Source organism: Paralichthys olivaceus, chromosome 18 (genome assembly GCF_024713975.1).
Source record: "Paralichthys olivaceus isolate ysfri-2021 chromosome 18, ASM2471397v2, whole genome shotgun sequence".
In the NCBI taxonomy this organism is placed as follows: Eukaryota; Metazoa; Chordata; class Actinopteri; order Pleuronectiformes; family Paralichthyidae; genus Paralichthys; species Paralichthys olivaceus.
In genome coordinates this window covers 11,611,350-11,815,905 of record NC_091110.1, presented here as the reverse complement: position 1 = coordinate 11,815,905, position 204,556 = coordinate 11,611,350, and the positions used below count along the sequence as shown (strand labels likewise).

Sequence of the window (204,556 nt, the reverse complement as noted above, 5' to 3'; positions counted from 1 at the left end):
TATTTTCTGGCAGGCAGGCAGGGTACACACATGCACACACACACACACATGCACCATTCCCTTTGGGCTCACAAGCAGATGCAGCTGGAGTACAGAGCAGCCCACTCTACTTCAGCCCTGTGTCACCCATGTGCAGCATAATAAGGGGTGAGGGATGGGGAAGGTGCATAAACACTCTCTGCAGCAGCAACAGCAGCAGCAGCAGCACACTCCATGCTGGAACCATCACTCTGCAAACTGTACCAAACCAATCAAACTGCTTTTCCACCACCCATCACTGACTGCACACAGATCTTCTCCACACAACACCCGAGCATTGTCATTCTTTAGAGGTGCAGAAAATACAAAGATGATGAAAATATCCTGCAACCAGGTCAGGTGAGTGCTCCTCTTGTTTTTATAGATGTCATCACCATGACATTTTGAGTAACTTCACCGTTAATATACTTCCTGGGGTTGGACTTCTACAGAACTACAGTGACTGTATTTGGGACAGACATTACATTTTACTGGGAAAAACTCCTTTCGGGGCTTCTACATCGAAAGGCATTATAACAAAATGCTTATTTGTAATACTGGCCATGGCTGAGGAGGAAATTGTCAGACACGGACAATAAGCCAGATGCAATCTATAGAGCAGTGGTTCTCAAACTTTGGCCCTTCAAGGATCCTTTAACTGACAGAAATTAAACGAGAATAAACTATTCTCCTTTTACCGGAGACCCCTCTAATACCTCTCAAAGACCCTCAGGTGTCCCCACTTTGAGAACCCCTGCTATGAAGGACTTGGATGCCACTTAAATTGTAAAATATTTGTAATGGAAAGAATCACCTTTTCTATGAAACCTCAGCAATTCAAACTTTGGAAGGAATGGAAATGGTATACTCCGCTAAATCATCCTGCTATTGTTTAATTTTGTTTATTTATATAAATCCAGGGTAAAAACCGGGGGGGCAAAATGCCATCAGGGCCCCGAGGCTCGGGAATTAATTGCCTGAGGAAATAACGTTGTCAGAGACAGTGTCGTCTTTTAAGTGTCGGCTCAAACCTACTTTTGTCTGGAGACATATTCATGAATGCACTTCTATTATCATGGTTATTATGGACTTCTTTCTCTATTTTAACTATCTTCCCTGTCTGCATGCCGAAGTGTCCTTGGGCAAGATACTGAACCCTGAATGGCCCCTCATAGAAAAAAGTGCTGCACATAGGTGCACTGTGTAAATGTGTGTGTGAATGGGTGAACGGCAAAACTGCACTGTAAAGAATCATCAAGACTAAAACAGTTCTACATAAATACAGACCGTTTACCACTTTGTATTTGGTGTTGAAAATGTCTCTTTAGTAGTAGTAGAAGTAGTAGAAGTAGTAGCTTTCTTATGCTTTTTTGTCACAAATGGAAAACATCCCATGCACTTATTTTGGATATTTTATACTTACATTGCAAAAAAACTTAAACTTTCAAATAATGCTACTGTGGTTTTGTGATTTCAAATAAAGGATAGAATTATATATTAAAAAAAGACATTTTGAATGACTCAAAGACGTCTGGTGAGTTCATTCGTTTACATCATTTAACATTGGTTGAGGCGTAAGTGAGATAATCGCAGTCGATCTGAGACAAAATCCACAGATCATCATGAAGTCCAGCTTCTTACTTACTTTCTCTGTTTAAAAAAGAATCATAGATTATAATGTTTTCCCCTGGGCACAGGGACAACAATAATAATCCATATGAAAATAAAACATTCTGCGATCATCCACAGAGCAGGGCTCTCGCTCAGCTGCCTGCTTTATTGATTTCAGGGCAGCTCTTCATACCATTGATCCTGAGACATTTAGAAATTGGCCTGTGTGGTATTTCTTGCATATTAGTTCGTCTCCAGCCTGTTAGTGCTGTGCAGTTTGTCATTTTTAACGTAACACATCGACGTTTTTGTGAGGTGTGTTTTATTAAACTCTTTCTCATTTGATGTAATGCCGTGTTGGTATCAATATAATTCAGAACATACCCTTCAATGCAGAAGCAACACACACAGGTGAAGCAAAAGAGAACCTTGAATTCTGTGTCTCAGACATCAAACAATCTATTTCATCAGTAAATCAGTTAAAAAGTAAGAAGCCGTTGAACCTCCCTCGCAGAGAAGAGTCCACATTAGAGACGTCTCTTTTAATTAAAAAGGAAAAAAACCTTTGATGCTTCCATTGTGAAATCAAAGTGAATCAGCGTGTTTTCACATTAGAGAGATTTCCTGACACGCGGAAACTGATCCATTTGTTCCAGAGGAGATTTCTGCTGCTCACTGCTCTCCCACTGCTCCAGCTCCCCACTCCAAAAATACTGGCTCCATCAGATGGAGAATACCTGCATCAAGTGCCATAATGGTTTTGGGTCAGTGAGAGAGAAAAAGGTACTTTACACAGTTTGATATTCTGATCGAGGGTGGGGGATTTTCAGATAAACTTAATTTAGACGACAGAATATACTTTACTTTAGAGCTAAAAGGGAAACATGATAAGATCTATCTAAGGTAGACATCACAAATATCAAGATGTCTGGTCTTTTCATATTTTTACCCTCAACACAGCCATAAAAAAACAGTATCTCTATCACTAAATAAATTTGATTTATCCTCCCCAAAAAATATGAAAATTGATTCATGGGTAGAGAGCTGAGAATATTTCATAAACCGATGTGACCAGATTTTGTATCCACACATCCTCTCCTCACAATCTTTTCATGGTTCCTAACATTCAACACATGGGGCGGAACAGAAACCTGCTCTGGAGTCAGTGTGAGTTAGCAGGAGATCACACCTCGGTGCGAGAACTGAAAATGTTACCCGATGATTAATGAGACCTTTCTATACTGAAAACGAATTATACTGGATTTATTGGCATGCTCCAAGGGTATAATTTACAGAAATTACTTTGAGTTTATTACACTTGATATTACAAAATGTCAGCAGTATAGATCTGTGCGCCACAATTAATATTTCAGTCATTATGAGCCTCCTTCCACTTTCGGAGCTTCTAGAAACATGACCTGACCCCACCTCACACTCTCTGTGTTTGCAGCCCATCGTGCACACAGACAGAATAATCACATCATGTGTTGTCATGCTACACTGCGATGGCTTTGTTGTAGTTTTGTCAGTGTAGAGTCAGACGACTTGTGTTCAGACGACTGATATTTATGATCCAAATAACAATGTGGAGCCAGTAAATTGAAATGTGGATTTTATAGGGAGACTGATGCACTTTTCAGTTGCTTTCATGGTGATTTCTGGCTGATTTATAATTCTACCATTCTCATACAGTCTGATATTATTCGTATATCGCTGCTTGTCCATCCCCTCGAATCAAGTGCGCTTCTTCGATGAATAATGAATGAGCCTCAGACGACTGAAATATGTTTGTGTACATAAAATGATACCCTGTCTTAATTCTGTTGGTTCATATCTCACGGTGCAGTCATTTGTTCTTTGCAAATCAAAGCATTTCACATAATTTCATGCCAGAGTCCAACACGTATGTTCCACAACATGCAGATCAGCTAAATACACAAAGATGCCACATGCTCATCAAACTGTTCAGTGGTCACTTCAGCTCTGTGGATGGAGGAGGAGAACGGCACTTGTACCAGCAAAGAAAATGAATCACTACATAGGAAAATAAATATTTCTCAACAATACTTTCACTTTTGTCTCTTCAGGGTCATGGACCATGAACCAGAACAAGTCCCACTCCATAACAAACAACCTGACATGCAGGATTTTTGATTAAGGATGCAGCCACAAAGTATTAATCACAGTACCTGTAAGTTGGAGCTGGAGAGAGAGGCATGATTTTTTCTCTATGTTGTTTTTAAATAACCTCATGCAATCTTCTGCAACCTTGGAGATGCCGTCTCTCCCTCCTTCCCCTCTTTATCTTGCTGTGATGTTCAAAAATAACTGTTCTGACATTCTTCTAACAGATGTATGTTAGTGCCTTTGTTTGACTCCATGTGCCCGAATGCACAAATAATGTTATTTACTGAGGTAATATGATAAAAAATGTCAGATTTGAAGGTTTGTCACACAGCGAGTGTACTTATTTTGCTCGGAGGCAACATGAACTGTAAATCCTACATGACAGAGACTTTTTCCATCTCTAATTAGAGCACGTATGTAGGTAAGAGTCCAGAAGCTTGAACATTTGGGCACAAACAAGCCAGCCTGTGTGATTTATTCTCTGCTCCTCTCGTCTGACCTGAAACCATTCACGCACACACGCACACACGCACACGCACGCGCGCACACACACAGATTTACTTGTGTAAATAGCAAGAATAATTCCTGCTCTGCCGAGAGAATGATGAATATGAATGTGCAACGCAGGCACTCATTCTGCATGCACACACTTCAGCTGTATTTCTAAAAAAAAAAAAATCGGGTTTGTTTTGTTGCTGCTGTACAGATGATGAAGCTCTCTGTCATCACCACAGTAACTGGACAGTAAATTCCCTCTGCCATGTGACAGAGATGAATGTCATTATTGCTGCCCATTATCTACTCACACCGGGGTTGAACGGAGGCTGCACGGTGCGGCGTAACACACAGGATCTGCTGGCAAACCCACAAACCCAAAGACACATCACATTACAGTGTGTATGCTGCTGTAGTGTTTGATGGGAAATGCCCACACAGTCTTTGGTGATCAGCGGGAACCTTTTTTCTCACAACTGTCTTCCTGTGGACTTGTAACACACAGAGCCACAGTCAGTGCATTTTTGTCCCAATTAAAACCCCCCGCACTGCCCACCTCTCTGCTCTGGCAAGTGCAGCGGAGGCTAATTCGATTTAACGCATTGACAAAACATCTATGAAGAGTTTTACGGGGAAAGAATGGGAAACCGGTGCCTGCAGGGTTTTGGATGCTGCTTGTGTTTCAGATGGAAGCTGCCGCGCAGAGAAACACTGGAAATGCCAGAAAAGGTCAACGAATCGGCCTGAGAGGAGAAAGGTCACCTCTCATTTTCACATTCATACATTCAAACACATTTTAGTTAAGTGCATGGGAGTTATTTTATTTGCATTCGTTGAACCTGAGAGTTTGCACTCAGATTATTGAACAACAAAGCATCAGGTCGACTGGCTGCAGGAACAGCAGTCAGGTCGGATCACCCGTGTAGGAAGCAGCCGCAACAGCATCCCTTCACCGTGATTTGATAGATAATGTTAATATTATAAAATGTAACCCCCCTCTGAGGCAGAAACAAGCAGGGGTGGCTATTAATCCAACTCGTCTTTGTCAAGTGTCACTGCAGCAAGTGCTTAATCACGCCAACAGAGGAGAGAGAGAGAGTCCAGGGAGGAAATGAAATGCATCAGTGGCGCTGCAGCTGAAAATGACAATCAGCCAGTTCAGCGATGCCTCTGATGATCAAGCATATCAATGAGGGGAGAGAAAGAGGCCGGGGCAGAGAGAGAGAGAGAGAGAGAGAACCACTGCTGAAGGGAGAGCAGAGCAGCAACTAATTTAGGTCAGAAGTATCACAAACGATTTGGGTGACTTGGAGATTTATTAGAATAAAATCAGCTCATGTCGAGAGGTTAACGTGAGTCCATATTCCTCACATTAAGACTCACAGGCTTCTGGACGAACCTCGGTAGAATATTACCGAGCCGATAAACAGAACTGACTGTTTATTAACTTTTTATTAGTGTTCATTTGTGAAGTCACATCCCTTTTCTGGCTGTCGCAGTGTCGCGAGCGGGAACTAACGATGATCAGAACATTGCTGCCATTGATTTATTATGAGTGAACACACACAAAGGGACTTTAGGTCAAAGTTAGTTTTGGATGAATTTGGCTTCTGTGTAGTGTCATAAGTAGAATTAAAGGGTCACATCACCCAAATCTCAAATAATAATATTTCTCATTTTAACCTCAGTGCAATCTGTCATGCTGTTTTTTTTTTTATTAGGGTAAGATCTGTTTGTTTAGGTCTTAATATAATTATCAGTCGTTATTATTATTATTATTATTCCTCCCTTCCATACTGGCTTATAAAAAATTGTTTCCCACTGAAAGAAATGTAATCCAAGCATGCTAAATCTGTGATTTTAAGTGGGTATTTTAAAATGGAATTCTCTGCATCGAAGAAAAGAAACATTCAAATATCAACACACAATATGATTTTAAATTTAGACGTTCACTCTACATTTTATCTCATTAACTAATATCTGGTGTCATATCATCAGACTTGCAGCTTGGAGGACAGATGTCCCCTCCGAGACATATTTTTCATGAGGACACATTGTTAAAACAACAAAATATACAGTATGCACAGAATACGTTTGATATTACTCAACAACCTGCAATCCCTCGCTGCAGCCTTGTCACTGCCATCATTTCCATTTTACCCCCAGTTGGAAACTAGGATGGAAGAGAAGGAGGCTGTGGGTGGAAAAGAGAAAGAAAACAAAAGGTTAGAGTAATGGAATATAAATCATCAGATTATCCTAATGCATGTCCTGCAATAGGAAAAGTCAACAAAATAACATTGAGATTCTAGCATCACTAGCTCATTCTTCAACAATACACCCCCTCTGCTCTCTGTGATCATCTATAGAAGCACATTCATAATACAGTGGTTCTCGCTCACATCTTTTTTCTGTTTCTGTTCTCAGACAGAACAGATGTGAGATACCGACTGACTCAAGCTGCTGCGCTGCTGAGATTGAATCTTTACTCTGTGATCACAACATTGTCCGACAAAATCAACAAACAGCATTACAGATTCTTTTACCTGCGCAAAACAGCAGGACCACAGTTTGAAGATATATTCATTCTGGAGGAAAATGGAAGTGTGAACAAATCGAGAGGCTGAAATTGAGAGAAAAAGATGTTTTTAAATTCAATAGTGTCCAGATTTGGGGTGAAAATGGCTGTGGAATGGAGGGTGAAGTTATTTAATGTTGAAAAGACTGTGTTATCAAATCTGTGACACTTTAGAACAAGCTCAGATGACTCCTGAACAAAGTTGTTTACATTTAGCACTGAGAGGTTTTTGTGTTCATGCTCCACATCGTATTTCTGTTGTCAGGTCTCTCCACTATAAGCTCGAGTGAGTGCGGGGTTCGTCGCTGTATTTACAGGTCTGGTGGGAGATCTGTCAGTTTTTCAGCTGCGTAGTAAATTTCAGTCTGTTTTTTTAACGCTGTTGTCAAAACTGCACTTCCACCTTTTATAAGGTCAAACACAACAATAACAACACACATGAAAAGTTCTGCCCCTCAGACACAAGTCTTGTTTTTAAAGGTAACATCCGAACAAAAGCATGAAATTATTCAGACTAAAGAAATTTTCTGTTGCTAGAAATATTTGTTGAAGGATATGGAGTTCTTTACAGTGTAGAGGTTGACACAAAATTCACACTTATGCAACATTAATGAAGACGTGTTTTAAAGAAAAACATTTATTATGAGAATAATAAAAGCATAAACACACAAACTAACAAAAGGTGTACTTACTATGTACAGATGTGCAGATGTGTATGCGAGTGTGCATGTGTGTGTGTGTGTGTGTGTTTGTGAGTGAGTGACTGAGATTCAAAATGGCGGCTGGCCGCTATGAAGACAAAAGGCCCCACATGTGTGTGTTAAGTTTGTGGAGATGAGTGTGTGAGGTGTCAGGTTGAAGAAAGTAGATGTAGTTAGATGCATGCAGAGAAATCATTAACTTTCAAATAACATATAACCAAATATCACAACAACACAAGTCAAACTTATGAACATCACATGAAATAGAATTAATCAGTCCTTTGCTTAGCCTAGTATAATAATAAAGCCCAGTTGTGTTACCCGTCCATGTGTTGTTTGAAGTCCATCTGTGTGCATCTGCTGGTCAGACCTTGTGTTGTGGCCAGTTGTGCTGAAGTTCTTAGACAGGCTCTCGCGTTGCTGCCTTTGGAAGGTTTTAGCAGTCTGCTCCAGGCAGGCCTGCTGGAAGTTGAGGAGCTTGTGTAGGGAGGAAGTCTCCCTGGCTGGGAGAGCAGGAGCAGAACCTACTCCTCCAGGAGTATCAGCAGGGGAAGAGCGGAAAGAGAGAGAGGAGAAGGGAAACTCGGCTTTCATTGGCCTTGTGACCTCATGGCTCATGGGGCACACAGTGACCAATAGTAGTTGAGAGTTGTCTCCAGGAGCAGTTTACCACCTATGGGTGAAGATGAAGCACTCTGGGAGACTGAGTTCTGGAAGCTCTCCTTTGTCTTCAGAGCAAAGGAGACATGCGGCCAGGCTTTTGACTACACATGTAGGCCCAACTATGGTTCACGGATACCAGGTCCCAACACAACCTTACCCCAAACTGCATGTCTTTGGACTGTAGGAGGAAAAAGGAAATGACACCCCAGGTAAACCAGGATTCGAACATGCAACAACTGTATCACTGTACTGCCCCAAACACATCAGACAATCCGTATTTCTTCTTGTTGTTATACCAATAACATCCCAAGCAGGTATTATGAGCAATATTATGCAAAGACCGCAAAGTGTGTCCTTGTTGCTGTGCTTATTTCTGCACATCATCCTTATTATTAAACGTGTTTATAGAAATAGAACAGTTCAGATATAGAACCCACTTCAGAGCCTCCTCTGGTCTTTTCCATCTCTCGTGTCCCTTGACATTGATGTCATCCTTTTTTTCTCTGCCTCACTAGCATCATGTCACCTTCATACACTGCTCACTAGAGGGTGCCATACACAAATCCAACACAGACAGAGACACTGCAGAGAGGGTAAATCATTCCACCCCATGGCTGCATTTCACTCAACTCTCCATCACAGCCGTAGTCTCGTCATCATTTCATTTTTCCCAGCTGCCATCACTGCTCTGCAAATGTGTGCATTCATGCCTCGTGGTGCGTTTTAAAAGGAAATGAATGAGGGGATGTTAATACACATTCTGTCTCTATCACCATAAAGCATCTGTTAATGGGAGTTATGAGTGGGGAAAAAACGTTTAGTGCAGGTGTAATGTCTTATGCAGCTTGGATCAGCAGGTGCTTTAAATATGTTTAGGCTTGTTTACAGCTCATTTGTCAGTTATATTTCAGAGGTTGTGAGTGGATGCCTTCATTGACGGCCACTTACACCAGAAAACTAGAAGGGCACTCATCCACAGGGCACGACAGTCCCCTCATAAAACCACATTCGAATTCAGTAGATCAGTAGATTTTTATTTGGATCTGCACCAAATGACACTCACAAGTATCAGTCCTCTAAACATGCCTGATTATTTTCACTCTGATCAATGAATTATTCCGTGAGAAATCAACGTAAATGTTGAAAAACAACCGATCTCGCAATGTTAAAGAAAGTGAAATAAAAGATTCTCAGATCCTCCACCTGATCCGGATCCACTTCAAATTATAATAGCTTCTTCCCAAGTTTCCTGGGAATCCGTCCAGTTGTTTATGAGTAATTTTGGTTAATAATAGACACAGAAACAGGTATGAAAATTACAAAATAGGTTTATTCATATAAACAACTACAAAAGTCTAATAAATAAGGTTTTTTTGGGAGGAGACAAATTAGATAAAGTGGTATTATATCATTTCACAAAAGTAATATCAAAACACATACAAACTGAAGAGGTTCATCTGTATTCTTCACACAGCTCTTCTGCTGTGGTCGAGTTTATAGAGCTCGCTCTGTTTGTAAGAGGAGGCACAACTATCCTGAGATTCACCATGTTTCACATTTGGTCAAACTTACAAGTCTAAGTTTATCCTTCACCGTGCACTTGCTTCTCACACGCCCTCCCACACAGCAACGTCTCACATGGCCTCTTATTTACAAAGTATTCTGGAGCTGTGAACACTGAGACTGCATAGATGATTCATTCACGACTTGTTTTTTTATTTCAGGGCTCCCAGGGTGACCGAGTCCTTCCCCTCCGAGGAGTATGGGAGTGAGGATCGTTTTGCGGTGCCATACGATGCGTAGGAGGGGGTGGAGGAGGAGGGTAAACGGGGTAGGGTGGCTGTCGAGGAGGGGAGGGCTTGCGTCTGTCTGTCAGGGGGGCAGTAGGCCGGAGAGGACGATCTGCCTTTGCTCTGCAGGCTGCTGCTGCTGCTGCTCTGCAGGGGAGAGCTTGAGGTTTTCGGGCCTCGAGTTAGAGACGAGGTGGAGGAGCTGGAGAGGGGTGAGGTCCTCATGCCGTAACCAAGAATGCCCGTGCTCATCAGAAACTCCCTGGAGCCGTAAGCGGGAGGGGTCGGTCCCCGGGAGCCTGGAGGTCGGATGCTGTCCGGTGGCAGACTCCGCCTGCTGGGGATGTCATAGATCCCCATGTCCGGGCCGTAGAGCGCCTGAGATCGGGCCTGGAGACGCAGCATCCTCTCCCTCTCCTCCATCTCCCGCCTCTCGTGGATAGACGCCATGATGGTTTTTGAGAGGCTGTCGTAGCGCGCAGCAGCCGACTTCTGAGGTGTCAAACCCTGAGGACCCAGATCACGGAGGCTGTCTCGAAGACTGTGAGAGGTCAAATCCCGCATGGCCAGACCTGGAGGGGGGACGTCTCTTGATGCTATGCTTTGGGATAAAAGGTCTCTCGGCATCAGCCCTTGAAAAGCAGGGGAGGGGTCTCTCTGTATGAAACCTTGGAAGGAGGGCGAGGCGTCCCTTGAGGCGAAACCCTGCAAAGAAGGTGAGGGGTCTCGAGGTTGAGGAGACTGTCTGTTGACGCCCATAAACACAGGGCTGTAGGCGTGAGGAGAATGCCGCTGCACCACAGTCCCGTCTGCGCCCAGTGTCATGAAGTGAGCGTGGTAGCCGACTGGAGGGGCCCCTCTCTGAGCCAGGAACTGAGGGTCTGCAGGGCTAATGACGTTATCATAGGAGAGGCTGCTGTTGCTGCTGCTGCTGTGGCCGGTCAGCAGGCTGGAGGAGGAGATGATGCCCAGTGGAGGATTGCATCCCAGACCGTCAGGTAGCACGGATTTGCCACCGTGGCGGTGGCTGTGTTTGAGGGTGAGAGAGCGGGAGTTGAGTGTCAGAGAGCTGAGCTGCAGCGAGCTGGAGCCGGTGCTGGTGTGGAGGGGAGGCTGGACAGGCAGGCCCACCCTGTGGCTGCCCCTTGGACTTTCTTTGGACGCAGAGCGGAGGTCAGGACTTCTGTTGTTCACCTGCTGCTCTGATGTCTTCAGCAACTAAATAACACAATAAGAACCAGACAACAATGTGTGTCAGATATGGATCACAACTGAGGAACTGTATAATAAGAATCCTACAATCGGACAAATTGAAATAAGACTGAAAAGCACCTGCTCTGGGGGAATGGGAGATGATCCTCTGGATATGGCCTCCAGGACTGGGCGGAGCTGTGGAACAGTTGGAATGGATACAGGAATGATGGTTTTGGTGTGATGTCCCATCTCTGCAAAAGAAGTCACCTTGGGATTAATAATAAGCAAACAAAAACAAAATCCACAAATACAATCCAGCAATGACACAATAAAGAAGAAATAAAAAAGTCTGGCAGTAGTCCAAATGTTCTCTTTGTCTACAAATCTAGTGACTCTGCTCCAATCTCATTGGATCTGACAGAATCTTAAAATCTTTGAAAACATCCATCACTCATATAGTTAATATTACAAAAACTTTACTTATGTAACTTTTTCAAACAGCAGGGTTCAGAGGTATTATATCAGTCACAGGCAAAAGCAGAGTAAACTACAGGGTCAGCGTTGGAAAGTACCAGAAGCTTAGAACTATTGTACTTTGAGGAAAAATATTGTACACAAGTCATATCCTGGAAACTAATAACAAAACATAAAAATAAACTGTTCATAATAAATAATTTACATAAAACAAATGTTTAGATGAACAAGTATTTGCCACAAAGATGTCGATCCATATTCACAGACATTATCAAAACAAGTGTGAACACAGACGTAGGATCAATATCCTATTTTACTATACTGATTATTACAACTCTTAACTTAGTAACTGTAAGACAGATTAATTGGATATTATGGGAACGCTGTTTAATACAAAGACAGATAATAAAAAAAGACAACACACGTTTGTAGAATCAATTTGACAATAAGAAAAATACAGAATCAAACCAGATTGATCTTTTAATTCACTCTGAAGACACACACAGACCTCAGTGTTCTGATCATCTTATACATGTGTGTAATATGAAAATGTTGCTGCTGTATTATGTCTGATTATCACAGGGTAAATTGATCCTTCTACTGTACCGTCCATGGCAGCTAGATGGCTCTTCAGCAGGCCGTGGTCTGGTTTCGGGGGCAGTGGTGGTGGACCTGATGGTTGGTGCTTGATGTCGGACAACTCGACAGCTTCTCCTGAGGTTTTCTGACGGGACACAAACAACAGAGGATCAGGAGAGATTTCATCAAACATGTTACAAAATTGACATTTGAGAAAATATGAATTGTCATTATAATGCATACTTTATTGTGGAGACCCTGACTCTTTATCCCATTGTCCCTGACTTTCACTGGCATCTGCCTGTTGACTCCCGGCCTCAGGAATGGGGGCTGAACATGGACGGCTGTTTTCATGAGAGGCCGTGCTGTGTACCTGGTGTCACGGGACGGAAGGAGACAGCAAAGAGTCAGACAATGTTCCTCATGGTTTCATAGAATGCCGAAGATCATTTAGAATAAAAAATATGCCCCTCACTTTGGAGAGATGGGACTGCAGACCAGATACTCCAGGTTGTTACAGCAACCTCGAGTAAAGGGATTTACTCCACCCTGAAACTTCCCAGTTACCTGCAGGATCATCAAGAGGTAAAAATGTACCCGTGTATTTAACGTGCATGAAAATGTACTTTCGAGATATTTTATATTCTTATATCTTATTTTAGAATAACTAAATACATCAGAATAAGCATATAGTATATTATAAAGTCCAAAATATTGACTTTATTGATATAATTTAACCTTAAAAAACTGACTTGTTCATTTGTGGTGCGTCCTCTCGACACCAGGTACAAGTGGAATCCAGTGAGACCCAGGACCGGGATCAGAAACAGCCCTGAAATACTGATCACGACCAAACTGGAGATACAGGTCAGGAAAACGGCTCCTTATTGTTCAGCTTTTACATATGGAAACACACACACACACACACACACACACACACACACACACACACTGGCATATACACACTGGCACACATACACACTGGCACACACTGTGAGTAAGGATACGTGACAGTGCAGTGCAGCTTCCATAACTCCTCCATGTGTTGCAGGACATATATGAGGCCAAAGGTGAAGACACAGATCATGTGAACTGTCAGCGACAACAGAAACAGGAAGAAGTAGCGGTAGTTGCGTCTCCCGATGCAGTTGTTCACCCAGGGACAGTGATGATCAAAGTCCTGGGAGGAGATTGGGGGGGGGGGGGGGGGGGGGGGGGGGGGGGGCAAAAGAAGAAAAATGAAATTAGCCAGAGCCGGAGATAAAACATAACTCACTCATAAAAGAAATATTTTTGCTGCTTAGATTCATCTCTGGCTCAGGAACTCGGCAGAATATTCTCTGTGCTGCTAAATATATTTCGTTTAACAGAGGTTGTCTGAGCTGATTTTCAAATTGCATTTCCACGGAGACTACAAAGGATCGGAAAGAAGGATTAACCTGATTAATGAGAACTCTCTCCCCCTCCATCACACTCTGTCCATCATTCACTGCAGAAATCCCTCTTTATTGACTCCCCCCCCACACACACAAAGACACACACACACACACACACACACACTGCCACTCTCACACATGCACACTCAACCACATTTCTCCCTGATCTTTCCACCCATGCCTCGTATTTTATCACCGTCACCACTCGTTTCTCTCATTTAAATCCCCCCATGTTTGTCTCCACCCTCCCCCTGCATCCCAGGGTGACTTAATAAAAACTCATGTCCCTTCCCCTCGCTTCTTTAAATCTCTCCGTGCACTCACCTCCACACAATGGTCGCAGACGCTGCAGTGCGAGCAGCGCGGAGGTCTGTAGAAATGGCACGAAGCACACCACTTCATCCGCACCTGGACGCCCCTCACATCCACGTTCTTGTACAGCGGAGCGCGGAACTCGTCGTCTTTGTCCTCGTCCTCGTTAGCTGTCAAACAGTGTGTGAAGATGTCAAGTTAAACATCCTTCCTCTTTTTATTTGTCATGTGTAGTTATTTCTCCCACTGTGAGCACACTGTCGTGTTGGTTACTGACCCATTGGGAGGACACCAGCATCCATGAAGGTTGCCATGGTGAAGTTGGCCAGCACAAAAAGGAAGATGATGGCGCAGCATGGCGGCACAGCAGGGCAGACGGCTACAGCCAACCACGGGCATCTAAACACACACATACACACAGAAGAATGAAAACATAAGAAGCAGAGTTCATGATGTAAATCGAAGGTTCGACGGCGTCTCTGAGCCAAGTATCCTTCCCTTAGAGGTTAATGTTAACACAAATCAGTGCCACAACAAAGATTTTAAGGGATAATCTACATCCCATTTGTTCTGATGGGAGCAGTGAATCCCAGAAGCAATTGTTTACAGTGAGAGATAAGCATGTATTAGTGTGTGTTCACCAGTGCCCACAACAAGGGATTATTCGACTGGTCTCTCCTGGCTGAACGTTTCTGCAGCAGCAGCAAGACACTCAGTTTGTCTGTTACACAGTGAAGCCGGTCAGGACACCTGAAGGCCGAGTATTTTCAAACTGTTTAATATTTTATCGATTAAGAATTCGGTCAGAAATCTGTAAACAAAAAAGTCCTTCACATGTTCCGAGGCAATGACAATTAACAATGACTTGAGATGTTGATGATGATTATTATGTGTATTTTATAAGTTTAGTTATTTGCATTCTGTTTTTTATCCTGTGTAATGTGTCGGAGCATTGTTTTAAACACTATATAAAGAAAATAAAAATAATATTGGATTGCGTTGATTGATTTTTAACTTCATATTTATACATACATAATCTCATTATTTTGTCCAGTGGTCACACCATAACTTAATTTTATTGTTGTGCTATGACAAATAAAAAGCCTTTTAAAGATTGATCATATTCATAGTTTGAATATACTGTAAAAGATATTTGTATTCATCATTCACAAAAGCACAGAACATTAACTGTATTGTGCATTCTAGTGTTTTTGAAGAATTGTGACTGGGACATTTTCCATGTTTCCATGTCCCTACTCTCTGGTGGGTAAATTCCTGTGTGTGTTGGTGACACAGTTTCTAAATTATCTCAGACCTTGTTTTGTGTTTCTCTTATAAAATTCCTTGTCATTTATCAGCCGACGTCACTTATTTTAGCAGGATTTACTGTATACATAATAGAATAATAGCTGCACAGTATCAACCGGAACAATTTATCGGATTAAGTTGGCACAGAAAAGTCGATTCATGCACAAATAAAAAAATAATCAGCTTGAATAAAGTTTGAGCATTACTATAATAAATTGCCACAATGAAGTTGTCCAGCTAAAGAAAATTATTAATGTAAACTTTTTTTTAAGATTATTGATCTTTGTGTCCTGTCAGGATTTGAAGCAGTTAAAATGTCTGTGTGCCCTAAAATCTTAGAGAACCATCACTTATCTGCTCCAGTCTTCCGTGTGTGTGTGTGTGTGTGTGTGTGTGTGTGTGTGCTGAATTATACTGAATGGGAGTATGATTATATCTCTCCTGCGTGAGATTAGAGGGAGGGGCAGTGTAATCAGGTTACAGTGGCAGTCAGAGAGGAAAAGATTCACTGGATTATATTAACAGTGTTTGATTGAACATCACATGTTTAACCTACATATACTGTATGGGAATGTTCCTACGTGAGTGATCAAATGTTAAAGATGTGTTATTATTAGATATAGGTAGAGACAGATAATAAAATATCACATGTTCTGTGTGTCAGGGGCTTTAAATGCAGATGAAACCTCGAACCTCGAAACCATGAAGACACATAAAAGTGATTAGACACAAAGTTTGATCAAAACGAAATCAAGACTCCTCCGCCTCCGTTTTGCACTTCATCCCAGTTCAGCTCCAATCTCCAAAACCCCTCTGGGTGATTTCAGGCCGTGGGGGGGAGGGGTGCCACCACCCCACTCCCGAGAGGAACGCCTGCTGATGCCATGCCAGCTGCAAACCCAGTAATCCCTGGATTATAAACTCTGGATTACAGACCATTTCTGCCCCGTCCGCTGGCATTGTGGATTCCTCACATTAGATGCTAAGCACACAGAGCGTGCAGTCAAGGCTCGCCGGGCGCTGCAACCCAGCACACCACTGTTTTATTCTGAGATAAATCCAATCGATTCACCGCTGGTCATCTACAACTGCTGAACACTCCCCTCGCAAAACAGACGACGCCTCCCTCTGTTCGGAAGATGAGGAGAAGATTGGAAATAGGACGAGAATTTTTTTCCACAACTTCAGAACAATGAAATTATAAGAACCTTTAAGAAGCTGTGAATGTGTGACAAAAAAGATTAAGGAGCATAACATGATTCCCCCCCCACCCCCCACCCCTCTCCCCTGAGGGCTCCTATTCAGGATTTGTGGCCACGTTCTTCTCACTAAATATACTTGTGTTTGACATGTGCTTAAACCATCACAGCTGATCAGTTACATTCAACTACTGGAGGTGGTCAGTTAAAAATACTTCTCTCATTATATTTAGACATAGAAGAAAATCACACGACAGTGGAGGGAGAGAAATAATGTGATTTTCATCAATAAACCTAATTTACTGCAAAATTATTGGGTGGATGATAGAGATACAGAAAGAGATAGAAAGATAGAGCGATATGAACAGACAAATAGATAGAACGATAGATATACAAGTGGAAAGATAGGTGGACATGTAGATGGATAGATGGATACAAAGAAGATACGTGATAGATAGATGGATAAAGATGGATGGATAGATAGATAGAGGGATAGATAGATAGAGGGATAGATAGGTGGATACATAGGTGGATACATAGATGGATACATAGATGGATACATAGATGGATACAGATGGAGAGATGCATTGGGAGTCACCATCACTGGTCTGGTCTGAGACCATCTGGAAGAGGCAGAGACAGTTCATTACGCTGCGGCGTGGCAGGACAAGCTTCCACCTAATGAAACAGGCCGAGCAGAGCTGTATTAAATCACACACAACAGTAAGCTGCTCTCTCTCCAATCTGCACTCTGCATCCCCACAGTGGGTCAGTGGCACAGCAGACACAACGCACAGTCGCTCAAGCAGCAAGTTCACTACTGGCTGGAAGCCAGGGCTCCAGTTTCTGTGTGCGCGTGAAATATTGTCACCGTTACATAAGTGACATCTATGTCATGTGATGTGTCAGATTTCTAGACACAACATCGGCAAACAAAATACTGGTGGTGAGTGAGTAGCCACTGGCTGAACAATAAATCTCCACATGTGCTCAACGCTTCAGCAGCTTCAGCTTGATTCGTCCGAAGTATCAGCAAAAACAACACGGGTGTGGCAACCTAACATTGTTTGAAAATCAATTGATTTGATTAGACTTCAACTGGACATTCTGTTTCAATGCATGCAAGACAAGCAGTTTAATCTTCGAACCAGTTAATTTAATTTGAGGAATGTACAGTATGTGTACATATAAGATATTATAAAATTTCAATATATGAATAGATTTGGACTCCAGCATGTTTAGGGAACTGATATTTATGAGGGTGTTTGGCTGCAGATCCATTTAAGAATCTGGTGAATTTAAGCATAAGAGAGCATATTTTATTTCCAGTAAATATCTCGATATTTCAAAAATGTTTCATTTCTCCTAACACAGAGTGTCTTAAATAGAACAGCAAGATTCTCTGAGTAAAACTTAATTAGCAAGGGACCTATTTCTTGGTCGCTCGGAAGTCCGTGGGCGTATGAGTTTAACAATGCACGAAAATCCTAAGCACTAGCCCAAACAACAGTTCACGGTCGGAAGAACAAAAGCAGGAAGCCGGTAACTGATGAATTTTATCAGGCAGCGGAAGACAAAAGAGCCTCAGCCGCTCTAAAGGTCATTGTTCGACTCTCCCCAACCTGCAGCAGAAACAGGAATGGAAACGTGTGCGCTCGCACTGCTAATGCCTACACTCGGGCCCACATGCACAAATACTGATGACTGCATTACCAGATGAAAGAAGCTCAGACTTTAAATATAAAACGTGGCTGCAGGGTTTAGAATCCGGGTTTACTTAATCTGCAGAGGAGGCTTTGTTAAAAATGAAGGATCAAAGTGTTCATGAATATAAAAATAACACAAAAAAATGAAGACGTGCACTTTTTGGAGCATTAATATCAACATGGCAGCATGCACAAGAGCATGCAGGGCCCTAATTGGCTGGCGTTCACAAACTACTGCATGTTCCCGGTGATTCACAGTAAGCGGGGCGGAGGCGAGGGTGATGTTATGGCAGATGACAAGTGGTGTCCTTTTGACTCAGTGTTACCGAGGCGGGACCGAACACGGCCGAGCGTGGCACCTGTCCATCTCTTGCCGATGCTCAGAGGGAGGGGAGTCGCTCCAGCTGCAGGCTTGGCAGAGAGGCAGGATATCAAACAAATTATTACTCGTATCAGAAAACGGTTTTATCCACAGGGGGCCAGCAAGACACAGAGATTCTGCCAGTTTTCCTCTGAAGGGAAACATTTCCAACTTCCTGCTTGAAGATGATATGAATGGTCTTCTAAACAAAATTGGCGTGTTTAAGGAACCAATGGTCCAGGTGCATTTGGAGCCATGAGGCCGGACATATTCAAACAACCCTCATTCCATAAAATGCACAATCGTTAGCTCGATCAACCGCAGCGTCCTGATTTTGCTGGTTTAGCACTGCAGCACCAATCAAGTGATCTCTCCTCAATCCATCACGTCAGCAGGCCATTGATTTTAACTTCCAGAGTGTAGGAGGAGTTCATCGGGATTAGTCAACCTTTTTCCGGCCTGTGGGAATTTTTCTGATTGCCAAACCCTTTCACGACTGCAGCAAGTAGAAAGCTGACAAGTTGTCAAATGGTTTTTATCGTGATCTAAAAAAGCTACAATATTGAATATATGTATAATTAAAGAAGCAATATAACTGCATATACTCATATATCAGATTCCCACGAGCACATCCAGACATTAAACATGTTAACATAGTAACTTTAATCCCATGATAATCTGAGATATATGAACTCAACACCAGCGTCTAACACTATTAAATCAATGTGTGCGTCACTGTGAAAGTCACTCCGAGGAGGTTACGTTAAATATCCGCTGATGGTAAATTTCCCATGCAGATGGGGGATCACATGGCATCAGCCAGAGGATCCTAATCCCATACTCCCAATCTGGTGTCAGGTTCCAGTGCAAACGGTGCACGGATGGAGGATACGGGGAGAAACTAGGACAGATATGGCTGCCGGGGTGAAGGGTCAGCAGACTGGAATAGAGCTGATGAGGTGGGAGCCTTCAATCGGTGGATATCTGAGGGGTTTTCCACGAAGAAATTAGGGTGCTATAATATCTGACACTGGACGCCCCCCCTCTTTTAGCTCTTAAGTAAAGGCTTTAAAATACTATATATATATATCAATCAGAAAAACGTTTAAATCGGATTCTGTGGCATTAGAGGAAGTTGTATTTACTTATTTCTCCAAAGAAAGGCTCAAAATAAGGAGAAACTTTCACCAGAACGTCCCATCGCAACCTCAATTTTAATCCGATCTCGCAACTAGTTTAAAAACCTTTTTTAGATTGTGTATTTGATTTCCTGCAGCTAAATTTGTGACACATGTAGGTCAATATGATGTGCTCATACATGCCGATTATCCCCGGGACTGTGTGCCAGTCCTCAGGGTGCACTGGGACCAGCCCATGCACGGCACAACCAGGTCAGATGTAAGTAGTGGTGGGTCCTTCAGTGGGTGAGGAGGAAGAAGAGATGGTGCCCAAAGGTTTTAAAGGGATAGTTCACCTGAAAATGAAAATTCCCACAAAACAAGGTCATTTACACCATGTTTTTAACCTAAATGTGATCGTGGACGTGGCTCCAGAGGACAACAGCAGGACATTAAGGCTAAAACATGATAATATGAGTCAAATTTGAACGCCAGGGCTTACAAACACATGAGTGACACCACAGGAGCACAATAGAGGCATTTCAGGTTTTTTTTAAGTTTTAATATGTGGTCCCCAGTTACTTCTATTGTATTGGATTTGGCTGCAACACTGTTTAACCCTGAAACTCCTAAAGTGTTTTCCGGACTCAAACACTTCACCCACCCCTCCATCGGTATAGTGGTGAGTAGATGAGTTTTCAATTTTGGGTGAACTATCCCTTTAAGGCTGGTTTTACGTGCAACTTCTTGAAATTGATCAATGGAGGCGAAGTAAAAAAAAATCTAAATGAGAATCAAACTTTGGGATGTTGTAGAATTCAGAGGAGATGATGCAAAAGACAAGTTTCAGTCTGAAAATGCAACAAATCCGAACACAGCCTGTATCTGCATGGATGTGCCCGATGCAGGGAGAGTGATGGGGAGTCTGCATGAATCTGATGGGTGGTTATGGATTCCACAACATGCAACAGTGCAACGACACCAACTTTTCCGTTTCTCGGTACTTACGTGAAGACGAAGAACAGGGAGGTGGAGCCGACCAGGAGGCAGGCGGCCGTGCACACCGGGATGAAGGCGCTGGGCTTCAGCGAGTCGGCGGCGGCGGCTGCTGCGGCGCCGGCGGGCATCCTGACCTCTCCTCTTCCTCCACACTCTCACCACCAGCGGCACCAGCAGCAGCAGCGGCTCATTCTAACGAGGGCGACCGCACACACGCCGGGGAAGTGTTGCCGAGAGAGAGCACAAAGAGCCGGGAGAGGAAAAAATCATAGTCATGTGGAGGAGGGAAGGATTCAAACCAAAGAAAGCCCGGAGCTGTGTGCGCGCAGTCCCGCAGCTCGTCCTGTGAGTCCCGGCTGGCTGCAGCGCACAGATGCCGCCTCTGGTTTATCCCAAAGGTGGAGCTTTGACTCATGAATGACGCGAGGCAACAGTACAGACCTCCACTGACTGACTGACTGAGATCCTGCTGCTCAGAAAACACATGCTATTCTTCTTTACATTCAATTATATTGATTAACAAGGTTTGGTCCACCTCCATTATTGATGCATGTTAGAAAGAGGTGACCAATAATGTGCAGAATCTGATCATCAAATAAATGATCTGTATCATCTGCCTTTATGAGCTGTTTCCACAAAGTGTATTTTTCAATCAGGCAACATGTTTTGCACCAGTTAAGTAGGGGAGAGGTTTGGTTTTTTATTTCACTGAGTTTCCCAAAGACTATTTGGACGAGCGCTGGCTGCACAGATTTCCCTATTTAACTTTGTCTCAATAAGCACAATAATCTCAAAATGTGTCTGGTTTTACTATGATATCATATTATTATTCATTTATTAATAGATATCAAATATTGGTTGAGTTTTGTTCGCTTGTACCTTAAACTACCTTCAGTCAATGGCAGATGCTACAGATGCTATTCAATCTGTCTTTCAGTGTGAGACAGGAAGAATGGAAGGATACGCAGCATACTAAACTTTAATTGTAGTATTTATTGTATAAAACTGCAACTTTTAAAAACTAATTTTGCTGGAAATATTTTGTGGTTTGTTCTAATGTGGCTCCAACTGTCCCCTATTGTAGCTGTGCCCAGTCTCTCCTTCCTATATCAGTGGTTCATGAGTCAAATAATTTATAGCAGTTATATTAATAAGAACAGCTTAGGTTGCCAGGTTGTGGAAAAATTCCTCTGCAGCATCACACTTGCATTATCTTTTTTAATGCACTTTTGCTTCATCAGGAAAACCAACGGTTTATTAGCCCACTTACCAACTACATGAGGTTTGCAGAGCATCTGGGTCAGAATCCATTTATCAATTACTTTTAAAATCAAACTGCTGATTGGCTAGCAAATGCCAAACTAGAAAGAAGTGCCAAAACGTCTGCTGACATCAGATACATGCCAGTTTCCACAAAACTGATATTTGAAAGACAATCACGTTTGCGTTGCAGCCGAGATGTAAAATATAAGAATGAATGAAGACTCACTTTGTGCAGCTGTTGGGCTGTGATAAGAAGAAACCACCTCCATCTCAGTGGGATCACGTAATTGAGGCTGCATGGGAAAAGAAAATGACATTGACTGCAACTAGGGTTGGGCCTCTTCTTACCCTCCTCTATAAATGTCAGAGGACCAAAGCATCCCACATTGCGAGCTGGGGAAAACCGTTGAAATCATGGATGCAGAAGAGTTGATCGAGTCCATCATCAGAGCTTTCATGTTTCTCGCAGGGATCCTGGGAAACAACTGGCTGGCTATACGCTCCCTGCCCAGGCAGAAATCCAGCATCCGCACCAACGAGGTCCTTTTCATCAACCTGGCCGTGTCCAACCTCATCACCAACTACCTGGTGGACCTGCCCGACACCATCGCAGATTTTGCCGGCCGGTGGTTCCTCGGGGAAACCTTCTGCAGCGTGTTCCGTTTTAGTGCCGACCTCTCCGAGACCAGCAGCATCTACACGACCTTCTTCATCAGCACTTTCTGGTACCAGAAGCTGGTCGGCTCCCTGAAACGTGGAGGAGCGCCGGTGCAGCTGGACAGCCTGTGTCTGGTGGGAAGTCTGCTGGCCGGGAGCTGGACGGTGGCCGTGGTCTTCGCCATCCCACATTTTTTCTTTGTCACAGTTGAGGGAACAAACGGGAGTCACGAAGACTGTATAGACGTCTTCCCTAACGCACTTGCCCAGCAAACCTACGAGATCTTTTATTTGACCCTGGCTAATGCTCTCCCCTTGGCCGGGATCGTATTTGCCAGCATCCAAATTGTCATCACTCTGCTTCAAAACCGGCGACGCATACAGGGTCATAACTCTGAGGCCACCAAAGATGAAAAAAGGAGTAGCGAAACCAGAACTGAGGAGAGATGTGCCATCGCTGACTCTGGACCAGGAACCTCAAAGAATCTCAAAGATTCTGCATCAGTAAACATTTACACAGGCGTCCCTGCCTCTTCCTGTACAAATGGAGCACCGTCTGGTCACAGCGCTCCCGTCAACAGGGAGACAATCCCTGAGAGTAAAGCTGGAGCTCCACCAAATCTTCCCAGGCCTAAACAGCCGGCTAAGCCCGCAACGAGCTCAGGCACTCAGGTGAGGGCAGCCAAGAGCGTGGTGGCGGTTGCCAGCGTGTTCCTGGTGTGCTGGCTGACTCATCTGCTCCTGCGCATCACCAACAATATCCACACCTCATCAATAGTGGTGGAGGTGGCCAGCTACATCGCAGCCTCCTACACCTGCATCATCCCCTATATATTCCTGCACGGTGTGAAAAAGCTTTCATGCTCATGTAAAAGGTAAACGTGTACAAAAGGTTTCTGCTCGGTGATCTCACTGTTGTGTTTCTCTGATGATTAAAGTGCTCTCAAAACGTCTATGGCTCGTCTGATATCCACATAAAGTTCTAAGAGAAAACTAAATGAGACAGAGCTTTGAAAGGGGCATTCTGTTATTATCTTTTAATCTCCAGAAAACATCGTTATGAGAAGATATGTATTCTATTGGCATAATTTTCTCTTAGGACAGATGCTTATCTTTATCGTTTCCGCAGTGTTTAACCTCTCAACTGGAACGGTACTCGGAGCACATACCTAATTTGCACCTTATTATACTTTGTCCTGCTACAGTCTCATACTAACCAAAGTTCTTCATGTTTTTACTGTCCAAGCAGACCAGTCAGACCTGGAATGCAGTTGTCTCTGTCATGCGAGAACTTGTATTTCACTCTTTAGTCTGTACACGTAACTCTGAATCTGTTGCACGACCTTTGAGCATGTACATGTGAACCCCCGCTATACCATGCCATGGATTGAATAAATTCTTTGGGAAACACTGAAAAGAAATGTCTCCTTCCTTGGGCCATGTCCCACCCCTGCACAAAATTGCATTAAAATCAGTTCCATATTTTTTGAGTAATCAGCTAATTCCCAAATAAACATAACCTCCTTGGCAGAGTTCAATATTAAACACCTTGTAATTTAACATTGAAAAGTGCAGTGTAAAATATAGGTTAATACATTTAGTATCACAAAAGGTAAGATGATTATGAGCATGGTGCAATGGCTGCTCTCACTGTGAATTACAACAGCACAAACCCTAAATTTATTCCACTTACATTTTTGTTTCTACAAAGATGCCTTAAGTCCTATTTTAATTGACGTGCTTCATGAATTTTAATATGTTTCTTGATAGGACATAAGGAAGCATAATGTGTTCAGAGGTTTATACTAAACTATGAGCTCACTGAATTCAAATTAAAGACAAATTAACCCCTGATTAAGTCAAAATTATTGTATTTTTAACGAGGCTAAAATTAAACAGAATTGTAAAATACAGTGCAGAGCTAATTGGAGGAAAGGACCTCTAGTAATTACCGCATTGTTGTAATGAGTGTAAGAAACCCTGAGCGCTGTTTTCAGATTAAAGATAATCATGTAAATGCACAGTGACGACACTGGGTGAGTTACTGGACGCCTTCATTCACATTATCTCAGCAAATACATCCTCATGACTGCTGAGTTAAAAATTAACACAAAACTATGAGGAACAGAGGTTTGTTGGTTGAACTAAGTAACAGAAGTAGTTGCTGTGTCATTTTTTCCAAAACAACCTCATACACAAAATCAATTACAAGTTTTATTTCTCCATAAAAAAATGTTTTATCAATTTTTTTTCTCAACGCAGACCAAGTCGTCAGTGTAGCACCGTGAACCGTGTTAAAAAACATTCTGCATTCATTACAAAACCACTCACACACAACAGCACTGTTAAATGTATCAAGCCAAGTAGACAAACTGCTCACTGGAAATAATACACATGAAAATAATGTTTGTGTGAAGGACCTTTGGAGGAGGATTATGGCCGAGTTATGTACATAATTACATTCAGAACCAAGTTTGGAGGCTAAAGCAGAACAAACTTTTACCCCTGTGGTGAAAAGGCTTTAATCGGGTATATTGTTTAAAGTGTTTTCATATGAAAATAACCAAAATTAAGTGTGTATTTTCAAAATATGAAAACTAACCTGTAAAATTCTGAATGGTTTCATCTTTTTTTATATAAACAAAGGAAACTGAAATCTCCGACAGAGCGATTTGCACACAATGCAAAGCTTCTCTCTTTTTGCATTTCAGCATAATGTTCAGCTGGATAACAAAACGCATTAAATAAGTTATAAAATGTGTCTCCTCAGTTTACCACCTGCTTCCACTGTCCCTTAACAACAAACACATCAGACTGAAGAGACTGAAGGGAAACTCTGCCGTGGAATACAAACATCATCATGTTCTGTGTGTATAATCACACTTTCAATTTGTTTTTAAATCAGGTGTTAGGTTAAGGCCGACAGTGTGAGATCCAGAGGTCACCTGTCCCACGTGCTGATGAAGGATGTTATTAGTAATGTCAGTGAAGTTTCTCCAGCTTCGCCTGCAGCGACTTGAAGTTGCCGATGGTTTGTTGAAGAGCCGAGTTTGGGCTGAGAGACTGCAGCTCCACCAGGTACCCGCAGATGTTGTCCAGACACACGTTAGTGAATCTGCGTCTGAAATAGGTGGAGAACAAAGCATTTAACGTCACTGCAGGTTTGTTGCTGGTTTTGGGAGATACATGGTCTGTATTTATAAAGTCTTGATGAACACTCAAAGCACTTTACAGTGAGGAAAACAGTGAAAGCAGCGCTGGACATTTTTTTACGGACAAGTTATCGTCCAGATGTACATTCAACCTTATTTAAATTGTCTACTTCAAAGTACTTCCAAACTGCACGGATATTCTGAGATTTCACCAGTCTCACAATCCAACTTGCTGGTTTTAAACATCCTGGCATATTAGTGTGGGGAGGGGGAATCACTGACTGTCAGGCTGCAGCACCAGCTAGTGGCAGGCTGAGCTGAGGTGGAGACTGTAGAAGCTTCATTTTATCTTAACCTGAATATCAATTTTCATGCATTTTGTCCACTATTACATACATTTATGAGACCTTCATCCGAGAAACAGCTACCAACATTTCAGAGTACGTTTTAAAAATGTGAGTCTATTCTTTGATCAAGGGCCCATCTAAAAACAAAGCCAGCACTACAACGCCCACTGCAGGCCAGCAGCTGAACGCCCACTCAGACAATGCTTGCCTGTCATAGGTCGGTACTCTGCTGGGATCATCCACATATCCCGAGAGCAGCACATGGATACACTCGACCAGGTGGAGAGGTTTCTTCAGTCGCTGCCAGCAGGGATCCTAAAGGTGAAAACACAACAAGGGAGGATAATGACAATTTAGAATAAAACTTAAGCACAGAGGTGATTAAGTGGGAAATAATATTTTATCATAAGCATGTACCCGTGTTTTGAAGAGTTGGTCATAGACCTCTAAAAGACGCGGTAACTGTACTCCAATCTCCTGCATGGTGGAGGCGACAAATCCCACGTCCCAGTGGAATCGACACACCTCTTGCTCCAGGAACTTAACCAGGAACTCTACAATCACAGGTCACATTCATTAATATTACTACTGCAAGCAGCATTCGACTATTCATTTACTATACTGCTCGTCCTTTAAGGGGAAAAGAGTGTCCGAAGCCAATTCCTGATAAAACAAGGCAAGACACGAGGTGCACCCTGGAACGGTCTATCACAGGGCTGCGTACTCAGCTATATCATGACTGGAGAAAATGCGTTTGGCCTCTGACATAATTGATCCTGTGCATAAGTTCAAGTACCAAGGATACATATAAAAGGAATCAGTCTCCACAGGGAAGACATGTTTGAACAGGTCTGATGTAATGGGAGGATAATTAACCAATCACCTGCATGACCCTACAGACTTGTACCACAGAGACATACTGACATACATGATGCAGTAATAGGAAGTCTAATTCAATCACTGTTAACAAAATAACAACGAGCAAGCTGGAAAATTCCAACTAGTGGAAAACTGAACTAATTGCAGGATGGTATGATTGCTCACCCAGAGGAAAATATCTTGGTGTTCCAGCATAAATCTTTCCCAGCGAAACCAGTTTTAAACTAAGAGACCTCATCCTGTCTGCTGGACTCATGGCCACGCTGTCCCCCAGCTCTGAAAGACACATTTCAAACATTTGATATTCATATTAATGCACACTGTGGTATAGGAAGTGCACATGGTAAATGTTTGCATGGCTGTTACACTTACCTTTGTCCATGATCTCCTGCCACAGTGAGTGGACCAGGATGGGATCAGAGTGTCCTGCGCAGTGAATGATGGCCAGTTTGCACTCAGATAATTTGAAATGGTCAGCAAACTCCCCGTAAAGCTACAAAATAAAAGGATTACAAACATTTTTAATTCATTGTAAAACAAAACCACACATATATATATAGATATATATTAATATAAATGAATTATCGCTTAGCAACAATTTAAAATCCCTGATTCCTGTAAACCATCGTGCTGATGCTGCAAATTACCTTTGTGATGTCCATGAGCTCCGAGTCCAACTGAGAGATGACATTTTTCACTGAGGGATGATTGGAGTACTGTCTGATCAGGGTATCCTGAATTTGTACTTGGATACGCGCCAGCTAAGAAGAGGCAACAAATACAAAAAACTAGATAATGTTAGCTCTCATAAATAGATCAAGCCTAATTCTCCTCTCACAAACTGCCACCACACGCATACCTCCATCTTTTCTTCCAGTCCGTGAAGGAACTCTCCATCGGACGCCTGAGCTGAGATGCAGGACGAACTCTTGGCAGACAGAATGGCTCGGGCGATGTATTCCAAACGCTGCTTTAGAGAGATCTCAGTGCTGCACGACCAGAGAGTTGAACAATAGGTAACTTTTTAATCACACAGTTAAAAAGGGTCCTTGTACTGTATTTACATGGAATATGTGGTAACCAATGTTTTCTGAAGGAGTCAGTGTTGCAGGTTAAATTCTGGATTTTGTTGTTCTGTTGTCGTGTATCCAAACCTGAGCATGTCAGCGAGGCAGGACAACACATTAGCTGCCTTGCCGAAGTTTCGGTTCTTCTCGTAGTAGCGCCACAACAGGTCCATGTTGTGCACTTTATTCTGGTCCTGTTTGATCATATGCATTAGGTGTTCCTCCAGGTATGGAGAATTCACCTGGACAACAGATAGAAAATGAAAAGGCAGCTTTTAGAAAGACTTCAAGTGCTCATACCAACAGTGTTTCCCAATTGCAATTTAAATGTAATTAAAAGAAATTAAGATTCAAGTTTCAACTGAAAACAGAGAATTACAGGTGCTTGAACACACTACCTCTAGCAGCTTGTCATTCAGGTCGGCCTGAATCAGCCAGTTGTACAGAGCGATGTGAAACAGCTCGTCCTGGGACCTCTGGGCCAGACCGAGCATCTGCTCAAACTTCAAGGGAAAGACATGATTTTCATTAGAAATTCAGATCATGTGCATGGCTGTGACAAGAAATGAGCATCAACTGTCCCCTTCTTACTCACATGAGCTGTGGCTTCTTCATTGCTGAGCATGTTGGGGTCAGAGGTCATGACTGGTGGCCCAGGCTGCTTCGGTACACTGGGGGACTGAGGGGCAGCTTTGCTCTGGTTCACCAGCTCCTGCATGGTGTCTGTGATGCACTTATAACAGGCAAGTCTGGAGGGAGAGGGAGGGTGGAAGAGAAATGTTGGTGACAGCTACAACAGCCATCGATGACACTGACATTTTCCTCACGTTACCTTTCCTGGAAAGCCTGTTGTCCCACTCTGTCCTCCTCCGGCTCTCCGTTCTTGTAGAAGTGGGGTCCCAGTCTCTGTGGATCCTTCTTGTCTGCTGCTGTGAGGCACAACTCAAGGACTCCCTCATAGAAACGGACTGGGAGAAAAGTTATTAGAGTTAATATTGGATACACTGGTCTATTAATAATACATCTAACAAACACAGAGAGGGTTTTTGTGTCCGTACCGTGTCTGTACTGGGAGCAGACAAGCGGAAGGTCTGTGTGTTGGCTGATTTGCTGATAGAGACGCAGAGACTCTCTCAGTGTTCTCTCTTTATCCACTTTGTTCTGGACCTGTTTGGAGCTCTGCAGCAACTCATTAGCCTGATTGAGAGACAAAAGCAACAATTTATATACTGAGACAATGAATCAGTGAGAAAGAATCAATATCTTTTAATGCCCCACATGCTGTTACAATTATCCTACACATTGCAAGAAATGTGAAAGCAAGAAGCCAAGACATAAATAAAAGATAAAAAGTGCTGTTGTCAGAATCTGACATATTTAACCATTTCAACACTGTTTAAGGTTTTAAAATAATTTAACATTTGAAGAGCTTTCAGCTGTGTGTGTGTGTGTGTGTGTGTGTGTGTGTGTGTGTACCTTGGAGCAAACGCTGTCATCACTACTGTACAGCAGGGGACAAATGTCCCGCAGGTGATTGCTGATGGCATCTACAGGGGCATTATCTTTGATGTAGACATTAATGAGCGCTGTGACGAGCGCTCCAGACAACTCTTTGCCCCGGATCACTACGTCCTTAAAACTTGCTCCCTTCATCTGCTCTTGAAACTCCTGCAAACATAGAAAACATAAGAGTAAGAGAGTGGAGAGAGAAATAGCCCCCACAGGGACATCTGATGAAGAGTTCACACTGTGCACCAGAAAGCCTTATATTCATGGAAGCATGTGGGTGAACACTGCAGTGATGATGCATGAGCATCTGTTTGTAATGCAGCAGAAGGGTTTGCGCACACATTTACCTTCGGCAGTTCAGACATAATGAGGCTGAACTGATGATCACAGAGAAGTTTCCAGAGGGCCAGAGTCTGATATGAGCGATGCACTAACTGCTGAATGCTCTGCAGGGACACTTTCTCATAAACCTGTGCCTTTGCTGGATACAGAGGAAGAAACACAAAGAGACAAGATATGAAGATACAAAGACATCAGGTGAAACACTGAACTGATGAATCAAGTATGTTTCCTACATTTTGAATTCATGACAAAATGGTATTTTAATATTATTAATATAACTGATGAAAGGCCCCAAGAGATATTCAGAAAAACCTGCACTCACTGTGATACTTCCTCTGGAGCTCCTGCTGGACTTGCTGAGTGCTGGCTCCATCAGGACGCATAAATCCCAGCAGCCTTTGCTGCAGGTTGGCAGGGGAGCTAAAACTAACAGACAACAGAACAGATGTTATTTAAGAGAGATGGGAAATAACGAGACTCTGTTACAGCAGCGTTTTAGAATATCTGTGTTCTCCTTCATTTGTACAAATAAGAATACGATAAAACAAAAGTGTACATATTTATATATACTCTTTTGTTTCTTCATATGAATACAGCTTTGATTTATTTCTCAGTGCAGCACAAAATAGACAGAATTAATAACATGTATGAATTAAAGGAGATATTAAGTTTCACTGTCAAACGGACACATCCAGTCCACATCTCCACAATTTAAGAACCTAAAGAAATTAAAACTGTCAAAGGACAGAAAGTTATGAAAGGCCATTTGCCAAAACACCATCGTAGGAGTTTTTGTGCTTAGACAACATAAAAATGTGTTACGTCTCATTTTGGTGTATTAATGCACAGATTTCTCAGCCACTTCAATTCTTGTCCAATAGGGGGTGCCAAAAAGGAAGACTGATTTACAGCAATTGTCTATCAGGGATTTTAACATTGATAAAACAAATCCATATATTTTAAATTAAAAGTGACGACTGACCAGTGTGTGGTTGTAACTGGACATATTTGATTAGATCAGCAATCTTTGATACTTTGTAATTCAGTGATGTCTGTTTAACTCTTTAACCAAAAGTATTTTAACTTCAACAAACCAAATCGTTTTACACAAGAGCAAGGAAAGAAGGAGCTCTTACCTTGCAGCACTGAGAGATGATGGACTGAACTGAGAGTTTTTATCAAGAAACTCCCTTAGACCACAGAGCTCCAGAAGGACTGATTCCAGATCAAATGATCCAACGCTGCTGTCCAACTGTGCAGACAACAGGTAACTGTTAACTAAACACTACTGGTATAAGAACGAAAAGGAACTCTGATGCTTGAAGTAATTACACAACTTACAATACTGACAGTCTGGTTTCCTTTGCTCATGGCTTTCTCACAAGCAAGGCTCCCATCCCAAATATTTCTGTGAGGTTGGCAGAAACAGAAGAGACAGATGTGTCGTTCAGTGAGGACATATCACTGCATTCACACATCTCATTTAAGACAGGTCCATAAACTTACGCTCACACGCAGAAGAGAGGATTTACGTACCCAAGAATGCGAGCAAAATAGATGCAGATGCCGTTGTGCTTCCCTGAGAAAATCACCTCTGGGCCAGCTGACATAGGCGTGATCGGGCCAGAATGCATCGGTGCGAAAGGTGTGGCCAGAGCTGGAGGAATGATACCTGAATGGAGAGTAACAGCAATCCCAACACTTTAAACCTAGATTTAATGACGTCACAAGTGAAATGTCTTTGAATGGCATTCAGCATTGCCCGTATTTATTTAATATATGTTTACCAGGGGCTGGAGAACTCATCACAGGTCCAACAGTGCTGGGAGACGTCATAGCTGCTGGGAATCTCATCTGGGCTTCTCCTCCATATCTGATTACGATAACAGAAGAACTATTTTTTAGTTTTGTTTAGAGGGAGTAAGTGTAACTATATCTGCGAATAGAAAGTGTTGTGTGACCTGAAGAAAGATCTGGTGGCCCATTGTGAAACCTCTCTGTCACTAGCAGCACTGGAACAAGCCAGGATCAGTGCTGTGGCACAAGCCTGCTCCTCCTGCACCAAACATACAACTTCTGTAAGTATTTTGTGTGTGTAAGTGAAACACCTGAAGACTGCATGTCTTAATCATGCATGCAGGCATTGGTGTGCAATGCAGGCTGCAGTCAGATCATGCACATGTTTAAGAAGGCTTACCTCCTTGATAAAGGGATTATAAAATATTAAACCGTGATTATGATTTGTACCCTGTGCAGCTTGTAGAAGCGCTCAATCTCTTCACTTTCTCCTCCAGCACAGCTCACCAGCAGGTGACGGAGCTGATCTACTGGCCGCAGTTTCTGGAAGATATGACTCCCCTGCAGAACGAAGAGCGCACATTAAATACGCAAGATCAAGTTTTATCGCACCATAACAACATAGAGCAGTATATATACTACAGAATGAGTCATGACAGCAGTATTAACCTTTGCAGAGAGGAGGACAAACTTCTGCGGAGGGATATTGTGCTGCTGGACCACCACTGGTGAATCAGTGATAGGGATCTGTTCCTTGTTAAGAGGAGTAAATATCTTGGTCGGCTTCTCCTCGTTAAGGGCACAAAGAGCCCACGAGTGGCCATCAACGTTGGACATCATCTGCAAAAGCAGAGCAGAAAGTGTTTTTTATAATTCATTATATCATTAAAAATTAAGCTGTTTTATGACAGAAATACTGGCATAAAATGTCTAGCCAAAAATATAAATGAATCAATGAGCCAGAAAATGATGCAATGTCTGTTCTGAATTCTCAGTATTAACTCTACAGTGTTTGTTTGGTCTATACAGTATTTCTGAAAGGAAATAAGTATATAATCCAGTTGCTCTATGCTTTTCATGTACAAACCTGAGTCTCCATCAAGGGTTTCTTGAAGGGAAAGGAGTCATGATTGATGCACCACAGCATGTCATTGTCCTCTGACTCAGAAGCAGCCATTAGGAGAACCCCTGCAATTTTTAAACAAAGCAAACAAAAATTAATGATAACATTCTTGCCAACAGTTGTCCTGTATACTGGTGAGCTGAACATAGCACTTAAAAAATCTTAACCTGAGAAATAGCAGACCTTTGCTGTGTAGTGCCTTGTGAACCTTTGCAGGTTTCTGCAGAGTAGAAGATGCAGAAAACCCCGGAGGCAGGCGGACGTGGACCAAAGCTAGCAGGCTCGGTCTATCTGCCACATGCTTCTGGAGAGAAGGGGCAAAAGGTGTGGTGCTGAAGTAGAGGCGCACACCTATAAAAAAACAATATGTGCAGACGTTAAAAACAAATCACAACGCTATATGAGGAGCCCACTATGTTTTGTTTATTGTAGTGTTCAGCCATTTTCACCTGCATGAGTGACAGCGAGCAAGTGACAGTCTGAGGACTCAGATCTGTCAATCACAGAGATCTGGACAATGGGTTTGAAGACAGAGCGATCAATTGTCCTGCAACAGAAAGATAGTTTTAAAGAGACTTTCCTATGAGCAGACTTAATAACAGCTGTAAAAGAAGAATCTTAGGTTTGTCAAACCCAGAAATACCTGGCTATGTTTCCAGCAGCAGCAACAATGGAGTTTTGTGACAAGGTTGCCACACGACTCATCCCCTGCCCATCGGCTCCCAGGTCATACACCTAAATAAGAGGAATTGTTATTTATTGCAGACCACTGACAATCACCAGCTTCCCTGTTCATCACAAACACATGTGATAAAACTGCGATGGTATCCAGGAAATGAATATACCTGCAGGACACCTTTCTCAGACCGTGTGAATAATGTGTTGCGGGAGTTGTCGATAGCGATCTGCACAATAGGGTCTGTGGAGCAACAGGACAACAAAAAAAAAGTTGAAGCAAAGTCTATTTCGATCACAGACATCTTTTGCTCAACATGGACATATGTCTTTTTCTCACCATCTTCAGAAAATGAGAACTGGAGCACAGAGGGGAGGAGGAAGGACAGAGAGCTTTTGGAGTGGTTGATTTTTCTGCAGCGCTGGCTTAGCCAACCGGCCTCAGCCTGGTAAGCTATCTCATAGAGACACCCGTCCTTTCCTGCCATAAAAATACGTCCCAGGTCTGTGGAGGTGATGGAGAGGATGTAGGTGTTGTCTGTGGGGATCGAGAAGAGGGGGTCTGGGAGCAGCTGCATCCCACCAGCCATGCTGTCGTTCAAACCTAAAACACAACAGAGACACAAACATGACCCAGATAAACCATTAGAGTTACATCATATCAAGAATGTGTGATACGCCCACACCCCAGTTCCCTCCATATGCTACCCTGTTGTCTTTACATGAAAAACACCAAGACACAGTCTCTAAGTACTGATGAGCATATGAGTGTAATACCGTTGCAATAGGACAGTTTGGATACAGCAGAGTCCTTATCTTGCAAATTTTGTGGCTATGAATACCTGCCACTTGTTTGCATATATCTATGTAAGCGTCATCTATGTAAGCAGCAAGGTATTCTGGCTCTTCTAGTTTTAAACCTGTTGTATCTGTTGTCTTTCTTAAGCCAAATTTGTATTAATCAAATTCTTCTGACATCTACAAATTCTCCGGCTATGGGGAGCGAATAAAATGCAATGTCATTGTGTTGACTCACCAGCTTGGCCCTTTGGGAAACTCAGCCCGAGGATCACTACATCCACAGAAGTGGCCAATACTAGGAGGTAGTGAATGTGTGGCTGTAAAATCCCTGAGAAGAAAGACACAAATCATAAAAATTACTCACATAAAAAGTAAATGAAAACGGGGATTTTATGCATCTATACGTACCTTGTTTTGGTTTTACTAGACCCACAGCAAGAATCGTTTCGATGAGGCCATCAAAATAGGCCACATCTCCTCTGCAAGGAACACAACAGAAAAATATTAATAACTTAAGCCTGTCTCTGTGGTTACATGTAGTTTTGTTCCTCTTAAATCCACATACTCACCCATCCTCATAGTTCCACATGAAGATATCATTGTCAATAGTAAGCCACGCTCGACAAATTTGAGGAAATACTCCCATCATGCAGTTGCATTGCATATCTATGAAAACGTTAAGTTTAAACTCAAAGGTCTTGACCAACACAAAAAAGGAATCAAACAACTTTACATTTTTAATCTGATGGAAACCTCCGGGTGCCACTCAGAGCACTGGAGTGGTTTTTCCTGAATGATAAAAGGATACGGCTGAACTGCTCCACCAGCTCAGGGGGCAGAGGGACTCGGCGGACTGCACTGAGCTCCGGGAGGTTTGGCACACTCAGTAAACCCGGTCCTTGAAGGGGGTAGTCCATGTCTGACACTCCAGAGAGGGATGGCATATCTATCAACACAATCAACAAAAACAAGAGGAGCACATTCAGTGGCAGACTGCTGTCTCTGTCCTGTCTTTTAATCCCCCAGAACATACGACTGTACAACTCCTCTCAGATGGAATGAGAGTGACTAACTCACTAACCATGTCACTGTCACCATTTCTATGTTTGTCTTTATTTGATGATATTTGATTATTTCACTGTTTTAACCTTTTTCTGAATATGTTAGGCTAATGCACAACTATTTACTGCTCCAGTTACTTATCTTTAAATCTCTATATTTGGCTTCAGTTGTCTGCCTCGGTTACTTGAGTCTTTCAATCATGTGATACTTGAAATATATGTATTGTCAGTAATCCCCACTAGCACATACTTCTTTACAGTGGCAGCTTTGTAGTAGTTCTGATGGTTGGACCTTCATCTCACTGCAGTGTACTTTTCTTGACTCATTTTGTTCCTGTGTTTGACTGTTTTGCTGCTACTGGATCCCTAAGAATCCCTCGGGGTCAATAAAGTATCGATCTATTGTGATTTAAGATTCTTCCACCCTCCTGCTCGATCCAGCAACTAATACATCTACCATGGCAGCCCCATAAACAGAACCACTTGAATCTGGGTGTCTCGTGTTGGGGTCTTCCCTTCCTCCTCTGCTCCTCCATCCCTCCACTGATACTTACTGTGTGAGGGGACGCTGAGCAGCTCCGACAGGTCCGGGAAGCAGCGGTCATCCTGCAGGTGTCTGTCGATCAGCCCGGCGGAGCTCTCCAGCGCCTCAGCGAGCGCAGCGGCGGGGCTGCTGGATCCAGCGCCGGACGGCATGACTGGGCTGAGTTACTGCAGATGTGAACGTCAAGAGCGAGTTGGCGACGTTAGACGAGCGTGAGACACAGACAGAGACACCGGGGGAATTCACCCCGCTGCGGGTTAGCTAATGTCTTCAAGCTGCGGCAGGCAGAGGAACACCGGCGAGTTAGCCGACTGCTAGCATTGCAGCCGAACTGTTTAGCAACAAGCTAAATGCTAACTAACAGTGAATTAAAGGTGTTTCAGAGGAGACCCGGTTATTTACCCGACAAGGAAGACTCCGCGTGATGCCGAGTTATTTTGCTGCGAAGTTTAATTCACCTGCTCAGCAGCAGAATTTAAAATAACACATCCAACAAACACTGACATTAACCCGCCAACCTCATGCACAACACACTGGAGCAGGCGCTAGGTTTACTTCCGGTCAATTCATTTTCTTCTTCGTCTCCTTCGTTTTCCTGGGCGGAATGAAGCACAGTGCTGCCACCCCCTGGTCAATGTATTTTTGCATGTATTTATATTATTAAAGTATATATTAAATAGTACATTTGAGCAACTTGGTAATTATCGTTCAAATATAATTACTCCATAAATAAATTACATGTGATAAATATGTTGTTTTTTAGTTTGAAATACTATTGTCAATGTTTTGAGATGCCTACTTTTTATTAAAACAGTGGCTGAATTTAAAAAAAAGTGTTAAAGTTGTGTATTATCTGTAGAGAATCATCCTTTTCTCATCTATTTTACTATCTTATATTTTGACATTGTATCTGTCTTTACCTGTTTGGTGTTTCCTCATGTCAGATTTATGATAGCATTTCTTCAGTTACTTTTAATTTCATTTCATTTTATTAGTCTGTTAGATTTTCCGCTTTTCTTGTATTTCACTTCTTCTTTCATTGTGCAGTACTTTGGTCAACTGCAGATTATTTTAGATGTGATATTTTAGATATATATACACAAACTTGACTCGAATTTCTCTGTGTGGCTGGGGGGGGGGGGGGGGGTATTGTTTCTATTGTTCTTATTCTGTAACAGAATCTGACTGATTGAAAGAGACCATATTCGATCCTATTAGGTTATTACACCCAAATACACATGTGCATAAGCTGGTTCAAGGTTAGTTTGCTTTCATATATAGACCCAAGACAGAAAAGATAAGCAGGTGTACAGATGTTCCTGCTACACCAGGTCCTGACTCCACAGACCTACAGTCACCTATTCACAAAAACAAACCCAAACAAGTACCAAGGACATAAGAAAATTTTATTGCAGTATTTGTTTCACCGGAAGAGCAGGGGTCACTTTTTTTTTGGCTCTATAACATCAAAATCTATATTAAAAACAAAATAACTTCCCCCCGCATATAGGCACAGATACTGCACTGATCTTAACATAAATAAATCATATCAAAGATATGTACACAGTGTGGGTAAACAATAAAATGTCTGGACCAAGAAAAAACTGAACGCAGCTTAAAGTTGTGAATAAATCCATCTGGTGCTAGTTTAAACTCCAAAAACACTTTATTAAGAACATCATCACTACACTAATTTCCAACATTCACTTAACTTTTTTTTTTTTTACAGAAGTATGTTCAGATATAAACATGTGTTTAGTTAAACTATGATACAGTGGGAGTAAAAATCTAACAACCGAGTTGCTGCACAACAGCGAAGGAACTCCCACACAATGTTTTCCCAACATTTCCTTCTTGTGATTAACTTAAACATGTCTGTACTCAAAAACAGATCAGTGTTCACAACACTTCCAACAGGTCCTTAAATCTCAAAAGGTCTTCGTCTTCCTTTCTGCGAGTAACATATTGGATCCACAAAGATTTGGACTGTGAAGGGGTTCTCCGTCTGAGAGATTTCAGTTGCCCTCCTTGGCAGCGTACAGCGCCCGTAACGTCTGTGCCACTTTGTTTGAGAGCTTGTGTCCGCTTGTCAAAGAGATTTTCTTATAAATAATATCCGACTCCTTGATAGTGTCGACCCAAGGCACCTTTTTGCGACCGTCCCGTTTCTTTGCCACTGCCCAGGGCCCAGAGTAAGTCCCAGTCATCCAATGTATACTGTAGCCAGCTTTGGTCTTCTGGATGACCCTGGCAATCTGTGGTCTGTCTTTGTACTTGGGACGGCAGATGGCGATGACGTCCATGGCCTCCACCGTCTCATTCATGTGACCTGAATCCTCCACGCAATCCTTGCCTTTCCTTGGTTTCCTCTGTGGAGCAGAATGTTATTATGTTATGTTAGGAATTAAAAGTCATTGAAAATCCATTGGAAGACATTCTGTACAGGACAACATTAAAACAGGCTCAAATATCTTCTCTTTTTTATTCATCATAGTTTATAATGCATCTTTGTGAAACCTATAATAACTCTGACACTTTGTGATGTGGTTAAACTGCATTTTCACATTTTCCCAAAACATCAGGTGGCTTTTGTTGTGACTATACACATGTAGGGAGTTTTAAATTCTTACTGCAGGCTGATCTTCATCGTCACTCTCCTCATCGTCTGTCTCCACTGGGGCAGTGTGATTGTTGTGATTGTGGTTCTGGAGTTTTGGGCCCTTCAACAGTGAAGTAATGGCTTTGTTTCTGGCGTTGGCACTGGCTTCCCCCTCCTCCTCTTCATCACGATCCAAGTGCTCCATGAGTACCTTGAACTAGGACACAGAAGCAAACAGAGCTTTTAAGTTTACTTGACAACTTAATACATGTCTGCTACATGTTGCTGAGATTAAAATGACTTATTAATAAATACAAAACATCTGAATTAGAAAATACATAGTGCTGAATGCTTACATCCAAATACTGTTTCACAATGTTCCTCTTGGTGTCATGACTGAGATCGTTGGCTAGATCACTCTTCAGGTATTCCAGTGTCTGGCGAGGGTTGAAGTGGACTTTGGATTTCCTGTGCACTGCCTTGTCGTACACTTTCGCAGACTCAGTTGGAGAATACTTCTGGATTTTGCTGCAACGCAAACAAACACATTCAGTCGAGCTTTAAGCACCTTAAAGGTTTGTCCGAGGATGTTTTCTTTAGTGTGACCTACCTGTCGGAGAAGCCATACAGATTCTTCAGATGTTGTTTGAGCACCAGCAGCAGCAGAATCCCCTGTGAAGCGTTGGCGAAGTCCAGCAGAGGGGTGGGGTTTTCAGGTAGACGGTCCATCACTGCATCCTCATCCTCCATGTCAGAGTCAGAACCCACTGATTTCTTATGCCTTTGGACGACCTCTTCCTCCTCATCACTGCTGCTAGAGCTACTGCTGCTAGAGCTACTGCTGCTCTGCTCTTCATCCTCATCTTCATCAGAGCTATTTTTCTTCCTCCGGTGCTGCTTCTTCTTCTTCTTCTTCTTCTTCTTTTTCATCTTAATCTTCTTTTCCCGCTGTATAGGCTCTTTCCGTAACGACTGCAAAGACGACAAAATCACTCAAACACAAACCTGATATATAGAGAGAACATGACACACATTCAACAACTAAGAGCAATAAGTTATATACAAGATTAAACAAAGCTTCTCACCTCCTTGAAAGACTGAAGAAGGTTGCTACCAGAGACAGAGAGAGTAATATCTATATGGTGCATGATGAAAAGAGGCTCCTCCTGAGTCTGGTAGGGGAAGCAGGCCAAGTTGTCTGTTATGAAAAGCAGCATGTTCGCCTCTGTTTTCTGCAGGGGACAAATAATGAAATATAAAGGACCTGATGATAATTTTCTTTTTACTACACATATTGTACAAACATTACAAAATGCACACTGAGAATCTAAGGGAGAGAGAGGAACTTACAGAGCTGTCATCAAACAGGTTGAGCAGGGAAATGAGGAAAGCCCTTCTATGTTGCCTGTTCCCACGGACCAAGGTGTAGAGGTGTGAGCAGAGGGCGGAGTCTGAGTCATCGTGACGAAAACCTCGGATCACTGTGTTCTTTGGTCCATTTATGGCCTGTTGCACTTGGTACGACATCTTCAATCCTGCGACGGCCTTCATCTGTGGAAGAGACAATTCTTGTGAGGCCAGTGTTTCATTCTTACTTGATCTACAAAGTCTGGGATGAAAAGCTGAACTACAGAATATTACTAGTTTGCAGAATGTTATTTTAAACAATAAGAAACTAATTTAAATTGAGATTTCTGTTGTTGATCTTTTTCTTCTTTCATTAAAAAGCTCTTTCTGTAATGTGCAACAACTCCTATGTCACATTAAACAATTTAGTAAGGATTTTGTTGCCTGTAGCATTCGGTGTTCATTGTGGCCTAAAAGTTTACTTGTAATAATTTTTTAGATGATTATTAAGAACACTTTACTTTCCATAAAGATATCTATCATTTACACTTTCACTCCTTTTCTGGTCATTATTAACCAGCAAGTCACTCACATGGATGAACCCTGAATATTTCTTGTCAATCTCCACCAGCTGTTGATCGGCCTTGTTCTTCATGGTTGGCTCTGGGTCTGTTCCCATGGCAATCAAGTAGGGCACACACTAAAACAAAAAAAACATTGTTTCCAATCCGTGAACAACTCATGATGCATTTGTGCAGTGTCACTGTGTGATGAAGGAAAGTTTCATAGAGAAATATGCTGCATTGAAACTGTGAACATACCTGCACAGGATGGACGAGGCCCTGGTTTAGAGTCAGTGTAATGACGCTCAGGGCAAAGTGTCGAACGGTGGACTGTGTGTGGAAGAAGGACTCCAGCACCTGCTTCAGGTAAATCTGCATTATGGAGCTGCTCATGCCCGATGAGATATCCCCCATTTCCTTCAGATCCTCCTGCTTGGCTTGTTTCTTCCCTGAATACACAAAAGCATCAGCCTCATTAGCTCGGAGACTTTGTCGGTAGATGGAGTAACAGAGCGCACAAGGTGGAATTTTTAAAACTCACATTCACGATCCGCCTCCTGCATGCGGGAGTCCTCCTCCTGCAGGTAAGTCTGCAGGTTTTTTAACACCTGTATCTTCCGACTGACCAGAGTGCTCTCATCTGAGAGGATACTGTTGTACAGAATCTTCACATCCTGCACAAACATGAGCTCTGGGTGCATGATGAACTGGAAGCCTTGAGAAGATGGAAAGAATTTAAATATAGATGTCAGATTGAGGAAACAAATGTCACAGATATAGGCAAGTAAAAGATTAGAGCTGCCAATAATAAATTACTATAAGTACTGTGAATGGATCTTATGTTAAACAGTGATGAAGTGCACTATACCTAGACCTATGATGGCCTTGATCTGGACTTCCTCCTCTTCATGTGTGGTGAAGTAGAGCAGAAGCTCCAACACTTTGTCCTTGATGATAATCTGAGTGACACATGGATTCATTTTTATTCATTTCACCAAAACATGTTATTTAGTAATTCTGCGTACAACAATACAACCATAAAGTAGTGTGCTGGTGTTCACCTTGTTGGCACCCTTGAAATCCTCCTGGTCAAAATCAAAGTGTCTGCAGAGAGCCCCCACAGTGAACAGAGACCGCAGGAGAGTGGGTTTGTTAGCAACCAGAGTGGGGCTGCTGGGGTCCTCCTGGTGCTGGGTCTTCAGTTTTGCCAGAGCTCCTGTAAAATCATACGAACAGACAGTGAAATACTAAATAACTTTGTCTTGCTGATTTTGTTTTGAGTATTCAATGCTTTTCTTAACTTGGATGTGAGATGATGAGCGTATAAAAGTAACTTTTTGAAGGTGAATAAACAGGTAAATAATTCCAAGCTCGATGTCTAAATTATTACATTTGTGGTCTATTTGAGATTTCTCCATTTCAAGGTCTATTAGAATTCTGCTACGTGAAAAACTAATGTGACAGTGCATAGTTCTTACCGTAGTAACGATTGAAACAAGCCCAAACAAACTTGTAGTTGTGTGTGACCTTGTTCACAATCGCACCAAGACAGCTCACACAGTGTTGTACAACCTGAAGGCAAACACATATTATATCACGATGTTCAGAATGGTTGCTTCACAACAGTAGCCAGAAAGTTTTTTTGGGGGGGGGGGCTATATGTCAAAGCTGCAAGAAGCAAATGCGACTGACCGTCATGCCATATTTGATGATGAGCTTCATCAGATCTTCTTCTATGGTATTGAGGAAAGTCTCACTCGGTTGCTCCATCAGTGGCACGACCAGCTCCAGGATCTTGGCCACGTTGCAGATCAGCATGAAATCGTTCTGAGTCTGAGATGTCAGGATGAAGACACATGAAAGCTACAGTAAAGGTTTAACACTTTGGTTCTCATTTGGCTGTAGCTAGTCTAAATAGAGTAAGATTTTATAATAAGATATAATATATATTAAAATATGAACAAAATAAAGTTATGATTACATTGCACTTTGTGGTCAGGTAGGGCTGCATAGTCATGGCATGTTTGACCAGTAACTGTGCTTTGATTTTGCTGAACAGGTAGAGAGTGGTGATGCATGCTACGAGACGACCTGAGTTGAGCCCTTTGTCCTCACAGTCTGAAACACAAACAGAAGACAGCAACATCAGTCACCCCACTGTGTGTGTACATGTGTAACAAAATAACAATAAAATGAGAATTCTGTTTGCAAAGAAAGTATTAAATTGCTTTTCATTACCTGCAATAGACTCCTCATATTTCAGTATGTGTTCCACAAGATTGTCCACCAGCTGAACACAGGCCTTCCTGGCAGGTTTGTACGAAGCGTCCTTTTCTGACTTCAGCAGCTGCAACAGAGTTCAGATAAAATGAAACAACCACAATGATAAAGACAAAGAAGCTGCTGTTGAGATATCGAAACAGTTTAACAAGTGAAAAAAACTCACGTTCTGGAGAAGTTGCTCAAACCAATCATAGCCTGAATCTTTACATGCCAACACCTGCAAGGAAATCAAAACACCACAAGACCCAGATTATGACAAGGTCGAACATCCAAATGTTTATTATTTGAAAGTGTAAAAGAGATTTTTTTGTCACATGCTCGATAGTACGCACCACATCTGTGATGTTCAAGATCTTTCTGGTAATGGCCTCTTTGTCGTGGCTTGGTGTGGGTGTGAACCAGAGTTTCTGGAAAGTCTCATTCACCAATTTCTGCATGGAGGAAGATATTAGGGTTAGTAAAAAGTATATTTTGTGTATATTTAAACAGCTGCCAAGCTTTTACATAAAGCTAAATTCAAACCTTGATCCCCTCCTCATCATTGACTCTTCGGATCATCTTCACACACATCTCCGTGATCTTGTGGAAGTCTGGTTGCTCCAGGCAAATATCCCTCAGGATCTTAATGACCCTTTTCCTTACACTGATACCTGTGTCCTATGTAAAGACAAAATGGGTACAAGGAAATCTCAGTGGAAGCTTCATGTTAAGTAGCTCTTTTGGTTACTGTGAATTTCATTTGATTTCTTTCCAAATTAGAACAGCAAATATCTGTGGAAATGGAAATGTGGAAAATAAATGTATGGATGATGTACAGAGTGAAGTTGAAATTACCAATATCCTTTCAATGAGCATATCGTAGTACTGCTCAATGAGCTGAGGTCGACTTAGCACAAAACGACCCAGGAGCTCCACAGCTGCCTCTCTCACACTGGTGGAGTTGTCCATGAGGCGACAATGAACCCCACGCTGCATATCCAACTGAAAAACAAACAGATTTGCATTAACAGTTAAGAATATACATGATGCACGTTAGATAGTGTATAAAATAACCCCATCAACCCAGTAGTATCAGAGTTGTGTTGCAGCCACCAAAGGATGACTTACCCGTCCCAGAATACTTGGATCTACAGCCACTACTTCAGACAGACACTTCATGGCTTTAGTTCTGACTGCAATAGCACTCTCACCCAAAACTCTCAGAATCTATATATGACACAAAAGAGTAATAGTTAGTCACAGACAACATAACCCAATCTCCCCCCTTCTCTTATCAAATTGACTCTCTCACCTGTGATAAATAAATATCAAAACTCTGGGCAAATGGCCTCATAGAGGCCAGATATCTGACAATTACACATGAATCATCGTAGTCTATTCCGTTCATCCTGCAAAGAAAGTCAAGAGGATAGTTCATTACCAGGATGGGTGAAAAAGTCAAACAGCAAAGCAAATAAATCCAGTGATCCACAGTGAATTAGTAGTATTTACCTCAGAGCACTGGAATGTGATTGTGAAGTCTTCATGATCTTGCGTAAGAATTTCTTTCGTGCCTCGGCTTTCTGCATTATCTCCTCAGTCGAGTCGACATCCTTGGAATGACAGTGACCTTTCCAGTTGTCGTCCTCATTTTGAGACTTCATTGCTTTCTCTGCCTCACTTGTTGCATCCCTGAACCACTGGGCAATATAAAATTTCCTGGCAAACTGGATGAAACAAATGAGAAGTGATATTAGGAATACTGATTATTCTAAGGCACAAGATACATTATAAAACCCTATTTCACCAAGGGACAAGAATCAAAATCTCTTTTATGCTAATCTTACCAACCCGCAATATACCTCTACCAAACTGTTCAAGACCTTTATGTAACTGACTAACACAAGATATTGAAGCATGCAAGCAATGCATCCAGTCCTTTGGGAAATTTTAAATGTGGCCATAATGATTTGATTAAACACTCACCACTAGAGATGAATCTGTGTCACTGTTCTCATCTAGGTAATCTAATAAGTCCTTCTGAAGTTGCTGGATCTCATCAGTGCCTGGCATCTGTAAGCAGAGAAACAAACAAGGGTCAGTTTAACAGTAGCTCAACAGCACTGGAAATATACAAGTGATCAAAAGCTCCTCTAATTATCCTGCACACCTCTCTGAGGATGCGGTCAATAGCCTTTTGGTCCATGTTGCTGGTTAGAGCATCTTTACGCAGTCGGGAAGCCACAGTGCCGAGGTAGTCCAGAGACGCCACCCTGAGAGCCATTTCTGTCTGCTTGTTACTGAACTGATGCACCTGGAGCACAAGAGGTGAAGGAGAAATGTCTCAATAACAAAAAACGCACAATCAGCTCTTTCTACTGGGGAGATGTGAATGATGCGACTCACCAACAGTCGGCCCAGTAAACTGAGCAGCAGTTCGGCTGCAGGCCACTCGGGCTTGTTGTTTGTGGACAGGAGGTCGTGAACAAAGTTCTCAAACAGAGGCCTGTAGTCCTCCTCTCCCTGCTTACTGCCACACCTGACAAATACAGAATACAAGCTTTTATTAGAAACTGTTGTTCAACATTAAGTCAGTTAATATTAGAGTTTATTCCACAGCAGGAGCAAGCACTCACTTCTTGAGGAACACTGAAAGGAAGTTCTGAGCTGTCCTCATGGCAGTTTCAAAAGAGTTTGTGATAAAGACTTCTTTATCCACCTAGGTACACAATATATAAATTAATTTATGAATCAAAACATGTTTCATGATTATTTAAATTAAGTTAAATCCAACATCTTTACCTTCTTGGTAGGTTCATCTTCTGTTTCTCTCACAGAGGGAAGGTGAACCACACACTGGATGAGCTGAAGAACCAGAGCTGTGACCATCTGGATGTACATGGGCTCTCCATCCGAATCACCGCTGTTCAGCCTGAGGGAGGAGAAAACATTTATAATAATAATGATGATAAACTTGATTTCTAAAGAGCTTTTCTTAACAATGGTACAAAGTGCTTTACAAGGAGGAAACAACAGATAAAATGAGCAGAGAAAAGAGAATGATGAAATAGATAACATTATATAAATGAATAAATGGGATGTCAGTGTTAATAAGAGCCAATGTCATTGATTTGTAAAAGCTTTTAACAAAAAGAAATGTTTTAGGAAGAAATTTAATAGAAGATGACTTAGTCTGTAATCTTATAGTGGTCGAGAGGGCATTTGGCTCATTACTAGATTTTTTTACTGAGCAGCACTGGAGATGTCAAGGGTCATTTGTTTTATTGATGTAATTTCACTGAACAAATATTCACAAATATTCGCGTTCTAACCTGAAGTTCCTGAGGCTGCGTTTATTAGTAGGCAGTCTGGCAAGCGAGGTGAAGACCTCTTCAAGAATGAGCTGCCTGTGCTTCTCGTAACGAGAGAAGACCTGAGGGACGGTAAAATGCAAACCATTGAATCAAATATTGGAGACATTGTTGTGCAAGATCATCACAAAATGTGAACCTAAAGCTAAATTAACTGCTGAAGCAATAGAATATGGCATGAAAGACTTACTGCTGTCACCAGTGTGATGGCGCATAACTGCAGCTCCCTGACGTTCTCCACAAAAAACGGAGTAATACCCAGAGTGGACACCTAAAAGTCGGGCACAGAAGCAATCAGGTACGTTAGAGCTCAGAAGACAAAGGTTAAATAAGTTCATGGACATGAATGATATCCAATTTTGAGTCTCACCTGGAGAATTGTGGTGTCAGTTAGCAGCTGAATTTCCAGGAGCTCCGAGATGCTGCTGACGATATCACACACTTTGTTGTAGAGCACCACCACCACCTTCTGTTTGTGGCTGGAGCTCTTTGCTCGCTTGGACTTTGAAGTGTGCGCACCACCTTAAATGAAGAAGATAATACCGATAATAAAACAACGATATGTGATGCTGGTTATTTCAACAAATTTGTGTTTGAATGTGTCAGACACAAGACTGACATTTCTATATTCAATTACAGGGTCATATAAGACTAATACAAGCATATTCTGTGGCCAACTTTTACTTAAAAGTGAAACAGGCTGATGAACTGTTGTCAGGAATCTCATTTTTTTTAAATAAATCCCTGAAGGTATTACAACTTCTTCCTGATTGGCTAGACATTAAATTGAACAATGGACTTCTCACATTTTAAGCTCTTTTCCAAATCAGGTCTAAAAGAAGTACAACATGGATTGGCCTAATCAGATTGTTAATATGTAGATCCTCCAAAATATAAAATAAATCCTGCGAACTGAGACTATTGCAATTTATGAGAAGAGAAGAAACAGTGCTGACCTCCATGGGGATCCACCCTGTAGGCCGGGTCATACTGAGGGTACAGAGAGCTCTGCAGATGGAACTTGGTGTACTGCAACACCCTCTCGATCACATCCTCGATGTACACAGCCTTGGGCATGTGTGGAGATGTCATGATGTTGAGTGCAGTCAGACACGCATCGGCAGACTTGGTCACCCGCTCCATGATGAGGTCGCGCCACAACCGCTCTTCGTCCATGGAATCATTATCCTACATATTCCAAAAACAATTTGTAAAGAAGAATGAAACAACTCAGAAGCTCTGCAATTAAGCAAAATTAATACAGAGAATCCTCATCATTCTACAGTTAAAAGAAATATTTTCTTGCTGACAACTTACATGACTCAATAATGTGGAAAGTTTGGCGCTGTCCTGAATGTTCTTCTCCAAGACATTTAGTATTTTCACCAGTTTACTTGTAGAGAACTGTAAATCAAACAAACGGTGATGATGATTACTCTCACAAAAGTGCAGCTATGAGGTTTAAACCATGTGCACAAGCATAATTCTCTTACCTTGTTGAAGATACCCATCGCCTTAATCTTAGCAGAATCGTTTCCTAGCTGGGTCAACTGTTGCTTTCCAATCAAGAGCTCCTGAGGTATTTCATCATCATCTGTGTGAGGGTACAAAATTATAATATTGCCCCGTCCACAAATGTCACAAGCACTGTGGTAACTGTGAAGTGCTTGATGTTTACCTTCAGCTGTAAGATCCACCTCATCAAGGTTCTCAAGGATGTTATCCACACTGGCTGCGAATCTCTTAAATGTGGACGAGTCCATAATATCTGTTAAACAAAGGATAAATTAATTCATAAAAATATTTGCTGTTGCAATGCATTAGTATAACAAAAGTTCAAATTCAAAGTGGTAAAACAGTACCCTCCAGCGTCATCTTGGGATCGTATGCCTTCTTGTTTTTATGTTTCTCTTTTTTCTTCAATTTTTTGGCAACTGAACAAAAAGAAAACAACATTAGTCAAAATCCTTAACAGCAGCAAAATGGAACTATTTAACAGAGAGAGACTTGGGGGCAGTGATCCAACTGTCCAGGGAGAAAGACTTATTTATATATATATATATATTATCTTCGCTGTCCATTTTTGTGAGAAAGACTCACCATCACTTAGGCTTGGTGGTGGAGAGCCTTCATCCGATTCAGCCGGGCTCAAATCACGAGGACGGTTACCGGACCCCCGGCGAACATTTTGAAGACCTCCACTTTGACGCTGCTCTCCGGAGCCTTTCTTCTCTTCCTGCCTCCAGGTCTTGTCATGGTCTTTCTTGTGACGTTTTCTTGCAGCTGGAGTAAAACACAGAGAGAATAAACATTAGGATGAGTCAGAAAGAAAGTTTCTTAAAAAGTTTGAGCAAAAATTATGATATTTTTACAGAAAATAATAAAATATTTGGTGGAAAAAATATTTAATCTAAAGGATTTCAGAGAGCTAAAATGTTCAGTGGAGAGGAGAGAGTGATTTTGACAGAATTGTGTAAAACTCTGATGTACAGACATTGTGATTTATTTTTAGATTGAATACTTACACTTATTATCAGATTCATTGCCTTCATTATCATCATTGTCTTCATCATCATTGGAGTCCAGCTCTGCGTACTTCAATTTCTTGCTGATGACACTGTGCCTTCGCTTGTTTGTCTTCTCACAAAATGACTTCTCTGTAAGCACAAGAGCTGAGTGAGCTTTCAGCACATACAAAATTTACAATTTAAGTCAAAATGAGCCACAGCTATTTATGTTAAATAAGTACTGTGGTAAGAGGGATTTCTAATATAGTGGGGTAAAGTAAATAAACAACACAGAAACAAAGTTGCACATATCTGCCCCCCCCCCACCAGTTTTGTGTGTATATTTAATAAAACAAAGAAAATCATACCTTTCCCTGATTTATCGAAGGAGGACCACTTCTTGGATTTGGAGCTGTGTGCGTTCCTGCTTTCCTTTATGATCTTTTTCACATCATCAACACTGAGCTTCTGAACGACAACAACAGGCTTAGCTCCTTTGTTTAAATTCTCTACCAAAGACATTCTCTCCAGTCGGATCAGGGGTTCGTTCCAGACCTCTTTCAAATTGTTTACAGGTAGTGACTCTTTGTCTTTCCCGTCTCGTTTCAATTTTGGAATCACAAAGTTCTTCAGACTCCCCGTCTTGCCACCGAGCAGGAATGAGGGGAACTCGCTCGGTTTTGTCTCCAACGACTGCTGTTTGATTCCAGTTTGGCATCTGACACTGCCATCCCCACCTCTTTCTTCTTTTTTATTTTGGGGGGTCTGAAGGGTGGCAGTGTCTGTCTTCTGACGACCATTAAAGTCAGTGGATTTTCTGCTCCCGTCTTGCTTCACTCTCTGGCTCTCGGAGTGTCTGTTGCAGTTTTCTGTTGACTGTGGCTTGTGTTTCCTTTCCCTGTCTTTCTCTCTGTCCCTATCTCTATCGCTATTTCTATCTTTGCATTTATCTCTATCTTTATCCCTTTCTCTGTGTTTGGCCCTGTCCTTCTCTCTATCTTTTTCTCTTTCTCTGTCTCTATTTCCATCTCTGTCTCTGTCCTTATCTTTTTCTTTATCCCTGGCTTTGTCCTCTCCATTTTTGGAGTTACGCTCCGTCCTACTAATGGTTTTTGGAGTCTCAGCTTGGCTGACATTGGATCTGTGACTGTTGTGGTTCTTTTCCTCTTTGTTGCGTGAGTCTGAATGCCGGTCATGTTTTTGCCGTGGTGTGTCTGTCCGTCTTTCATCAGGGCGTCCGTTACCACTCTCCGTCTTGCCATCATGTCTGTGTTTGGATTCCCGCTGGTGTTCCTGCTTCTGTTTAGCAATCAGAGATGCTTCCTGCTTCTCTGGTTGCCCATCTGAGCCTGACTTTTTTTGAATTCTTTCTTTGGGATTGTCAGAATGCTTTTTGCTGATCCCAGGTTTGTTTTCAACAACTTTATCTACATTCCCATCAGCCTTTGAATTTAGGTGCTTCACATGGTCATCACAAAACGCATTTGCTTCCAAAACCACGACAGGTTGTCCTATCACTCTGCCGGCTTGCTGCAGGTCAATACTGACCATCAAAGCCGGTCGACTGGCACAGTTACTTGCAGGATTTGTCTTCTTGGGTGTCACCTTGCTGCCAGGGTTGCCCCCTTGTAAAGCAGGTCCATCACCTACTTCGGCTCCAGATTCCTGAGGATATGAGTCTTGCTTCCGTTTCTTCAGTGGCTTGTCTGCAATAAAGACCACTATATTAGCTTAGATACCCTTAAAACAAAAAGGGGTCTGGAAAAAGACAAGGAGGCACAGGGAAGAGACAGAAACATACCTTTATCCTGGACTTCTTTAGACCATCGTTCTCTCTCATTGGCTGTCTCGCTTTCTATTCTCTCGATTTCTGCAATTGCATCCATCTCCGCATCATCATACACGCCCCTACTGACCACTGCAATCTCCTTGTTATTTGGTCGAACAGGGGGCGGTTGACAGTTCACCTGCTCCTCAGCACCAAACTTGTGTGAAAAGTCCTGAGCATCCCTTGACAACTGATTATTATTCATCAAATCAGTTTCATGGTCTGAGTCCATATGTGCCCGCGGAGGAAATTCTCTGGATTGATCAATATCTGGAATCTTCACTCGGGACAGCTTTAACGTCAGCTTCGCAGAATCTTTTGATGGGGAACCAACAATGTCGTACAAGGTATTTTTATCCATCTGCTCATTTTCCTCTTTACTTCTTTCTCTCTGCTTCTTTTTGCGGTTGGCAGAGGTGAGGAGCAGGTCAGGCCTGGATCCTGCTGAAACACAAATAAATTCAAAGAAAAGTGAGCACCTGAGAATAAGTCTGGGTGAATAACAAACTGTATGATAGTGTATTATTTTTGATTCTACAAAAAATGGGTAAGAATCAACTTGTTGCCAAGGCAGCATACTTTTTGCCATCTCTTCACTTCCAGCAGAGGAGCACACAGACTGTGGGGATTTAACTCGATATGCAGCAGCCCTCACAGAGGGGTCATTGTCCTGTTGGCACACAAGACATTTATCATTTACTTTTACAACCTGATGTCCAGTTCCCAGTTTGGGATATCGTGAATCTCTGCATTACCTCATTTCCCAGTCTGTGAGCCATGTTCATGTATTCTTCATCGGTGACTAGTCTTGCATTGTGATTAGAAGAACTAGTTGAGAGACCAGAGACCTTGTTGTCATGGCTATTTCTTACACCACCAGTTACTGAAACAGAGAGCAAAATAAAAATCTCCAGTTAGATTATTTGTGATGGGCAGTGTGAGATATGTGCTTGGCTATGTGTGAGATAGATACTTTTCCAATCTGCACGGATAGCTGTAGTTTTACTGTTTTAGGGTTGAGTTATTTGAGTTAAAGGATTAGTTTAAAGGGATAGTTCAAACAAAAGAGCAGTATAGAGGCATGTTATGGTTTTTTTCTGTTGTATTTTTATGTCTGAAGAAGGGGTCCCACTTACTTCAATTGTATTGGATTTGGCTGAAACACTGTTCACCCCTGAAACTCCAAAATCGTTTTGTGGACTCAAACACTTCACCCACCCCTCCATCGGTATAGTGGTGAGTGAATAATGAATGGATTTTCATTTGTCAGTGAACTATCCCCTTAAGCAGTTTGATTGTGTCCAGCTGAGTTTATCTGAATTTATAGGGAGGGATCTGCAGGTTATAGTGGAGCCAATGCTCCCACGCATTTCTACAAACTTCACTTTGTACTCACCTTGCTGAGTCTGATGGTGCTGGGAATAACTTGGTGGATTGTACTGCATGTAGTCTGCAGGACTCTGGGGAGTATAGGGACTGGGTATGGGGCTGCTCTGCTGGGGTACGAACCGGGTAGCTGACCCAGACTGTGGGGATGTAAAACATCTGCAAGAAGAGAAAGGTAATACATCATCTTAGTAGAAGTACAAATGCTTCTGAATTTATCATAACCAGACAACATGATTTCACCACCATACCCAGAGGGGCTTTGAGGAACAGTGGCCTGCTGATAATTCGATCCTGGGCTCCCATGCATTTGATTCTGGGCAATCTTATACTGTTGCATCATCGGCTGCTGCATTACACCTAAAAGATAAGGATGAAAAAAATCTATAATCAATGTAACACAAACAAGGAGTCGGATATACACAACTCAGTTCCTCCTCCTCATTCCACCCCAAACCTTATATTGGGATAACATACTTTTGTCCCCAAAGACTTTGGGGTTCCTGGAAAGCAATGTTTGTAGAAGTATTGGCATGTCCCCCTCAGGTTCATCATTCCCCAAGTTGTCTTTCAACTCTCTGGAAAGCAAAGAAAAAGAACAGTCCTCAGCCACACTACAGGAAATATCTAACACACTTTATTAAATGCTGTTTTGATTATAGCATTATGATTCCACATCCGATTTCAGAGCATGATTCTATCTATCTGGTAATCTGTCATCATATCACTGAAATTGAAACTTTGATGACTTCGCTTTTGTTATGTTATCCCACGTTGTAATGTATTTTCATTAACACTGCTGACAATTTATACTGGTGTAACAAAGATTTCTGCTACTACTGGCAGGTTTTTCTCTCTTGACTTGGTACTTACATGTGTTCAGTGGAGACCTGGTTAAGGCTATGTGCCAGCTGAGTCACCAGATTTTCGTCCCGACACACCAGGAGGTTGCTGACCTCTTCAGAGATCCTTCCATTGTAGAGCAGACTCTTAGCAGTAGTGGCAGGGAGAGGAGAAGGCAAGGGCAGCTGGTTCAACACTGGAAGGAAGATTTAAGGACAACATGTGAATGTTCATGCTAAATTAAATAAATGCATCTAAAACATTTAGGACAGTTTGCAAGTTTCTAATTTGAATAAATGTCAAACACTGCCAAAAGGCCTTTTAAATATGATATATATCAATTTGTACATTTAGCAGATCCCCCTTTGTTAGGTACACTTTTGAAACCTAATGGAATCAGTGAATCATATCTTTGGGAAAAGTTCAGTATTATGCTGTTTTAACAGTTTGGGTCCAATGCCTACAACTTTCTATTTTCTGAAATACAAGCCTATTCACCTCTGTCTGCCCTGAGATCACCCAGATTAAGAAACAACACCATTTCAATCACACAACTTCAGTTATGTCTGGTATAACTCCACAGCCAAGTCGAGCATTCCTTAGTCTTGCCACATCTCGGTTTTGAATGTTAGTGTTTAGGCTACAGTGAGCGGCATCAGAGACGAGGTTGCACTTACAGTCTGTCAGGCTAGCAATTCCAGCGAGAGTAGTGATGGGGACATGAGGCATATCACCATTCATGCTGAAGATGAGGTCAAGAGGTCGTGTCAATGCACGGGCTGCTCGATATCACCGATCTCTTCCTATTCCTCACATCTCCGACACGCTGCAGGGAGACAGAAAAGTGGTGGTCAAACAATCTCACTGTCAATAAAGGTTGGAGGCCATCATGTGAAATAATGCTCCCGTTAGACCGCTTAGTAATTAAAACCAGGAAAAACATGAAAACTGCATCAGAATAAAATTATCATATCAGTCGATAGATGGTATTTCTTTTTGTTTGAAGGGCAACGTTTTCCTTTTAGTTTGAGGTAGATCAATAATGTGTTAAACCTCCTCACAGTGTTTACACAATGCACGAGCAATATATTAATATATATTGAACCTTTGTTATTGCTATTGATAAAAAAAACACAGTATATTGACAACTATTGATACACTATCATTCCCCTGCACTATATTTTGCATGTAACCAGTGTGTGCTAAACCTATGTCATCTCATGAGTGTGCATTATTACAGTGACATGGTAACTGCCCTCTGATGTGGACAGATCGTGTCCGGATAGCAAGCCTGGGCATGTCTTTACAAATTATCGATCTGTTGCAGTTTCTGATGCCAAAACTGCAGGTTCTGGGGTCCAAGCCATTCCGATCAACTCGGGCCCATAAATACAAACACCTTCAAACCGTGTGCACAATGTGTGTATATCGCTGAGATATTTGCAAGCTGCTTGAGGCTGAACATGCAAATAGCTGCAGAAGCACGAAGTTAGCAGGTTTAGCCCTTGATCCAGATGCGAAGCAAATGTAATTGAGGTGGTGGACGAATCTATGTTATAATCAACGATAAAACAGGGAAAAAAGTTAAAACAATTCTGCATGTGTGTCTGACGTTAGCTTGTCTGTGTCTGTTTTAAATCCATGCTAGCAACTGAGAGAGAGAAACATAAAAACTAAAAGCTATTGATAACACCGTGTAGCTACTTAGATCTACTTATACTCTTCCTTTTGTTTTCAATTTAGCTTTGTGTGGCTGTTCACAAGCACAACAGCGACGCTAGCTCGCCCTGACACCAGAAGTGACTGCTATTACTCGGTTATTACTCTCATTTCCGCCCTTGAAGACGCTTATTTACGAAACCGAGTTGAGAAAACGACGTTGGCGAGAGTGACTCCAGTCAACTCGGGGTTGTTAGCCGGCTAGCAACAACTGAAGATGCGGCTAACGTATGCTAGCTGGCTAGGTATATGTGCAGCAACTTGCCCGAGCTAGCATCACCACCGGGAGAGCATCCAGTCCGTTTTAGCCGTGAGCTGCCGACTCTGTGCGGCTCTTTTCTCGGTGTTATGTGTCGCGCACGGACTCGGATATTCACCTCCCACTTGCTACGGCCTTCCTCGAACGCATCACCGGCTCACAAAGTGGACCTCGGACTTGCCTAAGGAAGCGTAACCCCGACCCGACGCCAGGGAGGCAGGGTACAAAGCAAAGACCCCATCACAAATGAGAATGATCCACCCCCCCTCCCTCCTTTTTTCTCCTTGTCTGATCCCGGGAACTGGCTCCCAGCGGCCGCCTGGCGTGTCCGGTTGAGCGGTAACACCCCGGGACGGTTGCGTGATTACCCAGATGAGAGGTCGGTATCGTGGAATCCGGCTTATTTACCTCGGGATGTGATGAGAAAGAGAAGTGGCTCTGGTGGAGGTGGAGGTGGAGGAGGGGGAGGAGCAGGATGGCAGCTGGAGAAGAGCCTCTAGCTCCCTCTCCGTCCCACCGCCCAAACAGCTCCTCGGAGCAGGCAGCGTCAGTGAGTGATCCCTGTCTGTGTGGAGGACCGGAGGCAGGGGGGGGTGGATCTGTCTCACACAGGCCCGAAACAGATGCCTCGAAACGGCCTCATCACACTATAGAGGCGGTAACTGGTTTATTATTTTTGGAGGAAACAGGTGAGAGGTGGAGGGGGAGGCACCACAGAAACTACCCGCCTCCATTTCAGTATCAACAGTGTCTTCCCTCCCCCATCTCGCTCCACTCACACCAACCGGTCCAGGCACATGTCTGCAAACACTGAGTCTGGCACTGATCACGGTTCCTCTCCAATAAAGGTTCAGTGTGTAAGATTTAGGTGAAAGGGATCTATATGCAGAATAGAATATAAAATAATCCTAGTGAAGTTTTCCCTAGTGTGTTTCATCTAAACTGTATGAATTGTTGTTTTCTTTTCCCTAGAATGGGCTCTTTTATATTTATATACTTTATATATACATTGGGAGCTGCCATGTTTTTTACAGTCGCCCAGACTGGACAAACCAAAAACTTTTTGAGTTTTTACAACAGCTTAAGGCTGTGAAAATGAATGAATGATGTGGAAAATATAAAACATAGAACTCAAACAACTACTAAACACATTCAAGGATGGAATATGTTTACTCTATAAGGTATTGTAGGTAAACGCAGTGCAAACAATATATGGCAAAATGGCCTTGTGGTAAGAAATGTATTCGAAAATGTTGAAGGATCAATAAAAAAGAATATAAGCCAGGACCAGTAAAGTAAAGGTGATGACCACACTGTGTACCAAATCAAATCAGGATCCACTGCACCCTCAGCTTATTTCTCAGTGGGGCCAGTTGTGGTTTGCAGATGCAAAGATGTATGCATTAAACCTAAACTATACCTTTAATGATTAAAGGGATAGTTCAAATGAAAATTCACTCATTTTCTACTCACCACTATGCCGATGGAGGGGTGGGTGAAGTTTTTAAATGTTGAACTATCCCTTGAATGATGAACTATCCCTTTAAAATGATCATTTAATCTTTAACTATTTCAATTAGAATTTCATTCAGAGGAATCATGCAGGAGGCTGGTACTTGAATGTGCTACCTTATCTTTTGGACATGCTTTTAAAACATTAAAACATTACTACTTATCTTAGCTGACGTGCTATACACAATTCTCCTTTTGTTTGAGTTCATAGATTTGTTGAAAATATAAAATAAAGAGTTACAAATAAAAGGTAAAATGATCAAATCAAATGTTAAAAATCAAGTCCTCTTATTGTTTGGCATCATATGTGTCCCATGTGTAGATCTGGTGCTTTAAGCTTTAACCAGCAACCCTAAACCTTCAGCAATTCCTTTTTTTTTTCATGTCAAGTGTCATTAATGTGAGGTGGGCTTGGAGTCTTGACATCACACCATCATCAGCTGACCTACAACCTTGCTCAAAGCTGCAAGTAACCCTCCTCTTGGGCCTTCTCACATGATCCAGGTTTTTTAGGAAGGAAGGAGTGTTTGCACATGTAGGTAGAACAATGAAAAACCTTCACGCGTTCATCTTTTAGTAAGAAAGTGCAAAATTCAGCTCGGGCCAATTTAAATCAGTCCCCTTAGCAGACATTGGTCTCCCTCTAGTGGAGAAATATGAAATATGCCTGGTGGACAAGAAGACAAACATTCAGCTGTATCTTACATCCTTTTCTATTTCTTGTCTGACTGCCATCTTGTCCTGCTGAAACTTTGATCATCTTAGGAAAATGTGAATAGTTCGGCCCAAAGGGCAATGATGAAACCAGAGAACACTAACAACCAATGTGTATAACTGAGAATGAGTTGCTTTTGGAAAAGACAGTTATGTGCAATGACGTCTGTTTTTCATTGGAGCCTTGAGTGATGATCAAGTTTATTTAAAAAATCATAAAAATACCTCAACATCAACCAGAGCTGGACCTTTTCAGCAGCAAAGGCAGCATGGGAGCCTGTGAATCCCACGCGAGACTATTAAGATGCCTTCACTGGCCTCTACTGAAAATTAAGTAACAGTTTACAACCTAATTTGCACCTTTCTTTTTAATCCCCACCAAGTTAAAAAGGCTGAATGAGGAGAAAAGCAGCTCAAGCGCTCACGTTCTGCAGATTTAACTAGAACTGCTCACTTGTCTTTATAGGTTCCTGACTGATGACACTAACAAGCATATGCTGCCTCTTGCTTCATTTGTGTTTTTGAAGTATCTCCTTATTTTGAACTTTGCTTTATAATGTTTGTTCATTTTGTAGCAAATCAACAATTAAAATCTCTACAAATACACTGAGCAAAATCATGGTATGAACAGCTGAACAATTTTGTACAGGAGATGAATTTGTTTGATTTATTTAAAAATCATGACACAGAATTATTAATTTTATTCTCATTAACTTTTCATTCCATATGTTACACATAAGAGGGATTTCTTACTGTTCACCCAAGTAGATGGAGATCTTATTTTTGATTTGCTTTAATGTGAACTTTTGCAATGATGGCATGTTTCTGTAATCCTATAGGGACAATACCTGTACTACAAAAAAAGAAAAACCAAAAGAAATTTAGATTTTTCCTTATCCTGTATCTATCAGAAGAGAATAAAACATTATTTGATGTTATTCTTCTCTATTGTACATATACAACCATAACATTCCCTGTACTTTTTGTGTGCTATATCAATTAATAAAAAGTTTATCACTTGTTTACTGGATTAAATGTGATATTGGGCCTTCACTGTAGCTCATGAATAACAATGCCACACACACACACTTTTTTAAATATGACCAGCAAGCAGCTGACGCCTGTGTCAGGAGCTGTTGCATTTCAGGACCCCAGGGTTTCACGGTAATTACTCTGCTTCAATGGGTTTAACCATGAGCCTCTAACCCGTGACGGTCATGAGGGTTTTCTGCCCCTCTCTGCTCTCCGGCACACAGAGGCAGCATATTTGAGGATTGAAACAACTGGGAGCTGCGTGGAGGCAGAGTCTTTCTTTTAGTTGTTGTTGAGAAGCCATCCCAATCAGAGGAACTATTCTCTGCAATCTAATTATCCAATTTGGTAAGATTATGGTCTATTTCCCTTTTTTCGGTTCTGTTTTTTCAGGGGATTTCAGAATATTTTGCTCTGTGCAATGAATTAACTCACTTGTAAATAATATTATTGTCAGCTGAGCTCTGAGTAGCCTGATATTATCTGATCAAATGGGACAAATTGATGCTGTAATATATGTTTTCTGCAGCACAAATCGATTCTTTACATCTGCTGCTGCAAGACGACACATGTGAAATATTGATCATTGGTGAAGGTTTATTTTCTGATTGGTTTTTCTGTCTCTGTTTCAAACTGCTGATTTGCTATCTTGACAATGAAGATTAACTGTTATCCCATGCAAATCACAAGGGGAAACCTAATTTAGCCATAAAAAACATCCATTTGTGAGAAGATGTATAAATATGACATTTTCATGTGAGCTTTCCTTTTTCTTCATCTTAAAGGAATACAATAACAGATACATTTTAATATAGGCCATGGATATAAAAGATGCTTTTATTTATTATTTGGCATATGTCCATTATAGTCAAACAATTACAAGTACATTTTAACAGCTCCAGGGTGGTTAAGTGCGTTGGTTTCTGATGTACAGTGTATACATCCTGGTGTTGGAATAATTAACAGTTGTTCTTGACCAGTGCATATTTCTACAACAGATAATATATAAATATTAATTTCCACTATGAAAATGAATATGATGTGACCCACTGTGACTTTTTCATAACCTAAATAGTGATAATGTTATTGCATAGTATTTGATTTGTTTGTAATGTGATTTTCTGCTGATTTTTAGTTTGATGCGGTGTAATCGTACAGACGGAATGCCTCGTGGAGACTTCAACATCTATTTTGCCAGCAGCAGACGGGGGTTTGTTAGAGCTGAGGAGTATGTGTTTCTGTTTTTGTTCTTGAAATCAGGAATCGTTGCCTTGGTTGAAGCAAAGAATTGTGTATTCTGATAAAAATCTTTGTTATAACTATATTGATGTTGATTTTGTAAAACAGGTAAAGCCATGAATTGAAAATCTCTCTATGTTTTGGGTAATCCAGGGCAGTGGGTATAGCTCTGCTGGTGGTCATCCTGGCAGCTCTGCTCATCGTGGGCTGCTGGTACTTTAAGAAAAGGAGCGGCTACAGAATCATCAGGGTGAGACCATCACACAAACATTGGCCATCAGATTTTATACTTGAAATGATGGATTATCTGTCATTCTAACAAATTAAAAGCAGATATCAAATGTTTCCGCAATTCCATACATGCTATAAAGTGATTTCCACACTTCCACACTAAATCAGATAAAGACAATTAACTGACTCGTTAATTGTCTTTATCTGATTTACAGCTTATCTGAAAAGATATTTGCTCAGATTGCTATAAAATTTCACTCTGACTTTCTCTTATTTAATCACTCTGTTAATCTCTTTTTCCCCTCAACTCTTCACACATCTTTCTCTCCGCTGCAGAGTCCCAGATCGGGTTCACCAGGTTTCACAGGGGGCCAGTACTCAGAGGCAGGACCTTCCGCAGATAACAAGATGGCTCTAACTGACTTTGGCAGTTTCCGACCTGCGGTAAGGAACTTTACTGGCCCTCCATTACATCTTCATTTTATGTGACAAATATTTTGATTGCCAGGGGGTGATGTACAATAATAGACATCTGAATAGACAGGAAATAATGTTGCCTATCTTTCTTAATGACCCTTCAAGAATTCACTGGTGGGCAGACTCTAACTCTGTGCAACCCAAAGTCCATGACTGAGGGCACTTGTTCAATACAAAGCCTCAGGGCTCTGAACACAGTGTATAGCACGTGAAGCTGATGGAATGGAGGCCTGAGGGAAAGATTATTATGTCACCGGACGTGGGTTAGGTATTAAAATGTTTGATTCCCAAGGGAGGTATGCGTTTGTGTGCACAAGAAAAGCAAGAGGGTGGGGTGGAGGGCTAGTTTCAGATCATATGAGATGGTGCTGATCATCCCTTCATTTCTTCCTCTACTGTTCCACTGCAGCAGAGTTCTAAATCTACCAATAGTAAGTTCAAGATTGGTTAAATAATTTCTACGGTTTACAGAGACGCTTGATTCCATGTTTAAAATGTAAATTTTGTATCTGATATAATTATCTCTTATTGAAGACAACCACAGGATCAAGCATAAAAACATGACCCAGAGTGTGGGATCTTCTTTCTAAACTTGCACCCATTTAATTTGGATGTGCTCGTCCCTCTCGTCTCCAGGTTCCTAATGCCCCCCCAGCCTATGAAAAGATTTCCTCAGGCCCAATGCCTCCTCCCTATTCCCCCTGAAGGACAGACGTCTGAAGAAGAAAGGAAAATAATGGAGAACACTTCATCTGTTGTCTGATAACTTCTCCTGTATAACCTGATGTCATTGTCAATATAGTTCCTAATGCTTTATGGTTAAATATCCATTGGTAAACCAATCTCTCACTTTGTAAAATCATTTATGTGTATGAACACACAATGTATATATATATTCAAGGTGCTTTCAATAAACAATAAAAGATGATTTCTCAAGGAGTCTTTGTGTAAGGAAGCCGTACGACACACTTGTTGGGGACAGTCGCATTGTTTATTTCCATGCAGTAACGTCCACAATTTTCAATGAAAGTGTATCTAGTAAATATTTTTTGAAAAATCTATATGGTAAAAATAAATAAATGTGACTTTATATGGGCGCAAACATGTTGTACAAAGTCCTCTATTAGTTTATTTATATTCCTAAAAAGTAAAATGTAGTTCTTGAACAGTAACTAGTTGAAAAAAGGACAACGTGAAAAAATCTGGACACAGAGAATTGTATTGTTCAAACTGATACATTAGAACAAGTGTACCAATGAAGAGTATCCCACTTATTACTTTTTGAAGCAGTATCCAATTGCATTGAAAAGTATTACAAAACCTGTAGCTGAAATGAACGAACTTCCCATTTTCTACTCATTTTGTTACAAGTTGTCATTACTGGCCATGAGATAGAAAAAAGAGGAAAGTCAATAGTCTATAACATTCATCAGGGCAACATCAACTGTTTCCACTTAAGAAAACCATCACAGTATACATTTCCAGTAAATTTGATTGAGTATACAGTTTACCTAGAAGATGATCTAACCAGAGTAAAACCTACTGTACCCTAAATGTAACTTATGAGTCAAACTACAACTGGAAAACAGTTCTTTAACTAATCCCAGGATTAATACAAGCGATGGATATGACTGATTCACTTTGTGTCTGCCTGTGGAGGCTGTAGAGAGGAATCATGTGTGAGTAGTGCTCCACGGGAACTGTTGGGGGAAACTACCAGAGCATCCAGAGGTTTGGGGCAGGCAGTCAGCTCTGTGGGATAGACCTGGCACTGAGCCGTGCTCAAAACAGCACCATCAGGACTAATTAGTAGCTTGGATGCTACGTTGGTATGAATACCTAAGGCTGAGGTCTGTAAAGAGTGCTTTCCAAGTGCTTGATTGGTCAGAAAGACAGGTGGGTGGATGGTGGCGTTTGTCTTCAGTGATGTGATTGGTTGAGCTAAAGTGATTATTGCAGTGCTGCTGGATGCAGGTGTGGTCCCCACTAGTGCCGTTTCAAAGGTATTAACAGTACTTCCGATTGGTGGAACCGTAGCAACAGGGAGCGTTTGCATCCTAGATACAGTGCTTACAATTGGAGGGACAGCTACTGTTGGCAATACTTGTGTTCGTGTGCCAGCAAGCACTGGCTGCATGACTGCAGGCACCTGTTTTCTGATAGATGTGTTGCTTAGTCCAGTATGCAGTAAAGCCTGTGATAGAGCTGTGGAGGTTGCCGTGAATCTAACTGCTGTCTGCTGGGGCCTGATGCCTTGACACTGCTGGGCAGCAACAGAAAAGGGCAAAGGTGTGCCTGTTATCAGAGGAGCTGTGGTAGAGGAGATGGGCGTTGGAACTGGTATAACCGGACCAGACAGAGGTACAGCTGATGGGCTGGGTAAAACTGACAAGGATGATAGAGGTGCTGACAATCCCGACAAGGAATGTGCTACTGCAGGCAAGATTGTGGTTGAACATTTAGCTTGCGTGGCTGTACCTGCAGGTAACCTAATTGGAGCCAGTGCAGAATTAAAAGCAGGGGCCCCGGTAACCACTGGGGAGAGTAGAGCAGGTACACTACCTAACTTCGGTGGTGGTGAGACCAGAGAGGGGGTACCTAAAGGAAATGATGCAAAGTGACCAGCCTGCGCAGCTGGAAATCTAGGCAGAGCAGACACATTAGTTTTACTGTGTAACATTGTTGAGCCTAGGCCAGGTGCTCCTGTTAGTTGGACTGGTTTGACATTGGGAGTGGTTGCTAACAGTGTAGGACCAACAGCAGGTGAGCATGCTACAAAAGGAGAACTTACAGCTGGTACACCAGACAGCCTGGCTGGAGACTGGGGTAAAACTGGCGCTTGGGGGGCTACAGTGGCATGGCTTGCCCCGTGGGGGGGTACTGACGCTCCGGTGCTGGTAACGCTGGCAGTAGGCACTTGTTGTGGTGCAGGGCTAGAGATGATAAGGACATGACTGCCTGGACCCAAACCCTGGGGAGGGACTACAAAGCGTGCATTGTTAAGAATGATCTGAGTGCCAGCAGCAAGGGGTGTAGAAGTGTTGATGACTACCCTCTGCTGGATTGTGCCAGTAGAGGAGGTGGAGAATGGGGTACTGGTGGTTGTTGCTGAGGAGACGGATGTATGGGTTTTATTTTGAGCAAGTCGAGAGAAAGATGAGAAGGTAGTTTCCTCACCACTGCCACTTTGGATATAGGATTGCTGACGGACATGAGTGGGCGTGGAGGTTTGGGCTGGACTACTCTGCACAGTAGTGTTTACCTGAGCAGGAGTGCTGCTGGATGGTTCGCCTGCACACATACTGAGGTGCTTCTGGATCATGTTTCCTGCAGGCAGAGTGGCACCAGCAGATGTGGGAATGCCTGTCTGGGAGAGCATGGTGAAGGAAGCGGTACCCTGGAGTGGAGAGCTGGTGATCAGGGAAGCTTGAGAGGCATGCTGTGCAGGACAGGTTGTGATGATATTTGTGATGGGGACCAGTCCATGGGTGGCAGCTGTTAGACAGCCTGTATCTGAGAGAGAAGTGCTCTTGGAAGGAGAACGTGACAGGGCACCTATGGTCTGTCCAATGGTTGTTGTCTTTCCTGACAACTGGATTTGTACCCCTAAAAACACATTATATAAACATTTAATTCAAGAGCTTGATATTGATAATAGGGCTGTATTTCTGCTACTAACGTTCAAGTTGAGATGGTTTTTTTGGTCTCATAAAAGTAACTTGTTGGTTTTTGAGATAAGTGTATTGTTTTCACTGCTTTCCTCATCTCTGACAGTAAAATTCCCGCAGTAATACTTTCATGTTGACAAACTGCCGCATCTAACAAATACATATACATTTCTCTAACTACATTATAAAGATTATGTGCACAAATTAATATATTGAATCAAACACAAAATACACAAGGCATGAGAATTCTGGTAAAATATTGCATCAAACAAACCCACCTGAGGGCAGACTGATGTTCTGGACCATGGGTGATGCTTCACTGCCGATAGGTTGGCCTGGGCTTGATCCCATCTTTAGAGTCTGACTTGGTAATGAAGTGGTCAGCTGCTGTCCACTGGCCGCTGTTGCTATCGTCTGCTTTGGAATGCTTCCCATAAAGGTGGTGGAAGATGTGGCTGTAGGCTGGCTGATAAACATGACTCTGGAACTTGTAGGTGATTTTGTGGAAGAGGTTGTGCCTTTTGATAAAGCTACAGTTGAGGTGGGTGACGAGGAGGGAGTGACCAGAATGAATTTAGTAACTTGGGATTGCTCATCTGTACTGAGCCGTTTTACACCAGTCTTGCTGACTTCTGCTTGTGGGAGAACTTGGGGAACACCGGAACTACTGAGTGATGGGACAGCGACAGTATTTTTTACCAGTGAAGTTCGAAAATGTGAAGCAGCAGCAGCTGTATGTGCTAACTGGCCAATCTTTTTTGCAGCTGTAGAACAAGCTGAGGTGTTGGAGCCTGTAGTCCAAGTACCTGTAGTCTGGCTTCCTGGGACTGTAATGGGAATGCTACCAGTGACTGCAGTGTGCAGTGAGGGGGGGGTTGTGAGGGTGGAAAGAGACTCGAAAAATGAGGGAACCTGCTTCTGAGGTTGGGCCACTGAGACACTTGTCACTGCTGGGATGCTGGAAGGGGTCGTCTGAGCGGGAGCAGATGGAGAAAACGTTGTTGACGTCTTGGATATGAGGAAGGCTTTAAACTGTGGTGAGATGGTGATAACTGGACTGGTGGGCAAAGAACCAAGGGGACCGTGGCCTGAGGATGTCTGAACTTTGACAATGCCCGTGTTGCCTCCTCTAGTTGTTACCAGGATTGACTGTGAGTCACGGATACACACGGTCTTAAGCTCCTGCTTAGGGTCTTTAGATTCAAGAGGCTCAGTAGACACTGCACTGGAGGGAGACCTGATAGGTGAGAGGTTTGGCATCACACCTTGTGGTGAGCTAGTTTGGGGGCTGCAGATTTGTACCCTCTTGAACCCTGCTGTGTTCAAGACCCCCTGTTGTGGACGAGGGGAAAAAGAAGGAGAGGGTGTTCTCACTGTCCTGGCATCTTTTAAGGGAGCCACTTGCTGAACTGGGATTCTGTTTTCAGGGATGGTGAACCCAGGCACACTGGTGGAAAAACAGAAGGGGCTGGCCACTTTAGAAACAGGGACCTGAATATCCTTTGATTGTTGCTGATGTAAAGATGGTGGCTTTTCTTCAGTTTTGGGAATAAGAATATTAGAAGCCAGAATCACCACTTGCTGCATGACTTTCTCTCCAGTGCTGTGGTTCACGACAGGATGAACTGAGATCTTGACCGGGCTGTTGCTGTCTTTCTTGGCAAGCTGACCCAGCCCCTCAGGTGCCTTGCACACCACTTGGACAGGACTTTTTGGTACAGTCTGGGTTGGTTCGGCCTGTGGTGATTTAAGAGGAGCTGCCGTCACTGTGGCCATTCCTGGCTGTCTATGTACCTGTGTGTGTTGTTGTCCTTGTGCCTGCATTTGTTGTGAGATCTGCTGGGGAGAGGCTTGTGCTTTTGAAGGTTTTGTCGTAACCATTGCAGAGGCAGGAAGGGAGACCAAAGACCCTTTGCTCTGTCTATCTATATTGTTAAACCCTGGAACATCAGCAGGTCGTTTCATTAAGGTCACTTTGTTTCCCACACTCTTAGCCAGCAGGGTGGGGATGGGCGTGTAGCCCTTAGGTAGTCCAGTGGTGGGGTGGAGGATGGTGGGTCTGGTTGACAGTGGAGTTTGAGCTGGTAACCCTTGTGCCCATGCCGAGTTTGAATCAATGGATTGATTTGATGAGATAAGTTCAGATCTAGAATGTGGCCCAGAATCAGCAGTAGAAGCAATGTTTCTGCTGCCAGCCTGAAATCTTGGTAGCAGACCGACGCCTGTCTCTGTGCTGGCCAGAGGATGTTTCAGGTGAATGGGAGGTATGTAGGTGGCCACTGTTTCTCCAGCTGAGTCAGTCACAAAATCCCTGGCACTTGCTGAAAATATAATACAGATGTCATTAGGGTTGCATGGATCAGTTAGCCATCTAAACAGGTCAAACAGACACGTAGGGACTAGGTTTGGGCGAGGTTTACTGAATTGACATAGGTGCATAAAGAGGCTGAGGTTTACTAAGCCCTGATGCTAATAATGATTAGCAAACATCACTATTCACAGGGGAAAACATATCACTGCAGTTTCTAAATGTTAGCTGCTGCTGACTGGGGAATGCCCTGACATTTATTTTAATTTAATTTTAAGGACAATCAATTAACTGCACAGCGTTTTTTACTACAAATACCTAATTTGAATTTCATCACACATTAACGTAACAAGCCATTAATCCTTAAGATCTAGTTTAATTACTTTACCTCCACTCCAAAGACCTCTAGGTACATGTTCCAGGTCTTCCTCTTCTGATCTTCTATAAAGATCTGTGAGTGAACCCCTCTCTTCATCTTCATCTGATGAGGATGATGAAACACACTCCTCACGCACAAAATTATTGTACTCGGGGTGCTTCTTGAAATCATCAAATTCCTTCTTCAAACGAAGCCTAATACAGAAGCATGAAAATATAGAAATAAGAGACGTTTCTTACAAGTACAATGATGAAATCAAACAAGGAGCAGTTTCATCAAAAGTTGCTTTGTGATCATTTAAGTGTAAAACAAGTTGTACCTGTTCCTCTGGTAGGCCTTTACAAGTTTGGGTTCCCAGGGTGAGAGCTCATTCAGTAGTCTAATAAGAGTGCTGTGGAGGTCCTTCACTGCTTCTCTCTGATAATACCACCGACCCTGCTGGTAAAAACATGCAAAATAAATATTAGTCATCAATAAGCATAAAAATGTGCGATCACATTTTGTGTCCACTGGCTCAGGCTCTGGGGGGGATGAGCAGATCGTCTTGACAGAACTGGGATTATCACCTACCAGTCTCTTTTTAGTGCTCTCCAAGTCATCAAGCTCATCTTCTGTCTTACTTATCAACTCTCGCAACTCTTCAAGACTGGTGCAGACCAACTGCAGAGGGGAAATAACAAGTACATGCAATAATATCTGAATTAATATAAGAGGGACAAGAAAAAAGGGACAGAAGGATGGTGAGGCCTAAATAAAGATTTTAAATTTCTTATCGACTTATTTTTTCAAGATATTTTTAGACATTGGATGGAGAAAATATGACATGCAGCAAAGGGCCAAATCAGCACCAAACCTGCGACCGCTGCACGAGGACTCAGACCTTCATATGCATATATTCAAAAATTAATAATAAATGATTCTCTATGTACACTATATATTCTTGATAGTCTGCTCTAGAGATTAATGTATATCTTAGCATGGTATGATATGGTTGTGATTACCTTGAAGGATGGTTCAACTGAAGGTTCATCTGTAATTTCCTTTGAAGAATCAGGATTTTTTCCTGTCAAAAAGAAAACGGATAGAATCACCAGACATTCAATATCATTGATTAAAGTTATAAAACAACAAAAAACATCCCACATGTCACTGTGGCAATGAATGCACAATTATAAATGAAGTTGATGCAAACCTAAATAAAATTACTGAACCAGCATTGATATCTGGATTTTTTTCACCTGTTTTATGTTTTTTCTTCCCATCTTTTCTCTTGACCGTTGTGGCAACTCCCTGCACAGCAGGCTTGGCAGCCTCAGATGGGGACAGCCTCACCCTGTCCTCATGCTGCAGCTGCCTGTGCTCTCCTTTCACCCTCGGCAGCTGTTCCCTCCCTCGCTTTTTCTTCCGCTTTTTCTTTTTAGTCCAAATTTTGTCACTCACTCTCTCTTCACTTGAGTTCCGAGTACTCTCCGAAGACACCTGTGTAGCTAACCCTGATGTTCCACAGCAACATTCATGTGTCTCTGATTCAGCATTACCTGTTTTGCTTTTACAACACTCCATACGGGAAGATCTTTGGCGTCCCTGACTGTGACTTTCTCCTTCCATTTTGACCCCCACCTGTTTGGTTGGGGAGGCCAGATTCACTGAGCGAGCGGGAGACCTTCCTGTGTAGCTGTGCTCCCCTACACTCAGACAGGGCTCCTGTGTCTCAGCTTCAATGGTACGCATTGAGGACAATGAGAAGCCCCGCTCCAGTTTTAATCTCTTGGATTGATGCTCCAACTCTACTGTCTCTTCTTTCACACCACATCTTCTAGTTGGGCTTGTGTAGGGAAGGGTGAAGGAGTTAGTGTGTATTTTTAAGTCCAATTTAGAGTCTTCACAGGAGTCTCCATCAGAGCACCCTGATTCAGACCCCTCATCTGTCTTCAGTGACCACACTTTGAAACTTTTATGTTTCTCCTCATCCCCATTTTCCCTTTCGAAAAGGCCAAATGTCTCTGCTCTCCCCTTTCCAAAATCATCAGACTCTCCTGTGTCCATAGAGCCTGCATACCAATCCCTGGCACTTTCGTTTCTTTCAGTCTTCATCCCATCTGACTCCTCACCCTCAGTCCCAGGCTCCATTTCAACCCTTTTTACCAATACAGAAGGGAAAGGAAAGGCTGGGGGTGTGCTGGGACTCTGGCAGTAGATCCTCAAGTCCGCCCCACAAAAGTGTGGGAAATGTATATAGGCATTCTCCTTGCTGTCATAGCCCAAAATAGACTCCCGACATTCATGGATAGGCTGGGCCAGCACAGCATCCTGCACACTCTTCTGTGTCTCATACACATGATCACACAGGCCTTTCAGAAGCCACACTCGCTGGTAGAGCGGCAGCACGTGAAAAGGATTCTCCTCCATCGGACTCACCTCCCCAAGGGTGCTGAAAAATTGGCGGCAGAGTCCCAGCTGTTCAGCCCGACCTGGCTGATCATGGGAGGCACCTACAACTCGATACCAGGCCATGACCCTCTGCCTGAGCTCTGACTCCCAGCGGCGGTAAGGCAGTGCAGGCCGCCGGTGCAGAGTGGCCCTCCGCTGGGGTGGGGACAGTAGGGAAGACATGATTTTGGAGAGTAGGAGGCTGCAGCGAGGCATCAGCAAACAACGCTCCAGCTCAAAAAATACAATCTCTGGGAGGTTAAGAGCAGTCTGAGCCAGGCAGAGGAAATGCCCTATGGCAGGGAGTTCCCAGAGTGCATCCACAGTGTGGGGGGAAGCCTGTGACAATAAGGTCTGCTCCCACTCTTCCACCTCTTTGGCTGACATTTCCTCTGCCTCTTTCTTCTCGAGCTCCCGTTGCCTGAAAAATTTGAAAACTTATGAAGATTGTTGACTGGTTTATTTTCGCACCACATTTAAATATTTTTGGGTAATATTTTACCCTATAAACAATCAACCTGTGACAGCAACATTTAGTTGTCCCTCTTCAGTATGTTTTCACAAACCTTTTCTCTTCCTTGGCCCTCTGTTGCTCCTCTAGCCGTAAGCTCTGGACCATGACAGACTCATCCCCACCAACAGTGATAGTAGCCAGGCTCCGAGGTGCTAGTCTCCTTCTCGTGGAGGTGCCCCCTGATCCACGTTCCTCCTCAGCACCAAAACGACCCTGAGAGGTCACTGCCAAGGTTGTCTTCTCTCGCAGCGTCCTTGTTTGTTAGATGGGGAGGAGAAACAGATGTTTCAATATGATTAACGTTGCTTAGAGGTAGCTTTAGGGATTATTGTCAATAAACATAGAGTATTTTCACATTGATGGTGTAATCCATGTAACTTTTTATTAACAAAAGGATCATGTTAGCTGTAGAACACACTCTCATTCATTCATTAATAATAATAATGACTACTGATATTATTATACGAGTATATAGTGCATATAAATGAAATATGCATTGTCAATAAAATGAATCAACTACTTCTGTTTCAATAACTGAATCTACTAAATATTTATGACCAAATAACTTTGCCAGATTGACAAATGATGCGCTTATTAACATAAAATGATGCACATGACCTAGAAAACAACATTGGGGTCCTCTATAATTGCAATTGTGCAGAGGTTTTCAACATTTAGCAGCAAAATAATTTGTTCAACGATGTAATTACATTGTGTTTACCTGGACAATAATGTAAGCTTCTGCTCCAGCATTATTTCCAGCTTTTGAGCCTGTTTGGAGATCCAGTGGTCCACCCCATGGTAGCGATAACAGTTCTCCAACATCAGCCTGAAGTCTGCAACAAACTCTGTTATTGTCCCATACTCCTGGCTAGTGAACTTTTCCTCCATCCGCCTCAAACACATGGACTGCCTGAGCTGCGCCTGACCCTGTCCGCGGACACCTCCAATACCATGCTGGGCCTCCTGGTGCCCCACGGGATGGAGGAACGGACCGGTGATCCCCTTGTGCTTGTCCAGCAGAAAGCAAGTGAATATCCTATAAGCTTGCTGGACCTCATGGTTCATATTCTCCTCCTCGAGGCTATTGCTGTTAGTGGAAATGCAGACCTCGGGCAGGGAGAGGTCGCTGTTAGAAAACTCTGACATGTCGTCACTCTTTAGTGCCAGGTGGTCCATAGTCTCAAGTTCACAGGTGCCATTACTGAGCCCATCCTCAGTTATTACCAGGTCAGAGCTGAGCTGCCAGGGTGCTGGGCCTCGGTCAGTCACGGTTAAGTCTTGATTGTGGAACAGTGGTTGGCTACAAGCTGCTGTGATTTGTGCCGTCATATCCTCCTCCTCCATAATGCAGACACCTAAAAAAGGGTAACAGGTGTCAACTATGGTGAACTTTGATATTGCAAACAACAGGGCTCCAATACAGTTTAAATATTGAAGTAGGTAGAATAAACTGAACAAGAATCAGACAAATAAAAATAGCTTACAATCACGAAATCATGGCAGAGAACAAACCTAACAAACCTTATTATTCCTGTCATGGCAGGTGCTCACATTAGAGCAGCAACATAATAATAGACTAGGATGTTTACCTCGTGTGTCTGTCATCAAATCACCAGCGGCTGGACTTGACTTCATCTACACCTCTGCATCTTGGCAAACTTTTTAGTTTCCCCTGGATCAATGACTTGCTAGCTTGAAGTTAACCAGCTAATAACGAGCTAGCTAACGGTTCTTAAAGCAACAATAAGTAAACAAAGTTTGTCCTGCTCGCTAACAGATGCATCTGCAGATGTTGTTACGTCTGTCTCCTGATCACGTGCAAAGTAAGAAAACAGTGTCTAGGGGCAGAGCCGGGCTGGTTAAACATACCTCGACCTTTTTTCAGTGCGGCTCCAGACACGCACCCGGGGCGAGACGAGCTTTTAGCGAGCTAAGCAGCAACGGCAGCTCGCTAGCTGGGTTAGCTTGCTATTGTCTCCAAACTGCGGCCTGCAATTGCTGCGCTCGCTGTCCATTGTGGAAATTTTGCAGCGACCGAGTGTCCGGCGGAGAAAAAGTTACGCAGACATGTCGTGTCGCCAGCGCACGGTGAGATGTCAGTGACAGCGAGGTGGCTAAAGGCGCATTAGCCGGAGCGTCGCTAGCCGATTGTCCGACAAGGCACGGCAGCTCGTTATCACTAGCCATCCGGCTAACCAGCTGGGTTTGCAAGTTGACAGCCACTTTGCGCCGCTCGGGATGTGCCAGGTTCGCCTCAGGGACAGATTTGCGCCGTTTGTCAAGTATCTGCCGGATCTCGCAGGGTTAGAAAAAGCTCGTAAGAGACAAGTGAGCGGTTCCCTTCACTTCCACCCTGCGTGCTCCCGATGCTAACGTGCGCAGCCTGACGTAGCCAGCTGGTCGCGTGTCACAGCAAACTGTGATTTTGTTTTTTTTAGGGACGAAGTGCTGCTGACACACACGCTGTGTTTCCACCGTGTTCTTAATATTAAGCTGCTGCAATTATTGAGTGGCCCGATGTCAGTGAAAGAGGATCGTCATCCTTCAAAGTGAGACTTTGCACATAATTCATGAAACTAAAGCACACGAACAATAAAGAAGGTGTGTTGCGACGTTCATTCATAACTAAAGTGTCACTGAGAGAAAACACACAAACTGATACTGATGCTGCAACTGAAGCTGCTCATGTGTCTCACTTCTAACCGCTAGATGTCGCCAGTCACCAAACAACGACACACACGTGATTGGCTTTATTATTAGTATTATTTATTTATTGTAGTTTTTTTTTAATGCACGTTATTGGGTTGTTTCTTCTTCCTCTTCTTGTTTTAATAATAATAATAAAAAACGAATAATAATGATATGATGGCGATGGTGATTATTATCAGTAGCAGTATTTATTCATGTTTCAAGTTTTATTTGTCAAGTTAACACAGGGTCAATAGTACAATGAAATGTTGGACGAGAAGAACCTGGTCATCTCAGCAGTACAATCAATACATTTAGAAAATGAAAGCAAGGTAGAAAGCGCTGACTATAAAAAAGTAAAATACAATACAATTCAAAACTGATTTTGCACCATTCAAAGGTGCATTCATTGCAAATGAAGTAACAAGTTGAATGATTATTAGTATTAATATTTGTGTGGCTTCTTTGCCTGACTCTAAGTACAGTCGAAAGCTCCACCAGCACACAGCTATTCTTGTTATCTTCATATATTTGGGCTGGTATATGTTAATTCCAGTGTTGGAGTTAAGAGTTGTAAAGTATCTGAGAGTGTGGACAGCCTGACAGACTACCATCAGGGGTACGCAGTAATGTGTTTGAGCCATAAACTGCGCATACATAAATAGATAGGTTCCCACTGTTGTTGGCTCAAGTGGGGATGAACAAGGATTAGTGTGAAAACTTGTTGTTTCTGAACACATGCATAGCATAGCAGCAGTCATTGTTTTATTACATCTGTCATCATGTCTATCAGTGAAGGACAGAACATGCAGCATCAGGAAACTGTATCATTCTCTCATACTGACAGTCTTGCCAGTGGCACATCGACGTCTCCAGCTGGGACAATTGTTAATTAAGCACTCACGCCACGAGAGGCCTGCGCTTTAGTTCAGCCACAAGGAACTGTCAGTCAATGGAGCTTTCATCCCAATACATTCTTCTTTTTGATGCACAATGATGAAAAGTAAAAAAAAAGGTGTGTTTTAGTGGTGTGCACAAATACCCACCAAGCACACAACATAGTCTTATCAGTGGAGGTTTAAAGTGGCTTCTACTGTTTTGCAAATAATAGATTTTGAGGAAATGTGAATTATTTCAAAAATGCTGAGCTGAGACAGTTTTTTATATTTCACAAATGAAGACAAATGTCCTGTCATAAAATATGTCAGATGAAAGATTTTTGTTTGGTTGTTTTTGAAGGATTTCTGTATGAGGCAGCGACCATTCAAATTATTTCATACAAGGCAATGAAATCCAAAGCAATGTTTGAAAAAGAATTATTAAAATTCTACAACATCAACTGAAGGTAACTAGCCAAGAAACTAGTAGAAATCTGTTTGTAGCATAGAAGCTATTAAAGCTGCTTCCTACACACACATACTGTTGGGTTTATTTTTCATGCGTATCAGGCAGGAGCGGCTCCAGATTGCTTGAATAATAACTTGTGTCCTATAAGCATGTAATCAGTTGTAAAATGCAGAATTTAACTGCACAATAACCGTTTGTAAAGACGACACAGACGAACCAGCGAAGGCCGTGACCCTGCAAAATAGCTAAGTTAAAGGTTCAGTGTGTAATATTCAGGTGAAAGGGATCTATTGGAAGAAATTGAGAATAAAATAATCCTAGTGATGTTTTCACTCGTGTGTTTCATCTAAATTGTATGAATTATTGTTTTCTTAACCCTAGAATGGGTTCTTTGTATTTAAATACTTTGTATTTACATGGGTGCGAGATCTCTCTAGGAGGCCGCCATGTTTTGTACAGTAGCCCAGACTGGACAAACTAAACACCTTTTGAGTTTTTATGACAACTGAAGGTTCTCTTTCATGTTTGGAAGGGGACAGTGAGGTGAGGGGTATTCAGCTGCAACATGCAACTTCACCACTAGATGTCGCTAAATTCTACACACTAAACCTTTAAAGGCACTTGTGAATACAGATGTTATCTACCTGGTTTTAATACTGCAATGGATGGAGCATTCCAAGGACCATCAGGCACTGTGCTGCATAGTGACTAAACACTGCTTCTCCCTGTTTAGACTTTGGGGGCCTCTCTCAGACCACTCTGTGCTGATCTCAGTGGTAACATGTCTGTTATGTAATCACTGCTCCAGTAAGCTTAAACAACTTTAAAACCAATCCTGTGGCTCATGGCAGCCAGTGTAGAGATGTAAGATGTGCTGGTTGAAGAAAAGAAGGCTTGGGATCGCTGCTGCTCCACAGAGGCTCTCAGTATGTGTTTGTATTAGCTATTTTAATCAGCTTTGTTTTTTCAAATGATCCACAGTGTATTTGTTTGAAGCATACATTGAAAACATCAACGGACCTCTGTAATAACGGAATGATTACAAAGGAAGAAAGGTGCGCGCTGTGTTTGTGATGACATGAAAAGGTGAGCTGCGCCTTTAACTGCAAACTCGCTCCCGACGTTGTTTCGCGAGATTTGCTTGGCGCCGCGACCTCATGTGAGACACCTCCTGCGCGAGCCAGTCCGACGTTACCTCTGCAGAGGAAAACGCGATGGACCCGTAAACACACGCACACATTTCTTTATTAGTCTCGTTGTTATTGTTTCCGCCTCCTCTCAGCCGCGGTGAACGACGTTGGCGCGTAAAGACCGCCGCTTTCTCCCGCATTCATTCGAGGCGTAAACAGGGCGGCGCAGCGATGTGGATCCAGGTTCGTACTATAGACGGGAAGGAGACGCGAACCGTGGAGGATCTGTCGAGGCTGACCAGAATTGAGTCCCTACGGCTGAAAATACAGGACATCTTCAACGTGGGCCCGCAGCAGCAGCGCCTCTTCTACCGAGGGAAGCAGGTAAACAACACTCGTGTGCCACAACCATTACGCACCGGGCGCTTTAGCAGGGAGCTCTTAACCGGAGAGTGGTCCTCACAGTGTTCAAGTCCGTTTCGGACCCATGCGAGCTTCCTGTTTTGATGGGAATTCACCAATAGTTCTTGCGCAAGAGCCCCCCGGGGGGTACGCGGTGTGCCAGCTCCCTTTGGGGAGGTTAAAAAAAACATAGATCGGACCTGGATGTACGGTCGTGTGGTGATGAAACACTTTCACGTTGTTTGGGTTAGTGATTGAGGGAGAGCTGCGTGCAACAAATGTCTCAGACGTGTTTGTTTACATTGCACAGAAAGTAGTGCGATGTAAACAAAACCACCTCCACCCCTCACTCACTTGATCAACTACAAGCTGATTGACACATGCACCAGCCTCCACATGTATATGTTGTGTTTGAGCTGCACTGAGTCAGGCAGACACCGTCAGGCTCGTGCGTTATGATGCTGGTAATGATAATTGGAGGGAGGAGCGGACTCCACGTGCCCTGACATCCATAAGCAAGTGTAGCAGCAGTTGTGTTTACACGCTGGTGTCACTACTGTACACACACCTCCCTCTCTCTCTCTGTCTCTCTCTCTCTCTCTGTGTCTCTCTGCTGTATAGATGCCCACCTTGACCCCACATGGCCTGACAGTCCAGTGGTGCACATGCAACATCTGCACGTTTGTATCTAATCCAGGATTGTCTCCAAACACTCCTTTAAGTGAGATATGAATCTGGTTTGCAAGGCAGTACTTCAGTATTTAGGATTAGTTGAAAATCTAGCCATTCTTACTTTGTAATAAATAATTAGTAGACAATCAACAAATTATATCCTATAAAAATGGCTACATTTTTCAGTTTTGGTTGCAAAGTGAGATACTTTTTTTAACATATTTTCACTGATTCCATGCTTCCAATAATTGGTTGTTTTTTTGGCTTTACTACGTCTTAGTTGTGAGGTTACATCAGCAGTGCAGCCTGCAGTATATGTCTAAGTACTTGATGTATTCATAAAGTTGTGTTTCTCATATTAAAATATATTTATGTTTAACTCTATTTATTTATAAGGGGCATTGCACCTCAAATAACATGCATACTCAATTCCAACATTTAAATATGCCAGAATAAGCATGCAGGCTATGATGGATATTGTGATCTGTAGGTGTTATGTCTAAAGGAATAATAAGTAAAGTTTCCATCACAGCGTGAAATGTGACATGTTAAAAAACAATTATCTGTATTATATGTTTTAGAAAAGTTTTTCTTGCAAAATACAAATAAGTATAGATTTAATTTGATCAATATGCATTTAACTGTGAATCTTGAGGTTTTGAAAACTGCTTTAAATATTGTGATAATGATATAATTAGTAAACATGGGAGTATTCACAGTTTTATCAAATAGACCATGCAACATAGATTGGATCATAAAGGCTTCATAAATAATGTATTAGTCAGAGTTGACTTGGCTTTTAGTCAGACAATGTACTTTTTGCTTTGACTCTGGACATTACACATCACTCTATATCCTACAGAGAACTTCAAATACATACAACTAACCGTCCTGAAAGAAAAAAATATTTTTGTTATAACATCACTTGATTTTTTTGACCAAGGTCAGAATAAACTAATGTGTCTTTAGTCATAAGGCTACAACAATGCTGAAATATTTAGTCACTGACCACACACTGTGAAATCATGTTAAGATAAAAATGTGGTGATTCATATTTTATTGACAACAGATGTTGGTGTAGTTTTTCTCTCTCCTACAGAGAGATTTAATGTTATTAAATGCCAGCATGTGTGGAAACTGTTAAGATGCTGCCCTCAGATGGTCATGAACATGTTTGTATGTGTCATGAATGCATTAAAGCCTTTAAACTCAGGCACACACACACACACAGATTCCTATTGTAAATGGAATTTTTAAAGTAGTGGATTGAAATGTATATCCTAAACTTTTAGGTGTAGTGCTGTGATTTGACAGAAACTTCAATTCTGTCTGATTAGACGTCTGTATCATTAACTATTTATGTTCGAATATACAAACATGACAGAATCAATATATCAAAGACAGACAGACACTCTCTTATGATGTGGGAGATGTTACTGAAACCAGAAGTAATAAACAGAAAACTGTATGCAGGTCAGGATGCTGGCTACATGTTTTATTTAGCATCGTAGCTAAACATTACATTAACATTAACTCGGTATGTCCCAGCCAAGAAAACGATCCCCCAGGAACTAAATGGCCTACATGATGTGTTGATCTCACATTATTGACATTTTGTCACACTTTTCCTTCACTCACTATGAGTCAGACAGTCTCATAGCCTGAGAAGTTCCTTTTATAGCTGTTTATCTGCATTTGCACGTTGTCTAACCTACTTCTTGTTGTGTAATTAAATGGTAATGAATTCTTGCAGACGTGAGATTCTGCGTCACAAACAAAGGGTTCATTTTCCTATTTGTTGTTGTGCTGCTGTACGCTGCTTGCGTTGCTGTCTACTCTGTGAGACTGTAGTTCTTAAAAAAACCAAACGAAAGAAATATGAACAGTTTGGAATGGGGATTATAGCTTATTTTTGTCGGTGAACCATTATTTAGATGGCAAACCTTATTTATGAGGTCTTTTAATTGTTCTGAGCAGTTTTTCTCTTGTGCAACAAAACACCACAGTGACCAAGTACAAAGCAAGACTGTCCTGCTCTAAATTCAAGAATGTACTCAACAGTGGGGCCATACAATGTCGTACATTCGCTTCATTTACAGTTAATTAGCTGTTATGTTAGAATTGTCTTCACTGTTGGAGCTGCGGCTGTAAAGACTAATCCCATGTAGTAAACCCAGTATTTCCTCCATTTCACAGGAAAGTAAAGTGGGGAGGGTTGATTGGGGGATTTCCACGAGTTAAGTAACACAAGGAATGAGCCAGTGACACGCAGCGTGCACTAGCTATTGCCCCTACATGCACGCAGCCGTCCCGGCGCTCTGTTAGGATTTAGACTCGTAGCAGAATAACTCAGTCTAATTCCCTTTTCAAAATGGCGTCTTGTTTTTCCCTCCAGCTCAGTGCGCACGCTGCCTCGCCAGTTCAAAGTCATGCTTGCCCTTGAGTCGGAAGGGTCTCAAGCCAGCAGCCGCACAACTTTGCCTCAGTGTTTGTTTGTTTTTTTTTGTAATGGGTTTTTCAATTTGCCTGACTGCACGCTCCTCGTCGTGTCTCTCTCTCTTTCACTTTGAACAACGTCTTATATCACTCACACTCACGAGCAGGCTCACACACACCTTCCACTGTCTATGCGGCCTTTCTGCTCAACGCCTACTCTCACTTGCACTGGAGCCTTCTCATTTACCAATTTTAAAAAAAGCTTTCTGTTTATTAACTGCTTTAAACCTCAGCTTGAAATGCGTCAGTGTGCTTCACATATCAGACTGTAATCCATTTCTTTTTTTCCCTGTGGAGGCAGCAACATGTTTCACGTTGAAATAGTTGGGCCGTCTCCTCTGTTACCCAGTGTCGGGCTGTAGGAAAGCTTTACTGCCTCCTTTTGCGCAAATAGTTGCTGTGACCTAGATATCGTCACAATTTGATTATACATGCATTGATGTTGAGGCTGCTCGATTGATGGGTTTTCTTTGTGCATTGCTAAGCTGTAGATTTTCGTAGGCAATTCCAGGGGAAGCAGATTTGGCTGCAGCCATGCATGTACACAGTCACACCCTTCTTCGACAGATAGGCCGAACAAAGAGCAAAGACAAAGGGGGGCATTAAACCTAGTCTAGAACTGCAGGCTTTTCCAACACTCCCACATGTTTTCATAGTTTTGCCACTCCTTCTCGCTTAGTGCTCATATGTCCTATCTTTACACTGTCGACTCATGCACGTGTGTGGTAAATAGTACGGCTTCCTGTGCTATTTTTTTTTCTACTCAGATTACAAGAGGAGTTCTCGGGCTATTATCCCGCCTCTTTTTCTCACATGGTTGTCACGTTTGGGGTATTCTTTGAGTCTATTATAGCACATGTTAAATGTATAGAAATTAAAAAACAATGTCATGATCCGTGCCTTAAATGTAAACATAAGAAATTTAAAACACAGGGTAGCAACCTGAGTCTGGGCGTAATTGATTTTCAGCTTATTTAATACACAGTCAAACGCTGCTCGGCAATTAAATCCAACGCTTTCTAGTTATTAGTACTCACTCGTTACCTCTTAAAGTTATTACATAATTCCTACTTACCTACAGTTGGAAATGCAATGAATGGAGTGTAGGTTTTTATAGCACCTTCATAGATTGATAGAGTGGTATTTAGAAACCACTGCTTAATGTAATAGAGAGATTTTCTCCAAAGTAGCTAATAAGTTAACCCTTCACAAGGACAACATGACAAAACTGAAATATGTGCCTCAGCGCTGTGAAAATGTTCCTTTATGTGGAGGAACATCAAGCTCTAACAGAGGCAAAAAACAAGCGTTCACCTTTCGCAGTGGAAAATTTTGGAAGAAGATTAAATGACCGTGATCAGAACAAGAGATAAAAAAAAAAAACACACGATGGTGAAGTGTGGTGGTAGATGGCACATCCCATGTCATTGTTTTTGGAAATCTGACCTATTTTACTCTGGGAAAAGGAGGAGAAAAGGGTGAGGAAGAAATCGTGTAGGAGTTTGGGGTTTGGATGGTATGCCTGTGCACAAGCTGTTAACGGCCGCCCCTGCTATGAAATCTCCTCCTTATCCGCTGAGTGGACCGGGTTGTGTTTCACACCTTTAAACCTCTTTTTTAGAACTGCAAGACCTCCGTGAATTCTTGGTTTATTGCTCTGACTCCAGCTTTTCTTTAACAGCTTGATATATTTTGTTGTGCAATTAGGTGTTGCTGAGTGGTCTTTCTCTTGTCTTTGTTTGACGCTCTCTCTCAACTTGTACTTTGGTGTCTGTTCCTATGAGATATTAGTGTTTGAAAGATCACCTTTCAAATTGCAAACTAAAAGAATTAGCCCTGTGGAGATGTTAATTTTATTCCTCTGTCTCTCTCTCTCTCACACACACACTTAGATCTGGATTTCTGATTTGTTCGAGCCCTTTGAAAATTATCTAAGTCAGGTGCCTGTGGTTTATGTAAAGCCTTGTTATGATGTGTGCTTGGGACTGAAATCTCCCCCTGGAACACATAACAACATTTCACTGAGTCACATAATGGGGATACGAGAAGCAATGTGTTTTTTTGTTATTCTGCATTATTAATGATGAGGAAAATATTTCGTCTTTTGTGATGTTATTCGTCCTACAAAACAGAAATGGTGAACATGCCAATATTTTTGTCGGATAGACTTTGTCCTGCGTGAATATATGAAGCATTTTCCTACCCTTGCCTGTTCAGATGGTGGTTCTCAGTTTTTTAAACTGGTTATTACTGAATTCGTGGCTGTAAAATCTCCCAGTGAGACACTGATCACTATGATGGGGATGAAGTCATCGTGGAAAAGCATGTACAATCGGCACGGATGAATTTATCAGGTTTGGTGCAGTGCGAGAAATTCTGTGTTTTCCTTTCACTTGAGTCTAACCTCGCATCAACAGCGCGGCTGCCTGCTGTTCAGGACGCCTCTTTTCTTAATGCAGTATCAAGTGGCAAAAGACAGATAGAGAGCGGAGGATAGACAATTACTGAGGCTAAATCGAACTCTGAGCTTAGAGGAGGAGATAGACAAAGAGCAGATATAGACCACCAGTGAAAGAGAGACAGACAGGTGAGTATAGCAACCACTGTATGGCTGTGTTTGCACCGCTGCTCCTCTGATCTAAATTTCATGAGACTATTAAAAACGGGGAGGGATGGGGAAATTGCGCTCGCTCCCTTCTACCGCTCTCCTGCTACACGCCTCCAACCGCTCTCCTCCTCGCTGTCAAATAACGAAGGGGAGCGAGAGCGAGAGTGGCGGCCATGCTTGTCTCTCCAGCACAATGGGCTTGTGGGTTTGAGGGCTGAAATGAATAGCTGATGTCTGTAATGAGTTGGCGTATCCGCCATATGCTCCATTTGTAAGGCAGTAGCCGTACTGTATACTTAACAGGAGATTGGTTGTGTTAAAGGAGAGAGATATGGGTTTTCTCGAAATGGGCCCTCATCGTTTTATTTTTATTTTCAGAGCTTATTTTTTTGAGCGAGAACCATTTTCTGACGCCCATGTGCTCTGCTGCCTGAAAGGATCATGCCGCCATTGATGGCTGTGGCAGTGGCAGTGGGTTGGTGTCGACAGAGATTGTATACATGATTCAGGTTCATGGGGTTGGGGGCAGGGGGGTTGAGGGGATGCTCTCTTTTGGTTGTCATAGCAACCCAGTCATTTCTTTCCCCACAGCTACATCTCCTATCACTTTAATTCATGCATTCATTTCTTTTATTTATTTCCCGTAGAAAACCGGTGCAGGGATGCGAGCAGGGCTCCGGTTCAGTATCCATTTTGATTGTATTAGATGTGTAAAAAAACAATCCATTCATATACTTTCAGTAATAAGGACGGGATCCCAGTCATAGGTGTTTATCTTCATCCGTCACAGGCTAAATCAGTAGAAACAGTTCACCTTGTACAGTTATATTTAATCAGTAGCTGAACATTTGCCCATTTGAGAGCAGACAACAGATGTTGTTGCTGTGGGCTCCCTAAGCAACATCCTTAAACACCACTGGTGTGTTTAAAGGCATGTGGATTTATTGAAGTGCGGCGTGTGTGTATAGAAATGTGCTCTGTTAAGTGCAGGATCAACCCACGGTTGTTTTTTTTCTCATCGCGCTCGACGTTGTCTCCGTCTAACGTGTTCTTTGTTTGTCCTTGACAAGCACCCTCGTGTAGTTGTCCGAGGGCGCTCCCTGGCGCAGCGGTCCTCGTTTCATCGGGTGGGATGAGTAAATTTGGGGAGAAAAGAAATTGAGAAGGAATATCTGTGTCATTGTTCGAACACACCATCTCTGGGCCTGGTAAAATAAGATGTAGTCGTTTCCGTAACAACTAGTTGACAGAAGGAAAATCTTAAATTGAATTTATTGCTGAAGTGACATTTTCAAAACACGTCTGGACTAAAATGTTTTTATTTTCCTTTTAATATTTTCACAAATTGAATACCTTTGGGGTTTATAGTTATTACTAAATTTGCAATTAACAAATAATCAGTAAATTAATTAATAATGTAAATAATTTCTACTACTTAGCACAATATTCAAGTATTGCTTTTGCATCTTTGTTTATTCATATATTTCTTTGGCTTTTTAGATGGAAGATGGCCAGACACTGTTTGATTACAACGTTGGCCTCAACGACATCGTCCAGTTGCTGATTCGCTCTCAGACCGACCCTCCGGACAGCCCTGCCGCCAAGGACTTCTCAGGCGTCGCCTGCAGCTCAGCTCCCCCACCTGACTCCCAGTCTGAAAGCCATAACTCCCCAGTTCCCGTTTCCCCTGCTGATATGGAAACCAACACCAACATAGACAATGACGGCAGCAGCAGCATCACTACCAGCACCATTAAGGAAACCAAGCCTGACACCAGCGTCACCAGTAACTCAACCAGTAGTACCAAAAATGGCTTCAAGTCCTCCAGTCCAGTACGGGACACCCAGCCCCCTACATCCAGCAAAAACGCACTAGTTGACCCGGGAATCGGCGTGTACAAGGTGAGGACGGCAGCGTAAATATTCAGAACTATTTTTAAGATTGTGCATGAAACTGATCAGGTTCTTTGCTAAATTACAGAGAATTTCATGACCTACGAGCGAAGTGACAGAGATTCTTGGTCAGGGCTTCACGTCTGAATGTCAAATTAAAATACAAACCAAGCAGATCACATGCCTGTGATGTTAAAAAAGTGAAACGACCTTGTAAATGTGAAGATGATTTGATTGTTTAATCTTCAGTAGTATGAGGAGTGTCTATGCATTTGCCCCTCTAGAGTATTCTACACCAGACATACTGTATAGAGAAAGCACAGAAAGGAGTAAGATTTTTTCTTTTCCAATCAGCAGCATTCTTCCATTTTTCCCCTTTTCGATTGTGGAGCACTCCAAACTATTTAGATATGGTGTTCTAGCCAAAACAACTGCCACCTGTTTGCATTGATGTGTGTCCTTGTGTGAAAGTGCATGTGTCATGTGCCAAACGTACCTTTTTATTTACTCTATTTAATATCTCTGTCTATCCGGTAAAATAATTGCCTCATTTTTCCAGGAAGTCACATGCCAAACCACACATGGGAAACAGGTCTTTAAATTTCTGTCAGGAACCAACATATATATTATAAATAGTGTACAGTCAAAGCTAATAAATGTGAGAGTCTATTCTTCTCCGCTCAGCTGATGTTTACTGATCTTTGCTGGCTGGCTGACCCACATGTCTGAGAATTATTGTGTAGGACCGGGCTCTGCTTGTTGCCAAATGTCCAAATCCAGCATACAGCAAGATCAATACTGTAAGTGTAAGTAGATGAGCTGGAAATTGTGCAACTTCAGTGGATATCAAGGTCACATGCCTTGATAGGCTTTCAGCATTTACTCAGTATTCACAACCAGATAGGACCAGTGCTGCGGATGACGTTCGTCTCAAAAATAAATCTCACAGATTTGATGAACATAAATGAACGTCATGAAACACTCATAAAGAGAATCGAGAATGTTTTATTTATTTCAAATTGTATTTTAATTTGTTTTCATTCCAGGATTTTTATGGTAATAATTCATATATGTCATCAAGCAAATCTATTATAAGATTTTCACTCTTAACTGACAACCTGTCTGCCAATATTCTGTCTATGTGATACTTCCATTGAAATGATGTGATGTGTAAATTGACAGAGACGCTGGTGTGTTTCTTTAAACAACAGCCAGATGGGTGCGGAAGAGCCCAGGTGTTATTTCTGTCTTTGTGTCTCCTCAGATTAACGAGCTGGTGGATTGCAGAGACGTCAGCATCGGTGCCTGGTTTGAGGCCTGCATCGAAAATGTGACAGAGGCTCCCAAAGGACAGATAACGCCCACCAAGGGCAAGGTGGGCCGGCCCCCAAAAAGGACTAACGGAAAGCTGGAGGCCGAGCAGGGACAGGCCCACAGCCAGGACCAAAACATAGACCGTAACAGGAATAATGTTGTGTTCACCTCGGAGAGCAATGGAGCCTCCACCTCTCAGACAGACTCTACAGCTGCTACGGAGAGCAAGGAGAGAGAAGAGGACATCCTTTATCACATTAAATATGATGAGTAAGTGATGGCTCAATATGCTGCGGTATGTTGCTGCTGCAACTGAACTGACTTCGGTTGCAGTGACGAGAAACTATTTTTAATGGGTTTCAATGAAAGTGCACAGGGGAGAGAGCTGCAGTGTCAGAGTGGCAGCTTTTTGGTCTGATCAACCAAAATCACCCTAATTGCTGTTTAGGATTTGAATTCACGGTGCTGCGCCTCAAATAGGAGAGTGTGAATGTGCATGTTCCTCACTGCGTATGCACAACTAAAAATAATTTTGGTTCTCAAACTCAAGCTGCAGTTTTGTGGCATTCTCGGTAAAAATGTGCACCAAACATACGTGCAGCATGCGTGTGTGTGGTTGTGTATATGTTACTAGTGACTGCAAGCATCAGTACGAGTGGTTTGGTGCATTGGGAATTGCAGCCTCTGCTGTCTCCTGGCAGTCCTAGGGAATGGAGAGAGGGGGTTTGTGTAGTCGATGCTACAATTTGGACTCTATCTCTCGCGCTCCCGCTTTTCCAGCAAATTCATTCAGAAGCCGACGTTTCCATGGCAACTCATGAGTTCTCAGGAGCATTACTTCTTTGCTTGCCTCCTTCAGCTTTGTCTGTAATTGCTGTGAACATGCCACTGGTGAGACATACTCTCCTCGCTGCGCCTGTCGTGATGCGAGCGTGTGTGTTATTCTGTCATGGGATGTTGTGCTAGAGTAATGGTATCATGGGTTGTTGAGCATTAAATCTGCGTTTTTTTTTTCATGCAGACGTCATTCCCACTGGATAGTACTCAATCTGTCATATCTTCTGCTTTTTATTAGTTGTTTCATCATTTGCAACAGCACAGGAGGGATCCTGCAGGGACAGTCCAATAATAAACACCATGTGTGGCCCCCTTCTTATTTAAATTTAACGGTTTTAAATATTTAACTTCTTGCTTGTTTGTTTTTCACCCATGTTCCTCTGCTTTATTTGACAGTCAAGAGGGAGATGGAAATGACAAGGTCCCCTGATAGTTTGAAACCCAGGACATCACAGTAATATGTGATGTGTGTCTTCACCATCTGAGCCACAAAATAGCCTTAGCTACAAAGTACAAAGATTTTCTGTTGAATGACTGCTTGCTTAACTTGGCCTCCAAAGAACACACTGTTTTCTTCTCTGTCCTGTGCGTCATTCCAAGAGAGGAGGGTGGGTAACATTGCTTCGCCTTCACACATGCCCCTGTGCTTTAAGCCATCATGGACATTTGTGCAGAAAGAAATGAGCCACAAAATCTAAGAGAGCGATATTTTGGGACAATCTTTTCTGTGCTTCTCTCAGGAACTGACATTGTGTGTATGTGTGTTATGTGGGTGTAATGTGTGTGCGTTGCTCAACAAGACACCCAGATATAGTTTCATGGTTAAATCCTGACTATGGCAACTATAGTTTTTGTTTATTTGTTTATTATTTTTCAACCATGATATGTAGATATTTAAACCAAAGAGGGGCCTTGACTGGCTCGGTCAAATTATAACAAACACATTTGCAGTGGAAGAGATCTCACCAGGATATAAAGCTGCGGCAGTCGGCCATTATCTGAGCACGGCTGCTACCTGTGTGCTGTGAGAGTTTTAATTTACCAATTAAGTGAAGTAAAGTGGCTTCAGTTTAGCTTCTCTCTCTCCTGCCCACACATAACAGTCATCATATATATAATTATATGTGTTCCTACATTACATAATACTATGTACTTCATTTGGTTGATGCCTTAAAGTTAGTAAAAATGGCTTTTTGAGGATTTTCAGTGGGAGAGAAATCTCTGCCTCCACATCAGAGAAACATACTTCTGTCAAATCCCCAAATTGGCCCTTTAAAACCTCATTCTTGTGACAAAACTTTAAACGTCTCATTGTGAGATTAAAGTTGTTGCAAAACATTTTTTTTTAGATCAAGCTTTTCATTTTGGCCTCAATTACGCACAAAGCCCGGGATAAGAGGGGTCGTAGTCACTTTCCTTTACCACTGAGAAGCAATTATATTCTGATAGCTTGTTTAGTGTCAGAGTATTTCTACCTCATCCTGCTTATCAGTAAATTGAGGATTTCTCATTTACGTCCGTTCCCTTTTCTCCTTCTTTACTGTGACTTCAGTGAAGCACACACAGCACTAATGATGGCTCCAGAACAGACGGGCCCTGCTGTCGATAAGTCATATCAATTTCACAACTGATAAAATAAGTTTCTGAAATTCATTTAGATAGACTTTGCTTTTACAGGAGTTTTGACATCATTTTGGTTTCTTGTTTGCCTGAAAGTCTTTTTCCCGTATTCCCACAACTTCAGGGAGAGTTACATTTACTTTGTAATGTGAGAGGTTGGGTCCGGCCACTGTGACGAGTCTGTGTGGAGATTCAGTTCTGATGCGGCAAACGTTAGAATTCAGATGCCCAGGCTTTGCTGAGGGTTCATTTATTTTGGTGCATATGAGATCTGCACAAACGAGACAGTTACAGGCTTGTGTGGCCTTAAACTCTTCTTCTTCCACTGTTCCCCTCGTGTTGCTCTCCGTGTTCCCCTTCTTGTTCATGCTGAGTCCCATTGTGCTCCCAGGTTGATGTTCCTCTGCTGTGTGTGTGTGTGTGTCTGTGTGTGTTTAGTTGCTTGTAATAACCCCCCCATCCCAAACCCCCCTCCAAATAAAAACCGCAGTAATCCCTTGGGCCTAAAAAAGGAAATCCCTGCACTGTGCCCCAGCCTCTTCTTCTTGACTGTAACAACTCTTACAGTCTGCCTCCGCAGGCCCTCTCTCCAGCCAGTTTACAATAGCTTAAAATATGCACCATGGCCCAGTCAGTAACTAGGCAGAGCTTAAGTGCACACGTTCTGACTGGAAAACAAAGTTAAAATGTCGGGTAGTGTCGTTAACATCAGTCATTTTTAGCTTGAGCTCAGCAGGCAGTCTGCTGGTTCTGCGTCAGTGCAGGCTTTTGGAGAAATTACTCAGTTTAGGCTCAGCTTTCCCCCAGAAAATGCAAACACGTGGTGCTCGCTCAAGCACACAATCCTCCACTTCCCCCTCCACTTCCCAATGTGCATGAAGACTTGAGTATGCAGCCCTGTTGTGCAGTTAGACTTCAGCGGCAACACATTTCTCATCTGTAAGCATAATTCCAGCTATTGGCAGGCGAGCGAGAGAGCGAGCGAGCTGTCCGTTCATCTCTGAGTCAGGCCAGATCCTTACAGCTTAATTATGATTGGCAGACAGGAAACCTGCACAGTTAACCTCACTTCATCAACTCCAACGTAGACATTTAACACTTGTTCAGCTCTTCTTTGGGTAAAACGAGGAACATTTTAAATTGTGTTAATTGTGCCACTGATTTTTCTTATGCACATCCAGCATTAAAAAAAAACAAAGACCCTTTTCACCAACAGAAAACAATCAAGTGTGTGTTTCTTGTTGAGTCTTTGATAAATTGTTAAAGGAATAGTTTGATATTTGTGGAAATGTGTTTCACCTGCCTGCCAAGAGTTAGATGAGAAGAAAAAGGCCTCTCTCATGTCTGCTTGGCAAAACAGGGGAAATTACTGGATTTGCTTTGTCAAATCAACCTCACCCTTAATCTTTCCCTTTTGTTTAATCTGTCCAAAAACCCAAGTGTGAAAATGACACATCATGCAGTTTTACGGGGGGTGGGGTCATGTGTTGGACTATTTATTGGCTGGGGGAAGTAACTTCCTGGAGTCTCTGCTAGTTGCCTGGCAACCTCAGGTGACGTCAAAGACGACAAGACCAGCATTGTTGTTAGAAGGTGAACAGGCATAGTTCCCAAAAATGTTGAACCATTCCTTAAAGACATTGCAGTTAATTTCAATGGGGTCAAAGGTTTAAATCACACCAGTTAGATCTCAAATCTTCTGTCTTGCTTCCTTAAAACAAATGTTGGTCCTGTACAAATATGTTCTGTGGCGTGCAGTGGACTGACTCATGTCTGTACACATAGGAGTCCAAGTTTCACTAAACTAAGACCAGTGTTTTGCCAGTGGCAGTAAGGTCGCTGTATTAAATTTAAATTTGGATGTCGGCCATAGTAGTGAAAATCCATCTTAATCCTTGGCTTTAAAAACCTGAGTCAGAAAGCTGTGTGCAAATGTCTCATATTAAGTACAGGCGAGTCTTTGAAAATCTACAGGACTTGACTGATGCTTTTGTTTTATAGAAGGAAAAAATATAAGTTATTTATGTGAAATCATTTTCAGCTTTCTGTGTCAGAGAGAAAAGAAGTTTTATTGTATTTGTGGAATTTGCCCTGAAGGCCTAACGTCTAAAACTGGTCCATGTTTAAATGTTGGGTGGTGAAATCTGTTTTTTTTTTTTAAGTAGATCTGTGCTTAAACATTTATTATAATGTTGTGCTTTACCTTGATGATAATCATATTTGATTTGATAGAAGGATGCACAATCATCTGATTTTCATTTTTGTACCCTTTGTGCATGCTATGATTGACGTGCATGTTCCTGCACAGGGAGGTCTACATCTTTATTGCATTCTGTGCCTTTATGCATGAAGCTGTTAAATAGATTATGTTACTTACATCTCTTTTTACTGAAAACATTGTTGTAATAGCTGCTTTTTACTGGCCAGAGTATTATAATCTTTTCCTGAGGATATGGACATTGTTTAGGATACAACTGATCAATTTCTCAGAGGCAGCTCGACCACCTCATGGCTTATGAAGCTAATTTATACAGATATAAGCTTCCAAAGAACAAGTGGGGTGAGAAGTGTGGCTGTTCTGAGATGTAAATTTATTTTGTGAAGAATTAAAAAAAACATCTGTTTGTGTTTTCACAGTGAATAAGAAAGCAGAGTGAAAACCAGAGTGATGACAGCGATCCTAAATATTTCACGCATCTAAACCTGCCCCCCCCACTTTCCTTTTCTTTCTTCCGCAGCTACCCGGAGAATGGCGTGGTGGAGATGCGACTGCTGGACGTGCGGCCACGCGCCAGGACCCTGCTGCGGTGGGACCAGCTTCAGGTGGGCATGCATGTGATGGTCAACTACAATATGGAGACGCCAGATGAGAGGGGCTTCTGGTTCGACGCCGAGATTCAAACGCTCAACCAGGCCTCTCGCACCAACAAGGAGCTCCGAGTCAAGATCCTCCTCGGGTGAGGATCTTCCTCCTCGGTGGGAGGGTGGCGTCAGGCAGAAGGGGCGAGCCGATAACTATTTAATTTTCATATCTCTTGGCCAATTTATGTTTTGTTGCTTACCAAGATGTGTGACTCCTTTACATCTGTCACACTCTGTAACACATCTTTACATCTTCCTCTTTGGTTTTCTGTTCTCGTGCTCTCATCTCTCTCTCTCCCTCTCTCTCCCTCTCTCTCTTTGTCTCTGTCTTTGTCTCTCCGTGTCTCTCGCCCTCTGTCCAGTGGTCCTGGAGATGTGATTGGGGATTGTAAGGTTCAGTTTCTGGATGAAATCTACCAGGTGGAGAAACCAGGAGCTTGCGCACTCTCAGCCGCAGATGGACAATTTAAACGTACGCACAGATGCAGTGACAAAAACTTCATCGCCCTATTGTTCACATTGTATACGTGCGTATGAATATTTAACTCCTTCTTCTTGGCTGCAGGAAAGAGCGGACCAGAGTGCAAGCACTGCAAGGCCGACCCCGAGGCCGAGTGTCGCTTCTGCTCCTGCTGCGTGTGCGGCGGCAAGCAGGACGCTCACATGCAGCTCTTGTGCGACGAGTGCAACATGGCGTTTCACATCTACTGCCTCAACCCGCCGCTGGCCACCATCCCAGATGACGAGGACTGGTGAGTGTAACTGAGCAATTAGCCTCGAGATGCAGTGATACACGGCAAATTTAATAAGGTTTATTAATGGTGTTGGGTATGAGCTGAAGTGCATTTCAGCTGTAATTAAACAGTGATTGAGGTTAAAGTCAATATAAAATAATGACATAATGCAGTCGCAGCTGTGAGTTTATCTAATGCAAAGGCTTTGAGAGTGTCTCTCTGCCAAATGGAATGAGGGTGTGAATAAATGTTTTTTCAGGCAGTTACTGCAGGAAGAACCTTCCAGCATCATTTACATAGCTTAAACAAACAACTGATAGCAACACTGATAACTTTTATTTCTACTTTCCAGGATCTATTCAAGTTAAATGTTTAAAAATCAAGTCCACACATGCTTTAAAGCAAAGGATAGTCTGAACAGAAACTATGTTTGGTGACAGACAATTTACATAAAGTACCTTTTAATGTTGTAATTACCAAATCTCATTGTCTTCTAGCTAATTTGGGGAAGCATTTCTCTGCTTTTACCTTGACTAAGCTCACTGTGTTTGGTTTGATCTCACTTTATTCTCAGAAAGAAAACTAAGTGAACAAATACTTAAAAAGTATGTCAGAGAAATAATTGTTGCAACCAGTTGTATAGCTCACATCCATATTTACTCTACACGGGTTTTTGATATGTTCGGTCAAATATTCATCCAAGAATTTGAGGTATCAAAAGAAATGATCTTGTTTTTACTGAATACAATCACACAGATCTGTAACTGCTGGATTACAGATATTCAGACAGCTCTCCACCTTATCATTCACATACATGCCTTCCTGTAGCCACAGCAATGATTTCCTCTTTCTGTCAGGTACTGTCCCACCTGTAAGAATGACACCAGCGAGGTGGTGAAAGCCGGAGAGAAGCTCAAAGCCAGCAAGAAGAAAGCCAAGATGCCTTCGGCGACGACTGAGAGTCAAAGGGACTGGGGAAAGGTGAGACCCACCAGGTGGACTGACAGCTGCTCTGTAGCACCGAAAGTAAAACAGGAAACCCGAAAGACGGCCTGTGGTTCATCTTGAAACCGACCAGAAGTAGCAAAGTCTACATGGTTGAATATGAAGAAGAAGTTTGTGTCAAACGTTTTTCAGCGATATTAACTTATTCCAGATTTTTTTAAAGCCTGCCAACAGTGAGATGCCAAAATAATACAAAAAATGCCTCTGTCTCTTTTAGTGGGCATGTTAAGGTCTTTGTAGCCAGTTCAGGACAAGAGATGGACAAATAATTTTCAGCTTTATGATAAAAACCAATCTAACACAATCATGTTTCTGCGAATTCTTGATAATAATGTCTGCATTTTTTAAATGTTACATCTGAAAAGGACATTTTCAAATCCACTTGAGACAGAATCAAGACAATGTAGCATAGTGGGAAGTCCAAATAATCAAAAAGTCACTTAGAAGAAGACAAAAGCTGTGTCTCAGTTCAGGGGCTGTGTGCTTTGGGGACCGATTGCGTCGCATAGACACGATGCCTCCTTTGTCAGCTGCATAGACTGTGTAGGTTGCATCCTCTAAATTAGGACAAAGCTGTAGACGTCCTCCTCAGGGTTCATATTCAGGCTTATTCATTTTATACCAATTACTTCTTGCCGCCCTGTTCATTCCTCGTTGTATCTACGTGTAAAAAGTTGTCTGCTCTGTGTTTTGTGTTACGCTTAATCTGAGTTTGTATGTTCCTGAACACAACTCGAAACCATTCAGAAGTTTTTAATCCAATTAACATGCGATTTATCATCAATTTAAATTAAGCCCGGGCTCCTGGAGCTGATTAATGATGTTGGCTTGATTTATAGCATTTGGTTCCTCTTTTTGCTTCTTCACGGTGCTAGAGGGCAACAGCTGGAAAATTACTTTCAGACTTTTTAGTTTTGGTTGGCAAAACGAGAAATTATCTCATTCTAGTTGCTGAGGCAGAAAATAAGAGAGGAAGACAGCTGACATGTATTTAAATTTGTTTTTTATCTTTCACAAGCATCTGTTTTAAGTGTACTTTTTAATACTATTCCTCCAAAATCTTCTCAGCGAATTCTCGTGGCAACACTTTGAGATATTGTGTGGCTCACTTCCATTCTGTCCTGGCTGCGTCTCTGACGCTCCGCTCCGTGGTGTAATGTGAACAATGCCATTAAGCATGACTTAGCCACTTTCCTGGAACTGCCAACGGAAAATAACTCCTTTCTTTACCAGAATGCTCTTTTCTCTGTGGGCTAATTGAAAACAGCCTGGCTTGTGTGTTTGGGCACCATTTAAGTGCAGTGAGTCACACAGGATTTTTACTTGACTTTTACATCTTCGCAATTTGATAACGTTGAATTGAAATTCTTTTCTCTCTCTTGAAAGTTTTTCTCTTCGCCCTTTTAATGTCGCATGGGCCTCCAAAATAGAAATGAAAGGATCGTTATTTCTAAAAGTAAAACATCCTCAAAGTTTCATCGTATGATTCATTGACATACACGTCATCACCCTCTGCTTAAACCAACAGTACTACAATGTTTTTCGTGCGTAGGACCTTTTATTTATACTTTTGTGTTCTTCCGTCTGGATGTATTTGCAGGGTATGGCTTGTGTGGGGCGTACTAAAGAATGCACAATTGTTCCTTCAAACCACTATGGACCAATACCTGGAGTTCCTGTTGGAACCACCTGGAAATTCAGAGTACAGGTTAGCTACCATGACGGTGCTTTACATATTGATCAGCTCTCCTCTGACTAAAGATAAAATCAATAAATGAAGAAGTTGACTTTTTAATTCTATGTTATCTGTACAATCTAAACGCTGTTATCCCTTCAGGTGAGCGAGGCAGGTGTTCACAGGCCACATGTCGGTGGTATTCATGGACGCAGTAACGATGGCTCCTATTCGCTGGTGTTGGCCGGGGGCTTTGAGGATGAAGTGGTGGGTTGTTTGTATTTTGTATTTTAAGATATTTTACAGTCATAGGAAATTAAGAATGAAGGGATTTCTTTTGGTATAATTATCATTTCTGTGGTGTGTCGTAGGACCGGGGAGATGAGTTCACCTACACAGGCAGCGGGGGTCGTGACCTCTCGGGAAACAAACGAATCGGAGAGCACTCATTTGACCAGACCCTGACACACATGAACAGGTATGACAGTTCCCTCCCAACTACATATGTTTGACCCCATTGATATGGTTCATTACTTTAAAGGTGTATAGAAATGCACCTTTAATTTCTGTCCATTGAGTCAGGCTTAGTTGGTCAAACTTAAAAACCCTTGTATGATGTATTATCTAAAAGGTTTTATTCAAACCAGCATGTCTTCGAGGAACAATTCAAACAGGCCTCATCAAATTCAACTTATAAAGGCAGGGCTCACATATTTTTACATATTTCTGTTTTTGTTTTTCTAAAACAAGCTTAAGGGATTAATTTCCTAGTAGCAATTGATTCATTAACCATCATTAACATCCCTAATCCTTGGACAGACTTAGTAAACACAAAGCTGTTTCTCTTGGATCCTGACTCCTGCAGGGCATTGGCCTTAAACTGCGACGCACCTCTGAATGACAAAGACGGGGCTGAGTCGAGGAACTGGCGGGCGGGAAAGCCGGTGAGGGTTGTGCGCAGCTCCAAAGGTCGACGCATTAGCAAATACGCCCCAGAGGAAGGAAACCGCTATGACGGTATTTACAAGGTACAGACATGTTTTTGCTAGAAGTTAAACATTTTTTTTTTTCTAATTTGATGAACTGTATTTAATGCTTTATTTGCATTTTAGGTGGTAAAGTACTGGCCAGAGATTGGAAAGTGTGGTTACTTGGTGTGGCGGTACTTGCTGAGACGGGATGATCTGGAACCAGCACCGTGGACACCGGAAGGACTAGAGAGGATCAAGAAACTGGGCCTCGCTGTTCAGGTCAGACTGCGAATCTGCCTGCATGTGTTTGTGAACTTCACTGTTTACACACTAGAGATCTCGATATTATAAACTACTCTTTAGATGGTGTTGAAATATCTAAATTCGTAGATAACTCTGAATCGAGGCAGAGACAGAACATAATCAATTTTTAGTGATGTCCCGCCGCTGCATAATTATAACCAGGACAGACGCACATTGTCTGAGTGTCCTCCTTCCACTCTCCCGCTGACCTGTGTTCACAAAAATAAACAGCGACTCTAATCAGAAGTTATTAGGGCCTGAACAGTACTGACGTTGACTTTGTGTTTGTTGATTCACTCTAGAGTTTATGAGACTCGAATTTAAACACATGCGCACGTCGTTCATTTGCCAGACACAACACAAGATGCACGCAGCCAGGACATCAGGGTTAAAGTGACCGGAACAATCCAGATTTATGATCTGATCTAACAGTCTGAAATATTCTTGTAAAGGACAAATCATGAGGCTAGTGATGATGCACACCTCTAACAGTCTATAGTCAGTTATTTACATATGCATCTTTAAGATAGAAGTCCACTTGATTTTCATTTCTCCCTTGTGTCTGCAGTACCCGCCGGGCTACTTGGCGGCTATGGCTAACAAAACAAAGAAGGAGGCCTGTGCCAGACCTGGTCGCGGCGGCCGGGGTAAGCACCATCCCGGGAGGGGGAGGCCACGGAGGCAGCGCAAGATCAAGGAGAAAGAGGAGTTTGATGAGGAAGATGAGGACATGGAGCCGATGGCCTGTGTAGAAGAGGAGGCGATGCAAAGTAACGGAGAGGAGATGACAACCAGAGAAACTGGTGGGTGCTTTCACAGTTGAAGCTCAGAGCAGGTCAGACAAGGTGTTTGTGAGAAGAGGACAGGTGAGAACAGCGTGAGGAGCAAAACTTTCTCTAAGATAGTTTGGAAATATTTTATATTTGTTGGCTAAAAACACAATAGGGTTTTATTTTCCCCAGTTGTTTTCTTAGTTTTGACTTTTATTATTCTAGCCTGTTTTTTTCAGTCCTGTCGTGTGTGTTCTGCAGAATCGTCACCAGCAGCAGAGCCTCCGTCTAAACGTGTGAAGATAGAGGAGACCTTCCAGCTGTCAGAGCAGCAGCAGCAGTTGATCCGAGAGGACACAGCCAACAAGAAACTCTGGGATGAAGCCATGGAAAACCTCAAAGAGGGGCCGGTATGAATCCCACGACACACTCACACACGTAACACGTCTCCAGCTCGTCAACACTGTGTTCACAAAGCATCGCACACAACAGAGAACAGACTGAGAGAACTCATTGAGCACTACTCATCTATGAAACTGAAATTCATCCCCTTCAGATCTTTACTGCTGGATCACTTTCCTCTTGATCTCCTGATTTCCAGACTCATCAGTCACTTTTTGTTTGACAGAGTTGGATGTAGACATATTTCTGGATGGATGAAACTGAAATTATCAATTTTAATTTATCCGTGACCCTGTTTGATTTTTCTGCCTCTGTCCTTTTACATATGAAGAATTTCCTGCGCAAGATGGAGCAGATCTTCATGTGCGTGTGCTGCCAGGAGCTGGCCTACCAACCCATCACCACCGTCTGCTCACACAATGTTTGCAAGGTGCGTACTGAGTGGATGCAGTGTTTCGCCATTCATTTCCCCATATGCCTTGAGCAGAAGGCCCTTGTTTCCTGTCTCTCCTTCAATGTGTCCAACGAAATAAAGCCAAAAAATGTGAATAAATAAATAATCCCTGATTCCTCCCATCATCCTCTCTCTCCTCAGACTTGTCTCCAGCGGTCGTTTCGAGCGCAGGTGTACACCTGCCCCGCCTGCCGCCACGACCTGGGCAAGGACTACGTCATGACCCAAAACAAGATGCTCCAGATGCTGCTCGACCAGTTCTTTCCCGGCTACAGCAAGGGCCGATGAGGTTGAACTAAAACCCCATTTATACGTAGAATACGTACATAAACGCACATAAGCAGCCGTTCTGTGCACCCGTGTATACCGTCAAGTACCTAGAGCTCCACTTTAAAAAGCATCGCGCACACTTACTGTACTTACCAACGGGCAAATGTATATTGCATATACAACCATTTATTGTATACAATCATTCATACACAAACAACCTCAGTAGGGACTGACCTCATCTGTTGAACTTGGACTGTCTCCATTAACATCACCAGCCTGAAATTCAACCAAGGACATTTTTAAACCTCCCTACTCCTGCCACAAAAACGCACAAACAAAAACAGCCCCAACTCTTGCACCCACTCATCATCTGAATATCTCGGCTCATTTTACAGTTGTCGTCCACTGGTTCCGTTAATGAACCGCACGTTGTTAGAGTGTGTACTTCCAGCAATATCATGGAGTCGGTCATTAGGTTCCTGCCAACCTGTTTGCATTTTGCGTACCACGTTATGGAGCTTCACACCAAAATGAGTGTTGTTCTCAGGTGGGAAATAACATAGTGAGGTTAATAGCGTGATATAATGGTAATATCACAATGTTAAAATGATCATACAATAGAATTTCTATTGTAATTTCTACTCATTTATATATAAGACAAAGCACACAATCTTTTCTGACCTTGGAGCACTTTATTACCATTTTGTAGGTTAATCAGGAGCATTTGTTAGCATCCCGGTAGCTTCTCATGTCACTTGGAATGATGCCACTGCCACGCTCGGAGCTAATAAGATCAGTAAATGTCTCACCACGCTGGGTGAACTTTCAGAGCGTTTTCAGAGAACAGAAATTGGCAGCTGTGTCCGGTTTGTTTTGAGCGTTGGAAGATTTCTGGCTCTGTTAGAAACACGATTTTGTGAAATACTTTATGAATCCAATCAAAAAAGATGTCGACTCTGTCCTTAGATGTGATGTGGAGTGAGAACAAGGCAAACACACCAAAGACATGAGGCTGAGAACAGATCAGACGTATAAGAAATCTGCTTTTAAAAAAGTGATTCCTGAAAAGTAATAACTCCTAAAAAATAAATGCAATATTCAGCATGTTACACAAATTATATTCTTTCTTTAGCGTGTCCCTTTTTCTTTCCACTTCCATGCAGCTGAAATAAAAGGACACATGTCTGGATCTCCACCATAATGAAACCTCGAACACTGTACAAATATTTTATTTATCTATAATGAAGTTCTCACATACTTGTACTCTCACTCTGGGATTCATTTTTTCATTAAGAGGAAATCTACTAAATTGTCCTTGAGCTTTACCTGACTATATCCTGCTACTTCCTCCGTCTACCAGAGAAAGGCTGTAGTGGTGTAATGGACATAAAAGATTTACATTAGATTACAAAAAGATTTAGTTCTCTGAAATGCTCGTTGGGTGTGACGTGCGCTGCTTTGCACATCGATTTCAATCACGCTGTAGTCGTCCCTGGTGTTACCAAGCAACCACAATCAATCCGGACTCCACACAAAGACGTTTAGCATAGATATTAATCTGCCGTTGTTCTTCCTGTTAGAGCTCTGGGTGTTCGGCTTGATCTGATTCTCATCCATTGAGAGAAAAAAATTAATCCAGTGAGTGATTGCACAACCAGGATGATGACAGTTACGTACAGCTGTCTCAGTGATTTCTGTTCCCTTACAAAGAGCTTTTTAATACGATGGATCCGCACCATCAGAGGCTCAGGGCCGCTGCTAAATTGTGCAGTGCCCCAGAGTTTCCTTAAGTTCTTAAACTATTCTATAATCAGGAATTTACTGACTTCAAATTATACTTCTGCAGGTTTTCAACAGCGCTTATGTGAGAGTTCAGTGGTGGATAGGTTTTAATTCATACGTTACTGAATGTTTCAGTAGGTGGTGTGTCTCGTTACACTTGAATACACGTTTAAGTGCAAAGTAAAGTTTAATTTCTGTCTTCCCTATAGTCAGTCAGAACTACTGGATTTACTATAGTTACTCTAGATAAGACATGATTGAGAGGATGAGTAATGTATAAAGGATGAGCTCCTGTACTGCAGACAGCTGATGCCTTGGATACTTAAGCTGTTCACCTCTAGCTGTAGCTAGAGGTGAATGTTTTATCAATCACAACCTAGAAACTCGTTTGCATCCCCGGGTATCACGTCTAATCTACCATTGTATACAGGATGTGAACTTTCCTCAGATGGAGACGACTAAAAGACACATGAACAATATTTTGCCCCCAAATCCCAGTTTCAGTTCAAATTTTCTAAGTGATTCCAAATGTTCAATTCAAAGTCTGAATTGCAATTGGGATTGATTTATACAATTTATTTGTTAACTTTTTTAATACTAGACTAGAGGGGAAAAAACAACACTACAATTCTGATTGTATTTCATTTTACATCAATGTCAAGAGTTTTATTTCAGCTGCATCTTTCCTATGAATAAACCCCTTGGCTCTGTCTTAAAGCCATGCAAAGCAAACCTAACCAGAAGTCTGTCATTAAGATTATAACTTAGAAGACCACAGGCCAATAGAGAATGTTTCTACCCTGTAGCCGCTAGCTCACACTAAATATTCATTCAAGAATCAACACAGCGATCTTGACTGATAATAAGTTACTAAAATCCTGTTTTTCTTATTACAGACCTTTACTTATCGGTTGTTATCCAGTGGATTCAGCCTGATCGGTGTAAACTGCCCCTCTGTGACTTTGAAATGCACTTATCGTTCTCTTTTAATGACTATGTAAAAATGTTGGATTTGGTTTTACCTTCCTTTTTGGACCTTTCACAGTATTGTGAGACTGTAATGTAGTGATTACTGAGGCTTAGTAACACATGTATTATTCAGTTTGTCAGAGGAAAAAAAAAAGTTTTATCTTAAGCAGCTAACAGAGATTTTCTTTTTTCCCAGTACTGAAGTGGTACTTTAAAATGTCCAGGGTTGGCAGGTCTGATGAGAACTAAAACAAAACCATTCCATGGAGAGCACGCAGCCAGCAGCAGAGCCTCGTCGCTGATCTGAGATCTGCACAGAGCTATAATATTCAAAATATTTTCCAAGTGTGAATTATTTTTGTTAGAAAGCGTCGCCCTCGTTCACTGACACCATCACGTTCACCTGTAACAGCCTTCAAGGTAAAGCCATGTTTTCTGCCGAGCTGAGACGACGCGTCGAAGCTGTCTGTTAATGGTGACGTCCTCGTTTCTGTTCAATCATTCAGGATCTTTTTTTGTTTTCAACATGCAAGTACAATATGCTATATGGTCTTTAAAGCTAACTGTGATGTGCATTTCTTCCACTGTTGCTTAATCTTGTTCAAAGATTATTTTCTTCCTGGAAAAGCGAATATCCCTCCTTTCTTTCTCCGCTGTGACCTTCGCTCCCTCGCCTCTCTCCCCCGCTGTCTCCTGCTCTCCGTGAACCTACAGTACTAACGATTTTTAGACGTCTTGTGGACGCTTGGCTTCAGTGCTGTGTTGTTCCTTTTTTTCATTTTCTATTGCACTCTGTTGAAGAAAACTCATTTTCTTAGAATGCTTACTATTATCTATGTCTGTGCGCCATTTTTCTACCATTTTAGTTGCTTCTCTATTTCTTATTTTAATCATTAGACATTTTGTATGTGGCAACCTCGAGCATTGCAGCGTATGCCGGTCTGAGGAGTTCCATTGCTTCATATTGTGATCTGAAATTTTATACATGTCATAATAATACTTGATATGTACCTATTAAATATTTGGATTCCAGTAAAAGAAACATGCTTCTCTTCTTTTTGTCCTGTATTTACATTTTACAGAATTCATTGAACAATATTGGCTTGTCTTAAAGGGATAGTTCACTGAAAAATTTAAATTCACTGATAATCTACTCACCACTATGCCTGTGGAAAAAAAACATGCCTCCATACTGCTGGTGTGGTCTCATCCAAGTGACTCAAAACTAGGTCATTTACAATTACAATATACAGAATACATTCAGAAATCATCATGGGGCTCTTTCCAGACTGGATTATCCACTGCTGGTGGGTCATATTCTGTTGTGGTAGCTATGATTGTGCCTAGAGATGGTGAAACTCACATCTCTCATGTTAGTTTGTCAATAAATTGTTGGTGCTCGGCTCTGAAGACTGAAAACATGTTTATAGCAGTATTATGACATCATTAACTTGAAGGACTGGTCTTATTTGAAGGTCTAGCTCATACACACACATCCCAACCGTTACTGTTCCTAAATGCTCTTCAGTAGGGCAATATAATAAATAAGATTAGAAATATAACATGTAAGTTATTGAGTCTTTCTATAAGTATTTGTATGGTTACTCTATTTGTATAGCACATTTCAACAAGGCAATTCAGAAAGCATTGCAAAAATAGAAAAGGCATCAGTTCACTTTTTATTATTACTTAAAAAATGTACATTAGTCTTCTGAATAGGAAACATTTGTTTGCATAACTGTACACTGCAGTCACTACTTTAATGTGCAATGGTCCTGTGAAGCCTCCTGCTGGTATAAGTGTGCACTACAGGCTCTGGATGTCAGCCCAGCTGCTCTTTTGTAACTGACCTGATTTTCTTTACCAAACTCCAGAGATTACATTTTGGTGGATACAAATCCCATTGACATTATTACAAAGTGCTTTTCATGATGGAGTGTAGAGCTCCATATGCAGCAGCACCTCACACTCCAGGATATTTAGTTTAGTTTAAACGTGTTATTTGTCTCCTGAAATGAGTCAACTCACAAGACAACTTTTGTTTTTGTTTGTTTTATTATCACAGACGCACAACAGGTACCACTATGCAGGTGAAAAATGAACTCCTTATTATCATGAAAAACAAAAAGTTGAAAAGGAATGCTAATCAAAAAATGACAAAAACAAAAAAAAAATCCATTCACAGCAACATTTTTCCACCTCCAAAACAAAACACTACAATATTGTCAGATATACATGGCAGAAAGAAGCAAAAGCACTTTGGATTATTCACTTTCCTTTCGCTTTGTACAAACACACATCATAGGATCTCGAAACCAACACGTGCAACAGTATTCATCTCTCCTCTCCACCTCTAGGCTAAATGGATTCAGTATTCCGCTATGAAGTACCAATTATTGGGGCTGTCGCTCAAGCGTAAAGTTTTAAAAATACTAATACTTAAAAAGGGTATCAGTGCTACAAAACAAAACTGGTCCCGCTGAATGTACGTTTAAGTATTTGGACAAAAATTTGAAGTCATCTTTTAGCCAATCCAAAAGAAAACAAAGCTGGAGTACCAGAGTGTAAACCTGATGACCTTTTGTTGTACATTCAAGAAATTAAGATTTCTCCTCCTTAATCTATCATAAAAGGAAATAAACAAAACAAAGACTGGACAAAAAATGGAAATAAGACAACGAGCTATGACAACTGCAATGTGATCAAAGTCCAAAAAAAACAGTTTCCCTCGTATTTAGGTGACAACACCAATCAATCTTGAATGAAAACAGTGTATTAAAATACACAAAGATAGATGATGGGAACAGGAGAGGCACAGCTTACATATTCCCTTGAATAAAAAACATGGGGGGGGGGGGTTGAATACTTCATGCATTCAGAGAGCTAAAGCTGAGGGGTTAACACAGACGCTGGGTGCAGATGGATAAACTGGGACAGGGTAGGCAAACATATAGTGGGGAGGGGAATATTGGGTAGTGAGGATGGGGTGGAGGGGCTGTCCAGAGGGCTACTCTTCGTCCGAAGAGTCCCGGTCAAAATTGTAGGCCATGAAGAAAACGTCGGGTCGAGGTGGGACGAGGGCATGGCCCGGTTTCACAATCTCAAAGCCCAGGAAACTGAAGGTACGCACCAGTTTAGCTGGAAGAAAAATGTCAAGAACGACAGATGTTTAAATGCAGCACAAAAACAAAGCAACACGAGTGGATGAAAAAGGTGCACTGGGAAAAAAGGACTGATCTGCACATACCACGATCATCTCTGTTCTTGTAAAAGCAGACAAACACACTGACGACTTTCAGGTGTTCTTCGGCATACTCCAGGAGAGCTGCGAAACTGTAGGGACAACCGGAGGCAGGTAAGAAAACGGTGAAAACACAATGACAAACCTGCACCTCTTTAATCAAACTATAAAAATCAGATAGACAGGAAATTGAGGCACAGGGGTCTCCAGACAGGCCAGGTCCAATACCTTTATTTCATCTATTACAAATATTTATTTGTATGTTTTATTCCTCCTTTTTACTCTCCTGTAACATGACTCAAGTGCTCCACTGTGAAAATCTAATGTACTCCATTTCTTTTCATGCCCTCACCTCTCCTTGCTGCCTTCAGGGAGAGAGTCAAGAGGTATCTCCACATAGAGAGAGCTGTTGCTTAGGACAGCATCCCACTGTATCGTCTTGGTAACAGTGAGATGCGATTGAAAGTGGAGTATCCCAGGGCGACCGTTCCCTGCTGGCTCCTCCGTTACCGTCAACTTTTGGTCCTGGAAAATAAAATGCAAACAATGCATCTTAAAACCAGTAGTGCGTGACGGTCCATGAATGTGTCATGTGGACCATGTTTATCTTTCTGGTTTTCCATTACAAATCAAATAGAGGTGGAGTACGTTTGAAAAATGGACGGTGTTTCACTTGTCTGAAACAAGTTACACCCTGGTGTTCCCTTCCAAGCTGTATAAACAAATACATCATATGACAGGAAATGGCTGTGGTGAAATGCTTTTCTTCCTCTGAACATGACACCTCGTTTCTGCATCATAGCTTCTCTGTCTGCATGTAAGTGGTAAGTGCGTGTGTGTTTGTACATTTACCGAGTAGATCGGCCGAGCTGAAGGAGTGTGATCCCGTGTGCCATTCCCTCGCCCACCTGGGATCTTCAGGGGTGGGAGAGGGGCATCAGGAGCACCACTGAGGCCCTGGGCCGCGGGTACTACTACAGTGCAGGGACAAACTGAAGAGAGAGAGATGACACAATCGATGAATCATGAATCAATGAATATTCATGGTTATATAATATTTAACTACAATCTCAGAGTTATATCATGCGAGTTGTTAATGTGTGGCAAAAGAGATGGATTAAAAAGATTATGTTTGAGACCTTGCTGAAGTCATGTCATATTCCTACTGATAAATAATGAAGTGCTCTTGCATCACACTGTGCATGTACGGAGCAGGATCTGACAGCTGTTAGTGTGATAACACCTCTTCAGATTAGATGTGTACAGATCAAAGCCACTTGCGGCTCAACACTATAAAGGACACACCGCTTTGTGTGAGAGCAACGCACTTCCAACATTACATAACATCTAACTTTACATGACACTGACAACGACGAACATATTTCCCTCTTCTGATAATTAACATGGAATTAATACGTGTGAATGTGGGTGAATTTACAGATCACCGTTGCGCAATATTCAGGTTGACTCAGCTGAGGAGACCTACGTGGTCAGAAACATGTGCTCACCTGGGAGTTACAGTCCGTTCGATTCTCAGCAGATGTGTAATGTCCTCGCATTATTTAGGGTATTATGTTTTTACCTTCTCTATTCTGTGGAACCTCCGTTAACCGAGTGTTCGCCTAAGAAAAGTTACAAACTCTTGCGAGTCACGTTTAAACCAGTGGACTGACAGCTGCTTCCTGGAGTACGGAAGCCTGTTTTGTTTAATAAATCGACTTTAACACGAGGGGATCTTTCCCCGATGAGTTGTTTTTCAGGTGCCTTGCGTGACGTAACGAATTCGACGACGTCCCTAGCTAACAGAAGCTAATTTAACGCTCGTCATGTCGCCTCTCTGGGCTAATAAATCAACTTTCCACGTGACAGTTTGTGAAATAACTTCGCACACGCTGTTGCCTCTAAACACAAAAGCAGAGGCGCCGGTGATTCCGTGTCGTGGTAACAAATTGTACCTTTAAACCTGATCTACTTCCGCTTTTCCGTGGCTGCTAGCCGTGCTAGCTTAGCCACCCCTCCCCCACCCCTCGGTTAGCCATTAGCTAGCCGAGGCGTTTCTCCATCGTTCACTTACTTCCCGATCATGTCACAGATGCCGCTACTCAAATTCGCCATCGTGGTGGGAGGCTGCTGTTTTCCTTCTTTCTCGCGAGCAAAGCAATGACTGTTTAGGATCCGCTGGAGGTTGGATTTTACCATCCGGCCTCGGGTAGAGACACGACGGGTTGACTGCTCTCTGCAATGCTCGGCTGGAAGTGATCGCACCGACGGCTGCGGGAGGAGGAAGCTCACCCATGATGCCGCCGATACACACTTCCTGTGGTGGCTTCAAAGTAACCTCTACTTCTATTGAGAATACTAATAACTACTTACATCTAGAATTCCTGTCTCTGCATCAATACCACACAGGTGCACATGCAACTTTCATGTTCTATCTATCTATCTATCTATCTATCTATCTATCTATCTATCTATCTATCTATCTATCTATCTATCTATCTATCTATATGTCACCATTGAATTAGAGGGAAACGCTATTTCAATTCTCTGTATGTCCTGCACATATGGCATTATTGATAATAAAGTTGACTCGACTTGACTTGGCTACAGATCATATTGAATATCATTCAATAACTACAATCATTCTTTTTTACAACTTTTAAAATATACACCAATCATTACTTTTTAATTGTATCTCCGACGATTGAACCAAACCCTCATATTCTTTTATTTGTTTGCATGATGTTAGTGTAGTACAGTAATAATGCACGCATCTACAGTTCCCTTATATCCATATACTTATATATATTTTTTCTTTTTAGTTTTCATCAGTGCATTTACCAACATTAGAAACATTCATATTGAGATTTCTGCACAGCACACCTTGCCCAACATGCATCGTAAGATAATATAAGATAAGGATAGTAATCCTTTATTAGCCCCACAATGGGGACATTTGCAACATTACAGTAGCAACAGTCTAAAATAGGCATCAGTAAGTAACAATAAGTAACATGGGATACTTTGGTTTAAGGATAATAATACTTGAGTGTTAGGATATATAAATAATATAGAAAAATATGGATGGAGTAAAAGCTAATATACAAAGTGTAAAAACAAGAAAGATATGTGCAGTGTGAAAATGGATTGCACATGTATTGCACATACAAAATGAATAGAGATTTTCTGATGTCGGTCCCTTCTAATTTCATACGAGCAGCATTTGAACACAGTCATTTTGTCCCACATAGAAATTAAACTCGACTTTTATTTTGAAAGCGGAAAAAACGTGGTGGCCCCCTACGCCCGAGGTGATCCAACGCGCAGCTTCACGCTCATGCTAACAGGCTAACGCTAAAGAAGCTAAAGCTAAAGCTCCTCAGTGCGGCTGTGTGTTTACAAGGGGGCGTCTCATGGAAAAGTACCAAGGACACAGACAGAGACAACACCGACAACAACACAGACGCTGAAGTGAGAGCGCTTCTTTACGAGGAACCAGCTCCAGCAGCCACCGTCACCAGATGTCATGTTAGATAAATAGAGTGTAAGCGCTGATTGAAATGATCACTTCATCTGTATGACAGTAATGTTTATTTCACATATAAAGATCATTAAAGAACTGCATCTTATCACAATATAATGATGTCACAGTATTTATAACAGGTACCAGTCTGCGTGGTGATCATGTCTATGCTGATACTACTGTATTTGTACTCAAGTATTGTACTTGAAGCCATCACCTTTGTGTATAATGTAGTATTTACAGTGTACTATTGCTTTTTAAGTGACACTTTGAATACTTTTACTTGAAATGTATTGTTTTTATTGTAGTATTTCTTCTTTTACTGAAGTAACATATTGAATACTTTTACTTATAATTGAGTATTCACAGTGTAGTATTGCTTCTTTAACAGGATTAACATGTTGAATACTTTTCCCTGTAATCGAGTATTTATAATGTAGTACTGCTTCTTTTACGTGACATGTTGAATACTTTTACTATACTTTTACTACATAATAGAGTATTCGTAGCCACCAGAACTACTTTATTTTAAATTAAAAACTGTGCAAAAGTAAAACTTGAAATATAAAACCCGAGATATAAACATATGTCTATGTTAACAGTGAGTTATTTAATGGTACAGGTATCTCAGGTAGTAGACTGTTGGTCCAAACATAATCCATCAGGTTTTTATTGGTGCAGAAAATAAAGTTGAGTGTGAACTAAATTTACTCTTGCTAAAAATAATCGCATGCAGTTCTTTGAGTGTCCACGCGATGGCGACAAGGCAGCAGCACACTGATTTAATTTCCAATCGCCTCCGCTCCATCAGTTTTGTCCCTGAGCGCGACCCGTCCTCCGTCCACAGAAGGACGAGGCAGAATCTGAGAGCGGTCTCCCCGCAGCCGATGCACTGCTGGACTCAAAGATGGAGAGCGACACCACGGTCCGCAGAATAAAGCCTTACGGGACGCAGAGTTACGCGACGCCCGACGACGACGGCTCCTCCCGGCACCGGTGCGGGGACAACGGCTACAGCGGCGACCCGAAGAGGAAGCCCGAAGTGAGCCTGTACCTGCTGCGGGAAGGACTCGCAACTTCCCTGGTGTGTGTGTTCGTGCTGGCGCTGTGGGGACTGGTTCATCTGTCGCTACGGCAGCTCGTCATCGGGAAGCCGAGCGGAGAGTTCAACGCGGTGAGAGCCAGGTGAGCTTGCGTGTCTTGTCCTCTCCTCGCCCCGGCACTTTGTCTGTCGGTTGACGGGCTCGTAGCAACACAGCCCCGGCTAACCTTTCCTCCAGTTTGACCCGCCTAGAAACCAACCACTGCCGGGTCCACCTCCACCTTCAGCTCCGAGGTAAACACCGGGACGCGGTGAGACGGAGGAGCGTGGCCCGGGAGAGAGGAGCCACAGTCGCCTCCGTCTAAAACCCTGCTCCGAGTCTGATAGATAACAATAACGTTATTACATAATTATTATCACATGCTTCTGTGGACTGTGCACCTGATCTCCATTGTTTGTGTTTTCATGAGACAGCCTCTGTGTCCCTGATCCATTGAACATTGAGACAAATCATGAAATAGAAAGAAACTTGGATAAAGTCAAAATCCAAGATGCTTAAAAAGTGTATTTAGTATAAACTCCTGTCAGTGGAATTAATTATTAACAATGATACAACTACTACTGAGAATAATTAAACTGTGTTTACACTTACAAGGAGTTTTTACAATAGATGAAAAATAAAGGAGAGGACTTTCTTCTCCATGTTTCTTTTGTTTTCTAGATTTAACTGCTTAAGTTGCAATCGACAGATTGATTTGAAAGGGATCAGTAGCTGCAGCCAGTTTAAAAATGTCTTTCTGCATAATCATTCATAGTTTCTTAAAAGAGCAAGGAAGGTCAAGGTTGCGGGAAACAGACATGGCAATATCACAAGGGTTGTAAAATGTATATTGATTAACGTATTTATTAAAATGGCCTAGTTTCCTGAAATATTGCTTACAACAAAGAAATGTAACCAACGCTTGATATTTTAAAGATCACTGTAACTTGAAAAAAATATATAAATAAAAAGTAATCATAGATGCAACCAAATCTAAAGAAGTTGAATTACATAAATAAAAACAATGTAAACGCAAATCTTCTCCACATTGAACATTTTCATATCTTCGAGCAGAGGCACAGATACAATACGTCTATTAAAGTCTCATATCGGCCGATTCATATGAGCCAGCTGATAAATCAGCCCGGCACTAATACTGACACAGAGGGGTCCACTTTCCCCTGAATACAGCACGAACATGAACCACAAACATGGCAGCCAGCACAACGATAGAAAAGATTATCTACAACATCTGGTTGATTAAAAGAAGCTTTAAAAATCTCAAACCAGACGTCCACTGAGCTGCACAGGGCAGCAGTGCACGTGTGTTTCAGTCCGAGAGGCAGGGATTACAGCACTGACTCTGAAGTCCAGCTCTTGAAAGCACTGGGCAGTGGGATTTGCCATCATTTGGCTGGTAGTTCCATAAATAAGTCATGCATGCTGCATTTCAACTGATTAGGGCTCTGAGCTTTATGGGTCACAATTATGGCTTTCATGAGCTCAAGCAAATCCTCATGTGAATTATAAGCATCGAAAAGCGTCTCGGAGGTTAATGCAGGAATCGAGCGAGAGCTGCAGTTCAGTCGATATCTTAATGTCATGTGGTGCCGCGGGGATGTTTGGGATCAAGAGTAAAAGCCAAGAAGACCAAATATTTCCTGTTGCTAATCGTACCTTGTAAAAGCAGAAATACAACTCAATGACTGAGAAGAGTCAGTTTTGCTCTGAACCTGTCTTTTGATGACTGTGGTCATCTGACTGGAAAGTTCCTCTTTCGTTATTGTTTTTTATTGCTGGATTAACATATCATAAAGGGTGAAATACGCCTTTTACAATTTCTCAGACATATTCTCCTGGTCTGAACAGATTTACTGTTACAGAGTGAGAGCCACAGCATTCGTCCTTGAAAAATCTAATAGTTCTTCTCTTATTAATGGTCTGATAGTTTCAGACCTGGCTGATGGGCGGATAGCAAACATTCCTCTGTATGTGTTCATGGAAGGCTGACTTGTAGGAGCCACCGATCAGACTGACACGACATCTTCTAGCTTTGCTAACTCTCATAAAGCTTAATTAAAACCAACAGTATGTGGAGTAAAGGGCTCACACACACAAATATTTAATAAATTACAACCAGTGCAGTTTTTTATTATCCAACATAAATGAATGCATCTTATCTCCAGTTGTCAGAGCTGTAAAAAGATAAATTATCTGCGTATAAACCATGTGCAGGTTAGTGAAATGCTATTCAAATGGTCTCACATTCAATATGAGTCCAACTTGGATTTATTTCAGCACAAACTGTGTGTGTGTGTGTGTGTGTGTGTGTGTGTGTGTGTGTGTGTGTGTGTGTGTGTGTTTACTCTAGATGAAGGTTTGAAACGCCATGTTGATTCGCAAAAGGGAATTTGTGGGTTGTGAGCACACATGCTGTTATAAACATACAATGATTAATTGTCTTTGAACAGTAACATCGACCTTGAGCTATCTTCTTCCCTTTCCCTTCCTGCCTCCCCTCACTATCTAGAGTGCACTTGGAGCAGATCACCCGCGTCGGCCCGCGGCCGGTGGGCAGTCAGGAGAATGAAGTCCTGACAGTGGGCTACTTGTTGGAGCAGATTGAGAAAATCAGGGTGGAGACAGCAGCGGGCCCCAATAAGCTCACGGCAGATGTGCAACGTCCAACCGGAACGTTCTCCATCGACTTCCTCGGGGGCTTCACCAGCTTCTACGACCGGGTCACCAACATCGCTGTCAGGCTGGAGCCCAAGGGTGGAGCCAAACATCTCATGCTGGCCAACTGCCACTTTGACACAGTGGCCAACAGTCCAGGTACATTTCAGCCTGGTGCTTGTGTGAGAGCTTTCCTGAAGACAGTGAGAGCGGGGGAAGCGTCTAACACATACAGGAAACCATCATAAAACTGTGTGCCAAATTTAGATTACTAGAAGAAAGAGAGAGAACTTTCAGTGGTCGAAATGTGTGTAAATGCAACAGAGCAATCCTCTGAACTGTGTTTTCGTCTCTGTGCGTGGGTTTGTTTCTTTGTTGGTTGGTTTCTTTGTGAGCAGGATACACAAAAACTACTGAACAGATTTCCTCAAAACACAGAGGAAGGATGGGACGGGACAGAACCCTTTAAAGTTTAGTATGGATCAGGACACACGGGCAGATCCAGGATTTCTTATTTCCTGTTTACATTTTCAAACAATCAGATCCTCACAAATGTTGCAGCTCTTTTCCTGACAGTGTGTAGATGCCGTCAATTGTTTACCAATGTATACACCCTCTGAGTTGTTTTGATGAAGATAGTACCCTCATACATGTCCCTTGTTATTAACTATAGTCATGTAGGCAAGACTGAGTGAAATCAAAACTGCAAGACAATCCAGAAAATTCCGATCCCATAAATTATTACAAAGTGCCACATTGTGCTTTTAACAGGGAGCAGCCCAAAGCAATCATGGAGTCATACCTAAGCTGTAATACAAGTGTTTGTTGAGGATTGACTGTATCTTCTCATAATTTGTCTGCGGGATGTTTTTTGCCGTTTAACCTCACTCTGTAGAACCTGTTCCAGTTCTGCTTCAGTTCTTACACACACTCTCTCACTCTTTCGTGCACAAACAGCCTCAAGGCCAAAAGCAAATTGATCCAAAAGGTGTGGACTGGGAAGATACACACACATTTCTCATGCCGCCTGCTGCCATTTTAAAGTTCTCGGAATTCCAAACATTCGCTGGTGTAAAAAATAATGGAAAAAAGAAAGAATCAAAGGAGAAGTGCATAGTTTGAATATATGTGCAGGCGAGCATGGTTCTTTGAGTCTACACACTGCACATAGTGTGAAGTCTCACAGAGCTTTTTAGGGAGGAGGATTAATATGTCGCTGACGTTTAGTGGCAGTGACAGAAGCATGAATGTGCCCAGACAGTGAACGGGCTTCCACCCCCACCTCACGAACTCATGTAGCCCAGAAAGCCGGAGCACATGACGTCTCACTTCAGCTCTATGATCTATCGGTTATTTCTTTTTCTCCCTTCTTTGCATTTATCCTGTGTTCCTCACCAGAGCTGTGTCTACTCGTGCATCACATGCTCTTTTCTTCTACCCCTTCCTGTTGCCCCCTTTTCCTTTGTGCTCTCGCCATCATACAAGCAGTGAGATTACAATCTCGTATTTGTAAATGTGTGTTATTCTGGTGCACGCCAGAGTTTTCAGCTCATTCTCTGTTCTTTTATCTCACATTGAGCCGCTGGGTTTTCCCTGATTTGAGATAGTTCCACGTCTTTGTATGTAAATGCCAGCCCTATCTAACCCTTTGTTTGCCTGATACCGATGTGACAACACTGGCTTTCCCGTCATAGGTGCCAGCGATGATGCAGTGAGCTGTGCCGTGATGCTGGAAGTTCTCCATTCTCTGGCCAACGACTCCACTCCTCTTCAGCATGGAGTTGTGTTCCTCTTTAACGGGGCAGAGGAAAATATCCTGCAGGTGAAATGACTTGCTTGTCGACTTCTCTCTTAGTCTTTCATATTTCACTTTCAAATTCTTACTTGATGTATTTTCTTCTCTGTTTTCTCTATCTCTGCATCAGGCCAGTCACGGTTTCATTACCCAGCACCCTTGGGCCAAGCAGGTGCGCGCCTTTATTAACTTGGAGGCTGCAGGTGTTGGGGGCAAGGAGGTTGTTTTCCAGACAGGTAATTCAGCATTCGTGTTTGAATGGTCTACTTTAATTCTCAGCTGTACGTTCTCTCCCTGCTTTGCTCTCTGTGTTAGTTTTCCTTTAATTTGGAAAACTTGCAAAAAAAGAGTGTGTAGGAAGTTTTGCAGTCACAGATTCTGCCTTCCATCATTACAACCATTTACTGTTGAGCTATTCTGACATAACCTACACTGCCTGAGGTGCCTGTGACTTTACATTTGTATATTTAACATTATCTGATGCTTGGCACAACAGATGCATGTATTACATTAAACAAGCTTAAATGCCTACATCACCAGTGGGAAAGACATGAGAGGGAATAAACTACACCATTAAACTAAAATGACCAAACTTAGAGGAGATAACGATCAACTATATAAAATGTGTCAGCAGCTTTTCCTTTCTTTTATCCTCAAAGGTCCAGAGAACCCGTGGCTGGTTCAGGCCTACGTCCAAGCAGCCAAACACCCTTTCGCCTCAGTGGTCGGCCAGGAGGTCTTTCAGAGCGGGATCATCCCTTCTGACACCGACTTCCGCATCTACAGGGACTTTGGTAACATCCCAGGTAAGTACAGTATAAAAATGAATGGGAATGAAAGTGAATGAGTCCAAAACAAGAATCTAGTGGCTGACGGATCTACAAAGAAAAGGCGCTTTTATTTTGTCTCTTTCTGTGATCTCATGTTTTCTTTTGGGTTTGATTTACAGGCATCGATCTGGCTTTCATTGAAAACGGTTTCATCTACCACACCAAGTATGACACCGCCGACAGGATCCTGACAGACTCGATACAGAGAGCAGGTGAGCAAATAACCACGTCTGCATCCGTTCTTAAACAAGGTTCTGCTTTTATTTAACCCTTTGCAGATACACTGTCACCTGCTTGTTCTGTCTGTCAAAGAGAGAATGGTCATTGTAGACGGTCAACCCCATGTTTTATTACAAACGCATGCTGTGCATTTGTGCTTGATCCCTCAGTGTCAGATGGGTCAGCACTCTGCTGATCTCATTATTTCCCTCAGAACAAAGAAGTGCTTACATACCTACACACATATGTTGCACTTGCCCTCATTTACCTCATTTGCTTCGTCGCTGAATTATTTTGCTTAACATAGAACAGAATCCAGTCAGTCAGCACTAAAACCCAGAGACAGTTGGCATGGGTTCTCCCTTCTTCAGCAGCTACTGGTCATCTCCCTCCTCATCTCTCGTGCAAGTGAAGGCATGAATTATTAGAGAGAGAGAGCGAGGCTTTGGAGAGGGAGGTAGGAGGTATTTTTAGTTGGCGGATAAGGAGCAGATGTAGGGTGGAGAGTGGATAAAGCAGGAAACACCAGTAGCTCTGTATCTGCACAGCAGGTGTCTGGTCCAAACCTCCCAAAAATGTCCTGCGTCACAGCTTTGCTTTTAGACCAAAAAAGGGCAAGGCGCAAATGCACGATTCATTTTTGTTAAAATCAGATATATCCTGGATTTTGTAGATGTTTGAAAAACAAAATGGAAGCACAACCATTTTATTACCTTTTAAAAGGAACCTCATCATAATTTCAGATTTGTCACAATGAAATTTAGACAAGAAGATGTTGTTTACACTTGTAGGTCACAGTGAGGACTGGGCGGAAGAACAATGGAGCTTTGTTTCGCCTGTGTATGTGTGTGTGTGTGTGTGTGTGTAGGGGGGGGGGGGTAGTTGCGCAGTTATGCAACAGTTGCTCACCAGTGAATGGGACATGTAGAGGACTTCTACTTCATGATGTTGGATGTTGGATGTAGAAGTTTGTAGTGTAAATCTGCCCACATAAAGGATCAACAAGAGGTCACTGTGTTGGCCACTGCGTCCTGAGGCTACTTTCATGTCTACACACACACACACACACACACACACACACACACACACACACACACACACACACACACAATGAAAGACAGACCAATCTGTTGTAAGAGTAGTATTATTATGCTGTAATCAATAAAAAAGAATGTTATTTAATTCAAAAAGTAAAGTAGAGTGTGAGGTTTGACTCACAGTGACCAACCTTCATTCAGTGTGTGTTGTATCGTGTTGGTTTAATCGCTCATGTGATGCCTGTGTGCACATGGTTTAATCACCCCGGTGTGGGCGACCATGCGGGAATGACAAAGGCCACTTCCTCAGTTCTGCTGGTTAGAAAGTTGCATTGAGTCGTCGGGATGCAAATGACCTGTGTTTCAGGTCGTATTCCGTCTTTCTCTCCTCCCCATGCTTTTTTCTGTCCGTTGACTCTCAAATAAAGGAACTAAAGTCAAAACATAATGTTTGAAACAAACGAAAGTTAAACTGAATCATCAACAAACAGTCTACTGCACATGATGTGTCAGGTGAATGAAGGAGGGTGCCAGAGTCATTTCCTTCCTTGATTGTTGGGAAAAAATAGACATTTTAGAAACCAAAAAACACAATATTGTAAAGTATAATTGACCCTCTAGTTATTCCCACTCCCATGAATCTTACTGGCTCAGTCTGTCCCGGTTACACGTCAGGATTATCTTAAACTCTCCGACCTCCAGCTGATGAACTGCAGCAGGGTTACAGTGTTGAATTCCAGCTTTGAACTGCTTCACCTCTGAACCTACTTCCTCTGTCCAGGCGACAACATCCTGGCGGTGCTGAAGTACCTGGTGACGTCGGAGAGGTTGGCCGACTCCTCTGAGTATCGTCATGGCAACATGGTATTTTTTGACCTGTTAGGGTTTGTCGCGGTGGCGTACCCCGCTCGTGTTGGCACCATCCTCAACTACATAGTAGCCACGGCCACCTTTGTCTATCTGGCCAAGAAAGCGTCACTGCCTGGCAATGGGGGTAGGTCACAATTTCCTGTGCTGGATGTACGTTATTTCACTTCTTGTTCTGAAAATGTGTGTTTTCCTCTTTGTGGCCTGTTGCATTAATTTTCTAGATAAGTATAAAAAAAACAGTTCAGCTCTAGTTTGTGAGTTTCTTTTCTTCTTTCAACATTCATCTCTCTCAGGTGGCCGCTATGTTCGAGATCTGGCCTGTGCCACGGGTGTCACAGTGCTGTGCTGGGTAGTCACCCTGCTGCTGGTGCTGATTGTGGCTCTGCTCGTTACTCTGCTGGGTCGCTCCATGTTCTGGTACAACCATTTCTATGCCTCCATCTGCCTGTATGGGGCCGCAGCCACCGGGAAAATCATCCTCATCCACACGCTCGCCAAGAACCTTTACTACGGGGTGAGACATGGAGTTTTTACAGAGGACAGTGTTTTCTAAACTCTATAACATGTAAAACTTTTTAAGTAATAACACAAAGTCAGTCTGAGTCAGCAGTAGAAACCACATTATGTGTCACTTCACAGATTTCTGAATTACATCTGTACTGAAGTTGGAAAAACCATGAATCTCGGTCAAAGGTGAAAGTTGGAGAAATATATGATGAACGATGAACCTTGTTTTTCCAGTTTTAGCACAGAGTTCCTTTAGTTCACTGCGATGCTTCCTTTTTTCTGTATTTTGTTTGAGAAGAGGTCCAAGTGTTTCCCTGAGGCTCATGATGTCTCACTTAAAGTGCAGAGAGGAGAAAAACATGCAGTTTCTCCACCTTCACAGCGATTACAAAACAGCAGCTCTTTCTGTATGTTTCTGTCTGGCAACATTATAAAAAGGTTAGATCTCTGCATGTAAATAGAAAATCATTCAATAGACATATCATGTGTTTAACTGTAGTAACTGTAAGTTTTTCTTCCTCTGGAGCTGCAGATAACAACATTAGAAACCCGAGCTTATCGTGGCCATTTTCCAGGAAGGACACAGACCAACCTTTGTCCCGCTCCACAGGCCTCATCTCTCTAATACTGAACATTTTTTTGAAATGAAGATAAAATGGATGATGCATGAGACCTCAACAAATTTCTACAAATTGCTGGGCCACTTATAATCTGGTATTCTGGTTCAGAACTGAACATACATTCAGTAAATTAACCAAAACTAAGGTTGCAAGAAGCCTGGGTGTCATATCTGATGATGATAATAACAATGATAACAATAATATATCTGTGTGTGTTTGTGTTTTCCGTGCAGGGCGTCCGACTCGTGGAGCTGGGTGATCTGTATTTTGATGTGAGTTTACTTCTGTGGTGCTGCAGCCTGGTGTGGTTGACCCAGCAGGGCCTGTGTTCAGCCTACGTCCCCATGCTGATGGTTGCCTTCCCCCTGGTCACCCGACTGCTGCTGGCCAGGGAATTTAAACACAGAGGTAAACACTCATCTCTGCAAAGTTGGTTTGTATTGTGTCTATTTGCTTTCTTTTTTCCCAAAATGTGGAACCACTCGTTTAAAAAACACAGTGGATTCAGGTGTGTTTTTTGGTTCTCTTAACTTGATTTGGTGTTACAATTCAATTACAAACAAATAAAGCCAGGTAAATAAATAAGCTAAAATAAGTAAATAAGCCAATTGTAAGTTTTTGGAGAATGAGCCAATAGTTGATAATGCTCAAGATCGTCATTGATTAAGACTCTAATCGCAAAAAAAAAAGATTTAAATCCATCTGTGAGAGAACAGAAAACACACACGTCCACCTAGTTGCTTTTGTTTCCAGCTATAACTCTGTTTACTTTCAAATACAATGTGTGGAAACCTGTAAAGTCCTGTCATGTCGGAATACTGTTGCTGTCATATTGTACGTGAAAGTCACCCACTGTCCGTCTGACTGAATAGAAAGCTGTTAAATTAATGATGATTTAAGATGTGGCACACCTGAAAGAATACAAACAGGATGGTCTGGTCCACGGCTTGTTCTGACAAACACTTAACTCAGTATTTTCCTGCAGGGGCGTCTCTGAAGTACAGCGTCCTCTACCTGCTGGGCCTGGCATTGCCATATGTCCATTTCATGTTCCTTATCTGGGTGGTGTTTGAGATTTTCACCCCCATCATGGGTCGCAGCGGCACAGAGATACCCCCCGAGGTGGTGCTGGCCTCCCTGGTCACCCTCGCAACCATCTTTCTCTCCTCGTTCTTTGTGAGTATTCTCACAAAATACTGTTTTTATTGCTGCAGCAGCGTTTGGGTTTTTACAGGAGGGAATTTAAAGCAACCCAGTAACTGTGTGAAGTTGACTGACAGCATGGTTTATTCTTCCCTCCAGTAACATTCAGTAATTTCTTGTCCGCCTCAGCTACATTTCATCTATTTGGTACGGAGCACTAAGTGGATCCTGACTGGTCTGGGATCAGTCTTCATCATCTTGTTCCTGTTGGTGTCCTGCGGTGTCTTCTTTCCTTTTTCAGGCAGTCCAGACAGTCCCCGGCCTAAACGAGTCTTCCTGCAGGTTCTAAATCTCACAGCACACACACACACACACACACACACACACACACACACACACACACACACACACACACACACACACACACACACAGAAGCACTGACATGCAAACCTATGAATTATTCAGATTTAAATTTTCTCTTAACTAGATGGAAACATCCATATATATATATATATATATATATATATAAAGTAAAAAGTCTGAACATTTTTCTTTTCCTCATCTGATTTTTAAGACCTTTTAGTAATTGTGTGTAAGAAAATGCCTCACTCAAATGGAGAAACATTTTGGACTGAAAGTAAACCAGTAATCGTTTTTAATCAAGCTTACCTTGCATATTTTGTCAGTTCACTTCCTATTTGTTTGGTTAAATGCTCTTAATGGAAGCATGTGAGAACAGATCCATCTTTTGCATCTTTTTCATAACTATCACATATCTCTGCACAGATTGCGTTTCTCCGACTGCTCATATAAATCACAGACATCTACATGAAGTCGTTCTAGACGGAGAATGAGAATAACTCCTCTTCCCTCCCTGCAGCATACGACGAGGACTTTCCACAATCTCCAGGGACAGGTGGAGAGCCGGGACTCGGGGCTTTGGATTAACAGTTTTGACTTCACGGGCATCCAGCACATCACCCCCTACATCCCAGAGATCAACGACAGTGTCCGCACGCACTGCCGAGAGGACCGACCCTTCTGTGGTTACCCATGGTTCCTGCCAGTAAAGTTCCTCAGCAAGTCAGTAACACAGCGCCAGCACCGTCTCCATGTTTCTATTGATTGACTAATGTTACTGTCTTCATGTCCAGACTTTTTATTCCTTGTCTTCCTCCTGTGCGTATTTTCAGGAAGAACTGGTACCTTCCTGCCCCAGAAGTGTCTCCGAGCTCTCCAGTGGCATTCAGCCTTGTGTCCAAAGAGGAGACGAGCTGGGGGACAGTCAAGATGACCTTCAACGTCAAAGGTCAGTGCTGACTGGATGGAAGTTCCATGAAAGTTCCTGACATCCTCAAGCTGTTTATTACCATAATCCTTTGAATTGTTGTGAGGCTTTAAAATGTAATTTATCAACCGGCCAAAGTACGTGTGCATATTCTGTTAACTTGCCCACGTCCCACCAGGCCCCAGCCACATGTCTCTGTATCTGATGCCTCACCGAGGAGCAAGCCTGTCCACCTGGTCCTTTGGAGACGGGACACCTCAGTTTGACCTGAGTGGAGAATATTTCATCTTCTATTCTCACGGCCTCGACGCCCCAACATGGACCTTTTGGTTTGAAATACAGGTACGTCTCTGAAGCTAAAGAGACTTACAGTCGAAATCCATCTCTCTGTTGTGTATTGTTTTTTTGCTCCAGCTTCACATCCAACGTGTTGATATGAGGACAGAAATTGAATACGTGTTCTCCATCCATCCCATTCTCCTGAACTTGATATCTCAGGAATGCCTTGACGGAATTTCATTACATCTGGTACAGACATTCACTTAACAAGGAACTGATTAGAAGTTCAAAGATGGAAGTCAGGTGTCACCTCATTTAACACATTTTTGGCCATAACTCAAGAATTCATTTGCTAACTAGCTCACACCCAACATGTTTTAAATCCTCAGCAAATCCATCATGTTTGTTTGGACATAGTTTTTAAACTATTGACGATACATATAAACAGTTCATCCTTCACTGGATCCATTAAATCAGCTACAGATTTATTGCTGCTCAGCAGCTGAAAAACACTGAAACTACATTTAAATACGCTACATCTGGATTGTTATTTGGATCCGTACACTTTTCCTCATCAAAATCCAAACAACATTCCCTGGGAAATTGGTGAAAATGCTTTAAATCGTGAAAAAAAAGTCCTTAATCCTTCCCTTTGTCCACTTTTACTTCTTTCTTGGCCTGTGTCATGCCACACGTCACCTGAGGGCCTCAATCTGGGATGTCTGCAGGAGATTTACTCGGCCCGGACACAGTGGGACTGTGTCTGAATGCCTGACTGACGTGTGAAACCCTTTAAACTCCAGTTTTGGTGATTTAACTTGAAATGCGTTAAAGGCGCAGCCCTGCGCCACTGGCCAAGTCCCACACATGCCCTCTTTAAGGAATTGCATGCATGAAACGAACTCTGTGACTTTTTAAAACCTCCATTGCGTAAGCTGCATCAAGTTGAAGACATGGTGAATTGTCTAGAGGCCTCCTGGTCTGGTTTTCCCCTCACACACTCACCTCTGCTGACATTCATGGTTTTCTTTCTTTCTTTCTCTCTGTCAGCCTCCAAGAGAACCCGACCCCTCGGGCCCTGAGGGGATGATCTCCGTCGCTATCTCCTCCCATTATTTCTTTGGGGACGACCAGCGCACTGCTCAGCTGGAGGAAATGATCCACAAGTTTCCCACGTGGGCTTTTCCTTCGTTCTGGGTCAGCACCTACGACATGTACCGATACTGAGGAGCTGCACATCCATCGTGGAGGCTGACGCTAAGAGCTGAGGGCTGCCAGGGGAGCTCCAGAGACGGGGAAAGGCGATACCAAGCAACAATACTGAGGACAGGCCCTGCTGCCTTTTTTTTTTCACTCTGACACAAACACACACTCTAACACACACTCACCCTCCCGGCCTGCCTGAGAGACCCCTCACCACTGTGTCAGCAGGCGTAGCCGCTAACCGAGCAGGAGGACGTGCTGAGACATGCCGGAGGAAAGCCGAGCTGAACGCTCACAGACTGAGCAACACACTGACCACCACAAGCCTTGTGCTCACTCCTGGATCAGTGAAACGAAGGGGTTACGAGTTTCTTCCTCTTTTTTTTTTTTTAACTCAATCTGTCGTGCCTTTGCTTTGCTCGCTCACGCCATCTCAGCCCCCTCCTCCCTCTCCCTCTTGCTCACTGCCTCCTCCTTTCCTCCCCCTCTCTTACGCCAACACACGTCCTGAATGAATTGATTCGCATGGCTACCTCCACTGCTCGTTTATCAGCAAACTACTCGGGCCTTCCTCAGAGGAGAAGTGTCTCTGCCTTCCCTGTAACAAATGACACCACTACCACTGTTTGCGCTGTAGCTACAGTCACATACTGAAGAATAAAGACCTGGTTTTAATTCACCCTCATCCCGACTTTAACTGGAAACTTTGACACTTTGAAAGTCACTTTTCATCAACGCGCGCTCGTTAAACTACGTGTTTAACTAGTTTTTGTATCAGCCACGTAAACTGTGAAATTGCTCAGTACTACTACTCCTCAGTAAAGACCACTACAGTGAGTCGCACTTACAAACGTGGCGTGCCGATGCAGAACACAAAATGTGGCTGAAATCAAAATGTCAACGTTTGTCAGTGTCGGGGGGGGGGGACTTGCGTTAATGACCCTGAACCTTGACTCGGTGTGAAAACCAGCAATGCAGCTCCACGTTCGAAGTGTGTCAGCTTCGGTTTTTGCTGTTTTGCTGTTACTGTAATAGGATTTGTACTTGATGACTTCTCTGTGCTACAACTCATCTCCAGCAGCACCAGTGAATATCTATCTGGATAATTGGTTCATTAATTTAATTGTAGTTTTGCTGAAATGTATCTTGAGGATGTGAAATGATACATTGGTGCTTCTGGAGGCAGCTCACAATGTCAGTATCCACTCATTTTATGTCTGTTCCTAATCTTTGTTCTCATGTCAAGTGGAGCTGCATCTTTACTAAGTGTCACAGCTACGATCTGGTTCGTATGATCTGTTCAACACGTGATTCCACTTCACATCGTAGAAACCATAGAACATGTAAGTCCACAATGATCAAAACTTAAGTGTCTGACACCCAGTTAGCTGTTTTTTTATGGTCTTGTAAAGACTGGTTTGAATGTTATTGTTTGAGATGTTCAAATGATGTTTAGCTGAGGTTGACTAATGCTGGAGACAGAGGTTATAGATTGTGGGCAGGCTGCTTCTGTTTAGTGCAAACTGGAGATCATTAGATTAATCTGAAGATGTCAAAGAATCACGATGACTCTCCTCCCGGCCTTCGGTTTTCAAAGCTGGTCGTAAAAACCTGGGAGATTATTTGCACTTGTTTGAAATTGTTTTTTTTTTCCACTTTTGAGTTCCATCCTGTGCTTCCGTCTGGTTCCATTCACGCAAGACGAGAAACGCAAACCCGAAGGGAGGCCTGAAGAGGTTCTGCTTCCAAAGACGCAGAAAATGTTTACTATCTTGGAAACAAGCATCTCCGTGGTCTTAAGAGCTTTCAAGTGCCGCACTGTACCGCGTTTCAGCGTGAGCTAAATTGTCGTCTGTCACGTGACTTAAGTTGAAAATATAAAATCCCTCAACAACAGTTTGGAAGCTGATTGTCCAGCGCCGTTTTTTTCTTTTATGCACTGCGGGAAAAACTGAACCGAACAGCTGACGAGGAGATTTAAAAGTTCATTCTTGAAATTGGAAACATCAAGTCGACCAAAACAAGACACAGCCTGTCGAGTGTTTGTTGTTCAGTCCACACAGCTGACCAGCTCTTGGGTTCTAGTTCCTCCATTAACAGGAAGTTTGATGAAGCAGGGGCTGATGTGAGTTTTTTATTTACATGTGAGAGTTTAAATGCGACCTTTTAGCTTTTGTGTCTGATTTAAATTCTGGCGAGGAGGAGTCTGAAATTTGATTTTCAAAAGTCCTCACAGCTTCAACTACCCCCCCGTGTGTGTGTGTGTGTGTGTGGATCAGAGTCTGACTTTAAGTGACAGGCGATAATAGATCTATGCTGCTGTATAGAAAGTAATCCAGTTGACATGGAGGGCGTCTACAGGAGAGAAAAGCTTTATTAACAAATGTAAATGAATATTTTTCTAAAAAAAAAATCTGTTCTGTGGCGTCGTTTTGAGTTTTGTTAAGAGGGTGAAAAGCCAGAGATACTAAACATTTCAAGTCCAGGCAGAAACTTGACTGTTTTTTCTTTCTTTGTAGTTTTAACTGTGCACCCATTCATGGGAGGATTGTGGATGAATGACGGAGTGAGAAAACAGGAGGGATTATGGGACAGAGCAGTGAGATAGTAACGCTGTGAAACGACTTGTAATACAGCGCTGGTGCTCTAACCTTTTGGGATGAAGTGAACTGAAATAGTTTGCAGCAGAATCTAATGTATTAACGTGATTCACTTTAGACTTTTTTTTTTATTGTTCAGTGGAAACTCACTCGGCTTTATCAACTGACCAGTCGAGGGAAAACAAACACAAACGTCCATATCAGAAACAGTTTATCAGAAATCTCCTCTGACGTATCGACTAAAATGTCTTAATGCCTTGTGTTGAAGATTTTAAGTTGAATTCGTTTTTATCTGTTTATTAGTTATTTTCTTTTCAACGTCTTGATTCTCAGTCGTGCCCGTTTCTCTGAAAATTCAGTTTTTATTCTGAAGGTTGAGATTATTTTTTTAAACAATACTGATCTTTTTTTTTTTTTGTGAAACATGTGACTCTTTAGATAACTTGTGTTTCTCCTGTTTTTTTTTTTTTTGAACTGCTGTTTTGCTTCTTTTTGTTTTTTAAAATGCTGATTTGTCTGTTAGTTGGAATTGACTGTTGTGACCGGGGGATTTTTTTGGGGATCGATCTGGTGTAACAGGGTATCTGTGATCTATGGTCTAATGGTTGGGATGATTTTACATTATGCAAAAAGCTTGAATTATATTAGCAAATTGTACAGCAAATTAAAAAAAATGCTTATTAAATGAAGATTGGTTGCACTGCCCTCTTATTAACAGCATGTTCATTTCTGGGTGCACATAGAACAACAGCAGATCAGAGCACTTTAAGTTAGTGGGAGTGACGTGATATCTTATTGGTTAAGATGCATGTGGTGGAATAAGTGCTCAACATTTTACTAAGTAGAAGTTCAAGAACGTAAAAACACAAGCACATTAACTTTTCTACTTGAAAAAAGTAAGTACTTGCTTTTAAATATACTTGAAGTATTAAAAGTAAATGTACTTGCAGCATTTAGCCTATAGCACTAGGAGGCGGGGTCTCATTGTACCTGCCCACTCTGATTGGATCAATGGACCAATTAACTGGATGTTACCAAACACACAATGTGGAAGGTCAATGCTGATATATGTAGTGGAGTAAAAGTACCAGAAAATAAATCTACTTAAGTAGAGGTACATGAAAAATGGATATAAGTACAGTAATGAAGGAAATGCACCAGATAACTCACGGGTCTCTGGTCTGCCGCAAGTCATTCCCTTAGTATCTCACCCTGTTTCCTGAGGTTGCATTTAATACGTTTCAATTGTTCTCAATGAAGCAAACTAACCATTTTTAAAAATAATTTATTGATCTTTATGTACAAGGGAAAAAAACTGTAAAGTAGAAAACCAAACATGAGTAGAAAAGGCAAATGTACAAGAGTTTCTTTACACTGCATTGAGGATTATCTGCTGCTCCTGCCGAAGAAACAACACTTTTACACTGTACACCGGAGGGAGGGTGAACTGTCCACGTCTGAGTGAACGTGTGACCCCGAGAAAGTACCACGAGACGCACCTGGCTGACCCACTCCTCGCCTGCAGAGAAGGAAACCACCAAAGATCTGAAATACTGATCTTCATAAAGAGAGAGTTACGTTTCTGAGCATTGATGGTTGTTTCCGATGAGAGGGATGGGTTACGTGTTTGTGAGGTTTTCTTCCCTCTGCATAATGACTCAAGCGCTCGATCGAAGCGATTGCTTAAAACAGAAGGCCTCTGGACGTTAAGTCTTTGGTTCATCAAGTCACCGTGTTTTGTTTTTTTTCAAGTCAAGTAAAAGCTTACAGCGGAGCAGCGAGGTGGAGCTGTAGGCTCGTTCAGGGCGGGGACGAGGGTAAAACAGGGTTTAGGCCGAGTTACAACAGTACATCGGTGGAAAGTCAATTTGCCCTTTTGTTAGAGGAGAAGACAGAAACCACAGAGGAAATCTTGACTTTCAACTCGTCTTGTATAAACGCACAAGAGAGCAAACACCTTTCTAATAGCATGATTTGGTCTATCATGAAAAGTAAAAACAAAAAACTTAGAAGAAAAAAATAAGCGGAGTAACATTTCAATGCATCGCATGACGTAATACTGACGTAACTGTGATAAACCTTTTAGTGCTTATGGAGCCAATACATGACTTTGATTAACTAAAAGGATGAAAAGTCATCAGTCATAAAAAAAATACAAGCACACGTCCAGGTATCAATTCAGCAAAGATCATTCAGCTATAATGCCAATAAATAAAAGTTAATAATGATGACTAATATAATAAAATCAAGCCCATGTGATGAAAGTCACCAAACATGTCAAAGTCCGTCAACAATACAATGTGGTACACGCGTTGAATAAATCCACACAGAAGCAGGCGGAGCAACTGCTTCAGGGATTTGATATGTTCGATGGACTGAGTGAAATGTTTGTCCTGATCAGACGATGAAGGTTCGATTACACAACTACGGTCGAGACAACGATGATTCAATTTCATCCTCTTTGTCAGAACGATACCGACGCGTCACTGTGAACACTGAGATCAAATTGTCCTCCTACAGCAAAGGGACATGTCCCAAAACCTGCAGAGTAAGACGGCTTCAATAACATGATCTTAGCGAGCCGACTGAAAAAACAAAGTGTCAGGATTTGGTTTTCACCGCACGTGTCGCCCAAGACCTTTTTTTACTCTACAGCTTTAAAGGAGACGTATGATGCTTCTTCAGGTTTTCCTTCCTCTGGTCTGTTAAATGTTTATTCTGTGTGAATGTAAAAGTTCTACAAAGTTAAAAAACCTGCGGCAAAGGCGACACCCCGTCAACAGTCCTGCTGAAACTTCAACGCTCTAATGTCACATGACGTCAAGACGCCCTGATATTTGCATCAAGCACGAGATGAGATGAGCACACACCAGCTTCACCAGCTCCGCCTCCTCTCTCCAGCCTCATTGTGACGGTTGATAACTTCGATGAACTTCGACCCCCGATATTTGCTTTGCATTTGCATTTTTGAAACGGTGCCATAGCTGAAGCACAATGCAGCAACGTATGACGTCGGGGTGTTTCAGACAGAGGCTGAAAAGAGGAGCTGCAGCATCAGACATTATCAGGACAGTGATGAGTTTTCTGAACATCAGAGCAGTTAAACCTTTTCAAACAGTCACACAAATTAAAACGATGAACCTGAACGTGAACAGGATGTGTCACTTTTAAATCCGCTCACCTGCGGAACACTGAGCGATTTGATTTTTTAAAAACTTGGACCTGGGTCCCAACTCCCAATTCAAACAATTTTTTTACGCCTGCACTTCATCAAAGACGGGGAGGTGGGGGGGGCATGGGTGCATGAAAAATACATGAACAGAGAGAGGTACTGATCAGTGGTAAAACACGTCTGCACTCGCAACCACAGATTCTTCTCCAGAGACCGTTTTCTTCTAAGATCTTCATCACTTCTCATCACTGAATTACATAGAATTCATACCATGAACTTTTTAAAGAGGGACAGGGTGTACTTAGAAAAATAATGTCATCCTGTACACTGTTACATTATTGAAAAAGGTATCACAAAAATATTTTGAAGTCAGATGAGGTATGAAAAGTATGAAACACCTCTTGTGCGCACACTTCAGGCTCAGACACACTTCAGTGCATCTTGAAAATGGTTCACGGCTATAGAGCTTTGTTCTACGTGATGAGTAGCAGAATGTAGCATGATGCTGCGATCGATCGAACACACTCCGGTTGTTTGTCTCTGAGCTGATTCTTGTACCGTTTGATTCAACCAAAGGAAACAACAAGACGCTGACAAAAAATAAAATCAAGATTTCCGATAGCACTTGAACGAGTGCCACACGATTAGTTTTGGAATAAAAACCTGGTGCCTTCCTGCGCTGGTCCACAGCTTCCAAACACCACAACCCACTGGCGACCTTGTTTCTAACAGAACATTTGGTAAAATGAGGCCTGTTGGACGGCAGATGATTCCCATCCTGTTGTGCTGCGACGTCTCTGTGTCAGTCGGGCTCTGCTGCTCTCTTGGTAGCTCAGCATCCACAGGGACTCTAGTCGACACCAAGGGCAAATCTGAAGAGTGGGTAATACTGTAAGAACCTGCAAGACGTAATTTCCGTGCACGCTTGCAAACACACTCACGCACACAAATTAAGTCAATTTCCAGTCAGCCACTGCAGTTGCTGCCGCCTCCTCCGGGTGCTCGAGTTCACAGGTTGGAGTCCAGAGGAGGCCCCTGGCTTCAGGACAGGGTGCAGTCGTAGGCTCCCTCCTCGTCCCCCTGCTCCTCTGTCTGTTCTGGGGGACTGTCCTCAGAGGGGGGGCGAGGAAAACCTCCCGCAGGTTCGAGGGAGGGCAGCGACATTGGAGCCGTCGCTCCTCTGCTGTCCTCGGGTCGGGGAGCGGCAGCGCCTCCCAGACCTTCAGAGCCTCCGAGTTTGGAGCTCTGGCTGGTTGGCTGGAAGGCTTCAGGCAACACCTGCTCCGACGTCGAGTCCATCAGCTGCTGCAGCTGCGGCTGGATCAGGTTGAGAAATGGTTTGTATCCCAGGCTGGAGATGAGTCGAGGGACAGAAAAAAGTTTAGCATGAAGGTTCACATACATTTGTTTTTATATAAATAAATGAATCTGTAATAGAAACAAAGACGATAGAGAGATAAAGATTCAAACAGGGAACAAACACATCTGGACAGGTTACACCCCCGTGTTATACCAACCAGTCAGTGGAGGCCCATGTGTCGACAGCCAATAAGCCGTTCCGGACATACTGCACGGTTTCCTGGGGAACCTCTGGGCTGTCTAGGAAGCTGATCACCTGCTTGATCACGTTTGCATCCCGCAGGATCAAACCTATCACTACGCACCACTCCAGACAGCCCGCCTCCATGAACACATGGAGCAGGTACCTGACGAATACAGAGAGGAAGCAGCTGTCGAGTTACTGGCTTTGGTTTCTTGTTGAATTAAATAAAAAATACAAACTGAGACAGTGGACTCACCTGAGCTGCACCTGGGACTTGTGCGGGCCCTTGTTTGCGAGCTCCATGGAGATGTGCTCCAGCTCGGCCTGGCTCAAGCTCAGAGTGGACGAGTTCTCGTCGACCATCGTCCAATCGCCATCCACCACTGAGCTGGTTTCTGTGAGGTCTGTGGCCGAGCCGATGCTGTACTCCTCCACTAGAGGGGTGAGAACGGGAAGAAGGGGTTAAAAAAAATAAAACCAGATCACCTTTTGCAAACATGTGACTCTTTTTCTGTTTCATGAAAAGGTCGGGGATAACCTTTGTTGGTGAGCAGAGACAGGAAGGCGTCGTGTGTCTGTGGTGAGTGCTGGTTGGAGTGAGCCGACGAGGCCGTGTCCATGTCTTTGGCCCCCTGCCCGAGCCCGTCCAGCCAGGTGTTGTTGGAGGGATCTGCCTGCGGGGGCACTGTGTCCATGTCACTGTTCAACAGGCTGTCGGCTGACTGCGACTTCAACAGCCGTGTGCTCAGCACTTGGAGCAACGACAAAAAACACACAGCATGAAATATTAGTATTTTATGAATGCATGAATTCTATTTAGAACCATAGATTTCTAAAGTCCACTGAGCTAAGCTTTTAGAAACATTTAAAAAACAACAGCACTTGGTTATTTGTGTTTGGTTTAGTTTCCTGGATCCCGTCACTCACCTGTGCGACACCGTCCGTTCTTCAGGGGCGAGCTGAGGCTTCCCACGGGAATAACAGGAAACGGCCAGAGGAAATCCTTATGGAGCCTTTTCAATGCCGAAACAAAATCATCAACGTGAGCCACGCGGTTCCGTTCGCGGCACAACCAGCCAATGAGCTCGAAGCCCAGCTGTGCCGAGAAGCACCCCAGGTCGCGGAGGCGCACCTGCTCCAGGAGGTGTCGGGCGTGACGCCACAGCATCATATCAATATACATGTTTTCTGCACACTCCACATCTCGACTGTCAGGAACCAAAGCAGGGAGAAGGACAAGAAGAACACAGTGATTCAAACAGACTCAATCAATCACAACCTCCAAAATGTGTGTGTGTGTTTGTCTATACCCTTTAGCAGAGGGTCCAGTGGGCATACTGAAGGTCTTCTGCAGGTTGAACTTTCCTGTAGTGATGGAGTCTGCCGACTGAGACAAACTAATGCTGCGATTTCTAAAGAACTCAAAACCTCCAGTTGAGCTGGGTTCCTACCACAAAGACACACACCATTAAGTTCATTATGTTTGTATACATAATAATATATTATAGTTCATAGTGAAATGTTTAAAACATTTGAGCTGTTTCATTGTTATCTGATGACCAAACTCTTCTTGTGAGCTTTCTGATGTTATGATGTGAACATTATTGATCAATATATTAGTACTGGCCTCACAGTAGGAAGCTTTATGTCACTTAAGCATTGATTTTGTACTATATTTCAAGACATTACTTTTTTTAAATTAGGTTTGGCCTTCCAGACACACTAAGCCACTGATGACTAAGTTTAAAAAATAAACTTCTTTTTTTTGCCTGGATTTGGACACGGCTTAAGTATGAAGTGCAAACATTGTCTCTTCTAGAGATGATTTGAAGTTGCTCACCTGAGTGGTGGGTGTTGGGGGCGGAGTCTCCATCTCCCCTGAACCGATGGCTTTGAGGAATCGGATCATGTGCCGACACAGGTCCCACTTGCCCTGTTCCAACGCTGTGTTGAAGAGTAGGGTGGCGTGCTGCCTGCTCACTGCTGGAACCTCCATGTTCTTAAAAGGGGGGGAACAAGAGACAGAGACAATGAGCACTTAATGTTTTCACGACACCCTAAATAACTCAGCCAGGTTCATGGGGATTTCATTTATTGTGGGACGATGGATGTGACTTATTTTATTAAGATTTCTGTCTAAGCCTGTTGAAAAGCACATCACCAGTAACTACCTGCAGTATGATCAGATAAGAGGCTGCTGTGTCCAGGTCTTGAGCCATGAGACACTCCTCGAACAGATCTTTGGGGTTTCCCACAGCAGCAAACAGGTAGTTCCACAATGCGTACTCCGTCTTCCTGGCGCAGTGGACAATGGTCTGAAGGAAAAGCGGGAACTCTGTGATGAACTTGGCCACAGTGGGCAGCAGAGGGTCTGGGATGGGCTCCCGTGATGTTGCCTCTTCTTCCAGGACCACATGCACCATCAGCTCCATGACATGGGGGAAGTAGGGGAGGGAGGCACATGACTGAGCCAGCATCAAAGCCTGTGGGGGAGGAAACGTCAAGGAAAGGAAAGAATGGAGTGAGATTGTGTGCAGACTGTATGACTTGTTTAATTGTGTGGATTTTTCTCCAGCCGTCCTTTAATAAGCTGAAAGATGAATGAAGAGGAGGCTCCACGTACCTGTTCACCCAGGTTGCGAACCAGCAGCTGCCTAAGGATGTGGTGGAGGTAGATCTGGGAGGTCCTCTCTACTGTGCAGTAGGGAAAGAGCGCCTCCAGTGGCTCTGCTGATCCCTGCAGCCCATCGTAGAGCACAGCCTCATTGGTTGCCCCCAGTACCAGGGCATCCTCAAACAGTACAGCCAGAGGATAGATGTTGATGTGGAATGGCAGCATGATGCGTCTGGAGAGGAAGGAGTGGGGCTTGCGGTGGTCCCGGGGGAACAGAGGCAACCAGACTTTCATGCCTGCTTCGCCGCATGACAACCACAGGGCATCCAGGAGGTGGCGCTTCTTCCTGTTGGAGCGACAGGTGGTCCACACATTCTCCACACACTGGGCCAAAACCACAGGAGGACAAAATGGTAGCTAGGGACAAAAAATAAAACCAGTTACAGGGAATCCTTAACAAATATGTAAAATCAAAAAAAACATTTAACAGTGTTTCCACTCACCAGCTTCTTGTTGTTAGCAGGTGTCTCCTTCTCTCGTACCTGTGGACCTGAGCGGTCCCGCTGTAGCATGATCAACTGGCCAGCCAGATTCAACATGATGCTTTCTGCCATGCAGGCCTGAAATAGACACACACATATAAATCATGAATAGACACGCAAACACAGATATTTCATGTTTGTGAATTTGTGTAAATGGTCTTGTGTTACCTGCTGCGGGGCTTTCAATGTAATGCCCGTCTCTGTACGCACGGATGTGAGTGTGACAGAGACTACGAGGGCCGGGTGAGGGATGTAGCGAGACATCGACACCTCCTGCAGCAGCTCCACGCTTGCTGACGGGTTTGGGCTGGACACATGCAAATATGCACAGTGAGTCACACTTCATGACATCAAGTTAAAAACACATTATCCATGTGAAGAACAACAGGATGAAGACTTAGAGGAGTGTTTTAACAATAAGGTGCTTGAAAAAGATTGAGGGAACGTTTGAGAGGCAAAAGAATATGACTGAGGAGAATTGAATTTTCTTTCTGCTGAAGGTGTACGATGAACTATTTCCTGATAACATTCAGCCTTTTGATTAAACTAGAATTTAGACAATGATCTTTCTGACACTGGCGCGACACTATTATAATACAAACTATGTCAGACATAAAGCTGAGGTCCAGCTCTGTCATGTGATAAGTTTTAGGTCAACAGCTTTAACTAAAATCCTCTTTTCCCAAGGGAGCAGCCTAGTAGCACATATATCTAACACTTTTATCACTACTGGTGCCAGAGTGTGGGAAATGAAGGAAACTATGCTGAATGAGCAGAAAGATCCAGTTTAGAAAAGATACAATCAGCACTTAACAGTAATAACATTTGTTTCATGAACATTGACCAGTAGTGTGGATTAACATGAACATAAAGGTTGTAGAAGGCAAAGCCAGGCAGAATTCCCTTTGGATTTCTTGTGGAGAGATGCATGTCAGATATGTAATACTGAATCTTCTGTAAGTGGAAGCGTAACATGAGCCCACCCGTCATTCCTCCTCTCAATGCTATAGAGGCAGATGGAGCAGTCGGCTCGAAACAAGATGACCATGTCTCTGAAGACGTTGAGCAGCAGAGTGTCTGAGTGCAGCTTAGTGACCGAGGCGAAGGCGTTGTCCAGGTTGGATGAGCGTTGATAGAGCCTCAACTTGTGTCCACAGAGGGAAAACAGAGAAAGACGTCATGATGAGACGAACAGAAACCAAATCATCATCTATATTAGGAAATAGAGGGATGTGTGAGGATGGTGTGAGTGGGGATTCAGCCTCACCTGCTCTTGCTGGTCTATAAAATTGTAGCAGGCCACCACCACAAAGTCGTTCCACCAAGCCAGACCTCCCGTCACCGTCATGTTCTGCTCCTACACAGAAATACACAAACACATTAACATAATTGACAACAAAACAAAAGAAGTGTATACATCTTAATGACATTTTGACAAAGAAATCTCTTCATGAATTGTAGCTTGTGATAGAAAAGCTTGCTGTGCAACAAGTGTTACCCTGTTATATCTGGGAGAATCTAATAAGAGGAGAGATTATTGCTGACATGTTCAGTCTAGACAAAATAAAATTACTATTGCTTTAGAGTTAACACTTTCCAGGCATCAGTTGCTCACTTTTCATATCATTGCTGCCATTCAGAGACGGTTAAATGCTGATTTTTGTCCTCCAGGACACAGCGTTACTTACCTGAGTGATATTTCCAAACAGCTTCCATTTCCTTGTGAATAAGGAGTAGTGTGCAAAACCCCGCCTTCCTGCTACAGCCATGCACTGGCCTGCTGTGTCTATGGCTGCAAACTGTACATAAACACACACACAAGTTCAAAATGCAAACAATATACAATAAGTGTTGACAAAGAATACTCATGGGGAGAACTTCCAATGACAATTTAATAAACGTTGAATATGACTCACCCTTATCGGCCAGTTGCTCTCTAGGTATGTGCTGTGGATCTTGAGGAAAGCAAAAGGAAAGAAGAATTAGAAAAAAATATGATCTACATTGCACCTATTTTGATCATGTATTGATTTATTCTGGGAACCAGAATCCAGAGAAATAAGTCAAGAATCTTGTCGTGCATCCTCACCTGGACCACGTGCCAGTGCTTGTGTCCCAGTAAAGTGCTGAGTCCCTGAGAGAGAGAGGATTCGGGTTTGGGGGCGTGGTGCATTGGGCTGCCATCGCATGGGTGCAAGTGTGTGTGCGAGTCAGAGGTGGTGTGGACCTGCGAGGGGTCACCGCAGGTCAGGTAGAGGCGGTCTTCACCATGGAGTAACACCTGCTCCTGGTTGCTCTGCACAGTCGAGAGAGCAGCACACAGCATGAATTGTTAATGTTGACGTGCATTGAGAAGGTACACACAAAAGGTTTATCATCTGTGTCTCTTCTCACTGTGCAGGGGTTGACTGTGAGGGCACTCTTGATGAATTGGAACTGCAGTATTCCGGCCTGCAGGGAGGACTGAGGAGGTTCCACCATCTCCATCTCCTCCTCCTGCTGCTCTTCCTGCCGTTTTCTCTCTTGTTTGTTAGGGAGCACCCACAGGTGGTAGCCCTCTGCTCCCCAGCTCTGTGATCGGCAGAGTGAAACTTTCAGTATGAACCATGGTAGGAGAAAATACATTTTACATTTAACTGGTAATCTTTTTTTGCCCCGCTATGAGGAAAAAAAAACCTAACCAATATGTAGAGAGATTTTAATTTGCAACAGATAAACCATGCAATCGAGAAAAAACGATTATTCTAATTGGAGCGAATGGAATTGCTTCTGTTCCGCTTCAATGAACTGCAATTTGTTATAATAACAAGATGGATGAGTGAGTTTAAGCCAGAAAACACAATCACACCTGAAACAAGCTGTGGGCGGACTTTCTTTTATTGTCATTATTTATGATTCTTTTAATTACTTACTCTTCGTGGCCTTAAGTCTTTTCAATATTTAGTAATCAAGAGTTTTATTTAAAAAAAATGTTTGTTGTTGGAACAGAACTAAAACTCCACTAACCATAGAGCAGATTTTAATGGAGTCCTTCTTGGTACCATCAGAACGATACCTGACGTGGACGAAAAATACAAAACTATATTAGAAATTCCACAATTACGAGAAAATGGTACAGATGTACCATTTGTGTACAGATGTGTCCACCTACGCAAAATCCTCTCCTAGAGTGCAGATGAGGTGAGCTCCGAAGACACTCCACAGGGATAGGCCACCGCACTCCCATGTAACCATGACAACACTGTAGTCAGGTGACCAGCAGATGAGTTTGACCGGGCCCGTCTTGTTGTAGATGTCTGAAGAGGCAACGAATTCAGAGAAATTAGAGTTAAGTTCAGACTGTTGTTGACTTCTTAGTAACACATTTTTTTCAAATGACACGTTTGAAGCACTGAGTTATTACAGTCACATAATTTATTTGAATTTCTCACACACATTTCAGTTTGTGACCAAGAATGTTTTTCTATTTGTCTTTTTGTTTCTTTTGCTGAGCTCATTCATGTTTTGTTCTTTGCTTTCCAGTGTAACCAGAGGCTTTGTGGTTACAACAAATCAAACAGAAACTGAGCAATTATTTTTTCTGTTAACTCAAGCAATAGCTGAGAAAAGCGTTTTGAATTTAATTTACAATCTTCCAATAGCCACAAACAAGATTCACAGCTTGAAATTGAAAACTGTATAAATTTATAGCCAAAACCGCTACCTTTTAAATTAGTACATACCAAGACTTTTTAAAGGAAACTTTATTAAATGCCTTTATAAATATAAAACTCGATAAAATTATGAATTCAGTGGTGGACCTACATGGCAGCTCAACCACTAGGTGGAGCCGTGGCTTTAGATCCCATTTTAGAGGTCTGACTAAACAGATGTGAACTGAGAGGAAACATAGACGTGTATACCCAAGAGGGAGAAAGCTGTAGGAATGTGAGTTATCTCAGAGAGGACTGTGTGTCGGGGTTAGAGAGACAGAGCGACAGATAAAGAGAGGAAGGAGACTAGAAGAGATACGTATGGATGATACCTGGGTAGTGTTTTGGTGTGAGCTCCAGCTTGTGGGAGAGCTGCATGGACCCCGTTGCAGTGTCGATCATGTACACGAGCACTGAGCCACTGAAATGAGAGCAAACACACTTAATTTTAAGATTTAATGATCAGTGCTGCGACAGGGGCAGTGACCTCTGGCTGTAATTTGGAGTAAATACCTTCAAGCTACATTTCTCTGCTTTGAACAACTTCCAGCGTGTCTGTGCACTCGACTGCACACGCATTTGGACACACGCAAGCATGCACATACCTCTAAACCAACAACGCCAAGGTCAAAGTATTTCTACTGTGTGTCATAGCAAACACAATAGCAAAATGTTATTCTTCAGCCGCCGCCAACTGATATAGATGTTAATTCAGCAGCAACCAGCACTTTCATTTGCATTTAACTTGACCATACTGAGCTGTGGTTTGTCCCTGTGGCACAATGACCTTCATTTTCTTCTAAAGCAGTTTTCAGACATGAACCCGAGGTCAGATGCATTCACAACAATGGGAAAGTGTGCAGGACATTCAGGCGAGAGGTGGAGTCTGGGTGGTGCCTGCAGGAGGCAGGACATGACACATAACTTCCGCTGCAGAAAGCACAGTGGTTTTGTTTATAGCTCATCCACACTGGTATCAGCCATTATCACCAAAAGCTCTCGAACATTATTACCTTCCCAAGTTGACATCGTCGTCTGCGTTCTCTACGTGAATGGCATCTCTTTTTCATCATTTCAAATATTTTGATTCTTCCAATTTAGCGGTGTTAAAACGCCATCAACACGCCCACTTGTTCGCTTTTTTTCCTGCTGTATTCTTACACTGACATTTACTATGAGGCTGGCAAGAAAGATTCCAGAAAATGTCCAGGGTAACTGACTGACATTTGCATTCTCACATTCGGTGCATCCAGAACATTTCAGGACAATGTCCAGTGCATGTCTGAAAACAGCTATACTGTCTGCAGGACTGTTTGAGCAAGAATCACATATTATTTCCGGAAGGCACAAGACACAAACAAAACTGAAGAAAAAGTTGAAGAGGGAGAGAATGTAGCAATGAGGAACGAGTTTCTGACGAGCACACATGAGGCAGCCTCTGCAAACACAAACTGACGGATTCTCACAGTGGACACACACCACATGGACAACAATCGCTCTCTGTAACACACATATACGCAAACAAACGCACCTCTGTTTACTTCTCAACACTGTTTTGTGCAGACACAGTGAGAAAATGGGACAAACACATACCTGGCACAGCCAAAGGCCATCAGTCTGTACTTGTTGTTGACAGCCACACAGGTGCCATCAGTGACATCTGCCGCAGAGACACCCTGCAGCTGCTGGAGACACACACACAAATACAAAATCATTAACAATTACAAATAACTATTTGTCTGTATGATGTCAGTGGTTTAACTGCTGTCTCCCGAAAAACACATCACTTTATACAACTTGATGTTGACGTCAACGCCTTCTTTTCAATTTCATCTAATTTCAAGCCAGTATTCCAGAAAAACAAACAAAAGGCATCATTGCTTTAAAAAAGCCAGACAAAGAAATAGCTCCAGGTCCTGAACTGAATCCTACGCATCACCAGTTTGGACTTTTGTCCTCCATAAATGGTTCTGTTGCTGCTTTCATTTTTAAATCTAACTTTACCGAAACCAGAGAAGGCTCAACAACAACTCTCAAAAAGAACAGTGCGTCTATCTGACTTCTATTGATAGTTTTTACATCTGTTCCTAAAGTAATATTAAAATAGATTTTTTTCTCTACACAAAAATAACTTGGACCATGGCGAGGTAATAGATTCCATTAGCTACACGAAAGCCAAACAGAAATTTCAAATAATTTGCAGGAATAAAGGATATTATCAACAGACAACATGTTATTCCATCAGGGTTTTTCCTGATTAAGTTACACATGACTTGACTCCTCTGGGTCATATGCTAATTTGCATAGCGAAAACATAAGCTGTACCAAATGTAGGCCATCTGCAAGTTTAAAGATAAATCAGAGACGTATTAGTTTTTAAAGATCAAACGTATTAGACACTTTAATCATTTGGGTGTACATCATGTGTTTACCCTTCATGAAGCTGTGTAGATATTTTAACATCAACTGCGAGTGTACCCGTGTGTCTGCGAGTGTCCTTACGTCTGCGGTGATGGTGTTGTTAAGCGGTGTGATGAAACCCAGGCGTCCATCGCTCAGAACCACGGCGAACCCGTCCAGGGTCAGACAATACTCCATGCAACGGATATACACTCCCTCCAGGTCCAGAGAGGGACCACCTACACACAAACACCTCCATGATTTCAGACACCTAAATCTTAACAATAACTAACACAAGCCTAAACTTGACAGTTATTGCTTAGCTTGACCTTAAAACATGTCCCCACCACAGGGGGACTTGCTTAGACAAGACAAGTCCCCACAATGTGACTGTGTAAAGAGATTTAGGTTCTCACATCATGAGAAACACCCCACACACAAACATAATACGACAAAGAAACTGAATCAGGAGCTGCAGCTTATGATGGAAACTTAAATAAGGAAAGAGAATTTATTTCTCAACACTATCAACTGTAGCTTCTTTTTACACTTTCGTTAGCTTCATGCACAGGTCTTCTCTAACCTCGAGCAGACTGCAGGTCCAGCGAGAAAGGGATCGTAGTAAGGCAGATGGCCTTGCGTCCGTTACTTCCCAGCCCGTCCCAGTGCAGCACATGGAGGTAGCCGTCTGCCGTGCACACCAGCAAGTCCTCCTGGAGGGACTGCAGACTGGTAAGAGGAAGAAAAAAACAGAAATGATTATTTTGATTGAAAAAAACGGAATAGATAACAAAAGACAGGGGCAGTTTGTAGGAAGGGCGGGAATAAGATAAACACCAGAGTGTTAGAAAACAGTGGGCTAGTCTTCATCCAGCTGTGCCATCTGAGTGAAGCCTGAAAGTTTTACTGGTCAGCTGCGACAAGGCCAAATAGCTGTGCCAAGGCTCTCTGTCCTCTAACACACAAGGGAACAAACAGCGTGTGTGTGTGTGTGTGTGTGTGTGTGTGTGTGTGTGTGTGTGTGTGTGTGTGTGTGTGTGTGTGTGTGTGTGTCTGCATAGCGCTTCATTGTCTCCGGCCTGAGACTGAGGATGACACAATGGGACAAGCAAGGGATGAAAAGCAAGGGTGGGAAAAGAGAGAGAATAAAGGGAGACAAAAGATGTGAAGAACAGTGGACTTTCACTGTGGAGGAGGCAATGACTTTTATGGTAGTTTCACAGCAGGAGACGCCTGCTCATCTCCTGCACCATCAAGCTGTGCCTGTGAAATGCAGACGGCGCACATTCGTTCGGGATGATTACCCTGTAATCTAGTGCAGACTGCGGAGGAGATGTGACAGATGAACAGAGGCAGGAGAGACGCAGATAATAAGAAATGCAAGATAAATAAAAATATGGACAAAAAGAAATTCGAGGAGAAAATTGGTGGAGTGACAGCTCTCGTCACTCTGCGAACAAAAGGCGTCAAGTTAAAGGAAGTGGGGGTGATTAGAGGGAAGGTGAAAAACAAGAAGAAAGAAAGAACTGAAGTTAGCAAAGACTGAAATCACGAAGGAGAAAACAAAGAGGCAGCAGTCAAGAGTTTTTATTATCATTTGTGGACTTTAAATCCACCACAGGCTTTAATGGTACAAAGGAGAGTTTGTTTTTGCACAATGGCAATTATACTAATTATTGACTAGGATGAAAATTTAATGATTTGCTTAGAAAATGTTGTTTTCTAACTGGGTGTTTTTGACAGCTAGAGGAACCGAAGAGCAATGTGTAATAAATAATTGGAAAAAGAGAGGAAACATATCGTTTATTGTTGTTTTTAAAAACCTTTACAGAGAATGTGCAGGAAAAAAACACAGCCTCTTAACATTTTATGGAGCTGGCTTTGGAAATGACAAAATAGAAACCCCTCATTTTGAGTAACAAGCAAGTGTAGTCAAGTTATGTCACGGCTAAATTATATTTAACAAGATTGACCACTCATGAGTCTCATTAAGGACTAAATTTTCTCTAACTTCTGATTTAAGTCACTGATGCTTCTGTGCAACACTGGGGATGAATGTGTCATCCTTTCCCTACTTTAATGACTAAACCCTTCCACCACGCATCTGTCCATCACTCTTCCCTCTCAGCAACTCTCCGTATTTGGAGATCCATGCTACATTACAACTAACACAGAGTGAAGGAGGGTGGATTCTCACTGCAACTCAACCACCTCTCACTAACAATGTCGAATTTCCATGAGAGGAAGGAGAGAATCTTTTTTTTTTTTTTTTTTAGGGGCCACAAGTCTGAGCCAAATGCTCTGAACAGATACAGAGCATGGGTAACATTAAGCAGCTACAACAATGGTGGAATTTCTTGAAATGGCCACTGGGGAACTGCCTGAGGTAAATCAACATATACGCAGTTCAAATCCTGCAGTCAGAACAGTAAATTAAAGGTACTGAAAGGCAGCTAGAATAAAATGTTCCATTTTGTTTTGACTTGTTTAGTTAATCAAGCCTTTAGTGGAAGGCTTCTGATATAAGATCTGAAAATGTGTTTACAGGAAAATGTACACACTGGTGAAACTGTGGACGAGGGGAGGAAGCATTAGATTCACAGTGATATTGTATACTGCATACTAAATGTACTGCATAATGTATTTTTTGGTGGCTTCTTTGTGTGCATATAGGGTTTGTGACACATCCATGAACTTAAGTATATGTAGTGAACAGGCAGACACAACAGAATGAGAGAGACAAAGGACAATAAGAAAGTATCCACCTGGTGATGGGGGCCTCCAGATCCACAGGCTTCTTCATCTCTAAAGACAGGGCAGGGGCACATTGCTCTTCCTTATAACCTGGGGTCACTTTCACACGAGAACTTCCCCTGTGAAAACACATTAATACAAATTGATGTATTCGTTTTAGTCATGTGTGAAGCAAAGTGCTGAAAAACCAAAATGTAACTGATTTTCCACATGAAAAAAACATTTCACAGGCACTTTACAGGCCCAGACTTGCCCCACCTCTGGTTATGTTGTCCAGGAATGTGAGATGCACTAATCCTCACACACTACACACACAACTGCAAACACCACAAACACACACACAATGTGGATGCGTGAATGATACAAACCAGAGTTCAGTGAAGGAAAATAACAAATGCAGAGACACTGTTTTTTCCTTCACATACATGGCCATGTTGTGTATTTGTCGCATTAGCTGAAGCTATCGTAGCTTCTAAAATGTCACTACCTGCTTTCATCAACCATATAACCATAAAAACACATAAAGGTCATGAGTAAACAAAGCTATGTTGCAGGTTTTAACTCTGGTATTCCTCCTGGCATTGTTTTCCAGCTGCTCTAACGGACAGATGCCAACTGATGAAGTTTCACTCTGAGTGTAATGAGGAAGAAACTGCAGAGAGCCAGAAATAACCAAAGAGTAAAAAAGCTGTCAAGGCTGTGTTCATTTAAATTACTTCTGTGTCTGTTTATAATCAGCCATGTCATTATACTATGTCATAAGCAGTCACAAGGTAGCAGGGATAAAATTGTGATGTCTGCTGTTTCAATAGAAACTGTTTTTCAGTGGTTGCGTTTTGTATATGCGCCATTAAACTCCCAGTAGATACAGGTAATATTAAATATTCATATAACACAATTAATTTAAGGGAGAATTTGTTGGAGCGTCCCTGAAAGCTTGGCTCACCTTACATAAACATGTGTGTCAGTTTGTATGTGCGCTGCACTCACTTTGGATAGACAGGCTCATAGAGGTACTTGTCATCCCCGCCACCCAGCACGTCAAACAGGAGGATGTATCCTTTGGCAGTCTGAAAACAGAGAGGAAGGACTCTCATTAAAAAAACATATATAAATATAAATTTACACTCCTTTATTATCAGGGAGTTGGGAATAGAAGACACTGAGAAACAGGCTGAGAAACAAAAAAAAGCAATTGGGATGAGAATAATAATTTAAAAGTAAAATACAATTTTATCACTTGAATTTCATCACAAACTTGCACAGTCATTCGGTGGCTTTTCATGCAGCCAAGGAGAGAAATAATGCAGAGGCTGGAGGGAAGAAAAGTAAATCCCTAAATAAAATCATCAGCTAACGTTACCATCTTAGAGGAGAAAGGGAGACAGACCTAGTGCTTGTGTCAACATTCAGACCAAAAATAGCAGTGTTGTGTTGGCGTTGTGCAGTAAACTGCCTGCAATGTTGTACACGTGTGATGGCCAAAACAGGCTCAGAGGCAGATGTAGATCTAAACCGCTGTTAGTGTTAATTTGTCTGAGGAAAGGTGTGGGAGGCTTGACTGAAGCTGCAGCTCTGACGTAGAAGTCACTGTAACTCGATGTTAACCGCTTGGCCCAGATTCTGCTGCATCGTATCAATGACACAGTGCGTCCTTGCTAAAACATCTGATCGTGCATTTTATCTCAAGAAAAAAAAAATCCAACACTTTTAAATAAAAGTAAATGTGCCTTAGAAAAGTCACACAGTCAAACAATGAACACTCTTTTTAATCAAAAAAGATCAGCAGTCTTTTTCTGTATTTTTAGGCTATTTCATGCTAAGGTTGTTTTCAAAATATTGTATGAACTACTTTCACAGGTCCACTGATCAGGAATTTTGAAAACTCAATCTAAATTGGGTAAAAACTTCATTAAAAATGTCAACTTAGCCTTTTTACACACTGCATCAACTTACTGACTACACATGCAAGTCTAAACTGCTGCTTTTGATGATAATGATGCCTGAGAAACAAATTAGTCAGCATTTAAAAACAGCAGGCACACACACCCACCCCCTCACACACACCCACACCCACCCCCTCACACACACACACACACACACACACACACACACACACACACACACACACACACACACACACACCACACCCACCCACCCACCCACCCACCCACACCATTCTGTGGAGGGCTCACCCTATCTGTGATGTAAAAATAATAGTTAAGTGAAGTACAACACTGCAATAGGATATTTTCCACAACTGCATTGCGCACGCACACACACACGCGCACACACACACGCGCACACACACACGCGCGCACACACACACACACACACACACACACACACACACACACACACACACACACACACACACACACACACACACACACACACACACACACACACACACACACACACACACACACAGAGTTGTCAGGGAAACTGCTGAAATTGAGCCCATAGACTGAAACATGACACGAAACCTGATCTACACTCGGCTGTCAGAAATAATGTTCCATGGTTTTGCAACGGCTGTGCACAAAAAGGCTTCTTCATGCAACAAAACAGCCTTGAACCAGAGTGAGTTCGACACATAATCCATAATCCTACTATTGACAATGTTTCATTCAGTTGCGCTTCACTGTACGCAGTTGTTTTCCTCATATTCTGTGGCGGTGCACTGAGGAAACTCTTGACTTTTTGAGTGTGGTGACAGCGCTGTTGGGAGCAGGCCAACACATCACCACAGCAATGAGAGAGCCCAAATCAGAGAGAGGGGAACGCCAGCAGCAACATGAAGCTTGAATAGAAAAGAACAATCACAGCCAGACACAGGACAGAGAGCCAGACTGAGGCCTGCTAAACCCATCAACAGCCTCAGAGCTCCATGAAGCTGCTGATGCACATAAAGGCAAAAACCACAAAACAACACTTTGACAAGCATAAAATCTACTCCAGAAAGACAAGAAAATGTCAATTTCTTGACACAAAATAAGAAATAAACAATAAGTCTACACAGGGATCTTGTATTTGAGTAATTTGTGGAGTGATAATATTAGTAACAACACAATAATGCAGTTAGCTGGTATTCTGAAGATGTGGTGGTATATTCCCAGCTTTGTCGTCAACAAAAAAATTATGTAAACAGTAGTGTTCAAATATTTGTTCAGGTAGAGTTGCTATGAGTCAAACACCAGTCCCCCAGAGCCAGATGTGTTGAACTGGATTGTTAAAACAACGTCATGCTTATAGTACAGTTGATGTTGTTTCTAGCTTGCTAAACACAATGAAGGACACATGCACATTAATCCACACATTCATTAGACCTTATTTACCTAAATCACAAGCCACAGCGTGACACAAACTTCCTCCAAGATGGTTGAAGAGACCGGCTCATGCATACACCGCTTATAATATATACATCACATCAATGACATGCATTACACTTCCCTGTATTGACACATGATACATTGATCCAACCTCTTAACAACCCTGGAATATTTGGATTGGTAGTATTCAAAAGTAAAATGGCAGCACAGTGAAAAATACAGTGTTGTGTTTGCTGTATGAGTGTGAGGTCACTCTAACACAGACTTCAATGAGAAGAGTCATTGCGTTCCAGGGTTGCAGAGCTAAAATAACCACTTCATCAATTTCATGTTATCACTAAATTACGTTAAGATGATCGAGAAGGACATAGTCTCATTACAATGACCTACTTAGCCATTATAACATAATATGGTAATGGAGTCTGGCTGAATATGTGTGACTGAGAACAGTGACTACCACCACGACAGCTGCAAGATTCTATACATTTACTAACTCAATAACAACAAATGTTTGTAATTTCAGACTGGGTCTGTTTGTGGAAGAATAAACTATATTATATTCTACTAATTGCTTGTTTTTATACTTCTTTTTTAGACAGTACTTGTCTATGCTACTTCTGCACAACTGGGACATTCCATTGTACGCAGTGCAATGACAATAAAGGCATTGAATTGAAAATACAGTCCATAGTTTTTCCATGGGGAAGGGAAAGCAGATTTGAACCTGTAAAATTGACTGCGTATAAGCCATCAGAAATACAGCATCTGTGCATTTAACCTACACAAGGAAGGGACAAGAAAGAAAGGGAAGAAACTTCTTGTAATTTATCTGAAGTCTTCAAAGCCAGGAGCCCCCATTGAATTGAACCCACAAAATCCCAAAAAGGCTTCCTTCCCAGAGGAGGGGCCATGTGGGCTCAGAGAGGAAATGTGAGTGTGACTAAGAAGCTCCTGTACTTCAAAAGAGTGTGAATTAGAGGAGGCAGGGAATCACAGTGAAGTATCAAAGATATGAGGGGGAGGGGAGGGAGACTATTTGGCAGCCTTTGACAAACTTCACCAGTGTCTCCCGCTCTAAACATCTCCTGTCTTTCATCTGCAGTTTCATCACAACACATGCACGGAAGCTTACGCACATTGTTTCATCTTTTCATTGAACGGTGATTAGGTTTAATTCAACTTATCTTGTCAGATAAGTGTGAGAACGGTGGATGAAAGAGATGGGAGATAAAGAAACAAGGCCACAACTGTGATGCATCCTATATCCCCAGGACACGTGGTGATCTTTGTTCGTTCACACATGCAGAGATAAAAGATGCAGGAAAAGGGAAAACCTTGGTCATTTTTAACTGGAGCCGCATTAACATCCAGGCACCATTATTTAAGAGAACGAGTGTGAGGAAAGTTGAGTAAGTGTTCTCTGTATGTCCTCAGAGGCAACAAAGAGATGCAGCTCCTGAACAAGCGTTTGGTCTTTCATGAGTTTGCAAAAATATGCTGCACCTACAAATACCAAGATCAGCACAGTTTGTACTGCAGATACAAGACAACAGTGTCAAAGAGGCTCCCCTTTACAGAACACACAAACAAGAGAGAAACAACAGCTGGAGCTTGTCCGAGTCACAACAACAGAAAAAAAAGCAACAACAGCCTCTGTCGCAAAAACGCTCTGGTATTTCATTGTCCTTCCAAGGTAACATCTTTGCCGGCGTGTTGTACTGTTCTTCGGTTTCTCGTCCCTCTTGTGTTAGAAATGTATCTACTCTCTTTTCCAGACATTCAACTAACTCTGACAATTGCATTCTCACATACAGCAATTTTGGAGAAATGTATTTCCACATGGGTTTCAGATTTCTGTAGATGTGTTTTATGATGTCCTGCTTTAAGCTGGTTTCTCCTCATAACTCATGGAGACATTTACAGTTTATACTTAATAATTTGAATACGACAGGCGCAGAGAAGATGATACTGTAATTATAGGACTCAAGAAAAGGCTTTAGCTGTTGTCACATAACACTTCTTCCACTTGAGTTGGCACCACGACACTATTTAAACCAACTATCACGACTTGATGCTGCAATTGACAGAGAGGAACATCAAACAGCCAACTTCAGGCCACTGTAAAACCCAAACAGAAAGGAATGAGTGGGAAAATCCAGACTGATAACAAGTCTAGTTGGGGCTTGCAAGTAGAGTGAAATACTGAATGTTTTTGCAGGGGAAAGAGGCAAGTCAGCAGAAAACTATACATAGTGTCATAGTATACTGGAGCCTCCCTCCTGCATGTTTGAACAAACTCCAGAGGTCAACACATGCCGGCTTGTGAAGATCTGCAGTGGTTCCCTGAAGTTATGTGCACTTTAACAAAAAATAGATGATTTACACAATTCACAGATGTTAGTGGACGCCAGAGACTGACACAGAGAAAGGTTCTGGACGGACATTCCTAACAAATGTCACATGTTTTGATGTGAGACGGTAGCTCCCAGCATGGACTACAAACAGTGCACAAATATGCAAAGGAAAAGGAAAAGCTTTGTCAAGTGATGAAGTCGAAATACATTTCATTTATAGGGTTGATAACAGAAGCAGGTAAGATAGCAAATTAAATATCACTCTCTTACTTACATATGCCATTACTTTAGAGTGATGTCTTTTCTCACCTAAAAGGGAGTGACATTTGTACGTTAAGCAGCTCAATCTTATTCATCCTTGGTGGGTAAACTGGTGTGTTTTACTGGGAGCAGGACAATTTAAGTGCAAAGCCAAAATAAATTCTTTAATGGAATTATGGTGCAGACAAACAAGACTGAATAGCAATGCATACACTGGAATAGGTTTAGACATGAAACAGGGAGACAGAATATAAATAAACTGCATGATTTGGTCACTGCAAAAAGTCTTTGGTGGTAAACACGTTCCTGAGTGAGAGTCTAAAAACAGAGAGGGAACATTTTGGCCTCGGACAGATCCCAAAAAACACAGAAGTAGAGTTCAAGACTAAAAACTATTTCCCCTGTTAGAGGGACTTCATCCTGTCCTGACTCCTACCACACAAATGCGTCCTTCCCTCCCGCTTGGTCAATTTCTTTTACTCTCTCACTCGTACTCAAACAAACACACACACACACACACACACACAGCTAAAGATAGTCCTAGCCATGGTTTAGGAGGGTGATTACGTTAGCCTCAAGGTCTGCAGGGTGTGTGAGCAGCCAAACATCTGGGAAACAGCTGGTGAAGACTACTGCCTGGGCAACGCTGGTCTATATTGTTCTGCAGTCCCCGACCTCTTAAAGTCTGCTCACCCTTTAATTAAAGTACAATACTAATGAGGTTTAGAAAATGTATGGGTTCTTGCAGATGGAAAACAGCAGCTGGTCAACACATCATATAGTAATCTTGTACTTATGATATGTTGTCACAACATTGTGTGAGCTTGGACAGAAAAACAACTTTCCAGGTAATAACACACAAGTGAAACAGACAAAAGACATCAACACTGTATACCTGGTAAATTTCTTGTGTTGAAGTCCTTTCCCCATTAACATAGTGTTAACAATGCTTCTCCCCCCCCCCCGCATTAGGTTAGGTTATGTCTAACAGGGATGCACAGATCAATCCCCAAAATAGTGATTTTACTGATATAGTCTGTACTGCTGCCAGTAGGATTGATAACAGCAACACAGAACTGTCACATCCTGAGCACATGAACACTGATTAATGCTGCAAGATTTGCATCTCTGAGTGTGTGCATGTGCACATTCATGACCTATTTAGTTTGAATATTTGATTTTAACGATTCAAAGCTGTCTAATGTTTAAACATTACGTGATTAAGTAATTAAAGACTTGAAAGAGATGCTTCATGCTTGCCAAATCATTAGGTGAATAAAATATGTTCAGAAGTGGTCTATTAATATGTATCCACTTTTTAAATCCTGACATGTTGTCTCCTGAACATGATGCCACATTACCCACTTTTTAATAATAAAAGGTATCATTGTTGCTTTTGATATTGATGATACTAGCTCTGGTATTATTTTGTAATTCAATTAATAATAATTTTTGGTATTGCCGACCCCTCGTAGCCAGGCATAGAAGAGAGAACCTTTGACTCCAAAGGTTGGAGTCAAATGTAGTTAAGAGGAGACACATGCCGCCACAACACTGGTTGGACTTTAAATTGAGGCTCCAAAACAGCAACACAAATTGAGTCTCTGGAGAAACAAGCGCAGTTTCTAGTCATCTTATCTAACAACAACTTCACTCTGACTGAGACTGAATCAAATGTCTGTGCTTCACATGTAAACTGTTGCTTCAATCTAAGCTCATCTCTTGCCATAAACATTTCCTGTTTGAAAGAAACGAACCCAAAGACAGTGAGGAAAAGTAAAAAGCATCATACTAAACAAATTACAAAAATAAATCCAAAAGGGTGAGACGATAATCTAAATTAAGTTAAATTTAGATTATCGTCTGGGACGAATGATTGTGCGAGCATGAAAGCTTCATTACATTTAGAGCTGCAACACTCTTGACATCAGGGATTCCTGCTGCAGCTTCAGTTTGTGGTTGTGAAAGTTGTCGTCCCACTCAATATACATTTTTGCCACATAGATGGGCAGTTTGAAAACATCTCACACATGCACATAAAAAGAATAAAGCTACGACTCCACATCAAACCAAACTGTGGTGTGTTAGAGGTGCCCAGGAAGTGAGTATGACCTGGTATTTTTTGGTAACTCCTGCACCTGCACCCTGTTGTGTTTGGCTGAGTGGGCCTGGGACCGAGCCTGACTTACTGCTTTCTAGACACATTCACAGCATTCACTCATGTGGACTTTGGCATCAATACAAGAGGGAGGGATGAAAAAGGGAGAGGAGAGGGGGAGCGAGACAGACACCTAGAGGCCTAGACGTCCTTTTAATATTTTCTAATAAACAAGGTTATGTCTTGACTGCTTTAAATTAATCTTCCCTCTCTTTGTTGAGAAGAACTGGAAGTCAGAGCATTTAAAAGACACTATCACACGGCTGAGAAAATGATGTTACCCATATGTCTGTCCCTTGCTTTCCAACCGTTTTAATTTCAAGAGCATTATCTGGACATTTAAGAGCCTTTCTGAACAAGGCACCAACATATGTACACTATTTTTTCACAAAAAAATAGTTTTGCACACACAGGCCCGTATGTGTTGTAACCCCTTGAGCACCGGACACAGTATGTTGGCTTCAAGGACATGTGGTGTTGTTTTTGGACAAACACGTACTGCTGATTAACACAGACTTATAAACAGCATGTCGTGTCAAGGACATGAGATGCTAAGATTTTGATGAAATATAAAATAATACTAAGTAAGCTACATTAAACTAAAATGCTAAGAGATACAGGCATGTGAAACGTAACATAGAGCCCTGTTTAGTGTTTGTATTTTAGTATAAACAGACAAATGGGTATTTATCTTTATCTTGCCAAAGGACAGCTCGGAATGCGGACTGAAGGAGCCAAGGATCAAACTACCGGTTAGGTTCATGGACTCCTGAGCCACAGCCACCCACAAGAAACGTTCCAAGAAACTCTGACCCAGTACATTGTATATATAGAAATAAGAACACAATTATGTTGTGTTCATGGAACTGCCACAAACTGCAGAACACAATTCTTTATATATTAATATCCTGGTGCCATAAAATGAGAAGACAGATTATCCCACTAATTAGACAGATGGGATTATTTGGTGAGGACAATGCAGCATTAGTTATGTTATTAACCATGGCTAGTTTGTTAATGTCTAAAACAGAGTGTAATCTAGTTGCGTTAATTTTTTAAAATCCAACTTGTCTGGCCTTTGTGTGGAACTACTGTTAATGTAGTTTGGTTAAACAACACATTTAAAAATAAAACTTTATGTGCACATAATAACTCAGAGCTCAGAGTCCCAGAACCCCTAAAGTATGGTAACAAGCAAACTAGATTTTTTTAGTAGATGATAATGATTGTACTGAATCAGCTCTCTCTGTGTGGTTTTGTTTCCATGCTGTCTGCCTCTGTTCTGCATCTTTGACGTTCCTGTGTTGCTGAGCACATGGTCTTTGGGAGCTGACAGAGTCGTCTGCTGACTCAGGCACTTGTGTGAGGTCACTGGTTGAGAAGCCTCCTTCATGCTGCTGCGGGGTGCTCGCCCAACAATCATGAGTAATGAACAGAAAATGTTGATGTACCTTGAAGTTTAATTGTCCCCAATCATGCAGAGGGTGCAGTGTGAAGCTTATCATTGAATTGCATCACCCCACATTCTTGTTATATGTGCCTTTCTGTGTCAAAGGGCTCTTTCTGAGATTTTCATTATCACGTCAACGCTGCGCTGCTTTTGTTCTGGTTGAATTGCTTCTATGACCCTTCACTTCATAAAGCTTTCTGTTTATGTAATTTAAGATCCTGAGATAAACAGCCCTGATTCCAATACCACTGCTCAGACTCACTGCCTCAGTGTGTTTCACACAGCAGATGCAGCGTCCGTCTGTTCCTTCTCTGGACTCACATTATGTATTAGGACATTAGCTCAACACAGACAGGCCTCATTACCAGGGACTACACAAGATAAGAGTGATTTACATTCAAAACAGAAAATAATTAACATGCCATCCTGAAAATAAATAACAGCATCTCAGTAAATCCAGCCCTGGTGTACTCTGCTGCTATCAGGGACACTCTGCTGCCCAAGGGTATTACAATTTGCTTTCCCTCTTGCTGCTTTCAGACATGCACTGAAGTCTGGACATTTTCCTGCCACCTGGTAAAATATCACCAAAATGTCAGAGAAAGCATGTGTGAAAATATAGCAGGGAAACAAACAGCGAGTAAGCGAGTATATTGAGGATGTCTCTAACATGGGACAGATGCAAACTTGAATCAAAAAGAATACAAATCTCTCAGGATGAAAAATAGGTGTCATATCAACCTGATTATGCCATCTACATTATATCTTACAGATTTTCATAGGAGATAGATACAGTCATGTAACTGAACTGCAAAAGACAAGACGATGTGACTGTAGGTGCGACCGTGGAGGAGTGATCTGGCTAAACTAAAATCAAAAAGCTTGTGTGGGCTTACATTCAGAAACATCCTGGCAACTCGAGAACACAGAACATTTCATCTCCATGGAAATGAGCATGATTATTAAAATCACATCTCTTAACCTTTGTGGGCTGAGACATTTGCATATTAGTTCGGTTGTGGGTTCATCTCCAGAGTTTACCCGAGGCGAGGTTTACAGTAAGAGGAGGGAAGATCCTGAGGGATGTTTTTCAGGATTCTTTTTAAAAGAGGGAAAAGGCTGTTTATCCCTCCTCTCAAGGTTCAGCGTTTGGGTAAATTGTACTGATTCACAAAAGACAAAACCACTATAGATGCTATAGATCCATTTAGATGGCTGTAAAAGCTCACCCACAAGCCTGACCTGTTAAGAATGAGGTCATGGTTAAAGGGCAAAGGTGATTGATGTCCACTTTATCACCAATTTGTTCCCCCAAAACATTATCTGGCTATTTTCACGGTCCATTAAATCAATTCATCGTTAAACCACAGAGCAATAACAACCTGTTTCTGACTACTGTTTCACTTTGAGTTGATTGACTCACATTCAGACAGTGAGCTCGTATATCAGCAGAGGACAAAGTCAGGAAAACTGTAGGTAACAAACGAAGCGTAACTGAAGCATTCCGCTATTATCTCAGAGTGTGACAGGACAGTCTGTCCAGTAACTCACTGATTAATCTACTACAAATGATCATTATTCAGGACGTTATAATGTTAGATCCCAGAGGCTGTAACTATAAGAGCAAACACTGCACCTTCAGATGCTGAAGCATATTTTTTAATCGCCAAATTTTGAGATCAAATTGCTTTGTAAGTGGGCACTCTAGCAGCGTTAAACTTGCTTGTGACCTTTTGTCAGATGAACAACTTAAGTGATTGTGTTTCAAGTCAAAGCTTGTCTAGCTCCAGGTAACACATTCCTTTTCTTACACACATTAAAGCAGATCGACAGTCTACTGTCAGTGTGCCGAGTGTTAATGAATAGTTAGATCATTTCAAATAATTACAAGAGAGTTTCATACGTGACAACACGTCTAGGAATGAATATCTATGAGGTAATTCCATGTCAGATCATCACACTTATGGACCACACTGTCACAGATCTTACTGAAATTTGATTTTGTCAAATTACAAACATGTGTAAGCAGAATAGATTATGTCTTTGATCGTAATTAAGGCAGATTTAAAAAAAGTTCTAACTTTTGGTGTTGGCCCTCTGTGACTTGACTGGTCAAATGTCACAGAGGAAATGATTCTCATATCTTTTTTAAGCTTTTTTCCAGCTATTTAACCTAAACGTATGTTATCCTCTATAACAAATAACAGCATTGCAAGTGATTATATCAGTTTAAGTCGAATTCCCCCCCAAAAAATAGATTCACATTTTTTTACGGAAGTTAAATTACGAGGTCATCAAGCCCTGAAGATAACAGAACCTTAATTAGGATCTGAAACACCAATGTCAGCTTCATCTGATCAAATCAGCAAGGCAATTTTCCTTTAGATCTGTGAAGTTGTGGACCAAAAGTGTAATGATTTGACACAGAATGACCCCAAACAGAACCAGTTACAATTCTCTATTATCTTTTACTATTTTCTTTACTTTCCATTATCTTTACAGTCATAACGTCTTGTCCCAGCACTGCATATAAATTGAAGTTTTAACGAGCTGTAGACAGCTCAGGGGCTGTGTTTCAGTTCCACTCTCACTGCCACGGGACTATCTGCCTTGTATCTGGAGCTGAGCATAACAGTAAAAAAAATAGGACAAACTCCACTGATTGGAGAAGTGCGCCGACACTTCCACTTTTTCTCTTTTTAGCATTTGTCATGCTCTACTTATATGCGCCACATTAACATGGAAGCTGTCTGTCTGTCTCTTTTTTGTTCAACAGAAAGATCGTGATAAAATTCTACTGTCAGTGTTTGATTACTGAAGCATCTTTGAAAGTCTACATCCAGTGAATCAAAGTGGTAACAAGACAGTAAGTGGAGAGGTTACAGTTACAGGGAGTAGAAAGAAAACCAAGTAGGTTTAGGATGGGAGACAAGACGTGAATAACAGGAAAGACCCAACATTGTTAGCTTGGTCTGTCAAAGCTGTAAGACCTGCATCCAAAAGACCCCTATATGCAGGTGCTTTCTTTTCAACTGTGTCAAGACCGCACGGAGGGCTGCATGTATGACTGTGGACCATATTCACTTTTCCCACCAACAACGTTATTCTCTGTGTGAAACACACAGACAATGAAACTTTCACTTGAAATATGGCCCCAACCAATCTGTCTTCAAACCTAACAGTTCTCATCAATTATGCTCTTATCTACTGAACAGTCTATGAAAAAAAGACTGTCAGAGCTAGATGTGAGGTGAACTTTGGCATTCATCAGACTACAAATATAAGAGGAGATGGTGGCGTACTTACCGCCACAGCTATCATGGAGTCGTCTGGTTTCCATTCTGCCTTCTGGTAGAAGCCAAATTGGGCGGCTGCCTTTGCAGACTCGATATAGCTGACTATCAGAACACTGGGCTGAGGAACAAATGGGAAAGAAAATTAATATTTAAAAAATGCTGATTGGTCTCAAACATCAAAATAGCATATATAACAACACCGACATTACAATCTACTGAATATTGTCAAATGAAAATATATTATGCAAGTTTTAAAGTAAACATCATCATACTGCTGTAATTTATCATTTGTATAAAGGTGAATCTACATCTTCATTGTTCATTTAAGCTTATTTGAGCTCAACTCAAATAATAAAACAAAACAAATTGTTCTTTGACTAAAAAAACAACACCACACCAGTTTTCAGCTGAATCGTTATTTAAAACATGCAGGAAGAGCGAGCAGCAGTAACAGAAGGCATGATAACATTTACAGCGTTGATTGACAGTGATATTTAGCACTGCTGTGCCAGAGAAGGTTTTAATGCCACTCATTAAACTGCTTGAATGTTGCTGGCAAAGAAACAATGCTGCATAAATTATGTCCCAAAAAAATGGTATGTCTATGATACCTGGCGTCTGATAAACTGCTAATTTCTACCTGATTGTCGTTCATTTATTTTGAAAAATAGGCCTCTGTTAATAAACCTGTGTGCAACACAGACATACAGATGAGCAGAAGCATAGACTTTGCCTAAAGCTGTTGCCCTTAATTTGCCTCAACCCCTTAATCACTCAGGCAGATATTTGTCTAGATCACAGAACAACAATAACAACCAGTTCATTCCAATTTTCCTCTAGTTTAAAGCTGAATTTTAACCATTTAGTCAGACATGTTAAACTGTTTACGACAAACAATATTCATTCAGATTAGAAAGTGCAAATAAGACACTGTAGCAAAGTAATTGGGATCCTGTTCGTTTTCAAGTAAAGTAGCTAATTCTGTTTGCAGTGAGACAAATAACTGTCCTTGACATTACAGGGAAAACCAGGACACGGTTAACTGAATAGCTTCAATCAGGAAACAGGGGCAGGGAAATATCTCACGTAATGCAACGTTAGACCTTGTACCCAGTCACTGTAATGAGAGAGCAGGTTTTAAGTATTTTCCATCCTGTGTCCTTCTCGTAGAATTAAAACTTAATAAAGCCACTGATACCTGCACCGGTGAAGCCTGCTCACTAATTCAAGGTGCTTTGTAACCTTAATTAACCTTAATTTAACTATAATAAATAGACATAATTTTCTGGAGTTTGGCAGTAAGTTCATCACCTCGCATTTTCAAAGTGGCTCTTTTCAGACTTTCAATGCTTAAACAACACACTCCACTTCTGCATAGACATCCTAAGCAGCCCCCCCCCCCACCCTGCAATATAGCTTTGATGAGGTGAAAGAACACAACAGCTACAAGGCTACGCTACTGTGCTACAAGGATTAGTAATAATGCCTTGACTAAACTAGCCGGGCTCGAGCTGCACTGTCCAAGGCTGAGGATAGATGGGATTAAAGAGAATAGACCTGGTGGCAAAATGATGGCTGAGAGCAGCAGGGGGCACGAAAGCTGGGAGGGGAAACAGCAGATACAATCACCTACATCCAACACATATGCTGACCATGTCTTTGTTAGGAGAAAAACATAGAAATGTAATATTTGCTTCTTGTAGTTTTTCTGAGAAGAATGAATACATAAGAAATTGATGATTTGTTGGATGGTATAACAACCGCGCTGCCTCTGTGGGTTTTGTATATACTGATATACAACCACATTTCAATAAAAACAAATCACAAATATGAACGATGGCTGGTAGTCCGACTACCTCCTGACAGGGAATGTATGCCCATGGCTATTGGGGGGGGCAGGTTAAGATCCAGTCTTCACTGTACAGTCAGGTATAGTTGTGCTGAAGTGTAATCTGTGCAGAGCTGCTGATATTAGAAAAAATTCTGCTGTGCTTACAGCAAATAGTCCTCCCATCCTCAGGAGACAGTCGAAATGCTTGCCAAGTTAGAAGTCCCAGAGTAAGGGAGTCCACACTTGGTGTAGTTGTTATCAAGAAACGGGCAATTACTCAACCGATGGTGGAATGAAACATACATTTAAAACAAAGGATGGCAGAAGGGAGAACCAGAGACGGGAACAGTTCACATCATTTTTGCACTCCTTCAGGAAGAAGAAGAATGACACAATTTATTTTATCGGACCCATAGATCAGTCTTATTGTCAAGGTGCCCTATTGGACCAATATCCAATACAAGTGAGGGATTGGTGCATCCCTAGGAAATACATAGGTTCAGAAAACTTAGTAAACAAACCCTGCTATTACATGCCTGTGTGCAGAGTTGGGATTGATGGTGAACGGAAATATCAAGATGGATACACCGTGTGTGAAAGGTGTTTGTCGAGAGGAGGACGTAGCTATAATTGAAATTCCTGAGATGACCTTTATCCCCCAGACGTCTTATTGATACTTGCAGGCAGGCAATGTTCTTAAGACAGAGAGGAAACAGAACATGCTCACATCCTGTGTGGGCCTCAGGAAGTAACCAGTGACCCCGATCCATTGTTGCTACAACTCAACAATATATAAACAGTGTGGAACGCAGACAGCATTGAACCGGCCAATCTCCATATCAACACAGGAAAACCTTATGTATTCAAACACATGAGGGCAGGATATGAATGCAGACAATCATCTGTGGTACCTGCTATAATCTCGCTAACTGCCAACTGAAATTTGAATCCTTTCATTTTGCCCGAAATTAATTATATTTCAAACGAGAGAAGTAGTCAGTGGAGCACATACCATCGCCAAGCCCCAAGAGTCTCATTATTGCCCAGATTTAAATTCACTAGATCAAGATTTTTAATTGGATCCGCACCCAATCAGTAATTCCTGCTAACACAGACGAAAACATAACCTCAGAGCAAAGGTAAATATTTCCATCTCTTTGAAAAAAACACTGGCTTACAGTATTGTTTAAGTGATGACACAATTATTCAGGTTTTAGCTATTATCAGTGAGAAGGTTATGTCATCATGACCTAACATCACAGGTCCCTTAGCTCTACATCAGCACGTGTCATACAGGAATCGATTCAACCAGCTGTTGTGATAACGCTTGAGAGTTGTCAAGATATAATCAAGACAGTGGTTTTAACACTGGAAGCTTTTGGTGGAAATAGTCAGATCAAATCCTTCATTACTTAATCCCACTGATGAAGACCAAGGCTCAAGCTTCAGAGCGTTTTGATGAGAAGACTTAACACTGCGGGTCTTTTGGAGAAAAAACACTTTCTAACTGAGTGATAAAATGATCCTTCTGTGTAATGATGCCGTGGAGAAAAACGTAAATAAAAGAATCCACTGCTGTGCTGACTTGATTGTTGACATGAATCATGCTGCTCACAGAAGATAACACAACATGCAACTAGTGAGTATTTGTTTTAAACATCACCAGCAACAATAACACGATGATTGAAATGCATCCACTTCCCCTGATGGTGATATTAATCAGGTGAACTTCATCTTGGGGATGAAATGCCTCCGCACCTGGGTCATGAATGAGTGGGGTGGATACATTTGAGGAATGCCACTCTGAATGAATGTGCTGCTGCGTCTGTCACAGTCACATGTATACGGATGTGCGTAACAAAGTCACCTGTCACCTGTGTAGTAGGTGTGTAGACGGCCACGTTTGCCAGCACGTCGTTATTCATAGCTCCTGGTTAGACCTCAATGAAAACACTAACTGTTGCTCTCTGCGATGTTGGGACAAATCAGCCAAATTCCCACGCGAGTAAAGCTCAGAAGATGGAATAACGACAGCAGTAGTTTGTGGACCAGTTTTTAAAAACACCACCATCGTCACTGCTGAAGTGAAAGTAGCGATGCATGTGTTGTTGTTGTTGTGCGGACAGCTGAGTCCACTCACCCGACTGAACCAGACGCTGAGCTGCGTCTCCGACAACACGGCGAAGTAGAACCTCTGGGAGCTGGGCTGGATGTGGAAGGGCTCCTCTTCGCTCCGCAGCGGGCAGAGCAGCCTCCGGGGCCAGCCGGTGAGAAAATACATGACGGCGGTCAAATCTGTGCCTCGACACCGCTAAACGGTGTCGCAGCAGTGTCGGAGCCCCCTGGTTCCCCCCTCCACCTGAGGTATGTTCAACCCGAGTGACGCATGGGCGGCTGTTCTCGTAAAAAAAATTAAAAAACTTTGAAGAGCTACAGGCGGCCCCGGTGTTTACACCCGGCCGGGCTCTCGATCCATCGATGCGCCAGAGAAGGAGCCGAGTAGCGGCTGCAGCCACACAGCTAGCCCCCAGCTAGCGCTGGCTCTCCAACTTGAAGCTAACGAGCTTGACCGAGGCGACTGCAGAGGAAACCGAAAACAAAAGCGAGCAGGCCCGCGGCGACACCACACGGAGAGCTGCGGCCGACGAACGGGTCGATGAACCGTCGCTCCCGCTGCCGTTTCAGTCCTTGCGGTGACGGGACCTACGGTGTTTGGTAACGGCAAAGCGTCTGGTTACAACTCCCCGATGCTCCGCCGTCGCCATCTTTACCAGGGTCCGTGAGAGTCGGCGCTGATTGGCTGAGCGGAGACGCTTGCGTCCTGTTGACATCTGACGTCATACCTCCGTTATGCGAGAGCGCTGCTGCGTAGAAGCCAACGTGACTCGACGCTGACACCTAGTGGTGTAACAATGACATGCCCCCAAACCCTGCAACAAGAAAAACACACTTTCAATCTCACGCTATTACTTCTACTACTACAACTACTACTACTACTGCTGCTACTACTACTACTACTACTACTAATAATAATAATAATAATATAGAATAATTATGTATCTCATATATCTCAAATCTCAAGTTCAGGAACAGATCAGGTATTCAAATGCTTATACAGTTTGCAACATGGCAAATGCTTTATATGGAAAATATAGACATGATCAAGTTTTAATCAACATTTTAAAATACACATAATCTGGCTACATAGCAGAAACTTTGTCTAATTACATTAAGTTCAGATGAGGCCATGGTTATGAGAACTAGACCAGAACAGGACAGTGATGAAGAATCCCACGTGTTTGTGTGAGCACTGCTAGAAGGAGATGTTAGAACATGCTCTCATCCACTTTGTAAAAAATCCAATGCAGCAAATGCTTGGCACATATAACTGGGAAATGTTGCATGCTATATACTATATATCAATAGGTGGCAGTAGAGCGCGTATACTTGTTTGGCAGAGAGGGGAGGAAGACAAAGAAGAAGAAGTGGACCCAAAGTAAGCAGCATGGCGGCAGACATGAGATTACCAGAGATTCGGAAACCAGTGGCACTTTCCACTTTCGACCGAAAGGATCTGGTGGTTCCCGGCGATGTGATCACTTCAGACACCGGTTTCATGAGGTACGTACCGGAGAGAGCACCGGGGATGTGCCGCTGTCTGCTTGTGTCTATGGTTCCTACACGATGTTGACATGGAGGGAAATCAAAGTGAATAGCTTGACGCTGTTTGGTTCACAACCCTCATGCTTGTAAATATGAAAGTTATAAGAGACAGCTCATAACAACATCAATATTTAAAATTCAAACCCAGGCTGCTCCAGTTTTACACGTTTAAAAATATGCTCCTTCTATAGTTACACAGGCTCAGTTAGTGACCAGTTTCTTTATCACATATTTGCTTGGTTAGATTTTAGTATTAATGTTTCTATATTCGTTTTATCCCCAGGGGTCATGGTACCTATGTTGATGATGACAAGCTGACGGCTTCAGTCGCTGGAGAAGTGCAGAGAGTTGACAAGCTGATCTGTGTCAGACCACTGAAGACCAGGTAAGTGATTCAATCACTTTATGAGGATGAACAAACTATAGGAAGTAAAATGACAGGTTTGAAATTTAACTGGTTCCTTTGCGGCTGCTTTTGCACAATATAAGTGATTGTTCTTGTCTTTTGTTGGATTGAATTGCAGGTTCAACGGTGAAGTTGGAGACGTGGTGGTTGGGAGAATTACAGAGGTAATCCAATCTCTCTTTGCCTTTTCTCCTATGTGCTGTGTGACATTTCCAACATGTCATTTTGGTCAATAAGACTTTTTTTGTAATATGTCTAGGTGCAACAGAAACGCTGGAAGGTGGAGACCAACTCTCGGCTGGACTCTGTCCTCTTGTTGTCCTCTGTCAATCTGCCTGGAGGAGAGCTGGTGAGATGCTAAAAGAAGTGATTTACTTGGAGAAGTAGTCTTTGTATTACACTTTAAGTTGAATTATCCTGGAGGAAAAGGGAAATGGGTCTGAACCAACTTTCATTTATTGATCACATGATTCATTTGATTTTCTCTTTTAGAGGAGAAGATCAGCAGAAGATGAGCTCACCATGAGAGAATACCTTCAGGAGGGCGATCTCATCAGTGTAAGTAACAATTTACTATAATCTTAAATTTTCCGATCCATTACCTAATGTTTTTTTATCCATAATGACTTTATTTCTTTTTGTCCTGCGCTGTTAGGCGGAGGTGCAGTCTGTCTTCGCAGATGGAGCTTTATCGCTTCACACCCGTAGTTTAAAGTACGGAAAAGTAAGTGGCGCTTATGTACACAATGATGTTTGCGTATTCAACAAAGTAATAATTTAGTCTAAGAAATGTCTTTGCTAATATCCTGCCTTTATTTTCTCACTTAGTTGGGTCAAGGGGTGGTGGTTCAGCTTTCTCCTTCTCTTATCAAGAGGCAGAAGTCACATTTTCACAACCTGCCGTGTGGCGCATCCATCATTCTCGGGAATAACGGTTATGTGTGGTTGTATCCAACACCAGCAAACCAGGAGGACGAGGCTGGGGGCTTCTACACCAGTTTGGAGGTGGGTGTGAAATTAACAAAGACCGGTATGTAATAGTTTCAGTCGATGTTTGATTCATGAATGGAGAAATGTATCTGTGCATAGCTGCAACACTTGGTTTGTATACATTTTAAATCAGAGTATCCTCATGGGTATTTTTCTGTTCATTTTGATCATATTTTTTGTGCATCTCCTTCCTCTTTCCTTCCAGCCCGTGAGCCTGTCGGATCGAGAGGTGATTTCACGGTTGAGGAACTGCCTGTTAGCGTTGGCTGCACACAAGGTCCTTTTGTTTGACACCAGTGTTCTCTACTGCTATGAATCTTCGCTTCAACACCAGGTAGGAGGCCCTGAAATGTCAGTGAATTCAGTTTGTAACTGTATACAGTTGTTCTTGAATTACACCATCTGCCTAACAAATAATAATAAGTAATATAATGGCTTTGGAAAGATATTGCAATAAACTGTTGACTTTTCTGTGATGTATTTTGCCATCTAGTGGCCATATTTGAAAGCCACAGTTCCTGGGCAAAACAATTGACTGCTGTTCTAACAGTGGAACAGACATGGTGGATTTCATTGCTCTTTTGGGTGGAGAACTGATCACTGAACAGCGATGCTTCTCATAAATGTTCCACTTATGTGATATGACATCAGCTCATTCGCTATATCCATGTTGTTGTTTACTGTCAATACTAAGAATGCATTATGCATCATTCTGCTTTTGTGCCTTATGTGAGGAATTTGCGTCTTAATCTTTGTAGATAAAACCTTATGTATGTAAAAATCGCTCAGCAGAATCCGCCATATTTAGTTGTGACTGATGTTTTTCAGTGCAGCTGATCTACAATTTTCCCTTTGACGCTCTCTGCAGGTCAAGGACGTCTTGAAACCAGAAGTGATGGAGGAGATTGTAATGTTGACGCAACAAAAGCTGTTGGATCAGGAAGGTTAGAGAACAACTAACTGTGACCTTGACACAAGATCAAGACCATATCAAGCATCTACACATCAAGGACCAACCACCCATATGAAGACTGGTCATTTTTCACAGAATCCTCAGTATTGTGACAGCCTAATGTACAGTTGAACAATCCTAAGTCTATTTTAAGATAATAAACTGCAGACCGTTGTTGGATTGCTAATGAAAGAGAGGAGTACCTTGAAAAATTTCCTAACATTCAAAAATCACTCAAGCAGCTTTTTGACGTTTACACAGAAATAGTGGAACACTTTTGCTAATGTTTGAGATTGTACAAAAAAACTGTTGTATGCAATAAATGTTCTATAATTTTCAGTTTGTCTCAGTTGGTCTGTCTTGGGTTTGCTCTGGGTACTCTGGCTTCCACCCACTGCCCAAAGATATGCAGATATGGGTTAGGTTAATTCAAGAGATTTAATACTTTATTTCCACACAGCTCAGTTGTTGGAATTTTCCCCATAAAAGCAGAACATACATATGTGGATAAAATGAAAATGAGTAAAAACTAGTGCAAATAGAATAGAATGTCCGATGCATAAAAATACACTAAGATACAATAAGACTCAAAATGTTCGGCAAGTGTGAGTGTGACAGGTTGTACCCCCACCTGTCACCCAAAGTCAGCTGGGATTGCCCCCCCCCCCCCTCCCCCCACTGTGAACCCTCAAAGGTTGCACATAATACAACCAGTGCACAACATATATATTTAGTATATGTAACTATCATATTATAAAGTTACACTGTCATCATTAAAGTGAAATGAAAATATGTAGTTTTAAATACTTAAAAGGTGATTTTAACTTTGGATTGCACAGCTAAAAGGGGAACAACTGTCATTTAACAGTGAGTAAAGTTTATTAATTTAAAAAAGAAACACAATACCCCCAGTGCACCTTCACTTGTGACCTCTGACCTCTGACCCCCCCCCCCCCCCCCCAGCATAATAAAACCTGGAGACTCGTCTCGTGCACTGGTGCTAGCCCACGCACGCAGGTGACGTCACACGTGGCCCCACCCACATATTTCTGTAAACCACCTTGCATATGAAGTATGGCGGCCTCAGCCACACAGACACCACTCGGCCAAAGTTTGTCACTCACACTTCCACGCGAGAGCAATGAATAAGTCCGCGGACCGAGGGCTCGGCAACGAAGAGCTCGGCGACCGTCAACAGAGGGAAGGAGCCGCGGGAAGCGACGTCGCTGTGTCGCCGGATGAGTTTCCCCGATCTCCCTTCGCCTCCCTGATTGAAGTGCCTTCAGTCCGGGTACCACAGGGGAAGAAGCTCCGCAAGACGAGGAGAGAGGACACGGAAGTCTGGAACTGACTCATTTACGAGGCTTTGGAGGACCCCGCTGCAAAACGTGTCTAACCGCGGTGGTTGGAAATGTTCCTGTGAGACATTAAAGTGCACTTGTCCGACTTTTTAAAACCCAGCGTGTTCCCCGGCCGGAGCCAACTGTTGACTGCTCGGTGTGCATTTAACGCTCCGGCGCTGCTAACGTGAGTTAGCCTCCATGGCTACCTTCAACACTAGCTTGAGGTCGCCAGCTAACCAGCAACATACATGTTTCTCTGGACGTGTAAGTTCGTGCTCACACTTTTCTCTTCCCCTGAAGTTTGTAACTAGCATTCGAGTTTTTATTAATTGGTCAACAAGGCTGTTTTTCACTTCAGTGCTTACTACTCATGATTTAATGTTTTCTGACATTGCTTTTGTAATAAAGTAAGTTGCCCAGGGACAATAGGGTCAAGGCTAACAATAGTTAACGCTCTGCTGCCTTTCACTGACCTTCTTTTCCTCCATTCTTTGCATCCAGCAACGTCTTCTGGATATCAGTGTGACCTGCATCACACCCAGGGTCACCAACGTTAGCTTGAGGTTGATTAACATTATAAAGATTGAATTCAGTGGGTATGCATCTTAAATGTGAGAGGGGAGTGGGGTTTTATGTCTCTAAAAGACCACTTTCCCACCCAACTGAATGGGAAGATGCTTCTTGCAGTGTCCTACTGACAATACTGAAGTAGGACATTTAAAAAAATCAATACTCTGCAGGTTAAGCATGATATGAGTTATTTTGCACAGAAACCCATGTGACTAATTGCTGGGATTAGTTGTCTGTGTGCTTATTTCATCTTGCACATGTTTAATTCACCTCAAATTCATCGTGAGGGTTGTTTGCCGGTTAAATGGAAGTCAGAATCACATTTTAAAGCATTTGAAAATATCACAGTACTCTTGAAGTAATGAAATCCTCTCTCTTTTTTTCCCTCTAGATTCCCATGAAAAGTCTTCGTTTGACACATGAAGCACTTGGGCTCCATTAATGCATGATAAACAGAGACGTACTGGAGTAGTACGGATCTGCGTAGGTGACCCACATCACCCACACTACAGGAGAAGACAGACTGAGTCAGGGAAAGGGGCTCCCCCTTCTGCCTGGGGGGCCAACTTTTGGACGGTGAGCAACTGAGTCCAGCTTGGAGAGTCCCGGCTGCGGCCTGGCACTCTGCCCTTATGGGGCAGCAGCCGGGGAAGTTTGTAGGGGACCAGAGGAGACCCAGTCTGCCGGCCTTTATTAAGAGTGGGAAGAGAGAATCGTCACGTCATGGGACTCAGCCCTGTAATGTTTTTACTGTGCACGGTAAGAGCAAAATGGTTGCTTGTCATTGATAGCAATTTTAAAACACTGCCACACTGTAAACAATTTGATCAGTTGTATAGGTTTGTGCAGCCAGAAGCCTAGGATCACATACTCTTAGGCTTTCTGTAGTCTGTCTGTCACTTTACGTTTCAACAAGTCAAATAACAAAGTTAACACGAGCACCGGTCCGAAATGGAAGTGATCAAAGTTGAGAAAGAACAAGAAATCCAGATGTCGAAGATGTTACCATGCATACATAGAAATTGTAAGCAAGTACACACAGTATATCAATACAACTGTAGTTGCATCATCTTGTACGCAGCTTGCTGGGTGAAAAACAGATTTGCGATTGCGTAACATGGGGAAGAGAAAGAGTTCTCTTTAAAGTATGCAGTATGTATTTTAACACTTGCCAACTTTACCTACTGTGTGCTAATAACACAAATGTCTCATGAAGCCATCCTTTGCTATCATACTCAACACAGGGTAATCCTTAAGATCGTCTGATGAATCTGTGTCTTTGACAGGTCAATTGTTATTTGTTGGGTTTGGTTTTCTGTCACTTGACAAAGTATGTGTTTTTGGGGAAATACTACACAACAACTCATGACTTACTGTTTTTTACAAGGCAGCCTTTAATCAAGCATGTAATGCAAGATAAACTGTAACCACTATGGCAAACAAATGAGTTACTCTCAATTTGACGCATTAGTGAGATTCATTCAAACTCTGTAGTTGTGGCCTTTCAACCTAGCATTTAAAAACATATGTTGAACTGACTAACACTTAGACAAAGTGACATCAACTTGGATTATGAATCCTCTGGTCAGCCATCTTTTTGTCACATAGAAATAAACAGCAGCAATGGGACTCAAAAACATTTGAGCCCACAACACTTCATTAGAATTGTATTGATAAAATCCTTTAATGTATTTGGGACAGTTGATGCAACTGTCAAAATCAATGTAAAAAACGAAAGAGTTCTTCTGAGACTGTTCCATTATGGTGAAGGGTTATTATATACCAGGATGCCTGCAGACCATGTGGCCAGTATAACTGATGATTTGCACAGAGAGCGATCAGAGACAGCTTAAACCATAGTTGGATTAAAATTGTTCCCAGTCCTTACCCCTAGTCCGCAGTAACCCTGTCTTGATTGAAGGGCAGTTGGAGACATTCATTAAATAACACATCTACATCTATGTAGTAAAGCAACTTGTGTAGTGTGTGTGGTGGACCTCAACAGTGTTTCCTCATGTTTTTGCACAGGATGCTGAGTTGTGTGGTTCTACAGAGTGCTATATGATATTCTGCACTTGGCAGAGAATTTACAGTCTGTGTCCAAAATCATTCACCATTGACTGTATAGAGAATATATAGTAACTGTGTAGACCGTCGCGTCTTTAGCATTCTGTAGAGATTTTTAAATGTCTAGTGAGAATTATTATACCCTACAATAATCCCACAATGCAAAAGACAAAATAACAGGCCTAGTTGTCACTGTTTTGCACTGAATCTAGGGGGCCGTAAATTCACCTCATGGTCAGCACGGACACAAAGAAAACAGATTGTTTACACATGGTAGTCTACTGTTAAACAGGCAACACATGTGAAAAGGCAACATTGCAAAACATAATGAGAACAACCATCGCAATAACATCCATATAAAATATTGTAATAGAAAAAGCGATGACAACATGTGAGTCATAACATTCAGAATAATGAGTTTAGATAAGTGGTGGTACATTTTCAAAGATGTTCACGGAAAGGTTGTGTAATATATTTTCTCAAAACTGGATAGATTAAGGCATCAAATATAAACTCCATGTTCTTCAAACTCAACTTTAGTAGATTCCTCTTTGCAGCAGTCTCCCTCCCCTCAAAGGATTGCTCTATAACTTAAATTCATGCAATGTCAAAATGGGAGATCAGTGAGGAGATGTACTACACATGTGGTGTTGCAATAAGTGAAATGTTTATGAAGTATTTTGTCACCTGTATTCAAATCTGAGAAATCAAATAACTGAACCAGCTGTTATATCGAAGGCTCACTTATAGGATAGTTTTAGAGAGTCCAAAAAAAGTGCATTCACTTTTAAGTATGCCCCAATAGAGCTGTAAAAACAATGTTGCCTATAAAATCCATCCCAAAAAAAACCCATTGATATATTATCATTCAAAGTCAATTTCTCCCTCACAAATCCTTCAGACTCATTGGAACTGAGCGTGTGGTATTTTGGTTGGATATTTTTTAATTGAGAAGGATAAAAACACAACAAGCTTAGATGGCTAAAAGACAAAAACACATTCTGAAATTGATAGTAAATATGTGAATGATTTCAATCATAGTGTGATCACTGCTCTCCTCAGGGAGCCTCATTTGCCTCAGGGCAAGGCAGACATGCTGTTGTCACCTCATTGTGCTTTACAAAACACGGATGTCTTACCTGTTGAGGTTTCTCCCAGGCTTTGTGTATCTTTTAGTCCATGACCATATAAAGCAGTGTGTCTGTTACCTGGTTAGAACCCTTTGTTTCTTCTAAATCCCCATTTGATGACATTTTTACGGCAGTGCACAGAAAGCAGACCTTTGTAGCCTCAAACATAACCTTCAGAAAGCAGAAGTGAAATCATCATGTACACCTCTTGGTGTTACAGTCAGTGGTTTGTTATTTACTAGTTTTGGCGTATGAAAATACCTTTTGTAATGCTCTTTTAATTTATGGCCCAGAATAACACAATGTAACCAAGGTACAGGGAGGATTTGTTCTCAAACATAAATCTCACTAGAAATAATAGAAGTTTCTTACGCATCTATACCCATAAACCTTTGCTTGAATGATAATGTTATTAATATTAAGTTGGAGGCTGTCACAATGAAAACAAAATTCTGGATTTTTCCTCTAGTGTCATAAAAGCAAAACACAGCATATTAATGAATGCAGAAATCTTTTTCAATCAAACTCACTTCAGTTAAAAAATACATTTAAACAGTTGAGAGATAAAGCTGTTCTATCTTTTCAAAATGATCACTTGCCTTTGGAACAGATGCATGCCATGCATCCAGCTAAACTGATAAGTTTACCAAATGTGTCTGTATGGCTGTGATTGCCTTGGCAGGATTACTTTCCACTGACTCTAAAGTCTTGCATAACACAGAGGGGGACAGGACAGGGAAGGTCAGAAAAACAGAATAAAAGCTTTTGCCGGTAAGTGGATCGAATTTGGCAAAGGGTCAGTGACACGGGGCGTATTTGTCTTCCCTCTCTGCCCCTTTCCTCCTGCGATGAGCAGGTTAGACCATGAGAGGGGATGTGAGTCACAGTGCAAGAGGAGGGCAATATCAACACATGATTTTACATCTTTGTGTTTTTGTTTCATCCCGGTGAGCCCTAACTAGTTAAGAATCAGCCAGCAAGCGCCATGTAGCTTCTCCACAGGCAGGTTCAGACCTCTGCATGCAGCTGCCTGGAAGAGAGACACAGGCAGCTGAGGGCAAGCAAAGACCTGTCTCTGTTCTTGGAACCTCTGTGTACTGTACAGTGGGGAGGTATGAGCTCACTGGCTAGCTAGCACACATTGTAAGGACTGAGCAGGGTAGTGAATATCAGGAACCATTGCTATCTGATAATGGAGCATGCTCTTAAATTCAGCAACTTGCTATTTGATGGATTAAGGACTAGATTATAAACGGCATGTTTAAAACATCTGACTTCAACAGTTGAAGGTAGTTGAACATTTCGTTCTAGACTTGTGTATGTGAACTTGTAGTTACAACAATACATACTATTGACTACTGGTCTTTATCTTATTATCAGATTTTTTGCCATCCATCAATACTATATCTGTATATTTGTTTTCTTCTACATATGATCTCTGCCACATAACTTTATATATAAAAGAATAAACTTTCTAAATGGTGCATCTGGCATGGTAGGTTAGGATAAGCTTTACCTGAATATTATATCACTGATCTTTGTTGTTTCTCTAATTGAAGCAAAATCTTTAATACCTCCATCAAATATATGCTTCTCTTTTTCCACTTTGATTTATTAGGTTAACTATATAGGACAAAAATAGCTAACTGAAATGCTGCAGGAAGTGGAATTGCTTTGTAAAAGTGCTTTATGAAAGAATGAGGCATTTTATTTATTTTCCTGGCAGTTAAAGGGTGTGAAGGAAAGATAATCATTCACAACTGATTTATAGTATTTGACTGAATTAAAGGGAAAAAACGGCCCCCTGGTGGCTACATTTATTAATGGATATTAAAAATGTGTATGGTACACTGCAGCTGTAACAATGTTAAGAATACTTTTGTAAATGTTATGTGTTCTTATTAAGTCTCTTTGTATGGAATAATTAGTTCGGCTAGAATAAGACTACCAGGCCGGTGTGATTGGCGCACATGGTGAGAAATGTAGAAACAGACTTAACATATATTAAAGAAAAGCTGCATCTTTTACCATACCTTTCTTGCTCTGATTATGGTTTCATATTATATCACTGGTGTCTGACCAAATGGAAATTGACTTACAAGTGCTGCATTCTAACACAATGAGACTATAACACCCAAAGCAAACAAATTCCTGACAAGTTTCAGTAATATAACATCTAATGCAAACCATACAGCAAATTTCTCCGGTGCATTACGTCACTCTAGATCTTTAAGAATGTGGATTGCTCTGTTTATTCAGCCATTTTGTTCATTAAAATATGCCTTTGTATGAAGCTTAACCTATTATCTGTAAAACCCCCTGAAACTTCCATACTGCAAGAAAACAGTGACAGCTGGAGAGAGTGTGAAAGAGTTAAGCAGATGGCGGTTTTGGCATCTGATTGGCTACTGATTATCTTCGTTGTCTCAGATTTTATCTACAGGCAACTTTTTCTGATAGACTACAAAAAGAGTGCAGTGTCAACCTGTGGTCATCAGCCAGACGAGTTGGGTTGTAGAAAACTTTGAGGAAGCTTTGAGAAGTTGCTTCTTGTTTGGATAGGTCTCAGTATGGGCACAACATGGCTTTTCCTCTTACTCATAAGCTTCACCCCGCAATTTTTCTCTGGTTGACGCCTGCAGGCTACCCTGGCGGAGCTTCAAGTATGTTAAAAGCAGGTTATAATGTGGGATGAAGGTAGATTACACCCGACACATTCATTGTATGTATCTGTTGCTTTCTATTCAGGGCCACGGGTGTTGGAGCAACATGTGCAGAGCAGAAAGTACGAAAACACAATATACTGATGACAAACAGACAGTCACACTCATCCTGGACAAATTATTAAACCTATTGACTTTTCATGTCTTTGGACATGAAGACAAATTGATTAGAAATTTTTTTTTAATGACATCTGGAGTTTGATTCAATGCCGTGATCTAAACATCTGCATTCATTTTTATGTAAATAAATTAATTTGAAGACAGATTGGTAATAAAGATAGGACTGTCAGATAGGTTTCTTGATCTACTCTACAAAATTGCATATAGACAGGCTTTATTTGATGGTTGTTAATTTACTTAAACTTTATAAAGTTGAATTTTGGGCAGAGGGTAGACAGTCTGACACCTCCTCTAATATAGAGTAACAACGTGTGTGTGTGTGTGTGTGTTTCCCCTGCTGCACTCATCACATATGCAGGAAGTGAATCAATTTCTCTTTTAGTCTGTAACTGCCTCTTATTTGGCTGGAACTCGAGGAATCTATACAGTCTAGACACCAAATCTCCTCCCATGATCCCTGTGGGTCCTGAAGATGGGAGGAGGGGGGGTCTCTGTCTCTGTGTGTGTGTGTATGTACGTGTACACCCACGTACATACCCACTCAGCAGCAGGCGCCTCCTCGTAATACTCATTCAGGCCAGCTGTTAGGCCCCTGGTGGCTTGTCCCTCACCATCTCTGGTCATGTGTCCAAACTAGTGGGTAGACACAAACACACACACTCATCCTCTCCCCCTGTGTAACTCAACTATCTTGTTTGTTTGCTACTTAACTTTAATCATGGCCCTGTGGTCTTTTGTGATACCGTTTTGACAGGTGAACCTTTAAAGATTTAGCGCTGATCTCTTAATAATGCGTCAGAAAGCATGCGTGTTTTGTTTGTGTGTAAGGCACATTTGTCCTTGCCGGATGACACCTCACTGATTAGTAAGTGTTTCCCCCTCTCATCAAGTCTTAACCACCTGGAAAAGGAGCCTGCTTTATTACCACAGTAGCTGATGACTAGCCAAAACAGCTGTGTTTATAAATCAAGGTTGTCAAGGCAGTTGCAAGTTTCCCATTTTTAACTCTTTTCATGACGGCCACAAGGACCTAAATGCAGTCATGTGCTGGTGCATTAAGCATGAAACAGGATCACAAACATACGTACAGTATTTGATCATGTCCAGATCTGAAAGAAGTCTTAATTGTGAAATTAATGCAGTTCTTCAGAAATTAAACCATGACCCCACATTTTCTTGTCCTTTCTAGCTTTATTTTTTGTAAGGAATTTTGAACAAAATTGGAGTTTGGAAGTAGAATGATATGAGATGAATGAGTCATGTATTCTGTAGTCCTGTCGTCACAGGAGGAGTTTACACTGACAAGGCTCACTTATTATGGTCTTAGGCATGTGGTATTGAGCAAGCTCACTCGGTGTCATGCAATCAAACATTACTTGTATTTTTCTCAATTCTCTTTGTGCTATACAGTGTGATACGTTAGATTGACGGAAGACTAAAATACACGGATGCTCTGCGCACAGTGTCCCTTTTTCAAATGTCAGTAACAGGGGGAAGCTGTAAACAGATTTTAATCGGTTTTAATTTGTCACATTAAGAGAGGCCTATGTAAGAAAAAGCATGAACAATGGTTCTGTTTTGTTCGAGCCAGCATGTAAAGTACCAGGACAGAAGCTGCTACATGTGATTCAGTTAGTGCTAATTTTATTTACACTCGTACTCTTTCTACTCTAACATGTCTAAATGCAGAGCATAAAGGCCTGTTGTCGTGTGGCGTTATCGGATCATTATGACTATTATCATTAATGGATTTCTGGCCAATGGCTTTTGTCTAGTGAATCACATTCATGTGTGATCTATTGCACCAGAGGTGTATTGAGTAATATTGCCTATTTTGCTCAGAGAAAAAGAGAGAGAGTTGAACACAGGGCAAGCCACAGCAGTGGAGTGAAGAATGTGACCTCTTGTGCATTCCTCTCTCAAATAACTGGTGCAATCCCCCTCCCTCTCTACCTCCTTTCTTTCTTTCCTTCTTTTCTTTCCTACCCTTCCTCCTTTTGTCCCTTTAGTTTGCATTGTCTCTCCATTTCTTTGTCTTGCTCTAATTCTACGTTTTTCTTAAGTGGATTTTATTACACATGGAAAACAATAGCAAAAACCAGCAACAGGCTAAATTAATGAAAATCAGCAGACCATAAGGGAGCACTTAAAAATGTCACAGTTTGAAACGGCAAACAAAACATTAACACCAGGGAGTTTAAGTACATCATCAGTAGCCTATAGCACAGTACCTGTTTTTGATTTCAAACTGCATAATGTTCTGTCTTCCCAATAAATGTGATTGCTGTGCAGGACCAAAAACTTCAAATTCTGAAATTGAGAAATAATCAACTTATCATAATGACGTTGATTTTAAGGGGGAAAAAATCACAACTCAAAACAAAAGACACAAAGACTCAAACCAAAGGACATTGTTTTTCACAGAACAATTGAAAGTATAATCATGTTGGCTTAGACACAAACAATCCTGTTGAGTCACTGACCCTTGATTCTGTTACTTGATTCATTTCAGCATCTGCAACTTTATACATTATGAAATCCTGACTTGTGATTTCCCCCTTTTCAAAGCTTGTGTGATTTAGATTTTCTTTATGGATGCATCACTCAAAATGTCGACGACTTGTTTTAATATTCACTTTGTGGACATGCTTTAGTTTATTCTTTCCAGTCCTGGGGCAGATTTTTGTTATGTTTCGTCTAATTGTCAAATCTCAAGTCCCCCACAGTGAGCAGCCACTAGCGTTACCCCCTTCTTCACTTCACTCCATATTGCACACACACATGAATATACGGCACAAACAATACGTACATGCACGGCGAGAACCTCCAAGTTGGGTTAGGAATGCAGCATGGGAGCCCTTCGCCACCTGGGTCCGCACACACACACACACACACACACACACACACACACACACACACACACACACACACACACACCAAGCAAAGGAAAATAACACCCCCCTTGTTCCTTGCTCCATGTCCGAGCAGGCAGCCCCAGCTCCAGACACAGCTGTTGCTTTCCCTGCAGACAACCTGCTACCTTGGCTGCCAGCTCTGTCTTTTGTTTTACACTTAAAATTCTCACTTTTTAGAAATAAAGTTCATTTCCACTGAGCAGTAATAAACTGAATTCTGTCCTACTAGGCATCGTCTGGCCTGTTACGTTATTGTCTGGTTTGTTTTTTTCGCTCCTCAGTCCAGTCCATACAGTACTGGTATGCTGTGCTGTCCCTCTGTGTTGTGTTAAGCTCATCCTCATAGAGCTATAAGAGGGTGCCTGCTTAGCTTGCTGCATCTGGATCCACTTAGACACAAAGAAGAGCCGAAGCAGCTCCACTGCTGCAGCCTGAAAAAACCTCATAGCCAGAGTCACTCCTCTGTGTCTGTTTCTGTTTTACCCCGATGGGCACGTAGACAAACAGGGTCTTTCTCCAGGCATTGATAGATAACATCTCAGACACACTTACTGCCTTTCTCAGCCCTGTTTATTTCCCATCAAAGTGTTGTCTCAAAGTAATAGATGCTTCTGTGCTGGTTCTCGCTTTAAAAGGCTGTTGTGTTGCAAATCTCCATCTCATGCATATACAAGCATAGTTTTCTTTGCTTCTCTGCCTTTTAAGAGTTTGGCTGTCTTGGTCGGCACACTCATAAAACAATTGAATATAAAAAGATATGCTTTTTTCCCTAGTACTCTGGGTCAAATTGAGCAGTTAAGCAGAGTTGTGACAATGACTTGATAAGCACCTTTCTCTCGCCACACACACACACACACACACACACACACACACACACACACACACACACACACACACACACACACACACACACACACACAAAGGTTGCTATTGCTGAGTACAGCATATTTTTCTGGCCTTTCTTTTGCCCTCTTAATGTTTTCAGACCATTTCAACACAGATGAATTAGCACGGCATTTTATCCCTGACAAATGATGAATAGCTGTGTGCATGACCTGCCTGTCTGTTTGCTTAAAGTATGATATTTTAACTCTGGGCTGAAATCCATACATTTCAATCCTCTATAGGTTTGCATATTTTTGGCACTACATAGTTTGGTCTGGACTTACAGTGGTCTTCCGTGTGGAGAATTGAGTAAAGGTTTTGCTTAGTCACCTGGTTTGTGTTGCCCTACTTTGTGTCCGTCATCGTGCTAAAATGGCTCCTCCAGTTCCGTTCCAATAGGTCGACTGGGTTTCACTCCCCCTCTCTCAGCTCTGCTCGCTCGCAGGTCTGCACAGACGGTCTGTATTGAAGATTGTATGTAAACCGAACTGACAATGAACTTTTATCAGGTCAACTGAAATGAGAGGAATTTGGCTAGAGAGAGATTGTGTATGAGCACATATAGAAGAGAATGCATAGAAAATGGATTTCAGTCTGATGAATGACCTGTTCAGCTTGGTTTTTATTACAACCACAAGGAGGTTATATTTTCATTTGTGTTTGTTTGGTGCAGATCCAGATCAGGGGGCGGATCCAACGATTCTTTCCCCCTTTCTTTATTATATATATGGGTTTTTTTATTTGTCAGAGGATAATTCATTGATCAGGATCTAAAAACCAATCAGGCATGTTTAGGGGACTTATATTCATGAGTGTGTGAAATTGTGGGCAGATCTAAATAAAAAGATCTAGCTAGTTTAAATGTGGTTTCCTAAGGGGGATATTGGGCCTTGGCACAGGTTTGCGCTCTCTGAACGTGCTCTGGGAAAATGGCTTCTAAATAGCACAGAAAGAATCGGCATAGTAAAAGTGGTCTAAATCTTTCTGTGTATATTTATTGATTTCTGCCTGTAAAAAAAAATGTGTTTGTGAGTTGTACTTCTGTATGTTGAGTTGCACCGTTTGTCTGCTTTGGTAACCACCACAGGCTGATGCGAGAGCATTTAACCTTGAACCAGATCAGCCACTGTTTTGTTCTCAAGTGTCTGTTGTCCCTGTGGACCTCATCGGCTGGTCCGCATGCCTCAGACACTCTGGCTGCATTCTCCAGAGAGCCCTGAATAAACAGCCACGTGCACATGCACACACACATCCATACACTTCTTCATCGACTGATAATTATGTACACTAGAGCATTTTAGATCAGGGCTGCACCTATTGATTTTTTTTTTATCGATTCTTTTTTCGATTAATCTAACGATTATTTTTTAATCCACCAGCCAAATCCAAATTTGTGACCAATTCTTAAAACATAAAAACACCATAAACCCTGACTGATTTGATGGTTGAAAGGATAAGCAGTGTGAAGTACAAAATCTTTATCAGAACCCTGCCCAGCTCTGTCTGTCATCTCCCATATTCCCTCCTTTTGTATCTGGAAAGTTTGCTTGCTTTCAAAGCATAATAACTCTTGCTTCATTACTTAGGATTCAAGCCAAGTGTTGGCTTACTCACATTTCTAACATTGTCAAACAGTGTGATTATGTTTGTGTGTGCATGGAGCGAGTAGTTCAGAAATCAAGCATTCTCCAGACACCCTCAACGACAATATCCTCTCACCATCCCCTCAGTTTCTCTATTATTTCAGCATCAACATGACCAAGTATTAATTCAACGGCCTACTTCTGCCCTCTCTACGTTGCCACAAGTTCAAATGTTCATAGCAGATGTCAGTAACAGTTAATCATGTAACGATATCAAGTACTGAGGTGCATTTTTGCTCAATGCACACTAGTATTATAAGTATTGTGAAGCCAGATAATAATAGTAGTTAAGATGAGAAATATAATATACATATATTTGAGTTAACATCACAACACCAGGATAGTTTGAAGCATATCCCAGTTGCTGTCTCAGTTGAGAGTTTGGGGATACAACCTGTTCTCTGCTCGAAGGTTTGGGGAATGGAAACAGGAAAGAAGGAGGGGGGGCACACGAGATGTAAAGGGCCTAAAATCATCCCGTGGGTTGATGTACGTCAGCTAACTGTTAACATACTCGGCTTGGATTATAAAATGCGAGTGAGGGATTCTGCTATGAGCTCACTTTCAAACAATGTGCTTCATGTTTCTCCATCTGCAACCTTTTTTCCTCCTTCTCAATTTTTTTTTGTTTTTTTACAGCCTCTCTCCTCTTCCCCTCATCCTCTCATTTCCCCAGCACTCTGAGGCTGCGGTGAGTTAATGGGCCTTTCTCAGAGTTCGAGGAAGCCTGCTTTTCTTCTTAATTGGCGTTTGGGGTGGTGTATGAGAACAGCACAAATGTTTGCCATACCAGCCCTGCAGTGATGATGTAGAGCCTGGTGCCATGTGACTGGATGTTCAGGGTACTGAGGTCATTACTTGCAAAGCAACTGAGACTGGAGAATGCCCATAGATGCTTACAGGAACACCAAACAGACAAACTGAGGTTGCAAGGCTACTGGAAGTGCAGCGTCAAGTCGGTTCATATCCAACCCATCACTGATAGGTGCAAGTTGTTTGGATTCTTCTCAGGTCAAATTAAAATCTTTGTTTTGACTGCATCAGCTTGTAATCAGTAAACCTTATCCCCTTATACGCGTCATAAATGTCATCGCTGTGTAGCTACTTTCAGAGGTGCTGCATGTAAGAGGGCAAAAGTGTGAGCCCTGACATTTTCTTGAGTTTTTACTTCCAGCCCACTAGTAAAAACTCTGGAGAATGTCCAAATGAGCCCATGTGAGAATGATTTGGTCCAGAGAATTCACAGCGATGGACTGGGTGTGTTGATGAGATTGCTAACATGCAACTAACTAAAAACTGGAAAATTGAAATATCTCAGGATGAAAAAAGCTGCCATACATAGAAGATGCCAACAAGGATTTCACCTTGGAAAGAGAACGATATTTGAGAGCTTTTGGTGATAAGGGATGTCAGTGTCATTGTGCTGTGAAGAAATGCAAAGGCAAAATCCGTTTAATATCCAGACCTAATTGTCTGGACATTGAAAACAGCTACAGTAATAATTCGGCCCCCTCTGTCCAGGCTAAATGATCCATCATACAACATGTGCAGTGCTTTTGAAGTTGTCCTCCAAACCTTTTGCTTTAAATCAGTTGTCTTGTCTCAGCAGGCAGTCAGCCAGAGATGAATCAGCTTTCCAAACGTTGTTGTGTAATAAAGTTTCTAGGAGAATTTGTTATTGAGTTGCTCTCCATTTTCTGGCCCCTTTTATACATCATTCTGATTTGGAGAGCAGCTTTTCCAAACTACCCTCCCACATTCAAAGGACCTTTTCAACTGTCACTGTTGTAGCTGCACAAATACTTCAGACTAACATTCCCCAAACAAGAGGTATGACTAATAAGAGCACTTTTTTCTTGATAACTCAGTTCATAAATCATTTGCATTGTATTTTTTAAGCATGCAGGCTTAAACATTCATATGCATTCTCATATTTTGTTCCTCCACAAATGACAACCTATATATACACATCGTGTGAGCTCATGTTGAAATTTATAAGCTCTGTCATTTGCAGACATACGTTTTTGGCAATAGTAGCTGCACATCACACGTTTTGTAAGGACAGCCTCAGAAAGATGTGGCCTTATCTTTGAATTTCTTCGGTTCTCCTCATATTTCTCCTCGACCCATGTTTTCTACATGAATCACTTGTAAGCATGAACCCAGGTCAAGTTTCTCTGAGCAGTTTAGTCTAATGAAAGTCCAACTTTTGGATGTACCTGGATTTAAGGGATCATTGCCTTTTCTTGTTGTGTCCTTGTCCCAAAAATGTTGACTACTTGGACACTCAGTTGCCAGTTTATTAGGTACACACAGCTTAAACAACTGCTCTGTAATGCAACAGTCTTTCAATAAATCCTATCTTAATGTTTCAACATTTGTAGAAACCGTTGAAAAAGGGTCAGAGTTAGGGTTCTCGTTGATATAAGTGAAATGAGACACTGCCAGTCAGCTCAAGACATTAATAAGGATTCACGTCACTGCATTACTGTTTGTCTTAGAACTAAAAATAAACGCTGTAAAGGCCTTCATACTTGTATTCTTTTCTTATTTTTATTACTCACTGTTTTTGCTCCCTCATTGGAAATTCCAGTGACCTGGTCATCCAGTAAACTGGGTTGCCACTCATACTATTTGCATGGTGTCATCAAGCCCCCCCTCCCACCAGTATGTAATCACCCACTTCACTGGGTCTCTTATCTCAAAAGTCAAACATGTACACAGAGACTAGGATGTATGTCATTTAAATGAAATAATATTTGCCCAACAGAGTTGGTAGATTGCAGCTGCCCTTCATTTCCGCTGTGGTTTTAATCTTGAGTGTAATGACGATCAATAATCCTTTTAGCCTGCATCACGTAAGTGGAAAATAGAGAGTACACTTCAAATGATTTAGCAGTTAAGAGATTCACATTTGCTGTATTTGTTTTAGTGAATATTGTTATCTCTGACAAGGTAGTTGTTTTTACACTACCTTTAACACACTTACACATTAGGTAGTTGGTTGGTTTGATTGTCAGCAAGGTTAAACAAAAACGACTGAACAGATTTCCCCAAAATTTGGTGGAGGGAGGGAACATGAGCCAAGAGATAACAATTTAAATATTGATGCACATCCATGCATTTTTTTTACAGTTTTTCCAGGAAATAAAACAAGGATCTTAATGGAAAGCTTGAATATTTAAGTGACTTATATCTATGAATGTGTGCTATTTGGTGCAGCTCGCAAATATAATATATATGATTTTATCAGGGAACTGATAAGCCGTGGTGCAGGTATGTGTTCTACTGTGTGCCCTTCTAGTTATGAATTATATTAGGATTTATTTGTGTTCATTAAGTTGTTTTCACTCTTAGTAGATGGCCTATTCTGATCTATTTAAGGTAAAAAATACACAGTTATGAAAAATTGTCAGAAGGAAAAAAGAGGAAATGCCTGGATTTTGCAGCTTGGAGAAGACAGAAAGACAGAAGAGAACGATTAAAAGTTATAATGTGTCACAAGAGTACTTTTCCTTCTGCCAAGGATTATTTGTTCCCTCCAGATATGGCCTCCTCCCTGCTGCTGTCTAAAAATCACATGGTCAGACACGTTTCTCTAACAGTTAAAACAATAACAATTCTTCATTTTGAAGAATTCAAAATATAACATTCACTTCACTACCATTATAACTAGCTTGTGGCAAATGAGCCTTATGTGGCGTCCAGAGAAGAAGAGGTTATACTTTGCTGCCTGTTTGCTGCCATGATTGAGAGTTCGAGCTGTGTCTTTAACAACCCAGGCCTGTTTCCAGAAGTGATTCTTTAACCTGTAAACATTTCAGACTGCAGAGAGAGGAGGGAAGAAGCGTGGCTGAAAAGCCGAGAGTGGGGGTTAGAAAGACAGTGAGAAGGGGGAAGGGGGTTCAAAAGCTGGAGGAGGGGCTTCTTGTAATCATCTCATGACTTCAGTGGGAGGCAAAGAGAACATCCAAAGTGAATCTAAACTTCAATCACAGTTTTAAATGAGACCGCTGAAGATTCATTTCACATTTTAGCATAAGGTTTGGTTGCTTTCGTGCTGTTGCTTGTGTTTGAGTGTGTGTGTGTGTGTGTTTTAGCGCCTCTCCCTCTCATTGTGTGTTTGCTGCTGGAGGTGGGACGGCTCAGCTGATGTCATTGAGTGCAGCAGGCTGAGCCTGAAAGAGGCCCTTTGTTGGCAGCTGTAGCACGAGTAGTCCCTGTGTCTCAGATATACACTCAAACAGGGGACAGGAGAGAGGAATGGCACCGCTCAGACTGCCCTACCGCCCACTCAACTGATACAGTTTAAGTCGAGCAAGCTTCTGGACCAAACCCACGCTTTGGATAGTTTTTGTGCGTTACAAAAGTGGAGCTAACCAAAAGCCTAAAAGCCAAAGAGGGAGAAAAAAAACATGGAGACGCTCAGAAGAGAAAGTTGGTAGACTTTGCCGGACAGTGGAGCCCGCTTTTTTGGATCAGAAAGGAGTGAGGAGAAAGAAAGGATTTACAGCAGCTGGAATATCAGAGGGAAAAAAAATAGTATTTTTCATCATTTATTGCGGCTTGGTGCTGTTTCTCTGTTTCTCCGTTTTTTCTTCTGTTTGAATTTTTCTACTACTGAACACATGTAGAGGGGGAAACGTTTGTGGGACGTCTGATTTGAACAAGCAACAAAATTTTCAAGTGGGACGGGAAAGAAAACAAATGAAAATGTTGGAGATATGCCTGAAATTGGTGGGGTGTAAATCTAAGAAAGGCCTCTCGTCCTCCTCCAGCTGTTATTTGGAAGGTAAGAATGTTTGGTGATGGCTATAGTTCTGTTTCTTAGCTTGTGCATTGATTTTAAACTTTTCATGGGGAAATGTAAAGAAAAACCAAAGACGAGATGTCACAAAGGTAAAAAAAAAAAAGGAGGGGAGAAAAGATGAAGTATCAAATAAAGTCTAAACAATGATTTTTGCACTGTGGAAACTGAAGAATGGGGAGGAGAAAGTGCAGAGCGAGCGCAGCGCAGGGGAGGGTGAGGGAGGCCAGACACACTGGCTAGCGGCAGAGGAAAGAAGTGGAAAAAGAGACGGAGAAGAGAATACAAGGAAATCTGATTCCTGGCTGTGTCCCACTTAACTCTTGTTTATGAGGAGAGGGGATCTAATCTCAGTCTACGCTCTCATTTTCAATTTCCAGCAATGTCCTAGTACTTAGATCACATCTACGACTGTGTTTATTTCAATTTTCTATGTACTAAGGGAACATATTTTCCATTTTATCTAATTTGACTGTTGTGGACACAGATAAAGTGGGTAATTGATTTAACCATGATGTATGAAGCAAGAGGGAAATTCATAGAAATCGAGTCTGAACATAATCAACAGAGCAATTAAATTGCATTGGAACAGTCAGTGCAGTTCTGTGTGAGCCAACGATTGTGTAACCAAATGATTTAATCGAGTTAATGGTTAGGACTGAACAATTAATTGGAATATTCATTTGAAATATTCCAACAATGAATTGTCTATCTATCTGTCCATCCATCCTGAGATCCTACAGAGATGCCCCGGCCTATGTTCTTCAGACTTAAAACTACATCCTTGTTCGGAACTGACCCTAACCCAAAAAATACCATCATCATTTCTCTATTTTTTTTATATGAAAAGCAAAAATAACTGTAAAAAATCAGGAGGTTATATCTGTCAATACACATATTTGTTTCTCCATATTATTCAGCTATATTCCTGGTCTGCTCTCCTCTGACAGTGACAAAGAAGTCTGTAATTTCCAGACCATATTATCAAAGGCCCAGCAGATCTCATGTTGAGATGATGCTCCACTCCACCTTCTAACTTCATGTCTTCACCCGAGCAGGAGGCCTTATATGTTTTTGAATTTAAATAGGAGTAAATATCTATTTGCATAATACCAGGAAAATGTATATTTGTTCTATATGATGTGACGTTTCAGTTTAGTTGCTTTGTTCCACCTGCCCTCCTCTATAGGGCTCTGCTTTGAGCATCCTGATAATATTTCCCACAGTGGGTAAAACCATATCACATGATCTATATCAGGCTGCCTCACACTCAGGTGACGACAGGTGATGCAACAGAGATATGTACGCTCGAGCTTTCCCCTCTCGCCGCCCTCAGAAATATGTGAATATGGGACGAGGGCAAATTTCATGGAAGTGGACCCCACACCGTTGTGCAGATTCATGGTTCTAGTCGCTGATTTCTGTTGAGCCAGGTAGTTAAATGCGTTAGCCTTTCATCCAAGGTGTAAATCAGCTCATTTTAGATGACCAAGTGAAACCAAAACCTCATGACGTCTTCATTTTTTATAAGTTGTCTGGTTTCTGAAGATATTTCTGAGTTGCCTCAGTCACAGCTATGAATTTTGAACACGCTCCACATATACTTAATCATCTTGAGTGTAGTCTCAGTAATGCAGCCAGGACATGGTCTAATTTCTCCCACTGTATGGTCCTGGAGAACTGAAGTCTGCTGAAGGGCCTTTCTCCTTCTTTCTCACTCACCTCCTGAGTTTCCTTTAGCACAAGACTTTTCTTTTCTTCCCCCTCTGAGCGCATGTGTTTCGGGCCCATGTGTCAGTGTGCTGTCACCCTCTCACAAAGAGCTGTGGTATTTGTGGCACTTAAAGTGGACATGTGTGGCGGCATGGGCTGCTCGAACGCACTCCCCTCACACTTTATGACCAGGCCAAACTCTGGACATATGGTATACGTCCTGCTCGCTCTCAGGTCTGGTCCTTCCTTTTCCGGTTGCTTTTATATCTCGCTCAATCACTTTTCTTAGCTTCAGCCCAAATCGAACAAAAAAAAAAGTAGTTCTTTCTTTTTTTTATCCTTCTACAATATTCATTTTGAACACACTGCTCCTGTTAATGTAAAACATGCTGCTGTTGGTTTTGTCACAAATTCACAAATGTAAGTGTGAACACATCCTAAGAACCTGCGTGAGGTAAACCAACACTACCTTTTGATAAGTCTGTTTACAGTTTTAGACACCACATTTCCATGGTTTGATATCAGGGAAGTTAGAATCAACTTCCATTTTTAAATAGAGCTTGGCAGTTATGAAGAAGTTATGACTGTTTTCATCCTTTGCCAGACAAAGAAGAAATGACTGGAGAGCACTTTAAAATAAGTAGCTTGGATGTTTGTTTTAAAGTTTCTCACCTATGTTTATGTTGCATCATACATTTTACCATCATATTTAAGAAATTTTAATTATGGTTTCAAGACAGGATGTAAATTGAGAGTTGTGAAGTCTAATATTACACAGATTCATAATATTAAGTTAATTTTCAGTTACATGTTGTGTTTCAGAAAAGAGATTTCCTAAAAGTCCTGTTGGTTTTTCTGTTTCTTAACCATGTTAATGTCAAAGTCTCATAGATACCGGTCCTTAGCAGCTGAGGCATGCAACCCTGATTGTTTCGAAATGTTTCAGATCTGTCTCTTTTTAGGATTGAAACCCACATAAATATGAGATTCTGAGCTGGGCCATATTATCCAGACAAATTCAAATTAAGGCAAAGTGTTTGACCTAAAAGAAGCACCACATTTGGCTTTGATTGTCTCCCTCCATGTTAAGGCTGGCCAGCCCAGCTTGGCAGAAGATGCTGTGTGAAAGTCTCTGAACGGCCTCCAACACAACGATGCCGGCGACTTGTCAACAATGTCATGTGACTGGCTGTAGGACGCATATGTTCTGTTTACTTCTCTGTGGAAGTACTTTTTCCTTCTTCTGTAGTATTATCACGAGAAGGTGTTTGTGACTTGTCTGTACATGCACAATCAGCTCTCTACTCTGTTTATACAAAGTCCAGATGTGCTTTTATCACTTAGTACACATTGTCCTCTTCCTCAAATCAAGCTTCTTGACGATTCTTGCTGCTTTTACATGTCTATCCTCTTCAGATCAGACAGACCTAATTACCTCTTCTACAGGCAAAACAAATCTGGTACACGTTATCTCACTCTTATGTTTTTCTTTCCAGACACGTTTTGTAGATCTGTGTTTTTCCTCAAATGACAACCACTGATGCAATGCAGGTTATCTGATAGTAGCTGGGGCTTGATTTTGCTCCTTTGTTTTCTGTTGTTGTACGATCAAAGGTGTTGAACTCAGGAAGATCAGATTCTCGAGCTGCATGTTTTGGGCATAATCCAAGAGGTTTTCAGATGGTTTTCTGAGCTTCAGAGGTAGAAGAAAGCATAGAAATATCAACATAGAGATTTTTGCAGTTCATGGAGATGATATAATGGAAAACTGGTCCATTTTATGTGTGAAGGCAAATGGGCAATGCTAGAATGGTTCTGTTTGTGGTAATAATGGTGTGATATGATACATTCATTCAGAAAGTAGGTTTTTAGTTTCAGACTGTGACCTGCATTTCAGAACCGTTGGCCAAGGTCTGCTTCTGTTGCTGAGCTGTCCTGAGCAAATGCTTAAAATCGGTGTTAATCTAATGAGCTGCAAAACTCAACATATCTCTCTGAAACTATCTCGTGCTCTAATTTCTTTATAATTTTAATTCACCTACAAAGATCTCCACCTCTCACTGTTTATGTGGTGTCCAAGGAAAACAAAACTACGCTCTTTAGTTGTCAATAGGCATGCAGTCCAATACATTATCAGCTGCCTTTTGTTTTTAGATCTCTTTAGCCTTTAGGAAATGCCATAGTATGTGGTCATATTCTCCTATTGTATAACTCCCACTTTGTCCTCTAAAATTTTAGTTGCCCCTAGACCATTGTTCCTTGTTGAATAATTCATTGATGTTGGGGGAACTTTACTTCCTAGGCCCAGGGTACATTTCTGCTGTAGGAGGTGTTATTTTGTTATCTATGTGAGGATGTGTGAAAAAATATGGTGTGGTTTGATCAGTTATTAATGGGCATCGTTGTTCGATTTTTGTGAATAGATTACAATATAATAATGTTTATGCATTAAGATGCCAAATAATGACTAAACCTATATTATATATGGCATTATCCTAAAGGTTTCAAGCAATTTTCAGATCTTGATAAATCAAATGGTCGTCCGCCAGAAGCAACTGAAATTTCCTTTTTAATCCTTATTTTTATGCTGCAATTTTAGATATTGCTCATTTTAAACTATATACTCTAACCATAACCAGGCATTTGACCTGTTTCCCTAAAACTACTAATACATACACTGTAATTTTGACAAAATGCACAGCAATGAAATGAATGTAATCATCCAGCGCTTTTTCAGAATTAAAAGTTTAAATATAACCCCTAATTTTTCCAATCATACTATAATTATGAAAGATTAAGTTCCATCACGACCCGGGTCCTGTTCCCCCCCCTTTTTTGTTTTCTCCTACACCCAATCTTTAAATGTAAGATGCTGCGAACAAGTGTGACAACAGCTGTGGAAGCCACACACTGAGCTCATGATTAGAGCCATGAGCTGTTAGAAGTTCTCTCCTCATTTCACTCTTCTTTCCCCCCCTCTCTTCCTCTTAAACACCGTCTTCACCTTTTCTCACATTGTACAATTTAGCCATTAGTTTGACTTCTGTCTATAATTAACATAACTATGAGCTAAAGCTCTCTGAACTCATTACCCACAAGTGCAAGCGCATCCATTTTACAGTTGCAGTGAAGATTCATGCCGAGACACATTCTCGTGGTCTGATGTGAGGTGTATGTTTAGCTTTTTAAAGAAAACGAAAACCAAGCAGGATAATCCAGGAAATGAAAGTCATGGAGACAGCAGGGACACCGTGGGTCACATGATCAGGTTTATTACTCTAATCCCATGGTGGCATCACAGCTGATGACCTGCTAGTTAAAGCAAGGCACAATTGAAGGGGATGCAGAAGAATTTAAATGACACATGGGGACAGTGTGTGAAGCTGTATGGGAAAACTGCCCCCCAATGTTTGCTGCATACCAAACACACGCCTACATATCTCCCTGTTGTTTTCTCTCATAATCCCATCGCAGACATGTGCTCAGATTTTCTGATTCTCTTGTTTATTTCAGAAGCTCTCCAAAGACCAGACTTTGAGGGTCAGGGTCTGACAGAAGCGGCCCGGTGGAACTCCAAAGAGAATCTGTTGGCTGGACCCAGTGAGAATGACCCCAACCTGTTTGTGGCACTCTACGACTTTGTTGCCAGTGGCGACAACACACTCAGCATTACCAAAGGTGAGGCAACGAAGAAAAATGTCTTATTCAGACTATTTCACATCGAGGTGGAAGTGATCCCAATTCATTTTTTTAAATTTCTGAAAACTTTCACTTTCGCCAGTGGGTGTTGGAAATGATTTGGAAATGGACACTTCTAGAGAATTGCAAGCTTGATAAGTTTACTGGGAATCTGCTTATTTGCTTATTTGCTTCCCGTCCTGTCTCTATCTTCATCCCCGTCTGACTCTCACTTCCTGGTGATCGTCTCACCCGTGGTTTTTTTTGCCCCCCTCACTGAACAATACCACAGATGGATCACACAGACAAACAGAGGAAGGAAGGGGGGAACATATGCACCGGAATAAACAAGAAAATGCCCTGGACAACATTAATAATCTAAATTGCAAAACAAATGTTTTACTTTGGGCCCATACTTAATTTGGATTACACAACTATTTGAATTAGAGGTAAGCAACAAAATTAGCTACCTTTATGATATTATTGTATCGTTTAAAGCTACTCTTAGTTGTTTCCGGTCTAAACTCAAGGGAAAAAATCAATTTCCTGAGTTCAGGCAACCAGAATGACTTTTCAAAATAGTTTCCTGATGTAAGTAAAGGTGACATTAGAAACAGTAGATTCCTGCATGGTTAACTCAGATAATGCTTTTGTACCATATCATGGTATCCTGTTACTCAATGCAAAGAGTATAGAGGCTCTATAACAATCCCAGCTGAGGAAATGTTATTTTCAAAATCACAAGAATCACAAGGTACTTTCTCCACAAGTAGCCCTGATTTTCAATTTTTCAATTTTGATCTCCTGTGTTGACTAGGAGAGAAGCTGTGCGTGCTGGGTTACAACCACAATGGTGAGTGGTGCGAGGCACAGACCAAGAATGGCCAGGGTTGGGTGCCATCCAACTACATCACACCGGTCAACAGCCTGGAGAAACACAGCTGGTACCACGGACCTGTGTCACGCAATGCTGCAGAGTACCTGCTCAGCTCGGGCATCAACGGAAGCTTTCTGGTCCGCGAGAGCGAGAGCAGCCCTGGTCAGAGGTCAATATCTCTGCGGTACGAGGGGAGAGTCTACCATTACAGGATTAACACTGCATCTGATGGCAAGGTAGGCATCTCTGGAAATGGACAAATAATATGTCTACATAACAGGAATGATTTCTACCCTTCAAACAGTCAAACAGAAGAAGCATCCCCAACACACACTCACTGTTTTTCAGAGTATTAACAGGTTTCTTCAGTATTAAACAAATAAGAAACATCACCACAAAGAAAGTATACTCCCAGCAGTATATAACAATACATTTTATATATATGTTAGAATCTAAATTAATCTGAGACCAAATACTTCTATTGTTTTATTAGCCCTGAAAATGCTTGAAATGTGAATGGGTTTTTCATTAGAAGAGCTTCGGGATGGTTTAAGAAGTCCCACTGTATCTGGAGCACAGTTTTATTAAGAGCTTTTACACATGGTGCAGGGTATCACATCCTGATGGTCATGATAGATTAGATCAGGCCATATTTCACTATGTGTGCAGCTCAGCCTCCTGGTGTGGGATTCCCCCAAATTGCTATGTCGGTCTAGAAGTCGCTGCCATTTTGGCTGGGTCACTCTGCATTCTGTGATGCAGCGAGGGGAGCTAGCTCGAGGAACGCTAGCTATGACAAGAATTTCTCCATCCACCAATGTGCTGTTCATAATGGCCAGCAGACGCAAGACTGGTCAGACACTGACGCCCATGCTAGGACATGCAATAGCACAGACAGTTGCAGCCAAGTATGCACACATACACCAAACAAATGGACAGACAGTGACAACACACACACACACACACACACACACACACACTCTCACACACACACACACACACACACACACACACACACACGGTTCCTCATCTCATATTGTTTTCCATTCTCTTACTGAGATATAACTCAAGAATCTGGCTTGATGGAGTTTGAGGTCACCTCAGTAAACTCCCCTAAGCTGCAGCATTTTACCCTGACTCTTACCCTGTGATAAACATTCCTCTGAGTAACTAAGGTTTGTTTGCACAAAAAACTTTTTTTTTCTTACTAAATGCTCATAGTTAAAGCCAAGAGAGCAGCCCACTGAACATTAAATCCTCTTTAGATCTCAAAGGTCCTTTCATTACAGTCAAGGTTCTTTTTCACTATTCCCTCCACATGCCTTTGGCCTAATGCACAGAGCTCATTCACAAGTAAAGCAATGCAAAGTGCAGATTTGCAAGCAAATCAATTTAAGGATTATGTAAGACTTGCACAAAGAAAAAGACTTTCCACTGAGCCCTGATAGAAATCCTCCGCTTCTTTAAATGCCTTTTTCATGGTGTCCTGACACTTTTTCATTCATTGCTGCATCTCATAAGTTCCCACAACACCACGTATTGCTTCCAGACATTAGTTGTGTGCAAGACCATTTTAATGGTAGATATCATGTAAAGATATTTTGGAAAAAAGACAGTCGTTGAAATAAATTATCTGGTTTTATTGTAAAAAAAAAAAAAAAAAAAAAAAAAAAGTGTAATGTTTTGATGGAACCAGAATTTTGTGTTACTTCACTTGATTATCCTCTGGCCTCTTATGATCACCTTCTGAAATGTGTAATCATCTTTCCCTCCAGCTGTACGTCTCGTCAGAAAGCCGTTTCAACACACTAGCGGAGCTGGTGCACCACCACTCCACAGTGGCAGATGGTCTCATCACCACGCTACACTACCCGGCACCAAAGCGCAACAAGCCAACCATCTACGGGGTTTCCCCCAACTATGATAAGTGGGAGATGGAGCGCACTGACATCACCATGAAGCACAAGCTGGGCGGGGGCCAGTACGGGGAGGTGTACGAGGGTGTGTGGAAGAAGTACAACCTCACTGTGGCCGTCAAGACCCTAAAGGTAAGAAGACTAAATAAGTGCATTTACTTATTTCATGTGAGAAAATATCATTATTACCACACAGCTAACTGCTCTTTCTCTCAAATATTTACCTTTACAAGAAAATGATGGATTTCTTTTTGACACAAACTTTTGTCAAACAGTAACTTAAGCCGTTTTCACACATGACCTCCGGGTAAATTCTGGAGAATCGGCTACAGAGTTTACCCAGAGTTTGCCTTTCACACATGCATAACGCAGTGGGAGGTTCTCTGCACAGTCACGTTCACAACAGCATCATATCCATTATTCAGGCGAGAGGTGGAGCAACCAGGTGCAGGAGGCACAGGCAGGAAGTGATGTCATAACCTTGTTGTGTAGATCAATGTGATCACGTTGACGCATGAACCTTCTCCGAAGAAAATACAGAGGATCTGCGGAGTCCAGTGCATTTCTGAAAGCAGCTATAGTGTCAGCTCTCTTTAATATGGCTGAATAACGCCACCATCTGGTGCTGTGTTGATGTAACTGCAGCTAGTCTGTGAATTTGCTCACTTTTTTGTCAACAATTCTTTTCAGGAGGATACGATGGAGGTGGAGGAGTTTCTTAAAGAGGCTGCTGTAATGAAAGAGATCAAACACCCCAACCTAGTGCAATTGTTAGGTATGTAAAATAAAAAATCACATTGCAGATGTGCTTATGAAGGCACATAAAGATATATATTGTTTTTAGAGATTTTCAGATTTATAGATAAAGGCAAACATACAAACCCAAGATATGTCATGAGTAACGATGACCTTGTTTCCTTGGCAGGTGTGTGTACACGGGAGCCGCCGTTTTACATCATCACAGAGTTCATGACCCACGGGAACCTCCTCGACTACCTGAGAGAGTGCAATAGAGAGGAGGTCAACGCTGTGGTGCTGCTTCACATGGCCACACAGATCTCCTCTGCCATGGAGTACCTGGAGAAAAAAAACTTTATCCACAGGTAAAGATCTTACAGTTCCCCTTCAGATTTAACCTGAGTGGTCAGAATTTGAGTCTTCAGTATTACTACAGATCTTCACTGAGATCTCAGTCAGAGGTTGTATACACATTCTTCTGTGCAGCTCCCCTCTCTCACTCTCCCATCTGTTCCTACAGGAGGACAGACTCGTATCACAGAGAAGTGGATGTTGTAACATTTCTAGTTTGTTCTGGCACGTCTGTCTAACAAGGTCCTTTAGAAGCATAGAGATGATTTATGTCTTTCACATTTGCCAAAGTGCATTTTAATTTTCAAACCTGACAAGACTCAGCTTGTGACACAGCTCCACACAAAACATCTGTAGAAATCCAAAACTTCAGTCAATGTTGTAACCAGAGACTGTTTTTTTTTAACTTTCTCTTCATCTTTGTTCTTCTCTTGTTTTCTTACTATTGGATCAGTGTTCAAAGGAACTCATGCTTTTTTTTTAATGATTTCATAAGCATTTTTTGTTTGTAGAGAAAAAAATCATGATTCCACTTTGACCCTTTGTTCATCTCTAATTCCTCTCGCCCCTGCAGGGACTTAGCTGCTCGTAACTGTCTGGTCGGGGAGAACCACCTGGTGAAGGTTGCAGACTTTGGTCTGAGCAGGTTAATGACAGGAGACACCTACACAGCTCACGCTGGAGCCAAGTTCCCCATCAAGTGGACTGCTCCCGAGAGTCTGGCCTACAACAAGTTCTCCATTAAGTCTGACGTCTGGGGTGAGTTTGATCTCGTTTAGGCAGCAGCATAATTTATTCCTAATGTTCCTGCCTGAATAGCTCGTATTCAACAAGTGGAAACAGTCATTGAGTCACTGAGATTATTTTCACACATTGAGTATTGTTTTACCAGCTGGTCACTGACGGAACAACATTTAAATCAAAAGAATCACTTTTCAAGAAAGCCATAAGAGTTATAGATCTTAATATTTTGAAAAAGGTAATCTATTAAATCTTGAGAATTCTTTTAATATCTCATGCTTTCCATGGGCTTGTCCCACCACCTTTTAATTCATTCATTGGAGGGTTAGAGTGACATTGGCACCTTGGAGAAAGTGTGCTGTCAGTAAAAAGGAATAAATATGGGAATCGCTTCTCACTTGCAGTCAGGGCGTATCTAACATATTCCACTTTCAAAACGAAGCTTAAACATGGGCTCAAGTCAAATGAGATCTCTGATCGCTTTTTGCTCAGCTTGTTTCATGATGTATTTGTCTTTTCTACATGTGTCTTGTATATCTGTTAGTTATTAGTTAGTTTCTATAGTACTGTTAAGGTTTAAGATTTACGTTACCTTCCCCAGGACAATGAATGTAAATAAGCATTCTTGCTGTAATCCAGCAACCTTGCATGTTGTATTTTATACAGGGGTCTATTAACATGCATTGTCCATACCAAATAAACTAATTAGTTAATAACAAAATGTCACATAATATTAGTATTGCTCGTATTCTTACCATAACTTTATGTTCAAGTCATTTAATTCTGGTTGTTTCTCTGTTTGTTTTTCTTACATCTCCAGCATTTGGTGTGCTGCTGTGGGAGATCGCCACCTACGGCATGTCTCCCTACCCCGGCATTGACCTGTCCCAGGTCTACGAGCTGCTGGAGAAAGACTATCGCATGGACCGACCTGAGGGCTGCCCTGAGAAGGTCTATGAGCTCATGAGGGCTTGTGAGTAGTAAAAGTAGTAGTGCAGCTATCCACACTATGCTTGGAGGGGCTTCTCTCTGCTGGAAGGACTTTTTATATTTTTATCTTTTTGTCCTTCTGTCAGGTTGGAGGTGGAACCCTTCAGAACGCCCCTCTTTTGCTGAAACTCACCAAGCTTTTGAAACCATGTTCCAGGAGTCCAGCATTTCTGATGGTCAGTGCTGCTTTCTTTACTGTCAAAAGAAAAGTTTCTTGTAGGTAATATTTTAAAGATACCTCCATCAGTGAACACACTCTGCTCTTCTGTCATTGTAAATGTGTAGAATCATCATGTGTGGTTAACTGTTGGATATGTGTATTTTAAGAGGTCGAAAAGGAGCTGGGCAAGAAAGGGAAGAAGGCGACATTAGGCTCCATCCAGCAGGCTCCAGAGCTGCCCACCAAGACCAGAACTCTCCGCAAGAACATGGACAACCGGGATGGAGACAGTCCAGGTGAGACTATTTGCTCAGTTCAATTTGTACAGATAATACCATGCTAAAGTTACATCTGTTGTCTTGTCGCTAATCACTAATGATTCCCTGGTTCTGTGTGATTTCTCAGACCCAACAGACCCAGAGGCAGCTGTGTCTTCACCCATGCTTCCCAGGAAAGAGCGGCCCCTCCTGGACAACAACCTGAATGAGGACGACCGCTTGCTACCCAAAGACAAGGACAAGACCCGCGGCAATGTTCTCCTCAGCCTCATCAAGAAAAAGAAAAAGAACGCACCAGCTCCGCCCAAACGCAGCTCCTCTTTCAGAGAGATGGACGTCCACCATGACAGGAGGGGCGTGACTCCAGATCTTCGAGATAGTGACAACTTAAACAATGGTGCATCTTTGGCCATAAATGACAACACGCATGGCCATGACTCCTCGAAGTTCCTGGGTACTAACAATAATGGGCCAGGGGGCATCACCAACGGGGCTCCTACCTACCCAGGACCATTATTCCCCAGGAAGAAAGGAGCTCCTGCTGTGCCTGGCCCAGGAGGCAAGGCAGCTACCACACCACCAAGTGAGGAGGAATCCATGTCCAACTCAAAGCGTTTTCTCTGGTCCTCTAGCATGCCCACTGGCTCGAATGGCAACGAGTGGCGGTCCGTCACCCTGCCACGAGACTTGGGCCAGCGCCACTTTGACTCAGGTACCTTCGGGGGCAAGCCAGCTCTGCCACGCAAGAGAACCAGTGAGCAGAAAGGGGATACTACCCCTCGGATGGGCACCCTGACGCCACCACCACGTCTGACCACCTCATCAGATGTTTCCTCTGCCTTCTTAGGCAAAGACAATGATCCCAGCCCTGGTTCCAGTCCTCAGGCTTTAACACCTAAGGCGGTCAGGAGACCAGGTATACCGGGGCTGGAGAATTCCAAAACCAGTGCTCTGCACGCCGAGCTCCTCAAGCCCAATGTGTTCCCTGCTATGGGTGCAGCTGGAGAAGAGTGCAGGGCCCGCAGAAACAAGCACCCTGGGGACTCCTCATCTGTCAGGGAAAGAGTAAAGATACAGAAACCCAAGCCAGCCCCGCCTCCACCACCCACCAATTCAAAAACGGGCAAGATCTCCCGAAGCACCACTCAAGATCTCCCTTCCCCCTCCTCCACCACTTCAGACTTCAAAGCTAAGGGTCTCCCCTCCGTCTCAGAGCCCCACCACACAACCACTGCCAGTGACCAAGCCCGCTCACCACTCAGTGAGGGCTCCAAGAAGCTGCCTCTGGGCTCCACCTCCAAACCTCAACCGTTGAAGACCTCCACCTCCTCCCCCTCAGTGTCCACCTCCCTCTCCAGCCAGAGTCTAGGAGGCTTCTCCTCCTCTCTCTCCTCTCCCGGCGATCAGAGCTCACCCACCGCTTTCATACCCCTAGTGAACACTCGACGCTCCCTCCGCAAAACTGCTCCCCGCCAGGCCTCTGAGCGCACCCCCAACTCAGCCGTGACGCGCGAAATGGTGCTGGAGGGCTCCGAGCTGCTCCGGGCTGCCATTTACCGCAACTCGGAGCAGACTGGCAGCCACAGCGCTGTGCTGGAGGCCGGCAAGAACCTGTCGAAATACTGCATGAGCTACGTCGACTCCATCCAACAGATGTGGAACAAGTTTGCCTTCCGCGAGGCCATCAACAAGCTTGAGAGCAGCCTGCGGGAGCTGCAAATCTGCCCAACTGCCACAGGGGGCGCCAATTCACAGCAGGACTTCAGCAAGCTGCTGTCCTCTGTCAAAGAAATAAGTGGCATCGTTCAGAGGTAGCGCCCTAAAAGCTTGGAACGTGACATAAAACTGATACTGTTTCTCACACTACCCCCTTTTTTCTGAGCATGTGCGTGAACATTGGTTCACGGCGAGCACACGTTGGAGAGCTGAGGGTAAAGCCTGCTGGAGAGCAGCAGCAGCAGAGTGTAGCTTCACTCTACAGTTCACTCTGAAACACTTAAGCCTGTGGTTACTGTGGATGGAATCAGACAGTTTGCAATATTGAAAAGCCTTAACTATGAATGAACAGTGTCTTTAGGCCTTAAATGAGGGGCCAGGAGGAGCTAGGGGCCAATTTTTGATCTACATGACTTTTCACCAATCATTTTTGAAATGATCATGTCTTATATATTCAAGTTGTTTTTTCTCCCCTTTATCAATGACACTAGTGGGGGGAAAAGGCCTGTGATATTTCCATCACTGTTGGTGTGTTTGATTTTTTTTTTTCCATTGATGCTGATGACAATGAGCAAAAAACAAAACACTTAACCTCATTTTGTTCTTGGATGCTTTCTAACACAACTGATCTCATTTCCAATTTCGATTTCCACCTGTAAGAATTAGGGAGTTTCTGGAATCAGTGTTTACAACCTGATGCCTCTGTCCAACGCATCCCAACATTTTCCATCACTTTGTACCGTGTCATCGGTGATTGGTTGTGTGCCGAGTAGTGAAACACCAGTGTTTGTTCTGTATGAATGCTTTTTTTTGCAGTATTTGCAACCATGTGCCATAAAATAGAAATGGGAGCACGCAAATGAGGGAGAATGAGCTCCTGGCCTTCCCCTTGTTTGTTCCACTGCACACTTTAGAGCCTTTAACACTTCACAAGTGCAGAAATGTGGCTGAATTTGTGCCAAGTGGCCAGGACTAACTGTGTTGATGTGTTTATTGGATTTAAATGTTTGCCATACCAAAAAAACTGTCTCCAGTCAGTGCTGGAGAGGGACCAGGGTGATCCATAACTCTGTGGATCTGACTGTTTTATGTTTTCTCCATCTTTTTCTTTTTTAAATAGGTTTAATTCTTCTTTCTCTTCATGCCAGTCACAAGCCATCAGTAGCAGCTAGGCCTTGTTTCATCAGTTCAGAGGGATCATGGACTGAAAGTGTTTCTCCCTGAACACTGAAGGGCCTCTTTGCTTTGAGAGAATCGTTGTCTTTGGAGAGTTTACGTCACATGGTCTAAATGCTGTTTTAGAGGCTTTTCCACCCCTGCAAAAAATATGTATTATATATACGATGGGGGAAACACTGGACTGAATTGTTTATGGATCTATCACTTGCTGTCTTACAGAATAATGTGGAAGTGAGACGCTGACCATTATGGACTAAAAGAAGCCACAAAATTCCACTGTGTGATCATAACGTGCCTTCATTTCTCGTCTGCATCTCCTGGACATTTTCAGTATTTGTGCTGTAGTCGTCTCATCCCATGTGCCCTGTCTGACTGCGTCGCCTGAGGACACAAGTCAAACACAAGCTGCCTTGACTTCTTTTTGGTACTGTCAGTGTTGGCTTATGTTGTTTTTTTTAATTCCTCCCTTTTGACCAACCATACCACTACTCTTTGTGACTAAGCCTCCTCACCAATTTTTTAGAAACACTTTGCTTTCCTTTGTAAATTTTTTTATTTTTCCTGTTTGTTTCTCCCTCTAGCCTTGGTGCAATTTGTGTTGCAATAAAATACAAAGCAGTCATGCTACTTGAAATACATTACTGAGTCTTGATCCTGTATATCCATCCTACACTTTACCCCTTCAATTTTAATCGGAAACGTTGTCAGAGATTTAAAAAAAAGAAAGAAAACAGACTCACGTCAACAGGTTATGTATAATTTATTTTTCTGTCTAGAGTATTTTATCATTAAAATCAAAATGTCAACATTTTAAAATCATATACACGCAAGAACGCATTTAAATGTTAGCACAGCTCCTTAAAAATTTATACATATGTACGTTTTTTTTCTTTTACTTGTGGACAGACAAAAGCAGGAAGTGGTCACTCAGACTGCAAAAGAGGCAGGACACAGGAGAAAGGAAGACCCGGCCCACCGACTTCCCACAATATCAAACCGATCCCCACTCCCCAAAAAAGTTAAGACAGCGATGCGGGCCCCTCCAAATGTGGAGGAGCTATGATGATGGGGTGGAAAAAGAAAAAAAATTAACAGTGCCCCATCCTCCCCTCCGTACAGAAATGAGAAGAATAAAGTTTGCAGACATAAATAACAGCTTGTACATCATCTCAATCCACTTCCTCTCCCCTCAACCAATCGGCAGGTTCAGTAGTGTGCAGACAGGGGTGGTTGGGGGGGTGGGTGTGTTTAGGTGTCTGTCCTTTACATACATTTATTAATAGAAACTATGTTACAGAATTTCCCAAGCATGAATTACAGGCAACCCACTAGCACGTCAACTGTACAGATCTCGGCAGAGTCAGCAAATAAATTTCTAAATCCCAAGTAGCGAGGTCATCACCAAGTAGTTAAGAAGCGATATATATATACAGCTGTCCAATCAGGGAATCACTATGATACAGAACAATTGTAGTAAAAAAACAAAAACAATTGGATTTTGACAAATTCATTGTATATTTTAGGGTGTGGAGACATGCTGCTTGGTGTTGTAGTACACAACTGTCAAAATGAACATATCAGCTCTTCAGATCAGCCACACATGAAATAAAGAAGTTGTTTCAGAACATCATGATACTCAACCATTGGAGATATTCTGACCACGTGAGCCGTCAGTGTAGACCGAAATGATTCCAAAAAAAAAAAAAAAGGACTTGACACGGGGATGAGTCCCGACAGCAGTGTGAAGAGCGAGTGCAGCGAAAAGTATTAAGATTCAAGAGTAATACACGTGAATTATAAGGCAACGAACAAAGACAATGCTGGTAAAGACAGATTCTGTTGATATGACCTGGGAGGAGTCTTGGGCTCAGGCGTTTGAGGGAATGGGTGAGCTGGTGCAAAGAAACAGATGTGAATGAATCTTTTCATCAAAAAAACTGAAAAGCCACGTTATTATTATTTTTTTTTTTTATGTTTTTGTCAAAGTGTCAAAAAGAAACAACCCATCCAACTTCTTAACACACCAACACTCACAAAAACACACAAACTGGAAAACATCCAATATTTCCTCCTATGATTTCTCCAAGGAGAGAGAGACTGAGGAATCACCCACAAATTCCCTGTGGGTGCATTTTAAATGTCTCCCCCTCTCTCTCCTGAGAACATCTGTGCTGCCACATCTGGCAAAAGGAACTTTGTGCCAAGCAGCAGAAACAGAATTAAAAGCCACAGGGCTGGATCTTGCTGGGAAAGCTTGCTCGGCTACAGTAAACCATGCAGGAGAGGCGCTAGGAGATTGGGAATATAATTTAGATTCTGATTCAAACTAAGCTAATGAGTGGTGGATGAAACTTGTAGCAGTGCTTACATTTCATATACAGCTATAAAACCAAACATAAAAAACAGTCTCGGTTTATCGTTATCGTATGAACATTACGTCTATCTAAAGTGTCAGTAACCCGTGTAATGTGTGGTGGTGTCTAGGATACTACGACGGGAGGGTGGGGTGGGACTGGACGCACTAGTGGTGCGAGAGGAGCGGAGGGGAGCGAAGGAGGCGCGTTATGGGATGAAAACACACTGACAGAGTTTAAAGAGGAGTGAGACGGCAACAGAGGAAAAGACAAGCATAGGGGAGGAGGAAGAAGAGGTGGAGGGGAGATGTCATCCACGCAGCCCAGCTCAGTCTGGCCCAAGTCAGTATCCGTCCCTTCACTCCACAGCCCTGCTCTCATGCAGCTCCGGGTGCACTGAGGGGGGATGAACGTACAGAAGTGACGGAATGGATGAATGAGGCAAGCGGGTGGTGGTTTTTGAGAGAAGGGGCAGGCAGGACAGATGGAGACAGAGAAGAAAAGGGAAGATGGAGGGAGGGGGTTTTGCTTGGTCATTAGCAGCCGCAGCCTTCCCTCTGGGGCTGTGGTTCGCTGGTTAGCCGGCCGCCCTGGGGGGCCGAGGGCTTGTGCTGGACCCCCGACTCTGCGGCGTTCAGGTCCAGGCTGCCATCTTGGATGTTCTGGTAGATCTTCTTAGCAGCTTCCAGGAAAGCGTCCTCCACGTTTTCACCTCTGAACACAGATCATGAACACAAACATGTGAGAGGAGGCAAATGAAAGCAAGTGAGGACAGGGATGTTTCATGTTGTGATGTCACTGACATGCTGAAGTTGTGCAGACTTACGTTTTCGCACTAGCTTCGAGAAACAACAGACCTGTAGAACATAACAGAGACGATGACAGAGTCAGTTCCAAACTTGCATGCTTCAAATACCAAGTCCTCGTTTCCCGTCTCTTTTAATGAACAAATCTGCTCACTTCAACTTCACTCTAGTCAAATTGTCCTAGTTTCTGTCTCAGCAATATAAATAAAATCGGATGTTAATCTTCACTTTTGTCTGTTTAATATCAACCACAGGGGACTATTATTATAAACATTCATGAAAGAACAGAGGCTAAATCTCATTTTGATTCTAAATATTAGGACATGTTGGGATTCCTGGGAATGAGGATAGAGCTGTCCGAGAATTTGGAAGACGCTGCAGAAAACATTTAAGTGACGTATTATTAGTAACCTCCTGATTAGTCTTCCCTATGAGAGCTATTCTGTGTCTGACTCACCATTCTCCTCAGCAAATTGCTTTGCCTCCTCGTATGTGACGTCCCTCTGGGCCTCCAAATCTGCCTTGTTTCCTATGAGAATGATCACCTGAGAATACAGACGGATAAAAAGAAAGTCAGATATTGACAGTATGGCCTCTCAGGGAGAAATCTGCTTCCTAAACCTAAGAGATGAGAGTACGCTGTTATAACATTGACTTGTCTGTTTCAAAAAGGGCCCCCAAGCAACTGTGATGTAATTAGACCTGTAATGAACTGATGTAATGTAATGAGCCTCCTCTTTAGCCGACTGACAGACTCTTTTGTTTCCTTTCTTCAATCTAAATCAGTCTTATTCTTTTAACCTTTTTTTCAGAACTTCGGAACAACTCCAATGAATTATAATTTATCAGCATTGAGGGGAAGATTTAAGTCTGATACAGCAACAGGTTTCATGGGATGACACTAATCTGCTGCATAAAAAAAAGACAGAATACACAGAGCAAACAAAGAAGTCTTAATATAACAATTTCATTAAAACAAATATAGGTACTGCTGATTTGATACAAATGTTTTTTTGCCTCAGACTGTTGACTGTTACTGGGTAAAATATATTTATAACTGATTGCTACACAACATCAAAGTCTTATATAACGTTTAATTCAATAGACAACAATTGTGCCGAAGGTAAGATCATTGTGTTTCCCATCTCAGATAAAAGACCTAGAAGGCTTTGTGTTTTACATAGATAAAGATGGAGTCCGAAACATTAGGAAAACCTTATTTTGGAATGGAAGTGACATGTTGCAGAAGCCCACTTCTCTGAAGGAGCAAGGAGCTCATGGAGAGTGGAGCAGTATGGTTGAAAACTAATCATATTGAGCCAGAAATCCAATTTAAGGAAAAGACAGATCTGTGGTGTCAAACACTCTCAGGGAAGAGGCAGCAAATAAAGAGACAGGGTGTGTTTGAAAGAAATAAGAGGGATGGAAACTACACAGTAAAGAGTATTCACAGAGAGCAGAGGGTATAAAGAATAATACATGTGTCCTTACAGTATTTGGGTTGGTGAGGTTTCTGGCATCAGTCAGCCAGCTGCTAAGATGGTTGTATGTGCTTCTCCTGCATAATATCAGACAGTGACAGAGGTTACTATGATGACAAGTTATCAGAAATAGAAACGAATAATTTTAAGGATACATTTGAAATCGATGTGTTTAGAGTTCAATAGAAAACCCAAGACCTTTAAACAATAATGTAACAGGATATTTATGTCATTTATTATAATGTAGGGTATAACAAGTAATAGAGGACATGGTCCAAAAGTAAAAACATGTTCTACTAAATGTAATTGGAAACACTGCACTTATTAAACTAGGCCACACAAAACTACAGGGAATGATACCAATACAAAGAGCAGTTTAATTACAGAATATGAATATGGAATTATCAGCCTTGAGTTTAAAGCGAGCATAAGACACAATGAACACTTGTGTAAATCTCTCCTTATTTCCACCAGACCTTTAGAAGCTGTGTGCAGCCAAACGAAACAGAAAAGGGAACAATTCATGTTCGTTTCTCCAGTTAAGTACTGTTTCTGGGACCCAAGGGGCCCTGACAGGAGTTGGGAGTGGTGTGGACACATTCCACATGTTGGACTGTGTTTATTTGGCAGACCACTGATACCATCTAACAGTTTGGACAAGAGGGTTGGACACAAGCTGTAAACCTGTCAGTGTTTGTTCAGGAGCGAGTCTGTGGGACTGGACTGCAGTTGTCAGCTGCTTTAGCTTTCATCCAACCTCTTACTTCAAATGCACAAGATGGTTATCACGTACTCCATTTGGTGTTGAGTCCCTGTGGTTGATGTGTATCTCTCTCACACACATGGACACAAAACAAGCATGCTAGCATACCTAGTGATGTCGTAGACCATGAGTGCTCCTGCAGCGCCGCGGTAGTAGGAGCGGGTGACGGCCCTGAAGCGCTCTTGTCCCGCTGTGTCCCAGATCTGCAGCTTGATCTTCTGGCCACTCACCTCGATGATTCTTGTACCAAACTCCACACCAATCGTATGGGGACAGTCTGCCATGACTGGCGAGAGGAAGTGAGATGACAGTGAATTCAGTTCTGTTCTGATTCATTTTTAACTGATGCTACATCCTCAAAGTACTGCACACATTTCTGTAACCATGTTTTGTGATGTTATATTTTTACCTCTGCCAAGGAGGTTACGTTCTCACCCCTGTCCCTTTCTCTGTTTGTCTCTTGGCTGTATTATTCAAATACTATTCAACTGATTTCAATAAAATTATGTGGAACACAACCCGTTCACTTTTGGATAAATGGGCAGATACTGGAATTTTTTTCACCGTCTTTGAGATGTACGCTCTCACTGAATGCCCTTCTAGGTTTTTTTTTACCTGGATTCACACTTAACAATAAATCATCATTAAGATGATGAAGACACCTAATTCAATAAAAAAATCTGATACACATTTCTTATTGAATTTGCAAACCATAGTGTAATGTGTATACAGTCTCACACTCTCTTTCACACACAAACACACACCTCATCTCCATTGTAAGCAAGCAGCAGGTGCATCAATAATTAGTCATTATACTCCCAGTAAACTGAAAGCATCAACACTCAGAAAGCAGCAAATGTCTTTAAAACTGACACTTTAAAATCTTTTCTATGTCACCCGTGTGTGTGTGTGTGTGTGTGTGTGTGTGTGTGTGTGTGTGTGTGTGTGTGTGTGTGTGTGTGTGTGTGTGTGTGTGTGTGTGTGTGTGTGGGTGTGTGTGTGTGTGTGTGTGTGTGTGTGTGTGTGTGTGTGCGCGCAGGATGTGATCATGGATGACGAACACAGCATCTGGCCTGTTAATAGTGGCACTAAACAAAACCGAGCTGAATGGTAATGGGAAGCTGCAGCTGACTCACGAACAGAAGAGGCGTCTCACTGCTGAACGCACACTTGACTTGTATGCCACTGACTTCCGTTGGCATATAAAGAAATCTAAAGTGATTCAGGCGCACCAGTTGAACCTGGCAGCAGCAACCTTGCATACACTCAGGCGCATACACTCAGACGCACACACACACAGATGAAAAGGAGTCAGAATCAGGGCAGCACTTACATTTTTTTTCTGTGAACTGGTGAAGCAAACATGACTTCCCTACCCCCATGTCCCCTGTGGAGAGACAGAGAGAAACTCAGGTCAACCAAATAAATAACACAAGAATAATTGTCTATTCAAGCCCGCAGTGTTGCCCCCATGCATGATGTAGCAGCCCCTCTGTAACAGTCAGCGATAATATTTAAAATTTCATGACGAGTAGTGGCAGAAAAGAGCCCGACAGATATGGACTTTTAGGAGCCAATACCAAGATTATGAGGTAAAAAATTCTGATGATGAAATGTTGGTCGATGTATAAATTAAAAGAAATTGGCAATGATTCCAAAGAAGACTTTAACAAACCCTTATAACAATGAAATGTATTGAGGCTAGATATAAATATATATTAAAAACTATAAATAAAAATTGAAACATGAATCCAGACATTCTTTTTCATAAAAAACATAAATGCACATCTTTTTTGTATTGCATATTCTGCAAAATAAAAGATTTCATGCCAGAATGTATTCTGTCCTTCAGAGTTTATTGATTATGAATCTACTTATAACCATTTTGGCAGCAATGGTAAATTTATTTTTGAGCCTTAATCCTGCAAACGTGTGGGATGAGTCCATTTGCAGCTCAGCAAAATAAGCAAAATAATACTGCAACAACAAAAACAACTGAACATTTAAAGTGAGACAATTTTTGAATGAGACAATTCGATATTCTCACGCAACTATTCAAAAACATCAGTGTCGGCCACTGTTATAATGAAGGGAAAAGCAATATATAAACAGAAGGCTGAAGTAAAAAGCAACGTTCCCTCCAGGCTGCTCATTCACACCTTAACACACCCACTCAAACTCTGAGGATGATAAACAGCCCAGAGCTGAGGGTGTGTGTTTATGTACATGTCTGTAAATGTATGCACAAGCAGCAGTGTGTTCACTAAGAGCAGTTCAGACCCCGTACTCGTCAGCATAACCTGCGACAGAGACTGCACACAGGTCATCAATGGCGTTGATCACTTACCGATAATGATGTATTTGAAAATGTAGGAGTAGTTGTACGGTGCAGTGGCCATTGTGGCTCTGAAAGAGAGAAGAAAAGGGGGGGAGGGGTTAGGTATTTAAACAGTCAAAGACAATTTGCTGTTTTCAACTTGGGTCATTTCAGGTAATAAAATTAGGAGCAACAGTTCATCGTTTAATATAGTTTTTGTCCTGTGCAGCGCTGACCACATTCATTCTGCATGCTGGGTAACATTTGATTAAACTTAATTCTTAGATAGAATATCTGTTGAGATGTGATCATTACAATACTGCTCATTATTTCCATCTCACTCCAACTCAGTTAGTCTCAATATGATTTATGTAACATTAATGTAATAATATTACATTAATGATACTGTATGCAGTACATTTCCCTGTGCAAGAACCTGAGCTGTGAATATATAGAAAGGTAAGGTGATAGATAATTTATAACACAGGGATGTGTTAAAAAGAAAGCTTCTCCAACCACATCATCATCATGCTCTCTCCACTTTAACAATGACACCAGCTAATTGTGATGCTACTGGACAGAGTGTGTCTTTACATAAACAGTGTAGCACTTAAATGTACGCAAAACACCTCCAGCATCATAGGCCCAGAGCTAAAAATAGCCCTGACACCTATCTGATATCCATGGATGCTTCATTGCACACAGTTCACCTACAGCACACAAAGGAGAAGCAATCAGACTTAAAAAAAAAAAAAAAAAGCGTTTGAACAAATTTAATGGTTTAACAGCCAACGGGAGAAGAACCTACTCAGATTTGTTCATTAAAAATTAAGGATCTGGTCATGTATGACATCAATGAAACCACTTTAAAAACAGGTAGTTCTTCTTCATGTGTCAATGTGAAATTCAGTTTGTAAAGCCACTTCCTGACTTCAGGGCTAATTTGTTGTGCTGAAATACTGCTTCGTAATTCTGATTTGAGGTGCTGCTGTGCAGCGTAAGAAGTTAATAATTCAGGTATTACAATCAGGAGCATAATCATTTCATAGCCTGATGGTTTCTATGTCCCTGGCAAAGAAAATCTGCCTCAAACCAGTGCTTTTCTCTGATCTGAACTTATGAAAACTGTGCTGCAGTTAAACAAGTTACTGGAACCTGAAATCACTGTCAGACCCCAGTGCTTGTGTTATGCTCATATTTCAGCATCTGCGGTTTAGTGACGTTTGAACAAATTAATGCCGACACAGCCAAAAAACACTGAATGGGGTGTGATGAGAGAATCTGTTAGACAGAAAATGAAGAGAGCTTGCGAGGCTTTGTAATTCAGCTCGATGTCACAGAAAACATAAGTTTTGGTAAGAATGTTGGGTCATGTACCCTCATGTCAGCTCTCATTGACTGCAGCTACAACCCTATGAGAAAAATACTGAAAAAATTATGCCTGAAGCATCATGATGGATTGTAATATTAATAAGCTGAGATATATTGAATACAAAAACATGGAAAATGAAATGAAATAGCTCAAAGTACATTTTAATATTTCAAATTTCATGGTACAAAGCTACTGTATGTCATAATGTGAAACTACACTACTACTAAAGCTTGTACTGGTGCCAGAGCAGGCTCAGGCTCAGGCTGTGACTGTGTTTTTGTTGGTGGCCTCAGAAAAGATTTGGCTCGCACTTACCATCCTCTGCAAACTGCAACTTGACCTGACATTTGGTTAAGTGCTCAGGCTAACACTAACCAACTGAAGCTACAAACAGTCTGCATGAAGTTGCTCTTTACATTATAATACACGATGTGGGAAGCTTTCTTATGACTACTTCCTTAGAAAACAGAGAACTTGCATCACAAGCATGTCTACACAAAATTGTGTTGATTTAAAGGATGACACACTTAATGCATTCATTCTCAACCCACTTAGTGTGACTGTCCCAGGAATTGCACTGAACAGGTGCCTAACTGAAACATACACTATGATCAAGTCATAAACTATTACGCAGTTAATCAACCTTCAAAGTCCTGGCGTAACATTTAATGGTCTTTATCTCGACTGCCTCCTGTCACATGACACTCATGTGGCATCTTGATCCCCAGAGTGACTGTTTACAGTGCTCTTGAAGAAAAGCCGTCACAGACAATACCACGGACGCGTCACAAAATGTCATTCCATTGCGATACTGATTTTGTGCTCATTATGCAGATATAAACCCCACGAGTACCCATCAAGGAGAAGGCGAGTCAGGACCATGTGATCAGACTGCAGCCTCAGCACTTCCCCCTCACTCCCTAACTAACTGAAGCTTTCTCCAGAGACACCCAGTCAAAGCCCTTTCCCCGGTCAACAGCCACTTCCCATAAAAACAGGGAGGACAGATGACTTTTGCTTTACTCAAATTTGGGCTATCAGGAAATCATGACACATATTCAGACAGGGTGGCTCAAAGATGTTCCGGCCCACTACACAAATCATGTGACTCCTCTCAAGCACTGAAAACAACATTATGAGATCATCACTACCGTTTACACGCAAGGCAAAGTCAATAATGACAATATATAAAAACCGAGTCAATGTTGATTTATGGCATTTACACCATTAAAATCATTACAATCATTACAATAAAAACGAGTGTGGTTTCGAATGAAGGCTGCCAACAGAACTGGCACAAGACACAGAAATGATGCAGCATTTTGTGATGGAGTAAGATTGAACTTTGAAAATGTACAACACGACAATCGTGGTCTACTTCGTTTCCAAATGTATTTTTAGACATTTTACATGTGTGTTATTCGGGGGAAATACATCCATAGAGAAGGCTAACAGACTGCTGGCGAAGAATTAGCATGTAGCTAATGCGTTGCGCTACATTAGAGACGATTACGGTATTAGCCACACTTACAGTCAGGAAAGCAGAGTAAATAAAGGGCTCAGCATGGGCGAATGAAAACAAACCATAATATTATGGTCAAACTAAATTTATATCTATAATATGACACTGTTACATCACGTCTGGTACCAGACGATGCTAGCTAGCGCAGCTTAACCGGCGAAATTACAGTGTCGGGTTGGTCGATCATCTGCTGCTAGTTGGAAAACAAGAGGCTAGAAATGCAGATAAGAAGAAATAAAAGCTATCAGCTGCTGGGTTAAGTACCCAGACGATCGCGACTACTTCTTCTCACGGCCCATTATTAGCTGTTTTGACAGGTGAGTTTGCGTTAGCTGGCTACCTGCTCTCTGTCATCAATGGATGGAGCTTGACAACAATTCACATAAGTTACTACAGTTCCCCGCATCGACACAGAGACAGTCGAGCCCTGCGATGTGTATAACCACGTCGGACAAACAGTGTTGTCCTGAGCACAGTCTCAACCAAGCCAAAACACACAGCTAGCGTTAGCTTTAGCGTGCTAGTTGGCCAGCTAGCTGCGAGGGTTGGATTATGGTAGAAACGCCACTTCGCTAGCTTGTCAACATTTGTTCACACGTCACCGAGCAAGTCCCCTTTCGCCCACATTAGCAACATCCAACAGTTTGATCATCAGCATCTTCTATTAACGACAAACACTGACCAAGTATTAGCCATCTGTTAGCTAGCCTCGTTAGCTCTCCAAATAGCTCACTCCTGACAAACAGGCTGGCGAAACTGCTCCAGCTGTTCACACATTTTTAATATCGGCGTCTCCACGTCTGTTAGACACCACGCACGTGTACGCGTGTACATACATGTGCGTGTTAAACGATGGGCAGTTTCTGCGCTTACCAGAGAATGGAGTCTTTTGGAGCTGGGAGTAGTTGAGCTGCTCAGAGGAGGTCTGCAGGTTATCCTGGCTCAAGTCTGATCTGTCTATCCAAGATGGCTGCTCGCGGCACAGGGTTTCCTCCGCTGTGCACAATGGGCTTCTGGGACAAAGAGCATCGTGTGCGGTGTTTGCGGTTCGAGCAACGTTTCTGCGGAGGGTGACCTCACCTGCACAGGTGAGTTCATGCATGTCACGCAAAGCTGCGGCTCTCAACACAGGGTCAGTGCGAGATCACGCTATGAAAGCGTCGTTCAGGTGAAATCACGAGAAACAAGACTGAGGGTTCAGAGGCACCTGCTTCTACCTGGGTTAACCTGAGGCCAGCAGATATATGTCAGTCTCTGTATTGAGCCTAAAATCATTGTGTATTTACATCCTTGTTGCTTATTACTTTTCATAGAGTAGAGAATATGCAAAGTAAACAAACAATTACATTTACATCACATATAATGAGTAATGTACTTAAAACAAAACATTTGCATCTAACTGTAAAATCCATACATGCAAACCATTAAAATAACCATTAATAAGAATACAAAGTTAAATGCTATGAATGGTACATTTAAAAAAAGAAAGGAAAAAAGAAAACCTGTTTTGTTCACTATTGTCTTCAACAATAATGTATATTGCTTTTTATTATTTTCTTATGACTTTTTTGTAAGTGCATTGGTCTTTGCTTGGTGTGTAGCCTATATGACATCATATCATATTTAAAACAAGGGTCACATCTGGTATGTTTTCTGCATGACAGATTTGTTCCTTAACACATATACAGCACTAAACTAGTAACACCCCACTATTAAATATCCATATGAGCCCTGCCATAATAAACCAAGTCTATAAGTATATCTTATTTAAATTATTCCATCTCAGAGTAGCATCTTTTCATATGTTAAATGAAAAAGCACTCTTCCAGTCAGTTGACCTGTACAGTTTAACACAGTCAAATCAGTTCACATGTGAACCACAAGTAATTCTATGTGTTGTCTGTGTGCAAGTGACATACGTGGCATGTCATGGAACAAAAGAAATCGCAAATATTTTCCTTTGAAAAATATGAAATGTTTTAATACAGCAATTCACAACATTACATGCTTCAACTGTACAATATTTCTCACTATCTTACATAGAACCACATGCAGTGTGCTCTCCCAAGCTCAGCCTGGAGAACCAGACAGTGCACTAAAATAAAAAATATCTCTCATAGCACAAAGTGTCATGACTCAGAGTCACAACAGTAAAGTACATCTGTGACCTTAAACGAACACACCGCACACAAAGATGAAAAATGAAGTCTTGAACAGAGAAGATGGATTTATGTTTGGAGCCTGTGTAAAAAATGAAGTCATTGTGTTTCTGCTCATTTGGATGTACTTACTTAAAACTTTTCATCAACTGACAAATGACTAATGAAGATCTTCCATCCATGGCAACAACACGACCCATAATACCCATATATTTCAATATGAACACACTGGTGGCTGTTTCATCATTCTTTTGATCAAACATATTCACAGGATTATTTTTGCCTTTTCTTTGACTGTAAATCCAAGTTAACAATAGTGACAAAAGCTACTATGTCAAGGTGCTCGCCTGTATCACCATTAAAACGCTCATTCAGCCCTACACGTGAGCAGCTCAGAGAATACATGGACAAGCTCCTCATACAAAATGTTTCTCCCATAGTCCGTCGGTTTTGTGTTCCTCTCTGAAAATTACTCCATATCACAACCACATCCTCAGCAGCAAGAGGCTGAACAGCCCGCAGACATAATGGAGTGTGCTCGGTCTCCAGGAGGAGGTGCTGTTACATAGGTCTGAGTCACAGCAGTGGATACGCACCCCTGGCAGCTCGTGTTGCTGGCAGTGTCTGGATGTGGCAC

At 42.1% G+C, this 204,556-nt stretch overlaps 13 protein-coding genes across 24 annotated transcripts; 6 read left to right on the top strand and 7 right to left on the bottom strand.

Annotated features, from left to right (window-relative positions):
* Window positions 1-9,503: 9,503 nt before the first annotated feature.
* Window positions 9,504-21,021, bottom strand: zdhhc8a (zinc finger DHHC-type palmitoyltransferase 8a). The gene is made up of 10 exons (XM_069513859.1): window positions 20,679-21,021; window positions 14,256-14,377; window positions 13,991-14,148; window positions 13,238-13,410; window positions 12,983-13,085; window positions 12,706-12,797; window positions 12,474-12,603; window positions 12,258-12,375; window positions 11,316-11,428; window positions 9,504-11,201 (listed from the first exon to the last, which is right to left on the bottom strand). The coding sequence occupies exons 1-10, from the start codon at window positions 20,795-20,797 to the stop codon at window positions 9,909-9,911; spliced, it is 2,421 nt and encodes an 806-aa protein (XP_069369960.1). The 5' UTR covers window positions 20,798-21,021; the 3' UTR covers window positions 9,504-9,908.
* Window positions 21,022-21,101: 80 nt separating this feature from the next.
* ora5 (olfactory receptor class A related 5) lies at window positions 21,102-24,531 on the top strand. The gene has a single exon (XM_069513860.1). It carries the CDS (start codon window positions 22,293-22,295, stop codon window positions 23,466-23,468), a length of 1,176 nt encoding a protein of 391 aa, XP_069369961.1. The 5' UTR covers window positions 21,102-22,292; the 3' UTR covers window positions 23,469-24,531.
* Window positions 24,532-24,790: 259 nt separating this feature from the next.
* nup155 (nucleoporin 155) lies at window positions 24,791-36,457 on the bottom strand. Of its 2 annotated transcripts, none has more exons than XM_069513858.1 (34): window positions 36,289-36,457; window positions 35,897-36,161; window positions 35,090-35,227; window positions 34,851-34,947; window positions 34,690-34,760; window positions 34,517-34,609; window positions 33,821-34,084; window positions 33,651-33,724; window positions 33,449-33,540; window positions 33,255-33,352; window positions 32,989-33,156; window positions 32,770-32,870; window positions 32,352-32,522; window positions 32,133-32,243; window positions 31,847-31,941; window positions 31,673-31,758; window positions 31,422-31,557; window positions 31,227-31,293; window positions 31,022-31,137; window positions 30,208-30,311; window positions 29,891-30,024; window positions 29,511-29,702; window positions 29,093-29,231; window positions 28,867-29,002; window positions 28,630-28,783; window positions 28,433-28,537; window positions 28,122-28,276; window positions 27,827-27,956; window positions 27,615-27,728; window positions 27,340-27,460; window positions 27,133-27,243; window positions 26,506-26,642; window positions 26,297-26,403; window positions 24,791-25,710 (listed from the first exon to the last, which is right to left on the bottom strand). In XM_069513858.1, the coding sequence occupies exons 2-34, from the start codon at window positions 36,036-36,038 to the stop codon at window positions 25,572-25,574; spliced, it is 4,098 nt and encodes a 1,365-aa protein (XP_069369959.1). In that variant the 5' UTR covers window positions 36,039-36,161; window positions 36,289-36,457; the 3' UTR covers window positions 24,791-25,571. The 2 variants fall into 2 exon arrangements, with proteins under 2 accessions (XP_069369959.1, XP_019937896.2); XM_020082337.2 differs by having other exon boundaries at window positions 35,897-36,053; window positions 36,289-36,456.
* An 817-nt stretch (window positions 36,458-37,274) lies between these two features.
* LOC109626329 (nipped-B-like protein B) lies at window positions 37,275-55,448 on the bottom strand. 6 transcript variants are annotated; one of them, XM_020082174.2, is made up of 47 exons: window positions 54,689-55,448; window positions 53,270-53,418; window positions 52,623-52,788; window positions 52,227-52,327; window positions 52,001-52,109; window positions 51,760-51,908; window positions 51,119-51,246; window positions 50,943-51,033; window positions 50,337-50,807; window positions 48,904-50,241; window positions 48,554-48,685; window positions 48,129-48,311; window positions 47,891-47,962; window positions 47,707-47,796; window positions 47,522-47,622; window positions 47,346-47,432; window positions 46,985-47,216; window positions 46,399-46,550; window positions 46,219-46,299; window positions 45,990-46,090; window positions 45,460-45,589; window positions 45,294-45,376; window positions 45,064-45,196; window positions 44,828-44,971; window positions 44,644-44,730; window positions 44,170-44,384; window positions 43,970-44,066; window positions 43,786-43,884; window positions 43,513-43,659; window positions 43,201-43,335; window positions 43,011-43,109; window positions 42,842-42,895; window positions 42,634-42,742; window positions 42,377-42,513; window positions 42,088-42,228; window positions 41,874-41,967; window positions 41,457-41,611; window positions 41,264-41,354; window positions 40,937-41,110; window positions 40,654-40,844; window positions 40,425-40,532; window positions 39,836-40,036; window positions 39,571-39,717; window positions 39,096-39,457; window positions 38,842-39,013; window positions 38,517-38,702; window positions 37,275-38,255 (listed from the first exon to the last, which is right to left on the bottom strand). In XM_020082174.2, the coding sequence occupies exons 2-47, from the start codon at window positions 53,331-53,333 to the stop codon at window positions 37,902-37,904; spliced, it is 7,893 nt and encodes a 2,630-aa protein (XP_019937733.2). In that variant the 5' UTR covers window positions 53,334-53,418; window positions 54,689-55,448; the 3' UTR covers window positions 37,275-37,901. The 6 variants fall into 6 exon arrangements, with proteins under 6 accessions (XP_019937733.2, XP_019937734.2, XP_069369326.1 ...); XM_020082175.2 differs by having other exon boundaries at window positions 54,979-55,448; XM_069513225.1 differs by having other exon boundaries at window positions 50,337-50,804; window positions 54,979-55,216.
* A 2,587-nt stretch (window positions 55,449-58,035) lies between these two features.
* Window positions 58,036-60,703, top strand: mlana (melan-A). 2 transcript variants are annotated; one of them, XM_020082223.2, is made up of 5 exons: window positions 58,036-58,176; window positions 58,964-59,038; window positions 59,221-59,317; window positions 59,635-59,742; window positions 60,412-60,703. In XM_020082223.2, the coding sequence occupies exons 2-5, from the start codon at window positions 58,968-58,970 to the stop codon at window positions 60,478-60,480; spliced, it is 345 nt and encodes a 114-aa protein (XP_019937782.2). In that variant the 5' UTR covers window positions 58,036-58,176; window positions 58,964-58,967; the 3' UTR covers window positions 60,481-60,703. The 2 variants fall into 2 exon arrangements, with proteins under 2 accessions (XP_019937782.2, XP_019937781.2); XM_020082222.2 differs by having other exon boundaries at window positions 58,964-59,056.
* A 273-nt stretch (window positions 60,704-60,976) lies between these two features.
* LOC109626346 (uncharacterized bromodomain-containing protein 10) lies at window positions 60,977-71,462 on the bottom strand. 3 transcript variants are annotated; one of them, XM_020082221.2, is made up of 10 exons: window positions 70,947-71,462; window positions 69,796-70,432; window positions 69,127-69,327; window positions 67,369-68,981; window positions 67,132-67,193; window positions 66,701-66,790; window positions 66,450-66,568; window positions 66,140-66,324; window positions 63,722-65,764; window positions 60,977-63,381 (listed from the first exon to the last, which is right to left on the bottom strand). In XM_020082221.2, exons 2-10 carry the CDS (start codon window positions 70,419-70,421, stop codon window positions 61,412-61,414), a joined length of 6,909 nt encoding a protein of 2,302 aa, XP_019937780.2. In that variant the 5' UTR covers window positions 70,422-70,432; window positions 70,947-71,462; the 3' UTR covers window positions 60,977-61,411. The 3 variants fall into 3 exon arrangements, with proteins under 3 accessions (XP_019937780.2, XP_019937778.2, XP_019937779.2); XM_020082219.2 differs by having other exon boundaries at window positions 70,667-71,453; XM_020082220.2 differs by having other exon boundaries at window positions 66,450-66,565; window positions 70,667-71,453.
* Window positions 71,463-74,260: 2,798 nt separating this feature from the next.
* On the top strand, window positions 74,261-99,323 carry LOC109626527 (E3 ubiquitin-protein ligase UHRF2). Its single transcript, XM_020082558.2, has 16 exons — window positions 74,261-74,626; window positions 81,921-82,322; window positions 83,578-83,897; window positions 88,823-89,041; window positions 89,309-89,418; window positions 89,512-89,698; window positions 90,538-90,661; window positions 92,286-92,393; window positions 92,523-92,627; window positions 92,732-92,838; window positions 93,226-93,388; window positions 93,473-93,610; window positions 94,203-94,437; window positions 94,666-94,814; window positions 95,138-95,236; window positions 95,402-99,323. Exons 1-16 carry the CDS (start codon window positions 74,474-74,476, stop codon window positions 95,546-95,548), a joined length of 2,766 nt encoding a protein of 921 aa, XP_019938117.2. The 5' UTR covers window positions 74,261-74,473; the 3' UTR covers window positions 95,549-99,323.
* A 994-nt stretch (window positions 99,324-100,317) lies between these two features.
* On the bottom strand, window positions 100,318-104,115 carry oaz1b (ornithine decarboxylase antizyme 1b). Its single transcript, XM_020082488.2, is given in 6 exon segments — window positions 100,318-101,419; window positions 101,529-101,614; window positions 101,875-102,047; window positions 102,375-102,461; window positions 102,463-102,514; window positions 103,597-104,115. Coding segments are annotated over 6 exon segments (654 nt in total). The 5' UTR covers window positions 103,722-104,115; the 3' UTR covers window positions 100,318-101,288.
* Window positions 104,116-104,956: 841 nt separating this feature from the next.
* LOC109626521 (endoplasmic reticulum metallopeptidase 1) lies at window positions 104,957-121,884 on the top strand. Its single transcript, XM_020082544.2, has 16 exons — window positions 104,957-105,066; window positions 105,857-106,230; window positions 108,658-108,962; window positions 110,498-110,625; window positions 110,729-110,834; window positions 111,258-111,404; window positions 111,548-111,640; window positions 113,466-113,678; window positions 113,848-114,068; window positions 114,915-115,089; window positions 115,667-115,857; window positions 116,014-116,166; window positions 116,706-116,908; window positions 117,019-117,134; window positions 117,292-117,455; window positions 118,443-121,884. The coding sequence occupies exons 2-16, from the start codon at window positions 105,953-105,955 to the stop codon at window positions 118,617-118,619; spliced, it is 2,670 nt and encodes an 889-aa protein (XP_019938103.2). The 5' UTR covers window positions 104,957-105,066; window positions 105,857-105,952; the 3' UTR covers window positions 118,620-121,884.
* A 580-nt stretch (window positions 121,885-122,464) lies between these two features.
* Window positions 122,465-154,875, bottom strand: ric1 (RIC1 homolog, RAB6A GEF complex partner 1). The gene is made up of 27 exons (XM_020082239.2): window positions 154,735-154,875; window positions 150,774-150,881; window positions 138,903-138,982; window positions 137,924-138,031; window positions 135,742-135,887; window positions 135,261-135,397; window positions 134,352-134,443; window positions 133,091-133,179; window positions 132,218-132,362; window positions 132,073-132,121; window positions 131,461-131,637; window positions 131,156-131,362; window positions 130,983-131,021; window positions 130,755-130,865; window positions 130,334-130,423; window positions 130,050-130,210; window positions 129,235-129,373; window positions 129,028-129,144; window positions 128,534-128,941; window positions 128,082-128,393; window positions 127,751-127,909; window positions 127,221-127,357; window positions 126,838-127,118; window positions 126,449-126,661; window positions 126,167-126,344; window positions 125,885-126,073; window positions 122,465-125,718 (listed from the first exon to the last, which is right to left on the bottom strand). The coding sequence occupies exons 1-27, from the start codon at window positions 154,873-154,875 to the stop codon at window positions 125,409-125,411; spliced, it is 4,323 nt and encodes a 1,440-aa protein (XP_019937798.2). The 3' UTR covers window positions 122,465-125,408.
* exosc2 (exosome component 2) lies at window positions 154,821-158,944 on the top strand. 2 transcript variants are annotated; one of them, XM_069513959.1, is made up of 10 exons: window positions 154,821-154,958; window positions 156,053-156,215; window positions 156,541-156,642; window positions 156,782-156,827; window positions 156,923-157,012; window positions 157,156-157,221; window positions 157,319-157,387; window positions 157,492-157,668; window positions 157,859-157,987; window positions 158,522-158,944. In XM_069513959.1, exons 2-10 carry the CDS (start codon window positions 156,100-156,102, stop codon window positions 158,600-158,602), a joined length of 876 nt encoding a protein of 291 aa, XP_069370060.1. In that variant the 5' UTR covers window positions 154,821-154,958; window positions 156,053-156,099; the 3' UTR covers window positions 158,603-158,944. The 2 variants fall into 2 exon arrangements, with proteins under 2 accessions (XP_069370060.1, XP_019937329.1); XM_020081770.2 differs by having other exon boundaries at window positions 154,823-154,958; window positions 156,021-156,215.
* A 707-nt stretch (window positions 158,945-159,651) lies between these two features.
* abl1 (c-abl oncogene 1, non-receptor tyrosine kinase) lies at window positions 159,652-191,783 on the top strand. Of its 2 annotated transcripts, XM_020082108.2 has the most exons (12): window positions 159,652-160,212; window positions 160,910-161,277; window positions 182,035-182,199; window positions 183,017-183,312; window positions 184,852-185,124; window positions 185,683-185,767; window positions 185,918-186,095; window positions 186,656-186,840; window positions 187,643-187,795; window positions 187,899-187,988; window positions 188,140-188,268; window positions 188,378-191,783. In XM_020082108.2, exons 2-12 carry the CDS (start codon window positions 161,151-161,153, stop codon window positions 190,063-190,065), a joined length of 3,369 nt encoding a protein of 1,122 aa, XP_019937667.1. In that variant the 5' UTR covers window positions 159,652-160,212; window positions 160,910-161,150; the 3' UTR covers window positions 190,066-191,783. The 2 variants fall into 2 exon arrangements, with proteins under 2 accessions (XP_019937667.1, XP_019937668.1); XM_020082109.2 differs by lacking the exons at window positions 159,652-160,212; window positions 160,910-161,277 and adding an exon at window positions 176,128-176,793.
* Window positions 191,784-191,888: 105 nt separating this feature from the next.
* Window positions 191,889-202,774, bottom strand: rab14l (RAB14, member RAS oncogene family, like). The gene is made up of 8 exons (XM_020082036.2): window positions 202,634-202,774; window positions 198,897-198,955; window positions 197,883-197,936; window positions 196,658-196,835; window positions 195,797-195,863; window positions 194,763-194,850; window positions 194,326-194,356; window positions 191,889-194,213 (listed from the first exon to the last, which is right to left on the bottom strand). The coding sequence occupies exons 2-8, from the start codon at window positions 198,946-198,948 to the stop codon at window positions 194,036-194,038; spliced, it is 648 nt and encodes a 215-aa protein (XP_019937595.1). The 5' UTR covers window positions 198,949-198,955; window positions 202,634-202,774; the 3' UTR covers window positions 191,889-194,035.
* Between the last annotated feature and the right edge of the window lie 1,782 nt (window positions 202,775-204,556).

Coding starts and splice junctions, on each gene's coding strand:
- zdhhc8a (XM_069513859.1), bottom strand. CDS start 20,797: ATGCCCGCCGGCGCCGCAGCAGCCGCCGCCGCCGACTCGCTGAAGCCC. Junction 13,086..13,237: donor AAGCTGCACTGCACTGTCAC/GTATCCTTACTC, acceptor CTGTATCTCCAG/TTTGGTCGTGATCAGTATTT. Junction 11,202..11,315: donor CTCCCATTCCCCCAGAGCAG/GTGCTTTTCAGT, acceptor TGTGTTATTTAG/TTGCTGAAGACATCAGAGCA.
- ora5 (XM_069513860.1), top strand. CDS start 22,293: ATGTCAGAGGACCAAAGCATCCCACATTGCGAGCTGGGGAAAACCGTT.
- nup155 (XM_069513858.1), bottom strand. CDS start 36,038: ATGCCGTCCGGCGCTGGATCCAGCAGCCCCGCCGCTGCGCTCGCTGAG. Junction 33,725..33,820: donor GTTCTCATTTTCTGAAGATG/GTGAGAAAAAGA, acceptor GTTGCTCCACAG/ACCCTATTGTGCAGATCGCT. Junction 33,541..33,650: donor CTGAGAAAGGTGTCCTGCAG/GTATATTCATTT, acceptor CCTCTTATTTAG/GTGTATGACCTGGGAGCCGA.
- LOC109626329 (XM_020082174.2), bottom strand. CDS start 53,333: ATGAATGGTGATATGCCTCATGTCCCCATCACTACTCTCGCTGGAATT. Junction 42,896..43,010: donor TCTTGAACATCACAGATGTG/GTGCGTACTATC, acceptor ATTTCCTTGCAG/GTGTTGGCATGTAAAGATTC. Junction 41,355..41,456: donor ATTTCAAGGGTGCCAACAAG/GTGAACACCAGC, acceptor TGTGTCACTCAG/ATTATCATCAAGGACAAAGT.
- mlana (XM_020082222.2), top strand. CDS start 58,968: ATGCGGTGTAATCGTACAGACGGAATGCCTCGTGGAGACTTCAACATC. Junction 59,057..59,220: donor GGGTTTGTTAGAGCTGAGGA/GTATGTGTTTCT, acceptor TGGGTAATCCAG/GGCAGTGGGTATAGCTCTGC. Junction 59,743..60,411: donor TTGGCAGTTTCCGACCTGCG/GTAAGGAACTTT, acceptor TCTCGTCTCCAG/GTTCCTAATGCCCCCCCAGC.
- LOC109626346 (XM_020082219.2), bottom strand. CDS start 70,712: ATGAAGTCAAGTCCAGCCGCTGGTGATTTGATGACAGACACACGAG. Junction 66,791..67,131: donor CAGTTGAACCATCCTTCAAG/GTAATCACAACC, acceptor TCCCCTCTGCAG/TTGGTCTGCACCAGTCTTGA. Junction 66,325..66,449: donor AAGGCCTACCAGAGGAACAG/GTACAACTTGTT, acceptor CTTCTGTATTAG/GCTTCGTTTGAAGAAGGAAT.
- LOC109626527 (XM_020082558.2), top strand. CDS start 74,474: ATGTGGATCCAGGTTCGTACTATAGACGGGAAGGAGACGCGAACCGTG. Junction 82,323..83,577: donor CGGGAATCGGCGTGTACAAG/GTGAGGACGGCA, acceptor GTGTCTCCTCAG/ATTAACGAGCTGGTGGATTG. Junction 93,389..93,472: donor GCTATGACGGTATTTACAAG/GTACAGACATGT, acceptor TTTGCATTTTAG/GTGGTAAAGTACTGGCCAGA.
- LOC109626521 (XM_020082544.2), top strand. CDS start 105,953: ATGGAGAGCGACACCACGGTCCGCAGAATAAAGCCTTACGGGACGCAG. Junction 106,231..108,657: donor TTCAACGCGGTGAGAGCCAG/GTGAGCTTGCGT, acceptor CTCACTATCTAG/AGTGCACTTGGAGCAGATCA. Junction 115,090..115,666: donor CAGGGAATTTAAACACAGAG/GTAAACACTCAT, acceptor ATTTTCCTGCAG/GGGCGTCTCTGAAGTACAGC.
- ric1 (XM_020082239.2), bottom strand. CDS start 154,875: ATGTATTTTCTCACCGGCTGGCCCCGGAGGCTGCTCTGCCCGCTGCGG. Junction 130,424..130,754: donor TGTTTGGAAATATCACTCAG/GTAAGTAACGCT, acceptor ATTTCTGTGTAG/GAGCAGAACATGACGGTGAC. Junction 126,074..126,166: donor AAGTCCCAGGTGCAGCTCAG/GTGAGTCCACTG, acceptor TGTATTCGTCAG/GTACCTGCTCCATGTGTTCA.
- exosc2 (XM_069513959.1), top strand. CDS start 156,100: ATGGCGGCAGACATGAGATTACCAGAGATTCGGAAACCAGTGGCACTT. Junction 157,222..157,318: donor AGGAGGGCGATCTCATCAGT/GTAAGTAACAAT, acceptor CTGCGCTGTTAG/GCGGAGGTGCAGTCTGTCTT. Junction 157,669..157,858: donor GCTTCTACACCAGTTTGGAG/GTGGGTGTGAAA, acceptor CTTTCCTTCCAG/CCCGTGAGCCTGTCGGATCG.
- abl1 (XM_020082108.2), top strand. CDS start 161,151: ATGGGGCAGCAGCCGGGGAAGTTTGTAGGGGACCAGAGGAGACCCAGT. Junction 161,278..182,034: donor TAATGTTTTTACTGTGCACG/GTAAGAGCAAAA, acceptor TGTTTATTTCAG/AAGCTCTCCAAAGACCAGAC. Junction 186,096..186,655: donor AAAAAAAACTTTATCCACAG/GTAAAGATCTTA, acceptor TCGCCCCTGCAG/GGACTTAGCTGCTCGTAACT.
- rab14l (XM_020082036.2), bottom strand. CDS start 198,948: ATGGCCACTGCACCGTACAACTACTCCTACATTTTCAAATACATCATT. Junction 194,357..194,762: donor GCAATTTGCTGAGGAGAATG/GTGAGTCAGACA, acceptor TATGTTCTACAG/GTCTGTTGTTTCTCGAAGCT. Junction 194,214..194,325: donor CTCGAAGCTAGTGCGAAAAC/GTAAGTCTGCAC, acceptor ATCTGTGTTCAG/AGGTGAAAACGTGGAGGACG.